This window comes from Schistocerca nitens, chromosome 6, assembly GCF_023898315.1.
Source record: "Schistocerca nitens isolate TAMUIC-IGC-003100 chromosome 6, iqSchNite1.1, whole genome shotgun sequence".
NCBI lineage: Eukaryota > Metazoa > Arthropoda > Insecta > Orthoptera > Acrididae > Schistocerca > Schistocerca nitens.
In genome coordinates, this window is record NC_064619.1 from 723,863,686 (window position 1) to 724,152,043 (window position 288,358).

The window sequence follows — 288,358 nt, forward strand, 5'->3', positions numbered from 1 at the left end:
GATGCCATTTTTCAATCCAGAAACAAAGCGCCAGTCAGCTCAATGGAAGCATACAGATTCACGGCCACCAAAAAAATTTCGGGTAACCGCCAGTGCTGAAAAAATTATGGTGTCCATGTTCTGGGACAGCGAGGGCGTAATCCTTACCCATTGCGTTCCAAAGGGCACTTCGGTAACAGGTGCATCCTACGAAAATGTTTTGAAGAACAAATTCCTTCCTGCACTGCAACAAAAACGTCCGGGAAGGGCTGCACGTGTGCTGTTTCACCAAGACAACGCACCCGCACATCGAGCTAACATTACGCAACAGTTTCTTCGTGATAACAACTTTGAAGTGATTCCTCATGCTCCCTACTCACCTGACCTGGCTCCTGGTGACTTTTGGCATTTTCCAACAATGAAAGACACTTTCCGTGGCCGCACATTCACAAGCTGTGCTGCTATTGCCTCAGCGATTTTCCAGTGGTTAAAACAGACTCCTAAAGAAGCCTTCGCCGCTAACATGGAGTCATGGCGTCAGCGTCGTGAAAAATGTGTACGTCTGCAGGGCGATTACGTCGAGAAGTAACGTCAGTTTCATCGATTTCGGGTGAGTAGTTAATCAGAAAAAAAAATCGGAGGCCTTAGAACTTGAATGCACCTCGTACTCCGTGCTGACAATCTTGAAGACAATGACCGAACTGGGCCAACCAGCGATGGGCGGCCGGTTTAATCAGCGCTGACAGGGGACGCTGATGCTGCCTGCCTGGAGGTAAGACGCTGCCCGCTCTTTCCAGTCCATCACGGGTCAGCGCCTTCTTGGTGCCATTTCGCGGCGCTGCTCTGGTCGGTGTGTAGTCGGTGCTTTAGGGCGGCGCAAAAACAGTTGAAAACAAAGAAGTCGCCAAGTTCGGGGAATCTCAGTTCTGTTTTACAGAACATACTTCACAGGATTCCCCCTTACTTAGGTTGCATTTATTGCGAATCTCTCGCTCAGCGTGAAGTCCCAAGCGACTGGTAAAAAAAGCAGGTGGTACCTGTACATTTGAATGGTTAAAGAACAGACTCGCATAATTATAGACCAATATTCTTAACAACGTTTCGCTGCAGAGATCTTGAACGTTTTCTGAGTTCAAATACACTAAATTTTATTTATATAGAAAAGCCTGTGTCCGCAAATCAATACGAATCAGTCTGGCCTGGCAACGGAAGACAGCAAAACGAAAGCTGAAATTTTAAATTTAGCATTTGAGAAATCTTTCACGGATGAGGATCGTACAAACGTACCTCCGTTTGAGTCTCGTACAGATTCCCGTATGCAGGACATAGTGATAGACATCCCTGGGGTTGAGGAGCAGCTGAATGGGTTGAAAATAAATAAATCGCCAGGCCTTGATGGGATTCCAATTCGGTTTTACAGAGAGTACTCTACTGCATTGGCTCCTTACTTAGCTTGCTTTTATAGCGAATCTCTTGCCCAACGTCAAGTCCCGAGAGACTGGAAAAAAGCGCAGGTGACGTCTGTATATAAGAAGAGTAGAAGGACGGATACTCAAAATTACAGACCAATATCCTTAACATCGGTTTGTTGCAGGATTCTCGAACATATTCTCAGATCGAATATAATGAATTTCCTTGAGACAGAGAAGTTGCTGTCCATGCATCAGCACGGCTTTAGAAAGCATCGCTCCTGCGAAACGCAACTCGCCCTTTTTTCACATGATATCTTGCGAACCATGGATGAAGGGTATCAGACGGATGCCATATTCCTTGACTTCCGGAAAGCGTTGGACTCGGCGCCCCACTGCAGATTCCTAACTAAGGTACTAACATATGGGATTGGTTCCCAAATATGTGAGTGGCTCGAAGAGTTCTTAAGTAATAGAACCCAGTACGTTGTCCTCGATGGTGAGTGTTCATCGGAGGTGAGGGTATCATCTGGAGTGCCCCAGGGAAGTGTGGTAGGTCCGCTGTTGTTTTGTATCTACATAAATGATCTTTTGGATAGGGTGGATAGCAATGTGCGGCTGTTTGCTGATGATGCTGTGGTGTACGGGAAGGTGTCGTCGTTGAGTGACTGTAGGAGGATACAAGATGACTTGGACAGGATTTGTGATTGGTGTAAAGAATGGCAGCTAACTCTAAATGTAGGTAAATGTAAATTAATACAGATGAATAGGAAAAAGAATCCTGTAATGTTTGAATACTCCATTAGTAGTGTAGCGCTTGACACAGTCACGTCGATTAAATATTTGGGCGTAACATTGCAGAGCGATATGAAGTGGGAAAATTATGTAATGGCAGTTGTGGGGAAGGCGGATAGTCGTCTTCGGTTCATTGGTAGAATTTTGGGAAAATGTGGTTCATCTGTAAAGGAGACTGCTTATAAAACACTAATACGACCTATTCTTGAGTTCTGCTCGAGCGTTTGGGATCCGTATTAGGTCGGATTGAGGGAGGACATAGACGCAATTCAGAGGCGCGCTGCTAGATTTGTTACCGGTAGGTTTGATCATCACGCGAGTGTTACGGAAATGCTTCAGGAACTCGGATGGGAGTCTCTGGAGGAAAGGAGGCGTTCTTTTCGTGAATCGCTACTGAGGAAATTTATAGAACCAGCATTTGAGGCTGACTGCAGTACAATTTTACTGCCGCCAACTTATATTTCGCGGAAAGACCACAAAGATAAGATAAGAGAGATTAGGGCTCCTACAGAGGCATATAGGCAGTCATTTTTCCCTCGTTCGGTTTGGGAGTGGAACAAGGAGAGAAGATGCTAGTTGTGGTACGAGGTACCCTCCGCCACGCACCCTATGGTTGATTGTGGAGTATGTATGTAGATGTAGAAGTACGCTCGTGTCAAACTGAGCTTGCCCTTTTTCCACAGGATACTCCGCGAACAATGGATGAAGGGCAACAGGAAGATTCGATACTCTTAGACATTCGGAAAGCGTTTGACGCGGTGTCGTACTGCGGTCCGTTAACACTGGATTAGGTTGCAAGATATTTGAATGACTCGAAGACTTTTTAAGTAATATTAACCAGTACGTTGTCCTCGACTGCGAGTGTTGATGGGAGACAGGGGTATCGTCAGGAGTGTACCAGGATAGTGTGACAGTACCGATCTTGTTCTCCAGATACGTGAATGACCTGATGGTGAACCTGACCAGCAACCTGCGGCTATTTGTGATGACGCCATGGTGTAGGGGAAGTGTCGTCGCTAACTGAATGTAGGAGGATACAAAATGACTTACACAGAATTTCTAGTTGGTGTGATGAATGGCAGATTGCTCTAACTGTAGAAAAATGTAGGGAAAGTCTATTCCGTGGTGTACTAATACAGCATGAATAGTTTCTTTCTTCAGACAGTCATGTCGATTAAATATCTCTGTGGAGCGTTGCAGGGAGATATGAAATACAACGAGCATGTAAGGACAGTGGAAGGAAAGGCGAATGATCCATTTCCGTTTCTTGGAAGAATTTTATGAAAGTGTAGCTCATCTGTAAGCGAGACCGCCTATATACTGCGATTCATTCTTGAGTACGTTCATGTGTTTGGGATCCTCACCAAGTCGGATTAAAGGAAGACATCGAAGAAGTTCATAGGCGTGCTAGAGTTGCTGCTAGTAGGTTCGGGCAACACGCAAGCATTACGGGATGCTTCATGAACTCAAATGGGAATCCCTGGAGGGAAGATGACTTTTTTTCGCCAAACACTAGCGGGAAAATTTGTAGACTGGTCTTATGAAGATTACTGCAAAACGACTGCACTGCTACCTAAGTACATTTCACGTAACGACCACGAAGACAAGAAATATTAAGGCTCGTACGAGGTGTTTGGATAGTCGTGTTTCCTCCACTCCCTTGCTAGAGGAACAGGAAAAGAAATACATAGGAGTGGTAGATATGGTGGCTTCCAGACTATCTACGTAGCTGTAGATGTAGATAAAGGTACATACCCTAAAGTCTGTACGTGAAAGAAACGTTGACTGAAGTAGAAGAAAGATTCGAGAACGGTATTAAAATATGAGAACAATAAAATTCGCTGATGTCATTGCTATCGTCAGTGAAAGTGTGGTAGAGATGCAGGACCTGTTAAATGGAATGAACAGTGTAAAGAGCATGCGTAACAGATTGCGGGTATACCGAAGAAAGACGAAATAATAAACTTAACTTCATAACTGGGGACCTCGTAGTAAATAAACACATTGTAGTAATTGTGTTACCTTGGGATCAAAAATACTCGTGGTGTACGAAGGAAGGGTGACATAAAAAGCAGAAACAGGCAAAGAGAACACTCCTGGTCAAAAGGAATCTACCTGTATCCAACGCTGACATTAATCTAAGGGGGAAATTTCTGAGACTGTGCCGGAAAAGAAGAGATTCAAAACAAAATCAAAAGAAAGTGGTTTAGTAGATAAAAGTACTTTATTCGAACAGCAGTTTCCTTTGTAATGTATTTACCATAGTAGTTCTACGTTGGTGCTACAATAGGCTTTGGGCAAAGTGATAGAGCAGATGTATGAGCTACACAGCTTTAGTTTCCTGAACTTCCCGTTTTTTTTTAAAAAAAAGGAAATGTTGAATAGGTAAGGCAACCAGAATTTCGCAATTTCGGGCTTTATATTACACCCACTTGTGTTTTTTTTTCATTGTTGAGTTAGTAAACAAGTATTTAGACTGTTGTTAGATAGTAAAAAGGGTATCTTGTATTCTAGGAATATCCGTGAGTATTTATTTTCCATAAAAATGGAAAAGATAATTTGTACTAAATTCTGCTACGAGAACGAAATAAAATGCAGCAACGCTTTAAAATCTTAAATATTGTGTTCTCTAGGCCTAGTACAATTAAAACAAGGGGTTAGGAGTGGAAAAATCGTTTTGAAGAAGGCTGCGAAGACGTTGAAAATGCTGAGTGCCCCGGGCGCGACAGCACATCTTCAACCGATGAAATCGTGGCAGAAGTGAAAGAAATGGTCACGAACAATCACCAAACCATAGTCAGAGAATTCCATGATGATGTTGGCTTATCACTTGTCTCCCACCATGATTTTGTCACCGTTGGCGTTTTGGGTCTCAAACATGCGACTCCAGTGTTTGTTCCAAAACTGTTGAATTTAGAACAAAAATAGCGGCGAATAAGAACCACTCAAGAGTCAACAGCAATGCAGAAGCACTGAAACTTATCATGACAGGCGATGAAATAAGGGCGTGTAGGTATGATGTCGGAACTAAGGCTCAGTCATCCCAGATGAAGCATACTGTAATGTAAGAACAGTAAAACTTTCGAGAAGTGCGGTCAGATGTGAAGGCCACCGTCACTGTGACATTCGACTGTAACAGGATAGCGAGTCACGAGTTCTTACCATAAGGACGAACGAACACTAAAGAATACTGTTTCCAAGTTCAAAAAATGGTTCAAATGGCTCTGAGCACTATGGGACTTAACATCTGAGGTCATCAGTCCCCTAGAACTTAGAACTACTTAAACCTAACTAACCTAAGGACATCACACACATCCATGCCCGAGGCAGGATTCGAACCTGCCACCGTAGCAGCAGCGCGGTTCCAGACTGAAGCGCCTAGAAGCGCTCGGCCACACTGGCCGGCTTTCCAAGTTCAAAGCCGTTTGTGTCGAGCAACGCAAGAAAAAAGAAAAAAGAAATAAAGAAAAAAAGATGTTTTCTTTTTTCGGAACAGTTCAGCGCAATAATGCATATGATCACACTTGGTTGCTTGTTCGTCAATTTTCAACCAAGGAATACTGTAACGATGCCACAACCGCCATATTAGCAAGAAGACATGCTCCCAGGCAACGTTTTCCTGTTCCCAAAAATAAAGAAAACTTTTAAGGGCAGTCGTTTCATGTGCGAGCTTCAATAAGTAGGTTACACATTTCGCCTCATTCTAAGACCTCTGCAGAACAAAAACGGCTCATTCTCAGAAGAAAGCAAATTTTCCGTGTTTCTTGTAGACACAAAGACATATGCGTCACAGTGTTTGAACGAAATGGCACGGCAACTGGATACGTGCTCCAAGGTTAAAGTACCCGCGACAGTGCTATTCTTTGGCGCAAAACGACTAAATTACACTGAGACTTGCCTATAAATTATGGCGGTATATGTATCAAACACAGACTTCGGTAACATGATCGGGATGTCCAGATCTTGTACCATGCGATTTCCATCTTTGTGGCAAGATGACAGAGCATCTAGGGACGAAGAGGTTCTCGGACCGTGAGAACGTCCATACAGCAGTTCTTCAATCATTCAGTGACTAAGGAACGAATTTCTATAGCCCGGGAATTGACGAGTTGTAGAACGTTCTGACCTTTGTTGACAGAGACTTGGTGACTATGTCGAAAAATAGTGTTACTTTGAAGTGTAGTTTCAGCAGTAAATAAAAGTAATAATGTGTTACTTTTTGAAGTGCCTTCGTACAAGCATACACAAGATTAATAACACTCCGCTGAGAGTTCTTAAGGGTATCCCTAAACACAAATTGCAGAGGTGTTAAAGGGATCGAAAGAGCAGCAGGTATTATTGTGTAATACCTACGGGGTACGATACTTGTGTGAAAAACTAAGGGTGAAAGTAATTGTGGCATAATGTCTCACTGCCAAACAACATAGCTCGATGAAACATCGATCATACCTAAAAAGAACTGCTACAGTAAACACAGAGCACTGAAATACCTAAAACTGCCAAACAACATAGCTCGATGAAACATCGATCATACCTAAAAAGAACTGCTACGGTAAACACAGAGCACTGAAATACCTAAGTCGAAACAAGGACCCGGGAATAGACAGCATTCCATTAGATCTACTGATAGCCTTGGGAGAGCCAGATCTGACAAAACTCTACCATCTGGTGAGCAAGATGTACGAGACGGACGAAATGTCCTCAGACTTCAAGAAGAATATAATATTTCCAATCCCAAAGAAAGCAGGGGTTGACACATGTGAAAATTACCGAACTATCAGTTTAATAAGCCACGGCCTCAAAATACCAACACGAATTCTTTACAGACGAATGGAAAAACTGGTAGAAGCCGACCTCAGGGAAGATCAGTTTTGATTCCGTAGAAATGTTGGAACACGTGAGGCAATACTGACAATACGACTTATCTTAGAAAATAGATTAACGAAAGACAAACCTACGTTTTTAGCATTTGTGGACTTAGAGAAAGGTTTTGACAGCGTTGACTGGAATACTCTGTTTCAAATTGTGAAGGTGGCAGAGGTAAAATACAGGGAGCGAAAGGCTATTTACAATTTGTACAGAAACCAGATGGCAGTTATAAGAGTCGAGGGACATGAAAGGGAAGCAGTGGTTGGGAAGGGAGTGAGACAGGGTTGTAGCTTCTCCCCAATGTTATTCAATCTGTATATTGAGCAAGCAGTAAAGGAAACAAAAGAAAAATTCGGAGTAGGTATAAAAATCCATGGAGAAGAAATAAAAACTTTGAGGTTCGCCGATGACATTGTAATTCTGTCAGAGACAGCAAAGGACTTGGAAGAGCAGTTGAACGGAATGGACAGTGTCTTGAAAGGAGGATATAAGATGAACATCAACAAAAGCAAAGCGAGGATAATGGAATGTAGTCGAATTAAATCGGGTGATGCTGAGGGTATTAGATAAGGATATGAGACGCTTAAATTAGTAAAAGAGTTTTGCTATTTGGCGAGCAAAATAACTCATGATGGTCGAAGTAGAGAGGATATAAAATATAGACTGGCAATGGCAAGGAAAGCTTATCTGAGGGAGAGAAATTTGTTAACATCGAGTATAGATTTAAGTGTCAGGAAGTCTTTTCTGAAAGTATTTGTATGGCGGGTAGCCATGTATGGAAGTGAAACGTGAACGATAAATAGTTTAGATAAAACGAGAATAGAAGCTTTCGAAATGTGGTGCTACAGAAGAATGCTGAAGGTTAAATGGGTAGATTACATAACTAATGAGGAGGTATTGAATAGAATCAGGGAGGAGTTTGTGACACAACTTGACAAGAAGAAGGGATCGGTTTGTTGGACATATTCTGAGGCATCAAGGGATCACCAATTTAGTATTGGAGGGCAGTGCGGAGGGTAAAAATCGCAGAGGGAGACCAAGAGATAAATACATTAAACAGATTCAGAAGGACGTCGGTTGCAGTAGGTACTGGGAGATGAAGAAGCTAGCACAGGATAGAGTAGCATGGAAAACTGCATTAAAAAAATGGTTCAAATGGCTCTGAGCAGTATGGGACTTAACTGCTGAGATCATCAGTCCCGTAGAACTTAGAACTAATTAAACCTAACCAACCTAATTACATCACACACATCCATGCCCGAGGCAGGATTAGAACCTGCGACCGTAGCAGTCGAGCGGTTCCAGACTGTAGCGCCTAGAACCGCTCGGCCACACCGGGCAGCAGAGCTGCATCAAATCAGTCTCTGGACTGAAGACCACAACAACAACAACAACAACAACAACAGTAAACACTCTGTAAGACGAACAGAAATAACACTTTCATTAATTTTCAATAATTAAACTGAAGTCACCGTGATTTATGATGGCCCCCTGGACATTACGAAAGGCAGGACGCTATTCTTAATGGGATGTGTAACCACCACGGGCAGCAATGCATGCTCTACAACGTGTTCCCAAGCTGGCCACGAGGTTCATAAGAAATTCTTGTGGTGGGGGGTGCTACATTCCTCGACCAGAGCGGTCGACGACCGGCGTATGATGATTGGCGCACGTGGACATGCTGCGACACCTCTCCCCGTCGGATACCACATGTGCTCAATAAGAGTGAAGTCGTGATAACAGACAGGAGAGTCCATTCGCCGAATATACCCTCGTTCCGAGACTCTTCCCCCAATGCTGTTGGAGGCGATCATGTATTGCCATCCATATAAACGAAGTCAAGAACGAATACACCCCTGAAGAGAGGCACCAATATCACATTAACGTTAGGCAGTTAGTGTTCTTCCAAAACTTTGGAGATCACCACACCCATGCAACATTATGCCTCCCCTCGCTATAACTTCTGGGCTACTAAAATGATCATGTTCGGCAATGTTTCTAACTGCATCGCGCATTCTCACCTCTCCTGATATCATGGTACGTCCAGAATATTTACTCATACTTATTCTGCTCTCATTTGTGAAAGCGTACTGTGATATCACAGATCGATACGATCCTCACAGGCATCTCACAGCTGGCAACGGAAACACTGCTCGATGCGCTTTTTTACTTTGTATAATAGCTGGACTATATTGTTGTTCGTTCTTTTCTAAAGTTTGTCCGCAACTCTTGGAGAAATAAATGAAGTAGTACTTCTGTTTACTGTGTGCGCTTATCATTTCTGCTCCTTTCCAGCTTCCCTAGACGACAGCTGAAGTAGAAATCTGAGAAATCTGTAACCTACTTCTCCTTACCATTGTGTACGTAGTAGTACAGAACAGGTACAGCCCCAGTCATCATTCGTCCAGCACCTATGCTCTTCGCACCATTGTAAAGGATGCCATTAAAGTGTGGGTGTCAATGTAACACAATGTACTGGTCATCAAGGAAAGAGACCACCCCGATGCCGTCGCCGAGCCACTGTGGAGCGTCAGATTCCGTGCCTTGCAGTCCTGTTAAATGTGGTTACAATTTAACCCTCTGTTTCACGAGGGTCCCTTCCTGTCTGTTGCACAATGTAACGGTCATCTGCTGCTGTAGCTGACCGTGGTCGACCACCTGCTCTCTTTTGGGCTGGTACGTGTGGAACACGTGCCACGCATCTGAAACTACGCTGAGAGTAATACCAAACTTCTGGGCTACGCTCGTCACACTTCGTCCATCGTCCAGTTCCCCGATGAGTCTTCCCCTGTGCAGCCATCCAAATGTTGTGGTAATGAGTAACAGCACCACGGTGCACCGCAACTGCTTGTTGATTATCATACGCACGGGGCCAGCCCCGTGTGGAGGAGCAGTCACGCTGAATTCAAGCCACGTGACATCCAACTTCTTGTGCACGACTGGAAGAACTCTGGCAACATGCTCCCTGAGTTTTAATTCATTTCCAACTAGTTGCTAACACGGTACTGCACTGCCTGTGCTATTCCGAATTACGATGCATCGCTACTTCTGACGTGTATCGCAATTCGGAATAATACAGGCACTGCAACAGCGTATTTATCCGCCGACACCGAGCGAGGAACGTTCAACTAAAAAGTCTCCCCTGTACTGGAATATACGTAATGAATGGACGAGTACAGGTTCCAGGCACATGGTTCACCGGCACGGTAGCTCAGCGTGTTCGGTCAGAGGGCTGCTTGCCCTCTGTAATAAAAAAACTGAGTAAAGGAATCAACGATCAACTTGAAAGGATGTCTTGTGACGTCCGCCCAGACCAAACTAAAACGAACAATACAGAGTAAAATGCAAAAAAAAAAGAAAAAAATGGCAAGGCGTCCGCTCGCGATAAGCGGGAGATGCGGGTTCGAGTCCCTGTCAGACACGAATTTTCGTCGTCGTTAATCCATTATACAGCTGGAGGTTATCCATATTCTCAACTACGAATACACTTAATGTGGTTCAGGAGCTGCATTTCAAAACGCAATATGTCCCAAAAAGTAAATTTCTCGGAGAAATAAGGAACGTAAACCGCAAAAATTTTTGAGTAATTTATACTAATTTTACACCACATACTCTGGTGGGGCAGTTAATCAAAATGTGTTTAATGCAAGGAAATTTCTTTTTATAATTTCAAACTATCAGCTCTTTAATGATCGACAAAATGCGTTTTGTTGGGTTCTGTTAGAGAATCTGCCACTTGATGAAAGCTGGTTTGGACGTAATGCGTTTTGATTAGTTTTCAGTGACACAGAACTGTTAAAAATACTTTTTAGTGTCTGAAAATACACTTTTTAGCATTCAGTAAAACATTTTAACGCTAGAAGTTCGAGCAAAAACGAAAATGTGCTTCATTTACAATAACAAATTTCACAATATTTTTTCTAAAACAGGCTCCTCTTCGAAACAATCACAAATAGTATCATCGGCAATATGTTCGTTACATTAAAGGCTGATAGTCTGAGTGAAAAATTCAAGTATTTCATTGAGCCGTGGTGGCTGGCGCTAGGGTGCTCCACTTGCATCGCTGATATCGATATTCGGCTGTCCTGCTATCTTTGATCGCTCCCCCGGCGGGTTTTCCGGTTGAACGAGTGACGAGGGAGTCTCCGGTCGGCGTTGAACGAGGCAACTTGTGTTGAAAAGAAGCCCGCGTCCCTAACCGTGGTGCATGGGTCTCGCCGTGCTCGTCGCCCTTGTCTTTCGGCGCGCGCCGGATGTACGGTATCCATCATTGGGCGCCTTGACGTGAAAAATTATGGTGGGTTCGTCATCTCACGCTGAACAGTTTCCCAGCTCGTAATTTGCAAGCTCCAAGCTACATATGACTTTTATTCTGTGTTCAACTAAGAAGATTGTTGAAACTTATGGTGGCATGGGTAATTGACGGAGATGGTTCCGAACTTGGTTCCACAGTGGTTATTTTTAAGGAGACTTATGTTCCACACTCCGTTTCTGTTTATCCGTGGAGTGTGAGTTTTAAGTGGTTTTTATGCAAATTTAACTTGTTTTAGCGCATATTGCCAGCTTTGGGACTGGCTGCGGTTGTGTAGGTGCCTGGCAGCCGTAGAGTTGATGGTTGAATCATTTGTCACGGCAGCATTTGGTATGTTTATTTAATGTTGAAAGTGCCTTAAGGCAATTGGAAGTTATCTCTAAAGTTTCCCGCTAATTTACTGGGAGACGGGTAATGTTAGAATATTGCTCCGTACGATTTGGGTAATGTGCGTATTATATATTCCAGGGGGCTGTGAATTGACCTTGTTTTCATTGCAATCTATATGTGTTGCAGGACATTTGTTAAGACTGCTTGTTCCCTGGCGTCGGTGCGGTTATGGATTGTCACTACCGCTCATTGTGGTGCCGATCGGATTATATATAAATATATACCGCCTCCTATGTGACCCTGTGCACAAGCCACGGGCAGTGAACGCTTGTGTTGGCTGCCGGCCGTAGCGTTATTGCTTCCAAACACTGCTATGTGCATTAACGCTGTTCTCTAAAGTTAAGTGCAATTTGGGAATCATTCTGAGTCATTATGTCCGTTAGTTAAGTGAGGCCACCCTGTTATAATATTAGCGTTTCTGTAAGTTATTTTACTGGTTGAGTTATTAGTAGCCATTCTTATTTAACACCTATTTTAAACATTTGTCTGTCTATAATGAACATGCAACTTGTTATTATTTCTGTGTGCAAGTTTTGAGAGCGTGTTTGGCCTACCTTGTATTTTTAGTATAAGCATGTTTCAGTGTGGACGTTTATGTGGGCAGTTCAGCTTTCTTAAGCTTTAAGATATCTCGTTGTTTATGAAGTTCTAGTACTGTGAGAGTCAGTAACTTTGGTTAGAAGTGTATAATGTTATTAGTCTTTTTGGATATGGTTAAACAAGAACGATTGTTTGTGATTCAATATTCTCCGTACCTGCTATCAATGATTTTGGTTGCGGATGCAAAATAATATGATTATTACTCGTGTTTATGTAATTCAATTAAAGTGAAGATTTGTATATTGCATCAGTAAGAAGGCAAATGTCCGAACTGAAGTTTATAATAAAATTTGTTTTGAGTCAAACTAAAATAGTGCAATAATGACAAGCTCGTCCATCACCAGTGATCCTGGGCTTCCTATCTCCTTTAAATAACTGTGGTGAGATTGTAATCTTGATTTTCTAAAGGACTGAGTAGTACCAGGGTTCATTCATTTTCTCTACAGTTGTTTCCGTATTTGAGGCTTAGTAGATTATCCACGTCGTCTTTCTTTTCTTGTTTCAACCTCTTCAGTGATGACACTTTGGAGATATTTGATACTTTGTTCAAGCTCTATCCACGTTTACCTAATGGCAAAAAGCGCTTTGGTGAATCATCAGAATAGTAGGTGATGTGTATTTTGATTTTCACATCCGTTACCCTTTCACCTACCATATATTTCTTCAAATGGATCTTTTTCAGATCAATGATCCCATCTACAGGCCTCAAAATTGTACTTGAAATCAAATATTTCACAGTCTTTCCCTAAAATCCTTGTTTCGCCGACTTCTGCATAAACATCCTGGTACGTGTTTGGATTCAACATTTCAAAAATTTTACGAAGTTTCTTCTCTACTCGTCCTAATATTCTGTCAGGAGGTAAACAGGAATGTCCTCGAACTGGGAAGAGAAATCAGTCAGATGCACTAGAGATTCTTTGAATAACCAGAAAGCAATTGCATAAATAACGAGCTGATTTTTGTTTCGGCCAGCACATCCATCCGCGAACAATCTGAGAAATGTGACAGATGTGTCAATGGTCAATTTCCTTAAGAAATCGGTGATGTCCGGGGAAATTTCTTGTGACCCTCTACCTGCCCGAGTTTCATTCCGAATGTAAAATGTAGGTTCTGTACGTAGTAGCAAACATAGCTCAATAACAAAAATAAAGGCAACTGTTGGACTTAATGCAATTTGATCCAATCATACCAGAGGACAAAATACTATGTGTTGCATCTGCTACTTTCAGTGCTCGTTCTGAAGGTATTAAAATGCGTTTGGACACAATCTGATTGCAGGAGTGTGTAGAGAGGGTAATAAAATAGCGGATTTCATCTGCAGTTGAAACTTCCGGGCTGAGAGGCCGTGGTCGATGTATGAAATTTCTGCCTGACGTTTCGTCTCCATCTGCGGGAGACATCTTCTGAGGTCATCCGGCTACTGCAGTAGCCGGATGACCTCAGAAGATGTCTCCCGCAGATGGAGACGAAACGTCAGGCAGAAATTTCATACATCGACCACGGCCTCTCAGCCCGGAAGTTACAACTGAATACAACACCGGCCGTGAAAGCCTACATTGTATGGTTAACGGATTTCATGTGAATGTCGATTTTGTCCACCAGTGGGCATAATGGGTTATGAAAAGTTGCTCCTCAGTTATTAATAGGTTATCTTGCCACATGTCTCATCGTTGAGTTCTTTCCACAACACACACCTCGCCAACATTGGCCTAATATACCAGTAACGAGCTTAGGTAACGGCTGGTGCTTGACGCATGGGACAAAGACAGGCAGCACGCTGGCCACGCCGCAAACTATCCTCCGTCTCTCTCGAACAACGCAGCGGCCTTCATAGTGGGACACATTCTACAGCGAGGGGACGGCGGCGCGAGGCCCTCTGGTGCGGCAGGAAGCCGGTGTGCTGGAGGCGGCTGCCCCTGCGTACGCACCGGGCCGGCCGTCACCCGCAGCGCAGCAGCAGCGGCGGCGGCGGCGGCGGCGGCGGTCGATACGCGCGGCCCGCCGCTGCCCGCCTGTTTCGCGTCCTGGGCCCGCACCGCGCCGCTCGCAAACGGCCGCTCCGACAGCGTCGCAGGCGGTGGGCAGAGACACGCAAACACCACAAGCGCAGCACACTGCTACGCCAAATATTGTTGTAGTTTTTGTCTTCAGTCCGAAGAGCGGTTTAATGCAACTCTCCACGCTAATCTGTCCTGTTCAAGCCTCTTCATCTCCGAATCACTACTGCACACTTGCATCCTTCAGAATCTCCTTACTGTATTGATTTCTTTTCTCCCTCTACGATTTTTACCGCCCATACGTCCCTCTAATACTAAACTGATGATCCTTTGACGTCTCAGAATGTGTCCTATCAACCTATCCTATCTTCTAATCACGTTGTGTCACAGATTTCTTGTCTCCACAATTCTCTCACCACCTCCTCATTAGTTATGTGACCTAGCAATTTAAACTTCAGCATTCTTCTGTAGCACCACATTTGAAAAGCCTCTATTCTGTTTTTGTCTAGACTGTTAATCGTCCATGTTTCATTTCCACACATGGCTACACTCCACACAAATAAATTTAGAAAAGTCTATATTCGACGTTAAAAAATTGCTCTACTTCATAAACGCGTTTCATAATCTGTTATTTTGCTGCCCAATAGCAAAATTCGCCCAATACTTTAAGTTGGGTTGGGTTGTTTGTGGGAGGAGACCAAACAACGAGGTCATCGGTCTCATCGGATTAGGGAAGGATGGGGAAGGAAGTTGGCGTGCCCTCTCGAAGGAACCATCCCGGCATTTGCCCGGAGCGATGTAGGGAAATCACGGAAAACCTAAATCAGGATGGCCGGACTCGGGATTGAACCGTCGTTCTCCCGAATGCGAGTACAGTGTGCTAACCACCCCGTCACCTCGCTCGGTAATAGTGCCTCGTTTCCCAGTCCAGCTGTCTTAGCATTGCCTGATTCAATTCGACTGCATTCCATTACCCTACTTTTCCTTTTGTTGATGTCCATCTTCATCGTCATTTCAGGACACTATCAATTCCGTTCAACTGCTCTTCAAAGTTCTTGGTTGTGTGTGACACATTTGCAATCTCATCGGCAAACCTCAAAGTTTGTACTCCTCCCCCCTGTGCTTTAATTCTTACTTCAAATTTTTCTTTGGTTCCCTTTACTGTTCGGTCAGTGTACAGATTGAACGACATCGGGGATAGCCAACAGCCCCTTCTCACTCCCTTCTCAACCACCGTATAGCTTTCATGCCCCTTGATTCTTATAACTTCCGTCTGGTTTCCGTACATGTTGTAAATAGCGTTTTCCTCTTGCTACATTCAGAATTTCATGAGAATATTCCAGTCAATACTATCAAAAGCTATCTCTAAGTTTACAAATGCTATAAACGAAAGTTTGTCTTTCCTTAATCCATCTTCTCAGAGAAGTTGCAGGGTTAGTGTTGCCTCGCGTGTTCACAGACTTCTTCGTAATGCAAACTGATCTTCCCCAAGCTCGGCTTTACCAGTTTCTTGTTTCTTCTGTAGATAATTCGTGTTAGCGTTATGCAACGGTGATTTATGAAACCGATAAATCGGTAATATTCACACCTATCAGCACCAGGACTAGTACGACGTACGAAAACCGTTGGCATTCAAAACAATGTCTCCAAATGGATAAATGCAGGCCGCGTACGGTTTTCAAGGGAATCTTACACCATTTTTCCTGCAAAATAGTGGCAAGTTCAGTTGACGGTGATGGATCTCCAAAGCGATCATGCAGCCTTTTCTCCTAAGTACACCATAAAGGCTCAATAATACTGAGATTTGGTGAATGTGGCGGTCAAGTGAGTTCATCCTCGTGCACACAAAATCAGTCCTGGACGATGAGAGCTCTGTGAACAGAGACCATGTCATCTCGGAACACAGCATCATCACTTTGCACAAACACTGTACCAGGGGATGCACCTGCTCAGCCAACACAATAAGCCTCGGCAGTAACGCGGCCCCTGAATAGTACGATATGACAATTGTTTTTCTATACTACAACTACAACTCTAGACACAGTAAGGCCTTCAGAGCTTCCAACACTCAGTAAAACACAAACATGCACGTTTCCACGCAGTGGTGCACTGTCTCATATCTGTTCCCAAGGCCAGAGAAGATTTCAAAGCATAGTTGGACACAATAAAATTCATTACCTCAAACAGTGGCCACAGTCCCGTCCTGATTGACCAAATCTTGTGTAGGAAAGAAAAGGTGAAGATTATACCTCTCATCCATTCTCGTTTTGCTGCCTCCTCCACTGTCAACAGGAAGTGGTGTACAATACCACGCGTAGGACAATTGTCACAGAATTTAACAAAAACACTCAAATCGTCCAACTGTAGGCTTTTCTGTTAAGTAACAGCCCAGTCTATGTTCAATAGCAAAGATAAGAGCCAGTTACTAGCTAACGGCCGAGTATACAAAATTACCGGTCCTGATTGTCATAAGTGTGACATTGATCAGTCAGGCAGAGGCTCAGCAAGTAGGATGTCTGAACATGAGGGCAGCTGCAGGCTGCCAGAGTCCCATGTCCTTCACTTAGCAAATAAAGACCAAAAACTCAACCTGTTTGAAGACTTGTAAATCAGCAAACACCTAGCCCCCGGTCCTGATTTAATCTTATAAGGCAAAACACGGCTTAATACTTGAACTCTTCTAACTTCAGTTAATCCTCTCAGTTCGGCACTATTCCCAGTACCGTCGGTTGTTTCTTAATCCTCCATTTTTTTATTTATTCGTTTCTTTTTATTTTATCGCGATTGTCTATGTATTCCATAGATTCTGATGTTACAATTGTTAATTCTTTCCTATGATTGGATTATATATCACTTTCCATGTTTAAAACCTCTAGGTGTAGTCTTGCCAAGCACTAACCCCATTTTATTTTATTGGTGTGCCGGTTGACACGTCTTTGCCTGACTGTGGGGTGTGACGGTCTATGGGCTGCTTGTCGTGCATCGCTGAAAGAACGATGGCGGCAGCTGAGATGGTCGTTACATGGGGGGCTACGAACAGATAATACGAAAGTGCGGGTGGTATGTGGTGCGACGGGGCTACGGAAGTCGGTGTTCTGTAAATGTCGTGAAAAATTGTTTAAGTGTGTGGAGATTTTGAGTCACTGCCTTCAGAGAGGAATGAGATCATTATAGGATGGGCAAGATGGTATGTTGCTTTTGATGAAACATGACGAACGGGAGCACCTTCCTGTGTTGAAGTACCGATGAGCTGAGTGAAGGGACTTTAAAAAATGGCTCTGAGCACTGTGGGACTTAATATCTGAGGTCATCAGTGCCCTAGAAGTTAGAAATAATTAAAGCTAACTAACATAATGACATTATGCACATCCATGCCCGAGGTAGGATTCGAACCTGCGACCGTAGCCGTCGCGCGGTTCCGGACTGAAGCGCCTAGAACCGCTCGGCTACACCGGCCAGCTTTCAAGAGACTGCTGTATAGTAGGGTTCCTGAGTAATTCCGTATGGAAGGGAATTTTCTGTTCTGAATTGACATCATTCATTGGTTGTTGTCGCCGTGTTCTCCCGCAAACTCATGACCGCTATAGTTCGTGTTTGCCTGTTTGCCTTGTGACCCTAAGCGTAACGAAACACACCTTATTGGTTATTGCTTGGCTTTCGGTTAGCGCGTATACTGTGTTGCGAGAAGGAAGTCCGCAGTACGGTGATATGGGAACTGGGTTATTGTGCGTTTTTGGTATGAAACCATTTTCACCTAACTGTGAGTGCTAACCGTGTCATCGAACCTCAAATTGATTTTTCTGTATATTGCTGGGTAGCAGGAATTGTGACGTTAAGTGTCTGTTTCAGATTAGTCTCAGGTATGATAACTACCTGGTATCTGTGAGGGCAGTAAACAGAGAGGCCTAAACAAGAAACGTCGGGTAGATGAGTGGAAATGTACAACGCTGGTAACAAAACATGAAACTCCATGAGCCACTTCGCCGAAGTTCGCAAGTTACGTAAATGTCTGTATTGTACCTATATGTACTAAATTAATGTGCTTTTAAAATTATTAATGAATGAATTAGATTACAGGTTTGGGTTTTGGTAATACTGTTGTTGGTTTTAGAGTTTACTAATGCTATTACTTGTGTTAACCGAAAATCCTCAAATAAGGATGCTGGGGCCCTCTGTAGAAAATTATAATATAGAAGCGTGTGGACATGGAACGACTGGAGTACATGAAAAATTTCACACTAAAATCTATGTTTGAATAATTCTGAGCTCGGTCGTTTTGGACCCATATACGTCCTGTTAGTATCATGATGTTGTTATTATTCCTATTATGTTTACTATGAAGGTTTGTTACGAGGTTTTTGGTGACATACCAGCTAAATGTAATATTAACGTTTTAATAATTATCACTCTGTATACATTTCAGAATGTAATTTGACTAGTTGAAGTTCCACGGTACATTGGTTTTTTATTTAATGTGACCTGTTATGTAGCTACAGATTTTTTGAGTTTATTGTTAATCATTTTCTTTTTTACATTGTTACATTTATTGATTTATTTTAATTGTTCACTTTCTACATTGCATTCCCATTGCACTGTCAAAGATGACACGACAAGCAATGGAAGTCTGATGATGATCTCGTAAGCCGAAAACCGGTTAACTTGAACAATTTAGTCCTGCACAATACGACTAATAGAGTGCTTTTTGTTTATTATAAAAATCTTTTTCTTTCTCAGCTGGATTCACTGAATGCTCAGTGCTTTGTGAAGGTGCTGTCTTTCCACCATGGCCCGAACACTTAAGTAGCGCGCCGGCGCTTGTATGTTGATTTAGGCATTTTTGTTGTAAATGGGCGTCGTTGCCAGTGAGGGTAGGTTGGACTTACCGAGTGGCAGGAGCTGCGTAAGCAGCTAGACCAGTGGTTCACAACCTAGGGGTAATCCCTCCCTGAGGGATAAAATGAGAACCTTTCTGACGGATAAAAAAGAAAGGGTATTGTTTGTTTCCGTCAGGAAACTACATTATCATTTATTTAATATCATTACTTTTATAGGTATTTTGAGGCTTGTTGGTTGTTTGGTTATTTTTGGGGAGGGGAACAAACAGCGAGATCACCGGTCCCATAGGGTTAGGAATGGACAGGGAACAAAGTCGGCTGTGGTGGTGGTGGTGGTGTAAGTTGCTATGGGACCAACGTGCTGAGGTTGTCGGTCCCTACGCCTACACACTACTTAATCTAACTTAAACTAACTTACACTAAAGACAACATACGCACGCATGCCTGAGGGAGGACTCGAACCTGCGACGGGGGGAGCCGCGTGAACCGTAGCACGGCCCCGCAGACGGCGCAGCTACACCGCGCAGCTAGTCGGCCGCGAGCTTCCAAAGGAACCATAATGTTATTTGCCCAAATAGACTGAGGGAACTCACGAAAAATCTAAATCAGGATAGCTGGACACGGTTTGAACCGTCGTCCTCCCGAATGCGAGACCAGTGTGCTAATGCGCTATCTCACTCGGTTTGAGGCCTGTAATACTACTTACGTGTTATTAGTAACTACATTTTCTTTTAAATACTGTAATGTGAGGCATGGTTTGCTGTAGGTTACAGCTTGTGAACTTACGTATAAACATAGCCCACTCACTACCGATAAACTTTCTCTTTGTAGCGTGCATCTATGACAGTGAAGATGAGGCATACAGAGTGGCTCTAATTAAACTTTCATTGCTTGAGATGGCCTCCGTGGAAAATTAGTGGTCGTAGAATAATACACGGAGATGACGTAGGTCATGTGCTAGCGATATGCACATATACAGATGGCAGTAGTGTCGCGTACATAAGCTACAAAAGAGCAGCGCATTGGCGGAGCTGCAGTATGTACTGGGTGATTCATGTAAAAGTTTTCCGACGCGTTTATGCCCTCACGACGAACGTACTCGTTAGGACAGTGCGGCGAAATTTTGTGTTAATGTGCTACATCCCTGTGGCAGGCGTGCTTAAGATTGTTGCGTCAGCGGCCGCATGTGGCACTCAGTGCCGCCTACATTTAAATACATAGAAAAGCAGTTTTTTTAATTTTTTTGTGGAATAAATTATTTATTGTTTATAACATCATTCTTAACAGCAACTTTTAATATGATCGGTATACATATATCCAAGGTGCATGGGGAAATTAAAGTTGTTACAGAATATCTGACATACGTTTCCAGGATATTTCCTAAGCGCTACTTTAAGAACAAATTCTAATTAAATTATAACCACATATATGATTCGACTGTTTACCATTGTTAAAGTAAGTTTTACAAAAATGTGTAACATGTATAAAAACTTTGTAGTAATAATAAAGAATAAGGCAGTCAGTAAATACATATCAAGAATCACACACTTTCTTCCTGAGAAGTTCTGCAATCATTACATGTGACAACATTGTGGCAATGCTGCTTGCAAACGAATCTTTTGCAGCTATTGAAAGTGACAATAGCTTTATTTTTTTTTTACCACCACAAAGATGACACCTCCCACACCTTCTTAGCGTCTCATCGTGATTGGCGGGAATTGATTGATGAGATGACAGAAATCCTTGAATATCTCGTGGTGGAGTAGAGAGGTGAGCCCTTTCTTTCAAATGGCAGTCCATCAGAGCCAAGGCCAGGTTTGTTAGGTGGGTTCCTCTTCTGAATCTTTTCTCTGGATTGTTTGCAAAAAATAAGATCTGGGAATTTATCCCAGCAATATCCATATAACGAAAAAATAATGCTAAGGGCCATCTTCCTGTGGTCCTTTGTGTAGAGTAGGATGTACACATAGAATCCACAGTATCGACTCCAACTTTTGTAGCATTGTAGTCCAAATTTACAACAAACTTGCCTGTAGCGGTGTCGATTTCAGCACTTTCATGTATTGACGATGGGAAAAGAACAGCCTTGTTCCTTTTTGTTTGACACGAAACAAGACAGAAGTCACCTTGAAATCCGAAAAGACAATTTCCAATTTCTCGCGATCTGTTGAGCAAAAATTCCGGAGGAATTTCCTTCTTGTTCTTGTTCAATGTTCCAATGAATGTTAGCTGGGCTACAAGGTAACTGCTGTAGTAGTTGTCCGTAGTTACATTCCTGTGAGTTCCCTTCATTGGCTCAACCAATATCTTCACAATATCTATTGGCTGGTTAGATGCAACATACGGTCCAGGATTCTGTCTGCCGCAGTATACTTCAAAATTAAAAGTACAAAATTCCTGCTATCGCACAATGCATACAACTTCAATCCATACTAAGCGGGCTTATTGGACATTTACTGAACAAAACCACAACGTCCGCGAAATGGGACAATCATTTCGTCTATGGTTGTGAACTCCCCTGGACTGTAGTTATTTCGGCAGTTGTTCAGAAATGCTGAGTGGAGATTGCGGATGGCAGCAAGTTTATCAGTTGCTAGTCCTTCTTATCTTGTAGAAGTATCGTCAAACTTGAGTGACCGGAGCAAGAACAGAAAGCATTTGTAGTTAAATAATTATTCCTGTTCCATTTGATGCCCACAGTTCTAATACATTTGTGCCTCCTCCTTTTTGTACAGCAATGAGAAACAGTGCTCCTAAAAGAGCTGTTATTTCAGAAGCAGAAGCAGTTTTGCAATCTCCAGCCCTTGAGTAATTCACTGATGATCTCTTGTTATTTATGTACTTGTTTGTGTTTGCAACGACATAATCAATTATCTCAGGATCAAACAATTTGAGAAAACTTTCAATTTCAGTTTAAGCTTCTCTACCATTGCGTTTCGGGCCAGGTAGGACTTTGATTATATTCTTACGTTTTGGTTTCCCTGGCAGTGCTAACAGATTATTTATCCACAAAGTTTTTAAGTCCTTACCAATATAAAAATGGCAGTCATTATGTGGCATTCCTTTCACTTCATTCCCGTCAACGCATGACTGCTCAGATTCGCTAGAATGATCTGCAGTTTCAATTATTTCTGCTTCCTCATCGCTGTCAGAGAAATCTGCGTAATCTTCTTCTCAGATGATTGCAGATGAAGATGCTCAATTTCTTCTGGTGTTAGTCCTTTCCTTTGTGCGGACCTGGGAGATAATAAAATAATTCTAATACCAAAGCAATGTTAATAGCTAAATCATCATTCACCAACAGAGTTGTAAAACAAAGTTTATAATCATCAAAACATTCGACAGTGGTACGGCTACATGTACTTACATTACCGGGCGCGTGAGGTACGCAGTGCCGTCTCGGTGCAGTCGTCCACTTCACAGGTGAGTCACAGCTGTCATGGTGGGTATAATGACGGCGCAGTAGTGCAGTTTGGCGCGTGACTGAACAATCGAAGCATATCTAGCACCACTGTTGTGTGCTCGGCGCGATGACGTAATTATTGAACGAAAACAAAATTGGCTGCACTGTATGCCGCCACGCGCCCGCCTCAGGGATATACTAGCAGACTACCGACACAACTGCCTTTTCTGACACCATGACATCGCCTGCAGCTCGTCTCCTCGGCTCGAGGCCACATCGATTGTACCCTAGACGACAGGAAAACTGTGGTCTAACCAAATGAGTCCAGATTTCAGTTTGTAAGAGCTGAGGTAGCGTTCGATTGTGGTGCAGACGACAAGAAGTTATTGACCAGAGTTGTCAACAAGGTACTGTTGCAAGGTGGTTGCTCGTTAATGGTGGGTTTACATGGAAGGACAGGGTCCTCTGGTCAAACTGAACTACCTGAACATCATTTGCAGCCATTCGTGAATTTCATGTTCCCAAACGACGATGGACTTTTTATGGATGACAATGGGCCATGTCACTCTGTTGGAATTGTTCCCTACTGGTTTGAAGAACATTCTGGACAGTTCGAGAGAAATATTTGGCCACCAAGATCGCCCAACATGAGTCCCAGCGAACATTTACGGGACATTATCCAGAAGTCAGTTTGTCCACAGAATCCTGCATTGGTAATCCTTTCGCAGTTATGGACGGCTGTAAAGGCAGCATGGATCAATATTTCTGCAGAGGGCATCCAATGACTTGTTCAGTCCGTGCCTGGTAGGGTTGTTGCGCTACGCGGGACAAAAGGAGATCCAACACGATGTTAGAGGTATGTTATGATGTTTCTTACCTCGGTGTAAAACACTATAGAAATATTTGTAAAGACATGCCGAAGACAAATAACAAATAAACCATCTAAAGAATCATATCTTAACTTCCACATGAGAGTCTATCATTTGTTAAATTTGTACCATGCTACGTTCCAGGATACACACGCTGCTCACTGTGACGAAATTTCTCACCCACTGCAGCCTAGAACTGCACTAGAAATACCATTACACTTGCCCGTAGCATTTTCCGAACGGTGGACCATGGAATTTCAGCTGTCGTGACACAACTCGTGCACTGCTTGAAGGTAGCCATGACAACAGTAACTTCTTGAACAATCTGTGGCCCAACTGCCCGTCGACCTCTCCTAGAAGGCATTTAAAATCTCCAGGTAATTAGATCATCGGAATCAGCGTCTTTAACTTCGGTAGCGAAAAAGGACCCTTCCGTATTCGTTTAACGACTCGATTATAGCGAAGAGCAGCACTACTATTGTTGTTGTTTTAATAAAACAGCTATACGAGTAAAGCTCTGCTCACTACCAGGTTCTCTCCCTACAGATGGTGCTAGTCGTCAGTGTAGAGCCCGTGAGACCGCCATCTGCTTCCTGTAACGGCTGACGACGAATGTCAAGACGCAGTAACCCAAGTTCCACACATCTGTATCTGTCACAAACCACTAAACACTGCGACTTTTGTACCTACGAATTACGATTTGCGGGGAGCAATGGATTTCTGTTGACATTTGAAGGGAACTGCTGCAGAATCGCATCGAATGCTTGTCGATGCTTTCGGGGAACATGTTTTTGGGAAAACACAGTGTTCCGAGTGGTTCAAAAAATTCAAAAGTGGTGATTTAAACGTGAGAAATGACGAGCGCGGGAAACCACCGAAAAAGTTCGAAGACAGGCCTTATTGGATGAAGATGATGCTCGAACTCAACAGGAATTCGCGAAACAACTGAATGTGACAGAGAAAGCCGTTTTTCTTCGATTAAAAGTTATGGGAAAGGTGCAGAAGGTGGGAAAATGGCTTCCGCATGAACTGAATGAAAGACAGCAAGCAAATAGAAAGATACAAATGAAAATCGTTTCTCCTTCGAATAGTGAAAGGTTATGAAAAATGGATATATTTTGAGAATCCCATGCCTCGTAAATCATGAATCCAGGCAAACCATCGACATCCACTGCAAGACCGAATTGCTTTGGAAAGGAAGCAATGCTCTGTGTTTGGTGTGATCATCTATTACGAGCTGCTAAAATCTGGTGAAATTGTTAACACTGATCGCTACTAACAGCAAATAATCAATTTAAATCGTGGATTACGTGAAACCGACCGGAATATGGAAAAAGGCAACAAAAAGTCATATTGCTCGATGATAACGCCCCATCACACACAGAGAAACTGACCAGAGAACCGATCACCTGTTCAGCTGGGAAACATTAGGGCATGCGGCTTAGTCTCCAGACTTGGCTCCGTCTGATTATCATCTGTTTGCATGACTGAGACACGCTCTTGCAGAACAGTGCTTCGGTTCGTACGAAAATGTACGAAAATCGAAAACGGCTCGCTTCGGAAGAACTTTTTCTTTTTTGCGTGACATTCATAGCCTGCCGGAGAACTGGGAGAAATGTATAAATAGCAATGGAGATTATTTTGAATAAAATACTCTTAATCAGTTTCAAACAACAGACGTGTAGTTGTTGCAATCAAATTCCAGTTTCATACTTCTACACCTGGTAGACATCAAGACTACTAACAATGCAGCCGGCCGAAGTGGCCGAGCGGTTCTAGGCGCTACGGTCGCAGGTTCGAATCCTGCCTCGGGCATTGATGTTTTTGATGTCCTTAGGTTGGTTAGGTTTAAGTAGTTCTAAGTTCTAGGGGCTGATGACCTCAAAAGTTAAGTCCCATAGTGCTCAGAGCCATTTGAACCATTTGAACTAACAATGCAGATCGTGCAGAGCACAGTCTGAACATCATTTCTATAAAGTTGGGTACCCACACGGTAAACAGTTTTCCTCTACACTAACTCAAGTAGCGAAAGTTTAATTGTAACCAACCTCTATATCAAATATACTTGAATATCTCATAAAAATGCCCTAAACGAGTTGAAGGTAGTTCCCGCACTGAATCAGAAATTCATTTATTATTTAATTCGTAAGAATGGACAGACTAACTGACGGCACAACAGAATAGTAGCTGTGTATTGCCTATTACTTTGCTGTACAGCCTACGCAGTATTATTATTGTTATCATTATTATTATTAGTCGCAATGCTCCCAGAGTGGAAGACGCTAAGTAAGATGGTTCATTTTCCGTTCTTCTTGTTTTTCTGGTTCTTTTTAATTGCCCACCAGTTTTTCATTGTTTGCGAAAATTTAGCTCTTCTTTCTTCGCTACATTTTGTTCTGCTTCTTCGGGCTTCTGTCTCTCGTTTGACCTACCATTTTTCTACTTTTATCCTAAAATTGTTCCTTACGTCTATTTATTCTTTGGTGATTTTGGCTAATTCCAACTCTTATTTAACATTTTGCATCCATTCTCCTCCATTAGCGAGGGAATCTGCGTATTTTACTATTTTTTTAGTTAGCCTGTATTCGGGATGCCTCATTATGTGGCCATAGAATTTGAGGTGTCTTTCCCTCATGTCTGGCTCTATGTTAGAATATTCTTCAATTTTGGACGTTTTCTGTAGCCTACACCCACTATGGGTCCACCTTGGTCCCAAAATTTTCCTGATTATTGTTCTTTCTTCTTTCTTCAGATTTTTTATCAGTTTTCTTGTTTAGTGCCAAGGTTCCGCGGTCATATAACACTGATGGTTTAATTACTTTTATTTAGCGTATGCCTCATAACATCACAGTAAAAATTACAGAAACAACACGATTTAAGAAAAATCCCATATGTATAAACAGAGCAATAAATAACAGTTTGTATATAAGAACACCGCCAATTGTAAATTTAAACTCACAGAAGAGCAATCACAAGCAGACGTCCAGCTTAGATAATAAATAGTCGATTGCCTCTTGGGACGCCATTAGGAAATCCCGTGGGTCACCCTCGTATGCCCTTAGTGGGCATTCCTAAACGATGTGTTTGACCGTCTGTCTCTCAGCGCCACAGTCGCAAGCGGCCGAAGGAAGTTTACCCCATCTGTGTAAGGAGTCGGCGCATCTCCCACAGTTGGCTCTGATGCGATTAAGAGTTGTAATGACTAATTTTGGCATTTAAACATAAGAATTTTTTTATTATTTTATTATAGAGGTTTTGCGCTAATCCTAAACCTTTACGAGCTTATTGTATTCTTTCTAGTTGTGCCTATTTTGCAGAGATAATTTCTTCTAGATATTTAATGTCTGACACTCAGTTAATTTCTCCATATTTTGTTTGTATTTTGAAAATTTCTAAATTTGTTGTTGTAAACACGGTCTCTTCAAACTATATCTGCAGGCCGACTTCCTCTGCGCATTCGTTTTGTGATTCTATTGTTTTATTGGCATCTCACAAGAATCTGCCATTATTGTGAGTTCGTCCGCTTTTTCTTTTTTGTTCGTAATGAAATTGCTTTCCAGCAATTTTCTTCTTCACGTTTCTTCCATGACTCTATCTAGAACTACACTGAACTAACCTCAGTTTTTATCTCGAATGGTTTTGAAAGTTTTCCCATAAATTTCACTTTGAATGTTGTATTTGTTAATATCTGCTGAATGATTTTCCGTATTTTCCAGTCTAATCCTTTTTCCTCAAGAATCCTAAATAGTGTGGATCTGCGGATTGAGTCATAGGCCTTTTGAAGGCGTCGAAGACATATACTTGCCTCGCATTTTCCTTATTCTTGTGATTAATTTTAGGTTTAAAATTCGTTTTGGGCACTACCTGTTTGGCCTGAAACCAGTACAAGTTGATAATATCTTATATGTGAGATGGTGAAGAGAAATTCCTCTGTAATTATTCACATCATATTTGTCCCTTTTTTTATGTAATGGGTGTATTGAAGCACACTTCCAATCTTCTGGGATTTCTTCGGTGACCCATATATTTTGCATAGTTCTTACTAGTTCCGTCCTTGAATTACGCTCTAGGCTTTTGAGAAATTACTATTATTATTATTATTATTATTATTATTATTGTTATTATTATTAGCGATAGTGATCAGACACAAGGCATTGCTAGTATGAAGTCTTCCAATTTCTGCTATTTCAGAAGTCAGGAGTCCAGAAATCAAGTGATTTTCAGGTAGTAAATTGGTTGATTTTGAATGGGGGTGCAGGGTGTGCATGAAAGAAGTGTCACTTGGGACAGGACTCGTACGAAGAAGCATTGTTTGTAAACAGTGACTATCCTAAAAGTGAATTGAGAATTGTTTCATCGTTCCTTTTCATTACGAAGTTAGTTAGATGCTAATATTGCTGTGGGAGGGAGGGAAGAGGTGAGTGCTGATAAATATCATCTGATTCCAGTCAGGAGTCAAGGTCCTGGAAATGTTGGGAACCACTGAGCGAGACAGGTCAGCATCGCAGCATAAATTGCGTCTTGTGGAAAATGGTAATATGTCTACTAATATTTTATTACAATGTCCTTTGAACTTTCTGAAGAATAAAAATAAGGTTAATTTGTAGAAGTGTACTGTTTTCCGCTGACAAACGAAGGGAGAAGTTGCTTATAATGTTCATTTACATGGGAAAATTCATTATTATCAGCATATTTGTGACTGTATCACTGATAAACTTGAGTAACATAACTAAACTGAACAGTGTTTCTTGTGTAGAAAAGTTATTGCCGAACTGCAACGCCTCTAATTTTAAGCTTTATCGCAGTACTAGACCACAAAGAAATTATGAAGTTACTTGTACAATAACGAACATGAAACGCGTAGGTCTTGCCACGCAGGTATGAAAAACAGCTTTCAAATGTAAAGTACTACTGATTATTTTCATTGAAGGATTTTATGTATATGTTAGTGTATGTTCCAGTTTGTGGTACATTGTGCGGAATTCGCCTTCCTACCTACGTAGTTAACATTTTCAGACATGGTCGTTCACAGTGTGAACTGTGAGTGGTTGCTGCCTATGTACAGCCGAAAGGTAATTGATTGATTATAAACTGTGTCGTGCTCTGGTTGGACTTAGGTGTATACAGAAGTACACTAAACGTGTTCTATTTCGGAATGCAATATATACAGATATAGGCAAAGCGGTCAAGTATCGTAATAAAACGGTTCCAACATATCTGAAAAGTATGGGAGGATCTTACAACTAATTCAACCTTTCAACATTCTTGTCCAGCATCACGTTTCTGAAAGTTCTATTTTCTACTGATAGGAGCCTTCTTAATTCTAGCTCTATGCGGGCCACCACAAATTCCACTCCTGTGTCGACCTCTCCATCTGCACAACATCCTCAATTACTTTTTGTATGTCTAACAATTTCTATCATCCCATACAGTTTTTACGCTCTATAGATCCCTCTAGTACCAGGGAAGTTATTCTTTGATGTCTTAACACATCCTGTGCCTTCTTCTAGTCAATGTTTCCAGTTAGTCCTTTTGTTGGTGATTTTAGTATGTTCGGTGCAAGTCTCTTCACCTCTGAATAGCTGCTGCAGATAATATCAATTTCTTCCTGTTTCTTTTAGTCAAGCCTTAGTCTCCCTCACCCTGCATCACCAAACTATACCTTGACGCCTGAATATTATATCTGTCAATCGAAAATAACTATTGCTCGTTCCCCACATTAATTTTCTCCTCAATTAGATTCAGTACCTCTTCATCGTCTACCTACATAATCTCCAGGAGTCTTTTGTAGCACCATATTTAAAGCTTCTTCCCTGTACTCCTTGCCGTCAATGTTTATTTATGTAGAAGGCAACACTGCTGACAAGTACACTAAGTGATCAAACGTATTAGTGCACAATAATACAGGATGTGTGCACCCTTCGTATTTATGGGTGCTTGTACCGTACTGGGAACACCTTCTGTGAGGTTTCTGAACGTCTGTTGTTCAATGGCAGCCTATCACTAATGATAAGTCGAAGCCAAAACGAATAGTGTTGTTGAATACTGGGGCCTGGAGCAAAGTCAACTTTCTAACTCATCCCAAAGGTGTTCCGTTGGATTCGGATTGGGACTATGAGCAGGCGAGTTCATTTCAGGGATTATATTGCCCATGAACCATTGCCTCACAAATGACGCTTCGTGCATTGTTATGTTGATGCAGGTAATCATCGTTTCTGAGCTGCTCCTTTACTGTACGCAGTAAACGCAGCTGTAAAAGGTGTTCCTGTCTCTGCCCTGACCATGAAAAACAACACCACACCGAAACACAAACCTGTTCCATACTTCAGCACTGGCACTACACATGAAGGTAGATAACGTTCTCCAGGCTTCTCCATACCCAAACGCTTATGTAGGACTTCTACGGGCTATAGCGTTATTCGTCACTCCAAATCACTCATTTCCACTCATTGCTCAGTGACTCGCTCTTTGTACCGCTTTTATTGCCACGTGGCGCTGACTACATAAATGTATGGCTTATGAGGAGTTGCTCTCACATTGTACTCCACTTCTTTAACTCGCCATGGACTGTCATTGTACTATTTGGACTGCTGGTACCATTTTGGAATTCACAGATAATTGCTTCCACTGATTTACGCGATTTTTTACAACCGTCCTTCGCAATGCTCGACGGTCCCTGTCCGTCAGTACATAGGATTGCGTGCTGTTGCTTTTACAGCAGCTGCTGCATCGCGTTTCCTCTTGGCAGTCACATCACCAACAGTAAACCTGAACAGCCTTACAAGCGTTTAAATGTCGCTGATGGATTTGTTACGCAGGAGACATCACATAACTAGACTCGTTCGAAGTAATTGAGATACCCTACCCGACCCATTCTGCTACTATTGATTCTTTACTGACAACAGAATACTCCCCACCTCCTTTTATATTTGGAGGTCCGCCTATCGTGAAATCTAGTTGTAAATTCCGCATGAAATATTAGTGTCTGAGCACTTTTGATCAGATAGTGCGCAAACACAAAATAATTCTTGACATTTACGCTTATATTCTATGTTAACAAATTAATTTTTTTTAGGAGCCGTTTCCTATTGTTGCCAGGCGGCATTTTATATGTAGGGTACTTCTTCAGTAGTAACTTACAAAAAAGTAAAACTCGCCCGCTACTTCCAGTGTCTCATTTTCTATCCTAAGTAGCTGAGTACCCGGCGTTGGCTGGATATTTCGTTATTTCAGTTTCCTATTAGTCCATCCGCTCCCCCCTCTCTTTCTCAATGTGCTCAACCTTCCTACCCCCACTATACATCTCGTTCTTCCCCCTCTCTCGACCCACCTCTTCCACCCCCACTATCTGCTTCTGCTCAACTCTCTGTCTTTATGCTAAGCCCCTCCTCTCTGTCCATCTGCTTCTCTCTCTCCATCTGCTCCTTCCCCCTCTGTCCATCACCTCCAACTCCGTTTAAGTCCATCCCCTCCTGGCCCGTCTGTCTTCTCCTCATTCCCCCTAAGTACATCTCCTTCCCCCACTCTTTCTCTGTTCATCTCCTCCTCTTCCATTTCTCTTTCCATAACTTTATCTGCTCTTTCCCTGTCCATCTCCTGATCTCCTCTTTCTCCATCCATTTCCCCTTTCTCCTCTAAATGTCCATCTCCTCCCCTCTCATACCAATATCCATCTCCTCCTTCCCTTTCTCTGTCTGCCAATCTCCTCCTACCCCCTTTCCATGTTATCCCCCCGCTCCAACAGGAGGTTGCTGGTTCTTACCTACACCGTATTTCTTTCAAGGGCGTGAGTACTCGTATATGTACTAAGTTTGGTTAAAATCGATCCAGGGACTTAGAGGGCTGTTTTCACACATATTTCTCCCGACATACGCACATATCACATATATTTAACATATTTCACACGTATCTGTACACACATTTCATCTATATCTAGCCCTGCAGTTTAGTTTTCACGTAGCTCCATGTTTATGATGTCCTGTCTCTTGAAGACTGTGTCATAAAATTACATATTGTCGCAGGTGTGTACAGTGGTCTACGTGAATGCCGTCTACTCATTATCTTGCGAATAGAGTTATTAGTAAAGAAATAATAAGATAAAAGGTCATATATGTTGCTGAGGCTTTGCTACATGAAGAGCAAACATGTAGTAAGCGATAAACACTTTTTCCTTTCATCACTTTGTGGATAGTGTGAGTATAGAAATTCTCATGGGTGTCTGAAAATATGTGTAAAGTCTGATGCAAGTCATTAAGTACTTCCATTGTCATATACTGGATGAATACAGTCTGGCTATTTACACTTCGTGAATTCCGTTCCTTCTTCACCACCAATACTACTTCTTTGAGAGGCAGGTGGTTTCTCCAGACTGTCAGTGCTGTGTGTACTAAGTTTGACTGGAATCGATCCAGTGGTCAGGTGGGGATGTGGAACATAGAGATATACGTGCGAGTATACAAAACATACATCCACTATTATAATACACAGGATGGGGCAAATAAAAGTGGGCCATACGAGTGGATACGATTGGACGTGAATGTATGCATATAACCGCACCCTGTGACGCTGACACCACATGTAGGCTCGCCACGTTGTCCACAACAGTTCAAAGTGTAGTGCGGGCTGTGTGAGTGTGAATGGAGCAGTGCAAAGGGGACGATGGTACTGCAGTGGGTATTCGTTGTGGAAATTTACGTGACAATAAGGCCGTGGAAACGGTGTCGTCATTTGTTCGCTGAGAAGTTTAATTATGTCAAAGTGCCAGCAAAGAGCGCCTTGCAATGCGTAGTCCGAAAATGGCGTTAGACAGGATGTCTTTTAAATAAGTCAAGAAACATTCCGAAACGTGCCCAAAAGTTCCAAGAGATGAATGGTGGTCACTTTCAATATATGCAATAGTCAGGTTAGTACTATATTTTCTTTCCTCCACTGTGTTTCTTTGTACCTGGGAAGTATGTTCTCCAGGCCACTTTTATTTATGCCACACTGTACTACCTGAGTGTACCCCATATGTTGCCCTGGTATATATTTATTCCTGTCTTCTACTAGACTGTCTCCTCCTCCTCTCTTTCTGTATCCAACTCTTCCTCCTCACTGTCCACCTCCTCCTCTTTCCTTTGTCTGTCTCTCTCTTCCTCTCCCCACTCTCTGTTCATCTCTTCCTTTTTCGTTTATGTCCATTGCCCCATGCTCTCTCTTTTTCCGTATGCTACTCCCCCCTCTTTAACTCTGTTCTATCCCCCATTGTCTATCTCCTCCTCTCCACACTAAGTAAATCTCTTCCTCATCTATTTCCTCCTCACCCCCTCTAATTCCATCCACTCCTCTCCCTCTGTATGTCCATCTCTTCTTCCCCCCCCCCTCTCTCACTCCATTTCCTCCTCTTTCCTTTCCCTGTCTATTTCATCCCCCCCCCCTCACTGTTCTTCTCTTCCTCTGTCCTGATTATGTCCATCTCCTTATCTTTCTTTCTTTCTTTCTTTCTTTCTTTTCTCTGCTCCCTCCCCCCTCTGTCTACTCTTTCCATCTGTCCATCTCTTCCTGTCTCATCTCGGTCCTGCTCCTCCTCCTCTTCTCTTTATCACTGCCACCTTTCCCCTCTTACTGTCCATCTCCTCCTCCCTGTATCTCCTTCCACGTCCTACTTCCCCTTCCCCAACTCTTCCTCCTCCTCCGCTCTGCACTGTCCATCTCCTGCTCTTTCCTTCCTCTGTCCATCACATTGTCGCTCCCCTCTCTGTATATCCCTCCTCTTTCCTTTCCCTGTGTCTGTCTCTTCCTCCCTTATGTCTCTGTGCACTCCTTCTTTTCACTGCCCATCTTCTCCATCCCCTCTTCTGTCTGCTTACTCCTTTCCCCTCTGTCCATCCCCTCCTGACCCCTCTAGTCCATCTCCTCCTCCCAATTTGTCCACCACCATCTTCCCCATCTATCAGACCACCTCATCCTCCTCCTTATCTCTGTGCATCTCCTCTTCCCCCTCCCCCTGTCCATCTCCTCCTCCTCCTCTCATTGTCTATGTCCTGCTCTCTCGTTTCTCTGTGCATCTCTTCCTCTTTCCTTTGCCTTCCATTTACTGCTACCTCTCTCTGTCCAGCTCCGACTCCCCCTCCTCTCTCTGTTTCATCTTCCTCCTCGCTATCTCTGCCCATCTCCTGCTACTCCCCTTGTTTGTCAATCTCCTTTTCTCCCTATCTTTGGCCATCTCCTCCCCTTCCCTTTCAACCCATTTCCCCCTTCTCCTCTTTCTGTCCATCTATTTCTTCCCCCTGTGTCCATCTCCTCCTTCCCCCTCTCTGACTGTCCTTCTCGTCCTCCTTCTCCACGTTATCACCCCTGCCTCTGTAAGAGGTTGCTGGTTTTCTTTCCAGACAGCAGAGCCTAAGTAATATGTGTACCAAGATTGGTTGAAATCGATACAGGAGCTTAGGAGGAGCTTTTTAGACATTGCTTTGCCCACTTACGAATGTGTCACATGTATTTTATATATATTAAAATCATTTCACACATTTTTGTACACATAGTTTACCTGTATTTCTAGCGGATTTCACTCTGAAATTTCGTTATCACGCTGCTCATCGTTTATGACCCAATATCCTGAATTATATGTCGTGGAATAAAATGATTTTGCAAGCACAGTCAGTGTTGTCTGCGAATACTGTCTACAAAGTGTGTTGCGCGTACTGTTATCAGTAAAGAAGAAATAAATTAAAACGTTATGCCTGATACGGCAGTTCTCTGCATCAACAGCGAAAATGTGTTTCTCCTCATCGTTTTGAGTGGGTTGTCAGAGAGAAAAGTCTCGTAAAGGTTTGAAATTTCGTGTAGAGTTTGTTATAAGTCACTAGGAGCCCTCATTCTCAAATACTGCATGGATGAAATTCGTACGTCATGTCGTACGCTTCTTATTCACCCTCAGCGTCACCCTGTGACGGGTAGATGTTTCTCATCTCCACAGCTATCGTTTACACACTAACACTTCTGACACTAAATGTAACTGGGTTTTCTCTTTTGTTGCTAGTCAATTGTCAGGATGAGGTTTACTGCAAAGGGCATTTGATTCTAAAGCATTATGTCAAGGTGAAAAACACTAAATAAATTACTTTTTCTCTCTTAACAACATGTGGGCAGGGTGGGTTCTTCCTTGGCTCGGGTATGAGGAAGAATGAAACAGCATTTTTACATAAGATAACTATTATTGAAAGTTTTGTACAACTGTTTCCTTTCTCGATTGTTCTGGCTGGGCTGGCCGGGGAGGCCGAGAGGTTCTAGGCGCTACAGTCTGGAACCGCGCGACCGCTACGGTCGCAGGTTCGAATCCTGCCTCGGGCATGGATGTGTGTGATATCCTTAGGTTAGTTAGGTTTAAGTAATTCTAAGCTCTAGGGGACTGATGACCTTAGAAGTTAAGTTCCATAGTGCTCAGAGCCGTTTGAACCTTTTTTTTTTTTTTTTAATGGTAGGGAGAACGGCAGCTGTGTCGTTTGCGAAGCCTCTGCTGCGGCAGCGGCGGCGTCTGATTACGCCTGGCGGTGTATATCTCGCGCCTCCTTGCCCAGTTGACTGGAGACGCGCCTCGTGCGAAGGCCCCTTTAATTATTGAGAACGAAGGCGTGCATCGGATGGTGATACCTTGGATGTGGCGTCCCAGTGTCTCTCTTCTCTAACCGGTCGCATGTGTCAGTGTTGTGCGTCGGCCAGCGAAGCGGCGCAGCGGGGGAAGGCCAGTGTCCCGGACTCGAACAACGGACTCCAGCTTGCCAGTCTTCGGCTGTCCGATCTTCATCCCAGCTCACTGGTGACTGCTGATGTGAGGCCGTCTCCTTCCCGTCCTCACGAGTCACCCGGGTACGTAAAAATCAGTCTTCAAATATCTTCTAACTTCTGTCTTCTGGCGGCGAGGCTGCTGCTTGCTATTCCATTACAGCGGCGGATTTGGTGCTTCTGTCTACGATGTGTCTCTTCCTGCATGACGGTCTTCATCACCGAAACTGAACTGTAAACTACTACTGTCGGCCCACTGCGTCTCGCGTATTTATTCACTTCAGTTCACTGGAGGTGAACGACTTCACGGTCATTGCCTCTTCTGTCACGTTGAAAAGCTTCTCGAAGAATCTTCTTAACGTCGGTCATTGGTTCTTGGAATGTAGGCGAGGGCCTTTGATCACATGTGACAACTGAGAAACAGGTGAGCCGGTCGGGCGATGCCCTGACGGCTGAATCGACAGCTTCCGCTTATGTAGGGAGGGCAATGGCTTCTCCTGAATTTGCTGACTTGCAAGCGCCGGCTGTTGCCACGGCTGCTCTGCCCGCTGTTTGCCAGTGTGTAATTCTTCTAAACTAAACTAAGTTTTTCATTTATTTTCTAATTTCTACTTCACTTGACATTGATTTCACTAATTTATTTACCTATCTTAAGTACCACTAAACATTCCTCCAATCTTCGGAGAAATTCGCCCTCGAATTTACCACTCAACAAAACAGTAAGTGATGTGTTCTCCAAGTTTGGTTGAGGTCGGTCTAGTGTTTAGCAGCAGATGTTGAACATACACATATTAATTTTCTAATACATATGGGTATGGGTTCCTTCAGCATTACCTGGTGTAATTCAGCTACACATTGTTACCCTCGTTTTGCCTTTCTTGGTGTTCGTCATATAACGTCTTTTCTGGTCACACTTCGTTCAATTCACCTCCTCTCTGAATTCCTTTGACATGTCTTACGTATTTACAACGTCATCGACACACGACAAAGTTTTTATTTCTTTTCCGCGAACTGTCATTACCCGCCCAAATATCTCTACGGCTTCTCTTGTTGCTTGATCAATATATGGAGTCAATAACAAGGATGGGAAGCCTATCTTCAGTATATCTTACAAGATTATTTATATAGTCCACGTTGCCCTGGATGTTCCTCCATTTCTCTGGAACCCAAACTAATCATCCGAGATGTGGGTACTGATGGTGTTCCTGTTCCACTGTAAATAATTGGTGCTAGTATTTCACAACTCTGACTTTTTAAACTAATACTTCAATAAAATTCACACTTGTTACCATTTTCCTTCTTGAAATTGGGACTGCTATATTCTTCTTGAAGTCTGAGCTTGTTTTGCCAGTCTAATATATCTTGCATACGAGTTAGCACAGATTTGTCATGACTGATGCTGCACGGGTCCTAGTAATTCTGAAGGAAGGTCATTTACTTTAGATGTCTTGGTTCGACTTAACTCAGTCACTGCATTCGAGAGAAGTCTGTTGTCATTGGTGTGACCAATGAGAACAGTGTATACAGGAGTGGCACCGCGTCGTTTTTTAGGGATGTGAAGGCTGATGGCTGCACTCTGTGTGGTCTTCATGATATCATACTTCAGTAAAACAATGCGAGACCACAAACTGCTCTTTCTGCCCTGACCTACATCGATGGAAAGAGCGTTCGACGATTGCCTCAAGCAGCACGTTCCCTAGATGGTTCAAATGGCTCTGAGCACTATGGGACTTAACTTCTGAGGTCATCAGTCCACTAGCGATCGCGCGGTTCCAGACTGTAGTGCCCAGAACCGCTCGGCCACTCCGGCCGGCGTTCCCCAGATCTCTTGCCCATTGAAAACATCTTATTGCAGCGATCCTGTCAGATCAGTTGGTGGGAACTTCAACCTTCTCTCGATATGTTGGCAAAAATACTTGTTCAAAACCAGTGGTAGGCAGAAAACATCTTCCGAGATTGTCCTAAATGCTTTCTCCGAAAATTATTTCGAGCAGTTAGTCCACGAACCAACGCGAATTGTAAATGGTTGCGAAAACACACTTGACCTCTTAGCCACAAACAAAGAGGAGGAAATTAGTGTTTAACGTCCCGTCGACAACGAGGTCATTAGAGACGGAGCGCAAGCTCGGGGGAGGGAAGGATGGGGAAGGAAATCGGCCGTGCCCTTTCAAAGGAACCATCCCGGCATTTGCCTGAAGCGATTTAGGGAAATCACGGAAAGCCTAAATCAGGATGGCCGGAGACGGGATTGAACCGTCGTCCTCCCGAATGCGAGTCCAGTGTGCTAACCACTGCGCCACCTCGCTCGGTGGTTAGCCACAAACAATCCAGAGGTAATAAAGAGCATCATGACGGATACAGGGATTAGTGATCACAAGGTCGTTGTAGCTAGGCTTCAATACCGTTTCTTCCAAATCCACCAGAAACAAACGCAAAATAATTTTATTTAAAAAAGCAGATAAAGTGTAACTAGAAGCCTTCCCAAGAGACAATCTCCATTTCTTCCGAACTGAATATGCAAATGTAGACGAGATGTGGCTCAAATTCATAGGTATAGTAGCAACAGCAATTGAGAGATTCATACCTCATAAATTGGTAAGAGATGGAACTGATTCCCCATGGTACACAAAACAGGTCCGAACGCTGTTGCAGAGGCAACGGAAAAACCATGCGAAGTTCAGAAGAACGCGAAATCCCGAAGATTGGCTAAAATTTACAAACGCGCGAAATTTGGGACGGACTTTAATGTGAGATGCCTTTAATAGGTTCCACAACGAAACATTGTCTCGAAATTTGGTAGAAAATCCGAAGAAATTCTGGTCGTATGTAAAGTACACAAGCGGCAAGACGCAGTCAATACCTTCGCTGCGCAGTGCCGATGGTACTGTTACCGACGACTGTGCCGCTAAAGCGGAGTTATTGAATGCAGTTTTCCGAAATTCCTTCACCAGGGAAGACGAATGGAATATTCCAGAATTTGAAACACGAACAGCTGCTAGCATGAGTTTCTTAGAAGTAGATACCTTAGGGGTTGCGAAGCAACTCAAATCGCTTGATACGGGCAAGTCTTCAGGTCCAGATTGTATACCGATTAGGTTCCTTTCATATTACGCTGATACAATAGCTCCCTACTTAGCACTCATATACAACCGCTCGCTCACCGATAGATCTGTACCTACAGATTGGAAAATTGCGCAGGTCGCACCATTGTTTAAGAAGGGTAGTAGGAGTAATCCATCTAACTACAGACCTATATCATTGACGTCAGTTTGCAGTAGGGTTTTGGAGCATATACTGTATTCAAACATTATGAATCACCTCGAAGGGAACGATCTATTGATACGTAATCAGCATGGTTTCAGAAAACATCGTTCTTGTGCAACGCAGCTAGCTCTTTATTCGCACGAAGTAATGGCCGCTATCGACAGGGGATATCAAGTTGATTCCGTATTTCTAGATTTCCGGAAAGCTTTTGACACCGTTCCTCACAAGCGACTTCTAATCAAGCTGCGGACCTATGGGGCATCGTCTCAGTTGTGCGACTGGATTCGTGATTTCCTGTCAGGAAGGTCGCAGTTCGTAGTAATAGACGGCAAATCATCGAGTAAAACTGAAGTGATATCAGGTGTTCCCCAGGGAAGCGTCCTGGGACCTCTGCTGTTTCTGATCTATATAAATGACCTGGGTGACAATCTGAGCAGTTCTCTTAGGTTGTTCGCAGATGATGCTGTAATTTACCGTCTAGTAAGGTCATCCGAAGACCAGTATCAGTTGCAAAGCTATTTAGAAAAGATTGCTGTATGGTGTGGCAGTGGCAGTTGACGCTAAATAACGAAAAGTGTGAGGTGATCCACATGAGTTCCAAAAGAAATCCCTTGGAATTTGATTACTCGATAAATAGTACAATTCTCAAGGCCGTCAATTCAACTAAGTACCTGGGTGTTAAAATTACGAACAACTTCAGTTGGAAAGACCACATAGATAATATTGTGGGGAAGGCGAGCCAAAGGTTGCGTTTCATTGGCAGGACACTTAGAAGATGCAACAAGTCCACTAAAGAGACAGCTTACACTACACTCGTTCGTCCTCTGTTAGAATATTGCTGCGCGGTGTGAGATCCTTACCAGGTGGTATTGACGAAGGGCATCGAAAGGGTGCAAAAAAGGGCAGCTCGTTTTGTATAATCACGTAATAGGGAAGAGAGTGTGGCAGATATGATACGCGAGTTGGGATGGAAGTCATTAAAACAAAGACGTTTATCGTCGCAGCGAGATCTATTTACGAAATTTCAGTCACCAACTTTCTCTTCCGAACGCGAAAATATTTTGTTGAGCCCAACCTACATAGGTAGGAATGATCATCAAAATAAAATAAGTGAAATCAGAGCTCGAACAGAAAGGTTTAGGTGCTCGTTTTTTCCGCGCGCTGTTCGAGAGTGGAATGGTAGAGAGATAGTATGATTGTACACTCCTGGAAATTGAAATAAGAACACCGTGAATTCATTGTCCCAGGAAGGGGAAACTTTATTGACACATTCCTGGGGTCAGATACATCACATGATCACACTGACAGAACCACAGGCACATAGACACAGGCAACAGAGCATGCACAATGTCGGCACTAGTACAGTGTATATCCACCTTTCGCAGCAATGCAGGCTGCTATTCTCCCATGGAGACGATCGTAGAGATGCTGGATGTAGTCCTGTGGAACGGCTTGCCATGCCATTTCCACCTGGCGCCTCAGTTGGACCAGCGTTCGTGTTGGACGTGCAGACCGCGTGAGACGACGCTTCATCCAGTCCCAAACATGCTCAATGGGGGACAGATCCGGAGATCTTGCTGGCCAGGGTAGTTGACTTACACCTTCTAGAGCACGTTGGGTGGCACGGGATACATGCGGACGTGCATTGTCCTGTTGGAACAGCAAGTTCCCTTGCCGGTCTAGGAATGGTAGAACGATGGGTTCGATGACGGTTTGGATGTACCGTGCACTATTCAGTGTCCCCTCGACGATCACCAGTGGTGTACGGCCAGTGTAGGAGATCGCTCCCCACACCATGATGCCGGGTGTTGGCCCTGTGTGCCTCGGTCGTATGCAGTCCTGATTGTGGCGCTCACCTGCACGGCGCCAAACACGCATACGACCATCATTGGCACCAAGGCAGAAGCGACTCTCATCGCTGAAGACGACACGTCTCCATTCGTCGCTCCATTCACGCCTGTCGCGACACCACTGGAGGCGGGCTGCACGATGTTGGGGCGTGAGCGGAAGACGGCCTAACGGTGTGCGGGACCGTAGCCCAGCTTCATGGAGACGGTTGCGAATGGTCCTCGCCGATACCCCAGGAGCAACAGTGTCCCTAATTTGCTGGGAAGTAGCGGTGCGGTCCCATACGGCACTGCGTAGGATCCTACGGTCTTGGCGTGCATCCGTGCGTCGCTGCGGTCCGGTCCCAGGTCGACGGGCACGTGCACCTTCCGCCGACCACTGGCGACAACATCGATGTACTGTGGAGATCTCACGCCCCACGTGTTGAGCAATTCGGCGGTACGTCCACCCGGCCTCCCGCATGCCCACTATACGCCCTCGCTCCAAGTCCGTCAACTGCACATACGGTTCACGTCCACGCTGTCGCGGCATGCTACCAGTGTTAAAGACTGCGATGGAGCTCCGTATGCCACGACAAACTGGCTGACACTGACGACGGCGGTGCACAAATGCTGCGCAGCTAGCGCCATTCGACGGCCAACACCGCGGGTCCTGGTGTGTCCGCTGTGCCGTGCGTGTGATCATTGCTTGTACAGCCCTCTCGCAGTGTCCGGAGCAAGTATGGTGGGTCTGACACACCGGTGTCAATGTGTTCTTTTTTCCATTTCCAGGAGTGTAGTTCGATGAACCCTCTGCCAAGCACTTAAATGTGAATTGCAGAGTAATCATACAGATGTAGATGTAGATGTAGAGAAAGGGTTTTTGGTAGTTCTGACCACTTCATTTGTTTCGTAATATTTGGCAATCTTTTAGCAACAGAAATAACTAATTGTCCTAGATTCATGTTACCTTATATTATCTGTGAGAAATTATTTGACTGGAAACTAACATTTAAATTTCATATCAGCTTAATGACAGCTTTAAACAATAAATTTATTGCATGATGACTTTTAGTGCCGGCCGGTGTGGCCGAGCGGTTCTAAGCGCTACAGTCTAGAACTGCGCGACCGCTACGGCGCAGGTTCGAATCCTGCCTCGGGCATGGATGTGTGTGATGTCCTTAGGTTAGTTAGGTTTAAGTAGTTCTGAGTTCTGGTGGACTGATGACCACAGATGTTGAGTCCCATAGTGCTCAGAGCCATTTGACTTTTAGTAGACTCATTGTTCGGAATATTTACTTTTGTTGGAAGGCTGTAACATTTGACAAGTTAAACATTGAGCAGACATCAGCAATTATGGGCGTTGATATCTTGTATGTGAAGGAACGCAGTCAATAATGCAAAATCGCCTGAAGAATCGCGGGTCGTTGCCTTGCATCACTTCGGTGTCCTGTTGACAACGTCCTGTGTTGATACGGAACAGTGCGCTCTGTAATACAGGAAGAGAGAAGCGATCTTGCATTGTGCGCAACAGCAAGTCTCGATTCAAATAAAGGAATCACTGAAAGCTTCTGACTGGCGCTTTGGAACTTCGCGTGGAGGGAGACTTCAACGTTTTGATGTAAGAGATCACTTCGCGTTAAGTGTAAGGCACTTGCAACATTATTGACATGTATTTATTTAGTTTGTATTTTTTTAATATAATTACAATCAGCGTAACTAATTTTTTTTTTACTTTCGATGATACATAGAGCTCGGAAACGGTAGATAAATAGATACTATGTGTTACACGTAATTTTCGTCTTTTGTTCAGGGTTCTGTTTGTAGTTTTAATTTCTTTGACACTTCGAAACGCCCATGGACAGATTTTGTTCACACTGCCCTTCTTATTAGGCCTGCGACTGTATCAGTGCTTGATTCGTGAATTTTTAAAATACTTTTTCGTGTTGTTGAACGTACAACTTTCGTCTTTACTCGTCTATCTATCACTATCTTTGCTCATAATGGAATCTCTTCTTGTTAGTTTAGTTACCTGATGTAATGCGATATCGTTAGCTTGGGAATACTTTACTACTTTAGCAGCCTAACACAGAGGTTTCTTTGATTTTCACAACACTGCGAATATTTTGATTTCAGAATGTGGTTATTGTATATGACGTCTAATTGACCTGCACACGTGGTGTTGATGAGCGCTTAAAGAGTTATACACGTTTTTGTCAGATAGTGAGAGAAAGTGCAAAGAGACGGACGCACTGCGCCAGTGCATCGATAATGAAGGGCGGATACTCACCATTTGTGTCACTCGCCTGCAGACAGATTGTGTGGAGAGATACTGGAATCAGTGAAGCACTTTGAGCGTAGTCTGAGTACCATTAACTTTATATTACGATCTACAGGATATTGTGAGTAGCCGCAAATCATAGTGATGCTCCCACTTCGCAGCGAGAGGAATGTCCTAACTCTAGAACTTATTAACACGAGTTTCTACGCACACATTCATTTACGTCGAGGTGACATTGAAAACTTGGTTCAAGAAAGAACGCACTGACTTTCTTTTGGACGCCTGTTTGAATTAGCATCTTGTTGCTGCTGTTTAGAGCGAATGTCACCACGTAAGAGTATTCGTCGAGAAAAAGAGTTGTACTATTGTCTCCTCCTCCTAGCGTGTCACTTCATCCAATCTGAACCATTTGCTGCTCGTCGGAAGCTGACACATATTCACGGAACACCAGTTGTTGCAACTAGCATCACTGATAGTTAAAGATGCTCATGAAAATTGCAGACATGTTCCTCTCGTATCATCGTAAATTATTCATTGAGCTCTCACAATCAATAGAAAGTGGAATACATAACAGGAAACAGCAGAAACGCAACTCCATGGTTGTTGTTTTTCTCTAAAGAACAGCATATTTTTCCTCCACTGTTCGGTCCGGTTCGTAATTATGAAAGATAAAACAATTGTATAACTTAGAGATAGCTTTTCTGGTAATATTGAATGCTTTACACGTCTGAACATTTCTAGAGGAGAGTGGAAGGCCAAAAAATGATTCCATTTACGCGAGTACAGCACGATATGTTAGTTTATTCGCAGTGCTGCTTTCATAACATTCCTATGGCTTTCCAGTTTTAATTTTAGAAATGACACATTAGTTTTTTAATTCATAATTGAATAGGTACCGAGGAAACATCTAACTCCTACAAAGGAACTGGCCTTCAGAAAGAATGATACAAGTTGGAACTCCGTATGTACTTATGTACATTATCGGCATGTTTGTAATTTTTCAAAGCTTTGTGAAACTGTAAAATGTCTTGTGCAGCTAGAAGTGGCCATTTTTTTCTCCAAGAGAAAGTGTTTTTGGCAGTTACGGTGGCGGATTGAAATTATTGTGGGTGTTTCATGGCACTCTGTACAATATACCATCTTATTCTTCATATTGCGCTGCCTTGTTAATGGATATGTCATATTAACTCTCTTTACTTTGAGGCAGGAATCTATTCAGGCATCGTCACTGATTTAGCGGGACTATAAAAATTTAATTTACAAAATTCACGCTACAATGTGAACTGCGTACAAATTTCTCCGAACAAAAGAGGCACTTTCATTTAGCTACCTTCAGCTACGTATCAAATGACACTAATGTAATAAGGACAGTGAGAGCGAAATCTAAATCATACTGTCTTGAGGAATAGTTTTACATCTCAGGGGCACATATTTATCTCTTTTCGGGACAGCGTTACTGGACTACGATACAAATCTGTCATTTAGCTACCTTCAAAATCAAATAAATATGAAAAACTCATTGGGTATTGCATACAATCACTGAAATTTATATCTTCAGTACTAGTGTTCAGATGATATATTACGTTTTGTGGTCAAACGTCCTCTTCAATTCGACCTGGAATTTATTAAAGGTTTTGAGCTCATCTTTGTTGTTCTTGAATTGTTCCTGGGCTGTTTTGTGCAAGTAGAAGTACACGTTTTCCAAACACATCATGTTGTCACACCTGTTATATCTGGGGATTGAGTCGAGTCTTTTCAGGCATTTTGTCAGATCTTGATCAGCGTCTCCAGAAATTACTGGTTGATGCCCAATGTGCAGATATCTTTGGGCTAGAATAGCAGCAATGACATGAAAAGGATAAATTGCTACTCACCATATAGAGGAGACGTTGAGTCTCAGACGGGCAAAACAAAAAGCCTGCTTGACATTAAAGCTTTTAGCTCTAAAGGCTTCTGCCAAAGTAGAAAACCAACACACAGACATTCACATAAGCACTGCTCACACACTTTGATCACTGTCTCTGGCCGCTATGATTGAATCTTGTCACATCCGAGAGGAGCACACGAACCTACTCATTGCTGGTCCAGACACTGGTGCCAATGATCTGTCGATGTCAATGAAACAGAATTCACTGGCCTTCCATGAAATAGAGCAACCCATGCGTTCACAATATCACTGTAGAGCATCGTGACTGCAAACGGAATTCATTGGCCTTACTAAAACCTGGACGCTTTTGTTGCAAACTGAAATGTTAACAGCCCCCAAAAATATACTGGTTAGTTGCGTGGAAGTAGGCAGATTTACTAAATATGACCCGTCAAATCTTTGAAATGTAATGGAAGAGACATGTATTAATTTCAGACGCTGAAGTGGGTTCAGACAATAACCCACTTATTACTTTCAGATGAAAAAATTATCTGCAGTATCATGTATGTATAATTGAAAGTAACCATAAAAAGTCCAGGAAAGAATTTTACTTCGCGTATTGAATGACAGCTCTACTTAAATGCAAGGAACAGCATCTAAAAAATTGGAGGAAACTCAGAAAACCATACTAGGATATTATTGGTGAACTTCCAAAGCCTGTCACGTGGTCCAGTGTTTCAATTCCTACATTGGATGCTTTAAAGGGCAGGAGACCCCATTCCGTTCGATGCTGAGTTGCTACACCAGTACAGTTGGAGAGCTTCTACGATGCTGTTGGAGTTTAGGGGGAATACAAATAAGTTGAGGCGTGAGTGAGAATTTGGAGTGAGCAGGAAAACATGCTAGGATAGTCCGTGCAGTTGTAGAAAGGCACTGTGCCAGGGTGGTGTAGTGGTTAGCGCATCTGCCTAATGAGTAGGAGACCTGAATTTGAATCCCAGCTTTAGTACAAATGTTCATTCGTTGCTTCAGTCTGGTTATACGCATCATGTATGTTTGAGACTTGAAAAGATTTCTGGAACCATATAGTTTGATTTGATCACAGCATCTGTGCGAGGTGTTAATAGGTGTTTGGATTGAGGAGAGAGCTAGGGTGGTCTGTGCAATTGTACAAGGGCACTGTGCCAGGGTGGTGTAGTGGTTAACACGTCTACGTAGTGAACAGGACACCCAGATTCGAATCCAGCCTTAGCACAAATTTTTATTCGTTGTTTCATTCTGCGTATATAATTACAGCCATATAGCTTAGCTGAAATTGGTTCAAAATGACTTGATCTTCTCCAACAGCTACCGGTCGAAATTGTTACTTACTTCCTCAAATACCGAAATATCGCTCTGAGCTTATAATACCGCAGCATGCAATACGTCAATTTCATGTGAAGGAAGATAGTCTTGTCGTACATCTTATATACATGCACTCCTTCCTTTTATAGTATCAGGGTAGCTACAACACTAGTGGTATATATCTGGGTTGTTATAGAAGCATTTACCGACTTCCTAACCAAGATTTAACACCTTAAGAAGTATGAGTAATGATCAACAGTTTTTCTGAGCACAGCTTATGATGGTGTGTTAAAAAGTAATGCCTCCGAAATTTTTATTTGAAAACTCTTAAAGTTTTTTATGTGAAATAAACGTTATTACCATTCTCCATCCTCATTCTTGATGTCTACATATTTGCAGCCCTCTGCCACTAGCGGGCTCCTTATTGTAGCGTCTAACATGGCGGTGCGTGAGAAACAGAGTGCTGTAATCGAGTTGCGGATTCGAAGAGTTCGTCCACACCTGGAGAACCATCTGCTTCAGCATGACAACGCCAGACCACACACGAGCGCTGCGACATCTGCAGCAACACGGCACCGTGCGTTCACTGTCATCTATCATACTCCATAGGGTCCCGACTTGGTCCCGTCCGACTTCCAGCCTTTCCCAGAAATTAAAAGACATCTTCGAGGATAGTGATGGAACAGTGCAAGCAGAGGTGAGGTTGCGTCATCGTCAACAAATTCAGACACCTTACAGCGATGAAAACGACAAACTGGTTTCTCGTTGGGAGAAATGGGTTCGTCGCCATGGCGGTTACGTTGAGAAATAAATATGTATACAAGAAGAATACAGATGCAGGATATTTAAAACGTTTCTTTTCCTTTACGAAAACCGATCACGCCCCGCGAACGGCAGGGGCACCAGGAAGGGCAACGCATGATTAAGTAACCGAGCACGAGCGGAAGTTGTCAGCTGCAAGTTGTCAGTCAGTCCGAGTCTTGCTAGGCAGTCCCTGGAGAACGCTCGTCGTGTCTTCAAATCTTTAAGCCGTCGTGTGAGACAGAAACAGTGGCTGATAGATGGAGAAAGGTCAGTCTTCAGTAGGAACAGAACAGTGAATGGAATTATCGCGTATTGACAGAGACCGCCTGCCTAGGGATTTAACTAAGTACTGCTAGTTTGGAACTATTCTTCGAATAGTGCATCGAGACGGAACATTAGTTTCCTTCCGATTTCAGTTCAGCGAACATTATTTAATTGTGCTCATGGAACGCAGGACAGATAAGCTAAAGCTGCGTCCTGCAATTGCTATAACCAGCGTTACCAGAGTTGCGTAATATATTTTATTATTCACGATTCTGTGTTACTTTTATTGTGTGTCTGTTGCCCTAGAACCCAACGAATTCGTCCGACAAGGACACATTTATTAGTGTTTTTCAGCTGCAGCGAGATTTTCGTCAAAGTGGGCGTCTCCGCTCCACAACATGGCGACGAGGCCTCAACACTCATGTCTGAGTTATCTGGCCAAAGTTAATGCTAGCGAACGCACACTAAGTGTATCACATAATTTCCCAGAATCTTTCCCGAGGCAAAGCAGAGCCGTTTTTATTTAGTATTTATTTTTTTATGAATAGGATCACATTCGATTTCCATCAATTGGCCTGGTTCATAGAGTATTACCAGAGTTCCTGTGGCTTGCTCAGCATACACTGAAAAAGCACTTCACGAATTGAAAATCGCTCTCTATATAATGATCCCTTGCATTGGCTTTATTATCTTTAAATCAGTAATTTGACACTTGAATCATGGTAAAAGGTCGCCTTAACTATAGTCATTGTTTACGTTGGTGCACGCTGTTGACAGGGAAGCGAAACCACAAGCTCCATACGTACTGTGTGCCCTTCACAGAGGTTTATAATATTAATAATATAATATAACACTAATTTCTTATTCGGACTTTGTTTATATACTGCGGATGCTTTAAACATTGAGAATTAAATATCTGGAAAGAAAAACTTTACAGTATGTATTAGTGGCAGGGTTGAATCCAATGACAAATATGAAGTGGAATGTAAATGGACTCAACCAGATTATTAATTAAATTAATACACAAGTCCATACGTACATCAGAACGAAAAATATTTCTGTAGCAGCACAAAAAGGCGAATATGTCCTGCGCAAAGTTAGCGATCTAACAGAAGGGAATTTGCTTTCCGACTGATCTGGCAGCTTCGAAGACATTTAAATCACAACATCTTGGTATATTCGCGCTTTTTTACTTGATAATATTAATACCTATGTCATGTCATGTAATAAATCGCATCAAGTAATGTAACATGGTTCACCCCCCAGAAATTTTATCCCCCAGAAATTTTTTTAGCTATTACGTGTATGCTCTTCAGCCGTAACATATTGTATATTGTTTACTATGACTGAGGAATCTTCTGGATTTTGAGCACAGGACCAGGAACTTGAGCCTATACGCTGTAAGATGAGGGTGTGCCAACACATTATAGTTAAAAGAGCTCACCGCTTTGGGTAAGTAGGGTTGGCTAATAAAAAAGCGCGAATATGTCGAGTTGTTTTGATTTAAATATCTTTGAAGCTGCGAAACAAGTCGAAAAGCTAGTTCCCTTATTTTTACATCCGTAAGTCTGCCGAAGAACATACTCACCTCTTTTTGTGCTGTGGTAGGAGCATTTGTTACTCTGGTTCCCAACTTACTCTGCCATAATTTTGACACTACTCAGCCGTAGCTTGGCATACGATGTAGTTTTTGTTGACTTGAGCGACGACTGAGCCAATGTAGACTCTTTCATTGTCTTTCCAGTCATGTTGCTGGTATTGTGGTAATGGATAAAGCTTTCAGAAAACAACAGGATAACCATTAATTATACGTATTTGCCTAAATTCTTACTAAATTAGAACCGGTTCGCACAAGTTTGAACCAAAGAAGTGGCGTGTAAAAAAATCTCACAATAAACGTGCTTTTTACATATAATATCCGAGTGAAGATAGATTTTTGAAATCAGATTTTCAATTTTTTCGTAACAATGCATTTTTTATTTATCTGAATAACTTGACACCAGCCCCGCGCATTCAGTTCACGTAAGAATGATGTCTACGTGATACATTTAAATCGATTTTAAACCATCGTATGTAGATAATGGATAAAGATTATTGGATAAAAATAACATCTATATGACTAGACATTCAGCTACCTTCGTGTACAGTATGAACCGATTCGTACCAGATATAGAACTGGCGCGCTTCAAAAATCATCCAGAGAAACGTGATTTTTACATGTAAAATCCAAACGAAGCAATATATTTTTAGACGAATAAAAATGATCTTAGACCAAGGTCAGGTGGACCAAATTTGTCCCTTCAGTTTCTCTCCAGTCCGGATTTATTTAAGTGTGATTGTTTTTGCAGCTGAAATCCGAACGAGGCGGCAGTATTTGCACGTAAAATCCGAACGGCTCGCATAGAATTGGTGCCACTAGCCGAGCATTAATTTCAGCCCAATTAACATCTTTTGAGAAAAGAATTAATCGATTCGTGCACTTTTCATGGCACCAGTTCTGGTTCGTCGTTCAAACTGAGGATGCAACAGCACTTTTAACATATCTCGTAATGATTTTCTGAAGAGCGAAGTCAACATGAGTAATAAGGTAACGAAAAATATTTCCCAGATAAGTATGTGGACTCTTATTTCATGTAACATTTCGTGGTATGTACTTGAGTTTACCTCTTGGTTTTTGTGTTCCCCTGCGTTCTATATGGGACAGTCTGGTTTGGTTGAGCACTATTCGATATTAAAACCCACAGTAACGTAGTCTAATAATATATTGTTTTTTGCACGACTTCCTATAACGATTCTACTGTTAATTATCTTCATTCCATGGATACCCCCCAGAAATATGATTTTAGGAATTTTCTTCCCAAATTACTGATGTGGGTTCTATCATCCAAATAGTGTTCACATAAATAGAAACATAAAAACCTTGTGTTATTGTTAAAAATGGCTCTGAGCACTATGGGACTTAACATCTGAGGTCATAAGTCCCCTAGAACTCAGAACTACTTAAATCTAACCAACCTAAGGACATCACACACATCCATGCCCAAGGCAGGATTCGAGTCTGCGACCGTAGCAGCAGCGCGGTTCCGGACTGAAGCACCTCGAACCGCTCGGCCACCCCGGCCGGCTATTGTTGAAAAAGGTATACTTTTGGAAAAGGTAACTTACGTAACATCCACTTGTCAGTTGTGGTACCCATAGTCTTATCACATGGCTAAATACATGTTTACTTTTTATTTTTCACTTATTTACGTTTCGTATTTTAATATTTTTATTTTTACTTCTTACAGTCATCATCCTAGAGTGTTCCTATGGTTCCTCCTTGTTGAATACTGCTTAATAACCATTGAGTACGGATATGGTGTTTCCATAGGTGTAATGCCTTTTTAATGTATTATTCCTTTATGTATATCTACTATAAATAGTACCATTGCTTATAGTATACCCCCTTTACCTTACCTGATATGTGATCCTGTTACCTACTTTACATATGATTAGTCGGTCACCTTAACCGTCTTTTACTTTTGACAAAACCTGTAGAGTCTGCCACGTATAACCATACATTTTTACAGACAACGCATATACTGGACTGATGGCTGCATTACTGTGACACTTCTGTTTTATAAATACTCCCATTAGGTAACTGATAACTTAATTTCTGATAGTACATATTATGGCGTATGATGTAGATTTAATTTAAGACTTAGTTCTTTTAATTATGTAAATTAATATCTAACAACAAACTTCTTTGGGACTGAGAAGCTTATGTGCATGAATCAGCATGGTTTTTATTGGGAAAATTTTATGAAAGGCGACCGCATACAGGATGCTGGTACGACCTATTCTTGAGTACTGGTCGAGTGTTTGGTATCCGAACAAGGTCAGATTGAATCAAGACAACGAAGCAATTTAGAGGTAGGCTGTTGCAAACCTCAGCTTGCCCTTTCCCACATGATATACGGCGAACAATGGATGAAGGGCAACGGGCACATTCCATATTTATAGATTTCCGGAAAGCTTTTTACACGGTGCCCCATTGCAGGTTGTTAATGTAGATACGAACATATGGAATAAGTTCACAGATATGTGAGTGGCTAAAAGATTTCTTAAGTAACAGAACCCAGTATGTTGTCCTCTATGGTGAGTGTTCATCTGAGACACAGGCAAGTGTGATAGGACCGCTGTTGTCCTCTATACACATAAATGACTTGGCAGGCAATATGGGCAGCAATCTGCGGTTGTTTGCTGATGATGCTGTGGTGTACGGTAAGGTGTCAAAGTTGAGTGACTCTAGGAGGACACAAGACGACGTACACAAAATTTTCAGTTGGTGTGATGAGTGGCAGGTAGGTCTAAATGTGGGAAAATGTAAGTTAATGAGGATGAGTAGGAAGATTATACTTGTAATGTTCGGATACGTATTACTAGTGTCCCATTTGACTCACTCAAGTCGTTTAAATATCTGTGCGCAGCGTTGCAAAACGATAGGAAATGAAACGAGCATCTAGGGACTGTGGTAGGTAAGGCCAATGGTAGACTTCGTTTAATTGGGAAAATTTTATGAAAGAATACCGCATACAGGATGCTGGTACGACCTGTTCTTGAGTACTGCTCGAGTGTTTCATATACGAACCAGGTCAGATTGAAGGAAGGCAACGAAGCAATTTAGAGACAGGCTGCTACATTTGTTACCGGCAGGTTCGAACAAAACGTAAATGTTACCGAAATGTTTTAGGAACTCAAATGAGAATCCCTGGAGGGAAGCAGACGTTCTTCTCGAAAAGTACTGTTGAGAAAATTTAGACAACCGGGATATTTTAGCTGACTGCCAAACGAGTCTACTGCCACCAAGGCTCATGAACATAAGATAAGGGAAATTAGGGCTCATAAGTAAGCATGTAGATTGTCGTTTCTTCCTCACTCTGTCTAAGACTGGAAGAGGACAGGAAATGACTAGTAGTGGTGTAGGGTACACTCCGCCATGCACCGTACGGTGGCTTGTGGATTATCTATGGAGATGTAGATGTGAATTGTTTCGTGCTTGTACTTCAGTCTTCCAGAGACTGTATTCCTCGGAACCCAAAGTTGGGTGGTGGCTCGCTAGCGGTTTGAAGGCTTCCTGCAACAATTTTTTCCACAGATCATAAATAAAGGGATTTTTCTCCACTGATCTCTATTCTTGTATCACTCAACAGTAGTTGTATTTTTGTAACTCACATTTGAAATTAATATTTTAATGGAGAATAAAAAAACGTATGTAACTCTACAGTTACAGATGGAACTGATGGACACCAAGCTGAGCCTGCGAAAGTCGATAACTTATTCATGTCGTCCGTCCATTCAGGCACTCAGCAACAAAGTCTTTCTCACTCCACGGGGAGGAAACAATCTTGTCACGCTTGAATTACTGCTGTAGCGTGAGAACTCTTCCAGACGCTGTTCTCATTTCGCACAGATCACAGCACGCAGCATTTCATAACACTATCTATTATTCTCACTGATCTGCACTCTGTTTTAGTAGACAAAGACACATATGTACAAGTTTAAAGTTTTTGGGGAAGAGTCCGATCTAATTCCTTTATTATTATGGAGTGCCAGTAGTAAAGCCCCTTTATAGAGATGGAGAAAGGGATAATGTCGACAATTGTAGACCCATTTGTATGCCATCACTATTTGCTGAAGTTATTGAAAACGATGTGTATGTAAGGACAATTGATCATTTCATTTCACATAATTTTCTGTCAAATATACAGTGTGGTTTTAGAATTAACTTTTTTCACGCAGCTCTCCATGCCACTCTATCCTATGCAAGCCTCTTCACGTCCGAATAACTATTGCAGCCTACATCGTTCTGAACCTTCTTACTGTATTCATCTCTTGGTCTCCCTCTACAATTTTTACGTCGTACGCTTCCCTCCAACACTAAATCGGTGATCCCTTGGTGTCTCAGAATGTGTCCTATCAATCAATCCCTTCTTTTAATCAAGCTGTGCCACAAATTTCTTGTCTCCCTAGTTATTCTACTCATTATTTACGTGATCTATACACCTAATCTACACAATTATTCTGTAGCGCAACGTTTCCAAAAGCTCTATTCTCTTCTTGCCTAAACTTTTGTAATCCATGTGTCACTTTAATACAAAGATAACCTCCATATAAATACTTTGAGGAAAGACTTCCCGACGTTGTAATGTGTTTTCGATGTTAATAAATTTCTTTTCTTCAAAACCTTTTTCCTTGCCATTGGCAGTCTACCTTTGATATCTGCTCTACTTCAGCCATCAGCAGTTACCTTGCTGCCCATATAGCCAAACCTATTTAGCGCTTCATGTGTCTCATTTCCCAATCCAGTTCCTTCAGCGTCACCTGATTATATTCGACTACATTCCATTCTCCTCTTCTTACTTTCATTGATGTTCCACCTTATATCCTCCTTTCAAGACACTGATCATTCCATTTAACTGCTATTCCAAGTCTTTTTCTGTCTCTGTCAGAATTACAATTACATCAGCAAACCTTATTTCTTCTCCTTGAACATTAATTCCTACTCCAAATTTTTCATTGGATCCTTTACTGCTCGCTCGGTTTACAGACTGGAGAACCTCAGGGGCAGACTACGACCCTGTCTCACTCCCTTGTCAACCACTCCTTCCCTTTCATGCATCTCGACCATTAAACTACCATCTGGTTTCCACGTAAGTTGTAAATTCCTACATTTTCCGGCATTTCCATTCAAATTTCATACAAACGGGAATATTTTCAGGGCGGTGAAGCTTTGCACACACAGGTGAAACAGATAATGTAGTGGTCAGTTTTGAACGGTTTACCCATATTCGTCTCGTCCAAATTTAGCTAGGGCCTCAATAGCCTCGCTACTGAGCGCCCGGAATCCACACACACATGCGCACATGCACGCACACACGCAGGCTTCAGTCCGCCATGAAATACGGCATCCAAATTAGCGGCACTCAGGCAGTCCGCCTCATTGGCGGCTCTCCGCCCGCTGTCGGTTATTAGCTGTGCCCCCCCCCCCCCTCCCCACGTCACCCCCTTTCCCCATCCCACTCCACTGCACCCCACAACCTCTCTCCAATGAGCTTCCACTCACACCAGTAACTCAATGCTTCATGTTCTCCACAGCGAATATCACAGTGTTGGGGGAAAAAGGGTTCTCTTTCGCTCTGTTCTACACTGGTATAACGCGATTAGTAGCAGGAGACGCTAAATACTCCGCGTAGGCAGAGAGTGTTGACCCTCTTCTCAATGTATTGGCTGCGACTGCCGTTCACAAGGGATTGAAGAGTACTGTCTCAGATTTTGGTTTATGTAAAAGTAAGGGACTAACTGCAGTTATGGCAAAAATCTATGTTCCACAACAGAACTAAGTCCAGGTTAAGAACTATATATACATGATGTTTATTTTAACTGAAGACATTGAAATATCTCGAAAACTACATATCTCATCAAAACAACTTGTAACCCCAATTTGTTTGTCTCCGATGGTGACAACCATGTACACCAAATTCGATCAGCCACCCCATCCCGTTCTTGGCTGGTGGGGGCGACTTTCAAATCTTCAGTGGGAACCCCCACTTTTTTTGCAGATTACGGAAAATTTATATATGTTTTTTTTCTGAAGCATGTTCTTCGTTTCGCAACACATAGCGTTGTAGTAGGAGGAACAGAAATCGGCACACAATCGTAATTTACGGCATGCTACTCAGTGGCCCTTGAGTACCCGTAGGTATTAGATTAGATTAGATTAGATTCAGTTTTCGTTCCATAGACCCAAAAAATGAGATGATTCTCATGGATGTGGAACATTTCAGAAAATGTAACACAAAAACATAAAACATTTGAATATAATACTTACTACCCTGATTAGCTGTCAGGAAACTGTCAAAAATATGTGAATACAAGGCAGTAAACGGGAAGAGCTAATATTTACAGAATTAACACACTGTCAGAATGAAACACGGTTATGCACTATAAATAAATTTATCAAAGACTAAATACCTAATCTTGACTGTTGTGACCAAGTGCTGTCAGAACTGAAATCTAACAGATATTTTTAATTGAGCTGGCTTAACAGTCTCTGTTAAGATATTCATCTATGGAGTAGAAGGAGTTGCCTATCAAAAAGACTTTCAAACTTTGTTTGAACTGTGCTTTATCTGAAACCAGAATTTTAGTGGTTGCTGGCATTTTATTGAAAATGTGTGTTCCTCAATACTGGACCCCTTTTCGGACGAAGGTAAGTGATTACAGGTCTTTATGTAGATATTTCTTATTCCTAGTATTGATATTATGTATTGAGGTATTGGTTGGAAATAGAGATGTATTACTTGCAAACAAATTTCATTGAGGAATGAATATACTAAAAAGCAGTGGTTAGAATACAAAGTTCCTTGAACAGGTTTCTACATGATGTCCTTGAATTTACACCACAAATGTTTCTTGTCACACGCTTTTGCACCTTAAAAACTTTTGCTCGATTTGATGACTTGCCCCAGAATATGATCCCATATGACATAATAGAATGAAAGTAAGCAAAGTATGCGAGTTTTCTTATATTTATATTTCGTACATCTGACGTCATTCTCATGGCAAATACAGACTTGTTTAGACCCTTAAGCAGTTCTGCGGTATGCCCTTTACTGAATTTATTCTCGAGTTGTAATCCCAGAAATTTAACACTGTCAACCACTTCGATCTGCATGTCTTTATGTGTTATGCACATGCTGGAAGGAAATCACTTACAGGTACTGAACTGCATATAGTGGGTCTTCTCAAACTTAAATCACAGTGAATTAGCTTTAAACCACTTATTAATGTCAGTGAAATCACTTAAAGGTACTGAACTGCATATAGTGGGTCTTCTCAAAGTTTAATCACAGTGAATTACCTGTAAAGCACTTATTAATGTCAGTGAAAATTTGATTGGGAGTTATTTCTAAATCTGTACTTGACTTGGTAGTTATTGCAATGTTTGTATCATCTGAAAACAAAACAAACTTAGCATCTGGCAATGTAACAGTTGTGAGGTCATTAATGTACACAAGAAAAAGCAATGAACCGAAGATGGAACTTTGAGGAACACCTCATGTAATTAATTCCTACACAGCAGACTGACTGCTTACTGTACAGGTATTTCGCAATGGCACCCTTTGTTTCGTGTTGGATAGATAAGACTCAAACCATTTCGCAGCATTGCCGGTGACACCACAATATTCTAATTTTCTTAAGGGAATGCTGTGGTTCACCCAGTCAAAGCGTCTTCACAGGTCACAGAAAATGCCAGTAGCCTCTAATTTATTATCTAATGAATTAAGTACATTCTCACTATAAGTGTAAATAGCTCTTCTATATCAGAACCCTTAAGAAATCCAAACTGTGACTTGGACAATATATTATTTGCAGTCAGATGCTTCAGGAGGTGCTTCAACACAACCTTTTCAAATATTTTTGAAAAAGCTGGCAAAAGTAAATTGGTCGATAGTTTGATGGTATCTCTTTCCCCCTTCTTGTAAAGAGGCTTAACTTCACCATATTTTAGCCAGTCTGGAACTGTTCCGCTGACAAGAAATTGATTGGACAAATAATATAAGATATCACTCAACTGGCATGAGCACTCTTTGATTGACTTCTTTGATGTGTTATCATGTCCACTGGAATACTTAGATTTTAAGGATTTTATGACGGATGCGACGTCTTTGAGAGACGTGAGTGTCATTTCCATTTTACTGAATTATTTTTAAAGAGTGGTCTCAAGTACTCCATTGCACTGTTCACCAAACCTGATAACCCCAAGCTGTCGGTAACAGAAATGAAGTACTTGTTTAAGATGTCTGCAACGCCACATGTACTTCTTACCAAAGTCTCATTTATTTTTAGAGCTATCTGTTCCCCTTCCTTTTTGGCCCCACTGGTCTCTGTTTTCACTATATTCCACACAGTTTTTATTTTGTTGCCTGATTTTATTATCTTTTTCTCATAATAAAGCTAATTCGATTTCTGGATTACTTCCTTCAATATTTTGCTGTATTCTTTGCAATACATTAGAATTCTAAAAAATTGTTCAAATGGCTCTGAGCACTATGGGACTTAACTTCTGAGGTCATCGTACAATTCTAACATCAGAGCTATGCCTTGATAGTAGATACAGTCTCCTTTCTGTCCCACATGATATCTTTATTCATTGCGTAATCCACAGTCTATTTTTTGACTTCTGTGTGATCTGAGTTACCTTCACGAGAAAATAATTTTGAAAAGTGGATGTAACTTTATTAATGAACGCTTTGTATTTTCCATTTGTGTCACAGGTATTGTAAACATTTATCCAGTTCATGTTTTTCAGCAATTTGTTGAATTTCTCAATTTTTGACTTATCGTATTATCCTACTGTAGTCAGATTTAATAGATTTTTTATTCTGACGAATTTCAACATTTAACACTAGATGCTGCATGTCATGATCAGATAGCCCATTTACCATTGGTTTTTTGATACGACTTTCTCCCTAGATTTGTCTACAGAGATATTATTAATAGCAGTTTCAGAGCATTTACATATCCTAATAGCAAAGTTCACTGTAGGAACTAAATTGAATAATAGTGATACTGAATGCAATAATTGTTCACTGACAGAGATTTTCAACAAATCGACATTAAAATCACCAGCAACTACTATTTCCGTGTTGTTTACTATGAGATGGGACAGCAGAGCTTCCATATTTTTTATGAAGAGGTTAAAATTTCCTGAAGGTGATCTGTATATACCTACTATTATAAAGTACTTATAATGAAAAACAACTTCTGTTGCCGGCCGGAGTGGCCGAGAGGTTCTAGGCGCTACAGCCTGGAACCGCGCGACCGCTACGGCCGCAGGTTCGAAATCTGCCTCGGGCATGGATGTGTGTGATGTCCTTAGGTTAGTTAGGTTTAAGTAGTTCTAAGTTCTAAGGGACTAATGACCTCAGAAGTTAAGTCCCATAGTGCTCAGACCCATCTGAACCCTCAACTTCTGTTGCAAAAGCTTGTGAGGGCTGCTCTGAGCAAAATTTATTAATATCTGTACTCTTGAAATCAAAACAGTTTCTGCCAAATATGGCAACTCTTCCTTTCTCCATCTTTTTTCTACAGAAATAAGAAGCTAACTTGAACCTAGTAACATTTAACATATCTATACCAGGCAAATTATATCAACTGGTTTGCTCAACTCTAATTCTTCAACAGAAATAAGCAACCCATTAAGCTTACTCCATGGTCCTCGGATATTCTGATGCAATAACGCTAACTTTTGTGCACTGGCTGAATTACAACTGGATGAACCTAATTTTCCTGCCAATTTTTGAGTGTCTCTAGTTTAAATCAGAGGCTGTCTGCATGAATTGTGTGCATTAAAATTTGCTTTCTGGCTGTTTGGTTTATCAACGTGAATGTAATTTTCATCCTGTTTCTACCTTCCGTACCCTAAAAAAACTGCTGATCTGTCGCTTGTAACCGCTGGTACTTTACCACCTGTGACAGCGCCCCCAGACAGTTTTTCCTTCCCTTTCCTGTTCAGCAGATGGCCATGCCCTGTATGCAAGTGGGACCGCACCTCAACGCTGCGAGGGTAGGACGTACCAGTATTTCATAACTTCTAATTGGAAACTCGATTCGCAACATAGTATTCTTCCGACATATTTAACAGGGGAACACTAGACGCGGAACTGTGGCCGTGGCTCCAGGCGAAAACTACTCTAATTTTCCAATTAGTGCAAATGTCCTAAAGTAAAACCGCCAACTTCAGTACACTTAGTGATCCACTTTTCAAATGACCGTATACGGGACAGAGGCACTTCTGCGGGAATATCAGCACAGGTGTTTCTAATGCGGTCGATCATGTCTTCATGGCGTGTCGGAACTTGCTGGTGCACCTTACTTTTTAAACATCCCCACACGAAAAGAAATCTAGCGACGTCAAATCCGGCGACCTAGCGGGCAAGTGATAGGGACACGTCTGCCGATTCACCGACCAGTGTAAACAAGGTCTAATAGCTACACTGCTTCATTTGCGTAATGGGCTGGGCAACCGTCACCCTGAAACATCATACGTTTTCGAACGTCCAGGACAACATCCTTCAGAAGTACCGGTAGTTTCTGTTCAAAAATGTTTGATATCCACGTCCATTCAACGTACCGTCGATTAAATACAGACCAGTGAGTTACTTCCCCATGATGCCACACCATATGTTGACCGACCAAGGACGTTGATTATCAACTTGCCGTAACCAATTGAGATTGTCTACACTCCAGTAATGTCCTAAAGTCCTGTTAAAGTCCTGTTAAAGTTATGTCCTAAAGTCATGCCGGATGACTCTACAGACCGTGACGCCAGGTGTAACATTACTATGCCTCTCCAAAACATGGGAAGTGTGTGATGTGTCTCTAGGTCACTGCTACTGTTGTCAGTGATGCTCATCCAGGGTAGCGCAGAATGGCGGTTAACGCTGCAATGGTTCGTGAACATAGACTCATCGGACAACAGTATCTCTTCAAATAGTATGGCGATCATTCGCATTTGTTGACGCGCCTATTCACAACACACTAAACGGTTATGAAAATCGGCGCCATGAAGTTCTTGATGCTGTGACACGTGGTATTAATGATAGTTATGACGATGCAGTATTGTGATAATACTATCTAAGGACACAACGGAATCACGGTGTAATTATCGGTCACTTATCCGTGGGTTGTGGTGCACTGCCGCCAGTACGGCTGTTTCATTAGCTTCTCTTGTGACACGTCTGTCTCGTTTCCTTTTTCTGGTCTGTACGCAGCCATCAGACGTAAAGAAGCTCACAACCTTGTAAAAGTGCGAACGAGAGCGAACTTTCTCTGGAATACACTCGACATACAAGGCAGCAACAGTCGCAACACTTCTCCTACATTCTCCATACATCAGAATCATTTCAAAGTTTTCTTCTCTGGTTGCAACATTCATTATCTACATGCATGTCTCTTCTTCAAATGACAGGGAGGTATGCAGGTAATAAACACTGCGCAAGTATTGTAATGTTTAGAACCGCTATCTCTTCTACGTCTGCACGATACTTGAGCCGCTTTCGCTGTTATGGTTCATCGTAGTTCGTTACATGGCCACGGCGGTGCGTCTATTAGCCCCCTGTTCGATATGTAGGAGGAATACAACACTGAGACTGGAGTTGCCAATTAGAAGTTACGAAACAGTGGCCTGTCTTACCCTCGAAGCATATATTCAAGGGACACTGAGTAACATGTCGTAAATTATGGAGGTTTCTTGAAGATTTCAAAGTTGCTCATATAACAATGATAAAAAATGGGTAAGCACCCAGAAGGGAAGGAGGATACGAAATGAAATTTGAGGGATTGAGAGGGTAATCCACTGATTGGATTGGGAATGGTGTCATAAAGCCGTTGTATCCTCCGTAACTGGTGCTTGATACCCTGCATAAGGAGTTGACGTCGAGCTGCTGGTGTCCAAGTTGTACTGGGGACAGATATTTGGATCTTGCTAGCCATGGGAATAACTCAGCATCATGTAGACAGTATATACAGACATATACCATGTGTGAATGAGCATGTTCTGTTAAAACATGGCCCAATGATACTGTCATTTGAGGGGTAACTTACGAGAATGAAGGGCGTCTTTGAAGTACTGTTTTGCCTTGATAGTTGTCTCAATCACTACCAGCCATGTCCTAAAGTCATACCAGATGACTCGACACACCGTGACGCCAGGAGTAACATTACTATGCCTCTCCAGAACATGGGAAGTGTGTGATGTGTCTCTAGGTCACTGCTACTGTTGTCAGTGATGCTCATCCAGGGTGGCGCAGAATCGTGATTCGTCACGAAACACAATGTGACGTCATTAATCATCAGTCCATGCTTCCCATTCACAGCACAATTCCAAACACGGCCGTTTGTATTTCCGATTACAGTGACGCCCATGTATTCTGATGTAGAACAGGCTTTCCTACACTACTTTTGAACAGGAATATGAACTGTGTAAATTTCGTTCAATGTATGTCATACCAGTTAGTCTAAACTGAATCTGACAGTCTATAAATGAAACTGAAAGCTAAGAATGACTATCAATAATGCACAGAAGTGCTTGTTCATCAAACAGTTACAATACATTTATTAACTGTGACGTGCTGAATCTGTGGTTTGTTAACAAAATGTCATTCCCGAATTATACAAAGAATTTGAAAATAATAACAGTTTCCTAATTACAACTCACAAACTTCGTATAAGGCCTACAGTTGATACTTACCTGTCCAAAGTATAGTGTAGCTGTGCTCCATTCCGCTGTACTGAGTAATAGAAGCATTACACTGCATGTTGTTGAGAGAAATCACTGCGCAACTAATAGCCTTATTCTTTACTATATGCTGCGTTGCAAGAGGGAATTACGTTTTTAGAAAAAAAACCTGCAGATAGCTGTTTACGCAATAGTACAAGGCAAGGCGGCACAGTCATAGCAAGATTTACTTTTAAACCGTAATGAGAAACTTAATGAAATATGGGCAATTAAATGACAAGGCTGCTTTAACTTAAAATTGTATTAAGATGTTTAATAACAGAGAAAAGGCTCACATTCACTTGAAAACTATGTTCTTGTTTTGGAACTGTCATAAATAATAAAAATTGACTCAGGCAACAGTACTTATTTAACTAAATCTAGGCCAACTGTTTGCTACTTTTATAAGTCAGTTTTAACTGAAACTGGAGGGTGCAGAGTAGTTATAAAAACTCCGAACGCCCGGCCGATAATTTCCTCTGGATACCAAAACGCAGATTTTTGGAACAAGACACAATCTTTTCACTACAATAATTTGCAGTTTGCGCTAGCACCAAATAAGAACTCTGTTCATTTTTTCCTTTTCCAAATGTACCTTCACTTTATGGAAGCATCTTAGGAAACTATTCCCTGTCATCAGTTGTCGACGGTAGACAATGAAAACCTCGTAACTCCATTGTTCTGACTTTTACAGGAGAAGCAAAAACGGTTTCTTACTTTCCATCTTCAGCCTCAGTGAATCTAGATGACAAAATCTTCTCGGATTGACAGCCGAGTCAATGAGTCTTTCTCAGTCAGGCAGGCAGCCAACGTTTCCACAAGTTTCTTACTTGCCATCTTCAGCCTCAGTGAATCTCGATGACAAAATCTTCTCGGGTTGACAGCCGAGTCAATGCGTCGTTCTCAGGCAGTCCTGAATAGGGCAAGTATGAAACTTGCTGAAACGTTGCCGGAGAACGACGCATTGACTCGGCTGTCAACGCGAGAAGATTTTATTACGAAGTTGCTGCACGTGTGACTATATACAAGAAGCCTAATTATTGATAGATTAGAGAAACCCATGCGCTTTCAAATCTCTTTCATAATGGAGTCACTGGATACTAGAACGAAAGGTTTTCACATACAGATAGATTTACGAGGTTTTTATTGCTGCCATCGTTATACCCTGAAGCATGTCAAAGAAAAATCATCGTCTGTTCGCCACGTCAGCCATCAGAGCTGCTCACTCACTCTCTCTCGCAAAGGAATAACAGTGATGTCATCCACTCCTAACACAACCTCTGGTAACCAGAATGTATCATATCACTCATACGTTCAGGCATCCAAGACGCTCGCAGTGCCAAACACTCCAAATATAGCAGCCATTTCTCATTATGCAGAAACGTTTCATCTCTTCCATCATGCCAAACAAGAATATTGCACAATGTTTCTTGCTAAGACATACAGGATGTAACATTCAAGAAACCTGTTCACAATTACATGCAAAAAAGTCGTAATATTGTTATGTGAATATGTGAGAAGAGATAAAAATACATAAAGTTGTGAATACATAAAGGTGTGCATTCAACGAAACCTTACATAACAGAATATAAAATCATTTTACATCAAAGCATGAAATCTCAGGTTTTGTGCATATTACGCAATGAAAGTATACAATCACACAGACTTGGTTTTATTTCTAATAAAATGTCTCTTATATGGTAAAATCTTGTGTTTGGACCAAAGTTCTACATTAAAGAAATAGAATGACATGAACACTGCTTAAGTATAACAGAATTTGTCTTAATATGCTGTTGGTATTATACTGAGAATTCAAGTATCATTATAAATAACTACAAAAGAGGAAAAGAGATCAATCTGCAGGGTACAAATCTACTCACTGCATCTACAGCATATTAAACTATAACACAATACTATTGAATATATAACATTAGCTTATGGAAAAGGAAAGGTGATCCCAATGACTTTGGTAACTACTGTGTGTGTGTGTGTGTGTGTGTGCACTATTAGTACAAACGTCATGGTTGCAAATAAAGGTCAGTCCTCAGTCATACACATGTTGTTAAACCTAAATTTTGATACTATCTTCTCACTTAAATGAAATACCATTTCACAACAGCACAGAGAAACCTGTGATTCCATTCACCTCAACTGTGTGACAGTAGTGTGTCCATTAACTAAATGGCAGTCTAGATCTTACCTCCTACAGCTAAATGCCGGCCAGAGTAATATGTAAAAGAATAGAGTGATGTAATATTTTCTTTCATCACCAATGGGGAATACCTCTCACCATGCTTCAATAAAATTTACTCTGCGCTTTCCATTTCTTTCCATTTTTATCACTATCCTTCCACACAAGATAACAAGAATCACACCTCACAAATCATGAGATATTCCCTCATTACTCTGCTCCAGTTGGTAATACATACTTCATAACACCCTTATTGCCACTCCTGTTCTCAGAAATTCCATAGCAGTTGTCTTCAACATGTACTTCCATCTTTCTTTTCACATACATCCATAAATTCACATTAAAACTCTTACCTCTTTGTACCCGGGCTAAATAAGTAGTTCTGGTGTCATACATTACACATCAAATTCTTGTATCTCTTCCCGACCCCTCGATAATGTATTATATGGTCTTTGATCCTTATATCTTAGTTAGGTACTATCAGGTTACAGCCGAAACAAAATAATTGTATTCTCAGCATTGTGATTGTAGTCTTGCAAATTAAATCTACATCCATAAATAAATAGCTTGTTGCTCGTTAGTGCAGTATATATAATATACAGACAGCATCCTCTTGTGAAACACTATGCAATAGTTTAGCACAAATATTCACAGAAGTATCACCCACAACAGGTCATGCAATTTTGCATTATGTACTGTCACACAGAATTATGTTTAATACAGAACCCAGCAATTAATTAAATTCCACACACACACAGCAAATAATTTCAGAAATAATATACTAAAACGGTGACAAAAAATACAAAAAGTATTCAACAGTAAAGACACTATCCATACTATTAAACATATCATGTTTCTACTCAAACCGGCATTATCATTTTAAGCTCTACCGTATGTGTATTCTCCTGCAGATTACAGTCTCCTTCAAGATGTCCATGTCACTTATGTTGTGTTTAAGCTTCTATTTTTAACAGTTATTCACATTTACACTTTAAGTCATTCAATGAATAATTTTATATTTGTCGCATGGTGGAGACGTCATGTCTAAGGATTCCTTTATAGTTCCATGTTTACTTCAATTGTCTGTGAAATCTGTTGGATGTAGAATGGACCATCGTATACCAAGATAAATTTGTAATTAAGTAATTTTCCTTTTCTGATTAATGGTGAGATCTCATCAGTAATTTTTTGTCTTACCTATAATGCTTTACATTTATTCGAATTCCATTCCTTTTATCTGCTGTCTTCTACAAAGTTTTCTCAGTTCCTGCATGGTGCATTCAGAGGGATTTGAGGCAGAGTGATAAACTGAGATAAAAATTGGTTTTTTCTTCTTATATCATAAAGTACTCAAACAATGATCTGAACTAAATTGATGTCCATTGTCTGAAATTACTACATCAACATCTTTATCAACAACTTTTAGAATTTGTTGACAAAATCTGCAGACACTGACTTCGTAATTGCGATGTGCAGTGGAGTAAATGAGACAAATTTAGAAGTGAGTTCAACTACTACAAAAACAAAAGAAAAATCAAAGTTTGTTTTTGGAATAGGTACAGGAAGGTGTACAGATGTAATTGTGTCAATTTAGCTGGAATGATAGGAAGTAATGGAGTACTGTGGTATGTTTCAACATGGTTTGGTAATTATTTGGTATGATTGCTGGCAGTCTACAACCAGTGGTTTAGGATGACACTAAACATGAACAACACTAATGCACGCTGGTGGCCATTCTACCTGTTACAAAGAACTAATTCTAATGATGTACATATTTGCTGAAGGTGTGTTCATGTATGAAGTCAACTGACCATGTCTTCTGGGTGCTTTACTTTCTTATCAGGTTGTGTAGCTCAGTCTTCAGAGTGGTTTGATGCAAACTGTCACAAAGTCCTCCCTCTTGTCAGTCTCTTCCTCTCAACTTTACTTCATGGATATATTTCACTGTCCGTCTTCTCCCAAATGCTTTGTCCTCTACAGCTCTTTCAAGTGCCATGGAAGTTATTCGTTCATCTCTTGACATATGTCCCTTCTTCCTGTCGGTCTTTTCCATACGTTCGTTCCCTCAATGATTCTAAAGAGAACCACCTCATTTCTTACCTTATCAGTCTACATAATTTATGGTATCCATCTACAGCACCACATCTCTAATATTTCAATTGTCTTCTTTTCCAGTGTTCCCATTGCACGTAGCCCACACCCACACAACGACGTGCTCCAAACGCACTTTTTAAGACTATTATTACTCAGATTTAGGCAAATTTGTGGTACCAGTAGGCTTCCTTTGATAGGAACACCTATGCTAGTCTAATTTTTAAGTCCTACTTCCTTCTTTTGTCGTGTGATTTTTACTTCCAATTTTGCTGACCTCCTTCACTTCATCACTTCGTGATCTACAGTTATGATTCGTTGATCGGTGATCTCATTTCTGCTACTCCTCATTATTTTGTCTTCGATTTACCGTCAGCCCAAATTCTGTACTCATTATACTGTTAAATCCATTCAAAACGCTCCGCAATTCTACCTCGTTTCCAGTGACGACAGCAGTCTCATCTGAAATCTTATTATTGATATCGTTTCACCCAGAATGTTAATGCCACATCAGAAACTTTCTTTCATTTCAGTCATTGATTCTTCGGTGTGTAAACTAAATAGTAAAGGCGGAAAACAACTTCCTTTGTACACACCAATTCTAATCTGAGTACTCCATTCCCGGTATTACCTTCTAATTTTTCCCTTCTTAATCTTGCACATATTGTATATTAGTGCCTTTCTGGTGCATTTATGTTCTCTAAGGCTGAACTGCTCCTCATCTGAAAGATATGAAATTTTCTTCTACTTTCTTCTGTGCAATTATTGCTGCCAGTAACGTGAGTACATGAGCTGTTATAGTGATTGTACGATAATTCTCGTACTTATCTGCTTTTGATATCTTCGGGACTGTGTGGACGATCTTCGTCCGAAAATCTGATGGAATGTTTCCACACTCACTGACTCTACAAACGATCCTGAATAGCCGATTGGTTACCACTTACAACGACGATTTTAGCAATTTCAAATGAATGTTACTTTTGCTTTCCACCTTATTTGTCCGCATGTCTTCTATTGTTTTGTTAAACTGCGATTCTAATACTGACGCTCTATTTCTTCTATATCTATTGTCACCCATTTCCTCTTCTGCCGCGTCGACAGTCTGTCCCCCTCTTTGTAGAGGTCTTCAGTATACTCTTTGGAGTTATCCGATCTCTCCACTGCATTTAACAGTGGACTTTCCAGTTCACCATTATGTTCATGGATTTATTTTTAATTTCACACATGGCTGTTTTGACTTTTCTGTATGATAAGTAACTTTTTCTGGTGACCGTTTGTTTTTCGGTTTCTTCACATTTACTCTCTAGTTACTTCGCCTTGGCTTCCCTGCACTTCTTAATAATTTCGCTCCTAAGTAACTTACACTGCACCATTCCTGCCTTTCTCTGAGCGTATTTGTACTTTCGTCAGTCATATGAAGTCTTTCTTCTATTACGTAAAGTTTATTGCCACTTACCTTCCTTGTACCTACCTTGGTTGTCCATCTTCTGTGATTGGTCAGTTTAGGGATATCAGATTCTCTTCAAATGAACTGCCTGTTGTGGAGTTCATCATAGTAACATCTACGGTCTTAGAAATTTTCAAATGCACCTCAACATTCCTCACTTTTAAGCTGAGTCTATATCTGCTCTAGTCCACCAAACCAACACCTGATTTCTGAATCTCTGTTGGATCATAATGTAATCCAGTTGGAATCTTCTTGTGTTCCCAGGCTTTTTGCAGGTATCTCTGCTTGCAGATTTATAACACTGTATTTGATATTACTAACTGAAATTTATTGGAGAGCTCAATTAGTTTTTCTCCTCTCTCATTCACACTCCTGTAACTTCATTATTTAAAATTTCTGCCCACACCACAGCGCTCCAATCACAACTTTTGTCTCTTTTTACCTGCTGAATTACACGTTCAGTATCTGAATACTCCCCCCATGAACTATGGATCTTGTCGTTAGTTCGCAGCCTTGCGTACCTCGGTGATATACTCGTAGATAGCTGTACCTTAGGTGATGCCTTAACTGAGGGGTACTCAAGCGAGGCCCGACAAACTTGTGGCGCCTGAAGACGGGTAGCAGCCTTTTCAGTAGTTTTTAGGGCAGTAGTCTGGATGATTGACTGAACTTGCCTTGTAACATCAACAAAAACGGCCTTGCTGTGCTGGTACTGCGAATAGCTGAAAGCAAGGGGAAACTGCAGCATTTATTTTTCCCAAGGTCATGCAGCTCTACTGTATGGTTAAATGATGATGGTAGCCTCTTGAATAAAATATTCCGGAGGTAAAATAGTCCTCCATTCTGATCTCCGGACGGGTCTACTCAGGAGGACATCGTTATCAGGAGAACGAAAACTGGCGTTCTACGGGTCGGAGCGTGGAATGTTAGATCCCTTAATCGGGCAGGTAGGTTACAAAATTTAAAAAGGGAAATACATAGGTTAAAGTTAGATATATTGGGAATTTGTGAAATTCGGTGGGAGGAGGATAGACTTCCTATGAGTTGAATACAATGTGATAGACACAAAATCCAATACGGGTTTGCAGGAATAGGTTTAATAGTGAATAAGAAAATAGGAATGTGGGTAAGCATAGTGAACATATTACTGTAGCCAAGACAGAGATGAAGCCCAAACCCACCACAGTAGTGCAAGTTTATATGCCAACTAGCTCCGCAGATGAGGAAGACATTGAAGAAATGTATGATGCAATAAAAGAAATTATTCAGATAGATAATGGAGGTGAAAATTTAATAGTCACGGGGGACTAGAATTCGACAGTAGAAAAAGGAAGAGACGGAAAAGTAGTATGTGAATATGGACTGGGCGAAAAGAATGAAAGAGGAAACCACCTGGCAGAATTTTGTACAGAGCATAATTTAATCATAGTTAACACTTGGGTTTAGAAACATGAAAGAATGTTGTATACGTGGAAGACACCTGGAGGCACGAAAGGGTTTAAGATTGATTTTATAATGATAAGAGAGAGATTTAGGAACAAAGTTTTTCATTGCAAGAAGTTTTCAGGTGCACATATGGAGTCAGACCATATTTTATTGGTTGTGAACTGCATATTAAAACTGAAGAAACTACTAAAAGGTAGGAATTTAAGGAAATGGGATCTGGCCAAGCTGAAAGAACTAGAGGTTGAACAGAGTTTCAGAGGGAGCCTTACGGAACGATTGACAAGAATAGAGGAAAGGAACAGTAAAATAAGAAAGGGTAGTTTTGAGAGATGATACAATGAAGGTAGCAGAGGATCAAGTAGGTAATAAGACGACGGCTAGTAGAAATCCTTGGGTAAGAAAAGAGACAGTGAATTTAATTGATGAAAGGAGAAAATATAGAAATGCAGTAAATGAAACAGGCGACAAAGTAAATAAACGTCTAACAATGAGATGACAGTAAGTGCAAAATGGCTGGACGACAAATGTAGGGATGCAAAAGCATATATCACTAGTGGTAAGGTAGATGCCGCCTACTGAAAATTTAAAGATACCTTTGGAGAAGAAAGAACCACCTGTATGAATACCCAGTGCTCAGATGGAAAACCAGTCCTAAGCAAAGAAGGGAAAGCAGAAAAGTGGAAGGAGTATGTAGAGAGTCTATACAACAGAGATGAATTTGAGATCAATATTGTGGAAATGGAAGAAGACGTAGATGAGGTGAAATGGGAGGTATGATACTAAGTGAAGAATTTGACACAGCAATGAAAGACCTAAACCGAAACAACGTCCCGGGAGTAGACAACATTTCATTAGAGCTACTGACAGACTTGGGGAGAACCAACCACGACAAGGGAAAGCAGAAAGGTGGAAGGAGTACATAGAGGGTCTGTACAAGGGCGATGTACTTGAGGACAATATTATGGAAATGGAAGAAGATGTAGATGAAGATGAAATGGGAGGTATGATACTGCGTGAACAGTTTGACAGAGCACTGAAAGACCTAAGTCGAAACAAGGCCCCGGGAGTAGACAACATTCCATTAGAACTACTGACACCCTTGGTGGGACCAGAGCTGACAATACTCTTCCATCTGGTGACCAATATGTACGAGACAGGCAAAATACCCTAAGACTTCAAGAAGAATATAATAAGTCCAATTTAAAGAAAGCAGGTGTTAACAGGTGTGGAAAATACCGAAATATCAGTTTAATAAGTCACGGTTGCAAAATACTAACTCGAATTACTTACACAAGAATGGAAAAACTGGTAGAAGCCGACCTCAGGGAAAATCAGTTTGGATTTCGGAGAAATGTAGAACTTACAACTTATTGTACAAACCATGTGACAGTTTTAACAGTCGAGCGGATCGAAAGGGAAGCAGTAGTTGAGAAGGGAGTGAGACAGGGTTGTAGCCTACACCGGTGCTAATCAACCTGTATAAGAGCAAACAGTAAAGGAAACATAATAAAAATTTGGAGTAGGAATTATAGTCCAGGGAGAAGAAAAAAAAACCTTGAGGTTTGCCGGTGACGTTGTACTTCCGTCAGAGAGAGCGAAGGACTTGGAAGAGCAGTTGAACGGAATGGACACCACATTGAAAAGAGGATGTCCGATGAACATCGACAAAAGTAAAACTAGGACAAACGAATGTAGCCGAATTAAATCAGGTGATGTCGAAGGAATTACATTAGGAAATGAGACACTTAAAGCGGTTGATGATTTTTGCTATTTGGGCAGCAAAAACTGATTTAGGTCGAAGTAGAGAGGATATAAAAAAATGTAGGCTGACAATGGCAAGAAAACATTTCTGAAGTGGAGAAATTTGTTAACACATAGTACAGATTGAACCGTTAGGAAGTCGTTTCTGAAAGTATTTGTATAGAATGTAGCCATGTATGGAAGTGAAACGTGGATAAAGAATTTAGATAAGAACGGAATAGAAGCTTTTGAAGTGTGGTGCGAAAGAAGAATGCTGAATATTGGATATGTAGTTCACGTAACTAATAGGAGGTACTGAATGGAGGTAGTGAGACAAGAAATCTAAGGAAAAACTTGAGTAGAAGAAGGGATCGGTTGGTAGAACACATTCTGAGGCATCAAGGAATCACCAATTTAGAACTGGAGGAAAGCGTGGGGGATAAAATCGTAAAGGAGACCAAGAGATGAAGACAGTATGCAGATTCAGAAGGATATAGGTTGCAGTGGTTACTTGGAGATGAAGAGGCGTGCACAGGATAGAGTAGCATGTAGAGCTGTGTGGTGTCACTGCCAGACACCACACATGCTAGGTGGTAGCTTAAATCGGCCGCGGTCCCTTAGTACATGTCGGACCTGCGTGTCGCCACTGTGTGATCGCAGACCGAGCGCCACCACACGGCAGGTCTCGAGCGACGTACGAGAACTCGCCCCAGTTGTACGACGACGTTGCTAGCGACTATACTGACGAAGCCTTTGCTCTCATTTGCCGAGAGACAGTTAGAATAGCCTTCAGCTAAGTTAATGGCTACGACTTAGCAAGGCGCCAATTGTCACAGTGCATGTATCTTACGAGTCTCATTTGTATAGTCAAGAGAGATGTACCAAAGGAAGCATTAAAAGTTAAGTATATTCCAAAGCTACGTATTTTCTTTATAGCAGTCATAACGTATCCTGTTCCAGACTTGACGCCAGTCGGCGTGTGTGTACGCGTGCCTTTCGGCTTCCTTCTCAGTGTGGCGTAGCTAGCTTGTTACGCCACAACAAGCTGTATCAGATCAGTCTTCGGACTGAAGACCACAACACCAACACATCCTAAAACTTTCTCTACCTTTTTATCTTCTGCTTGAGACGTTGGCACGTTATGGCGGTTCCCTTTCTTATAATGGTGACAGAATTTGCTTAAAAGTAATTTTACATTGCCTCCAGTCCAAAGCGCTACTGTTCGTTCTAAAGGTACGTCCGTTTTATAATTTTGCTCGAGTGAAGCACAGCGGTAATGGGCCTAAACAAAAATCCCCAGGAAAAATTAAGTTAGCAACATAAAAACAATAACTGGGGCCCTAGGTTTAGCATCCGACTGTACAGGAAATGTTTTCGCACTACGGGCGCTTTTAAGAAAACATTTGGGTTAGCAATAGCTCTTCCAAGGAGTAAATGTTCGACTTAGGTTCATGCAGCGATATAAGCACATTGTACAACGGCCACAGTTTCACAGAAATTCACTTTGTAAAACAAAACACTGATCACTGAATTGGAAACATGATACATTCTTTCAATAAGTTTTCAGTCACTGCGCTTCTTAATATTAAACTTGCTGACAGTCTTTAAAATGTCTTCAGTAATTGCTGTAGCTGTAGCCTGGTGCAGCTGTAAGCAGGTCACTGCAGAATGGATACAACACAACGACTGCTATCAGACAAATAGATTTTTATTGTTTCTGCTTCAAAAACATCGTCTTATGTGTCACGTAGCGCCCATTGTTTCATGGTGCTCAGTCACCTAAAAAGTTGTCGGTGTGACATATCGAAAATCGATTCTCGGCAAATGTTAGAGCGTCTATGGGCACAAATTTTTTGGTTTGGTTAATGTTTTTAGCGCAGTTATCAACAGAGATATTGAAGCAAGAACTTTTTTAAATGAAACCGTATACCTTTTACAAGTGCGTTTTATAGCTCTTGAAAAGACAATTGCAGTCATATAGCTTTTATTAACGTTGACGTTGAAACCTATCGTAAATAAATTCGAGAAACGTCCTAGAATTTGTTAGCACGGTGGCCGGAATCTGCATTAGCGGTACAAACACTACGAAGCAGAGCTCTAATGCCACGCTGTGTCAGAACGTCAACACATTTGCCTGTTCTCTTGGCTGCACTGCAGGCCGCTCGTTTCTGTTTCAACATTCGCTGCATACAAACACGTACTACACCAATGAGGTGAAGTAGGTTAATTTAAAAGAAATGCCGTAAAAACAGTACAGCGGTATAGGGCTACCTACCCGGATCGCCAGTGTCCGATGCGCCAGGCAGTTGCACGAATTATTAAGACGCTAGTGCGGACAGGCTGCTTGAACTTCAAGAAGAGGACAAGAAGGAAGACTGCTACTGACAGAGAAAAGGAAGAAGCTGTTTTGGCTAATGTAAATTAGCGCAACGTGCATTACTAGACAGCCGAAAATCGACACTGGCTTAGCCAGGTGCAACACCGTGGAAGGTGAATGTATGGGGCGGCTTCATAGGAAATTAATTCATCTCAGGCATTCTAAATCGACATTAGTAAGCACAATTTCTGAGGAACATTTTGCCGGTTCTTCTAGAAGAGGTACCACTGGATATTCGACAGTGTACGTAGCTGCAACACAACGATTGTCCAGCTCACTCGTCCGGTGTTACAACAGAAATACTGAATGAAAACTTTGCTGGACAATAGGATAGGACGAAATTCTCTTGTCAAATAACGTGCGGGATAACCCTATTTGCCTCCTCTTCATTTCTTTCTTTGAGGAGCACTCAAAGATGCAGTCTATGACGAAGCTCGCACTACTCCAGACGATGTGTGTCATCCAATCGCCAGTGCATACTCTACTATGTCATCCACTGTAATTACATCTGATCATAGTTGTTTCGATTGAAAATGTGCCTTGTAGTCCAAGGTCAACTCTTTGAACACATCCTTAAATAAATGACAAAGTGATTATTTTGGAAGACAAACTTTATCCTATAAGATTTGGGTGGTTACCAAACCATTGTTAGCAAATTATTTATTTCATTTACGTGTGTACGAAATAGCATTGCAGTGTCAAATAAATGGACAGCGTGTAACGCACGTAGCTGGTGACACTGTCATTACTCGCCTGCCTTCAGAGAATATTTATTTTGCGTTGTGCAGGTGGTCACCAAAGTATTTTTAATTAAGTGTTTAGATCAAAGAATATATCCAATATTATGTAATTCAGAGCAGAGTAGGTAGAGACAGTTGTCCGACAGTACGTATTTTACCTCTAAGAAGCACACAGCCACGTTCAGGAAAATATAGATGAAATCTTCTTTCCAACATTTAGGTATTTAATACGGTGATTGCATTTTGCAGCGTATTAGACCTCCTCATTTTTGAGGAGTGAGCAGTTGATTTCTCTGTTTCAGCTCACGTAAATCTGGGAGGATACACAAATGTGGAATAGCTTTCTTAATCCCTTTGTTATGCGATAGATATAAATTCTAGTCTGTGTCGTCCTTCCATATACAACATTTGTAGGTGAACTTGCAACTAGGTTGTATGTTGGTTCAGGGAGGAATAAAGGTTTTTCTCGTAGCGCAGGGCTGTCTTACGGTATACAACTATTCGGCCTGGCCCAAGACAGCTGCTTGCCAGTGTTGTCACCGCAAATGCCTTTTCCGGCCAACGTACTCTCACATTCTAGGGCGTTTCTCGATTTCTTTTTACGACAGGTTTCAACGTCAACATTAACAAACGCTATATCACTGTAACTGTCTTCTCAAGAGCTATCGCATGTAGTTATAAAAAGTATATGGTTCCATTTAAAGAACGTACTTGCTTCAATATATCTGTTGATACCAGCGCTAAAAACATTACCCAAAAAAATAACTAAATGAATAAGAAATGTGTGCCACTCAGCGCTCTAACATTTGTCGAAAACCGCGTTTCGACAAGTGTAATCCTTCACGAAACAAAATGGGTGCTACGTCTTATTTGACTCCCCTACCTACAACACCTTGGCGGCGTTTCATTCCAAAGTGCGCGCGCGCGTGCGACGTGTTTGTGTGTGTGTGTGTGTGTGTGTGTGTGTGGAGGGGTTTCGGGTGCAAAGACAGTGATATATCATCCCAGCTCTATAAATACCTAAACACGTTCTACAGAACTGGCACACATATCACTTTCAGCTTGGAAAAAAAAAAATTACTGTGACATAAGACGTCTTCGGCACCACTATGGCTGGGGATGAGGATGACATAAAATCATATGTCAGGAATGCTTACACCAGTTTCAACCAAATTTGGTACATACTCATTGTTTTCACCTACAAAATTAATGTGTAAGTGATGTACCCCTACTACCTCTTTGGAGGGGATCGGGATCATTTGTGTTGTGTATGAACGATTCATCCACTCATTCGGCAACCCGCTTCACACCAGTATCATGCGAGTGGCCTACATGTCGTATACACAGGGCCACACCTGTAGACGGCGGATGGAAATAGTCACATTGACACGTGACACCGTTAGCGCCACCAGAGTTCGCTGGCAACCTGTACCTGCATCCTTCTGCGGGGTCACGTGACCTCAAATACACCCAGCTGCATCCTGCCGCTGTCAGGATATTTAGGCCAGCGCCGAGGTGGGCTAGGCCAATTCTTTCCTTCGAAATCCTGGTGGGCCAGGAGCGATCCACATTATTCGCCCATCGTTCAGAGCTCTCTCTAAGAAAATCATCTTAATCGCTGAAGTCGTGCTACCACCAATCGCCGCCGCAGCGTGCAGCTACCATCGCGTTTACTTTCTGTTGTTACTTTTCAACTACAAAGTGATCTCAAAGTTTAATTTTGTCTTTCATTGGAATTGTCCACCGCAAATACGAACTTGAGTAAATACAGTGACAACCAAACGCTTTCACAGCCGGCTTTTGTAAGTAACTGTCATCTCTACGAATCCTGCCTACTCGGTTCTCTAGGCAACTCATGTTAATGAGTTTCATTACAGTTAATCAAATACAATACTTAACTTTGGCAATTACACAGATGTGTCGCAAGCATAGGGCGACATAGGAAATAATCCGTCTTTGCAGTGACTGGTTTATCTCTTAACTGACAAAAGTCTGTCCTGAAGTACTATCGAAGTGGCTAATCTTGAAGCTGCTATTCAAGTGGGCCACACTAGCCGGGGGCGACGCTTATGTCTTCTTCACATAGGGGCCGCTGCTCTCGCGTTGTCGTCCTGCAAGGGAGGTCGGTTTCAGCGTGCGATTGGCTGACTTCTTCTCACAGCCTTCTGTGCTCTATCGTTCCCGACTTTAAGCCGTAACCTTCCCCCCATCCAAAGTGACGGACCGTCGACAGAGCTCAAAGACGTGTGGGGGTGGGGGTGGAGGAGGGGAAGCTGGAGCATGCACGCCCTGGTGGACTGGAAGCTGTGGCTGCGGGGGACACTAGAACAGACTTCTGGCCGTAACCCTCCATCAGGTTTTGGCTCTGATGGAAACGATCTCCGGACAAACCCTGAAGGATATGCGTCAACCTCCGAGGACGATATCAAGCTGTAGACGGTGTCGGCCATTGCGGCGTGGGCAGGTCCAGCTCCACCGGTAGGAAGAGAGGAGGTGGAGAAGGGGTCGCCCCGCAGTGTCGTGATGACACCGTCTGGCGGCTGCTGTGGCCGCGCTGTCCTCGGGATCCGTGAATCTGGGGGAAGAGATACACGAGAATCACCGTGCACGTGACAGTGGCGAATTTGATTGTGACGGCGGCGCTGCAATCCATCTGGGCCTGAAATGAGACGCATGCACGTGCCAAGTCAACGAAGGATTTCGCCTCGCGCCCACCGTCTGCTGCCCCTGAAAACCCTGAAAAACAAAATAGCAGGCGGCGCGAAGCGATACTTGCGGCCTTCCTTCGACGCCGGATGCTGAGGAAGGTGGAGCAGTGTCCGATGGTGGCGCCGTGAAGCAGTTCCACCGGCGATGGTCCGTCTCGTGGATGCGAACGATAGGAGGAGAGAAACAGTTGCAATGCTTGATACCTGGTGTGTGCGGTGCGGAATCACTGTCAAAAGGCAAACGCAAATAGTTAAACTAGCCCAGATAACTGTTTAGAGCACACATGGTTTGAGATTCTTCATCTACTGGTATTTGAAGATATGCATCACGCAAATCAATTTTTGAAAAGTAGTGACCAGTGCCTAATCTGTCATTGAGATTTTCTGGGAGTGGCGATGGATAATTACCAACCACGGTTGGGTGGATCGACTGTAGACTTAAAGTCTACACAGAGGCAAAGGTGACATGAAGGTTTGCAGAGCAAGACCAGTGGACTTGCCCATTGACTAGCCTGTATGGGCGCAATAGCTCCGCTATATTGCAGTTCTTTAAATTCAGCAGCCACTTTGCTCCATAAGGCAATGGGAACAGTTTTGGCCCGGAAAAATTTCGGCTGAGCATTGTTTTTCATAGCAATATGTGCAAAAAAATTGTCAGCCTTGCCTAAAACTACACAAGAGAGTTCAGGAAATTCTTTTAGCAAGATACCTACACCGTCTTTGGCATTGAATGCAGTCACCGACAACACATTGCCCTGAATTTTAAAGCCAAACATATCAAACGAATCAAGGCCAAACAGGTTCTCACAATCGCGCGAATGTAACCCAGTGAAAGTCACAGTTCACGTAAGCGAGCAATACATGGCAGGAAAAGTACAGTTTTTGAGAATGGGAATCTCTTGCCTGTTACACACATCAGAAAAGTTTTGTATCACCCCGGTTCCCGAAACTCCTGAAGACAGACGTCGACTATGGATAATGTATCACAGACACAGTCCCTTTGACTGTTCAGAGACGTCACTAAACCCGTCCAAAGATGTAAACAACCGTGCATGAGCAGCGCCTATAAGACGGAGGGGGCCCGACAGCCGATCATTTCCAGTCATTGCACAAAGAAGAAGGTACACGGCTCGTGTTGTCTGTAGTTCAACCATGCCTAGACGGTGAATAACGCCGTTCGATGGTGTCCACAGTGTTACTTTGTGCCAGGAAGGGCTCTCAACAAGGGAAGTGTCCAGGCGTCTCGGAGTGAGCTCGGAGGAACCCTAACAGTAACGCCACCATGTTGGCTCTGAGCACTATGGGACTTAACATCTATGGTCATCAGTCCCCTAGAACTTAGAACTACTTAAACGTAACTAACCTAAGGACAGCACACAACACCCAGTCGTCACGAGGCAGAGAAAATCCCTGACCCCGCCGGGAATCGAACCCGGGAACCCGGGCGTGGGAAGCGAGAACGCTACCGCACGACCACGAGCTGCGGACGCCACCATGTTGAATAATGCTTTTCGAGCAGTCACAGTACGTCGTGGTACGACTCAAACTGTGCGCAATGGGCTGCATGATGCGCAACTTCACTCCCGACGTCCGTGGCGAGGTCCATCTTTGCAAACACGACACCATGCCGCGCGGTACAGATGGCCTCAACAACATGCCGAGTGGACCGCTCAGGATTGGCATCACGTTCTCTTCACCGATGAGTGTTGCATATGCCTTCAACCAGACAATGGTCGGAGACGTGTTTGGAGGCAACCTGGTCAGGCTGAACGCCTTAGACACACCGTCCAGCGAGTGTAGCAAGGTGGAGGTTCGGTGATGTTTTGGGGTGGCTTTGTGTGGCGCCGACGTACGCCGCTGGTGTGGTCATGGGAGGCACCGTAGCGGCTGTACGATACGTGAATGCCATCCCCCGACCGATAGTGCAAACACATGGCAGCATACAGGCGAAGCGTTCTTCTTCATGGACGACCATTCGCAGCCCCATCGTGCACGTCCTGTGAATGACTTCCGTCACGATAATGACATTGCTCGACTAGAGTAGCCAGTATGTTCTCCATACATGAACCCTATCGAACATGCCTGGGATAGATTGAAAAGGGCTATTAATGGCCAACGTGACCCACCAACCACTCTTAGAGATTTACGCCGAATCGCCGTTGAAGAGTGGGACAATCTGGACCAACAGGTCCTTGGTGAACTTATGGATAGTATGCCACGACGAATACAGGCATGCTTCAGAGCAAGAGGACATGCTACTGGGTATTAGAACTACCGATGTGTACAGCAATCTGGACCACCACCTCGGACGGTTTCGCTGTATGGTGGTACAGCATGCAATGTTTGGTTTTCATGAGCAATAAAAAGGGCGGAAATGATGTTTATGTTGGTCTCTATTCCAATTTTCTGTACAGTTTCCGAAACTCTCGGAACCACCGTGATGCAAAAGTTTTTTTGATGTGTGTATAAGCCATCAGGTGCGTGCTAGTTTTAGTCATGTGTGGGTAGCCTAAGAGTTCATATGTGTTGCGATTCAGCAATGTAACGGAGGAACCCGTGTGCAACTGAAATTTCACACGTTTTCACTAATATGCAAATAAATAAATAGTTTGTTGGACTGCCGTAGCACTGAAGCAACTGTTTGCTTCCTAGTTTTGCTAATGCCTGCAGCAGGTTTTGGATACACCGTTTTGATTACATGGGCCTTGTGACTAGATTTTTGTGAGAGGGCAGAACTCTTATGTTTGTTCCATTGCAAACATATGGATTGTGCGTGGCATTTCTTGCCACAAGTGTGACACTGTGCTTGTCTGGACGGGCAGTCCTGGCGTTTGTGCCGTGAATAGCATCGACGATACGACTTACTTCTAATCACTGACGTAGCCGCAAGTTTAGAGAACTGCTTACGCACCTTGACACGCACGCGCTGTTGCTGCCTGCTGGGCCAGTCGTGAGCGAGGGACAACTCAACCCGACAAATTGGTGGCTGCTCAAATTTATTGGCCGCTACGACACCTTAAGCATACTGATCTACAATTTGCACTGTGTGCTGAAATGATGGAACTGACAGTTTCAAAATCTGTTCTCTAACTTTGACATCAGTTACACTGTACACGATCGCATGACACAACATAACATCTGAATATAAAGCACCAGAAGCACATTTGACTTTGAATTACCACGTCATACCCTGAAAATCTGTTACCAACTCGTGATACCTTTGGTCTAACCTTTTCTTGCAACGAAGGAATTGAAACCTAGCTGCCACCACATTCACTTGTTGGTCATAATTGATGTGTTGGCAAAAGAGCCAACACCGTGTTGCTACAGGAGGCCAAAATGCACGCGTTTAAGCTCACGCAGACTGGCGTGAGGTCTGGAACAAGATAAAGTAGTTGAGTCTAGTAACAAAAGAACGTAGTTGCTTGAATACTTAACTTTAATCCATAATTGGAGAACATCGCTCTTGATGATACATTAATTACAATCTCAATATAAACTGGTAATGGCGCCTTGCTAGGTCGTAGCAAATGACGTAGCTGAAGGCTATGCTAACTATCGTCTCGGCAAATGAGAGCGTATTTGTCAGTGATCCATCTGTGGCAAAGTCTGCTGTACAACTGGGGCGAGTGCTAGGAAGTCTCTCTAGACCTGCCGTATGGCGGCGCTCGGTCTGCAATCACTGACAGTGGCGACACGCGGGTCCGACATATACTAACGGACCGCGGCCGATTTAAAGGCTACCACCTAGCAAGTGTGGTGTCTGGCGGTGACACCACAATAATAGTTAGAGAACCTATAACCTGATCATAGGAAAGTTCACTCGGAGTAGCGTTTGGGAACAGTTTATGAATGAGGCGAAAGGCTGCACTTCCTATCGTTGACAAAAAGTAATGTTGTTTCACAGTGAGCAATGATGTGGCATTCATACTGTTGCAACCACTCGAGCCTTTCCGATTATTTTCATTAAACTGGTGAAAAGGCGGTGTGGCACTTCGAGCTACAGTTGCTGGATACTGCGCTGCTTTAGTGGTTTGATTTTCAATTAACTGCTGGACTGTGTTTAGAAGGGTTGCAATCTGCGGCATCTGAAACAGAAACATCTGTGTTAGCTGCCCTGAATCTATCGCTTGGAACTGACACGCCTGAGCAGGGTGTGGGGGAAGTCGGTTGAAATAGTCAAATGCAATAAACAGACAATGAAAGCAAGAAAAATAAGAACATAAGGAAAGAAAATTTCTCCCACGGCCACCTGAAAACAGTGAATAAAAAAAAACTATAAGAGACTGTTATAACATGTAAACGCACCCCTGCAAAGAAAGACAAGGTACAATTAAGGCACCAGCAAAACACAAAAGCCCACGACACAACAAAACTGTGGCGGCCAGCAGCTCTGGGTGTGAAACGTGAACAGGTTGTTGCTCTGGCGTTCGTTCACTTCGTCGACAATCGTGTAGTGTCTAGGATTACCGCCTACTCCGTTCGCTAGACAAACAATCAAACAACTCGTATTAATGAGTTTTATTACAGTTAATCAAAAACAATACCTAACTTGGGCAATTACACAGATGTGTCGCAAGTAAAGCGCGACATATGGAACAATGAGTCTTTGCAGTGACTACTGATTTTTAACTGACAAAAGTCTGTCCTGAAGTGCTATCGGAGTGGCTAATCTTGAAGCTGCTATCCAAGTTGGCACACCAGTCGCGGTGCTTAATTCCTCTTCACATGGGGCCACTGCTGTGGCATTGTCATCCTGGAAGGGAGGTCGGCCAGTGTGTTATTGGCTGACTTCTTCTCACAGCCTTCTCTGCTCTGTCGTTTCTGTCTGGCGTGATGGCGATGGAGTTAGTTACGCCGTAACAGTGACTCCAAGAATTTTTTTCATTTCCGCCATTTGACTGTATGGTGGTGCTGCATTGTTACGATCTCTTCCACTGTTTTGGCGTATGTTAACGTCCTCTGATGCACAGAGGTGGCAAATGCAGATCACAGGAATATATTGGCTGTTAAATACACCATGCTGCTTGTTAATGGTTTTCCACTGTCCACAACATCAGCCATATCACGTATCTTCGATATGTACTCATACGCTGTAATATGACAACTGGTCTACAAGAACAGAAATATATTTTTCCGACCATGCAATGCATCCCAGATATGCTCAATAATGTTCATGTCTGAGGAGTTTGGTGGCCAGCGGAAATGTTTAAACTAAGAAGAGTCTGTAGAAATCTGGACCTGTGGGATGTCGCATTATCCTGCTGGAATTGCCTAAGCCCGTTGGAATGCACAGTGGACATGAATGGATGCAGGTGATCAGACAGGATGCTTACGTACGTGTCACCTGGCAGAGTCGTATTTAGACTTTTCAGGCGTCCAATGTCATCCTATTGCACACGCCCCACACCATTAACAAGCCTCCACCAGCCTGAACCGCCACTGCTGGCAAGCAGTGTCCAACGATTCATGAGACTATCTTCATACCTGTACACGTCCATACGCTCGATACAATTTGAAACGACATTCGTATAGCCAGGCTACATGTTTCCAGTCATCAACACTCCAATACCAGTGTGGACAGACCCAGGGGAGGCGTAAGGCTTTGTGTCGTCCAGTCATCAAGGGTAGAAGAGCGGGCCGTTGGCTCCGAAAGCCATATCGATGATGTTTCGTTGAATGGTTCGCACGCCCACACTTGTTGATGGCATAGCACTGAAATTTGCAGCAATTTGCGGAAAAGTTGATCTTCCGTCACGCTGAATGATTCTCTTCAGTAGTCGGTAGTCCCGATCTTGCAGGATCTTTTTCCGGCCGCAGCGATTTCGGCTATTTGATGTCTCACCGGATTCCTAGTATTCATCGTACACCCGTGCAGTGGTCGTACGGAAAAATCCTCACTTCATCCTTAGTTCCGAGATGTTATGTCCCATCGCTCGTGGGCCGGCTGTAACATCACGTTCAAACTCACTTAAGTCTTGAAAACCTGCGACTGCAGCAGCAGTAACCGACCTAACAACTGCGCTACTCTTGTTGGCTTATATAGGGTGTTACAAAAACGTAGGGCCAAACTTTCAGGAAACATTCCTCACACACAAATAAAGAAAAGATGTTATGTGGACATGTGTCCGAAAACTTTTAATTTCCATGTTAGAGTTCATTTTAGTTTCGTCAGTATGTACTGTACTTCCTCGATTCACCGCCAGTTGGCCCAATTGAAGGAAGGTAATGTTGACTTCGATGCTTGTGTTGACATGCGACTCATTGCTCTACAGTACCAGCATCGAGCACATCAGTACGTAGCAACAACAGGTTAGTGTTCATCACGAACGTGGTTTTGCAGTCAGTACAATGTTTACAAATGCGGAGTTGGCAGATACCCATTTGATGTATGGATTAGCACGGGGCAATAGCCGTGGCGCGGTACGTTTCTATCGAGACAGATTTCCAGTACGAAGGTGTCCCGACAGGAAGACGTTCGAAGCAACTGATCGGCGTCTTAAGGAGCACGGAACATTCCAGCCTATTACTCGCGACTGGGGAAGACCTAGAACGACGAGGACACCTGCAATGGACGAGGCAATTCTTCGTGCAGTTGACGATAAGCCTAATGTCAGCGTCAGAGGAGTTGCTGCTGTACAAGGTAACGTTGACCACGTCACTGTATGGAGAGTGCTACGGGAGAACCAGTTGTTTCCGTACCATGTACAGCGTGTGCAGGCACTATCAGCAGCTGATTGGCCTCCACGGGTACACTTCTGCGAATGGTTCATCCAACAATGTGTCAATCCTCATTTCAGTGCAAATGTTATCTTTACGGATGAGGCTTCATTCCAATGTGATCTAATTGTAAATTTTCACAATCAACATGTGTGGGCTGACGAGAATCCGCACGCAATTGTGCAATCACGTCATCAACACAGATTTTCTGTGAACGTTTGGGCAGGCATTGTTGGTGATGTCTTGATTGGGCCCCATGTTCTTCCACCTACGCTCAATGGAGCACCTTATCATGATTTCCTTCCGGAGACTCTACCTGTGCTGCTAGAACATGTGCCTTTACAAGTACGACACAACATGTGGTTCATGCACGATGGAGTTCTTGCACATTTCAGTCGAAGTGTTCGTACGCTTCTCAACAACAGATTCGGTGACCGATGGCTTGGTAGAGGCGGACCAATTCCATGGCCTCCACGCTCTCCTGACCTCAACCCTCTTGACTTTCATTTACGGGGACATTTGAAAGCTCTTGTCTACGCAACCCTGGTCCCAAATGTAGAGACTCTTCGTGCTCGTATTGTGGACGGCTGTGATACAGTACGCCATTCGCCAGGGCTGCATCAGCGCGTCACGGATTCCATGCGACGGAGGGTGGATGCATGTATCCTCGCTAACGGAGGACATTTTGAACATTTCCTGTAACAATTTGTTTGAAGTCACGCTGGTACGTTCTGTTGCTGTGTGTTTCCATTCCATGATTAATGTGATTTGAAGAGAAGTAATAAAATGAGCTCTAACATGGAAAGGAAGCGTTTCCGGACAGATGTCCACATAACATATTTTCTTTCTTTGTGTGTGAGGAATGTTTCCTGAAAGTTTGGCCGTACCTTTTTGTAACACCCTGTATAGGCGTTGCCGACCGCAGCGCCGTATTCGTTCCGTTTATGTCTCTGTATTTGAATAAACATGCCTATACCAGTTTCTTTGGCGCTTCAGTGATTTTAACATGTAAATAAAGTTTCCAGATACGTAATAACTTGTTCTTCGTGTGCCCTGCGCTGTATGATATGTGAGCTTTATTAATTTTCAGTTCAACATGCACTTGAGAATGCCTAAGCCGAAATCGTGATTGTGTCACACAGATGAACAATTAACAGTTTAATGACGAAAACTTATTTAAAAAAATTTTACATGACTGTGGTCTCCCACAAAGGTAAAAGCATCACTCCAAGAAGGGGGTTTTTGTTTATGTGTTCTTTAATAAAGATTTTCTGGATTGCTTATCGGCGCGGGGAAGATCAAGATGTAAAAATTTTCTAAAACGACATTCGGCATTATTTCTGTATTTAGTGCAATTGTAACACTTTATAGTATGAAGTGTACATTGTCTCTTAATTGGTCACAGTAGATCTACTGTGAAAGAGACTGTCAAATAGCTTGTCAGTACTAATGCAGTAACACGTGTAGCCGAAACAGCAGAAAACGGCTCTTGTTGTTGTTGTGGTCTTCAGTCCTGAGACTGGTTTGATGCAGCTCTCCATGCTACTCTATCCTGTGCAAGCTTCTTCATCTCCCAGTACCTACTGCAACCTACATCCTTCTGAATCTGCTTGGTGTATTCATCTCTTGGTGTCCCTCTACGATTTTTACCCTCCACGCTGCCCTGCAATGGTAAATTTGTGATCCCTTGATGCCTCAGAACATGTCCTACCAACCGGTCCCTTCTTCTCGTCAAGTTTTGCCACAAACTCCTCTTCTCCACAATTCTATTCAATACCTCCTCATTAGTTATGTGATCCACCCATCTAATCTTCAGCATTCTTCTGTAGCGCCACATTACGAAAGCTTCTACTCTCTTCCTGTCCAAACTATTTATCGTCCATGTTTCACTTCCATACATGGCTGCACTCCATACAAATACTTTCAGAAACGACTTCCTGACACTTAAATCTATACTCGATGTTAACAAATTTCTCTTCTTCAGAAACACTTTCCTTCCCATTGCCAGTCTACATTTTATATCTTCTCCGACCATCATCAGTTATTTTGCTCCCCAAATAGCAAAACTCCTTTACTACTTCAAGTGTCTCATTTCCTAATCTAATTCCCTCAGCATCACCCGACTTAATTCGACTACATTCCATTATCCTCGTTTTGCTTTTGTTGATGTTCATCTTATATCCTCCTTTCAAGACACTGTCCATTCCGTTCAACTGCTCTTCCAAGTCCTTTGCTGTCTCTGACAGAATTACAATGTCATCGGCGAACCTCAAAGTTTTTATTTCTTCTCCATGGGTTTTTATACCTACTCCAAATTTTTCTTTTGTTTCCTTTACTGCTTGCTCAATATACAGATTGAATAACATTGGGGAGAGGCTACAACCCTGTCTCACTCCCTTCCCAACCACTGCTTCCGTTTCATGTTCCTCGACTCTTATAACTGCCATCTGATTTCTGTACAAACTGTAAATAACATTTCGTTCCCTGTATCTTTCCCTGTAGCTTTCTCTAAGTCTACAAATGCTAGAAACGTAGGTTTGCCTTTCCTTAACCTTTCTACTAAGATAAGTCGTAAGGTCAATATTGCCTCACGTGTTCCAATATTTCTACGGAATCCAAACTGATCTTCCCCGAGGTCCGCTTCTAGCAGTTTTTCCATTCGTCTGTAAAGAATTCGCGTTAGTATTTTGCAGCTGTGACTTATTAAACTGGTACTTCGGTAATTTTCACATCTGTCAACACCTGCTTTCTTTGGGATTGGAATTATTATATTCTTCTTGAAGTCTGAGGGTATTTCGCCTGTCTCATACATCTTCCTCACCAGATGGTAGAATTTTGTCAGGACTGGCTCTCCCAAGGCCGTCAGTAGTTCTAATGGAATGTTGTCTACTCCTGGGGCCTTGTTTCGGCTCAGGTATTTCAGTGCTCTGTCAAACTCTTCCCGCAGTATCGCATCTCCCATTTCATCTACATCTACATTCTCTTCCATTTCCCTTATCGGAGCGCAAAAAATGCGCATATGTTCCTGTTTATTTAAAACACTCTGAAAACTGTGATAGCAACAACCTCATTCTACCTTCCTCAGCACCTTTAAGTATTATATTCGCGCTTTTTGTAACTTACAAGTCACCTCAAACACCCACAAGCTCCCTTAACTCAGTCACACCCACTAGTCCATCACTCTAAATCGCTCATACCCATCGAGTCCCAGTTGCCCTTTCTCACTGGCTCATTTAGCCCCGTCCATTCCTTAGTGCAAACGGTCCAGGTAAACTGTCACCTGCTCACTCTTGATGGAGCCACAGTGATGTTTCTGTGGGTTCCTGGTCATGTCGCTCTGACAGGAAACGAGGCTGCTGATGCTGCTGGCGGGGCTGCAGTCCTCTTACCTGAGCCCACTAGTTCTGATATCCCCTCCCATGATCTCTGTGTTGCCATGTGTCAGAAGGTGGTGTAACCTTGGCATCGCCACTGGTTCTCCTTTCATGGCAGTGAGCCCCGGGTTATGAAACCTCTCCCAGCGGCTTGGACGACTTCCTATCCGCCCTCCCGCCGCCAGGAGGTCATTTTAACTAAGTTGCGTATTGGGCGCTGCATTTTAGCCATCTCCATTTGTTAAGTGTCGCTCCACCACCGCCATGTGCGCATTGTGCCCAAATTTTAACTGTCCACGATTTCCTGACTGAAAGCCCATTTTTTTATCCAGTTACGTTCCCGCTTGAATTTGCCGTCTAAGTTATCGGTAGTTTTAGCCAACGACGTGCGGACTGACGACCGCGTTTTACTTTTTATCCGCCGCAGTAGTATGGAGAAGGCCATTTAATTTCTAGTTCTGGTCCTCCGTTTCTCTATGGCGTCTTTTATAGATCTTTCTCTTCGCCCTTGTTTTTAACTGTCTTTTCTTCCGTCCATTGTGATCGACGTGTAGACGTTTTTAACTCCTCTCTTTGTGTTCGTGTTTCACTGTTTTGACATGGGGACCTATGACCCTAGTTGTTTTTTGCGTCCTAAAACAAAAGAAACCCAACCCACTCACTGTCATTATCTCTATGTCCCTGTGATTGTCTCCTTCTTTCTGACCTACTAATAAAGTCTCCTCTCACTGTCTCTATTTCCCTCTTGAAGTCCCCTACTGCTTATATCTGATTTCTTCCTTTCCCCTGCTGCTGTCTCTTCTCATTGTCACTATCTCTCTCTTCCTCATTGTCATTGTCATATACTCTGCTTCTCATTATCACTGACTCTCACCTACTTCAAGTCTCTGTTTATTCCTTTCCCCCATGGGAAAAGTACCATTTTTAATGGTACTGAGGAAGGTAGAATGAGGCAGCTGCCACCTCACATTTCAGTTTGAGGAACATATTCCCATTTTTTGCGATGTGATAGTAGAATTTTTCCTCTGTTTCCCTTCTTTTTCCTGCAGAGGCAGTCAATGTAACTCATATGGAAAGAAGTGTATTTGACAGTAAATTTATATAAGTAGTTTAATAATGCGAAATCGAAAGAACTGTCCGAAGCTCGTGGTCGTCCGGTAGCGTTCTCGTTTCCCGCGCCCGGGTTCCCGGGCTCGATTCCCGGCGGGGTCAGGGATTTTCTCTGCCTCGTGATGACTGGGTGTTGTGTGATGTCCTTAGGTTAGTTAGGTTTAAGTAGTTGTAAGTTCTAGGGGACTGATGACCGTAGATGTTAAGTCCCATACTGCTCAGAGCTATTTGAACCATTTGAATTTGAAATAACTCAGAACTGATTTTACACCTCAGACCAGATTTTACGTGCAAAACAAATTTTGCATGTGTTTCAGAACTATAATATGGGATTCTCAGATTATTACGAAGAAACTTTACAGCATATTTCCCCTGTGCTACGTCACTTTATAAACTACGTTTTCGACTCACACAGGATTTTACGAGTTCAAATAGGGTAATTTCGAACCTCTGTATATCGGTAACGGACAAGAATGGCAAGAAAACTTTCAAGTTTGTGCGAGATCGGGACGTTAGAAATATATCGTAAAAATCACAGCAATTTCTGTGCATAGCCATCTTGAAATCCTGGGCTGAATTTTGGTTCGCTGATGTCGGCGAATAAATAGCAAGAAATCCTTTTTGTTGGGTTTTCGTAGAAGCGATCATGAACTAAAGATGCCTCCGTAAGTCTCATCTAGCCCGCGGGAGACCACATCAAATGCGGAAAGAACCAACCTATTTGCTCCATTTGCCTATGCAGGTGGAAGTGTGTAATTGTCATATTAACCGCAGCATAGTGACACTAAGACGGTCCTTCTGTTGGGTACAGAAATGGTTCCTAGCCCAACGAGTATCCAAACTACTCGACCGCACCTTTTTATCACCAACTGAACCCGAGGTATAAGCACCGGAGAATCCTGTTTGTGTGCTTGTTGAAAGATATTAGGTACGCATGCTGCAGCGTGCATTCCGTTTCTGGAGGCACGAGCCACATTACGGCGACAGGTGTTGTGGCGTATGAAACGCGAGCGCAGTAATGTTCAGCAGCAGACGCCGCCCAGCCCTTCAGTGGGGCGACGCTTCCTTTGCAGGCCCGTCGCGCGACGAGCTGGTTTGCTGAATATTTAATTTGCCCCGCTCGTCAACTTTTGCCGCGAGTGCTGCGGTAGCAATTACAGCGGCGGCGAGTCATTGTGCGCCCACCACAAAAGAACTGCCTGCCGCTGGAAACGAGCTATTTCGCAATCCCTGCAGCGAGGCGGCTGCGTGAGTAATTAGCCCTGGTCTGCGGGAGGCAGACAGCAGGCCGGCTATTACCCGCCTGCCTGCCGGCCGTCTCGGACGCAACTTGACCCGCGAGGGCCGCGGACAGCCTGAGACGGCGGTGGAGGGAACGGACAGCCTCTTTATTCACAGTCGTAAACAAGGTGCGGGGCCGGCAGGCACAAACGGCAGCGGTGGGGGCGGTGGAGGCGGCAGGCTGCGGGAGGCCGGGCTTCTGCGAGCCGCCTCTTGCTGATGCTGCTGCAGCGAGTTTACAGCTGCCGGGGGCCGTGGGAGGAGCAGGTGCTCCCTGATGGAACCTTTTACTCAAAGTGAACGGCTCACTCACACGTCACACTTCTGGAGACTACTGGCGCCCTCCACTTAGCCACAGCAGCGTGAACGCGTCACATCGCACGTACACTACTGGACGTTAAAATTGCTACACCAAGAAGAAATGCAGATGATAAACGGGTATTCATTGGACAAATATATTATACTAGAACTGACATATGATTACATTTTCACGCAGTTTCGGTGCATAGATCCTGAGAAATCGGTACCCAGAACAACCACCTCTGGCCCTAATAACGGCCTTGATACACCTGGGCATTGAGTCAAACACAGCTTGGATGGCGTGTACAGGTACAGCTGCCCATGCAGCTTCAACACGATACCACAGTTCATCAGGAGTATGACTGGCGTATTGTCACGAGCCAGTTGCTCGACCACCATTGACCAGACATTTTCAATTGGTGAGAGATCTGGAGAATGTGCTGGCCAGCGCAGCAGTCGAATATTTTCTGTATCCAGAAAGGCCCGACAAGGCCTGCAAGATGTGGTCGTGCATTATCCTGCTGAAATGTAGGGTTTCGCAGGGATCGAATGAAGGATAGAGTCACGGGTCTTAACGCAACTGAAATGAAACGTCCTCTGTTCAAAGTGCCGTCAATGCGAACAAGAGGTGACCGAGACGTGTAACCAATGACACCCCATTCCATCACGCAGGGTGATACGCCAGTATGGCCATGACGAATACACGCTTCCAATGTTCGTTCACCGGGATGTCGCCAAACACGGATGCGACCATCATGATGCTGTGAACAGAACCTGGATTCATCCGAAAAAGTGACGTTTTGCCATTCGTGCACCCAGGTCCGTCGTCGAATACACCATCGCAAGCGTTCCTGTCTGTGATGCAGCGCCAAGGGTAACCGCAGCCATGGTCTCCGAGCTGATAGTCCATGCTGCTGCAAACGCCGTCGAATTGTTCGTGCAGATGGTTGTTTTGCACACGTCCCCATCTGTTGACTCAGGGATCGAGACGTAGTTGCACGATCCGTTACAGCCATGGGGATAAGATGCCTGTCATCTCGACTACTAGTGATACGAGGCCGTTGGGATCCAGCACGGCGTTCCGTATTACCCTCCTGAACCCACCGATTCCATATTCTGCTAACAGTCATTGGATCTAGACCAACGCGAGCAGCATTGTCGTGATACGATAAACCGCAATCGCGATAGGCTACAACCCGATCTTTATGAAAGTCGGAAACGTGATGGTACGCATTTCTCCTCCTTACACGAGGCATCACAACAACGTTTGACCAGGCAACGCTGGTCAACTGCTGGTTGTGTAAGAGAAATCGGTTGGAAAATTTCCTCATGTCAGCACGTTGTAGGTGTCGCCACCGGCGCCAACCTTGTGTGAATGCTCTGGAAAGCTAATCATTTGCATATCACAGCATCTTCTTCCAGTCGGTTAAATTTCGCGTCTGTAGCACGTCATCTTCGAGGTGTAGCAATTTTAATGGCCAGTAGTGTATTAGTCCACGGCGGAAAATTACCTCAACGCAGTGATAAAATTCTCTAACCTATTGTCGAAGCAAAGTCGATCGCGACACATAGCTTAGAATTCTTCTACCCTAACCGAAATCTGTATTAAAGGAATTCCATTCTTAGGGTTCCGTGCGGCAGTCGGTAAAAACTGAAGCCCTACAGATTGCTTTCTTGCCCCGTTTGCCTGTTTGTCTCTCCGTCCGTCACTTAAAAATCCTTTTTTCCAATAACAGGTAGACGTATCAAGTTGAAATTATGTCACACACTGAGGACTACGGTCGCTTGGCAGTGCAAAGAATTGAACCTTTTAATTCGACCCAATCAAGATATACGGCCAATTGTGTCGCATATTTTGATACTCGAAAACTCACTCATCAAAGCTATAGGGTACTTCCATCACTCTAGAACCAGGAGATTTGGCAAGAAGCAGTGTTTCACAGTAACACTAAAGGAAAAAATCCGAAAAGTGTCAATTTGTACTTATATTACAAGAAAAAATATTTTTGGCGTTAGTTACATGACAATCTATCTGTCCGTCCGTCTGTAATGACGCCGCAGACATATAAATTTCAAACTCATATCACTTACTAAGCTACATAGCCCCTTAACGGTGTAATAAATGTAAGCTTCTAATCCAATGCAATCAAAAGACACGGTCGTTTATGTCACATATTTTCATGCTCTAAAACTCGCTCATCGAAACCTATAGGGTACTTGGCCTACAATCATGAAATCTGGCATGAAACAAGGTTCGACAGTCTAAGTAAAGGAAGAAATCCGGAAACTGCGAATTTCTAATTTTTCAGACGAAATAATTTGTTGTCATTTCTTATCCGACTGTCTGTCGATCCTTCTATTAAACCCGTTTACTTAAGAACGATTAGACCGATCAAGTGAAAATTAGTGTCTCTTGGCGTTGCAATAAATGAAAGCTTCTACATCAATGTAATCACAACATACAACTATCTATGTCAAATTTTGATACTCGCTGACTCACACATCAAAATGTATAAGATATTTTTCGTTAGTCTCCAATTACAAACTTCGGCAAAAAGTAACGTTTCACAGTACAAGTAAACGAAAAAATCCGAAAACTGTAAATTTGTAATTATACCACAGGAAAAAAGAATCATTTCTCCGTCATTTGTTGTCCGACTGTCTGTCTGTCTATCAGTTGAGCGCCCTTTTCCTCAATAACTGGTTTACGTAATTTATTGTTGAAATTTATGTCACATATTAAGGCCAAAATCCCTTGGTGGTGTAAAAAACTAAACTTCAAAGTGAATGGAATAATAGATGCGGACATCTGTATCACATATGTTGATACTACCAAACTCACTCATCAAAAGCAGTACACCACTTCCCTTTAGCCTAAAATCGTAACGTTTGGAAAGAAGGAAGGCTTCATAGTACAATTAAAGGGAAGAAATCGAAAGTGTTAATTTATAATTATGTTGTTGTTGTTGCGGTCTTCAAACCGAAGACTGGTTTGATGCAGCTCTCCATGCTACTCGATGCTGTGCAAGTCTCTTCATCTCCGGGTAACTACTGCAACCTACATCCATCTGAATTTCATTGCCGTATTCCTCATTTTATTCCCCCCTGCCGTTTTCACCCGCTTCCCCCCCCCCCCCACCCTAGCTTCCCTCCAGTACTAAATTGGTGACCCTTGATGTCTCAGAATGTGTCTTACCAACCCGTCACTTCTTTTAGTCAGGCTGTGCCACGAACTTGTTTTCTCCTCAGTTCTGTTCAGTACCTCCTCACTGGATACGTTTGCAACGTAACGCTCCTACCGGTGGTACTGGTAAAATCCGACCGGATAGGATGTTTACTGTCGCTTACCGCATCCTACAGCTTCTGCAAGTTACCTTCTGTAGTACTAGATCCACAAATTCGTGTGCTCCACCAAATTACAGGCCCCTGCGAGTTACTGCTGGGGTGCTAATCATTTCTAGCAGGTGGGCTTAACCTACCGGTAAATGTTTGAAGGCAACAGATAACGCAATCTTTGGAACCACTACAGAAAGCACCTATGCAGGGCTTAATAGGGAGCATAGAGCTTCTATTTATTTTATTTGTCGACCCAGCATGCGACTGAGGTAGGGACTAATTTGTGGGAGTTTGCCCGTCATCTCTAAGAGATATTTTATGAATCCTATTTTCCATTTTGTTAGGCAAGTTTTGATACTTTAGGTTTCACCTATTATTTACGTTGTTAACGATAAATGGAGGAAATAATAATGTAAAGGTATATGATCCAACTTCTGGTCACCAGTTGTAAATGTATACAGGGTTTGGGGAAGGGGGGAGGCGGTTGTTAGATATGCCTCGTGACGACAGGGTGCAGGTGGTCGAGCGGTCAGGATTAGGAAGTGGGCATCCAGGGCTGCCGTTAAGTCACAAAACAGGAAATCAGGTACAATAAAGAGGATGCATTTCAATGTACAGCGCACAAGGGGTGTGCCTAGGGTCGTACGTTACCAGGTTTGGGCCAGTCTAGGAGGTCAAACAATTAATTGAAATGGGCAGTGGAAGGGGAAGCGGTTCATGTTAACTTACGTTGGAGGCCGGTCGCAAAAAGCAGAGCCAGAGGCTGTGCCTTCCGAAAAGACGTCTGTTCTGCTCGAGGTCTGGATTACAAGAGGGAGAAGCAAGTGTGTTCTGCACCGCAGAACACTCCAGCATCCACACACGTGATCGGTATCCCACGCACGCTATTGGCTAAAACCAATGGCGTGAATTCGCTAGGTGTTTCTGCACAGGGCTCAAGGCGTCTCTTTAACTGGACAGAACCGCCTCGGTTGTGAAAGACAAGCGACTTATGTCACGTAGGCACGGTGTAAGTTACTCGGGGATAACACTTGTAAAGATTTGACCGTGCGTTTGAAATTAATTTTTTAATCTAATTCCCTAAAATATTCCTTGACTGGCTGCCACCGTGTAGAATAAGTAGAAGATCTAGATCAGTTGATATTTATTTCCTACCTATAGCATCTGAACAATCAGCCGTTAATCTATTGGAATACTTACTGCACATTCTTTTGGAACAGCATGGGCTGTTATATTATACATCATGACAAAAGCTCTCTCTAGTCAACAGGGTTTATTTTCACCATGTAATTATGCAAAGGGAAAGGGAATTGCAGACCTGGCTTCAGTGGAATTTTAGGCAGGCACACAATTATACATTTAACTACTATAGGTCACGCAGAGCAATTTCAGCAAAAGACACTACAAGTGAACTCGGTCAGGGCGGAAGAGTATCTGCCTAAATATTTCAAATTTCTTTAAAACGTGAGCCGAAGAGAGGTAGCAAGTGGTCCACTTGACTATGACTGTCAATTTTTTTTTAATCCTGCGTTCCGAAACAACACCACATTACTGAGCTAGGGGCGCAAGAACATTTACTATTATATGGCGGGAAGATTTTGCTTGTCTCTATCCCATCAATAGGCATTAAAATCTGAACTTTTCCATAGAAACAAGAGTTTAGCCCATATATTTTATGTAACGCACTTCATTATAAGCAGATCAAATAGTTATGGGGGGGAGGGGTACAAGAAACATTTACTAATTATCCGCTTGAAGGTAGTTCAAACACTTGGCCAAGTTGCGGTAGCCAACATAAATGCAAAAATACTGAAACACAAGATTATTTCTTCGCTGTCTTACGCTCATGCACTACCATATAGTTAATTATTCACTCGTACCTTGTATCTATTGGTGTGGACCACCTTTCTATTGACACAGTTTCACGCCAAACTGAATAAGCGCACATTTCATGATTCAAAGTTCTTATTCTCCGCACGGACCTACCATTCTTCAAATTGAGCTACACGAAACTGTAGTGAAGCTACTGTACATTTTTGGAACGAAACTGCACTTTACCAATGTGGTGGGTGCTCCAACCGACCACGTGGCGGGAAACCAACTACACAAAGAAAACATATCAGAAATTAAAAAAATCCCCCAAAATATCACTGTGAAAGAAACACCACATAAAAATACATTACATCTACATCTACATACATACTCCGCAAGCCACCTGACGGTGTGTGGCGAAGGGTACTTTGAGTACCACTATCGGTTCTTCCTTCTATTCCAGTCTCGTATTGTTCGTGGAAAGAAAGATTGTCGGTATGTCTCTGTGTGGGTTCTAATCTCTCTGATTTTATCCTCATAGTCTCTTCGCGAGATATACGTAGAAGGGAGCAATATACTGCTTGACTCCTCGGTGAAGATATGTTCTAGAAACTTCAACAAAAGCCCGTACAGAGCTACTGAGCGTCTCTCCTGCAGAGTCTTCCACTGGAGTTTATCTATCTTCTCCGTAACGCTTTCGCGATTACTAAATGATCCTGTAACGAAGTGCGCTCATCTCCGTTGGATCTTCTCTATCTCTTCTATCAACCCTATCTGGTACGGATCCCACACCGGTGAGCAATATTCCAGCAGTGGGCGAACAAGTGTATGTAACCTACTTCCTTTGTTTTCGGATTGCATTTCCTTAGGATTCTTCCAATGAATCTCAGTCAGGCATCCGCTTTAACGACGATCAACTTTATATGATCATTCCATTTTAAACCACTCATAATGCCTACTCCCAGATAATTTGTGGAATTAACTGCTTCCAGTTGCTGAACTGCTATATTGTAGCTAAACGATAAAGGATCTATCTTTCTATGTATTCGCAGCACATTACACTTGTCTACATTGAGATTCCCCTGCACCATGAGTCAATTCGTTGCAGATCCTCCTGCATTTCAGTACAATTTTCCATTGTTACAACCTCTCGATATATCACAGCATCATCCGCAAAAAGCCTCAGTGAACTTCCGATTTCATCCATTAGATGAGATAACTTCTGTCACGCTCAGAGCAATAATACGACCGTGCGCTTAAGGCCCATGGTGCCTGCCTGACCAATGCACAAACGCAAAGATCTTACTGAAATTTAATCAAATTACTGTCACTGTTCATTCCGATCAACTGCTCTTCCAAGTCCTTTGCTGTCTCCGACAGAATTACAATGTCATCACCAGCCCTCAAAGTTTTTATTTCTTCTCCCCAGAGTTTAATTCTAGCTCCAAATTTTTCTATGATTTCCTTATTGCTTGCACAATATACCGATTAAACAACATCGGGAATAGGCTACAACCCCGTCTCACTTCATTCTCACCCACCGCATCCCTTTCGTGCCCCTTGTCTCTTATTGTTCCGGTCTGGATTCTGAACAAGTTACCTCTGCCACCTTTAGAATTTGAAAGAGAATATACCAGTCAACATTGTCAAAAGCTTTAGCTAAGTCTACAAATGCTATAAACGTTGGTTTGCCTTTAATTAACCTATCTTCTACTTGAAGTCATAGGATCAGTATTGCCTCACGTGTCTCTACATTTCTCCGAAATCCAAACTCATCTTCCCCGAAGTCGGCTTCTACCAGTTTTTACATTCTGCTGTAAAGAACACGTGTTAATATTTTGCAACCGTGACTTATTAAACTGATAGTTCGGTAATTTTCACCCATATCAGCACATTCTTTCCTTGGAATTATCATATTCTTCTTGAAGTCTGAGGGCATTTCGCTTGTCTCGTACATCTTGCGCACTAGATGGTAGAGTTTTGTCATGGCTGGCAGTCCCAAGGCTATCAGTAGCTTTAACGGAATGTTGTCTACTCCAGGGCCTTGTTTCGACTTAGGTATTTCAGTGCTCTGTCAAATTCTTCTCGCAGTATGATATTTACCATCTCATCTTCATCTACGTCCTCTTCCATTTCCATAATATGGCCTTTAAGCACATATCCCTTATATAGACACTATATGCAACTCTCCCACCGTTCTGCTTTCTCTTCTTTGCTTAGGACTCGTTTTACATCTGAGCTTTGGATATTCATACAGGTGGTTCTCTTTTCTCCAAACGTCTCTTTAATTTTGCACAGGCGCACTCATCTTCCCCCTAGTGATATATGCTTCTAAATCATTACATTTGCCCTCTAGCCATTCCTGCTTAAACAGTTTGCACTTCCTGCCAATCTCATTTTTTAGATGTTTCTATTCCCTTTCTCCTGCTTCATTTACTGCATCTTAAAATTTTCCTCTTTCATTAATTACATTCGGTATCTCTCGTGTTACCCAAGGATTGCCGCAAGCCCACGTCTTTATACATGTTTGATACTTTATTAATTTCATTACTTCATCTCTTAAAGCTGCTAATTCTGCTTCTGTAGTATTCCTTTCCCCTGTTCTTGACAATCGTTCCCTAACGCTCCCTCTTAAACTCTCTGAAACCTCTGGTTCTTTCAGTTTATATAGATCCCACCTCCTTGAATGCCTACCTTTTTGCTATTTTTCAGTTTTAATCTAAAGTTCACCCAAAATAAATTGTGGCTAGAGTCCATCTCTACCCCTGGAAATGCCTTACATTTTAAAATCTGGTTCGTCAATCATTTATTATGATTATATCATATAAAATCATTGTTGTCAGTTGTTATTCAACTGTCTCTGCCCGTCCGTCTGTTAAGATGGTTTCTTCTCAGGAAGTGGCAGAGGTATCACGTTAAAATTTATATCATACACCAACGTCTATGGTCCTCTGGTGGTCTGAAAGTTTTAAGCTTCTAAGTCAGTGCAATCAAGAGATACGGCCATTTATATCACATATTCTAATATCTCAAACTCAGTCATTAAAACATATAGGGTATTTCCTGTTGAAGTATAATCATGAAACTTTACAAGAAAAATATTTTACAGTGCAAGTGAAGGGAAAAAATCAGGAAATTCTTAATTTGTGATTGTATCTTACAAATAAGTACTTTTTGTCATTTGTTATCCAGCTTCAGATTTAAAATTGAAAACTTCCTGGGACCGACATCTTGTCAGTGTCAGTTTCGATGCAGGCAAAATTCGTCAAAATTCTCGATTAGCAGGATGGATGAACAGTCTGAATATACGGAACCTCAGAGAGCGACCTGCTCGTACATGGCCAATTTCTTTCTTGTACGTAAGGCGTATTTACGAGGGCGAGCTCAAAAGTGACGCATCCGTATTTTTACGTGAAAAATCTTAATAAACAAACTCTTTTAACATTTTAAATCTTTATTCTAATTTTCTGCATATTTATTTCTTAACACAGTCACCCTCACGACGAACCCCTTTCTCCCAACGAGAGACCAGTTTGTTGACAGCGTCACAGTGAATGTTTGACTTGGTTGGCGGAACCTCAGACTCACTTCTGCTTGCACAGCTTCGTCGCTATAAAATTAAAATCCTCGAAACTGTTCTTAAGTTTTGGAAACAGATTAAATTCGAATAGTGCCAAGTCAGGGTTGTATGGAGGATGGTCGACAACAGTGAACCCAAGACGTCGGATTGTTGCAGATGTCCAGCGCTCCGGTATGCTCTGGCACTGTCACGTACAAGGAGAAAGTGCTCCATGTGTGAGCGAACTCTCTGAATTCGTACTTTCAGGTTTCCGAGGGTCTATTAACGCACCGATATACGTTGAAAATCCAAAGAAACTGGTACATCTGCCTAATACTCTTTGGGGTCCCCGTGAGCACGCAAAAGTGTCGTAACACGACATGGCCTGAACTCGACTTATGTCTGAAGTAGTTCTGGAGGTAACTGACTCCATGAATCCTGCAGAGCTGTCCATAAATCCGCAGGAGTTGGGAGGGAGATCTCTTCTGAATTGCACGTATCAAGGCATCGGAGATATGCTCAATAATGTTCATGCCCGGAGAGTTTGGTGGCCAGCGGAAGTGTTTAAACTCAGAACAGTGCTCCTGTAACCACTCTTCAGCAATTCTGTCACATTTTCCTGCTGGAACTTCCCAAGTCCTTCGGAATGCACAATGGACATGAATGGATGCAGGTGATCAGACAGGATGCTTACGTACCTTTTACCGGTCGTAGTCCTATCTAGACGTATGAGGGGTGCCGCATCACTCACACACCACACCATTAACAAGCCTCCACCAGCTTGAACAGTCCACTTCTGATATCCAGGGTCCATGGATTCATGAGTATGTCTCCATACCCGTACACGTCCATCCGCTCAATGCACTTTGAAACGACACTCATTCGACTAAGCAACATGTTTCCAGTCATCAACAATCCAATGTCGGTGTTGACAGGCCCAGGCGAGGCGTAAAGCTTTGCGTCGCGCAGTCATCAAGGGTACACCAGTGGACCTTCGGCTCCCAAAGCCCATATCGATAATGTTTCGTTGAATGAGTAGCACGGTGACACTTGTTGATGGTCCAGCGTTGAATTCTGCAGCAATTTCTGTAAGGGTTGCACTTCTGTCACGTTGAACGATTATTCTCAGTCGTCGTTGGTTCCGTTCTTGCAGGCTCTTTTTCCGGCTGCAGCGATGTCGGAAACCTCATGTTTTACCGGATTCCGATATTCGCGGTAGATTCGTGAAATGGTCGTACGGGAAAATCCCCACTTCGTTGTTACTTCGGAGATGCTGCGTCCCATCGCTCGTGCGCCGACTACAACACAACGTTCAAACTCACTTAAATCTTCATAACAGGCCCGTGTAGCAGCAGTAACCGATCAAGCAACTGCGACAGGAACTTGTCTTACATAGGCATTGCCGATCTCAGCGCAGTATTCTGCCTCTTCAGCGTATGTAGCGTAAGTATCTCTGTCGTGTACACCTTACAAATACTCGCTAGGCGGGGAATCTGGGTCACAGTCGGATGCTAAAGTTTCATGGTCCTGATGTTACGTCTCACCGGTGTATGAACAGCGGCAAGCATGTCAACGTAGAACTTTTTCATCAACTTGCAACCTGTTTGCTTTCCTTGTATACGGAAACGTTGCCTGTCTCTGATTGCTCTGGAAAGGACTCTTCTACACAGATTTTTTCGTTCTTTCGCTGCCCAAAACGAAAACTACACCTCAGGTCCCAACGGTTTATGACTAGCGTTTGTTAACTCGACTGTCCACCCGACACCGTGTCTGGAAGGGGACACAACTTTGAAATCCTAAACTGGAACCCCCTTTTTATTGATGATTCGGATTCTAGGGACAAAAATACATCAATGTTATCTGAAACTGCAATCGGAAAAACCAAAATGGGTTGAAAATCGCATGCTTCAAATCCTCTTCAATGAAACTTGAATTAAACCGGTCAACTTCAACTGAGAGGGTAGGAGAGGCAATTATTGCATAACTTGTAATAGGAAACTCCAGTCTCAACGCTGTATTCCTCCGTCAAAATGAAAACGGGACTGCTAGACGCACCACTGTGACCGTGTGGCGAAATCACTTACCATTACAGGAAGTGCAGTCCCATTAAAATTTATGGAATAATTGCGTGTTATACTTTCGCACCGTGGAAGTGGGGGGATTAATTCAAGTGTCATTGGGTATAATTTTGAAACATACCATTTTTTACCCACATTCATTTTTCCAATTAGCTAATGGCCATGCTGCAGTGGTAACACCGGTTCCCGTCAGGTCAGCGAAGTTAAGATCTGTCGGGCTGAGCTAACACTTGGATGGGTAACCATCCGGTCTGCCGAGCGCTGGTGGCCAACGGGATGCACTCAGGTCGGCCGGTGTGGCCGACCGGTTCTAGGCGATTCAGTCTGGATCCGCGCGACCGCTACGATCGCAGGTTCGAATCCTGCTTCGGGCATGGATGCGTGTGATGTCCTTAGGTTAGTTAGGTTTAAATAGTTCTAAGTTCTAGGGGACTGATGACCTCAGATGTTAAGTCCCATAGTGCTCAGAGCCATTTGAACCATTTGGTGCACTCAGCCCTTGTGAGACAAACCGAGGAGCTACTTGACTAACAAGTAGCGGCTCCGGTCTCGGAAACTGACATACGGCCGGGATAGTGGTGTGCTGACCACACGCCCCTCCATATCCGCATCCAGTGATGTCTGTGGTCTGAGGATGACACTGCGACTGGTCGGTACCGTTGGGCCTTCATGGCCTGTTCTGGAGGAGGAGTCATTTTTCCAATTATGGAGATATCTGTTGAGCAACGCAAAAACTGTTTCAGATGAAACTGACATTTTTTTTCCGCAGAATGCGAATATGCAATAAATATGGTGGTTTCTATTTAACATTTCAACGTTGCCCACCTCTCCCCACCAACACACATAGGATGGTGTGGGGTTTGAGTTTGGTATCATAGGATATTCTCCTCTGAGACTAAGAAATTTAACTGTAATTTTTTTATCCAATGTGTCCTTTTTGTACATTTCAATGTATTCAATTAAACTGGACACTCTGTATAAAGTGCGTTGGTGTGACGCGGGAAACAGTACAGTAGTTTTCGTATTGCGTAAACAGAGAGATTTACCTGACGTCCAAAAGGGCATCGTCATTGCCTTTCGGGCCAAGAGTGGTAACATCTCTGAAACGACTGAGTCTGAAAACTGCTCGTATTACGATGTGGTTACAGTTTACTGAGCACAGTAAAATGGCGGTATTGAAAACGGTGTCTAGAAAATTGTGGCATACCTGGTATACCACGAGTCGTAGATGACAGGCGTTAAGAACGGCTGAGGAGATATGCACATAGACGTGCGACTATTGAGCAAATGAGAGCTCAGATGAACCAAGGGGCTACCAACAGTATCTCCTCAACGACTGTTCAGCGAACGTTGCTGCGAACGAGCCTCCCCACCAGATGACTGGCTGGTTCAAATGGCTCTGAGCACTATGGGACTCAACTGCTGAGGTCATTAGTCCCCCAGAACTTAGAACTAGTTAAACCTAACTAACCTAAGGACATCACAAACATCCATGCCCGAGGCAGGATTCGAACCTGCGACCGTAGCGGTCTCGCGGTTCCAGACTGCAGCGCCTTTAACCGCACGGCCACTTCGGCCGGCTCCAGATGACTGGTTCATTCATCCATGCTGACTGCTGTTCATTGGCTATGAAGGCTGGAATTTGCACGCCAGTACCGCGCAAGTGAATGTCCACTGAGAGGTGACAGGTACCTTTTCACAAGAATCACGTTTCGCGCTCCATCTACACTACTGGCCATTAAAATTGCTACACGACGAAGATGACGTGCTACAGACGTGAAATTTAACAGACAGGAAGAAGATGCTGTGATATGCAAATGATTAGCTTTTCAGAACATTCACACAAGGTTGGCGCCGGTGGCGACACCTACAACGTGCTGACATGAGGAAAGTTTCCAACCGATTTCTCATACACAAACAGCAGTTGGCCGGCGTTGCCTGGTCGAGATCCAATGACTGTTACCAGAATATGGAATCGGTGGGTTCAGGAGGGTAATACGGAACGCCTTGCTGGATCCCAACGGCCTCGTATTCGAATGGCTGTAACGGATAGTGCAGTCACCTCTCGATTCCTGAGTTAACAGATGGGGACGTTTGCGAGACAACAACCAGCTGCACGAACATTTCGCTGACGTTTGCAGTAGCATGGACTATCAGCTCGGAGACCATGGCTGCGGTAAACCTTGACGCTGCATCAGAGACAGGAGCGCCTGCGATGGTGTACTCAACGACGAACCTCGGTCCACGAATGGCAAAACGTCATTTTTTCGGATGAATCCAGGTTCTGTTTACAGCATCATGATGGTCGCATCCGTGTTTGGCGACATCGCGCTGAACGCACATTGGAAGCGCGCATTCGTCATCACCCGGCGTGATGGTATGGGGTGCCACTAGTTACAAGTCTCGGTCACCTCTTGTTCGCATTGACGGCATGTTGAACAGTGGACGCTACATTTCAGATGTGTTACGACCCGTGGCTCTACCCTTCATTCAATCCCTGCGAAACCCTACATTTCAGCAGCATAATCACGACCGCATGTTGCAGGTGCAGTACGGGCCTTTCTGGATACAGAAAATGTTGGAGTGCTGCCCTGGCCAGCACATTCTCCAGATCTCTCACCAACTGTAAACGTCTGGTCAATGGTGGCCGAGCAACTGGCTCGTCACAATACGCCAGTCACTACTCTTGATGAACTGTGGTATCGTGTTGAAGCAGCATGTACACGCCATCCAAGCTATGTTTGACTCAATGCCCAGGCGTATCAAGGCCGTTATTACGGCCACAGGTGGTTGTTCTGGGTACTGATTTCTCAGGATCTATGCACCCAAATTGCGTGAAAATATAATCTCATGTCAGTTCTAGTATAATATATTAGTCCAATGGATTCCCGTTAATCATCTGCATTTCTTCTTGGTGTAGCAATTTTAATGGCCAGTAGTGTAACAAATGGCCGTTGGCGTCTACAGTGTGAAACGTCTGGAAGCAAACACCCTGCAAGAGTTATCATTTGGAGAATGTTTTCGTGGAATTCTCTTGGTGGCATCGCCATTCTCGAAAGTACAGTGGATCGAAACAAGTATGCATCTGACCCCTGCCGCCACTACGAGCGGGTTGTTTTTCATCGGCACGATGACATCTACCAGTAGGACAATACAACGTGTGAAACAGCTTGATGTGTACATATGTGATTCATAGAGCATTAGGTTGAGTTCGCCGTACTTCCTTGGCCAACACACTACCTGGATTTAAACCCAATCGAGAACCTGTGGTACCATCTCGATCGGGCTGTCCGCGCCATTGATCTTCAGCCGTTCACGGCGCTGGAGTCGGCATGGCTCGACATCCTTGTCTGTACCTTCCAGAACCTCTCTGACTCTCTTCCTGCATGTTTCGTGTTGATCTGTGCGGCAGTAAGTGGTTATCAAGGTTTTTAACAGGTGATCACATTAATGTGACTGGACAGTGTATATGCTATAGTCCTGGCAGCCACCAGTCTTACCAAATGATTACGTGGTCGGACTACGAAGGGCTTTGCAAACACTCTGTAAAAATAGTGCCGCACGGGATTAGCCGAGCGGTCTGAGGCGCTAGAGTCGTGGACTGCGCAGCTGGTCCCAGCGGAGGTTCGAGTCCTGCTTCGGGCATGGGTGTGTGTGTTTGTCCTTAGGATAATTTAGATTAAGTAGTGTGTAAGCTTAGGGACTGATGACCTTAGCAGTTAAGTCCCATAAGATTTCACACACAATTCAGCATTTTTTTGTAAAAATAGTACCAACGGGAAGCATGCCGACATGAAGACATTTTAAGGTAAGAAATGATGCTGCCAGAGGCTCACCTAATTTGTAAGTCTTACATCTTGCCCCCTTCCATATATGATTGTATTCACACTCTCAACAACGCAGTACAGTTGAGGATACGTTAGGGAGTCATACACACCATTCTTACAGATGCGATGTAAGTCAAGCCTCATGGCGGACAAAGAATATTCTCTTGAGGTGTCACCCACTATGTTTGCGTGGAATTCCCTGGGTGGCATCGTCAAGATTGCCAAGAAAGCATTTAGCATAAAGAACTACGTACGTAAGTTCCAGACAAACCGATCTGAGGTCGAATGATCTCAATAATAACTCAGAATCAATTGTAGTAAGGGCGATTTCAAGGTACTATTTTAGCACGAGATATCCGCGTCCGTGTAACACACCGGTGGAAGACGATGGCATGTGAAACACTCGCAGTCCTGAAGAATTATATCTGATCGATTTAGAAACCTGTTACATGGGTTCTAACCGCATGCTTTCATCAGTACAGGTGTCTATATTACGTCATCTTACAGAAATGCATCCTGTTGTTTTATATTTTTATTTTATAATGAAAGCAAACTATCAACGTGGGATGATACCTACAACATTCACGATTTATTTGTCAGTTTTCATTATAATTACCATCTTTATCCACAGTTTTTTCCAAGTTGAAACAAGAACCTCTATACCTGCGTGTGGTACGGCCGATTTCAATTCTCACTGTTGTATCAGTTCCCTAAGGGAAGTTCAACGAGGCCACAGGGACCTGTAAATTACTTATATGAGCTACAAGAAATTCCTAGAAAATCAAAAATAGATTCCTACTCAATACTCGGAAGAGTATGAGGAATTAATGACGAGAAACTAAAAGTTCACTGTTTCAAGTAATTTTATGTACTGAAAATCTGTGTTTCCACACACACAATGTGTTCATAAATCATGTATTTTTTTCTGCTCTCATCATTACTTGACACAGTGCAAAATCTAAATCTCTACAAAAAGTTATATATAAATTACGTTTCTACAATAAATTGTTTGACTAATGCAAACTGTTTAGCTCACCAGAAGTGGTAGCGTTTAATACTATACTCGCCACATGGATTTAGAACAGGGGCGACGCACAAACCACGCTAGACTGAAACTAAAATGCCATTTGACTATCTGCAGTTCAAGCCAAATCTCAATTTCGTGCAGCTCTATGAAACTGCTATTCTAGTTCCAAGCTATCACTCAAAGAACATCAGCGAGAGAGCTGGCGCCGTGGTTAACACACTGGACTCGCATTCGGGAGGACGACGGTTCAATCGCGCGTCCGGAAATCCTGATTTAGGTTACCCGTGATCTCCGTAAATCGCTCCAGGCAGATGCCGAGATGGTTCCTTCGAAAGGGCACGGCCGATTTCCTTCCCTAATCCGATAGGACCGATGACGTCGCTGTTTAGCCCCCTCCACCGAATTAATCAACCAACAATCAAAGAACGGCCGTACGCAGCCATCCGAGTGTCGTGTTCCTGGTGTCTAGCTAAAGGCGCAATGCACTACATCGCTAATCTCGGCACTGACTTAGTGTCCGACGGCGATACACACTACTGGCAAAAGGCTTTGAGCGGATGAACTTTAAGTTGTGTTTAGCCTCTGAGTTGTCCATTCTATCATTACTGTATCCTTGTTAAATGACTTAAGTTTTTCTGAAATTTGGTACATCGTAATAATTTTTTGTGCATAATACAGTGCTGAATGTGTGTACTCTAGCTTATACCCTCTGCAGTGGACTATCTACTTTTTTTCTGATTTTTAGTTCAGAATTTACATTCCCTTTACAAACTCGGAAATCATTGAAGCCAATTTTAGAGAACATTTTTACATCGAACTACACACGTTACCAAAATTACAACTCTGTAACCTTAAACCCTGAAAGGTGAATTTATCTGATGATGCTCAATCTCAGTAATCATTACTTCTGCACCATTCTACTAAAAATTACATAATTTGAACACTATCAAAATTTCATCTCACGGAGTTGCATAACTTGATGTCGGCCGGCTGTACACACAGAGGCGCGCTTGGGTCGACCTTATGGCTCGGTAGGAATATAGGGGATGTCTCTCTCTCTCTCTCTCTCCCTCTCCCTCCCTCCCTCTCTCTCCCTCTCTCTCTCTCTCTCTCTCTCTCTCTCTCTCTCTATCTATCTATCTTCTCTATCTATCTATCTATCTATCTACCTATCTATTTAGCCACCATTGTTATAGGGAGGAGAGGCCTTTGCTTCCCTTCATGTGTTGTAAAAATCATTTGCCTGCTTCCTCAGGCAATAACTTCACGAGCTTCATTATGCAAAGTGATACCCCTGACTAATTACTTTGTGTGAACCGCACAGAAATCTGATCACGCAAAGTCAGGGATGTGTGGTGCATGGGACAAGACTTCCAAACCAGTTTTTGCAGTTTCTCCAGTGGTGAAGTGACTGGTGTACAGTCTTCCATTGTTGTGCAATGGAAGAACATCAACCGTAACTTTTGATGAGCGAACTCGCTGAAGGCATGCTTTCAATTTATTTAGTGTTTTCACGTATTGGATGAAGTTTACTGCGCATCCAGTCTCTGAAAATGTAGCCATAATCACACCATCTGAATTCCAAAAGGCTGGCGCCATAACCTTCCCAACAGAAGACAGAGTTTCTTCCTTGTTAGCCATATTGTTGGGTCCTATTCCATTGACTGCCTCTTGGACTCGGGTTCAAAAACCTGTACCCAAGTCTCATCTACAGGCATAATTTTCACCAAAAACTACTCCTCCTCCACAATAAAGCGCTCCAAGGTTGGATGCGGTTTGCCGCTTGCCTCTTTATTCTAGCCTGACACATTAACGTGCACGAACCGTGGAGTAACCAAGGTTTTCAATAATTAGCGTCGTACTGCCTTCACCCATGGATAACTAACTGCACAGTTCACATACTGTTCCAAAACATTCGTCACGAATGATTTGACCGACACACTGGAAGTTGCATGAAGTCACTGCAGTCGCTGGTCGGCCACTCCGAATTGTGCCAACCAACCGTGTTTGTCCTTCAGCCTTTCTACAGCGACGAACCCATAGTCTAACGTTGACGACGTCCACCGGAGCATCACCGTATACCTGCTTCAGTCTTCAATGAATGATACTGGCGGTTTCATCTTCAGAAGTAAGAAACTGAATCTGTTAACTCAAAGTGGCCAGTTAGCCGGCCGAGGTGGCCGTGCGGTTCTAGGCGCTTCAGTCTGGAACCGCGTGACCGCTACGGTCGCAGGTTCGAATCCTGCCTCGGGCATGGATGTGTGTGGTGTCCTCAGGTTAGTTAGGTTTGATTAGTTCTAAGTTCTAGGCGACTGATGACCTCAGAAGTTAAGTCGCATAGTGCTGAGAGCCATTTGAACCATTTTGTGGCCAGTTTCTGAACTTACATGTGCACATTTGAACCATTTTGTGGCCAGTTTCTGAACTTACATGTGCACAGTGCTGTTGAGGCGTAGCGCCTTGTATTGCGCCTGTGTAGGGTGTTCGGACATTCCCATTACAAACTACTAGAACTTGTAGAGGGGAGGGAGTAGAAAATATTTGGAACTGGAACCCATCGTGCTACAACCCCTTGAAAACGTCTTGCTAACGCGGCCACTTTTACAAGTCACTTATAAGGCGTGACATAATACATCACTTGTTCTATTCTCCTCACCTGGTAGCTGCGTGGTCAGCGCGACGGAATGTCATACCTGACGGCCTGGGTTCGATTCCCAACGACACGCAAGACGCCGAAGTGGCGTCAAATCGAAAGACCTGCACCAGGCGAACGGTATACCCGACGGGAGGCCCTAGCCACACGGCACTTCCAGTTCCACTTATTCTAGTCTTTAATAACCAAAGAAATTGGTCGTGTACTCGTTGACGGGCTCTCTTCAAAGTGAGCCGGTACGGCCTCTTCCATTTCGGGTGTGCAGAGACTCCTTGAAGCGCCACAGTCACACATACTGACGGTAAAAGTTTCCTTCATCGAAGCCGTTGAGTAAATGTGGCGTGAAGGGTATGCGATGGAGTATGACTTTGCGGAGAACGATTATGATACAGGAGACGAGCAGCACCTACATTACCGTGAGCTTCGCCATACACTAGAGTCATGTCGGTGTCTTCTGCAAACGCGTACACAACCGTGCAGCTTTAATCCTCACAGACACCTGAATGAGGTTCGAACCAGGTCAGAGAGATAGGATAGACGTCAAATGACATCAGCCGATCCGACGTATTGCTGATTTGATATGTTTAGTTGTTGTGCGAATATAAAGTAATATAATAAATAAATATTGTTATATCTATTAATTGAGTAAATGGTAGCGCGATAATTGTTTCAGTACAGAAGAGTATCTCATAGGCTCAGGAAAATGTGTAAAGTGTAATTCTCCACTTTATGGTACTGGGAAACAAGAAACATTTTACAATATACAGCTGTTTACCCCCCCCCCCCCCCCCCCCCCCCCATGAACCATGGACCTTGCCGTTGGTGGGGAGGCTTGCGTGCCTCAGCGATACAGATAACCGTACCGTAGGTTCAACCACAACGGAGGGGTATCTGTTGAGAGGCCAGACAAACGTGTGGCTCCTGAAGAGTGGCAGCAGCCTTTACAGTAGTTGCAAGGGCAACAGTCTGGATGATTGACTGATCTGGCCTTGTAACAATAACCAAAACGGCCTTGCTGTGCTGGTACTGCGAACGGCTGAAAGCAAGGGGAAACTACGGCTGTAATTTTTCCCGAGGACATGCAGCTTTACTGTATGATTAAATGATGGTGGCGTCCTCTTGGGTAAAATATTCCGGAGGTAAAATAGTCCCCCATGCGGATCTCCGGGCGGGGACTACTCAAGAGGATGTCGTTATCAGGAGAAAGAAAACTGGCGTTCTACGGATCGGGGCGTGGAATGTCAGGTCCCTTAATCGGGCAGGTAGGTTAGAAAATTTGAAAAGGGAAATGGATAGGTTAAAGTTAGATATAGTGGGAATTAGTGAAGTTCAGTGGCAGGAGGAACAAGACTTCTGGTCAGGTGACTACAGGGTTATAAACACAAAGTCAAATAGGGGTAATGCAGGAGTAGGTTTAATAATGAATAGGAAAATAGGAACGCGGGTAAGCTACTACAAACAGCTTAGTGAACGCATTATTGTGGCCAAGATAGATACGAAGCCCACACCTACTACAGTAGTACAAGTTTATATGCCAACTAGCTCTGCAGATGACGAAGAAATTGAAGAAATGTATGATGAAATAAAAGAAATTATTCAGATAGTGAAGGGAGACGAAAATTTAATAGTCATGGGTGACTGGAATTCGAGTGTAGGAAAAGGGAGAGAAGGAAACGTAGTAGGTGAATATGGATTGGGGCTAAGAAATGAAAGAGGAAGCCGCCTGGTAGAATTTTGCACAGAGCACAACTTAATCATAGCTAACACTTGGTTTAGGAATCATGATAGAAGGTTGTATACATGGAAGAACCCTGGATATACTAGAAGGTATCAGATAGATTACATAACGGTAAGACAGAGATTTAGGAACCAGGTTTTAAATTGTAAGACATTTCCAGGGGCAGATGTGGACTCTGACCACAATCTATTGGTTATGACCTGTAGATTAAAACTGAAGAAACTGCAAAAAGGTGGGAATTTAAGGAGATGGGACCTGGATAAACTGAAAGAACCAGAGGTTGTACAGAGTTTCAGGGAGAGCATAAGGGAACAATTGACAGGAATGGGGGAAAGAAATACAGTAGAAGAAGAATGGGTAGCTTTGAGGGATGAAGTAGTGAAGGCAGCAGAGGATCAAGTAGGTAAAAAGACGAGGGCTAGTAGAAATCCTTGGGTAACAGAAGAAATATTGAATTTAATTGATGAAAGGAGAAAATATAAGAATGCAGTAAATGACGCAGGCAAAAAGGAATACAAACGTCTCAAAAATGAGATCGACAGGAAGTGCAGAATGGCTAAGCAGGGATGGCTAGAGGACAAATGTAAGGATGTAGAGGCTTATCTCACTAGGGGTAAGATAGATATTGTCTACAGGAAAATTAAAGAGACCTTTGGAGATAAGAGAACCACTTGTATGAACATCAAGAGCTCAGATGGAAACCCAGTTCTAAGCAAAGAAGGGAAAGCAGAAAGGTGGAAGGAGTATGTAGAGGGTCTATACAAGGGCGATGTACTTGAGGACAATATTATGGAAATGGAAGAGGATGTAGATGAAGATGAAATGGGAGATACGATACTGCGTGAAGAGTTTGAAAGAGCACTGAAAGACCTGAGTCGAAACAAGGCCCCCGGAGTAGACAACATTCCATTGGAACTACTGACGGCCTTGGGAGAGCCAGTCCTGACAAAACTCTACCATCTGGTGAGCAAGATGTATGAAACAGGCGAAATACTCTCAGACTTCAAGAAGAATATAATAGTTCCAATCCCAAAGAAAGCAGGTGTTGACAGATGTGAGAATTACCGAACAATCAGTTTAATAAGCCACAGCTGCAAAATACTAACACGAATTCTTTACAGACGAATGGAAAAATTAGTAGAAGCCGACCTCGGGGAAGATCAGTTTGGATTCCGTAGAAATACTGAAACACGTGAGGCAATACTGACCTTACGAATTATCTTAGAAGAAAGATTAAGAAAAGGCAAACCTACGTTTCTAGCATTTGTAGACTTAGAGAAAGCTTTTGACAACGTTAACTGGAATACTCTCTTTCTAATTCTGAAGGTGGCAGGGGTAAAATACAGGGATCGAAAGGCTATCTACAATTTGTACAGAAACCAGATGGCAGTTATAAGAGTCGAGGGACATGAAAGGGAAGCAGTGGTTGGGAAGGGAGTAAGACAGGGTTGTAGCCTCTGCCCGATGTTATTCAATCTGTATATTGAGCAAGCAGTAAAGGAAACAAAAGAAAAATTCGGAGTAGGTATTAAAATTCATGGAGAAGAAGTAAAAACTTTGAGGTTCGCCGATGACATTGTAATTCTGTCAGAGACAGCAAAGGACTTGGAAGAGCAGTTGAACGGAATGGATGGTGTCTTGACGGGAGGATATAAGATGAACATCAACAAAAGCAAAACGAGGATAATGGAATGTAGTCGAATTAAGTCGGGTGATGTTGAGGGTATTAGATTAGGAAATGAGACACTTAAAGTAGTAAAGGAGTTTTGCTATTTGGAGAGCAAAATAACTGATGATGGTCGAAGTAGAGAGGATATGAAATGTAGACTGGCAATGGCAAGGAAAGCGTTTCTGAAGAAGAGAAATTTGTTAACATCGAGTATAGATTTAAGTGTCAGGAAGTCATTTCTGAAAGTATTTGTATGGAGTGTAGCCATGTATGGAAGTGAAACATGGACGATAAATAGTTTGGACAAGAAGAGAATAGAAGCTTTCGAAATGTGGTGCTACAGAAGAATGCTGAAGATTAGATGGGTAGATCACATAACTATTGAGGAGGTACTGAATAGGATTGGGGAGAAGAAGAGTTTGTGGCACAACTTGACCAGAAGAAGGGATCGGTTGGTAGGACATGTTCTGAGGCATCAAGGGATCACCAATTTAGTATTGGAGGGCAGCGTGGAGGGTAAAAATCGTAGGGGGAGACCAAGAGATGCATACACTAAGCAGATTCAGAAGGATGTAGGTTCCAGTAGGTACTGGGAGATGAAGAAGCTTGCACAGGTTAGAGTAGCATGGAGAGCTGCATCAAACTAGTCTCAGGACTGAAGACCACAACAACAACAACACAGCTGTTTAAAGAAGAAATTATTTTGATATTTGTGAATTTCATTAATTTGTTCTTTTAATGAATTGCTCACCAAAGCTGTCATGTTGTGATTGGTTCATAGTAAAAGACGCAAAATAGCGCAGTTTTACACAGATAAATCATTCACAGTGAAGTCTCTCAGACATTGAGGAGAGAAAAGATTTACGCGTATTTTGTGAGGTAAAGAATTGCTTTGTTGAGGCTAGATTAAGTTCGGAGCTCAGCCACCGTAACTACAGGACATATGTGTTAGCAGCTCAGAATGGATACAATAATTTTGCGGAATTACGAATCAAACTTGTACCTGGACTGCCGCAAGGTAATCGCGAACTAGTTACTAAAGAGGAACGCCCTAAATTCCGTTTCTTTGTGTGTGTGTGTGTGTGTGTGTGTGTGTGTGTGTGTGTGTGTGTGTGTGTAAGCTGCGACTTTTGAATAACTAAAATCCGCATGGTATGTTATACAAGTCGTGACAGCGAACTGAACATCAGAAGAGGTCATCCTGTGTAATAGTAGAACAAACATTCCGTCGCAGACAATCCGTTTTGTAATCAGTCTGGTAACAGGTTCGGTTAACACCATATGCTGGTTACATAAGAATGATTGTGACTGCTTGTGAACGCCGAAACTGCAACTTCGATGTAGCATGGCCTTGGTGATGTTTTCTTTTAAAAATGTGGCAATATGTCACAATTTTCACTCATTTAACAGCTACGTAATTCTGAAACTAGAAGATATTAGATGCCACGTATAGATGCCTGTAATTCTACTGGTTCTACTAAAGCTTACCCAATCGAGAAACATTTTCCGTTTTGTAGCAGCCGGCCGGAGTGACCCTGCGGTTCTATGCGCTACAGTCTGGAACCGCGCGACCGCTACGGTCGCAGGTTCGAATCCTGTCTCGGGAATGGATGTATGTGATGTCCTTAGATTAGTTAGGTTTTAGTAGTGCTAAGTTCTAGGGGACTGATTACCTGAGAAGTTAAGTCCCATAGTGCTCAGAGCCATTTGGACCCTTTTTTTTTTCTAGCAGGGCAGGCGGGACTGCAAAAGAAGACTGTAATAGCAAGGTGAGTGGACAGTTTTCTGTAGGAAGCACAAGTTATCGCGGCGCCGCACTGTCATCTGTTGATGTAAGACGCTGCTACTGGGGTGGGCTATAGAAGAAGATCTGTGTATTACATGAATGCGTGGCGACTGTTCTTTCTGACATGTCCGAAAGGACAGACATCGCGGATTCACATAACTGATTTTTCTATATTGGCATTGCATCCACCTTCTTTAGTGCGGATGCACAGCTACGTCCGACCTCCGGCGGGAATCTCAGAGCAGCGAGCATGAAGAAAATAGGCGCTCGGCAGGAATGTGTGTCGGCCGTGGGGCGTGCCGAGGCAATCCGCGCAGTTGCGATAAATGTGTGTCCCGAATGACGCACTGGTTAACACAGCTGCTTAGTTAGCAGGACATCGCGGGTTCGAATTCCGGTAGGGTACACATTTACGCTCGTCGCCGCTGATTCCGTGTCACGTACCGATCCAGTTGTCACTAGTAATTCCTTCTCTTTCCTTCTTCTGTCTCTTCTTCTTCCCCCCCCCCCCCCCCCCCCCAACTCGCCACCGTCTCTACCAACAATTTACTGGCCGTTAACATTGCTACACCAAGAATAAATGCAGATGATAAACGTGTATTCATTGGACAAATATACTATACTAGAAATGACATGCGATTACATTTTCACGCAATTAGGGTGCATAGATACTGAGAAATCAGTACCCAGAACAAACACCCGTGGCCGTAATAACGGCCTTGATACGCCTGAGCATTGAGTCAAACAGAGCTTGGATGGCGTGTACAGGTACAGCTGCCCATGCAGCTTCAACACGATACCACAGTTCATTACGAGTAGTGACTGGTGTATTGTGACGAGCCAGTTGCTCGGCCACCATTGACCAGACGTTTTTAATTGGTGAGAGATCTGGAGAATGTGCTGGCCAGGGCAGGAGTCGAGCATTTTCTGTATCCAGAAAGGCCCGTACTGGACCTGCAACATCCGGTCCTGCATTGTCCTGCTGAAATGTAGGGTTTCGCAGGGATCGAATGAAGGGTCGTAACACATCTGAAATGTAACGTCCACTGTTCAAAGAGCCGCCAGTGCGAACAAGAGGTGACCCAAACGTGTAACAAATGGCACCCCATACCATCACGTCGGGTGATACGCCAGAATGGCGATGACGAATACACGCTTCCAATGTGCATTCACCGCGATGTCGCCAAACACGGATGCGACCATCATGATGCTGTAAACAGAACCTCGATTCATCCGAAAAAATGACGTTTTGCCATTCGTGCACCCAGGTTCGTCGTCGAGTACACCATAGCTGGCGCTCCTGTCTGTGATTCAGTGTCAAGAGTAACCGCAGCCATGGTCTCCGAGCTGATAGTCCATGCTGCTGCAAACGTCGTCGAACTGTTCGTGCAGATGGTTGTCGTCTTGCAAACGTCCCCATCTGTTGACTCAGGAATCGAGAGGTGACTGCACTATCCGTTACAGCCATGCGGATAAGATGCCTGTCATCTCGACTGCTAGTGATACGAGGCCGTTGGGATCCAGCACGGCGTTCCGTATTACCCTCCTGAATCCACTGATTCCATATTCTGCTAACATTCATTGGATCTCGACCAAAGCGAGCAGCAATGTCGCGATACGATAAACCGCAATCGCGATAGGGTACAATCCGACCTTTATCAAAGTCGGAAACGTGACGGTACGCATTCCTCCTCCTTACACGAGGCATCACAAAAAAGTTTCACCAGGCAATGCCGGTCAACTGGTGTTTGTGTATGAGAAATCGGTTGTAAACTTTCCTCATGTCAGCACGTTGTAGGTGTCGGCACCGGTGCCAACCTTGTGTGAATGCTCTGAAAAGCTAATCATTCGCATATCACAGCATCTTCTTCCTGTCGGTTAAATTTCGCGTCTGTAGCACGTTATCTTCGTGGTGTAGCAATTTTAATTTACCAATAGTGTACATATAATGTAGCACAGCTGCGGATTCCGCCTGGTCTCTGTTCTTCCGGACACGTCCAAAAGAACAGACATAATGCTTCATATAAAGATTGGCCTAGATGGGCAATCGATCCATCTTCTTCAGTGCAGGTGCACAAGTACTCCCGACCACCTTGCTCTCAGAGCAACGAGCGTGGCGGAAATGTACAAGGACTGAGGGTAGGTGGCTCTCGGCGGGAATGTGGGTCAGCCGAGAGGTGTGCCGCGCAGCTGCGATAACACCGTGTCTCCGATGCCGCAGGGGTCAGTGGATGCGCCTAGTAAGCAGGGGATCCCGGCTTCGAATTCCGGTTCGGTACACCTTTTCGCTTGTCGCCGCTGATTCATTGTCGTATCCCGATGCAGCTGACATGTGTAGTCCCTTCCCTTTCCTTACCTTTCTCCCCCCCACCCTACCGCCCCCTACTCCTCCTACAATTTACATATAAGAAATGTGTAAGGTGATTGCTACATTACCAACTTAATGAAGGAGAAAGAATGTGCGGAACTTGCCATCGTTTAACTATATTTATATTCCGCAAATGACATTATAATGTGTGGAGAAGGATACTTCTTTTACAGTAACGTGGCCTCCTTATTCCGTTTCATTCATGAACGGCGCATAAAAAGAGCGGCTGTCGGTAAGCCATGGTATCAGTTCTACTTTTTCTGTCTTTTGTTCTAGTGGTCATTTCGTGAGATGTGTACAGATGGAAATTAGTCATGTTACCCGATTCTTCTTGGAAAGTAAACTTACGTACAAAATTGTTAAGGCTTTCGTGGCCACTTGTTGACAAACTGCCTATTGGCTTCTGTCTCGGGTTCTTCGGCCGACGTTCATCTAATGATTTTTCTGACGTTTCGCCAGCACGAGTGGCTGGCATTGTCAAAGCTTCACCCTCCATTGTCGGTGGTGAACTGGAGGCGAGCTCGCGGCCGCAGACTATATGTACCTGGCGCGCCAACGTCCGAGGGCTTCTCCGCGGTCATTTCCGGTGCGGTTCTCCTCTTGCTACCTGCGACGGTCGTTCGCTGCAGTACGGGAAGCCAGGATCCGTTTACCTTAAGGCTTTCCTCTTTCTTGTTGAAACTGTTCGCGTGTTTTTGGATTTCTACAGCTTCTCTGAACAAGCGCGTGTGATAGTGCTTCTCTACAGCCAGAACTTCCGTGTCGGCGAATTTTATTACGTGGTCGGTCTCATTCAGTGCGTGCTCTGCCACGGCCGATTTCTCCACCTGCCCCAACCTGCAATGTCGCTTATGCTCTTTGATCCTGGTGTTAATGGATCGTCCAGTCATTCCGACATAAACTTTTCCGCATGTGCAAGGTATACGGTATATTCCCGACATGGCAAGTGGGTCTCTTTTCTCCTTCGCCGATCTAAGACACTCTTTGAACGGGGCCAGCTGCACGGACCGTGACAAGGCTCCCAGACCACGCGGCTACCCCGCGCGGCTGACAGCTCTTTTCCCCACGTCCTCTGACGCGCTTTATATACCCTCAACTGCTAGTGTTGCCACATGCCGTCTGTGAGTGGTTGTCGCACGTCGATGTCGAACGTAACCAGCGGTCACATTAATGTGACTGGACCTTGTATATTTCCCTATCACTTGTCCCAAGAACCTCCATTTAGGCGTTCATGCGGCGACTAAAATGACAAACCGCATAACCGGTAGTCACTGCGAAACAGTTATAAAAGACAGAATTTGGTCCTTCAGTATGTCAACTTCAATTTCGTTGCTAATATGGTTGATGAACCACTGAATAGGTGATGTTAATCCGTGTATTAACGTAAGACTAAAACTTATTAGCATTTTTAATCAAATTAGTTGACGAAATTTTACATTCGAATGAATTGATCGCTCATTTCATTGGTATCGTTTTACATTTTTGGCTTCTACTCCTAACAATATGCTCATCGAATGTTAGTGTATTTAGAGTAGAGGCAGTAAGGACAAGGTACACAGACTGTCATGAGCCCTCCAGGACTTCAGTCACGAATGGAAGTGCTCAAAGAGCTGACCGTGCTTGTACGAAGTATTCTCAGCTGAGACCTTAGCTGTACCACAGGAGATTTCAGACAAAGGAGTGATACCCATTACTGAGGAATACGTAATTCGGCACTGCAAACCACATTATTCATCATCAAGTTTCTGTTGACTAGTTAATGGAAAAGCATGCAATGTTGCGTATGCGATTTACGCAATGAGCGTTTATTGTGGAGGGTTTGTGAATAAGACAGAATCTGTCTCCACTGTGTGAGGAGAACGCCACTTGCACGAAAAGGTAGTGGTATAAAGAAATCAGGCTGTAGGGTGGGATACGGGTACATGGGGTCAAACACTCTTACTAGGTTTGTGCAAGACTTCCTTTGGGATATATCACAGAACATAGACATTGCTTTCTGTTCCGACCATGGGAGAATACTAGGTTTCAGGTTGGAAACACATTGCTTTCCCCGAAAGTCGATAACATTTTTTTCTTTCGTGCATTGCCTTGTCATAGTATGTATGTATCAATTATTTCAACTATTCTTTATTTGATAATAGGTCACATTGTTTATTCATTGATTTTGCTACTGTTTTATATTTTATGTTGTACGAATATGAATTTTCTGGTTTTATATGCTTTGTAAATCTTTGGTTAGACTAGGAGAAGTACTGTGTCAGAGAGAGAGCGAACGACTATCGATAGAGAGCGTACGAGTTGTTGTAGTGTCGTGGCGATTCGCGTGTGGAGAAACGTCGAAAAGTTCGGAGTGAAAGACGGTGATACGTGGAGGAACAATTAATTACAGTGCGTCCGCTGTGTTTATAGGAGATCGTGCATTATTAAGTGAACAGTAAAAACTGAAACGTATATCGAGTGTTTGCGGTGACGATTTTACATACTGTGTGAACTTGTAACAATCAGCCGTGAACCAGACACCATCGTCGTGTGGAGACACTAACTCTTACAATTGCGTGAAAGTGGAGCCAACCAACATGTTAAGTATAAGAACAGTGCTGTGATTTGATCAAGAAACATTTATTATATCATCCAAAATGTCTTAAAGACGACGACGTAAATTGAACTGATGTTTAACGGACTGTTATAGTGATAAACACATGTGACTGGTTTCCTGTGGCAACACGGTGAAAGAACTGTGCGAAATATTACCATTAACCGGATATATATCGTAAATACTAAAGACATTGCTTAATTCCTGCCTACCCGCACCGCGTGATTAATAAACTTTTAATAATAAAATGTCGCGCGTAACGACAACGCACACACTGGAACTATTATTATCGCGACAGTGCTGCCAGCTGATTCGACTACAACGGAGACGTGGGCCACTGCCTTAACTGGAATATAAATGAAACAGGACGATCCATCATTATATTCACGCCACGAACCAGGATTAACTTCACACATCGTCCGCGCGGACCACCGCTGACGTCATCACACTGCTTGCAGCAACAGTTAAGACATTAAAAGAAAATTATTACGCTCTCTCTCATTTCAAAATTAAACACAATTGCAGTTAAATTATCTATTTTAAAAATACTGTCACAGTATCAAGGTTAAATTTTGTTTAGTTCCAATAAATATTCATTCCATAATTTCGTCTTGTTGACAGTGTTGAAAACCCGGCAAATTAAAGTTCAGTTAATAATTTTCTTTCAAAATTCTTCTCAGACATTTTGCTGCTCTCATAATTTTATTTTAATGTTTGTGTGTAGCTTCTTTTGGAGTGAGTACATATTTTATTTTTTGGGCAGTAAAATTAGCTACCATAAAACTACGTATATTGCCAGCTGATGCTGTCTGCCATTACTGCTTGAAAACTGACCAATAGTATTTTTGCACCTATTTTCTCATTGGCTGTCAGCTTCAAAACAAAATTACGTATTTCGTGGGCATCTAGCAGATGCGCGATGTCCATGTAGGCCCCCACAATATTTTTTTTTTTTTTACTTTTGCAGATTTATTGGAGTTATATTGACTTTAAGTGTTCATTTGGTCCCCGTTACAGTGATTTATCGCATCTATATTATAATTGTACTGAATTACCTAATTCATTATTTTTATTTTGTAATCATTGGCATACCACATTTAGATTAAAATTATTGGCCCCACATAAGATTCTGCACGTTCTGACAAAGACTATGCCATTTTTTTCGGCCATGACTAACAGGGGTAGTCAGAGTCCTTGTATAGGTATTGTTTTATTATTTAAAAGGTTTCTTTACAGATGGCGACCGTTTAGCGTCAGGACAGTATTGTTTCAATGCTGTCTTGTCGAATTTTTGCGGTCTTCGGGTACGAGTTCAAAGTTTGACAGAAGTAATTTTGTGTTTTGCTTGGGTTAACTGTGTTTAATTTTGTGGGCAATATGACGATCAAAGAGGAAGAAAGAATATCTAGCTTTCAGATGTGGGAAGATAAAGAAAATGAGGAAAAGGACATGGCATTTGTTATGGAACAAGTAGACATGGCGACAGCCATTAAATTAGAATCGGTTGTCAAAAGAGAGAAGTAGATGAGAAGGAAGGAGTAGAAAGTATGTTAGCATTGCTGTTAACGAATATGAAGGAAATGGAAAAGGGACTGGGTGGCAAGATAGAAGCTGTTAGCAAAGAAATGGGTTAAGAAATTAAAAGACTAGATGAAAAGTTTGAACTATGTCTGAAGGGATTTAAACAGGAATTGGAAGAAGGATTGGAAAAGAAAATTTTGAATTTTAAGTCAGATGTTAATAAAGATTTTGAGAAGTTTAAAGATGATGTTAAAGAGACTTTTAAAGAGACCGAGCTTGAGTTAAATAAGAAGCAGGAGAAATTGGAAAACAGTATAAAGGAAAGTGTAGAAGGCTTGGATAAAAACATTAAAGCCAAGCTACCGAATGTATGAAAGGGAAGGAGGAAATTAAAGATTATTGCAAAGGAATTTTCATAGGCAAAAGACTAAGACAGAAGTAGAAGATATTAAAGAGACCAGTTCTAAGATTGAGAATAGAGTAGGGAGTTTAGAAGAGACGGTAAGGATAAGCAGTTTACTGTATCACCGATAGTAGTGCAGATAAAAGATGGAAGTAGTTTCAGCAATATAAATTTTGATCCTAATAGAGACGTACATCCTGTGTCCTTCGTGAATAGTTTGAGGGGTCAGTTACTACAGATTGGACAGAAAAAGATAAGCTAAGGACGGCAAGTGCTTGTTTAAAGGGAGACGGTTTAGCTTGGGGAGCTGATGCACCAGAAAAGTATGAAAGATTTGAGGATTTTGTGTCAGCGTTTTTGAAACAGTACTGGTCGAAAGAAAAACAAAGTGATGTCATAGAAGCTTTTAAGAAGGCCTCATGGTATGATAGGAGGAGTAGGGAGAATATGAGAGAATATTGTGAGAAGTGGATCAGTAAACTGAAACATATGGACAGCCCATGGAGTGACAAAGACACTATAGAAGTATTGATAGTGAAGCTGCCTCCTAATAGAAGATGTGGGTTGATAGGAAATGTTAATACTATTAAAGATTTTCTGAACAGACTAAGGGATGTAGATAGGTGGCAAGTGGGCTGTTCATTTAATGAAAACAGGCATGTAGATGCTCATCATGAGAATCAGGATAGAACAGGAAGAGTGAACCAAGTAAAAGTTAGAGGTTATCAGACAGCAGGGGACAAACGAGAGGGGAACGGAACCCCACTACAGTGATGGACCATACTGGGGCAGGTCATAGGTTACGGCCCTATTGAATTTTCAAATCACCATGGTATTGTAAGGGATACAGTGATGTGTAATAGTATTAGTAGTGATTATGGTGATAGGGTGTGTAGTCATCATGGTCTGGTGATTGAAGAAATTGGACCTGAAGTTAATGGTGAAGGTGGTAAGGAATTAGGGGACCCATGTACGGAAAGATTTTCCCAGATGTATGAGGGAGTTAAAGAATATGAAGGGCAACCAAAGAGGGTGATAAAGGAACAGAAGATAATGCAAAATGCTAGTGATAATAGTGAAGGGAAGAATATGAGTAACGGTTGAAGTAGGGGAGGAGAGAAAGAAAGTAGTGAAAAGGGTGCTTTCCATGAATGTGATGATTTAAGAAAAGATGTTAAGCTAGGAGAAGGGTCAATTTCTGAGGTCAATGGAGAATTGATGAATACACATGCTTTTAACCATAAAGAGAGAGTAATTAATGAGGAAGAAGTTAATGTTTTTATTATTCGTAGCGATGTAGGAATAGTAGCTGATGATAAGGAGGAAGTAGGTGTTTGTGCTCTTCAGAAATATTTATAAGGGAATGAAAGTTCAAAGTTGAATTGTGATGACTGGGTTCACAGTGAAATTGAGCAGGATTTGTTACATGAAGAAAGTAGCGATGAGGATGATAGGATTAAGCAAACTTTTGTGAGAATTGGAATGTATGGTGAGGAAGAAGATGCTCTTTTGGATACAGGTAGTGAAATTAGTGCTATTGCTGAAAGTTTATTTAATAACATAAAGGAGCACAATGAAGTGATGAATGTACCAGTAGTAGATTTGAAGATAGTGGGTGCTACAGGGAAATTAAGCAAGGTTATTAAACATCAAATAATTCTGGACTTTGAGATTGGGGACATAGGTCCAGTACATAATTTTTTGTAGTACCTGGGTTAACAGTGAATATTATATTGGACATGGATTGGTTGACAGAGTGCAAATCAGAGATAAATTGTGGTGAAAGTTTTGTTAATTTTGAGGGTGATGGATCAAGGATCAGTGTGAAGTTTGATTGATTGGTTATAGACAAGGACCACTTACTAGGACATCTGAAAGCGAAGGTGATGCCTGTAGGGACTAGTTTGGCTGATTGTAGAAGTGAGGAGGATACAAATGGACTTATAGGCGAACTGGAGAACCAAATGTCTAAAGCTGAAGGGTTAGAGGAATGCCAGAAAGAAGAACTGAAAGAAGTTTTGTGGGTAAATAGAGAAGTTTTTCTGACAAACTGGGAAGAGTAAAGAATTTTGAATGTAAGTTTTATATCATACCCCATGAACCTTTTTCGAAAAAACCATACTACATACCGTTCACGCAGAGGGAATCGGTGAATAAAGAGATTTAGAGGATGTTGGACTGTGGTGTTATAGAACGAGGGAAGAGTGAATATAATTCACCTTTGGTCGTTGTTGGCAAGAACGATGGTATTGTGAGACTAGTTACTGATGCCAGAATGTTAAAATGAAGTGGTAAGGAGAGAAACTGATAGGCCAGAGAGTATGGAGGGGATGTTACAGAGGTGTCACAAAGTAAACTATCTTAGTAGTCTTAATCTGACTTCCAGACACCGGCAGGTGCCACTTGCCAAGGAATATAGGAAGTATACAGCATTTTTGGTAAACGGGAGGTGTTATCAGCACACTGTTGTCCCATTCGGACTGAATATTTTATACGAGTCCTTGATCAAGTATTAGGACCAGAGTTGAGTTCAAAACTAACAATATATATGGATGACTTATTAGTTGCCACTGAGTCATGGGAAGAACATTGTTGTTCATTAAATGAGTTGTTTCAAGCTTTAAGGAAAGGAGGTAAGACCCTGAGACTCAAAAAGTGTGAATTTGTTTGCAAGGAGATAAAGTTCTTGGGTAGAATTTTGTCAACTACTGGTATTAAACTCGATCCAGACAAAATGAAAGCAATTAAAGAGCTGAAATCATTTTTTGGTATGTGTAAATTTTACCGTAATTTTGTGTCAGGGCAAGTTTTTAACAACCCATGTTTGAATAAGTTATTGAGTCATAAAGTGAACTATGTTTCGACAGAGGAGTGTCAGAAAGCCTTTAATGAACTTAAGGAAGCTTTGAAAGAGGAAAAGATTTTACACCATACCGATCTTAGTAAACCATTTTGTTTGGGGACTCATTCGAGTGGGTACGGTATTGGAGTGGAATTGTTTCAAAATTTTGGGGATGAGGAAAATGAAGATCATAGGACTATAGCCTTGGCAAGTAGGTCATTGATTAGGTATGAGAGAAATTACACTGTGACTGAGTGTGAAGCATTGGCAGTAGTTTGGGGATTTCAAAAGTTTAGAGATTACCTATGGGGAAATAAAGCTATCATTTATACTGATCACAGAGCCCTTATATTTTTCAAAAAGTTTTGGCTGTTACATAGTTAACAAGATGGACTTTGTTCTTACAACAGTTTACTTTTGAGATAAAGTATGTCAAAGGTACAGAGAACAAAATTGCAGATGCTTTATCCAGGTTACTGTTGAGTGAAGGTAATGAGGTAGGGTATGATGTGGATGAGAAACATGTAAAATTATTTTATACAAAAGGTGTTCAAGGGCAAAAGAAAATTGAAGGCATTTGTAAAAACATGAGAAGGTACCAGAATCAGGATGAAATATGGAAGATGCTGAAACATGAGTTGGAAAGGAAGGATAGTAACAATAAATTGCCAAAATATTACAAAATTCATGATGGGGTATTGTTTAGGCGAACAGATGAAAATTCGGAAGTTTGGAAAGTGTTTTGGCCTTGGGAATATATAGATGAGTTAATAAATTATATACCATTGAGTTTTGGACATGTAAGTGCTAAGAAAGTGTACAGAAATTAAGGGAAAGTGTGTCTTTTGAAAACATGGTAAGGAGAATGAGCAACCGGATCAAAACCTGTGACAAATGTCAAAGAGCAAAAGTTACAAATCAAACATGTAAGCTTCCTATGCAAAATACTAAACCGAATGATGTGATGGAACTGTTATCTGTGGATCTTTATGGTGCATTGACGAAGACTAAGGGAGTTTTGCATACATTTTTGTGGTCTTAGAAATATTTTCTAAATTTATAAAACTCTATCCGTTATGTAAAGCTACTGGGAAAGCCGTTTTGAGCAAATTGTAAGGTGATTATTTTGTGAAGTTTGGGGAACCTAAGGCCATATTGTCTGACAATGGGTCACAGTTTGCATGTAAGAAGTGGAAAGATGGTCTTACTAATCAGGGAATTACAGTAATTTACACTTCAACATATCACCCACAGGGGAACCCCGTATAACGTTATATGAGGGAGATTGGCAGATTCTGCCGTAACTACTGTAGCAGTAACCACAGTTCTTGGGGAGAGATAATAGGAAATATTGAAGAGGTTATGAATACTGTTGTTCATGATGTAACAGGGTTTACTCCTCAGGAGATTATGAAAGATGAGAGACAAAAACGTTTGATGGAGGAAAAGTTATCCTTCCCTACTAAGAAGGAATTAAGTTGGAACGAAAAGAATAAAAGAGTAAGAGAGCTGGTAGAGAAGAAACTGTTGGAAAGGAAGAAAAGACATGATAACAAAGTAAAAGGTGTTGAATTAAAAATAGGGGATTTAGTTTTAGTTAAAACATATGAGAAGTCTAAATAAATAAATAGTGAGATTTCTAAATTATTTGATGTGTACAAAAGTCCATTTGAGGTGGCTGCTATACCCCATCCAAATGCATTTTATCTGGTTTACCCAAAATCGAAAAAGAAGTTTGCTCTTAAAACCGTAGTGGAGTTAAAGCCTTATAGTGCAAGAAATCTGAAACCTTAATTGGGTATTTGGTTAGTAAATAATTTTGTGAGAAGCAGAATATGACCTATAACTACTGAATACAGTCAAACGTTAATGAGATGGTAAGACGATAAACTTTATGTATACATATAGTCAGCCCATGAAATTTTAAATAGCGGCCATATTGTGACAAATTAAACCAATTTATGTCAAAGAACACAGAAAATATGATGTGGTAATCTGCAAATTTGCAAATTATATTTAATGATATGACACACAGTTAGGGAATTCTCACTCGAAAAGATGAGACAATTATATATACATAAAAAATTTATGCAATTGATATTTGACAGGCAATATACACCATATTTATTTTGTATCTGTGACAGTGAGGGCAAATAAAAAAATATGATGCTTTGGTAAAACGTGAAAAGAGAGAGAGCACTATGGGACTTAACTTCTGAGGTCATCAGTCCCCTAGAACTTAGAACTACTTAAACCTAACGAACCTAAGGACATCACACACATCCATGCCCGAGGCAGGATTCGAACCTGCGACCGTAGCGCCTAGAAACGCTCGGCCAGCTTCAAAAAGAGTAATGCAATGACAAGACTTTGTGTGGGGAAAATACGAACGCTTATACGTATATATTGATCATAGTGTATAATTGTAGGTATATATATTTTCTTGGACTGAACACATAATGTTTGTTCTTCTTTTTCATTATGGTCAAATTTCCGTAGTGTAATGAATTAGTTATTTGCTTCAGTGAGAGATATGTTATGCCTTATATGTGAAAGTTATGTACATTTTTTTGCTGTTAGATAAGTTCATCTCTTTTAATACTCATTGACAATTAATTATGCAAATTGACAAAGTGCCAAAGTTAAACATAAACAAATCACTTGTAGCATATGGCTTATATGTGTAAGGACATTTTATCATAAGATTTACTGTGGAACATCTGATGATAAAATGGGGGGCAAATGTAAAGACATTGCTTTCCCCGAAAGTCGATAATATTTTTTTCTTTTTTTCAATACCTTGTCATAGTATGTATGTATCAATTATTTCAACTATTCTTTATTTGTTAATACGTCACATTGTTTATTCATTGATTTTGATACTGTTTTATATTTTATGTTGTACGAATATGAATTTTCTGGTTTTATATGCTTTGTACATCTTTGGTTAGACTAGGAGAAGTACTGTGTCAGAGAGAGAGCGAACGACTATCGATAGAGAGCGTACGAGCTGTTGTAGAGTCGTGGCGATTCGCGTGTGGAGAAACGTCGAAAAGTTCGGAGTGAAAGACGGTGATACGTGGAGGAACAATTAATTACAGTGCGTCCGCTGTGTTAATAGGAGATCGTGCATTATTAAGTGAACAGTAAAAACTGAAAAGTATATCGAGTGTTTGCGGTGACGATTTTACATACTGTGTGAACTCGTAACAATCAGCCGTGAACCAGACACCATTGTCGTGTGGAGACACTAACTCTTACAATTGCGTGAAAGTGGAGCCAACCAACATGTTAAGTATAAGAACAGTGCTGTGATTTGATCAAGAAACATTTATTATATCATCCAAAATGTCTTAAAGACGACGACGTAAATTGAACTGATGTTTAACGGACTGTTATAGTGATAAACACATGTGACTGGTTTCCTGTGGCAACACGGTGAAAGAACTGTACGAAGTATTGGCATTAACCGGCTATATATCGTAAATACTAAAGACATTGCTTAATTCCTGCCTACCCGCACGGCGTGATTAATAAACTTTTAATAATAAAATGTCGCGCGTAACGACAACGCACACACTGGGACTATTTATCGCGACAGTGCTGCCAGCTGATTCGACTACAACGGAGACGTGGACCACTGCCGTAACTGGAATATTAATGAAACAGGACGATCCATCACAATCTTCACGCCACGAACCAGGATTAACTTCACACATCGTCCGCGAGAACCAGCGCTGACATCATCACACTGCTTGCAGCAACAGTCAAGACATTAAAAGAAAATTTAATACGCTGTCTCATTTCAAAATTAAACACAATTGCAGTTAAATTATCTATTTTAAAAATACTGTCACAGTATCAAGGTTCAATTTTGTTTAGTTACAATAAATATTCATTCCATAATTTCGTCTTGCTGACAGTGTTGCAAACCCGGCAAATTAAAATTCAATTAATAACTTTCTTTCAAAATTCTTCTCAGACATTTTGCTGCTCATCATAATTTTATTGTAATGTTTGTGTGTAACTTTTTTTGGAGGGAGTACATATTTTATTTTTTGTGCAGTAAAATTAGCTACCTGTACACATAGTGCACATCTGCAATGATCTAGCACACAAAAGTTTAGGAAACCAGGATATAGGACAGTTAATAAACAGACAAGACGACTGGAGCTGTATAAACAACATTTCAGACGAAGTATTGCGAGCAATATATGCGGCATACAAACAGGAGAAGCCATACGCTGGAATAAGACAGGCTCCACATCGGACAGATCTGCAGTACACGGTATACGACACAGACACAAGAACGGACATCGAATCAGATACTGCATCACACACAAATACAGAAACATAGCAAAAGGAAAGGAAGGTTCTGCAACGTCAAATAGAGTCAATTAGAAAAAGCCTCTGTGTGTAGCTGTTTGTTATACCATTTCATAGCACGGAATGCTGTCTAAAGATGTGACATTTCTTCTTCTTTCGCTGCATCAGGTATGACTGACTCGATGTTGTACCCCTAGACTTCGCATCTGATGCCGCTGACTATGACATTTTAAATCAGCCTCCAATCTCGACTGTTACCTTAAGTTCGGAAACACATTCTAACCTAATTCATCAATACATCACATTAAGTTTTACCTCTGCCAAGACAACATGTAAGCGACGTAACCATACACGCAGAAGGTATAACGGAAAGACTGTCACATCATATCCAAGTCAGATTTCCAGCTCTTGTTTCTTCCATTAAATAAACTTCTAATTTGAATTTAAAATACGTCCATAACCTATTATGCATCTTATTTATTATCATTATCAATGTTAGTTTTAAAAAATTTATATATATATATATATATATATATATATATATATATATATATATATATATATATATATATATATATAGGGCTATTACAAATGATTGAAGCGATTTCATAAATTCACTGTAGCTCCATTCATTGACATATGGTCACGACACACTACAGATACGTAGAAAAACTCATAAAGTTTTGTTCGGCTGAAGCCGCACTTCAGGTTTCTGCTGCCAGAGCGCTCGAGAGCGCAGTGAGACAAAATGGCGACAGGAGCCGAGAAAGCGTATGTCGTGCTTGAAATGCACTCACATCAGTCAGTCATAACAGTGCAACGACACTTCAGGACGAAGTTCAACAAAGATCCACCAACTGCCAACTCCATTCGGCGATGGTATGCGCAGTTTAAAGCTTCTGGATGCCACTGTAAGGCGAAATCAACGGGTCGGCCTGCAGTGAGCGAAGAAACGGTTGAACGCGTGCGGGCAAGTTTCACGCGTAGCCCGCGGAAGTCGACGAATAAAGCAAGCAGGGAGCTAAACGTACCACAGCCGACGCTTTGGAAAATCTTACGGAAAAGGCTAAAGCAGAAGCCTTACCGTTTACAATTGCTACAAGCCCTGACACCCGATAACAAAGTCGAACGCTTTGAATTTTCGGCGCGGTTGCAACAGCTCATGGAAGAGGATACGTTCAGTGCGAAACTTGTTTTCAGTGATGAAGCAACATTTTTTCTTAGTGGTGAAGAGAACAGACACAATGTGCGAATCTGGGCGGTAGAGAATCCTCACGCATTCGTGCAGCAAATTCGCAATTCACCAAAAGTTAACGTGTTTTGTGCAATCTCACGGTTTAAAGTTTACGGCCCCCTTTTCTTCTGCGAAAAAAAACGTTACAGGACACGTGTATCTGGACATGCTGGAAAATTGGCTCATGCCACAACTGGAGACCGACAGCGCCGACTTCATCTTTCAACAGGATAGTGCTCCCACCGCACTTCCATCATAATGCTCAGCATTTCTTAAACAGGAGATTGGAAAACCGATGGATCGGTCGTGGTGGAGATCATGATCAGCAATTCATGTCATGGCCTCCACGCTCTCCCGACTTCACCCCATGCGATTTCTTTCTGTGGGGTTATGTGAAAGATTCAGTGTTTAAACCTCCTCTACCAAGAAACGTGCCAGAAATGCGAGCTCGCATCAACGATGCTTTCGGACTCATTGATGGGGACATGCTGCGCCGAGTGTGAGAGGATTATCGGCTTGATGTCTGCCGAATCACTAAAGGGGCACTTATCGATCATTTATGAATGCCTAAAAAAACTTTTTGAGTTTTTGTATGTGTGTGCAAAGCATTGTGAAAATATCTCAAATAATAAAGTTAATGTAGAGCTGTGAAATCGCTTCAAACATTTGTAATAACCCTGTATATATATATATATATATATATATATATATATATATATATATATATATATATAGGGTGTACCAGCTATCTTGTCCACCCAAAATATCTCTGGAACGATAACAGCTGTTGGAAAACGACTTTCACCGGTATCAATGTAGGGCTGCGCCCATGAATGTACATATTTGGAAACAAACGAAAGCATATGTGTTTTTTAACACAAACTTATGTTTTTTTTATAATGGACCTCCTATATTTTTTCATCAGCAATCCATAGCATGACAAAGCACATACACAATGGCGCTGATTGCATCGCAATATTCCCATTACATCCCGAGATATTAAGACGCGAAGTTGACGCTTGAAACACCCGACATGCGCTGCTAGCGCACGTCCTGAGGCTCAGGCGTGAACCCCATGCTGCCCGTAATCGCGATGTGATTGACATGCGTAAACACACTTCCATACTTATCAAGAGGTCCGAAACGAATAATACGGTCTGCTGCCATCCTGCATTAACGTCGTACATTCCAGCAGGTATTTATCCCATAGGCTAGGGGTGATGCGGTTCTGTAACATATCTGTGTACCGCAACGTTAGTCACAAAGTTAACTTCGCTTATCATTAATCCGTTACTAAAAGGTAATATCGTTCAAAGATAAAACTTTACTTTACTGTAGATCTAGTGCAAGTGACAGTTAATCATTCACTTGTAATAGTAAAATTCATGTTGATGGTTTTAGTGAAACGAGCATGTGGACTAAAAGTTTTACGGTTGTTTAGGTAAAATGTTTTGATTTGGGAAGTTCAGGTAGGACATAGAAGATGAATGTAAACATGTTTAACCAATTAGTTTTTGTTATAACCAGGAATAACACAATAACCTCTTCAGTCTGGTTTATTAACTCACAAATCACTTTTTAACAATTATGTTAGCCAAGCGTCTACCCAGGCTCACACTCAGAAGTAATGCAGAATTAAAGTTTGGTTATACCAATGTCCAAATGTGCATGGTGGGGTGCACGTCCCGTAAATATTCCCAAGTCCAGTGAAGTTCAGTCTCTCCAAGTGAAGTCACAAGATTTCCGCCGAGCAGCCAGGTAAGCTCGAGTGGTGCGGCGAGTCATCCACAAGCAGCTGGAACACGGCGTACTGCACTTCCCGATGAGAACTGTCGTTTGCGGCGGCGGCCGGGTTTATATAAGGCTTGCTAGTTAATGGAGCCGTCGACTGGGGTCGCTGTTTTCCAGGGAAAACCAATCGCAATGTTTCCTGGCGTAGCCAATTGCTGGGTGCTGACAAACGCGCTCGCGCGAAGGCGGCCAGCGATGGTAGCCGCGAGCCGCCCGGAGAAGTGCGGCCAGCGATGTATTTCTCGGCCACGTAAGGGAGCGTGCGTGTGAAAACGGCCATCGATGGAAGCAGCGGGCCGCCCAGAGAAGTGCGGCCAGCGATGTATTTGGCGGTCGCGTACTGGAGCGCGTTGTTCGGTGTTGGTTAGAAGTGGTGTATACCACAGTTTTATTATCACACAATTATCAATGTTATGTTTATCTAATGCGTTAAATGACAAATTGTTGTAAACAAATGTTTCTTAACATCACTGGGTAAAATGGCCCTTTGTAGAAACTTCCACTGTGATACCAGCACTACATACTAAACATAGCGTTCACATCTCATGCTCAAAGTGATGCCCATTGGCTTGCATACATAGGGTCACTCTGCGGATGAAGGATGCCCTACTTCGTGCTACTGTTTCCTCTTTGATGGCTGTACAAGCATCAATAATGCGTTGCTTCATGTCCTCTGGTGTTGTTGGTTCATGTTGGTAAACAGCATCCTTCACTGCCCCCCAAAGAAAATAATCCAACGATGTAAGGTCCGGAGATCGGGCAGGCCACCTAACTGGGCCACCTCGTCCAATCCACCTACCAGGGAACTTACGGTTCAGATGTCGTCGTGCTCGTAAGGCGTTATGTGCAGGGCATCCGTCATGCTGATACCACATGACCATTCTCCGGTTCAGAGGTACGGTGTCCAAGAGAACAGGAAGATTGTGTCGTATAAATCAGGAGTATTGTCTGCCATTTTGGATGCCATTTACAAAGGAAGGTCCGATAATGGTATCTCGAATAATCCCACACCAAACATTAACTTTCCACGGACGTTGATGCTCTACCTGACGGAGCCATTTTGGATTGTCTGCGGACCAATAATGCATATTCTTCATTGACAATTCCTTTGTTGGAGAATGATGCCTCGTCGGTAAAGAGAACATCTGCAAAAAAATTTGAATTAGTCGGAAGTTTTTGCTGAGCCCACCGACAAAATGTTACCCTATTGCGGAAGTCATTTCCATGAAGATCCTGGTGTAAATGAACATGGTAAGGATGAAATTTATGACGTTTAAGAATACGCTGTGCTCTTGATTTCGACACGCCAACTTCACGTTCAATTTGACGTGTGCTGATTTGAGGATTCACAGCTATGGTAGCGAGCACAGCAACTTCAGCACGTTCATCTGTACGTGTTCTAGCACCATGTCAAGGTCTTGGATTTAAGCTTCCCGTTTCACGTAGACGAGATGTGAGACGACCAAACATCCGGCGCGAAGGCGATGGCTTGTCAGGGAATCATCTTCTGTACAGTCGTTCTGCCTGAACAGCATTTCGTCCACCTACAACAGGGTACAGTACAGGTATGTAGAGTAGGGTAGAAAACAGACATATTAACTTAATAATCACAATGTTCGCTAACAGTACTATCAACAAGCAAGCAATCTCAAAAAGTATTTCCCGTCAACGTACATTCTCCATAGATCAGCAGCATTTCTACCATATCTTCATGTGTGTGCATTATACTGTACAGTATAAGTTCCACAACACAACGTTTATTCACAATGTGTACTACCTCCGTGCCGTCACTAGATTACTCTGATGCACGACTACACTGGCAAGCTGTCTACTGCACGCCAAAGCAACAACGAATGGGATGCTCGGAGGGTGGTGGAGTACAGGAGTTTGCATGGGTCGCAAATAATAAACAAGGCGAAGTGGTAAATGTGGTAGTAGTGGGAACTACGTTGGACACTTGACTAGGTAGACCCAGGCCCTGCACGACAGGCACAATGGGTCATATAACGCATTAGATAAACCTTATTTTGGGTGTGCAGGATAAATAAGACAACCTGACGGGTGTACAACGATCGGTACTGGTTCATATTGTGTACGTAGATACGTAAAACGTGCAAGAGGGAAACCATTATGTGCTTATGAGAGTTGATGGCAGCAGACCGTATTATTCGTCTCGGACCTCTTGATAAGTATGGAGGTGTGATTACACATGTCAATCACATCGCGATTACGGGCAGCATGGGGGTTCACGCCTGAGCCTTAGGACGTGCGCTAGCAGCGCATGTCGGGTGTTTCAAGCGTCAACTTCGCGTCTTAATATCTCGGGACGTAATGGGAATATTGCGATGCAATCAACCCCATTGTGTATGTGCTTTGTCATGCTATGGATTGCTGAAGAAAAAATATAGGAGGTCCATTTAAAAAAACATAAGTTTGTGTTAAAAAACACATATGCTTTCGTTTGTTTCCAAATAAGTACATTCATGGGCCCCAGCCCTACATTGATACCGGTGAAAGTCGTTTTCCAACAGCTGTTATTGTTCCAGAGATATTTTGGGTGGACAAGATAGCTGGGACACCCTATATATATATATATATATATATATATATATATATATATATATATATATATATATATATATATATATATATATATATATATATTAAACTCGAGCGAGGTGGCGCAGTGGTTAGACACTGGACTCGCATTCGGGAGGTCGACGGTTCAATCCCGTCTCCAGCCATCCTGATTTAGGTTTTCCGTGATTTCCCTAAATCGTTTCAGGCAAATGCCGGGATGGTTCCTTTCAAAGGGCACGGCCGATTTCCTTCCCCATCCTTCCCTAACCCGAGCTAGCGCTCCGTCTCTAATGACCTCGTTGTCGACGGGACATTAAACAACACTAACCTAACCTAACCTATAGATTAAATTTTCCTTAAACTTGATGCTAACTTAAATATATTCTTATACATATTCCTTTTGTTGGTAATTTTTTAATTTATACTTTTGTAAAATTTTCATAAAAAATGTACTAGTAATAAAACTGAATTTATATAACATGTAATATCACACAATTTACGACCTGCCGTATAATAACAGGCAGCAGGTCTTTACTTGAGAAATAAATAAATAATCGATGTATGTCTCGTCGAATACAATAAATTGTCCATTTTCCAGAGTATATTTTGCAACTCTCGTTCTCTTAGGAAACCGTAGGAGACGTTCAGTACTGTGCATAGTCCATGCGACATAAGAATGTCCACATACGCCCGATTTTTCGTATATCATTGGAGCTCTGAGGCCTACATCACCTTTCACAACGTTTTCACTGGAGGCACTAAGACTGAATCGATATCATGCCTCTTTAGGAGCCGGAACAATTTTCCTGCTACTGCACCACAGTATGACAAATACGTAACGTTCTCCGTGTCCTCCCCAGGGGTCTTCCTTTTGAGAGCCTACGTTTTATGGCCTGCAAAATCTTCGAAAGAAGGAAACCCCGTATGGCCCACCGTGAGCACAACTGGGTCGCCGACTTTCTGACTTGCTAAGTATCCGGGAAACTTCCTTGCGCTGCACGTTCGTCACTGTGCGTAAGATGTCAAGATTGCTATCAACTTCGTCAGCTTGGGATCTTGGTATTGGAAGGCAGAAGCGGGCGCCACGAGCTCATAACAAAAACGTTGCCTCATGTGGCGCAGGACTGGGCACCAGTGACGTCACAGGCGGTAGCATGGATATATCAAGAAGGCAACGGCAATCACAAGACGGTCTCTTCTTGACAATCGGCAAGGGGCACTCAGTCGAAAGCTCTTGGGAATTTAACAACTCTGCACTTAGTTAAACATAAGAATCTATTCTGGTTAGTGTAAAACAGAGGTAGTAGTTCTGAAACACTTGAATTTTTGCAGACATTAATGATCTTTGTACATTGGTAATTTACTGAGTTGAATTATTCTACAAAATCTGCCCTCCATCATGAAGAGACGATCAGAAAGGCTATTCTTACATACTGAATCGTCAAAGAAACTGTTATAGACATGCGTATTCAAATACAGACATATGTGGACAGGCAGAATACGCCGCTGCGGTCGTCAACGCGAACATAAGACAACAAGTGTCTGGCGCAGCTATTAGATCGGTTACTGCCACAACAATGGCAGGTTATCAAGTTTAAGTCTGCGTAAGAGCGACGGGACACAGCATCTCCGAAGTAGCGATGAAGTGGAGATTTTCCCGTACGACAATTTCATGAGTGTACCGTGAATATCAGGAATCCCGTAAGACATCAGATCTCCGACATAGTTGCGGCTGGAAAAGGATCCTGAAGAGAATCGTTCAACGTTACAGAAATGCAACCCTTCCGCAAACTGCTGCAGATTTCAGTGCTGGGCCATCAACTAGTGCCAGCGTGCGAACCAGTCAACGAAACATCATCGATGTGGGCTTTCGGATCCAAAGGCCCACGCGTGTACCCTTAATGACTGCAAGACACAAAGCTTTACGCATCGCCTGGCCCATTAACACCGACATTGGACTGTTGATGACTGCAAACATATTACCTGGTCGGACGAGTCTCGTTTCAAATTGTATCGAGCGGATGGACTTGTACGGGTATGGATACAACCTTATCAACCCACGGACCCTGCATGTCAGCAGGGGACTGTTTAGGCTGGTGGAGGCTCTGTAATGGTGTGGGGCGTGTGCAGCTGGAGTGACATGGGACCCCTGATACGTTTATATTAGACTCTGAGAGGTGACACGTACGTAAGCATCATGTCTGATCACCTGCATCTGTTCATGTCCATTGTGCACTGCGACGAACTTGGGCAATTCCAGCAGGACAATGCGGCCCCCCACACGCCCAGAACTGCTACAGAGTGGCTACAGGAACACTACTCTCAGTTTAAAAGTCCCATAGCCACCAAACTCCGGAGACATAAACATTATTGAGCACATCCGGGATGCCATGCGACGTGCTGTTCACAAGAGATCTCCAGCCCCTCGTACTCTTACGGCTTTATGGACAGACCTGCAGGATTGATGGTGTCATTTCCCTCCAGCACTACTTCAGATATTCAAAAAAATGGTTCAAATGGCTCTGAGCACTATGGGACTTAACTTCTGAGGTCATCAATCCCTAGAACTTAGAACTACTTAAACCTAACTAACCTAAGGACATCACACACATCCATGCCCGAGGCAGGATTCTAACCTGCGACCGTAGCGGTAGCGCGGTTCCAGACTGTAGCGCCTAGAACCTCTCGGCCACGCCGGCCGGCACTTCAGATATTAGTCGAGTCCATAACATGTCGTGTTGCTACACTTTTGCGTTATCGCGGGGGCCCTACACGATATTACGCATGGGTACCATTTGGCTCTCCAGTGTATTGTATGTGTAAACAAGTTACAGACGTGGATAGATATGCTATGAATAAAAACTGTACTAGTATGTGGTAGGGACTACTCTTTCTTAAAATGCCGTTAGTAATTGTTTGTGTACTTTATCCTCTGGTTACAAAAAAGTAGTATTAATAATTGCAAGTAATGTTTCTTGTTCCCGCGTCGGGGGTTCGAGTCCACCCTCTGGCATGGATGTGTGTGTCGTCCTTAGCGTACGTTAGATTAAGTTCCGGTGACCTCAGAAATTTTGTCCCATAAAACCTTACCACAAATTTCCAATTTCCAATCTTTCTTGAATCGCTGTGCGACACTGGCACTCAAACAAGAAATTTTGGTGGGAAACGTTGAAGGCGAAACATTTAAAGCATCAGATCGCACAAAGTTTGGCTCGTGCAGGCAGGACTGCAGATGATTTTTACCAAAAAGTAACGGTATTTTGTAAAATAATATGATTTACTCTACAAAAAATGTAGACGGGAGAACGAAGGTAATCGTATAGTAGCAAGCTTTTGTGTTGATATCACAGTACCTATAGGCTCAAGAGAACTTTAGACGCATCTCATCACTCCTGAATACTTCATTATCCCACTACTTCCTGCGTTAATTCTTCCAGACGAGTCTTCTAAACCTCAGCCTACCCTTACGAACTGCGCGATAGACGCTGGCAGAGGCGCCGACAGGTCAGCAGCCATCTGCATGACCCGAATGATGGGGGTGAGCCGCGTCCGGCAGGAAGCTCTTTATGGCCGCACATTAACCTAGAAAGAGTTTCCGGTGCTGCGGAGTGTCCTCTACGCAAAGTAACTGTTTCAGCGCCGACGTGCCTGGACTATAGCCAAAAAACAATATCAGCTTGATAATAACCACTTAATAAATCCGAAATACCCGTTGAAAAGGATACTTTTTACCGTCATTTAAGCTCCTTTCTCATATCTGCAGAACGTGTACATACGGTAGATAGGCAAAATAATGTGAACAGTGGAAATAATGGGATGGTTGTGTTTGACGATCAACAACGCAGGTAAGGCACGTGTCGCGCTGGACTGTGCGTGTTCAGTACGGACTAGGCATCAGTGCAGTTTGTTTACGAGTAATGCACACTTCGTATCTGCAATCAGACGGCGAGGACGACGTGCAGTGAAAGACCTAACAGAGTTACAAAGAGGGCATTTGTGGAAGCCAATTAGCTGGAGTATCAGTAACCAACACAGTCAACTTGTTGAATATTTCTAGGTCAAAGACCTAACAGAGTTGCAAAGAGGGCATTTGTGGAAGCCAATTAGCTGGAGTATCAGTAACCAACACAGCCAACTTGTTGAATATTTCTAGGTCAACTGTTTAAACAGTCATGACAGCCTTCACAAAACATGGAACGACATCAATGTGTAAATATAATAGTGGGCGCAAATCAAAACTAAATAACATAGATCGCCGAAGGCTAGCAAGAACTGTGTCAAAACAACGCAAAACTACGGCAGCTAAAGTGACTGCAGCGCTCAATAGCCATCATAGAGAGCCCGTATCTATCGATGCTGTCCGCCGAGAACTCCATAAAGCGAATATTTAAGGACAAGCTGCTATACCGAAACCATTATTAACGACAACCAATGCAAAGAAGCGTAAAATATGGTATCAGGAGCATACATCCTGGACGGCTGATCAGTGGAAACACTTCGTATGGTCCAATGAGTCTACGTTTTCGCTATTTCCAACATCGGGCCGGGTTTGCGTCTGGAGAACGGCAAAAGACGCCTACATCATTATTGCCTTATTCTAGTGATTAAGCATGGAGGTGGAAATGTGATGGTATGGGCAACCATATCATGGTATTCTACTGGTCCCATCATTTCTCTTAATGGTCATGCTAGAGCCAAGGATTACGTGAACATTTTAGGTAATCAGGTACACCCCAGGATTCAAATGTTGTTCCCCAAATATGGTGCCATATTTCAGGACGATAATGCATCCATTCACTCAGGCAGTACAGTACAGTCATGGTACGACGAGCATACAACTAAACTTCAGCGTCCTCCCCTGGTCAGCGCAGTCCCCGGACTTAAATATTATCGAACTCTTGTGGGTGCAACTGAAGGGCAGACTCCGGAGCAGATTTCCACTTCCCTCGTCACTACACGAGTTAGAAGAGGTTCTGACTGAAGAGTGCCATAACATTCCACTGGAGACTATACAATGATTTAATGCCAGTATACCAAGAAGAATCGCTGCTGTATTTCGGGCAAATCCGTTATTAATAAACCATTCCTAAGTAAGTAAAGGTGTTCGTAGTATTTTGTCTATTCCCTGTACATAATCTGCAGCCCATTTACACGGTGCACCTTGTAGAGCTGCTAATTATTCTGTCTCCTGTTTCACTCCCAGATGGAGCGAAAGGAAAACCACTTGCTATATGCCACTGATCGAACCCTAATTTCTCTAAACATGTCTTCCTGGTCCTTTCTCTTCAACCGAAGTGCCTACTCTGGTATTCATTATCACAGTATCTATAGTCTCAGAGAACTTCACACGCATCTCATCACTCCTGAGGACTTCACTATCCCACTGATCGTGCATTGATTCTTCCAGACGAGTCTCCTAAAATTCAGTCTACTCTTGATAATGATTAAACTGTGATCTGAGTCAGTATCTGCTCCTGGGTACGCCTCACAACACAGTATCTAATTTCGTAATCTGTCTAGCCATGTTATAAACTACCTGGAATATTCCCGTATTTCCAGGTCTTTTCCAAGTAGTCCTCCTTCCGTGATTTTTTAACAGTGAATTTGCTATTACCAGATGAAATTTGTTGCATAATTCGATTAGTCCTTCTTCTCTCTCATTTCTACCACCAGCAAATATTTCTTCTTTTCTTTCCCCTATTACGCATTCCACTCTCCCACGATTATCACAGTATTTTCTACTTCTACAAATTCAATTACTCATTACCTTCATATACTTTCTCTAGTTCTTCATCTTCTACTTGTGACGCCGTCATGCATACCTGAACGCTTCTTGGTCTGCTCTGAATTATGGTTAGAACAACTATTTCTGAAGTTGTTGCAGTAAGTCACTCTCTGCCCCACTTCGCTATTCCCAACGAATCAAAGCCCCATTATCCAATTTTCTGCTAGTGCTGATATTAACATCTAGTCATCTGACAAAAAATATTTGTCTTCTTGTAATTTCGCTTCGTTGAACCTCACCATATACAGGGTGGTCCAAGGACCGTGACCGGGCCAAATATCTCACGAAATAAGCGTCAAACGGAACGAAACTTGTCTAGCTTGAAGGTGGAAACCAGATGGCACTATGGTTGGCCCGCTAGATGTCGCTGTCATACGTCAAACGGATATCAACTGCGTTTTTTTAAATAGGAACACCCATTTTTTATTACATATTCGTGTAGTACGTAAAGAAATATGAATTCTTTAATTGGACCACTTTTTTCGCTTTGTGATAGATGGCACTGTAATAGTCACACACATATGGCTTACAATTTTAGACGAACAGTTGGCAACAGGTAGGTTTTTTAAATTAAAATACAGAAGGTAGGTACCTTTGAACATTTTATTTCGGTTGTTCCAATGTGATACATGTACCTCTGTGAACTTCTCATTTCTGAGAATGCATACTGTTACAGAGCGATTACCTGTAAATACCATTTTAATGCAATAAATGCTCAAAATGATGTCCGTCAACCTCAATGGATTTGGCAATACGTGTAACGACATTCCTCTCAACAGCGAGTAGTTCGCCTTCCGTAATGTTCGCACATGCAATGACAATGCGCTGACGCATGTTGTCAGGCGTTTTCGGTGGATCACGATAGCAAATATCCTTCAACTTTCCCCAGAGAAAGAAATCCGGGGACGTCAGATCCGGTGAACGTGCGGGCCATAGTATGATGCTTCGAGACCAATCCACCTGTCACGAAATATGCTATTCAATACCGCTTCACCCGCACGCGAGCTATGTGCCGGATATCCATCATGTTTGAAGTACATCGCCATTCTGCCATGCAGTGAAACATCTTGTAGTAACATTGATAGAACATTACGTAGGAAATCAGCATACATTGCACCATTTAGATTGCCATCTATAAAATGGGGGCCAATTATCCTTCCTCCCATAATGCCGTACCATACATTAACCCTCCAAGGCCGCTGATGTTCCACTTGTCGCAGCCATCGTGGATTTTCCGTTGCCCAATAGTGCATATTATGACGGTTTACGTTACCGCTGTTGGTGAATGACGCTTCGTCGCTAAGTAGAACGCGTGCAAAATATTTGTCATCGTCCCGTAATTTCTCTTGTTCCCAGTGGCAGAACTGTACACGACGTTCGGAGTCGTCGCCATGCAATTCCTGGTGCATAGAAATATGGTACGGGTGCAATCGATGTTGATGTAGCATTCTCAACACCGACGTTTCTAAGATTCCCGATTCTCGCGCAGTTTGTCTGCTACTAATATGCGGATTAGCCGTGACAGCAGCTAAAACACATACTTGGGCATCATCATTTGTTGCAGGTCGTGGCTGACGTTTCACATGTGACTGAACACTTCCTGTTTCCTTAAATAACATAACTATCCGGCGAACGGTCCGGACACTTGGATGATGTCGTCCAGGATACCGAGCAGCATACGTAGCACACGCCCGTTGGGCATTTTGATCACAATAACCATACGTCAACACGATGTCGATCTTTTCCGCAGTTGGTAAACGGTCTATTTTAACAAGGGTAATGTATCACGAAGCAAATACCGTCCTCATTGGCGGAATGTTACGTGATACCACGTACTTATACGTTTGTGACTATTACAGCGCCATCTATCACAAAGCGAAAAAAGTGGTCCAACTAAAACATTCATATTTGTTTACATACTACACGAATTTGTAATAAAAATGGGTGTTCCTGTTTTAAAAAACGCAGTTGGTATCCGTTCGAACTATGGCAGCGGCATCTAGCGGCCAACCATAGCGCCATCTGGTTTCCCCCTTCAAGCTAGACGAGTTTAGTTCTTTGTATTTTTTTTGTTTGATGCTTATTTCGTGAGATATTTGGACCGGTCACTATCAATGGACGACCCTGTATAATTTGAGCCTTTGCGTTTCCCTTTTCAGATTTGCTAGCTTCCCTGTCACATTCATTCTTCTGACGCCCCACGCACCGATTCATAGTATGTACCGAATTCGTTGGTTATTCAGTCTTTTTCTAATAGTTGCCATCCCCTTGGTACTCCCGTCCCAGAGATCAGTATGGTGAGCTGATCCAGAATCTTTTGCAAATGGAGAAATGATCATGCTGCTTTTTCAATTACAACCCACATGTCCTGTGGGTAAACATCATGTGTATTTAATGCAGTGATTTCCACTCTCCTCTCCATGCACATGTCGTTGATCACTGCTGATTCATCTGCCTCTTGACAACATTTCTCAGAGTCAGGTGGATGAGGTTGCCCTGAAACTTTGTACCATCCTCCACTCTCTTTGACAAGGCCGTCAGCAGAACGAGGGTGTCGCCTTATACCTGGAGCCTGCAGACACCACTACTGATAAATGTTATTGATTTTTATGCAAAATTTAAGCAGTGTCTGGGATCTAAACCGGGAACAAGGACGTTTTGATCAGTAGCAAAAGGCGGTACCTGTACAGGACGCGATTTCATAGGGGATATCATGTAGTTTTGCAGTCTTATGGCGAGATATTTAATCGTCATGTCTCTGTGAATCAGCACACGACGAACAAGGCTACTCTATTCGAAGAGTACAATTCTTTTACGCTCAGCTGCATTAACTTCCATTTATTTACATTTAGAGCATCTATCACACCAAATAAAAAATCATTTAAAGTCATGCTGTATCCTCCTACAGTTAACGCAATGACGACATTTTCACCTACAGCACAGCATCATCCGGAAAACAGTCGCATAGTGCTGCTATCCCTATCTGTTAGATGATTTATGCATACTGTAGTGTCGGCAGACTTGCCAACACCACGCACACTAATTGAAAGAGGCGGCCAAGATGCACGCGCTAACTCACGAAGGATGGCGTGAGGTCTGAAACAAGATACGTAATGAATGCTATAAAGAAAAGTACGTAGCTTCTTGAATACTTAACTTTTAATCCATCATAGTTGTACATCGTTCTTGATGAATCAAGTGAGACTCTTTAGATACATGCAATGTTACAAATGGCGCCTTGCTAGGTCGTAGACATGGACTTAGCTGAAGGCTATTCTAACTGTCTCTCGGCAAATGAGAGAAAGGCTTCGTCAGTGTAGTCGCTAGCAACGTCGTCGTACAACTGGGGCGAGTGCTAGTACGTCTCTCGAGACCTGCCGTGTGGTGGCGCTTGGTCTGCGATCCTGACAGTGGCGACACGCGGGTCCGACATGTACTAATGGACCGCGGCCGATTTAAGCTACCACCTAGCAAGTGTGGTGTCCGGCGGTGACACCACATTCCTCCCCCGCAAATCGGCGAACGGTCGTGTTATAAGGTTTCCGCCCGCCGTGGGGAGGACCCCATGTTGACGTATGCGATGAGGTGGGGAGCCTAACAACAGGCGAGGCTGTGCCACCCGCACCCGGCCATTCGGTCCGAGGGGAGCTAGGAAACGCCTGAAAACCTAGTCCAGGGTGCACGTCAACATGGGGTGTACGCGCCCGTAGAGAGACAGGAGGGGCCGAAGGGTCGACCTCCATTGCGTCGGGGGATCGGACGCGCGATGACGACATCTGGTCCGGAGCGGGCAAGAGTTCCATGGCGGAGGACAGCTGGTCACTGGAAGCGATCGGCGGCGCGTGACCCAGGGAGGCGCTGGGCGGCTGCAGCGAAGCGTCCACTGCGGGCGGCGCCGGCGGGAGAACAGGCGGCGGCGGCGGCGGCGGCGGCGGCGCGTCGCCATGGGGCAAAATGGAAGGCATCGTCGGTAACACCTGGGGATGAGGCGAGCCAGTAGATGGGTCCCCAGGGCGCTGACCGGACGGCACCGTTGCTGAAAGCAGACGGGGAGCGGCAGAACCCAGGCGACGGCAGAGGCGCAGCTGATTGAGATGCCGACGCACCTCACCAGAGGCCCCCATAACCAAATACATCGCGCGGCCGAGGCAACGAAGAATGCGCCCTGCGAGCCAACGCCGTGAACCTCGATAGTTGCGATAGAAGACAACGTCGCCAGGAGCAAAAGCAGGAGTCTGCCGCTGCACAGGAACCTGATGCGGCGGATGCAGCAAAAACATCAAGGTTCGATGAGGACGACCATGGAGCAACTCAGCCGGCGAGCGACCATCGCGGGGCTGACAGCGATCCGAGGACAAAAAGAGCAATAACGCGTCCTCCCGAGAATGTGACTCTTTCAACTTCAACATCTGTGACTTGAAAGTCCGAACCAATCTTTCAGCGGCACCGTTTGACTGAGGCGAAAACGGCGCGGATGTCAGATGTTGAATACCATTGGCCTTGCAGAATGACTGAAATTCTGCGGACATGAATTGTGGGCCATTGTCGGAAACAATAGCCTGCGGAAGACCTTCAATGCAAAAAATAGCGGATAACGCTTGGATGGTGGCAGATGACGTCGTGGAAGACATCCGGACAACAAAAGGAAAATTACTGAACGAATCGACCACAACCAAACATCGCCATTCCAGAATGGAAAAGAAAAATCGATGTGCAAGCGTTGCCAAGGGGAAGTGGCGTGCGGCCATGCAAAGAATTTCCGCGGTAGTGCGGATTGTTGTGCGGCACACGCCATGCAAGAAGAGCACATATTCGTAATCGCAGCATCGATTCCGAACCAAGTACAGTGCTGACGAGCAAGTTGTTTCGTGCGCACTATACCCCAATGTCCTTGGTGAAGAAGCCGTAAGACAGAGGACTGTAACGAACGTGGGACCACGACTCTGGACTGATCATTATCAGAACGCAACAACAAAACACCACGCCGTACAAAAAGTCTCTCCTTGTGAGCAAAAAATCGGCGAACCAACGGATCCTCGATCCGTGACTTCGACAAGGGCCATTGCGTAGCAACAAAACGCAAAACAGTAGCAAGGACAGGGTCAGCAGCTGTGGCTGTAGCGACACGACGAAAATCAATCGGAAACGATTCGACCACGTCATCGGTTTCCGCATCAATGAACATGCAAGCAAGTTCGGAAGACTCGAATGCTCTATCCTCAGCAACAGGCAAACGGGACAACGCATCAGCGTTGCCGTGCTTAGCAGTGGACCAATACAAGATATCGTAGCGGTACTGCGAGAGGAAAATTGACCAGCGAATGAATTTCTGCGCTGTACGTGGAGGAACAAGCTTGTTCGGATGAAAAAGCGATGTCAAAGGTTTGTGGTCCGTGATGATGGTAAAATGACGACCATACAAGAAATCATGGAACTTAGTAACACCAAATACGAGAGCCAAAACTTCTTTCTCTATCTGTGAATAATTTCTTTGCGCAGGTGAGAGCAATTTGGACGCAAAGGCGATAGGGCGATCATGCGATCCATCTTTGTGCGCAAGCACAGCACCGATCCCGAAATCCGATGCATCTACCATCAACAAAAGGGGTTTCTGGGGATCGAATGGCGTAAGGCAAGTATTTGAAAGCAACGCCGATTTCAACTGTCGAAAGGCGCGTTCGCATTCCGTCGACCAGACGAACGGAACACCTTTACGGCGTAAGCGATGAAGCGGAGCTGAAATCGAAGAGGCGTGGCGCATATATCTATTGCAATAATTAATTTTTCCCAGCACACTCAGTAGCTGCTTCAAATTCTGCGGCGAAGGCAAGTCTTGTATGGCACGGAGGTGTTCTGGACTGGGATGTATGCCTTGGGCATTGATTACATGTCCCAGATAGGGTAAGTCACGAGCAAAAAACACACATTTGTCCTTCCGCAAGCGAAGACCATTTTGTCGCAAGACCTGAAATAATGTGCGGAGGTTGGCTAAATGTGCGTCTGCTGTCTTTCCAGAGATCACAATATCGTCCAGATAGTTTGCTGCAGTAGGGACCGACGCACAAACAGTTTGCAGATATTGCTGAAACAACGCAGGGGCGGATGCACACCCGAATGGCAGTCTTTTGAAGCGATACAACCCAAGATGCGTGTTAACCACCAAGACGCGCTGGGATTCTTCGTCCACTGGTATCTGCAAGTACGCATCCGCTAGGTCCAACTCCGAAAAGTATTGACCCGGGCACAGTTTATCAAAAAGATCTTCCGGGCGGGGCAAAGGAAAAGTTGCAGTCACAAGTTGTGGATTCACAGTTGCCTTGAAGTCCACACAAAGTCTCAGTTTTCCGGAAGGTTTTGGCAAAATTACTAAGGGTGAGGCCCAGAGAGAAGCCTGCACACGTTCAATTACACCTTGTGATTCTAAATCGTGTAATGTTCTGGCGACCTCATCACGCAATGCATGGGGAACATTGCGCGCTCTGAAAAATTTCGGTTGCGCGTTGACTTTCAGTTCCAAATGTGCTTCATAGTTCTTAGCGCAACCAAGGCCCGGTGCAAAAATGTCTGCAAATTCGTCACACAGACGAGAAACACTGTAGAAGGCACAGTCTCGTTCACTGATAGGACCTGATTTACTTTAGACATGTTAAACAACTGAAATAAATCTAAACCAAACAAGTTCACTGCAGAAGGAAAACGAAGAACGTAAAATGACACAAGTTTCGTTTGTCCCTCGTATGTGGCAAGAATAGTGCACTGTCCTAACAAAGGGATAGCTTGTCCTGAATAACTATTTAACTTAACATTTGCGGCACGCAATGGCGGTTTGCCCAGTTGTTTGTACGTGTCGTGATTGATCAATGAAACTGCAGCTCCGGTATCGAGCTAGAATTGGATCACTTTGCCTGCAAAGTCTAAGTCGACAAAAAGTTTATTGTCCTGCTGACGACAAGAGCGACTTTCACGTGCAATGTGAACTGATACAGGTACAGAAACACTGGCGACTTCACGAGATTTCCGTCGACGTCGACGCACACTTTATGTGGGACGAACACAGTCACTGTTAGAGAGAGTGACACTGGACGGGGTGGAATTAACTACATGAATGTCCATGGGCGAAGGTACACGACCCTGATTGTCCTTGGTTCGATTCCGGCGCGAAGCAAAGGGCCTGGAATGGTTGTGATTGTCTGATCTGAGCTGTTTCTGGCAAACACTTTGAACATGTCCTTTCTTAAGACAGTAAAAGCAAATAACTAGGTGTGACGGGCAATTGTCACGCGAATGTCTAGTTGCACACCGCGGGCATGATTTCACTGCATTTGCTTGCCTACGCGGCACACGCGTGTGAGAGCTAGGCCGCAGCTGCGCGGACGTGCGCGAGGGCTGTGTAGCGGTCCGTGCAGCGCGCCCGGCGGGCCGGTTAATGTGACACACGGTTGGCGAAATTTCAAATGATTCCTGAGCAAAGTCAAGTGTGTCTTGCCTATCCAATATGTCTATCACTTGTTGAAGGGAGGGATTAACTAGTTTCAAAATCTGTTCCCGTATACGAACATCAGAAACGTTCTGTGCTATTGCATCACGTACCATTGTATCTGAATAAGGGAGTCCACATTCACACTCAAAAGCACAATCCCTTGTAAGGCCTTGCAATGTTGCAACCCACTCCCTATTAGTCTGACCGGCCGTACGTTTTGTACGAAAGAACGTATACCTTTTTGCAACGACATTGACTGTTTCTTTGAAATAGGCATCTAACACTGACAAAATTTCTTCATAGGATAGAGTTGCTACGTCGCGTCGGGGAAACAATTTCACTATCACACGGTAGGTGGATACACCTACACACGAAAGCAAAAACGGCTGCCGCTCATTACCTGGAATTCTGTAGGCGGCGAGATGAAATCCAAATTGTCGTGACCACTCCGTCCAGGTTTCTCGTCCGCGTGAAACGGACGAAACTGGGGTGCAACAGCATCTTGTGGCTGCGGTAGCGATGAAGCGGCGGCGGCCGCATCGTTTTGCAGCGCACCTTGACCCTGGACGAGCTGTCCAAGGGCATCCAATAACGCCTGCGTCTGCTGATTCTGCAAGCGATAAAATTCGGACAGTACATCTGGAGAAGCCATGACACAAGGAAATGTAAGCAATTAGAAAGAACAAAATCCTGAGTGATCCGCGTCGCCAAAAATGTAGTGTCGGCAGACTTGCCAACACTACGCACACTAATTGAAAGAGGCGGCCAAGATGCACGCGCTAACTCACGAAGGATGGCGTGAAGTCTGAAACAAGATACGTAATGAATGCTATAAAGAAAAGTACGTAGCTTCTTGAATACTTAACTTTTAATCCATCATAGTTGTACATCGTTATTGATGAATCAAGTGAGACTCTTTAGATACATGCAATGTTACAAATGGCGCCTTGCTAGGTCGTAGACATGGACTTAGCTGAAGGCTATTCTAACTGTCTCTCGGCAAATGAGAGAAGTGCTTCGTCAGTGTAGTCGCTAGCAACGTCGTCGTACAACTGGGGCGAGTGCTAGTACGTCTCTCGAGACCTGCCGTGTGGTGGCGCTCGGTCTGCGATCCTGACAGTGGCGACACGCGGGTCCGACATGTACTAATGGACCGCGGCCGATTTAAGCTACCACCTAGCAAGTGTGGTGTCTGGCGGTGACACCACACATACAGAGAACGAAAATGATCCTGTCTCACTTCCATCGAATACTCCTGACGATACCTTGCCTCTAATGAAAACTCGCTGTCCCAGAAAACGTGCGGGATTCTGTTACATAAGAGGTCTTCGTCCCACTAACATATCCGTCGAACTATTCCGTATGCCAGGGTCTTCGGTAACTGTCAGGTGTGGGGCACAGTGTCGAATGCTTTACGGAAATCTAGGTGAGCCGGTACGGCTCGCTATTTAATTCCTTTTTCTGTTTTGTTTCTGAAATCACCCGCCTTCTCAGCACTTGCCACGATGTCAATATCGAGATCGGATTGGAGTGTCTGGTCGCCGCATGTCTTTGGCGAGTTGGCTTCCCGCGCGCCGCGAGACGACAGAACGAGGAGGAACGGGGTTGCTGTGGGTTAGCTCTGGACTGTGCGGGAGGAGTGACGTCGGTGTCGGAGGGCAAGGCAGCTTGGTCTGTGTGCCTCGCGAAAGCAGTCGGTTGGGGACGGAACGAAGTGGGCTCGAAGATCCTAGTTTGGGGGGCTGGTGTTGTCCCGATGGTGGTCATCGTGTGGTCATTCAAGGCTGAGAAGTGATTACGTGGTTATGCCCTCGGATTCCAACGAATAAATGCGGCAGGTTTGGTATATGAGATGATCATAAGAATTTTAAAAGGTGCACGTTGGTGGTGCGTATATCAGACTTGTGAATAGTGTAAGCTTTGCTTCGGTACTGTAGTCTCCATATAGAGCGCTGCTTGGGAGGAGAGCATTGATATCGGCATTGTCATCTACACTCCTGGAAATGGAAAAAAGAACACATTGACACCGGTGTGTCAGACCCACCATACTTGCTCCGGACACTGCGAGAGGGCTGTACAAGCAATGATCACACGCACGGCACAGCGGACACACCAGGAACCGCGGTGTTGGCCGTCGAATGGCGCTAGCTGCGCAGCATTTGTGCACCGCCGCCGTCAGTGTCAGCCAGTTTGCCGTGGCATACGGAGCTCCATCGCAGTCTTTAACACTGGTAGCATGCCGCGACAGCGTGGACGTGAACCGTATGTGCAGTTGACGGACTTTGAGCGAAGGCGTATAGTGGGCATGCGGGAGGCCGGGTGGACGTACCGCCGAATTGCTCAACACGTGGGGCGTGAGGTCTCGACAGTACATCGATGTTGTTGCCAGTGGTCGGCGGAAGGTGCACGTGCCCGTCGACCTGGGACCGGACCGCAGCGACGCACGGATGCACGCCAAGACCGTAGGATCCTACGCAGTGCCGTAGGGGACCGCACCGCCACTTCCCAGCAAATTAGGGACACTGTTGCTCCTGGGGTATCGGCGAGGACCATTCGCAACCGCCTCCATGAAGCTGGGCTACGGTCCCGCACACCGTTAGGCCGTCTTCCGCTCACGCCCCAACATCGTGCAGCCCGCCTCCAGTGGTGTCGCGACAGGCGTGAATGGAGGGACGAATGGAGACGTGTCGTCTTCAGCGATGAGAGTCGCTTCTGCCTTGGTGCCAATGATGGTCGTATGCGTGTTTGGCGCCGTGCAGGTGAGCGCCACAATCAGGACTGCATACGACCGAGGCACACAGGGCCAACACCCGGCATCATGGTGTGGGGAGCGATCTCCTACACTGGCCGTACACCACTGGTGATCGTCGAGGGGACACTGAATAGTGCACGGTACATCCAAACCGTCATCGAACCCATCGTTCTACCATTCCTAGACCAGCAAGGGAACTTGCTGTTTCAACAGGACAATGCACGTCCGCATGTATCCCGTGCCACCCAACGTGCTCTAGAAGGTGTAAGTCAACTACCCTGGCCACCAAGATCTCCGGATCTGACCCCATTGAGCATGTTTGGGACTGGATGAAGCGTCGTCTCACGCGGTCTGCACGTCCAGCACGAACGCTGGTCCAACTGAGGCGCCAGGTAGAAATGGCATGGCAAGCCGTTCCACAGGACTACATCCAGCATCTCTACGATCGTCTCCATGGGAGAATAGCAGCCTGCATTGCTGCGAAAGGTGGATATACACTGTACTAGTGCCGACATTGTGCATGCTCTGTTGCCTGTGTCTATGTGCCTGTGGTTCTGTCAGTGTGATCATGTGATGTATCTGACCCCAGGAATGTGTCAATAAAGTTTCCCCTTCCTGGGACAATGAATTCACGGTGTTCTTATTTCAATTTCCAAGAGTGTATTTAGCTGCTTTAAAGTAAATGATGTTTTGTATCGAAGGTGGATTCAAGTTAGGGACCGAATCACTGCTTGTCTTATTAAGAAACCTAAGTCGGGACCCAACGTGTCGAACTCTGTTATGTACAGTTATAACGAGTAATTTGACACTCTGGTAGTGACCACGAGTGAACTTTGGAGGTACTGTTAAGTGTTTATAGTAATGGAAAGACTGACTGTGGAGCTTTTCAGTCGGACGCTTATGAACCGTGTTCATTGCAGTTCACTTCTTATGGAATTTCACGCTTCTGCTTGTTGTGGCAAAATCACCGATAATATTTTCATAACTTAGCTTGAGACGTCATTCTGTGGTTTGGTGTGGCCATCCCAAGAGTTTAAAACCCAAAATATTTTCTTACTGCCTTTGCTGAGGTTGCCTTGCAACAGTTGTTGATTTGTCTGTTGTCTGCCCCACCGTACTGCTGTTTGGTGCGGTGCGGTATACTCGAAGTGCTCAGTAGTACCGCATCTACTCCCTCACCCGTTCTAAGATTTACGAGCCGCATCCACATCGACATATAGGCTAATCCCAGCATGCAAGTTGTGTAAGTGGGTTGCGCCCTGTTAACGTTTCGTACATCGTGGAAGATCTTTCCCATGCCGCATGTGAAATCAAAAGATATGTATTATATATTTTTCCTTTAAGGGATGTCACCACAGAGCTTAAGAGTTGATTTGTGTGCGTTTTCATTTATTTTGAAAGGAAAAGAGTTACATACCTGGTTAATTGTAACATCTACACTTGTTTGTCATAATTCGTTGGGTGTAGTATGCATCACATGTTGGGAGGTTTATGGTGCAAAGAGTTTAAAAGGAAGGAAAATATTTTGTGATACGGTGCGCATCGTCCAGGTTATGGGGTTTGAGTGTACGTTGATAATAATCAATATTTTACTGCCTTTGGAGGACGCAGGTGATAGCTAGGAAAATTTTGGTATTGCCATGTGGCGTTAGAATCATTTCTTTAACCTTGCATTATGTGATTTGTATTTTTTTCCTTTGCTTGGAAAGGGATTTTGAGAATGAAGCGTTGTGAATTGATACTGAGAGCTGTTCTCTGACCGGTTATTATTCAAGAGACTGTTGGTTAAATAATGCTTCAGTAACCTTCATTAAGAAAATATATTGAGGATCTGGCTGTTCATGATAACGAATGTTCACTTACTATTTTAAAATCAATTTATTAAAGTTGAAAAATTTTAAAGGCAAAAAAATGTTTATTAGAGAAACGGTGCCTGCCCTTCCTCTCCACAACTTCCCCCTCTCCCCCTCCCTCCTCCCCCTTCCCCACAGGTGGCTCACCACTCTTTGGCGGATTCGTGCTTGGCTACCACGGGGCCCCAGCCTTTGCGGCATCTTTCCTTTCCGTGCTGCATGTCTATCCTCTTGCTTCTTTTTCCCCTCCCTTGGAGAAATTATCTAGGGTGTTATTGGGAACGTTCCGTATTGTCAGTCGCTGACATGAGAACAGTCTCACCATTGTTTTCCGTTCCATTTTCCTTTGCTTGTCTCCCTTCTCCTCTCGTTTCCTCGCTTCAGCGTTTGAGGTTCCTCTTTCAATTCTTCCTCCCTGTGCGTTCCTGAAGGCCGGCCCACGCGTCTGACGCGTAACAGGTAACATGGTAACGAGTAATTCCGAGACTTGGGTCGAGGGGTAGGGTTCGCACGGACCCCATGCTACAGGCCTGTCCTAGCGAGGGGTGATTGCCTCAGTTACAACCTTCCCAGATTGCCGATTGGTCTCTGTCAGGTGTTGGGGAGGTGTGACCTGAGGTGTGAACAATCACCTAAGGTGGGTGCGCATCCTTGTGCAGGGGGTCCCAGTTGGAAGAAGCGTGCTGTCGGAGACACTGGAAGTCTTGGGGGAATTTCCCGAAATGAGTCAGCCATCTTCACAATCAATATCTACGAAACGTAAACGTATCGAGGCTAATGATTCAATGACCCTTCCTGCTGCACCACGGTTCCTCGTAGTCTCACGTACTGAAGTCTGTCAGTCCTTCACCACGGTAAATCCGTTTATTATTCAGAAAGGTGTTGATGCAATTGCCGGCCCTATGAAATCCTGCACTCGTTTAGAGAATGTCACTTTCCTTTTGGAGACTACTTCTGATTCAGAAGCACAACTGCTTTCCGCTGCTTCACTTCTCCCGGCTACCCTGTTCCTGTCGAGGCCCATAGAACTTTGAATTCTCACCGTGGTGTTATTTACAGTAGGCTGCTCGACAGTCTGACCGAGACCGAAATCCAATCTTACCTCTCTGATCAGGGTGTCATTGCCGTCCATCGTGTAATGAAAAAGGTAGATTCCTCCTTAGTGCCCACTCGCACTCTATTTCTCACCTTTGATAGAGTAGTGCTTCCATCCAAGATCAAAGCAGGCTATGAAATTGTTACATTCCGCCGGCCGGAGTGGCCGTGCGGTTCTAGGAGATACAGTCTGGAGCCGAGCAGCCGCTCCGGTCGCAGGTTCGAATCCTGCCTCGGGCATGGATGTGTGTGATGTCCTTAGGTTAGTTTGGTTTAATTAGTTCTAAGTTATAGGCGACTGATGACCTCAGAAGTTAAGTCGCATTGTGCTCAGAGCCATTTGAACCATTTTGTTACATTCCGGCCGTTCATTCCGAACCCGATGCGCTGCTACCATTGTCATCGTTTCAACCACACTAGAACGTCTTGTCGACATCCAGCCAAATGTGTAAACTGTGGTAGGGATGCGCACGAGGGCGATTGTCCGCCTCCTTCAACCCTCTGTATTAACTGCAATGGCGGCTATGCCGCCTCCTCTCGGGATTGTCCCGTGTTGTCTAAGAAATCCAGGTAAAATAAATGCATAAATAAAATAAATAAATATATAAATGCCTTACCCACTCGCTCGAAAGTTATTGGCTAGTCGAAAACCCTGCATTCTCCCGTCTGGCACCTATAGTTCTGTTCTTGTTACCCCTCACTGCATGAAGGACATGGCCACGCAGACATGCGACCTACAATTCGTCTCTGAGGTTGTGAAATGTCCCAGTGTGAAGGTAGCATCGCCATCCCTCCGTCCAGTTGTGTAACAAGCCATCAAACTATCACCTCAAGGGGTGAAGCCTCCATCTATACAACCAGTAGGCTGGAAAGGACAGAAGGAATACTCCCGTGAAGACTTCCTACATCCCTTCAGCCAAACAACACCCGAGTCTTCCTCTAACTGGAGAGGCTGAAAGAAGTCCACCCTAGGCAAACGGTCTTCTCCTTCGCCGACCCGAAGATCCTCTTCGGTAGTGTCGCCACGTGATACCTTAGCCCGGCCAGCCTCCGTGTCGACGGCGCGCGCCACCAACCGTTTTTCAGCGTTGGACTCCACAGACCGACTGAACAAGGAAGCCGATGCTTCTGTGGACCCATGTGGCAGGAACCTTCTGCTTCTGTATCCTGTAGCAGCGACTCTTCACAAGCTGTCACTCGGTAGCCAGCGAGGTGACACCTCTATATCTCTTCCTCATCATGACTATCCTCCAATGGAACGTTCGCGGCCATCAGACCCACAATGCGGATTTACAGCTGCTTTTAGCGTCACAGTGTTCCCTTGTAATCTGCCTTCTGGAAACGAAATTATGCCCTCATGATCACTTTGGGATTTCACATCTCTTACCAGTTCGTTTTGACCTTTCCCCTGAGGTCAGCATTCCATCTCATGAGGGTGTCATGCTGCACGTACAAGATTACATTCATAGTCAACCCATCTCCCAGACTACCCATCTTCAAGCTTTTGCAGTTCGCCTTTTCCTTCCCCACCTAATGTTTTTCCTCTGCGCCATTTATGTTCCTCCGTCATTCGATGTCACCAGGACAGACTTCATTCAGCTTATTGGGCAGCTACCTCCCCCATTTTCGCTTCTCGGTGAATTTAATGGGCACCCACTTTCCTTTCCAACTCCTCACACACATATTCGCATTTGGACCTATCCTTCTGCACTGCACAGCTTGCCCATCGTCTTGAGTGGTCCGTTCTTTCCGACACCTACTCGAGCGACCATTTCCCGTGTGCTATCCGTCTGCTGACTCCTACCCCATCTGTGTACACTCCCAAATGGCAGCTTCCTAAGGCTGACTCGCAGCTGTACTCCTCCCTGGCGACCTTCGAAGAACAAGATTTCCCAACTTTTGATGACCAGGTGTAACATCTCACAGAAGTTATCCTTACTGCTGCCGAACGTTCCATTCCTCGCACTTCCTCTTTACCACATCGTGTCCCAGTCCCTTGGTGGGCTGAATCATGCTGACGCGATGCTATACGAGGACAGAGACGTGCTCTCGGAGTTTTTAACCGTCATCCTACGATGGATAACTGAATTCATTGTAAACAGATGCGTGCAAAGTATCATCACGTTCTTCGGGATAGCAAAATAGCTAGCTAGATTTCATTCACTAGTTTTTTAACAGCTCCACTCCTTCCTCTGTCGTGTGGGCCAACCCCCGAAGGCTCTTTGGGGCCAAGATCCATGCCCCAATTTCTGGCCTGACAGTAGCAGACGATGTCATCGTAACCCCATTGCTATCTCCAACACCTTGGGCCGCGATACTGCGGACATTTCGAGCTCTTCCCACTATCACCCTGCCTTTCTGCATCGAAAACGAGCGGAGAAGGCTCGGGTGATACCTCCCTCTTCTCCGAATCGTGAATGCTACACTGCCGCCTTTACTATGAGGGAGCTAGATCATGTTCTTATTTCATCTCGATTATCCACCCTAGGGCCAGACGCCGTCCACATTCAGATGTTGCAGCACCTTCCTCTTGCAGGCATGCACTTTCTGGTTAATAAGTTCAACCGCATCTTGGCAGAGGGCACATTTCCCAGACATTGGCGTGAAGCCAACGTCATATTCATACCTAAGCCCGGTAGGGACAAAAACCTTCCTTCTAGCTACCACCCCATCTCTCTCACCAGCTGCGTTTGCAAGGTGACAGAACGCATGATTCATGCCCGGCTGGTATAGTGGCTCGAGTCTCTCAATTTACTGATGAAGGCACACTGTGAATTTCGAGCGCGGCGTTCTGCAGTTGACCATATCGTTACTTTGTCCACCCATGTCATGAATGGTTTTCTGCGGAGATCCCAGACTGTGGCCGTGTCTTTCGATTTGAAGAAGCCCTACGGCACCTGCTGGAGAGCTGTTATCTTCCGTACCCTTTACACGTGTGGCTTCCGTGGCCGCCTGTCCTGTTTCCTTCAGGAATGTTTAAACGACCAGGTTTTCAAGGAGCTTGTGAGTTCTGCCTTGTCGGACACCTTTATCCAGAAAAACAGTGTGCCTCAGTGTTCCATCCTGAGCGTTGTCCTCTTTGCTATCGCCATTAATCCTATAATGGCATGTCTCCCGCCGGGCATATCCAGCTCCCTTTTTGTTGACGATTTTGCTATCTATTGGAGTTCTCCATGGACCTGTCTCACTGAGCGGCGTCTTCAGCGATGTCTGGATCGTCTTTACTCCTCGAGCATCGAGAATGGCTTTCGCTTTTCCACTGACAAAACCGTCTGTATGAATTTCTGGCGATGCAATTGGTTTCTCCCAGCAGCTCTACATCTTGGGCCTGTTGCTGTTTCGTTCGTTGAAACTACGAAATTCCTGGGGCTTATGCTCGATACGAAACTCCCTTGGTCCTCCCATGTGCCTTACCTGGCACGCGGTTCCTCAGTGTCCTACGTGGTCTCAATGGTACTTACTGGGTTGCCAATGAACCACCCTCCTCCATTTGTACCGGTCCCTTGTCCGTTCGAAACTCGACTATGAGTGCTTTTTCTACGCGTCTGCACGCCCATCCCTCTTACGCCGTCTCAACACTATCCACCATCGTGGCATCCATTTGGCTGCTGGCGCCTTTTACATCAGCCCAGTTGAGAATCGGAAGCTGATGAACTGCCACTGTCCTACTGCCGTGACTTTCTCCCCAGAAGGTATGCAGGCTGTTTGTCTGCCAAGAGTGGCCACCCAACCTATGCCTCCTTCTTCAATGATTCCTTTGATCGCCAGTATAGGGCGCGTCCCTCTTCTCCGTTACGTCCTAATCCACTTTCGGCACTTGCTACGGTGGCTTAACTTCACACTACCTGCAACTTTCGCAGTGGGTGTGAACCCTTTACCACCTCGGCTTCGTGAAGCGGCCCATGCTAACCTTGGCCTTCATCCGCTTCCTAAGGACACTACTCCAGCCTCGGTCTATCGCTTTAAGTTTCACGACCTTCGCGATAGTACCTTTGCATACACTGATGGCTCTCGGACTGACCATGGGGACTGATGTACAGTCTTAGACATAAAAACTGACCGCCGGGCGGCCGCCACAGGGACTAAGTCCGAGTCGTTCACATAACGTGGCCAATAAAGCTGACCGCCCCTGACAACTCTAAGTCTGGCCATACGCACAATCTGGCAACACTGTAAGATGCGGATGTGGCAGGAGGAAGTGTTGTCACTTCCGAGATTTCCTCGGATTGTGTGAGCCCGTGGTCTAGTGGCAGTTTTGCCGCCGGCAGTGCTGCGAGGCGGTCACGCGCCAGAGCGCTGCGGGCGAGGCGCGCACGGTGTGTTTGTGTTTACTTCAGCCGCTGTAAGTGCCGTTTTCTCTTCTAGACCACCATGGCGCACAACTATCGGAAGAAGACACTACGTTTCAACTTTTGTTCCGACTTCGCCCGACCCAAGGCCCTGGAGGTAGAACGATTTATACGCGATGAAGTTAAGATACCTCCAACGGATCTAATTGGTATCCACTTGTCCATAGTTAGCAGTACCGTCTACGTCAAAATGATCAACGATGCGGCGTGCGACAAGGTGCTTCAAGAGGCCAAACGTGGACTGCGCTTCTGTCATTCCGACGGCAACGTCGGACCCGTTACCGTCGATCACGCAGGTCTCGGCATACGGACGATACGGATCTTCGAACTGCCGTTCGAACTACCTGCAGACGTCGTCATCGAGGCGCTCCGTCCCTATGGCAACGTTCTGGAACATGTTGCCGAACGATGGGTACAATTTCAAACCTATCCCGTTTTAAACGGTGTTAGACAGGTCCGCATCGAGTTGCAGAAACACGTGCCTTCCTATCTACGTATCGGAGGCTGCCGTGCCATTATAATGTACGACGGCCAACCTCGGACCTGTTCCGGTTGCGGGAAAGAAGGTCACCTACGGTCTGAATGCATTCAACGACGTGTCGCGCAGCTCCCGTTGTCGGAAGCGTCCGTCACACCCACGATGACCGCCCTGCCGGTCACTTACGCAGCGGCTCTTGCCACGTCTACAGTTTCATCCCGTCCGTCGCCCGGTCCTTCCGATCGGCACGTCCCACCGTCCCAGTCACCTATGGACGGTGCAGACGTCCCACCTGACAACCTTGCCGCCGAACAGGCTCCCGCACCGGACGCTGAGGAGAACAGTACTTCTTCACAACACCTGTTTGACAATCTCGTTGTACCCACCGACGCCTTCGAACCAGGTCGACGTTCCTCCTTGCCGTCGTCCGACACTGAGGAACACGTTCGCAAACAACGCTCGCCACGTAGGCGCAAACGCCGTCGCCGTTCACCCACGGGCTCTCAAAGCATCGCCACCCGCGACGACGAAGACGACACCCAGCCAGCCGACATTTCGACGCAGAGGTCGGCGGACAACTTTCAAGATGAACAAGACGTTTCGCAGGACGGGACCACCATGGAGGTCGCCCTGCACAATGTAACGATCGGTGCGCAGGTTGAGACGCCTGTCTCCCCGCCGACAACTCCAGATCTCTCTAACCACGACGCCATTCCCATGGACATTGGACAGACCCACGGCACAGGAACATGGGCCGACGACGTTGAGGAAGATACGCCCCCTCCTCCGGATGAGTTGCCTCCGCCGGACAAGGCTGCCTGTTAACATCAAAAGCGAGGCATTGCAGCTGATGGGACGGGACTTCCTGTCGGTGCCCTCCCCTTGGTGATGGTAGATGCGCGTCCACCACCACTGAAACAAACGTACCGGTTTGCCACACTGAACATCAACATGATCGGCACTGCACCCAAGTTGCAACTCCTATGTGACATGCTTCGGGCCTCTGACGTCGACGTCGCCCTTCTTCAGGAAGTACGCGTTGCCACACTACCACCAGTCTACGGCTACGACTCATACACTTCCACATGTGATCAATCAGGGCGTGGAGTGGCTTTCTACTTACGCGAAGGAATCCCACTCACGGACACGACAATCCTTCCCTGTGGAAGAGGCATGGCTGTTACCATCTTCGACACGCGCGTCATCAATATCTACGCTCCGTCTGGCTCCACGAACCGTCGGCAGCGGTCCACTTTCTTCGGACATGACGTGGCGCCCCTGTTTTCTGGCCGCTATGATCGCCTTATCATGGGAGGCGATTTCAACTGTGTCCTCCATCCGCAGGACCAAGTGCCTGGTTATTCGCCATGCCCGGCGCTGCTCACCTTAATCGAAGATTTTCATCTAGTGGACGTTTGGGAGAAAATTCATGGCCATACCCCCGGTTTTACCCATTATACAGCACATTCTGCGAGCAGACTGGACCGGTTTTATGTCTCTGCCCAACTTCGCAATGAAGTCGCCCAAGCTGAACGATGGCCCCTTGCATTTTCGGACCACTGCGCCGTCATTTGCTCCCTGGCTCTGCCACCTCAGTCAGTGTGGCGCGGCAGGGGTTACTGGAAGCTTAATACCTCCCTCCTTAACGATCCACACTGCCGACAACGTATTGCCACTACATGGGCGTCTTGCGAAAGACGCCTTCCGCAGTACACATCCACGTTCCATTGGTGGCTCAAATGTGCCAAACCGGCGATCAGAAAGGCCTTCATACAATGTGGCAAGGACGCAGCAGCATGGCATCGAGACACCACAAATTTTCACTACGCCGTCCTCCGTGAGCTCGATGCGCTCCCTCCATCACCTGACACCCATAGGGAACGACAGCGTACTAAAGCTCGTCTCCTCTCTCTTCAACGTGCACGACTGCATGGTGTCGTGGTGCGTTCCCGACGACAAGACCTCCTCCACGACGAAGCCCCATCCACAATCCATGCCGCATCCGACCATAGTCATCGACGTCGACTTTTTGTCCCCAACATCACGACCTCCGATGGTGTTCACCACACAACACAGGCGGCGGTGGTGTCTGCCTTTGCTGAACATTATCGCCAATTTTATGATGATGAACCGATGGCGACGCCCATTCCTGATGATCTCCGTCCTTCCCCTGATCGGACGCTCACCGTAGCGGAGTCAACGTCCATGATGTCTGCAATCACCGCAGAAGAGGTGGTAGATGCGATCAACAAAGGGGCCAAGAACAAATCACCGGGACCAGATGGTCTCCCAGTGGAGTTTTACCGGGCGTTCACCACGTTAATGCTTCCTCGCTGGACGGAAATGATTCAGGAACTCTTTACTCCGTCCTTCCCAATTCCACCTGAATTCGTCACTGGCATTCTTCTACCTGTGCCTAAACCGAAAGGAGGGTCTCATGTCTCTGCATATCGCCCCCTTACACTACTGAATGCAGACTATAAAATCTATGCACGCCTCTTAGCAGCGCGCATACGCACCGTCTTACCTACGGTCCTTTCACCTGAGCAGACTGCACGTGGTTGTGGGGCCACCTTACAAACAGCCCTAGGAGAATGCCGTGACCTCATTGCACTGGCGTCGGTTTGTCGCCTTCGTGCAGCACTGGTATCCGTCGATTTCACGAGTGCCTTTGATCGCGTTCGACACCCATTCCTCCTCATGGTGGCGACACGTATGGGGTTCCCATTGCTTTTTGTGGATGCCATTCGCCGGTTACTACTTCCCGCGGTCTCGATGGTACAAGTCAATGGGAGGCTTGTAGGACCGATCCCTATACGCCGCTCTGTGCGTCAGGGATGCCCTATGTCTACTTTACTATATGCCATTGCACTTGAGCCCCTCATCACTGGACTTACCTCTAGACTGCAGGGCCTCACTTTGCGCGACTACACCTTTCACTGTAGGGCTTATGCGGACGATCTCCTCTTTCTCACCTGCTCCCCCACGGAACTCAATGACGCCATCCAATGGATCCACCAGTATGGACGTCATTCTGGTAGCATTCTTAATGTCCGTAAATCGACTATGATGCACATTGGGCGCGGCCTCCCGGCTATGGTGCCGACCCCACTCCCAGTCAGTGCCACCCTCCGTTACTTGGGTATCGAATTTACGAGCTCCACACACCGCACAGCGGCCCTGGCTTACCGGCGGCTTTTGCAGTCGATTCGGCACCATGTCCGCGGTCAAGTGCACCGTAACTTAAACCAACTCCAACGTGTGTCCTATGTCAACATGTATGTCGCCCCTAAACTGGTACACGTCGCCCAGATACTCCCAATGCCGTTACTCCTTGGCCGCCGCATCCAATCAGCCTTTGGATATTTCGTGTCAGCAGGGGCACTTTTCAAAGTCCGCTACAACACTCTAACACTGCCTCCTGCAAAAGGTGGCCTCGGACTCGTCAACGTGCGGGCACGATCTTCCGCACTCTTTGTCCACACTCTGTTGCGGCACTGGCAGGGGCCGGTCCCGTCCTTAACACGCAGTCTCTTAGATATCCTCCGACCAGCTTCTCTCGATCCACCGATCAATGTGGCACCTATTTCTCCATTATTGTACTACGTCGCCAATTGTTTCCTCGAACTCAGCTACGTTCGGGCCGATCTTCCAGTCACCCGTCCTCACCGTACAAAAGATTATTATCGTTTGTTTATGCTGTCCAACCCTTGCGACCCCATGGTGCTACAGCATCCTGATATTAACTGGCGCACGGTTTGGGGGTGTGTGCATGCACCCTTTTTACCGTCGTCTGTGTCTGCACTCTGGTATGTTTTAGTCTATGGAAAATTCCCGACTAATAGTCGACTTTATCGCATAGGACTGGCCACCTCCCCACTCTGCCCTGACTGTCAGCTCGAAGACACCGACGAGCACCGTCTTACGTGCCCCCTGAAACAACACGTATGGCTCCTCATCCAACGAATCGTGGGCTTTTACCTCCGTGCCCCGCCGACGACGGTAACCCCGGATTTCCTTTTGTTGCCCCAAACATTTCATTACCCTCTTGCTAAGCACCATACCCTAATCTGGTTTCGAGGACTGGCTTTAGAATACCTCTTTCAGAGTGGTCCGCATACTGCCCTTGACTTCTGGTACAAAGTTGTGACCGCGCATAGCACCCTCAGCCGAAAACCATCTTACCGACAAACTTTTGCCGGTTTTCTCCGCAGCGTCTTCCTTGACCCCCCTCAAAGTTGGGGTGTACCATGCCTACCTGTCACATGATGCAACACCCTTATCCACGTTCTCATGCATCGACCAAGAACACAAAAAAAAAAAAAAAGTGGCAAGCGTCGTGCGTTCTAAACTTATAGTCGCCTGTTCGCGTCCAACTGTTTTTTTTTTTTTTTTTTTTTTTTTTTTTTTTTTTTTTTTTTTTTTACCACAGTCGGTCTAAAGTTATGAGTCTGACTGAACATCGAAGATAATTCGCTTAACATTCTACCCACCAGCAATAACAAGTATTCCAGAAACAATTCCGCAGGACAGCTCGTGGCTGCGTCGCGATCATAACAGCTCACGCTCGAGCGTTTCCTCGCGCTGTAGCGGCTACCGGCCACCGGCCAGACGCCACCCACTGCCTGAAATCCGGCGCCGCCCAGGTGAACGCGGCGCGACGCTGTCAGTGTATTCATCAACTGTCATTTTCGAATTTGAAGTTCTAGTTATCAACTTACAGCTAAGCATTGGATTTTGCACACCTGAAAATCATGAACTATGGTTAAGCATTGTAAAATTGAGTCGCAAGTGGAAAAAGGTGTAACACCTGCAACACAATATTTACTTTTGGTATAACAGAGGGGTGAATGCAGAGGAGGCAGCTAGAAAGATTTGAACTGTGTGTGGAGCGAGTGCTTTTGGGAAAAATACGCCAGAAATAATTATTCTTGTTTCAACAAAGATCGTTCTGGCATGAATGATTTTGCACATTAAGGGAGTCTCGGCTACTGATATAAATGATGGATTACCATTTAACGATCATGCGACGTTTGCATTCAACAGGCAAAGTTCGGAAGTCTGGTGTAGGAGTACTGCATGTTCTACTTCGAAACATCAAAATTCAACGGAGTGACTATTATTGAACGTGATCACGTCGCTCATTGAGCATTCTTATGCAGTACTGTTACTGGTGCCTAGTTATGATGCCTTTATCGTTAACTTCCTAAGAAGAAATGGAGGCTTAGCCTACCAAAAGACGTAAACTCAAGCAAAGGTTCGTATGAACATAATATTTTACATCTGATAGCTCCAAAAATGTGTTTTTGGCTACTAATTCCGCCCCAGGGGGTGTTTGCATCACAGCTGGAATTTGTTGCCAACAAATGAGACACCTTTCGGTCGCAGTGTAAGAAAATCGACCGACAAAACTACATCACCTGTGCTACTGCATGATAACGCACTCTGTTGATTTGAGAAACAAAACTATCCAGGAGATTGATAGGAAAGTCGTCTCTCTGGCACTGGTATTGGTAGGGAAGTACTCTCTCGAGTACTTATCGCCGGCCGAAGTGGCCGTGCGGTTAAAGGCGCTGCAGTCTGGAACCGCAAGACCGCTACGGTCGCAGGTTCGAATCCTGCCTCGGGCATGGATGTTTGTGATGTCCTTAGGTTAGTTAGGTTTAAGTAGTTCTAAGTTCTAGGGGACTAATGACCTCAGCAGTTGAGTCCCATAGTGCTCAGAGCCATTTGAACCATTTGAGTACTTATCCCCCTCGATATATACTCGTAAAATTTTACCTTTCCCGCTCTTGATCGATCAACCGTCAAGGCAGCTCATTTCTAGACGGTATTACTCTTCAAACTACACTGGTTTAATGACATCGTTAGAACCAGTAGGTTTCTACGGGCGTAGAATTTGTAAACTGCTTTAGCAATTTCAGATTGTTTTAGTTATCGTGAAAGATAATTTTGCTGTTGATTAATTTATCTTTGATGATTACTGTTGCGTTCAGTAAACTAATGGGAAAAGCAGTTAAGATATTCACTGAACCAGAGGGTGTTGAAGCCTTTGGAAGAAAATGTTTTCAACCGAGTTCATTGAGCTAACAGACGGTGACCAGTGTACCGGTGATTTTACTCAGACGTGTCTGGATTTTGGGTTCAACGGAATGAGTAGCCGTTCAGTATTGTGTTAGTATTTGTTTCACCCCAAGTATTTGATTTCCGCGGTACCACCCATATGTGGGAGGCTATCCCCTATCCGCCACACGGGATTATTATTATTATCATTATTATAATCATTATGTCATCAGCAAATCCGATGTGGTGTATCTTCCCACCACTGAAACAGATGTGTATTGTTCGATTCAATATTTCCATCACATAAATATGGGTTATAATTACGTTACACTGCTGCTAGCAGACATATTTCTTAGGTTTTCTTAGACAGTTGTTAAATGTTACTCCATCAAAGGAATTATGTGCGCAGCAATGTTGCAATACAGACGTTCAAATTATCCGATTTCAGTTATTTCATTTCGATACCAGATCGTTCTAATCGGATTCAGCCAGTCAGTCTTAATGTGGATATCCAACTACGGCTCTCATCATATGATAGACTGGGTTAACCACATTCTTAATCGAACTGCTGAATCTAGATCACTTATCTATGACAGGGCCTGACTTCTTAAACACTATAAAAAATACTAATACAATGTGCTTATTACAAATACTTTATTTAAATATAAATATATGAAGTAACGAGATAACAGTTTATTTGCAGGAGCAGAACCCCATCCATCATACCCGAGCAGTGAAAGAGTGATTTCAGGGCCAAGACAGGATAAAGCTGTTGCCGTTTGTTCCACGATCACCGAACATCAACCAGATAGAAAATATGTGAGCAGAGGTAACAAGGTCATCGCCATGTGGACCTACAAATGCAAGCCACCTTTGGACGAATATAGAAAACGTATAGCGGGAAGTAAACCATCGTACTACACTATCGACGACTTAATGAAATCAATGCCCCTACGCCTTGGAGAAGTCTTATGTAATGATGGTGGGTGGGTTGGTTACTAAAAGTATACTCATCCACAAAACCCATGTGGACAATTATCTGATAATCGGTCAAGCTTTGCTTTGTCGCAGCTCTTTAGCATAGAAGACCATTTACTTTCAGTCTCCTTAAAATTCTTGCAGTGCAAGGTAACTGAAAAATTTCATCCACTCGACGCCAACTGAGGAATTGATTGGTGCATGTGTTGTTCAACACACAGTAGTCGTCACCCTTACTGGAATCAATGACTGTGTGTGTGTGTGTGTGTGTGTGTGTGTGTGTGTGTGTGTTTGTCTGTTTTCGTGTTCGTGCACAATCTGAATCAATACTATTAACATTAGAGAGACAACCAACAATAAATATTGCATCAAATATGACTGTAAAGTATTTTAATGCGATGGTAAGTTACAAAACTGAATTTTTACACAATCCACGTCCTGTATATTACGTTAAGTAAGATGTATTAACTCCATAATAACTCCATAATAATAGGAGAGACAGTGCGCTCTTGTTGTCGCGTGCAGCTGTGCCCAATGCCGCAGCGATTTGTTTATATTGGCTGAGCGTGGACACTGCAGCAGACGCTTCGCCATAAACAGAAAGAAATCACCTCAGCTCTGACTGCAGTGAGCGGAAATCACTGCCTGCATGTTCTTATAGTAACAAACGTGAGACTCTACCCAGAGGTGACATGGAGGAATTGCAACGGGTATCACGTCGCTAGTCATCAGGATATTTACCAGTGATGAAATGTCCACTCTATTTGAATCGCAAAAAAAATGGGAACTTTCTCACAAAGTAATGTGAGATGACACCAATATTTATCTAAGACTCAAAAACTAACTGCAGGGCTTTCATGCACGCAGTAGTAGCACACAAGGAAATATTATATCTTGGAAGCGTATATTTCATTTCCTCTTCTCATATCAACACCCTTGTTTTAGTATGAAGTGAGAAAATAAACACGAAAAACTAAAGTTCCTGAGAAGCATGTAGGTCATTTTCTCTTCTCATATCATAGCTTTTGTTTTAGTATGAAGTAAAAAAATAAACAGTTTAGGGTTCTGAAGCATAATATGACACCAGAATCTTATCGTAGGCGCTATCGGGAAAGTAAAATGCAGGGAGTTCTCGGTTCTTTTGTCCAACAATCTGTTTCCTTTCTTGCATTACTAAGGCTCGGAGATTCTTATTTAAGGACTTGTGGGCATCAAGTTCTTCAGCAGAATAAGCCTTATGTTATTGTGCTAATAGCGGTATGGGAAAAATGCAACAAAGGCGAGTTCCACTAGATCAGTGAGGATATTTGCACATGTCTGTATTCATCAATGACTGCCAGCTGCCACAACACTTCACAGAATCCATGCGGCAGGCAACACAACTGTGCGTGCACTTCAGACTTCATTTAGTAAGAGGTCAGGAGATGGCCGGAAACATCAAATTAACGTCACTTTCCGAGTCGTATTCAATCCTGAATGAGGTGTTATTGAGGTAGTTGAGCGTTCTAGCAATTACACTTTGATAATTCCCATATGAATATTCTGATAGCCCAAAGAACCCGTTAGTGTGAAACCATCGGGAACTGCATTAATATCAAACTGGAAGAACTTGAGACAATACGTGGACTCTTCTCTTCGCTGGGTGACCTATTACTGTTATTTAGGATTCTCTCCGCCCTAGGCGTAATGCAAGTGGAACATCACATTCATGAGGCGCTTTCCGCTATTCTTGATAAACATCAGCAACTTGTAGTCACTGCGACTCACAACTGTGTGATGATAATGGTACAGGTTGTCAGTAGTTGTGGCGGTGTTGTTGACAAACTGCTTACAGTGACGTTCATGGTGGCGCACATAATTTAGCGCTGACTACCTACTTAAGTAAAGATAGTGTGGTGCATCGTCGCTTCTCGTTATTTGGCATCAGCTTGAGTAATCCGATTTAACGAACATAGTACTCCATTCGCGAGCTGCTAATCATCGTGCGGGTATTACATTAATTCTGCAGTGAATTGGTTAACAAATATTACCTTCAGCTTTGCAGCTGGAATGACTCATTACACAGGTACTCTACGTTGCACTTGGTTAAGTGATCAGTTCGCTGCAATCCTGCTTCTACTGTTCGTAAAAAATTGTATACTGACCATTCGTTATTTGACTAAATATGCGCTACAATCTGATTCGCATGTATATGATTTGGGTTAGCGCCGTCACAAAGCAATGACTAAGGATTGGATGCCGTTGAGGTCCCGTTACATTGATGGCAAGACAGATGTTCGCAAGTCGCCTCTGTTGCCTCAAAAAACAATTACATCTTAAATATCCAAGGACCGACGTCCACACTGTCACAGCACGCTGAATTACAGCAACGACGGCAGATGAAAATTTGTGACCCACCGGGCTTCGAACCTGGACCTCCTGTTTGCTAGACAGACGTGCCGACCACTGCACCATTTTTTTTTTTTTAAGTTTGAGAAGACTTTCAGCACCAGGTAGACGGCAAATAGGGCAGGGGTCGAAGATCCGAAGCCTCGCGACAATTCCTCCCCCATACCTGTCACTGAGTACCTGCATTATTCCCATGTATTTATTACATGTTTGTTCCCATATAGCCTATGTCTTAAATTGTACAACAAAATTGAAGTAGTAATTAAGTTAAAATAAATTACAGATTTCCGCTCCAGTGGCGTGCGTTCCTTGTGAAACATAACTTAAAACAGTCTAAAGGGCGACGAAAAATACATAACAAACATTCATTCAGAAACATATTCACCATTTAAGTTATCATGCATTGGATGCATATGAGGTCTGTAAGGAAGCCATATATTTTGCAACAAATGAAAGATATTTGGGAGCTGGAGGAGTTTTCCCAAATTAGAAGAGTTCTGACTTTAGAACAAACGTAAAAGAAGATTCCACGGATAAAAAAGTGAAAGAATTGTACTCTGCTTCTAATCAATAAAACTGTCCACCTCTTTGTAGCCCATATAAAGTAACAGACAAAAAGTTTTGAAACCATTCGTTGTATTTGTTATTCTTCTTCAACTTAAAATGTTCTTCTGCAATAAGAAACATGTACTCTTCTAAGTTCGAAGTTTTGTTTGTTAACATGTAAAACACAAACTGTCCCAGAGGCCACGAAAAACTGTTATTCTTTGCGGACGGTTAAATTTCCAGTTGGGTTGTAAAGCTTCAGTTATCGGTATATAACTTTCTGCGGTTCTGTTGATAGTGCTAATTTTTTCCTATTCCAGTTCCAAATGCTACTTCTGTTTTCACATAAGAACATCTGCGCTACAGTTTCTACAAGCCAACATTTGTCACAGTGTGGAGATGGTCTCAATTTGATTTTCCATTATCGTTCCGCTGTGGGTATGGTTTCGTTTAGAACGTCGTGCCATACGGCACTGACTCTAGTTGGTAGAATTTTGTTGTTGATATTCTTCCAGACGTTCATCCAGTTTTTAGTAGGTTAATTTACCTGAAACGGGTTGTGGAGACGATGCCTCGTAATATAATCATAGACGGTTCTATGTTGGTTTGTGCTGGTGGAAGTCTTATACAGCTGCAATCGACATAGCACTTTCGGACGTAATCTAGGCTGGCATCTATACATGCTACATTAAGAGGAGCGTTCCTATCCCCAGGATCTAACGAGAGGAGCAGAAGTTTCGAGATGCCTGTCTTAGTGGCATGTATTAGTTTAAAAGCACGAGTTAAAAGCAGTGCGTCATGTCTAGATTTAACGTCTTTAATTCCAAGTCCTCCGTTTTGCCTCTTCAAAGTCGCCGTGTGGAAGGCTACTTTGAAGATATTTTGTTTCCACACATACCAACACGCTGCAGCTAGTATTTTATGTGCGGTGACATGTGGTATCGGTAAAGCTGCTGCGACATGATATATTTTGCTAAGTATGTATGTATTTATAAACTGAACTTTCTGCAGCCGGTCTAACGATCGCATGTCATGGTCCTTCAACAAGGCTCCGATGACATTATGTTTACGCTCCCAATCGTTCGTAGCCTTGCGCTTGGGATCTAACCAGTGCGCACCTATTGCACTATTGTGAGAACCGAGAGGCAGTAGTTTGGATTTAAAATTTTGTAAATTTGTGGTAAGATCTTATGGGACCAAGCTGCTTAGGTCATCAGTCCCTAAGCTTACTCTCTACTTAATCTAACTTAAGCTATGGACAACACACACACCCATGTTGGAGGAAGGACTCGAACCTCCGACAGTGGGCACTATCGAGACACAGCAGGCGACCTTTCTGCAGCACTTATCTTCACACCACACGCTCCTCGTCAGACGCGAATTCCCATCTTTGCCACATACCAATGCGCGGTTGACACCACCCCCCGGCCATTATTCCACTCGCTCGCGTCCACACTGTATTGCCGCGAGGGTTCGAACTATGCTATGTCGTGCGTCTAGCACTGAAAATTTTCGATGACCCGTCGAGACCTGAATAATTATACAGGATGTTTCAGGAGGAATAGTAAATATTGTAGGAGGTGGTAGTATAGACAAATTGCAGAAAAAATGCCATATATCATGTGTCGAATTTTTATTGAGTACATATAGCTGGGTTCAATGCATTTTCGTTTCGTATGTTGGTCCTTACAAGACCCAGTTGTCCACACTTCCTTGAAAATGAGCTTCCAGCGTTAATGGAAGAGGTTCCTTTGGCTACAAGAATGCTTATGTTCCTCCAGCATGACGGGGCTCCTGCACATTCTAGTCGTCAGGTGACACCTTATCTAAGCCTAACATTTCCCGGAAGATATGGGCACTTTTCTTGGCCACCAAGGTCCTCGGACCTTATCTCTTTGGATTTTTCCCTGCAGCGGTGGTTAAAGGCAAAGTCTACTAAGGAAAAGTAAACCCAAGAGCCAATTTGATCGTTCGGATTATGAACAGTGCAGCCCTCATAAAAGAACGCAAAGACGACCTCAGAAGAGCTACACGTGGTGTTACCAAAGAAGTCAAATGTGCATTGAAGTTGGTGGGGGAATTTTTGAAAATCAACTTCGAACGTCCTCTTTGCCTTTCCTTTGAGTATGTTAGGGTTACTTACTAACAGCTGTATCTCTGTACTCAATAAAAAGTGGACGCATTTATTTGGAATTTTTATGCAATTCATCTGTACTACCACTTGCTAAAATACGTACTGTTCCTCCCGAAACACCCTGAATATGGATATATGTGTGGTGTCTGTTCTTTCGGACATGTCCGAAAGAAAAGACACTACGAATCCGGGTTCCAACCTGGTCAGGCACATATTTTCATCTGACGCCGTTGTTCTATTGTAAGCCCCATGACAGCCTGGACATCTGTCTTTCGATATTTAATTGATAAACAATGAACCACGGACCTTGGCGTTGGTGGGGAGGCTTGCGTGCCCCAACGATACAGATAGCAGTACCGTAGGTGCAACCACAACGGAGGGGTATCTGTTGAGAGGCCAGACAAACGTGTGGTTCCTGAAGAGGGGCAGCAGCCTTTTCAGTAGTTTCAGGGGCAACAGTCTGGATGATTGATTCATCTGGCCTTGTAACACTAACCAAAGTAGACTTGCTGTTCTGGTACTGCGAACGGCTGAAAGCAAGGGGAAACTACAGCCGTAATTTTTCCCGAGGGCATGCAGCTTTACTGTATGGTTAAATGATGATGGCGCCCTCTTGGGTAAGATATACCGGAGGTAAAATAGTCCCCCATTCGGATCTCCGGGCAGGGACTACTCAAAAAAATGGCTCTGAGCACTATGGGACTCAACTGCTGTGGTCATAAGTCCCCTAGAACTTAGAACTACTTAAACCTAACTAACCTAAGGACAGCACACACAGGGACTACTCAAGAGGATGTCGTTATCAGGAGAAAGAAAACTGGCGTTCTATGGATCGGAGCGTGGAATGTCAGATCCCTTAATCGGGCAGATAGGTTAGAAAATTTAAAAAGGGAAATAGATAGGTTTAAGTTGGATATAGTGGGAATTAGTGAAGTTCAGTGGCAGGAGGAACAAGACTTTTGGTCAGGTGAATACAGGGTTATAAATACAAAATCAAATAGGGGTAATGCAGGAGTAGGTTTAACAATGAATATAAAAATTGGGTAAGCTACTACAAACAGCATAGTGAACGCATTATTGTGGCCAAGATAGACACGAAGCCCATGCCTACTACAGTAGTACAAGTTTATATGGCAACTAGCTCTGCAGATGATGAAGAAATTGAAGAAATGCATGATGAGATAAATGATATTATTCAGGTAGTGAAGGGAGACGAAAATTTTATAATCATGTGTGACTGGAATTCGAGAGTTGGGAAAGGGAGAGAAGGAAACATAGTAGGTGAATATGGATTTGGGGGAAGAAATGAAAGAGGAAGCCGTCTGGTAGAATTTTGCACAGAGCATAACTTAATCATAGCAAACACTTGGTTTAAGAATCATGAAAGAAGGTTGTATACATGGAAGAACCCTGGAGATACTAAAAGGTATCAGATAGATTATATAATGGTAAGACAGAGGTTTAGGAACCAGGTTTTAAATTGTAAGACATTTCCAGGGGCAGATGTGGACTCTGACCACAATCTATTGGTTATGAACTGTAGATTGAAACTGAAGAAACTACAAAAAGGTGGTAATTTAAGGAGATGGGACCTGGATAAACTGACTAAACCAGAGGTTGTACAGAGTTTCAGAGAGAGCATAAGGGAATAATTGACAAGAATGGGGGAAAGAAATACAGTAGAAGAAGAATGGGTAGCTTTGAGGGATGAAGTAGTGAAGGCAGCAGAGGATCAAGTAGGTAAAAAGACGAGGGCTAGTAGAAATCCTTGGGTAACACAAGAAATATTGAATTTAATTGATGAAAGGAGAAAATATAAGAATGCAGTAAATGAAGCAGGCAAAAAGGAATACAAACGTCTCAAAAATGAGATCGACAGGAAGTGCAAAATGGCTAAGCACGGATGGCTAGAGGACTAATGTAAGGATGTAGAGGCTTATCTCACTAGGGGTAAGATAGATATTGTCTACAGGAAAATTAAAGAGACCTTTGGAGAAGAGAGAACCACTTGCATGAATATCAAGAGCTTTGATGGAAACCCAGTTCTAATCAAAGAAGTGAAAGCAGAAAGGTGGAAGGAGTACATAGAGGGTCTATACAAGGGCGATGTACTTGACGACAATATTATGGAAATGGAAGAGGATTTAGATGAAGATGAAATGGGAGATATGATACTGCGTGAAGAGTTTGACAGAGGACTGAAAGACCTGAGTCGAAACAATGCCCCCGGAGTAGACAACATGCCATTAGAACTACTGACAGCCTTGGGAGAGCCAGTCCCTAGAAGAAGGGATCGGTTGGTAGGACATGTTCTGAGACATCGAGGGATCACCAATTTAGTATTTGAGGGCAGTGTGGAGGGTAAAAATTGTAGAAGGAGACCAAGAGATCAATACACTAAGCAGATTCAGAAGGATGTAGGTTGCAGTAGGTACTGGGAGATGAAGAAGCTTGCACAGGATAGAGTAGCATGGAGAGCTGCATCAAACCAGTCTCAGGACTGAAGACCACAACAACAACAACAAACAGTGCTGTCTATTTCGATTGGTAGTGTCTGTTCTTTCGGAAATGTCCGAAAGAACAGACAGACACACACACACACACACACACACACACACACACACACACAAACTCATACACACACATTTTTATCTTAAGTGTTATTTGGAAAATGTTCGGCAACTCAGTGATGGTGACGGACTGGAGCTGTATCAACCTTCTCATTTCATTGGATATAGTTGTAATTTTCTGAACAATCCCTCTTTAATAAGTGGCAGCGACAGCGTCTGTCATCGTTTACTTTGTCGGAAACTGCTTCTTTCTGCCCTAGCCTAACTAGCCTATACTACAGCAATGAGTGATTGCTCACATTCTTGATACCTCACTGGACGTGCTACTGCAACTGTATCCAAAGATTCAAATCCCACTGGAAAAGTACGTTTCAAGTTGGATGGTTTTGCTCATCCCCTACTGTCATTGAAAACGATCACAACGAAATTAAGTATAGGAATCCTATGAAATCCTTGAGTTCATACTGCGGTTCTGTGCAGATGATAAAAGTGGTTTTTCACAATTATCACATGACAGATGGAATTTGTCAGATTCCACTTATTATGACTGCATAATTAATTGTTGGATCACAGGCGCTTTTCTACTGCTTATTGTAACTGTTTTTTGAATGTTACAGCTGGAAGAATAGAAACATCAAATTTTCACCATATGGAATATTCGAATTCACCTTAAGTCTTCACGTTTCTAGCAAAGGTAGAATACCCGTCAGAAAAGCTGACACCAAAAGACCAGGCCATGCCTGTCTGCTCGCGGATGTGAACATGACAGTGGTCTCTATAACAATATTGCATACAAAAGATACGTTGCCAACTCAACGACTGGAGAAACTCCAAAATTATGAATCGCGTCTGGTGAATACGCTTTCAAGGTTTCGGTCCGATTACGACAGTAAAACACAAATAATTGTCGCAGTTATTAATTTATGACATTTATTTTGCACTCAGTGCATCGACGTATTACAAGTAATTACACTCTAGGCCCTAAACCTAGTTACAGAAATACGAATAACACTCATTGACATATAATGAGGATATTGCGGCCCTTGCCACCCGCAACTTTGAGATGAAGCTATAGTCACTTCCGAGGTCACTCACAGAACACATCAGCTGGTATCCTTCCTGGCAGTATAACTGAATCTTGGCAACAGCGCAGAATATGTTTGGCAACTCTGTGACCGACGGGTTCCTTCCTTGATGGCACAAACTATCCTGCAAAAATCATTTGATATTATCGTGTCTTTTCCATTTAATAATGTGATTTTCTCTAGAAATGTGACATAAGGATATCAGTTAATACTTTTGAGTCAGCCAAAGTCGTTCCACACGGGAATTACAACTACTCCCATCTCTTATGTTGCGATTTATCTGCCATAGCGGCTACTGGGCCAATAAGTAAATCTACACACCCCACCCGTTCTCTAGCTCCTAGGTAAGCCGGCACGGTAGCTCAGCGTGTTCGGTCAGAGGGCGAGCTACCCTCTGTAATAAAAAAGAAACTGAGTTAATGGATCAACAACGAACTGAAACGGGTGTCATGGGACGTCCGCCCCGAACGAATACAACGAACAATTTAAAACAAAATGAGATCAACGAAGAATTAAAAAAAAATTGCTTGTCTGTCATGTGTACGCTACCTTTGTTCGCCTTTCGAGACTCGTTGAAAGCTAGATTTTTAATTCTTTTGTAGCGGAGATACAAGCAGGCAGATACGAACTCAATAAGGGAACCTTGTGGTACTGAAAATTCATAAGGCCACATTTGTTCTCTGCCGACAATTTTTTTGTTGTTGTGAATGCATAATTTTATCTATGAACTGCCACATTTTCATATTACTTGCGAATGGTACAGGACATGAAGTAAATACAGACCATTTCAAAGTCAAAAGTCGGTAATATCCTATTAATTCGTGTTAAAATAGGCTCAATCGTCTTACAGATACTTAATGCTTTATTGAGATAGACTGCCGTCGTGATGTTTCTGTAGTAAGCTGAATTTAGTTTGTATTAGTACAGTAAATATTTTAATTGCATTTTCCGTTAGTTTACTGAACGCCACAGTAATAATCAAAGATAAATTAATCAGCAGCAGAATTTCCTTTCACGATATCTAAAACGATCTGACAATACTAAAGTAGTTTACAAATTCTATGCCCGTAGAAACCTACTGGTTCTAACGATGCCATTAAACCAATGTAGTTTGAAGAGTAATACCGTCTAGAAATGAACTGCCTAGACGGTTGATCGATCAAGAGCGGGAAAGGTAAAATTTTACGAGTATATATCGAGGGGGATAAGTACTCGAGAGAGTACTTCCCTACCAATACCAGTGCCAGAGAGACGACTTTCCTATCAATCTCCTGGATAGTTTTGTTTCTCAAATCAACAGAGTGCGTTATCATGCAGTAGCACAGGTGATATAGTTTTGTCGGTCGATTTTCTTACACTGCGACCGAAAGGTGTCTCAGTTGTTGGCAACAAATTCCAGCTGTGATGCAAACACCCCTTGGGGCGGAATTAGTAGCCAAAAACACATTTTTGGAGCTATCAGATGTAAAATATTATGTTCGCACGACCCTTTGCTTGAGTTTACGTCTTTTGGTAGGCTAAGCATCCATTTCTTCTTGGGAAATTAACGATAAAGGCATCATAACTCGTCACCAGTAACAGTACTGCATAAGAATGCTCAATGAGTGACGTGATCACGTTCAATAATAGTCACTCCGTTGAATTTTGATGTTTCGAAGTAGAGCATGCAGTACTCCTACACCAGACTTCTGGACTTTGCCTGTTGAATGCAAATGTCGCAAGATCGTTAAATGGCAATCCATCATTTATATCAGTAGCCGAGACTCCCTTAATGTGCAAAATCATTCATGCCAGAACGATCTTTGTTGAAACAAGAATAATTTTTTCTGGCGTATTTTTCCCAAAAGCGCTCGCTCCACACACAGTTGAAATCTTTCTAGCTGCCTCCTCTGCATTCACCCCTCTGTTATACCAAAAGTAAATATTGTGTTGCAGATGTTACACCTTTTTCCACTTGCGACTCAATTTTACAATGCTTAACCATAGTTCATGATTTTCAGGTGTGCAAAATCCAATGCTTAGCTGTAAGTTGATAACTAGAACTTCAAATTCGAAAATGACAGTTGATGAATACACTGACAGCGTCGCGCCGCGTTCACCTGGGCGGCGCCGGATTTCAGGCAGTGGGTGGCGTCTGGCCGGTGGCCGATAGCCGCTGCAGCTCGAGGAAACGCTCGAGCGTGAGCTGTTCTGATCGCGACGCAGCCACGAGCTGTCCTGCGATATTGTTTCTGGAATACTTGTTATTGCTGGTGGGTAGAATGTGAAGCGAAATATCTTCGATGTTCAATCAGACTCATAACTTTATACGAGGGACGAAATGTGTTTAAAAAAAATACAGTTGGACGTGAACAGGCGACCATAAGTCTAGAATGCATGACTATTACCACTAGCCCACGGGCTCACACAAGGAGAACATCTCGGAAGTAGACAAAATATCCTCCTGTCGCTTCCGCATCTTACAGTGTTGCCAGATTGTGCGGATGGCCGAACATCTCGGAAGTAGACAAAATATCCTCCTGTCGCTTCCGCATCTTACAGTGTTGCCAGATTGTGCGGATGGCCGGAGTTGTCAGGGGCGGTCAGTTTTATTGGCCACGTTAAGTGAACGACTCGGACTTATTCTCTGTAGCGGCCGGCTGGGGTCAGTTTTATGTCTATGACTGTCGCTTCGTCATTGGCGCCAGTGTCTTTCGATAACGGTTTCCGTCACGTTGCTCAGTATTCACAGCCGAGATCTCCGCCCTGAATCAGGCCAGAGAGTACATCTGGCGACGCAGCCTTTTCAGTTGTGTCCTCTGCTCAGACTCACTCAGCGCCCATCGAGGTCTATGTGCGCTGTACACCGATCATCCGTTAGTGCAGTGGGTCCAGAAAACTGTCACTTGCTCTCTCTTGATGGTGCCAGTGTAATGTTTCTGTGGGTCCCTGGTCATGTCGGTCTGCCAGGAAACGCGGATGCTGACGCTGCTGCTAAGTTTGCAGTCCCCGTACCTCGGCCCACGAGTTTCTATATTCCTTCCAATGATCCCTGTATTGCCGTCTGTCAGGAGGTGGTGTCCCTTCGGCATCGCCATTGGTGCTCTCTTCACGGGAATAATCTCAGTCTTATTAAGCCTCATGCAGCGACTTGGACGACCTCCTCTCGGCCCTGTCGTTTTAACTTGGCTGCATATGGCATTGTCTTTTTAGCCATTGTCATTTGATAAGTGGTGCTACCCCACCACTTTCTACACATTGCGCCCAAGTTTTAACTGTCCGTCACTTCCTAATGGAATGCCCATTTTTTAACCGTTTACCTTCCCACTTGGGTTTGCCGTCTGAGTTATCGGCCGTTTTAGCGAATGACGCGCTTGCTGTAGACCGCGTTTCATTTTTTTATCCGCCGAAGCAGTATGGCGAAGGCCATTTAATTTTTAGTTTTGGACCTCCGTGTCTGTATGGTGTCTATTTTAGCCCTTTCTCCACGTGCCTGTTGTGGTGTCACTGCCAGACACCACACTTGCTAGGTGGTAGCTTAAATCGGCCGCGGTCCATTAGTACATGTCGGACCCGCGTGTCGCCACTGTGTGATCGCAGACCGAGCGCCACCACACGGCAGGTCTCGAGAGACGTACGAGAACTCGCCCCAGTTGTACGACGACGTTGCTAGCGACTATACGGACGAAGCCATTTCTCTCATTTGCCGAGAGACAGTTAGAATAGCCTTCAGCTAAGTTAATGGCTGCGACTTAGTAAGGCGCCATTAGCCTTAAATAGCTTGTATATAAAGAGTCACTTGTATCGCCACAATCTCCAGATGTCTCATCAAGAACGATGTATACAAGGATGTATTAAAAGTTAAGTATATTCCAAAGATTCGTATTTTCTTTATCACATTCATTAAGTCTCCTGTTTCAGACCTCACTCCATCCTTCGTGAGTTAGCGCGTGCATCTTGGCCGCCTCTTTCAATTAGTGTGCGTAGTGTTGGCAAGTCTGCCGACACTACACCTGTTTTTAGCTGTATTCTCTTATGTAAATTGAGACTGACTTAGAGTCGTTTTTTAACTCCTCTCTGGCTTCGCGTTCTACAGTTTTGACTTGGGCGAGTATGACCCCAAGTTGCTTTTTGTGCCCTAAAACAAAACAAAAACAAACCCACAACTTCCACGTATTCATGGTATTGATTGACCTTCGGGCGTTGTCTGATCTTTTCCCCCCGCATCTATCCCAGCTAACGCCTGCGGGGCCATGTCACTAGGAATCTTGAATCTGCTTGTTTACCTTCATTCACGGTTTGTAGGATATCGTGCTAAAAAGGACAAGCTTATTTTCTCACGGTGTGCCACGGTATCTGAGTGGACAGCGCGCCGGCTTGTCATGCAGGGTGGTAATATTTGTTGTTCGGAAATGACAGCTATTCCAACAAGTACTGCTGGGGGGGAGGGGGATCAAACAAGAAGTCGGTGAAGTAGCATTGGGCCTGGGTAGAGTGACTAATGTGAGGACCTCTCTATGGGTGTTTATGAGACAATCAATGAAAAGAGTTAAGTTGTATACTGGGGGACAGGAGTTAGACGTGAACAAGTAGCCGGTGTTAGGTCGGTGTTGGCCACTCAGTGTGACGAAAAATAATAATGCAGCAGTGTGTATACCGCATAAAGAAAGAGCCTGGCAGTTCTATCTGCAGTGGCGGATAGCTGAGTAGCAGTTAGTTTACAGGTGGGAGGAAAGGACTCGGTTCATTAAAGAAATGGAGGATCTATAGTTTCCTGTCATTATGACAAGTTTCCAGAAGAACCTATGACTTACTCAGGTTTCTTACTTAGACTTGGCCAAGATTTAGAAACTATCTGAGCTAAGATACGAAGCTAATAATTACTGAGCGCTAATCTCATAGCGTAACTTTGAGTTTAAGTGTAATAAATCAGCTTCATCCTTGATTTATATTGACATGCCGTGATTAATAGTAGCCTTTCCTTCTTTTAAGGTGCTTTCATGTATTTTGTGTCATAGTTGGGTTCCATTGTGCTCCATAATACAAGGTGCATTCAAGTTCTAAGGCCTCCGATTTTTTTTCTCCGGACTGGAAAGAGATAGAAACATGCGCATTGTTTTAAAATGAGGCCGCGTTCATTGTCAATACGTCGCAGAGATGGCAGCACCGTACGGCAGATGCAATTTTACCGCCAGCGGCGAGAATGAGAACTGTTTTAAATACTTAAAATGGCGACGTTTTCCTTACTTCAACAGCGTGCAATCATTCGTCTTCTGAATTTTCGTAGTGTGAAACCAATTGAAATTCATCGACAGTTGAAGGAGACACGTGGTGATGGAGTTATGGATGTGTCGAAAGTGGGTTCGTGGGTGCGACAGTTTAATGAAGGCAGAACATCATGTGACAACAAACCAAAACAACCTCGGGCTCGCACAAGCCAGTCTGACGACATGATCGAGAAAGTGGAGAGAATTGTTTTGGGGGATCGCCGAATGACTGTTGAACAGATCGCCTCCAGAGTTGGCATTTCTGTGCACACAATCCTGCATGACGACCTGAAAATGCGAAAAGTGTCATCCAGGTGGGTGCCACGAATGCTGACGGAGGACCACACGGCTGCCCGTGTGGCATGTTGCCGAGCAATGTTGACGCGCAACGACAGCATGAATGGGACTTTCTTTTCGTCGGTTGTGACAATGGATGAGACGTGGATGCCATTTTTCAATCCAGAAACAAAGCGCCAGTCAGCTCAATGGAAGCTCACAGATTCACCGCCACCAAAAAAATTTCGGGTAACCGCTAGTGCTGAAAAAATGATGGTGTCCATGTTCTGGGACAGCGAGGGCGTAATCCTTACCCATTGCGTTCCAAAGGGCACTACGGTAACAGGTGCATCCTACGAAAATGTTTTGAAGAACAAATTCCTTCCTGCACTGCAACAAAAACGTCGAGGAAGGGCTACGCGTGTGCTGTTTCACGAAGACAACGCACCCGCACATCGAGCTAACGTTGCGCAACAGTTTCTTCGTGGTAACAACTTTGAAGTGATTCCTCATGCTCTCTACTCACCTTACCTGGCTCCTAGTGACTTTTGGCTTTTTCCAACAATGAAAGACACTCTCCGTGGCCGCACATTCACCAGCCGTGCTTCTATTGCCTCAGCGATTTTCCAGTGGTCAAAACAGACTCCTAAAGAAGCCTTCGCCGCTGCCAGGGATCAAGGCGTCAGCGTTGTGAAAAATGTGTACGTCTGCAGGGCGATTACGTCGAGAAGCAACGCCAGTTTCATCGATTTCGGGTGAGTAGTTAATTAGAAAAAAAATCGGAGGCCTTAGAACTTGAATGCACCTCGTATTTATGTGGGAAGACGTAACTGAACGGAAGAGTTGTGTAACTACATTTATTGTTGTGCATTTTCCGGCATTGTTATCCCTATACTTCGCCAGTCCCCTGAACGGATGCTAGGTCTGCGGAAATAAGCAGTCAGAAGGGCCTCATAAGTCACAGATAGTAAATTTCCTTGCGTCAGGGCGTCAAGATTTTATCGTGATACTGGCGATCCCGTTATTTACAGTACCTGGTGTTGGGAGAATTAGTATTAAAAGCAGTCGAAAGGGATCAATTTCATGTAGCTTGTTAAGTGAAGGCATGGTACATCACACTGTGCTGCTAAGGGCAGGTGAGCAGTCTTCACTCACATACACGAGAAGTACGACATAAACAACTATTTGTTTAAAAATCTGTTACATAAACATTGTTTTAGATTTTTGATACGTTACTTACATAAAAAGATACTCGCTATATTTTTATTTTTCTGTTTAGCTTCTACTTATTAATATAATAACTGTTTCTATTTAATAGCAATTTCGTATCTTTTCCAGATGAATCATTAGAGTCGAAACTGGTTAACTGTAATTAATATATCTAACAAATGCAATCAAGCCATTTGTGAGTTAAAGAGTGTTTTAACTCTTAACATGAACATTTTCGTTTATTCTTTACCGTCACTGTTACTGAAATTGGTTGAATCTATGAGTTACTGTTACAAACCACAATTTATTTAATTTTTTTTCGACAAGCATTTCAAACTCTGGAACTTCAATCATCAGGTATATTTATGTCAATTAATGAAACATGTTGGTGCAGCGTATATGACTTCGGAGTAAAGTACGGTACTGTGTAGTTGCAGAACACTACCACCAGATAGTAAGTTGCTCCGAAGTTGCAGACACCATACAGACATCTGTCGTAACCTGACATACACTGACGTCACAAAAACTATGGGAAACCTCCCAGTACCGTGTTGAACATCCTTTTGGCTGGCGTGGTGCAACAGCTCGACGCGGCATGAACTCAACCAGTCATTGGATCCTCTGTGGAAATACTAAGTTATGTGTCTCTACAGCCGTCCATATTTGTAGCATGTAAGTAAATAGGGGGTCAAGCACCAAAAATATAAGTCAGAGATAATCAGCAAAATGTGTAACAGCTATACAGATGCAGTATAAAAGTTGGGAATCGCGGGACAAACACGAAAACTATACAGTTTTCATGTCATGTATGTGTTTTATCCTACATCAGTAGGTTTAAAAAAAACTATACAAAATCAAAAAAAAAAAAAACGAAACGGTCTGTATGAAATGGCTAAAAATAAATAACGATACATATGCCATCACAGTCACTTTCACTCTTTTCACAAGGGTCTCGGAAAACCACTTATTTTCCTCTTCTAGAAATGGAATCGTTTTAGCTAAATCTCTTACCTTCTTTCAACCAACCAGCGTTCACAGTATTGTGTTTTCAGCTGCACTTGTTGAACATCAGGAGGCTTCACGCTCCTCTTTTAGATGAAAAGTCCCTTGAGCTCTTCAGTTGCATTGAGATTTGACCGAACTTGCAACACCCCTAGCTGTTCAGCAGTCAGTCTGATCCACTGTGCTTTTGAAATCTACATATTGGTGAAATCGTATCTCTTCAGAAACTAACTTTAAGTCGTAAAAATCTCTTTCTTGCGTAGCTGTTATGTGAATGGTTTTCTGCACGTAGCTTCAATGAGGAGGCTAACTAAGTCTTTCTGAACTTCAAACACGGCTATCCTCTGTCATTTCTCAATGTGAGCAAACTTACGATAGCAAGACATAAAAGAGTGTCCTTTCACGAAAAACTTGTGTTTTATTTCCGCAAAGGAACCCGTTCTGTTAAGTAAGTAAATGATTTCATGCAGGTAGATAACAATAATCTCATAATCAGAACGATGATTTTCGTCGATACGAAATTCGACTCAGCAATAAATTAAACACGTTAAAATAATGTAATATTTTTTACGTTGATTCAAAGCCTCATAATAAATGTTAAAATGCCAGCCAAGGTCTGCCTGGTGCTTGGAAGACTCTTCAGCTGGAACCACAATATTGTCTTTGCGAATATATTCGTTTCCTTCGGTGCCTATTTTCTTTTCTTCACATTGAGTTCTACCTTCACTGCTCTTCTTCCGTTTTAGCGCAATTTTCAATTCCATTTCGCAATATGGTGTATTCTTTACAGGTAATAATAACTTCAGCAACGCCGTATTGTTGCAAACAATCCACAGTTATTTCACTTGTCAGTATTTCATACAAGTGCACATCAAGACACTAAAAAGAGTATTGGAGCGTGATTCATTATTTGAACATCGACGTTGGTGTTAGAGAGCTGTAAACACTACTTCCTTCTGTTGTGGCACTTGTGTCAAAATATATGTTGTTGACCTTGGCTTTTACAGCGGAATTTCACCAACAACCCAAAATTCCATTTTTGGCTCTTGACCCATTATTTACTTACGTGGTACAATTTGTAATCTGTCGCCGGTGCAGTATTTTTTACACGAAGTGACCTTTCGATTATGTCCCATAAATGTTCGATGGGATCCGTGTCGGGAGATCTGCGAGTCCAAACCATAGCTCGAATTGTCCACAACATTCACCAAATCAATCGCATACAATTGATGCCCAGTGAAACGGTTCACTGTCATCCACAAAAATTCAGTGATGGTTTGGAAAAATGGTTCAAATGGCTCTGAGCACTATGGGACTCAACTGCTGAGGTCATTAGTCCCCTAGAACTTAGAACTAGTTAAACCTAACTAACCTAAGGACATCACAAACATCCATGCCCGAGGCAGGATTCGAACCTGCGACCGTAGCGGTCTTGCGGTTCCAGACTGCAGCGCCTTTAACCGCACGGCCACTTCGGCCGGCATGGTTTGGAAACATGAGGTTTACGAATGGCTGCAAATGGTCTCCAAGTAGCCGAACATAACCATTTTCAGTCAGTGATCCGTTCAGTTGGACCAGAAAAACCAGTCCATTCCGTACCATTGTGTAGGTACCATCAGCTTGCACACGGTCCTGTTGACATCTTGGGTCCATGACTTGTTGGTCTGCGCCACACTCCAGCTCTACCATCAGCTCTTACCAGCTGAAATCGGTACCCAGCTGACCGGGCCACGATTTCCCAGCTGTCTAGGTTCCAATTGATATCGGCACGAGCCCACGAGAGGCACTGCAGGCGATGACATGCTGTTAGCAAAGGTAGTCGAAGCGGTCATCTGGAGCAATAGCCCATAATGCCCTATTTCGCCGCTCTGTCCAAGCAGATACGTTCGTTGTACATTCAAAAGTGTTTTCGGTGGTTATTTCATGCAGTGTTGGTCATCCGTTAGGAGTGACAACTCTACGCAAACGCCAATGCCCTGGATCGTTAAGTTTCACCTGCCTCGAGATGAGTGGGTGGTTGTTTTGTCCTCATCGTATCATCATCATTGATGAAAGTGGCGAGATTTGACTGAGAAAAGTTTGGGAATTGATACTGGCGCTGATAACCGCGCAGTTGAGCGCCCCACAAACCAGTCATCATCATCATCATCATCATGGGTCGTTAAGTGAGGGCCGCAGCTGCTGCGTGGTCAGTGGTGAGAGATAATGCCTGTAAATTCTCTCTGGACACTGTGGACCTCACAGTACTGCATTCCCTAACGATTTCCCATGCGTCTACCTCAAACAACCGTTCCGCTTTCAAAGTCTGTTGATTCCATAATCACGCAGGAAACCTTTTCACATCAATCACCCGAGTACCAGTGACAGATCCGCCCATGCACTGACCTTTTATACCTTGTGTACGCGACGCTACCGCTATATCTATATGCGCATATCGCCATCACATGCCCTTTGTCACGTCAGTGTATGCTCGTAGCTAAGGCTGCGTTCACATTGTGAGCGACAACAGTTGCAGATACCGTTGCCAGAGGTCCTCGGGTAACATCAACCGACAGCTTGCTGACGGTGCGTCTGAAACCCTGCGTCAGCTTCGGCGTGGTCAAGGAGGTTAAGTTAGAATCTGTTCTATGTGCGAAGTAGGTTAGATATTAACCTCCAAGGGTGAGATGGACACCACGAGGCCTCTGTGCTTCAAGGCATGCGCTGCATCCCAGATTTTGCTATTAAAAGCAAGCCGAAAGCACGAAAATGAGTAATGTCTCTGTGCCGTAAAGAACGTAACGAGTATTGTACATTCGACTTCAGTTATGGAAATGACTAGACAAGTTTTACGAATGTCTGAGGTGAAGAAAGACACCTTTTGTTACGTACTTTATATGATTCGTGGTGACCTTTAAAACCAAGGCTACAAACCGTCTGTTCTGCTGTATTTATTTGAAGCTGTGCAAACGTACGTGAATGGTTGTCATTCAGCGTACGTGGGAAAGACAAACGTGAAGTTTATAACGCCTAAAGCATTGAAAAGTGGAAACATATAAACCACGTTTGCAAAACCACTTCAGCCCTACTGGCATAAAACGCCTGTAAGCAGTAATAATACAATCTGCCGACTGTTAATGCCTACTGATCACAACGCAAAAAAGATCCACTAATGTAGCTTTAAGCATAAACACACTTTAACAGATTATTTTTTGATATTGTAAATTACGTCTATTCCAATAAAAATTTTGTCTAGTTGTGGTTTCCAACAAACCTGCGATTTCAGTCCGTAATTCCGAACTATATCCTGATTGTGATATTTTTCATCGTCAAGATGTCACAAATAGACTCTTTCTTGGACTAGTCTTACCACTATTTCACAGTCCATTTTTCGTGTGTGAGAAAATGGGTCGATTTGACCGAAAACAAAATCTGGTTTGAATTTCACTGATTGTCGTCTGAAGTCTGTCCGTTCGAGCAATGAACTAGGCTGCACTGTGATCGCGCACGTACAGGCCTACTGTTTTGAAACGCTCCGTCGTCTTCGACTCACGTCGGGCGTCGTCAGAATCCACCGAAGTCGACGCCACTGTGTCTACAGCGTAAGTACCGCAGCGCGCCTCGCCCCAGTCAATCTATTGCCACTCTCTGAAACCTTTAGTTACGAGCCACTGAATAGTACAGCCTCGACCTTGTCTGATTAGAATTGCCTCCTGGACTGTTGAATACTAAGGGGTACCCAAAAAAAAGTACCGGAATAAAATTGTCGGCCGGCCGTTGTGGCCGAGCGGTTCTAGGCAATTCAGTCCGGAACCGCGCTGCTGCTACGGTCCCAGGTTCGAATCCTGCCTCGGGCATGGATGAGTGTGATGTCCTTAGGATAGTTAGGTTTAAGTAGTTCTAAGTCTTGACTGCCATGGTATAGCTGGGTTACCGACCCCTTGGGGCCATTTACTTTTTTTCAATATCCTGCTTTAGTTTCCTCTAAGTAAACTTGTTAAGTGCAAATAAAGTGAAAATATGGCATTTTAGCACCTTCTTTTAAAACCTTTTTTTGTGTGAGTTACGTATGATTCACATGGTCCCAGGGTAAAGGTACCACGTGTGTCATTTGCTATGTCGCTAATAATTTTAGGCTTGTACTCCTGTCAGTTTTTCATTCCACAGCAGTTCCATTATTGCTTTCCTGCATTGTTGCTACAGTCTTTATTCACTGTTGTTTGCTCTGTAACAAAGTGATATTGTGGCAGAAGAAAATGTCTCGTAGAAGTTATGAAGATGAGCAAAGGCATGTACAGCAGCTTTTAGATGAAGATATGAACATAAGTCATGAAGATTCTGTGTTTTTATTTGGTGATAGGTCAGACAAATTTTTACCAGAGGAGACCGGAAGCGAAATCGGAAGTTCTGATGATGGAATCACATCAGTGTAGGTAGGAAGAAGAGTTTTATGTCCACTTTCATTCAAAGAAGCAGACTTCACAGGCAATAAGCACCCCTGACCGTGTCAGTGGCAGTACTACTGCAGTTGATTCAGGTTCAGTTGAAGAAAGTGTAATGTCAGAAAGTCCTGAAGATGAAGATCACGCATTTAGAACAAATTCTAATGAGATTGTCTGGGGACCAGTTACAGGCAAAAATATGAAAAACTTTACATTTATTCATTCCAGTTCTGGTGTAAATGCTTTTGTTGCACAACGCTCAAAGGCAAGACACCATACGATTTCTTCAAATATTTTTAACGGATGAAACTTGAGAATATGTGACTTAACAAACTAATTTGTACGCAAAACAAGTCTTATAAAGTCATTCAGTAACTGTTAATTCACAGCTAAAAAGTTGACTGACGTCAGCAAAACTGAAATTGAACAATTTTTAGGATTTTTGTTATGGATGACACTAAATGTAAAACCAAGGATTCCAAATTATTGATCAATAAATATGCTCTATCACAACAATATAAAAAATGTTATCTCACGCAATGGTTTTGAACTGCTTTTACGTATGTGGCATTTTTCCAACAAGAACCAGTGCCCACCGTGGAACCGCTTATTCAAAACTCAACCTCTTATTGATAAATTACTGCAGTGATTTCAAAGTGCAGTTATGTCGCAGAAAGAAGTTTGCCTTGACGAAACACTTGTGCCATTTCAAGGAAGACTAAGTTTCATTCAGTGTTTAAAGAATAAGCGCCATAAATTCGGAATTAAATTGTTCAGACTTTGTCTAAAAGATGGCTACACCTGGAATATGAAAGTTTACTGTTGGAAGAATGCGAATCCTGGTGTTCCTCTTGCCACTTCTATTTGCCGGCATCGGTGGCCGATCGGTTCTAGGCGCTTCAGTCCGGAAGCGCGTGACTGTTACGGTCGCAGGTTCGAAGCCTGCCTCGGGCATGGATGTGTGTGATGTCCTTATGTAAGTTAAGTTTAAGTAGTTCTAAGTTCTATGGGAATGATGACCTCAGATGTTAAGTCCCATAGTGCTCAGAGCCATTTGAACCACTTCTGTTGTTATGCGCCTTATGAGTGGATTACTAAATGAGGGCAGAATCTTATATACAGACAATTTTTACACAAGTGTTCATCTAGCACACCAGCTTCTTGAACAATCAACACGTTTAGTTAGCACTCTAAGATCAAACAGAAAACTGGATCCTCAAGATTTTGTACAGGCAAAACAAAAGAAGGGGGAACGCAGAGCAAAGAAACGTACCACAGGTGTAGTAGAACTGAAACGGAATGATAAAGAGGGACATTCTGATGCTGAGTACTCTTCATGGAGAAGAAGAAGCAGAAGATCAAACCAGGAATGGCACAAAGAAAAAACCAGCAATGATAACTGACTATAATCAGTCAAAGTCTTTTATTGATCTTTCTGACCAAATGAAGTCATAGTCGCATTGTTTAAGGTGGGGTGCGAAATGGTACAGGAAGCTTGCAACTGAATTGTTGACCGGCTCAGCACTGGTAAATGTTCATGTGATTTACCGATACACAACAACAAGATGATCTCAATCACAGAATACAAAGAGGAAGTGCCTTTGAGACTACTCCATACAGAAGACGCCGATGCGCCTGAGACATCTCTCACCAAAGCCACCGCGTTACGTGCAGGTTGTGCACTTGTGAACATTGGAGCAGCCAGACGTAGGTGTACAGTGTGCCACGAAAAACTGAAGAATGAATTTGCACGAGAGCAAGCTGTCAATAAATGCAAACAAACTGCATGGAAATGTAAGAATTGTGAGTCATATTTTTGCGCAGAGTGTTTTTCCATAAAACACAGTGCACACACGTGTTAGAGAGACAAAGTGGAATGACCCAAATTTTTCAGTTTCATTGTTGTTGCAATTAGAGTTGAAGAATGTAAATAAAACTATATGTGATTTGCAATCTACTGTGTAAGTAATATGTCAAACTAAATAATAAATAAATAATAAGAAGAAGAAAAGTCAAATACGACTGAGCCATGTGAGTTATATATAACTCACGAATTCAAATGTCAATAACTGCTCTTGAGCTCTTGAAAACTGTAGGCCACGAACATGATTTGTTACTGGGGCCACAACCTACTATAACATAGAGACACAGCATGTGAGTTACAACTGCACCACGGAGCTTTAAATGGAAAAATGTCGGTGAGTTGTATTTACTTCACGTGGCCCGAAGAGAACACTTTCTGTGAATTATATTTAACTCACTTGGCAGTCAGTGTGCTAGGGGACTGACGACCTCAGATGTTAAGTCCCATAGTGCTTGGAGCCATTTGAATTTTAACATTGTCGTGTGCGGGGCTTCTGTAGTACACATTTCTGCCTCTACACGTGTATATCGCAACTCGTTGGCAGTTCTGTGCAGTCTGTCTTGTCTACCTGGCTGGTTCTGTTCATCTGTAGTGATTGTTTTTTTTGGTAGTGCCGTTTTGTTCTTCTTTTGTTTTTTTATGATAGTAAGCTTAAGTGAACAACGTGCACCAGTGAAATTTTATTTCCTAGTCGGTAAAAATGCTGCTGAAACTGTTTTAATATTGCAAACAGCTTACCAAGACGGTGCTATGGGAAAAACTCGAGTGTACGAGTGGTTTGCTCGATTTAAAAAATGACGTAATGTCGATTGATGACAAACCTCGTTCTGGACCACCATCAGCTGCCCGAATCGACGAAAACATTGAAAAGATTCGAGAGCTTGTGCTCACAGACCGTCGACAGACAACTGATCAACTATCAGAGGTTAGTGGGTTACGTTGAAACTCGGTTCAGCGAATTTAACAGTATATTTGGGAATGAGAATGGTTGCTGCCAGGTTTATTCCTCACGTTCTGACTCATAATCAAAAGGAACGTCGAGTTGAAAATGTCGTCGTTTGAAACAACAGCTTGAAGCAGATCCAGACTTTCTGTCAAATGTCATTACTGGTAATGAGTCATGGTATTAAGATTACGAATCAGAAACAAAGCAACAGTGAAGTCAATGGAAGACGTCATCGCCATCCCGGCCTAAAAAGTGCCACAAAGTCAAATCATACATCAAAACAAAGCTGATTTGCTTTCTTGATGCCAAGGGCGTGGTTCATTCAGAGTTTGTTCCCCAGGTCAGACCGCTAATTAAATCCTGTATTTGGAAGTTTTAAGAAGATTGCGCAACAGCGTTCGTCAAAAAAGAACCGACAGGAGACTGGTTCTTCCACCACGACAATGCACCTGCACACACAGACATCTCTGTTAGACAGATTTTGGCTAAAAATGGCATGGTTCCGCCGCCCCAAGCAGCTTACTCGCCTGGCCTGGCTCCGGGCGACTTTTTATTACTTCCATACATGAAATGGGGCATATAAGGACAGCGATTTGACAACATTGAAGAAGTTAAGAAAAAAACGAGGGAGGAGCTGTCGGTAACTTCTAAAGACGACTACCAAAAACGTATCGAACAATGGAAGCAATGGTGGGATAAATGTATTAGTTGTAATTGAATCTTCAAAGAGATAAGGTTGTTTTGTTAACAATTTCAGAAGATATAGCTGTTGAAAGATAATCTTGGTTTTTAGGTACCCCTTTATACGCTTAAGACGACGTTGCTACCCTCAGGATCCATTTGATTATCCGTTTATTTCGTGGATTCCCGTGTCATTGACCACAGGAGCTGCCTGTTCCCACAACCGTTCTCTGCGCTGTCACCAGTGCGAGTGATTATAAACTGTGTTCTTCCGACGCAGTACAAGATAGCAAAGCGATCACGAGTAGGAGGCAAGGCATTGGATGTCCTTGCGTTATGACAAAACGTGGAGATCGAAAGCTTTCTCACTCTTTAACTCCAGATAGGCAGCGATCTCTCTGAGAGCTGACTGTTGTGTACGACTTCGTACAGCACGGTATGGTAAAGGTGGTGCGGCAACTGTCGTCATAGGAAGGCTGGACGTGAGCAGAAATGACTAGCGAACAAGTTAACATAGTCAACAGAAGATTTACTTAACTTGTATTTCTACCAACGTACGGAGACCTATTACAAATAATGCAGCAAGAAATAGAGTCCAGCTATTAAAATGTCAGCAGGAATGAGGCTCTCCAAACTAAAGCACAAGGATCGTGTCCGAGCCGTGACTAGGCGGCGTCTGTGTAGCGTCATGCAGCGAAGAGGCTCCAAGCGTGAGAGGGCTGCCACCGGCTGCCCTGTATTGCAGCGGCAGAGGGCGCTCGTAGTCCAGAGCCGCTGGAGGCGTGGCTTATCGGGCGTGCGCCCTTGGGTCTGCCAGATCCTGCACGACTTCTGTCAGCGTCTGGAGGAAACTTGCAGTTCCGTTGCCAGCTTTGATGGCTGTGGGATGGTACCGATATGTGATAGCTCACTGATGGCAGGATATAACGCTGGTGGGGCACAAGTGCTTTGGGCACACTGTTAAGCGCAAAGTGTTGAACATGGAACTCAGCAGCAGACGACTCCAATATGTTCCCATGCCGATGCAACGAAAGTGTCAGTTACGGTTGTATGCACAGAATCAGCAAGAATGGGCAGTGAATCAATGAAAATGTGTCGTATTCTCCAAAGGAAGCAGGTGTTGACAGATGTGAAAATTACCGAACTATCAGTTCAATAAGTCACAGCTGCAAAATACTAACGCGAATTCTTTACAGACGTATGGAAAAACTAGTAGAATTCGATCTCGGGGAAGATCAGTTTGGATTCCGTAGAAATGCTGGAACACGTGAGGCAATACTGACCCTATGACTTATCTTAGAAGAAAGATTAAGGAAAGGCAAACGTGAGTTTCTAGGATTTGTAGACTTAGAGAAAGCTTTTGACAATGTTGACTGGAATACTCTCTTTCAAATTCTGTAGGTGGCAGGGGTAAAATACAGGGAGCGAAAGGCTATTTACAATTTGTACAGAAATCAGATGGCAGTTAGAAGAGTCGAGGGACATGAAAGGGAAGCAGTGGTTGGGAAGGGGGTGAGACAGGGTTGTAGCCTCTCCCCGATGCTATTCAATCTGCATATTGAGCAAGCAGTAAAGGAACAAAAGAAAAGTTCGGAGTAGGTATTAAAATCCATGGAAAGAAATAAAAAATTTGAGGTTCGCCGATGACATTGTAATTCTGTCAGAGACAGCAAAGGACTTGGAAGAGCAGTTGAACGGAATGGACAGTGTCTTGAAGGGAGGGTATAAGATGAACATCAACAAAAGCAAAACGAGGATAATGGAATGTAGTTGAATTAAGTCTGGTAATGCTCCGGGAATTAGATTAGGAAATGAGGCACTTAAAGTAGTAAAGGAGTTTTGCTATTTGGGGAGCAAAATAACTGATGATGGTCGAAGTAGAGAGGATATAAAATGTAGACAGGCAATGGCAAGGAAAGCGTTTCTGGAGAACAGATATTTGTTAACATCGAGTATAGATTTAAGTGTCAGGAAGTCGTTTCTGAAAGTATGTGTGTGGAGTGTAGCCATGTATGGAAGTGAAACATGGACGATAAATTGTTTAGACAAGAAGAGAATAGAAGCTTTCCAAATGTGGTGCTACAGAAGAATGCTGAAGATTAGATGGGTAGATCACATAACTAATGAGGAGGTATTGAATAGAATTGGGGAGAAGATGAGTTTGTGGCACAACTTGACTAGAAGAAGGGATAGGTTGGTAGGTCATGTTCTGAGGCATCAAGGGATCACTAATTTAGTACTGGAGGGCAGCATGGAGGGTAAAAGTCTTAGAGGGAGACCAAGAGATGAATACACTAAGCAGATCAAGAAGGATGTAGGCTGCAGTAGGTACTGGGAAATGAAGAGGTTTCCACAGGATAGAGTATCATGGAGAGCTGCATCAAACCAGTCTCAGGACTGAAGACCACAACAACAACAACAATTACATCAGGTGGATGATCGTCCGCCATGCGTCATATGGTGGCTTGTGGGCGGAGTATTTAGCGGCTGACGCTGATGTAGAACAGCTACTCGAAACATGCCTTGTACCCCAGACGCACTTTTATTCTGTGGGGGACTTTCACCTGGGCTCTCACGGGACGTGTAGTTGTAATCGAAGCCACCATGACACCAGTGGCTTACGTGGGCATTATTGCGGACCACCTGCAGCCCTTCATATTTGATGTCTAGCCCTATGGCAATGGCATCGTCCAAGACGATAACCGTCCTTGTAACGAGTCCAGAATCGGCACAGTGGTTTGAAGAGCATTATAATAAACTCATGTTGATCGCCTGGCAGCAGATAATTCAGAGGGTGTGGAGTTAAATGGAAATATTAAGATATTAGGGTATGCAGATGTTCTAAAAATCATTAGCGATAGGAAAGAATCCGTAACACCATATGCGAATGCGTTAATCAAGGCTAGTGAAGATGTAGGTCTAATGATAAGTGAAGACAAAACTAAATACCTGGTTACTACTAGAATGGCAACTGCAGTAGATCAGGAAATGTTAAGAGTTGGAGACATGCAGTTTGAAAAAGTGAACACATTTAAGTATCTAGGCGTGGACATCACTTCGAGAAATGAGATTGAATCCGAACCGAAGAAGAGATTACGGGCGAGAAATACGTGCTACTTCTCACTCAACAGATTACTTTCATCACGGATATTGTCTAGGAATTTAAAGATTAGAATATACAAAACTATTATTCTACCAGTTATGCTGTATGGGTGTGAGACTTGGTCTCTCACTGTGCAAAATGAAAAGCCGTTTCGAGTATTTGAAAACAAAATTTTGAGGAAAATTTTCGGATCGAAACGGAATGACATTAGCGGAGAGGCGAAAAATGCATAACGAAGCGGTTCACGAACTCTATCCAAGCCCTGACATAATCAGTATTATTAAATCGCGTTGGCTGCGATGGGCGGGTCACGTAGCTCGAATGGATGAGGGCAGGGCAGCGCACAGAGTACTGGTAGGGCATAGAGGTCTGCATTATCTCCGATTTTTACCGGCGAGTCCCGCTCGCCCCTCTGGCTCTCGGGAGTATGCGGCCGAGCGTCCTCTTCCGCCGGCTGTGGGCAGCCGATCACCAGCGCTCGGCCGAGTGCGCCAAACGCTCGGCCGGTCGCCAGTAACCGGCGGACTCAGTGCCAGCGAGCGGCGCTTCGCCACACTCCTTGAGATCAGAGGCCACCGCTTCACATTAACCACTCACTTATTTCTTTTACAAATGTCTTTCGTTGTTTACTACCAGTTCTATTACCTAAATATATGACTTGTATATGTTACATTTGATGTTTGTTAATATGTTGCAGACTACTGGAGTTTCGCCTTTGAGGTTATCATGTATTCCAGTAATTGTAACGTTAAAAACTGTAATGTCTTTATTTAGTATTTTGTTCCGTTCGGTAGACAAACGGGAACACAGTGGACTATGTGTAGCCTATCTCCAAACTCGGCCACGTATACGTTGTACTAATATTAAATGCAGGATCGGGAAGGAATGACGGAGTTAAAAGTAATACTCACGAAATTTTGTTGCACAAACGTTAATTTCTGAACAAATTGTGACCTGTAAAAACTTTACAAGTGAATCATGACTATACAATTCGTTTTTCGTCATTGGTGCTCCCCGATACACAGGCGTCATTTGTGTTCCTGGAGCTATTACAACAGATGGCGGTTTGAACTTCTTCCTGTGAAGTCAATGAAAGTGGAATCATACATTCATACAGTTTGAGGAATGTTTCCTTCCTTGTGATATTGTGAATACTTACGTAATTGTGATGGATCAATAAGAGATCATCCACCTTGTCTGATACCAGGCACGATCTTTTGCTGGACAGCAGGTGACCGGCCTGGCTAAAATTTCTCTCGCTGGCAGCACTAGTGGCAGGAATACAGAGAACTCTTCTGGCTACTACCGACAGCCTTGGAAATAACCCCGCGTGCGTTTTCCACCACTGCAAAATTTGTCCTTCGGCACAGCTACAGTCGGATTTCGAGAGCGAAAGGTACCTGTCGAGTTCATTGGTAGTAACTGTGTGTCCATCTTCGTCGTCCTCATCCGAACTCCAGTCCATCCTGGACTTTTTCATGGGAAGAACTTGGTCACTGTTTGCTTGAATGGACTCTAAACATGAATGAAAACATCCAGAAGATATTCCTGTCACCTTCAAATATGTATACACCATAGTTAGAATTACTTGTTACTAAACGACTATATTTACGGTGACATTTTATATATATATCGCACAAATTATATTGAAACGCATTGTGGAATGTTTAAGCTGCGAAACCTTTCCCAAATATCACATTGTAGACGTAATAAATGTTGATCTAACGAAAGATGGCAGATTAGATAAACAAACATTCGTTTACTAATTGGTTTCAGTGAATGAACCTTACCATTTACGGGCAGTTCCGAGTACAATCGTCGAACTTCAGCATACGCGGCTTGCTTTTCGTCTGCTGTGAGTTTCTTCAAATGACGCCGTGATGGCCACAGAACCGTGGCAACATAATGGATAGACTCAATTTTGCACTTCTCTGTGATGAAGTATGCTGCTCTCCTTTTTATTTTCGCCATGGGCTGAAAAGGAAACCCAATATACATAACTGCACTCTGATAATTCAACAGTTGTATAAAGGATCGTAACCTATAGAAAGTGTTCATACCTCGTTGTCACTGTCTATTGGTTCACAATGATGTGACAGACTCTTGTAGCACGGCAGCACACGTTCCAGCGTTGTTATCTTTGCAGTTTCCAAATCCAAACTCACTTCTTTAAAGGGGGGTTAGAAAAGCGACAACGTCTCGTACGCATCCTTCTTGGAAGGTTTCTAAGAGTGTCGATTGCCCCCGGGATTCTAGTAGACCTCGAATATCGTCGATTTGACTTATGATGGAATTGAGCATTAACAGTATACTGTTCCACCGAGTTACAGCTTCTTGCTTCACTGAGTGCCGCAGACGCCCCGAGTGACCCGATCTCTTCAAATAGCCTACTATAGCTCTTGCTGATAGTAGACACGACAGGATTTCAGGGGCTTCGTCTTCTAAAAACGTCTCTTGAAATGTGTGACGAAGCGCAGTCATCAAGCAGTGATCAAAGCAAGGCAAACGGTCGTAAGATTCAAGTGCCTTCTTCATGTTAGCTCCTTGGTCGGTGACAAAGTAACATTTCGTAAGATCATTCTTGTCAATTCCTAACTGAAGCACCCGCTCTTCGATTTCGTGCCGTATGTTCTCTCCTGTCTTAGGTACGTCCGGAAACTCGGTTGTTATCAAAACAAGCGTTTCTAGCTGCCACTCATCATTCACATAATGCGACGTCACAGTCAAAAAATTTATCTTCTTGTAGTTATCAGACCACAGATCAGCGTCTAAAGCGCACATTTTGTTCTTTAACGCACATATTAGCTTGGGCAGCATTGTCACCCGTATTTTGTCTGCCTTTTCTTTAATATGCCGCGATACAGTTGTAGGGTGCGGAAGAACATCTTCTATACTGACTTTGCCGTAAGTGGCGCCAACATTGATGAGCTCCTACGAATAAATCTTGAAGCCAATCTTACTACAAGTATTTAACGGTAGCAAATCTATTCCACCCATACCGACCAACCTATCAACAACAACTTTCTTTATGCTACTTGGTACTGAAAGTGGCCGGTGGACTTCTGTTCCGCATTTACTTTTGCAGTGCCGAATCATACCTGTTGTGCTTGACTGGTACGAAAGTATGGTATCGCATGTGGTACATTGCACGAAACCAGCAGAAGCGTGCGTGACAGGATCCACTACAAGTGCAAACGATTTCCAAGCTTCACTTTTCGCCTCCTCTTGCGACATATCTTTCTTCTCCAGGACTAATGAGCCGCTCCTAATTCTCTCCATAATACTTCTCTTCGTTTCATGAATGGAACGTTTACGACCTAAACTTGATTTATCCATAACACTGTTTGCGCTTCTCAAAGCCAGGTCGTCAACTGCGTGTACACACGGTTTCTAATGCGATTCGGCACCGTAGAGCGCGCGGCGGCTGTACTGTCACCGGCCGAGATTGTGAGTACGCTCGAGCGCCCGGCAGTGCTCGACAGTCCAACCGATAACCGAGAGGTGGAGGACAACCGGCCACATGGCGCATTAGACGGCCACAGCCGTATCGCAGCGTGGGCCTTTCCCAGCCGTCGAGCAGCGGCACGAAACGGGAAATGCTCGAGCGGTTGTTTTCATCGAAATGCAGAGCTCTAGAGGGCACTTAGAGGGAAAACGTCCTGTCGGAAGACCGAGGCGTGTGAATGTGAAGGCTGATTTGAGGAGCCTAGGTATTGAAGGTGAATGGAAGGAAATAGCCCAAGACAGGGACAGATGGCGAAAATACGTTGCTGCGGTAATGGACTCTCGGGTCCGGTATGACCAGTGAGTGAGTGAGTGAGTGAGTGATCGCTTGGCGGCCGGCCGGTGTGGCCGAGCGGTTCTAGGCGCTTCAGTCTGGAACTGCGCGACCGCTACGGTCGCAGGTTCGAATCCTGCCTCGGGCATGGATGTGTGTGATGTCCTTATGTTTAAGTAGTCCTAAGTTATAGGGGACTAATGACCTCAGATGTTATGTCAGTGCTCAGAGCCATTTGATCATTTGAACTCTTGGCCAAAAAAATTCGCCTGATCTGAACCTGTTCGAGCACATGTGGGTCGTTATCGGGAGCCAGCGCCGCCCCTAGAGGCGACTGAACCCTAATCTACGAAAAACGGCGGGATCTGCGATTAGGCATCTGGTACCACAAACCTCCGCAAACCTACCAAGGACTTATATAATCGATGTCACCCAAACTCGTTGCCGTATTGCTTCCAAAAATGTACCAAAACGCTATTTCCAGGCGGTTATAATGTTTTGAATCACCGGTGTATTTTTCTGAATCACCTTTCATTGCCAGGCGACGGAATCCAGACTCCGTAGGTTAAAGGACTTTTCCAGCATGATCCCTGGCGCCAAAGGCTCAGGTATATATCTTGATCATGCAGTAGGTCTTTTGACAGCGTAAGTACGAGAAAATGCGTGTGAGTAAAACCAGCCTTTGCGTGGCCACAGATAGATTTTACTCACACAGGTATGTGGAAGTCTCTTCACTTGCTCGGTTCCTCACGAGGTGTGCAGGTTTGGGTCGCTGTGAATAGTCTGTCGCCCTTGTACAATGCATAGCTGTTCTGGCCAGTACCCAGCCTAATTTTGTGGTGGTTGTAGAAACTTCTATAATAGTGGATACTGAATCGCACGAAATTTGCTCGCTTGGATTGTTCGCGCGCAGAGCAGGGCGGAAGTTCTGTTACGCAGTTGGCTCCTTTGTCTCGACGCTGCACGGAAGGGATTGCTTTGGATTTTAAATCCGACGTGGGCGTTTCCGGCCAGTTTTTGAAACTTCGCGCCTTTTCATAGACTGCTAACCATTTTGTTTCTGGTGTCACGGATTCTAATTCATCCACGCACACGCCCTCGTCGTCTCCTCTCACCACACTTTTTTTAAATTAGTGCCAGTTAATTGACCTAACAGGCGTTTGTAACTTCCTACTTCCTAATCGGCCTACTGGATTGCGCTATAACTGACCGTGATCGCGTATGCCTAATGAAATTTTACAGTTAGTATGGCTACTGTTACCGAAGGAAAATAACGCCGGTTAGTTACAGTGAAGTGTACAATAGACTCTTCTGACGGAAGAATATATTCTAAACTTCAGCTAAATAGCTCACGCACCGCACAGTGGGCGAAAGGTTACCACGTAGTATTTACTACAAAAATCACTGGTAGCACAAAGAAAATACTGATTAGTTAAGAAAGGGATAATTGAACGGTCACCAGCCCGCTAGGGCAATAAATCTCCAGAATATTGAGAAGGAAACAGCAAACAAATTTAAGCAAATAATCACTGGCGTGCCAACAGAAGGTTGTCACGCTTTTCCACAGCACAACAGTTCACGAGAAAATAAATGAATCAGTAAGCACTGAGTTTGGCAGTTACTCATTTTGAAATGCTAAATTTTCAAAGTAACTTTAAATAAAATTAAAGGTTAAATAAAAGACTACCTTAAGTTAAACTTTGTTATGTAAAAAAAACAACTTTCAGTAACGTCAGTGTAACGTAATACATTATAAAAAGGCAAGCAATTTGCTTTTGATTATTGAAAGATTGAACTGAATTTACTTTAAGCAAATGAACAGTTTTTTTAATAACTACAGTAAACGACATACGAGTACCAACCCAGAATAAGTCACTTGCTAAGCTAAATACAGAATAAATGAAATTGCGCTCTCTTCATTTGTGCTGTATCATTAGTTATTAGTTTTGCTAGTGAAATTTTCTTTTTCTTTAAGTAACCTCTGTTATGCAGCACTAGAATGAACAGTACCTGTGGCAGAAAATTTAGACTGAAACTAGATTTTAGCAAACACACTAACTGGCAGTAAATAGTTAATCACTTCTCATATCCTTACGACACTCGGTGATTGCATGGAAAGGAAAGGGACCCTGCTTGGTAGTAATGTCTGAGGACAATGAAAATACAGCTGCCCTAAAAGTTTTAACTGTTGCAAGTTATTATTCAAGTTATTCGTACTTCATGAAAGAAATGTTGCTGGGCGAAGCCTCTACATTACTGTATTTGTCAGTTAACAGTTAACGTTGTATCTGTGCGGACGACGAAGAATGGAGCCGACGACTATGCTGAGCTGCCGTTGTTGTTGCTGTTGCTGTTCGATGAGAAGAACTCCGAGTCGTCTCCAGAGCTACGGATGATCACGAGGCTGGCACTAGTTGGAACTTCAGCTTCCTCCGTCTGCCCACTCCTACCGTTCTCTCGTTACTAGCAGGTTAACGAATCAGGCGGCTCTACAGTGGAGCGAGCACAGCTGCAGGCCGCGACGGCGGTAGCACCCAACAAACACTTCAGCACTCTTTCATGTCACAGGCTGCTCTGCTTCTGCTTCCTCTCTGCTCGCAACGCGACGCGACGGAGGCTCTCCATACGCAAAGATAAACAACGGCACAGCTACTACTATTTCGTCGTTGCTATCGACACATTTCAATAAAGTTCCCTTAGCTATTACCCAGCAATTTACAATATTTTCATTATAAATACTATCAATTATATACAGCCAAAATTAAATACAATAGTACATCGATTACGCATTCAACATAGTTTCTGTAATACAAATTACAGCTTCAGAATCAGAAGTACAGTGCAAGTTATCAACGGATATAAAACGGCGAAAATTTTGGATGGTGCAGAAGGTACGCTATGAGATCAGAAGTATCCGCACACACCAAAACCATACATTTTTCATATTAGATGAATTGTGGTGCCACCTACTGCTAGGTACTCCATATCAACGACCTCAGTAGTCATTACACATTGTGAGAGAGCAGAATGGGGCGTTCCGTGGAACTCACAAACTTCGAACGTGATCAGGAGATTGGGTGTCGCTTGTCATTCGCCTGTACGCGAGATTTCCACACCCCTAAACATCCCTAGGTCCACTGTTTCCGATGTATTAGTGAAGTGGAAACGTGAAGGGACAAGTACAGCACAAAAGCATACAGGCCAACCTCGTCTGTTGACTGACAGAAGTTGAACAGGGTAGTAATGTGTAATAGGCAGACATCTATCCAGACCATCACACAGGAATATCAGACTGCATCAGAATCCACTGCAAGTACTATTACAGTTATGCGGGAGGAGAGAAAACTTGGATTTCATGGTCGAGCGGCTGCTCATAAGCCACACATCAAGCCGATAAATGCCAAACGACGCCTTGCTTGGTGTAAGGAGAGTAAGCTTGGACGATTGAAAAGTGGAAAAACGTTGTGTAGAGTAACGAATCACGGTTCACAATGTGGCGATCCGATGACAGGGCGTGGGTATGGCGAATGCCCGGTGAACGTCATCTACCAGCGTGTGTAGTGCCAAGAGTAAAATTCGGAGGCGGTGGTGTTATGGTGTGGGTGGCTTGCACCCCTCGTTGTTTTTGCGTGGCACTTTCACAACACAGGCCTACATTGCCGTTTTAAGCACCTTCTTGCTTCCTACTGTCGGAGAGCAATTCGTGAATGGCGATTGCATCTTTCAACACGGTCGAGCACCTGTTCATAATGCACGGCCTGTGGCGGAGTGGTTGCACGACAGTAACATCCCTGTAATAGACTGGCCTGCACAGAGTCCTGACATGGATCCTATAGAACACCTTAGGGACGTTTTGGAACGCCGACTTAGTGCCAGGCCTCACCGACCGACATCGATACCTCTCCTCAGTGCAGCACTCCGTGAAGAATGGACTGCCATTCCCCAAGAAACCTTGCAGCACCTGATTGAACGTATGCCTGCGAGAGTTGAAGCTGCCATCAAGGCTAAGGGTGGGCCAACACTATATTGTATTCCAACATTACCGATGGAGGGCGCAGCGAACTTGTAAGACATTTTCAGCCAGGTGTCCGGATACTTTTGATCACATAGTGTATGAGTCTAGCTGTGCTGTGAATTCTCTGTCCCACTTGCTGTAATATCAAGAGAATAACTGATAGAACCGGTGCGCGAATAATCACGTCTGCATGACACACGTCATCCTGATTATCTGAAGTGAACTCTTGACTGACTATGGTAAAGAATACCTAAGGACGCTACTCAAACGGTAAACAAATCAAACTCTTTGCCTCTTATATTTGTTTTTTCTTTACAACTTAGCGGTGGTCGCCTGAACTATCAAGCCTTTCGTTGCTACGTACGACTCTCTGCATTAGGTGCTGAGGCTGCTGTCGTTATGGCTGTACTGCTCGCAAATTGTGATGTCTGTTCTGAGAGATTCCGTTCCGGCCGTTATGAAATACTTGTCACACGATTTTTCGAAAACCAATAGGTTAAAAAGAAATCTTACAGTCTGATACCTTCACTCGGTGAATAACTGAATTTGTTTTAGTTTCAGTCATAGTTACTGCGCCACATAAAATTAAGTACAACATTGCACGAAGTTTTAAGGAGTGTACAGAGGAGAAAACGCATTGGGTAAACTTCGCGTATGGTTGATTTTAGCTCATACATTGCAGTAAATGAAATGTAGATATGGTTGTTGTTATGGTTTTCTGTCCAAAGACTGGTTTGATGCAGCTCTCCATGGTACTCTATCCTGTGTAAGCCTCTTCATCTCCGAATAACTACTGCAACCTACATCCTTCTGAATCTGTTTAGTGTATTCATCGCTTAGTCTCACTCTACGATTCTTACCCTCCACGCATCCCTCCAGCACTAAACTGGTGATCTCTTGATGCCTCAGATCGTGTCCTACCAACCGACCCCTTTTTCTAGTCAAGTTGTGCCACAAATTCCTCTTCAATCTATTTAGTGCCTCCTCATTAGTTACGTGATCTACCCACTTAATGTTCAGCATTCTTCTGTAGCACAACGTTTCAAAAGCTTCTATTCTCTTCTTGCCTAAATTATTTATTGTCCATGTCTCACATCCATACTTGGCTACACTCTTTAGAAATACTTTCAGAAAAGTCTCCCTGATACTTAAATCTATACTCGGTATTAACAAATTTATCTCCTTCAGAAACACTTTCCTTGCCATTGCCATTCTACATTTTATATCCTCTCTCCTTCGACCATCGTCAGTCATTTTGCTGTCCAAATAGCAAAGCTCAGCTACTACTTACGTGTCTCATTTCCCACTCTAATTCCCTCAGCATCACCTGATTTGATAAGGCTACATTCCATTATGCTCGTTTTGCTTTTTCTGATGTTCATCTTGTACGCACCTTTCCGTTCAACTGTTCTTCCCTTTGCTGTCTCTGACAGAATTACAATGTCGTCGGCAAATCTCAAGGTTTTTATTTCTACTCCCTGGATTTTAATTCCTACTCCAAATTTTTCTTTGGTTTCCTTTACTGCTTGTTCAATGTACAGATTGAATAACATTAACTCCTTTCTCAACTGTTGCTTCCCTTCTGTTCCCCTCGACTCTTGTAATTGGCATCTGGTCTCCGTAAAAATTGTGTACAGCCTTTCGCTCCCTCTATTTTACCCCTGCCACTTTCAGAATTTGAAAGAGAGTATTCCAGTCAACATTGTCAAAATTGTAGGTAAGATACCGAAATTTTATTTAAAAATGAAACCAGAACGGTATCTCGTCTTGTTCTCCAGCTATTGTCGCTCAAGACGCACTAATTTACGTCTTGGTGCATCTCGAAGCTTGTGGGCATGGCAGTCGTCATATCTCATAAACTCCGACGGCCTACCCACGATGGTAACATCGGTTCTCGCCCGATCACCGACATCAAGCAACGTCGGACCCGGCTAGTACTTGCATGGGTGACCGTTCTTGGAAAACCCGGTGCCGTTAGCTTCCAGTACACGCAAAGTCGCCGAATTGGAGTTCAATTCAATGACTTGCACCAGGCCGTTCTGCCACACGACATTTATGCACATTTATGCATTTATCTCATAAGAGATTCAAGATATAGAAGCGAGGTTTCTTGCAAATGACAGCACACAATGAGGTAAATATGTTGTATGGTAAATAGTCGACACATTTTTATTCAGCGAGATATGGAAGCAGCTCATCTGCAGCAGTCGGCGGCTCAGTGGGGATACAGACGTCCGTTTTAATTTAATCGTATGGCTATGGCCCCCCATTGGACACACCGATCGCCGGGTGCTGGTCTTTCAATGTGGCACCACTTCGGCGACCTGTAGCCGATGAGGATGATAGGACAACGCAACACCCAGTCCCTGGGCGGAGAAAATTCCCCGACCCAGCCAGGAAACGAACCCAGGCCCAGAGGATTGACAATCCGTCACGGTCACAGATGTCCATAACATTATAGGAAAACCTAAGCATCGCTCGTGTCCACGTCCAAAACACCTGGGCAACGGCATAGCAAGACGTGCACACATGCCCACAGCAGCGAAAGGGTACACAGGTAGCAGGAAATTAACTTAACAGGGAATTAAATTAATGCTCGCCGTAGGAAATCACTTAAGTGCTGTTTTTCCCTGATTACATCACGCAGTCAACAAAGTCCGTATAGAGCCGTTACAGTAATTTTTGAAGATGTTTCTCACTGTCAAGAAAGCATATTACGTCTAGTTCTGGTGTGCTGCACTGGACTATGTTTCATTTTAGGTAGTTATTGTATATCTACAGTTTCACATACACTCTCTGGAAATTAGAAAATTTCTCACAAATAATTGTGGGGTGCACCCACCGTCTGTACTACATATACTTTCGATAGGTTTTTCTCGAAGACCGATCGGGGTTTGCCAACAAACCAAAACCAGATTGAATCATTGGTTGTATTCATAACATTCTTTTATTAAATATTTTCTTCTGTAGTCCGAACCTTTAGCTCAGTTTTTAGTGCTCTCGTTATTGATGAGACAGTGAATCATAACGTTGCTTTCTTCATCGGTCACAGTACATCCTCTTCTCTGTGTATTACAGATGTTTCATACAAGCTACCAACAATAAGTTCTGTTTAATAGTATCGGTTGATAAGCTTCAGAAAAGAATTCAGTCTTCAGTTGCACATATAGACTGTATTTAAATAGCTTTATCAGTCCGTAATCTGAGATTATAATACTTCCTGTATGTATAGTTTTGGACACGTCATGGGATTATGCTTCTGCGAAGAAGATACCGACATCTGCTAAACCAATACTAAGTACGTTTCCGTAACACATTTCTTATATTTTACATAACTGCATGACTAAGGTCTAATAATTTATAATATCTTTCTTACGGTGACTAATTTATTGAAACTGATAATGCTAAATAAAAATATCTGTGCAACTGACGACTGAATGTTATTCTGAAATACGTACTACAGTTTCTGAAAAATACCACCTGTTGGTAAGCATTCGATTTTATAGTGACACTTCAAGGTTCACATGAGTTGCAAATCTGCATAACAGGTAATGTGTCTTTGTTCAATAATTTGAATTTTTAAAGCAAACACGGAGATATGTTCTATGTAGCAGCTGACCTCTTCTAGTTGCAAAAGTTCTTTTCCTTTGTCTTCTGAATATAGTCACTCACTTCTGTATCCCTGCCGCCCGCAAGGGAGTGTCTCCAGTCTGGAGTCCTGCTCTGATGTCATTATCTTTACCCATGAGTTCAGCGTCCACTTGCTTCATAAAGTTTTGCCAATCCCGCCTGCATCTTCCTACCTTTCTACAGAACAGCCGTACTTCCCCAGTGTCAGATAAACTCATGCAGGTGCCAGCACGTTGCTAACTTCTGTGTCCCTTCACAGTTTTCATCTAGGTACCACCCGAGGGACGAATCGGTAACGATGTCAACTGCGGATGCCAAGGATTCTAATCTGTGAAATACTCGCGACCCATATGAAACAACACGTATTTTCTCAAAATCGTCTATTTGCTCTACGTTCACTTCGCTTATTGTGGAAGTCGAACGTTCGATTTCCCGTAACACGAAATAGGAAGGCATTATCGAGCATCGTGAGGTGGGATAAGGAATGAAAATTGACATGTGTTATCAGACTGAATGTCTTGGTCATGTCACAGATCTTCACGACATGTATTCATTGATATATCTCGCGAGTTGGGCCTGGCAGCATAGCAGAATAAAAATTCTCTCAGAGTTCAATCCGCGCCATGTTTGAGTTATAACTCGCTCTTCCGAGGATATTAAGCATTTTCCTCGCCAGCAGCTGATGGATCCGCACTGTGTTATGTGGCGTCTTCCTACAGATTACCCCCCACCCCAAAAAAAACCTTCAACTCTCACCTTCAAAACCAGGAAATAAGAAAGCTGGTTGCCACGCCTCACACTCTTTCGAAGCTTCAAACAGATTTGCTATCCAAGCCGACTTGTTTCATAAGTGAGCAAGCGTGCCACTCAGATCTCTCTTGTGTCTTTCAAAATAGGTCTGTAGTACTTCTAGCTACAGTGGCGGACAAAAGTATGGAAACACTAAAGACACAACGCATTATGAAGTAGGAGACCCACTGGCATTCAACGCAGCTTCCAGTCGTCTCAGAATGGATAAATACAGATCCTACATGGTTTTGAAGGAAATCTTATAGCATTCTTCCTGTAAAATAGTGGCAAGTTCAGGTAAAGATGATGGTGGTGGATAGCGATCACGCAGCCTTCTCTGTAAAGTAGACGAAAAGACGAGAAAGGCTCAATAATATCGAGATATCGTCACTGTGTTGTTCAGAAGAGATATGACGACACATCTTTGCGGTCACAAAACCAGTCATGGTTGATGAGAACTGTGTCAACAGGGCTCTGTCGTTTTGGAAAACAGCTTCACCGCTGGGGAACAAACATTGAATCACGGGGAAGACCTGATCAGCCAAAATGGTCAAATAATCCATGGAAATAATGCGAACTCACACAATAACCTTGAGCCCCATGGAATTTCGCGATATGGCTGCCCAAATCATCACGGAACTGTCGCCATGTTTCACTCTCGTGACGTGATGTCGGCCAGATGTTGGTAACAGAGTGAAACAAGACTCATCCGAGCAAATGACTTTCTCCATTGCTCCACAATTCAGGTTCATGGCTTCGGCGCTACGTTTTCTTTTGACTAGCATTTGCATCACTGATGTGCGATCTGGAATTCCAGCTCGTCGTGCAATTTCTAGCTTATGACTCTCCCCTCGCGTTGTTTTGTTGCTGACAGGGTTCGCGAGTGTGACATTCAGGTCTGCAGTCACTTTATCAGCTATCGTTCTCTTATTTTTCGTCGCAATCCTCTTGAATGACCGTCTGTCACGATTACTCAACACGCACTTTCAGCCGCTTATGATGTTCTTTCGCTTTCTCTGTATGCGGTGTAGATATTCTAAATGGTGCCTCTTGAAGCACCAAACAGCTCGGCCACCTTGCTTACGGAAGCTTTCACCATACGAGCACCAACAATCTGTCTATTTTCGAAATCACTTAGCTCCGACATTGTACAGGCGCCGTTCTTGGTCACTAGTGCAACCTTCAGGATTGGCTAATAGCTGCACTTATATTCGAGCAAGCATTTCTCTATGTGTTACCACATTTTTGCCCAACCCCTTTATAACCTGCAGCAGTGGAGTGTGAAGCTTTGACAATGTCAGCAGCTCTTGTTGTCGAAACATCAGAAATCTCGTCGGACAAGCGTCGGTCGATGTACCGGAGACAGAAGCCAATATGTCAAGAAGTAGTGACGAAAGCCTCAACCATTGTGTTCCTCCATGCGTTTGTCTGTCAGTTTACGTATTATCAAACTAGCGCAAACATTACGAGGGTTTAGAGATTGATTTACGATTTAAAATGCCACTCCTCTCATTTCTTCTTGGTACGTGCCAGCAATGGGACAATATCTGGCAATCCTCCGAAAACAGAGCTATTCATTGAACCAACACAGCTAATGCACAAGAATAATAGTGAGATGAATGTATGTAATTATTCAGCAAGTACACTCAAACTATTGAGAAAAAAAAAATGTATTTACTTATGGACGTCCCTTGTACTATCAGCATCTTTTATCTCGCGTTGTAACCATGTTGATGAAATTCAAGATACTTTTATTCCCATGTATCATTCCAAAGTGTAACAGTGAAGGGGTGTGGAAAGGGTCTGATGGTCCTGTTACACCACGCGTTGTCCGCAGCACACGGTGTTGTGGCTACGGGAATACAGGTGTAGACGTCGATGTGCGTGAATACGCATTTGTGCTAGTAATGATTCTTATTTTCCTTGCCTTCCTACAGAACCTTAGCGTCACTGGAGGCTTCAATTTGTGTGGTATTGTAAACGTGCAGCTAACCCTACGTCTTCGCTAGATTAGACTTGCTTCGTGAAAGAAGTTGCTTTTATCTTACTTTCCTCCACCTTCGTTCATGTCCTTACATCATGCACAAACGAAGCTCTCTAACCATGTGCCAACTAGACCACTGGCACACTGGCGCTCAAAGTTGTTATAAGATTGCTTCGCATTTGGTGAACTTCTCTTTGACCATTGCTTCCGGCTTTAAATACTTAGGGTTGAATGTCAACGAAATCTTGAAAATACAAACTGGGTTGTTCGTGAAAAATTCTAAACATTGCATGCTCTGAAATTTACCCCAAATTGGTTGTGACAGACCTCTGTAAACGCTGTTTGACTTAAATAATAATCCCTTGAATGTGGCAGATATTCCACAAAGACAACAAACGGCTATTCTGAAGTTATTCTAAGGGATTTAATGTTTAACGCTGACTAAAAACACTGTGTAATTATAATCATGTATTACACTTTGCCTGAGAGACTCAGATCATGAAAGGCAAATCCATAATTAAATGCTATTACCGATGAAAATAACGCAATGTTGGAAAATGAGACGCTTTTCCATTAAGTAACTGTGATTCGAACATGGTCAAGTGAGGGATACTAACAAGGGAACCTCCCCATCGCACCCCCCTCAGATTTAGTTATAAGTTGGCACAGTGGATAGGCCTTGAAAAACTGAACACAGATCAATCGAGAGAACAGGAAGAAGTTGTGTGGAACTATGAAAAAAAATAAGCAAAATATACAAACTGAGTAGTCCATGCGCAATATATGCAATATCAAGGAACATGTGACGTGAGGAGCGCGGTGGTCCCGTGGTTAGCGTGAGCAGCTGCGGACCGAGAGGTTCTCGGTTCCAGCCTTCCCTCGAGTGAAAATTTTAATTTTTTATTTTCGGTTTACATGACAAACTCTTACGTTTTCATCACTTTTTTGGGAGTGATTATCACATCCACAAGAAAACCTAAATCGGGCAAGGTAGAAGAATCTTTTTACCCATTCGCCAAGTGTACAAGTTAGGTGGGTCGACAACGTATTCCTGTCATGTGACGCACATGCCGTCACCAGTGTCGTAGAGAATATATCAGACGTTTTCCTGTGGAGGAATCGGTTGACCTATGACCTTGCGATCAAATGTTTTCGGTTCCCATTGGAGAGGCACGTCCTTTCGTCTACTAATCGCACGGTTTTGCGGTGCGGTCGCAAAACACAGACACTAAACTTATTACAGTGAACAGAGACGTCAATGAACGAACGGACAGATCATAAATTTGCAAAAATAAAGAAAGTAAACTTTTCACTCTAGGGAAGACTTGAACCAAGCACCTTTCGTTCCACCGCTGCTCACGCTACCCACGGGACCACGGCGCTCCTGAGTTCACACTATCCTTGATGTTGCCTATCTTGCGCATGGGCTACTCAGTTTGTATATTTTGCTTTTTTTTTCATAGTTCCACACAACTTCTTCCTGTTTTCTCGACATCTATATTCAGTTTTTCAAGGCCCATCCACTGTGCCAACTTATAACTAAATCTGAGGGGGGTGCGATGGGGAGGTTCCCTTGTAAGTAAGAAGCGCAGACAAAGGGAACTATGTAACGTAATGAATTCACAATCACAGAATCATAAGAAATGCTAAATAAGCTTCATAACGACGCAAATGGTTATTTAGAATGAATTATCCTCCATGGGTGAATACAATACATTCCACTCGTGGTATTGAACGTCGCAGATTTATATCACCACACAACATCTTCAGTATAGGATCACGAAACGGGTTACAATGGTTTTTGTTTTGAGAGAGAGAGAGGGAGAAATACAATAAATCACTTCTCTGCACGAATGGATGTACAATAACAGGATATTGGCTTCCACGTGAGCAGGTGAAATCGAATGGATCACAGTGAACACAAAGTTCCCTCAGTAAAACACGATACAGGACATTAATTCGGTGTAGTATAGTGTAGAGGCCCAGAGTCGATCACCTGTACAGTGGTGCGGTTGTGATGAGCAATGGGACGTTATCAGGTTGTGTCATAAAAAAAAGTATTAATAACCAGACATTTTACAACGAAATATATTGACACTTGCGAATGTGAACCACCTGTAGCTGTATAATAGAATGACAACAACGGAAGTTTTTGCCGGACTGGGACTCGGACGTGTATTTCCCACTTTAGGCGAGTGGTCACTTAACCACTTCGGCTATCCGTGCACGACCCGCAGCCAGACCGAAACTTCCATATCTCGACGTCCATGTCTCGTCCATTATACGGCTGGAGGTGGTTCATATTCGCAACTGCTAACACATTTCATGTCTTCCATAGCAGCTGCAGTCGCCGCAGTGCCCGTACATTCGGATATGCATGCATGTCTGAAGGAACATTGCATCGTACTTCTTCACAATACAGGCACTCCAGTGTCGTGTTTTCGCACACGTTTTATTATTGAACCAGCTACAACAATAGTGGTGTTGCTGTGTGGTGGCAACACGCTCCAGGACGAGTACTGAAGGCAATGGGTGTGGAGTCACTGAAGCAAGCAAGCTGGTTCCTGCCTTTCGTAGTCCGCATTGACACCTGCGACTCCACCACAGAACTGCTGACTCGCAGGCATGTAGCCGTGTATGTGGAGCGTCTGGTCACTGCAGGGAGGACACGCCGGAAGGCGTGCAATTCCAATGCGGATCCTTTGGAGCAAGACAGCCCTCAGCAGTGATGCCATCTTACAAGCAGAGATGGACAGGAACAATATGCTCGCAAAGGCGAAGGTGGTTGGGCGGCTGCACTGCCTGGAAGAGGTGGAAGTAGGCCCAGAAGTGCTCCTCTGTTTGAAAGGCGCTAAGTCGTAGGATCAAAGTCCCATGGTAGCCATTTCTAGAACCATGTCGCCTCGCAGACCGGAGTAGACCTTTCCTCCTAGATGTTGGCTGCCAGAATGCGTACATCTATCTAAAATGAGGAATATTTATACAGTCTTGATGCGTACCTGTTTTGCCAAAGCATTGCTTGCCATCACGCACCCCCAACAAAAGCTATGACATAGGTATGAAGTAATGGGGCCTCGGTGCCACAGAAGTTCTTTGTGCTGTGTAGTTGTTATTACGGCGCTGGCCACTCGCCTGGTCCACAATGTGGTAACTGCCTCTGGTTGTAGCAGGAGTTCTTAATACATCTGATGTAACAGCATTTGATTGGCTCCAGGATGACCACCTCCCATGGCTATTTCCAGTAGCTATGGTGACGTCGCTATCTTATTCAGTAGCGCAAGAAAAAAAAACAGTTATGGAGTCACTATGGCTTGAAACGTACGTGAAATTTCAGCAACGTAACTGAAAAGTTAATGTACGAAGGAAGTAGCTCTCTCAAGAAACCCTTTGAAAGAGACTGTTGGACGTACCAATCTTGAAACACACAAGGCAATCGCCTACCTTAAATCCACTCAACAAAGAAGTAGCAGCCAGCTACCGGAGCAGGAGTTCAAGCAAATAAGAGTAAGAGCTTTGATCCATAACAATTAGTTCAAATGGCTCTGAGCAGTATAGGACTTAACATCTGAGGTCATCAGTCCCCTAGACTTAGAACTACTTAAACCTAAGGACATCACACACATCCATGCCGGAGGCAGGATTCGAACCTGTGACCGTAGTAGTCGCGCGGTTCCGGACTGAAGCGCATAGAACCGCTCGGCCACCGCGGCTGGCATAACATCTGGTACCGTAACTAAATATTGGCAAACAGTCCCCTGATTGGTTGTCACAGATCTAAGCTCCACGAGTGACAAAGAGGTGCCGCACAGCACTGTGCAAAAACATAGCTCGCTGGTAGAGCTACCGAGATTCTCTGAGGGCACAAGTGGCTAACGTTTGGAGCGCAGGTGCACGTAATATGGAGCAATGCCACAGTGGAAGCAGCCATGTCTGAGGGTAACGTGGTATGCGGCCAGACTGGTTTTGGACTTCAGTGCAGCACCCAGCACTGAGCGAAGTGGGGCAGGACGACGGTTCAAACCCGCGGCCGGTCATCCTGATTTAGATTTTCAGCGATTTTCCTAAACCGCTTCAGGCAAATGACAGGATGGTTCATTTGAAAGGGCGCAGCCGACTTCCTTCCCCATCCCTCCCTAATCCTATGGAACCTCAACGAACCAACCAGCGTCCAGCATCCAGAGGAGCCGCAATGTACTGTGGTCTGGCAAGCAGACTGATACACTTTGTGCATTTTGTTGTTTCCTGTCGCTCATATAGAACCAAGCTTTTCTGCTGTGGAAATTTTTAGAACTTGTACAATCGAACATCCTGGCACTACAATTTGTTGGCTTGGTAATACTCAGACATACATAGTGTAAGAGGAAGCGAAATCCACGTACACCTATGCATTTTCGGCTTAGGGTCTCAAGTGCGACGACTTATCCTGAAGATACGTAGACGTTTCACGACACTTTTTTTGAGGTCTATAGTTTTCTTGTTGGTACTTCCAGTTGGTAGAACACGTGGCCGGGGCTCCGGTTTTCTGGCCCGGGCTTTACTAAGCACATGCTTTCCTGCAACCTACAATTTGCATTGTTTGCATTCAGGTGTTCTGAGACAGATCATTCATGTATGTAATTTTCGTTGACCCTCTGAGGGTCCTGCTGCGGCCCACGCGCCCGATATTCACCTTGGCAAATTTACAATAAATGTTTATATTGGGCGTCTGACCATCGTTTTGTAAGCGTTTAACATGTTTCCAGCGTCATCCAACTACATTCTGCGGGCATGTTCAACTGAGTGCCCTGCCTTGGTCACCAGGGTTGAGATGAGGAAAGCACAAGTACGTAATGTATTTTGCGGAATATAAGACGCACCTTTTTCTTTGAAAAACTGCCTTCAAATTCCAGGTGCGTCTTATACTCGAAATTAATATAAAAATGTCCAATGTGCGATTTAAAATTCTCGCCAGTCTTAAAAATGGACATATATTCGATGCCGCAGAATACGCATTACTATCTGGGAGCATTGAGCCCACTTGGCAGCCGCAGCGTACCGATGCGACGTACGACCTACACACCCCCCAACATCACAAACCCGGAACGCTTTCTAGCTTATGATGCGTCAAGGTGCCAGTGAACTTGAACTGAAAGTGATGTGTGTTTTTTTTAACAGTACAATATTTTTGTTAGTAGCTAGTTTCGTAAAGGAAAAAAATAAAAATAAAAGGTATTCCTATGACGCAGGCTGTAAAATGATAATAATAGTATATATAGAAGAACATCGAAACAGAGCAGCTGAGCGACATTTTGGTCATCCACCAACAGAAAAAAAAAAAAACATTAGCGTTTGGCGGGTTAGTAAAGAATAACTGAAAAATGTGAGGTAGACTAATGGTGCAAATAGAGGACTGAATGCAAAACGGGCAAAACTAGTAGATGACGCATTGAAATGGACTCAAGAACACCGTCAAAGTGGCACTGTAATTAATATAAAAAGGGCTCAAATATAATCTCGTAAGCTAGTTCAAAATGTTCAAATGTGTGTGAAATATTAAGGGATTTAACTGTTAAGGTCATCAGTCCCTAAGCTTACACACTATTTAACCTAAATTATCCTAAGGAAAAACACACACACCCACGCCCGAGGAAGGACCCGAACCTCCGCCGGGACCAGCCACACAATCCATGACTGCAGCGCCTGAGACCGCTCGGCTAACCCCGCGCGGCCGTAAGCTAGTGCTACAGTGGAACTTAGCAATGTTCAGGGTGGAGTTGGTTGATGGTGCAGGCGTATGAAGCGTCATGGACTTAGCATGCAAACCAAAACCAAAATATCTCAGAAAATGCCACAATACTATGAAGAGCTTGATTGTACAACATCTAAAGAAAACCAGTGTGGAACTAAGTCAAATAGCGAATATGGACGAAACTTCTCTGAGGTTTTGAAATGCTGAGTAACAAAACTATTGCCACTAAAGATGTTAAACTGTAACTACAAAAACAAGTGGACTTGAAACAATGCACTTCACTGTTGTCCATTCATATTGTGCTGGCGATACTAAAATTAATCCAATGATCATTTTAAGTTCACAACAATGCAGAAACCTGAAATACAAGCAGGTGCTGTTCACGTACATGAGAATCGTTGGATGTACGAGGCTGGTATAAAATTGTGGATTAACAGGGTGTCTGAGGTTTCTTCTTGTGCGATATCAATTTAGTCATCATTTGAAAAATACTGTGAAAGAGACATTGAGACAGAAAAATATAGAACTTGTTGTTATGCCGGGAGGACTTAATTCATAATTGCAACTTCTTGATTTTAGATAAAGAAACCATTTAATGTGTATGTGAGAGAGGAATGGAACAAACGGATGATAGACGAAAACCTAACATGAGTTCAGACCAAAGGGAGCTTTAACCCTTTGTTGACTGACGGTACTTAAAAGTACCAGTAAGTTTTGACTCTCATTATTTTCTCGTGGTGCAGTTTCGTGATCTGAGAGCCTGTCGGTACGTAACAGTAACTCTGCTCTACTGTTTCATAGATGTTATTGTGCAATACATAGACCTCTCTGGCGGTCAGAGCTTGAAATTGTTTTTCGCGCGCTGCTGTGATAACAGAAGATTGTATGTGCTTGTTTCCATGGTGTTGCCTGAATTTGTGCGCAGTTTATTGAAACTTCCGTTGAGTTTTCCATTGTACGTACTTACCTTCTTTGTTTTCTTATAATAGTTTGAAGCATTACGTTACAAGTGAATGAGATAAAGTGGAAAATATAAGGCGGACTTATTAGTACCGTCAGGTTGTGCGAACACTTCATTGTAGCAACAATGCGTTACCTCTCACTAGTTGTTCTGTCCACTTTTTCTCACACAGAAATCCGTAAATACATTTGCCTGTGGAACAATTAGAACAAACAGGAAAGGTTTGCTAGGGAATTTACCTAAAGAAAAATGTCTAAATCAAATCACAGAGAGTCATCTTTAGACCTAACAGTATTTGAAGGGAAGGAAAATAAATTCGTGTATTTTGCGTCAAACTTCCATGGCACTGAACAGAGCGTAGTGACAAGAAAACAGAAAGATGGAACTAGTATGACTATATCATGTCCAGTTATTGTATGTGATTACAATAAAAACATGGGTTGTGTGGATCATGCAGACAGATTACGTTCAACTTATGGTCTTGACAAGCGATCAAAGAAATGGTGGCACCGTCTCTTCTGGGGAGCAATACAAATTGCTTTTGTCAGTGCTTACGTCATTTTCAGTGATCTACATGGGGCACTGCCACTGCTGGAATACAGGCGTGCTGTGGCACTAGGGCTAACGAATGAACAGCAAGTGCCAAATCTCAAAAAGAGAAACTCTGGTAAAGATGAAATAGCTCTCCCAAAGAGAAGGAAGGATAACTTTTCCGTTCCGAAGGATGTACGTCTTGGCAACCGAGGAAACCATTTTGTAGTGTTCAGTTGTAAAAGAGGACGATGCGAAATGTGTGCGAAAAATAAAATTCAGTCGAGACCACATTCACAATGTAGTACAAGTAAGGTGTATGTGTGCTGCAATGAGATGAAGAACTGTTTCCTACAATTTCATGAGGTATCACTAAATATGTGATATGTATATACTGTCAAAAATGTATAGCTAAGTTACTATGTATTGTGAAGTAACTATAGAATAAATTTATGCGAAATTTAAAAAAATAATTCAGAAATATCATATTTCTGTTAATTAATTTTCTAATGTAAAAATATGTAATATCTATGTGGAATAAAGTACAAGTTATAAAAACTGGAGCATTTTTCTGCGCATGTTGTGATTCTGTCCATGGAGTCTGACGGTACTTCTGAGTACCAGGAGAGAAAAAAGGTGTGGAAAATAAAATAAAATTTTACAAAAAATCCTACCGTCATTTGAGGCCACAATAGCATAAATTCTGCAAAGAAAATTTAAAAAAGTAAATTTTTTCTTATGTCAGGAAACAAAGGGTTAAAACAACCTGCGCTCAAACAAGTATTTCAGTGGATGAAACAATCGCGATGTTGAGTAGGAGAAGACTTTATTGTTAAATCTTATAAAAAGTGCGGCGTAAGTAGAGTTTCCGATGGCACTGAAGACCATCTTGTATACGAAGAGCACAACAATGACGTTGGAGAGGAAGAAGGAACTTCATATGACAATTTTCAGGGATTTTAAAGGTCTTTTCGGTTTTACAAACCAAGATTTTTCTTTTTAGTCTGGTTTTGTAATCTAAGAATAAAAATGGTAAAAAAGTTATTTTTTTAAAAAAATACTTAAAAATTAACGTGCGTCTTATAATCAGTAGCGTCTTATAATCAGTAGCGTCTTATAATCAGTAGCGTCTTATAGTCCGTAAAATACGGTACACCTTTGCCCATTAAAAGTGCAACATCACGAAGGCAAATCGGCTTGAAGGCTACTAAATTTTTGGATATGCAAATGACTAGCATTACAGGTCGACCGCACAAAATTCTTAGCAGTAATCCCGTCTATATTCTGCATATAAGAAAAGATTTTGCAGCGGCTCTCTCAAACGAAAATCGCATTTGAATTTTGAATGATAGTGAGAAGGTAGTGTTATACCTCAAGTAAGGAATAGAAACGTCTGTGAGTGGGAATTCGATTGCGGCAGGATTGTGAATTATGGCAGCTGTGCTTTAACTGTTCGATAATATTGTTGCTCGCGTAAGCTAGGATCCCACGACCGTCTTCAGAATGTGGAATCGACTGGTTCGGGAGAGCTACGTGCTCAGCGTCCTGCAGGTTCCATGCGTTTAGCATTCGAGAGGACGTGCAGTTACGTCACGTAGCTAGAGTTAGTCCTATTGCGTGTGAAGCACCAAGGACTGTTAGAATGCAATGATTACTACGTCGTCTGCGGTGCGACCAACGGCAAAACCGGACAGAGTTCTCCGTGACGTTATCTACCAGCAACGTGACGCAAGAGTGCATAATACCGGTGTTGTAGCCGGCCTGTGTGGTCGAGCGGTTCTAGGCGCTTCAGCGTGGAACCGCGTGACCGCTACGGTCGCAGGTTCGAATCCTGCCTCGGCCATGTATGTGTGTGATGTCCTTAGGTTAGTTAGGTTTAAGTAGTTCTACGTTCTAGGGGACTGATGACCTCAGAAGTTAAGTCCCATAGTGCTCAGAGCCATATAAACCACTTAGCTGTCATTTGTTCTCAGGTGCATCATGTGAAAAGGTGTTCGAAGTGATTATGGCCATACGAGGCGAGTTAAAAGACTCTGAACGCGGAATGGTAGTTGGAACTAGACGAATGGGGCATTTCATTTCGGAAAACATTAGGCAAATCAGTATTCCTAAATCCACAGTGTCAAGAGTTTCGAAAGAATGTCAGATTTCAGGCATTACCTCTCAGACCGGGCAACGCAGTGACACTTAATGACAAGAACAGTGGCATTTGCGAATTGTTATCAGTGCTAACAGACAAGAAACACTGAGAGAAATAACTGCAGAAATCAATGTGGGGCGTACAACGAACGTATCCGTTAGGAAAGTGCTGCGATATTTGGTGTTAATGGGCTATGGCAGCAGACGAAAGGCGTAAGTACCTTTGTTAACAGCACGACATCACCTGCAGCGTCTCTCCTGATCTCGTGACCACATCGGTTGGACCTAGACGACTGGAATATAGTGGCCTGATCAGATTAGTCCCAGTACCAGTTGGCAAGGGCTAATGATGGGGTTAGAGTGTAGCGCAGACCCACACGACGCCGTGGAATCAAGTTGTCAGCAAGGCTGTCTTTAAATGTTATGGACCGAGTCCTCTCGTTCAATTGAACCGATCATTGACTGGAAATCTTTATGTTCGGCTACTTGGAGAGCATTTGGAATCGTTCATAAGCTTCATGTTCCCAAACTCGAGACTGGGCCACAAATGTTCGTGATCGATTTGAAAAACATTCTGGAAATTTCTAGTGAATAATTTGGCCATCCAGATCGCCCAACATGAACTTCATCGACCATCTATGAGACATAATCGAGAGACCAGTGCGTGCACAACACGCTGCACTGTGCAACGGTTTCAAAATTATGGACGGCTGTAGAAGCAGCCTGCGTCAGTATTTCCGCAGGGGGTTTCGGCGACTCGTTGAGTGCACGCCGCGTCGAGTTGTCGCACTACGCCGGCCGACAGGCGTTCCTGCACGATGTTAGGAGGTATCCGATGGCTTTTGTCACCACAATGTAGAGAACCAGTATTTATCCATTCCGACACAACTTGACGGCGTTTTGAATGGCAGCGATTTTTCTACACCGCATTAAACATTCAAATGTTTGTTTGTAGCTTTTGTCCACCCTCTATATCTGTATGATTCAGCTCTGGGTGTGAGATAGCTTGACGGGTCGTGCGAGCTTTGACTGGAGCCGAGCAGTGAGATTTCTAGGAGGTGGAATTCTTTTTCGGGGGCCTCGTAGCCGCTTATAGCGACAGTCTGCTTTTCATCTTTCTGTCGTTATGACTGGATGTTTTCATTTATCATATCGCATAAACTTATCGTAGTGAAATGGGCACATTCATCCGACTTCATTCTCTATTATAGTGAAGTTATTGCTGGCTTCGCGTATTTTAATGATCAACAGCGTAAACCAGGTCAGTGAAATGAAATGAAATGATCGTATAGCATTGATGGCCTGGAGTCCGCACCTGGGTGAGTTTTCCCGGCCGGCCTCAGTGGCCGAGCGGTTCTAGGCGCTTCAGTCTGGAACCGCACGACCGCTATGGTCACACGTTCGAATCCTGCCTCGGGTATGGATGTGTGTGATGTCCTTAGGTTAGTTAGGTTTAAGTAGTTCTAAGTTCTAGGGGACTGATGACCTCAGATGATAAGTCCTGTAGTGCTCAGAGCCATTTGAACCATTTTAGTTTGGCCACCAAGTGCAGGTCTCTTCGGCTGACACAACACTGGGCGACTTGCGCGTTGTGGCGTGCGTACTGTAAGACCTTCGGTACACACACCGTCAGATTATTTGACTTGTCGTTCTAACGAAGTAGGCGAGTGTCAGCAATATGTCTCGTGGTCTTATCGTGGCGTGTTTATCTTCTGCTGTTAGGTCAGACGATAGAAATGCCACTTGCACACTTAGAGTAGCAGATTGACGGTGACCAACTTTAAACAGAACTTGATTAATTTTCACACACATTTAGTAAAATAATAAAAAGCATAGACATTACGTAACTTGATTCTGGATGCTGTTTACAATTGACAATGTGAAGTTCCTTTGGTCTTGGTACGTTAATCTTATTCTCACATATCTCTGATACTTGACAAGGTGTCTATTCCTTTATCTTCATGGCTATGTACAGGAATATGGTAATCTTATTAGGCGAAGACTGAAACTTGACTACAGGCTATTTCAGACTAAGGCAGACTGGTACAGACTAAGGCAGGCAAATGCAGACTGACTAATCGGAGGTCTGTACACTTGTTACAACACCTCGCGCGTTCAGGTATCACTGTGCGAGTGTGATCCGCGAGGAGAAAAGGTTCTACGTTAGGAGCAATCTCATTGGCTGCGTTACATATGAGTACGCGGATCGGCGGAAGCAGAATTTGGTCCGTCTCTAAGGCAGCGCCATCTCGTAGCGCGGAGACGGACGAGCGCTGCCCCTGCGCTGTTGTGCTTAGCGGGGCGCGCTCTAGTGGGAAAGTTGTGTACGCGCTGACTACGCGGAACTATGTACACAACACGCGTCGATGATGATGATGATGATGAAATGATAATAAACACACAGCGTCAGTGCCTGAGCGGAGCAAATTACCAATGCGCCAGAAATCGAACCCCGATCCGCTGCTTGGCAGTCAGACGCAGCGACTATTCGTCTAAGTGCCGGAGAATCAGGTCAGCAAGTTACAAAGACTGTTTAATGGCAGAAGCTAAAATGTCTAAAATAACTGCAACTGTGCGTGCACTACTAGCCTGACTAGGTGTAGGGTTCACGTTTGAGGTGTCAGAAGAATATTCCGGAAATAGCGACGAGGAGCCTCGATCGGCGAGAGAAGCCATTGTAGCGGCGGACAGCTCACCGGAATAGAATGCGAGCGTTCGTCGGGGGCGAGGAAAGCACTCACGCAAATTGCTGCGCAGCTGGGGCGTCCGTCAGCAGAGGAGACGGCCGCTGACAATTTCCTGACCGCGCGGTATCGGCGGCGCGCGCGGCGACCGGCGGAAATTAAACACCAGCCGCGCTGGCGTGCGAGGCCACGTGCGTGCCGCGGTCCGGCGCGGCGGGCCCCAGCCGGGGGGCGCCTGCCGGGCCGGGGAGGCGCGAACCACTGTGCGGGAGGTAACAGTGACGGCCAGTGGACCGTGTCCCTTTTTGGTACCGTGTTAAAACGACGATGTGACATTTCCCGACGTTTCACACGCACAACTCATACTAAAAATGGCGCATTTTAGAGAGGCTTTTGATATTGTGACTCACTGAATCTACGTACTTTCGTTAAATGGCGTCCTTCAAATACGCCATGTTACCTACGGAAAAAATTCAAGGTGGTGGCTGCTCGGGCTACATCTGCCAGTCTTCGCAATACTGATTAGACACTTTAAGTTGGCTCCTGAGCGGCGGATGCTGAGGGCAGAAGCTTGCCAACGGCTCGTAGCACATTAAAACTTCCTGGCTGGTTCGCAGGAGAGGTTCTGTTAAGTTTGGAAGGTAGGAGACGAGGGACTGGCAGAAGTAAGGCTGTGAGGACGGCGCGTGAGTCGTGCTTGGGCAGCTCAGTTGGTAGAGCACTGGCCCGCGAAAGGCAAAGGTCCCGATTTCGAGTCTAGATCCTTCACACAGTTTCAATCTGCCAGGTAGTTTCAAATCAGCGCACACTCCGCTGCAGAGTGAAAATCTCATTCTCGTAGCACATTGTCTGGCGGCCACGCCCCACCTCCTTCTCCCAGTACAGCCAGCTCATAACTTGTAATACACTGATGAGCCAAAGAAACTGGTGGATTGGCTGATATCGTGTATGGCCCCGCGAGCACGCAGCAGTGCCGCAGCGCCACGTGACATGGACTCGATGAATCTCTGTAGTGGTGCTGGAGCGAACTGACTCCATGAGTCCTGCAGGGCTGTCCATAAATCCGTAAGAGTACGAAGGGTTGGAGATCTCGTCTGAAGAGCACCTTGCGAGGCATCCCAGATGTGCTACATTGTAACAATTCTAGCCGTGTGGGGTGTCGCACTGTCCTTCTGGAATTGATCAAGTCCGTCGTATCTACAACGGACATGAAAGGACGCATCAGACAGGATGCTTACGTACGTGTCACCTGTGAGAGTCGTATCTAGGCGTATCAGGGGTCCCACATCACTCCAATTGCACACGCCCCACACCATTACAGAACCTCCACCAGCTTGAAGAGCCCCCTGCTGACATGCAGGATCCATGGATTCATGAGGTTGTGTCCATACCCATGCACGTCCATCTGCTCGATACAATGTGAAACGAGATTCGTCCGACCAGGCAACATGTTTCCAGTCATCAACACCCCAATGGCGACTGCTACGGTCGCAGGTTCGAATCCTGCCTCGGGCATGGATGTGTGTGATGTCCTTAGGTTAGTTAGGTTTAAGTAGTTCTACGTTCTAGGGGACTTATGACCACAGCAGTTGAGTCCCATAGTGCTCAGAGCCATTTGAACCATTTGAACACCCCAATGTCGGTGTTGACGGGCCCAGGCGAGGCGTAAAGGCTCGTGATGTGCAGTCATCAAGGGTGCAGGAGTGGGCGTTCGGCTCCGAAAGTCCATATCGATGGTGTTTCGTTGATTGGTTCGCACGCTGACAGTTGTTCGTCGCCCACGACTGAAATCTGAAACAATTTGCAGAAGTGTTGCACTTCCGTCACGCTGAACGATTCTCTTCAGTCATACTTGGTCCAGTTCTTGCAGGATCTCTTTCCGGCCGAAGCAGTATCGGAGAGTTGATGCTTCACCGGATTCCTGATATTCGAGATACTCTCGTGAAATGATCGTACGGGAAAATCCCCAGTTCATTGCTACCTCGGATACGCTGAGTCCCATCGCTCGTGCGACGACTATAACACTACGCTAAAACCCACTTAAATCTTGATAACCTACCATTGTAGCAGCAGTAACCGATCTAAGAACTGCGCCAGACCAACCGTTGTCGACAGCAGCGCCGCACTCTGCTGTTTACTTATCTATAGCCGGCCGCTGTGGCCGAGCCGTTCTAGGCGCTTCAGCCTGGAACCGCGCTGTTGCTACGGTCGCAGGTTCGAATCCTGGCTCTGGTTTGGATGTATGTGTTGTCCTTACCTTAGTTACGTTTAAGTAGTTCTAAGTCGAGGGGACTGATGATCTCAGATGTTAAGACCCATAGTGCTTAGAGCAATTTGAACAATTTTTACATATCTGTATTTGAATACGCATGTCTATACCAGTTTCTTTGGCACTTCAGTGTAAATTATGAGCTGGTTGTACTGGGAGAAGGAGGCAGGGAGCGTTCCGCCAGCCAGTGTGCTACGAGCAGAATTCAGGGAGAATCGCTACAGGGACTACAGACCAATGAAGCCTCTTCACTCATTGTTGTAAGTAACATTAGCAGAAGCCTGCATCCTGCCACAATGAAGTAACAACCGCCTGTGTTCGAAATGAACGAGTAATAACCACTCACAGACTACAACTGGCAGCACTGGCAATGGAGGGTATATAAAGAGTGTCAGGAGGACGCGGAAAACAGTGCAGCCGCTGCGTAATGCGGAAACGGAGTGATTTATCTGACGTGCGAAAGCACATCATCATTGGCTTTGGGGCAAGGGTGGAAGCATTTTCGCAACGGCCTAGTTTGTAAACTGTTCGCATGCCACAGTGTTTGAAGTATACCGCGCATGACAAAATGGCGTTAATGTAAACCGACGCCGAGGCAACTACGGTGCACCATGGGGCATAGAAGACGGAGGTGAATGATGGCTGCCGAGAAGTGTATGGGCCAATGGACGTGCTCAACTATTGAGCCATTCACCGCCAAAATGAACCGAGGGGCTGCAGATAGTGTCTCATTGACGACTGTTCAGCGAACGTTGCTGCTTATGGCGCCGCGCTGTGTAGCCGCTCGGTCTGGGGCGCCATGTCACGGTCCGCGCGGCTCCCCCGTCGGAGGTTCGAGTCCTCCCTCGGGCATGGGTGTGTGTGTTTGTCCTTAGGATGATTTAGGTTAAGTAGTGTGTAAGCTTAGGAACTGATGACCTTAGCAGTTAAGTCCCATAAGATTTCACACACATTTGAACATTTCATTTGAATGTTGACGGGTGGCCTTTCCATGTTGGCTCTGAGCACTATGCGACTTAACTTCTGAGGTCATCAGTCGCCTAGAACTTAGAACTAATTAAACCTAACTAACCTAAGGACATCACACACATCCATGCCCGAGGCAGGATTCGAACCTGCGACCGTAGCGGTCACGCGGTTCTAGACTGAAGCGCCTTTAACCGCACGGCTACACCGGCCGGCCTTTCCATGGTAGTTACGTTTCATGCTCCATTGGACGAGTGGCCATTCTTGTGTACGGTGAGAAAAGTCTGAAAGCAAACACTCTGCAACAATCGCTGGAAGGTTCCAAGCCAGAGAGCATCGCTGGGTGACATTGTCATTCTGGATGGCACAGTTGATCAACATATGGTTTTCCTCAGCACAATGGCATCTACCAGCAGGAAAACCGAACATGTCGTACATCTCGCAGTGTAGGCGCGTAGTTCTAAGAGCACCAAGATCGGTTTACCACGCTCTCCTAGCCATCAAACTCCCCCAATTTAAACCCAGTTGAGAATCAGTGGGACCACCTCGATCGAGCTGTTCATGCCCGTATCCTTAACCGAGAAACCTAGTCTAGCTGGTTTCGACATTGGAGTCAGGATGGCTTCACATCGCTGTCTGTACCTTACAGAACTTCACTGACTCTCTTGCTGCGCGTCTCGCAGGGTACCGCGTTGCAAAAGGTGGTTATTCAACCTTTTATTTAGCGGTCATATTAATGTGAGGGACAGTGGGTATTAGTGACGGATACTTGTTGTTTTGGAAAAAAGGCTCTGAGCACTATGGGACTTAACATCTGTGGTCATCAGTCCCCTAGAACTTAGAACTACTTAAACCTAACTAACCTAAGGACATCACACACATCCATGCCCGAGGCAGGATTCGAACCTGCGACCGTAGCAGTCGCGCGGCTCCGGACTGCGCGCCTAGAACCGCGAGACCACCGCGGCCGGCTGTTGTTTTGGAGCTCAATATTGTTACGTAGGTAAGGTTGACCTCGAGCGTAAACATTGTGGAACGGCACGAAGTCAGCCGACTTCCAATGATCGCAAAAGTTTCAGGGCAAAGTCTGCGAACAGTACACGTCATGGTGTCATCGTACATATTTGAGAGGATGATTTAATACACAACTCATACCAGTTTCACTTGCGTTATGAATCATAATTAATGGGTTCTCGGAGCTGTACTAGGTGCTCTCATTCATTCACTAGTGACTGTTTATTAAGTGAAATACATTGTCCGACGAAAAATGTGGATCACCCAAAAGGAAAAAGGAAACGAAATTAAGCTTCTTGGATTCAAAGGGAATGTGATTTTATTTCAGTTACTCAGCGAGTCAAAATTGCAAAGAATTTGGCAGTATTATGTTGCGACACCTCTGGACTGATTCATGCACACATTTGGTCGTGGAGGGTGTCATAAAATTTTTGTACCAGGCCCCAAAACCGATGTAATCGGTCCTTGATGTCCTGGATATTCACTCTGCGATAACGTTGACATCAGAACTGGTCCCACACGTGTTTTGTTGCACGCCAGGTTAGTACTACAGACTACCACTGAGGTTCTTTACTGGTGACGCCAGGAGTCAAGGTAGCTGAGTCAACAACCAGCAAATTAACAGCTAGGAGGAGCTGCTGAGCAGGCCAAGCTCAACACGGAAGTGAGCGTGACAAGCGGGACTAGCCAAGCGCCCCAGTACACAACGAAGCACAATGACATCATGGAAACAGGCACATACTTTCATACTGGCGACAAACCAAAGTGTCACAAGGAAACCCAATTATAACGTAACAGTGCCTATTCAGCCACTGGCGCAGCAGAAAGAGCACCTCTAAGACGATCTTATGGGAGTTTGGAGCAGCAAGACTGTGGCCATCGACGGTCCGCCACGTAACAACAACACATCAGAGCTGTCGGCAGTGCATGCCTTCTACTGCTGACTGGGTCTGCACGCTGCTTGCCCGACTGAGCCGCCAGCGCTTGTGGAATATAATCCTGGATTTGTGACCAATAAACATTTCGTTGCAGATCCTTCTCATCTCACCCTGCTCATACCACTCCTGACAACCATAGGGTTCTTGTACTGGACATCAGGAGCAGGTCTGCGCTGTCAGAGTTTTCTTAATCACTACTGGTCATGACGCGAAGTCGTGCCGTAAGGCTCTGCACAGTATGGCGCCAGTGGTAAAACCACTATGCTTGTCCAGAACATTGAAATAATGGAACCTTTCCTCAGAAAACCACTATACTCGCTGAGATTGGTCATCTGGGATAGACCTGAACTGTGGCTCATCGCTGAACACAATGGAATGCCATTCATCAGCATTACATGCTATCCTGACAGTGCACCACTCCAAATGCAGCCATTTGTGTGGTAGTGTTAACGGTAGCCTTGTTCACAACACGGCTATCCTCCTTTTTGATGGCCAGACGATGTCGACCAGAACCTTAAAGAATGTGCTTAACCTCACATTCACATGAAGTCCAGCTTCGAGCTTCTGTCACATGTGAATGCCCTACAAATCTGGAAATGCATGATTCGACCATCCGGCCAACCGGAGACCTAAAATAAGGCCTTTTCCAAAGTGTCAGGTACTGACAACGTTGTCTCAGACGAGCACACGGCATCTCCATGTCCTTCACCGTGATTCCTCAACACCTGACGCTGTTCACGGCCCTTGTATGCCTGGCAACAACAAAGACACGAACAACACTAAGTCACACTGGTGGCCATACTCCCTATGACCGATCACTGCAACTCTCCATCATTTACGTATGTAACCGCCAGTGGCGAACTCTTGTGTGTGTGAGTGTGTGTAAAGTTATATTGACATCAGTCCATGTCTTCGAAGTGCTTCACTTCGTTCGTCAGGCACTGTACAGTTATAGAGAGCCTCTGTCTGTAGTAATACGCCAGTCTTCATTATATAAAATCATTAACTTTTGAAGCACTCGAAGGAACACATACTATCACTTCTTTCTTAAATTCAATGAAAGTATCACTGAAAAGAGAAACAGAAATATGACTGCAGGTCAGCTATCACTGGAATGGTAACTTTGTATAGAGACCAAGTGAGAATATGCAGACTACGTTTGATAACAGAATACTGAAGTCACTTAGCTTGTCTATGCAAAACATTATTCGAGCAGCGGGTGATGGGTGGAATCCAGTGTGGATCACTAAAGGTCTCCCGCCTGTGGGAGCAAGAACTGGGGAAGTCTTGATATGAATAATCAAGGAAATGATTCTCCCTGGGACAGCTATCACAAGTGACTGCTAAAAGTCATAGGACACTGTAGGTACTGAAAGTTCTCAGCACTTAACAAACAACCATATTGTGAACTTCGTGGACCCGACAGATGGTTCCGTTCACACACGTAATGTGGGCAGAAAGTGATAGGTTGTCACCGACGCCGTTCCACCATCTGGTAACAAGGCCGATTACTTAGTGAGTTACCTAGCCGAGCACACGTTACACAGAGCATATCGCATGAAGCAATTATTACGTAACTTTTTCATTACAGAGGATAAGCTTCACCCTCCGGGGAAACTGCAGTGGAATAATTACCTTGCAGAATGCTTCAGGTAGTTTTTGTACCATTTTTGCAGGAAACATTTCTGGTAACCCAGTAGCTTTACTTTCCTCACCACTCGAGGTATGTATAGCCATTCATTCATTTGAGCCGTACTGTTACTGTTTATTGTGTTTGGATTTCTGAAGCTCAGTGTAGTTTGTGTCCGATCAGTCTGCGCCGATTTTATGTCCGTGCGACGAAATAAGGATGATTCCATGAGATGACGTTGAAACATGTGGGCCAGTTGTCTGGCTGACTTGATTCATGTGGCAGGAATTTCAGCCACTCTGATGAAGAGATTGAATGTATTAACTCCAAAGAGTGAGAGAAATAACTGCAAAAGAAAAATAATCAGCTCTTTTCGTATCCTGCTTTCTTCTATAATTAGATGCACTCCATGTAGAGGTGATGTATGCGCAGGTTTTGACTTTTGCTAAAGTAATGCAAATTGTGCCGTGCAGCCGAATTCCATTGGGAGAGGGCCTCCTGAGTTCAACCGCACTACCTGCCGTGGGGTGGCGAAGAGTCGGCACCTAGCGTCCTCGTTTGCCGGTAACTCTGCTCTTGCCTTTCGCGAGGCTGCCTAGTCGGCTGTGTTTCGAATTTTCTGTGGTGAGGAACTCCTGACGGCAACCACCTCTCACGGCATGGGATGGAAGCGGTCCGCTGCTCGCTTGGCCTTATGCGCTTAACACGTGTTCTTTTCTTTCACGAAGGAAACTTGTCGGTTACGTCTGACATTTTATGAGCAGAGGCACTTTGCGACAGTCCGGCGCCTTACGTGTCAGTTACCAGCGACCCCGCCATTTGTTTCGTCGGGAAGCGTGATCGGTTATTACGAATTTTTTCTCGTAGGGTGGGGAATTTCGGTGCCACTTTCTTCAGGCCACCCACGCACCTCTACTGGCCGATGCTGGACTAGGTCGACTGTTCTTTTCACGGGGACGGCAGGCGAAGGGAGAAGCAAAATTTTGGTCACTCTGTCTAGGACTCTCTGAACGTCACACCGGCAAGCGCTATGTCGCCCACGTGGCTGACTTGAATCGAAAGCAGAGAGAATGTACACTACTGGCCATTAAAATTGCTATACCACGAAGATGACTTGCTACAGATGCGAAATTTAACAGACAGAAAGAAGATGTGATAAGCAAATGATTAGCTTTTCAGAGGATTCACACAAGGTTGGCGCCGGTGGCGACACCTACAACGTGCTAACATGAGGGAAGTTTCCAACCGATTTCTCATACACAAACAGCAGTTGACCGGCGTTGTCTGGTGAAACGTTGTTGTGATGCCTCGTGTAAGGAGGAGAAATGCATACCATCACGTTTCCGACTTTGATAAGGTCAGATTATAGCCTATCGCGATTGTGGTTTATCGTATCGCGACATTGCTGCTCGCGTTGGTCGCGTTGGTCAAGATCCAATGACTTATAGCAGAATATGGAATCGGTGGGTTCAGGAGGGTAATACGGAACGCCGTGCTGGATGTCAACGGCCTCGTATCACTAGCAGTCGAGATGACAGGCATCTTATCAGCATGGCTGTAACGGATCGTGAAGCCACGTCTCGATCCCTGACTCAACAGATGGGGACGTTTGCAAGACAACAACCATCTGCACGAACAGTTCGACGACATTTGCAGCAGCATGGACTATCAGCTCGGATACCGTGGCTGCGGTTACCTTTGACGCTGCATCACAGACAGGAGCTACTGCGATGGTGTACTCTACGACGAACCTAGGTGCACGAATGGCAAAACGTCATTCTTTCGGATGAATTCAGGATCTGTTTACACCATTATGATCGTCGCATCCGTGTTTGGCGACATCGCGGTGAACGCACATTGGAAGCGTGTATTCGTCATCGCCAAACTGGCGTATCACCCGGCATGATGGTATGGGGCGCCATTGTTTACACGTCTCGGTCACCTCTTGTTCGCATTCATTCGATCCCTGCGAAACACTACATTTCAGCAGGATAACGCACGACCGCATGTTGCAGGTCCTGTACGGGCCTTTCCGGATACAGAAAATGTTCGACTGCTGCCCTGGCCAGGACATTCTCCAGATCTCTGACCAAATGAAAATGTCTGCTCAATGGTGGCCGAGCAACTGGCTCGTCACAATACGACAGTCACTACTCTTGATAAAGAGCGGTATCGTGTTGAAGCTGCATGGGCATCTGTACCTGTACACGCCATCCAAGCTCTGTTTGACTCAATGCCCAGGCGTATCAAGGCCGTTGTTACGCCCAGAGGTGGTTGTTCTGGGTACTGATTTCTCAGGATCTATGCACCCAAATTGCGTGAAAATGTAATCAAATGTCAGTTCTAGTGTAATATAATTGTCCAATGAATACCCGTTTATCATCTGCATTTCTTCTTGGTGTAGCAATTTTAATGGCCAGTAGTGTAGTTTCGATCAAGCATCGTTTGACTTTAGGGCCCTCACGGTGAGTTTGATTTGTTTAGTATGGTATTGATGATTTTCTCCCTTTTCTCGATTCGCTTGTGAACTTAATCTAACTGAATCATTCTACACGTGCTTCCACTTCATTGCTCATTGTAATCACAAGAACGTGTCGTTAATTCCTTTGCATGCCTTATTAGCACCGTCATCTCAGAGTCAATAAAGTTTTTTCTGCAGTATCGGTGGATGTAGATCACAGCGTGTTCCCTGGAGACATTAATTATCGTTTCTTCTGTTTTTTAAGTATATAGACTGAAATGGCGAGTGGAAATTCGCCAAGGCGGATTAGTAACTAACGCACGTGCCTAGTAAGCAGGAGGCCTGGGTTTGAATCCCAGCCTTGGCACAAATTTTCGCTCGGCGCTTCAGTCTATATACGTAAAATCATATTTGTATGAGACCTGTAACATGGTTCAAATGGATCGAAGCACTATGGGACTTAACATCTGAGGTCATCAGTCCCCTAGACTTAGAACTACTTAAATCTAACTAACCTAAGGACATCACACACATCCATGCCCGAGGCAGGATTCGAACCTGCGACCGTAGCAGTCGCGCGGTTCCGTACTGAAGCGACTAGAAACGCTCGGCCACAGCGGCCGGCTGAGACCTGTAAAGTCTCTGAAATTGTGTCAATTTATTTGCGGCGCACTCGCAAGTGTCTGAAATACTTGTGCCCTTGTGCTGATAGTTTTTTTTATTTGTTTGTACATTTTCTTTATGTTCAGTTTCCCACGTGTGTTGTTATTATAGTAAATAACGTAAGCATGGCCTGCATTTTTTTATTAATTGTGTAGCTAAACAACACCTGACCCGTTATGTAATTATCTTGCAAGGCCGACACCCTTTTTCATTTACGAGTGTCATTTCCATTCAATCCCAAGGGCGAATTTCAAAATCCGAATAAAAGGGCAGCGCTCTGACTGACTGAAAGGCCAGCCCGCACCAGACATTAAATCGACATGTGACGTCGATGCTGACGACCGGCGTTTAGCAATGCACCCTGTACTATGTTTCGCTGACAGAAACAAACCGAGCACCCGCCATGTCGATTTAAGTGTCTGATGTTCTAAAACAGCGTCTTCCGTGATTTTGGTATTTGTACTTACGTATCACTTAAATACACAGCATCAGTGATAGACATCACTGAAGATCTCTCCCAAACGCTGCATTTTTAGTACGGTTTGTTGTTCCGAAGCGTCGGAAAATGTGTCGTAGGCGAGTTTACACAATACCTCCGTTTTAACCAAACGCTGGAGGAAGTAAAGAAGTGTATTAGAAAGAAAATAGGTTTCACCACAGAGACTTGCTTGGAAGCGCGGATCCAAGGCTGGCTTCTTGAGAAGGTTACAGTTTCTTACCGTTTCCTAGCCCCGCATACCCAGCCCTTCCGAATGTAATTAGCTGCGACTCTCGCCTTTAACGTATGAGAGTTGCCTAGCTTTTAACAACAGTAAGTATTTATATACATAAAAGGCAATGTCCCGAATGACTGACTGTCTCATTGTCGCCCAACCAAAGCCGCTATGGATAGAAACATGAAATTCGGAGAAGGTGTGGATCCTATACTTTAGGAAGGATCTTTCGAAATTCCAACCCTAAGGGGATCAAATGAGGGATGAAGGATTTTATTAAAAAAATCGCTATTCAGGTAGTTTTGATGCTAGATCTACGAAAACTAGAGACTTCTTATGAAAATATTTTATTATTAAACCAGTTTTAAATCTAAATCTATAAAAATTTAAATTTCGCTTCTCAGCTAGAAATTTTTAAAAAAAATCGTGTTTCAATGTATTTGGAAATACAACACCTGTGGGGTTGGAACGAAGAATTAAAGGTTTTATGAAAATATTTCATTGCGTAAGCATTTTGGAAGCTAAATCTATGAAATTTTGTATCTGGCACCTTTGTTGGAACAAAACATACGCACGTCACTGTTTTTGGAAATCCAACTCCTAAGGGGGTGAAATTGGCGGTCAAACGTTTCATGAAAATATGTCATTGCGTTAGAATTCTTAAAATCTTTGAAAATTGGTGTTTAGCTTCTCGGTTAGAGAAGAAAAAGGTTTGTGTTCCATTGTTTTTGGAAATTCAACGCATAAAGGGTTGAAATAGAGTTACATTGGTTCAGTGACTCATCATCGCCAAGTCCAAACCGCTAAGGATAGAAACTTGAAGTTTGGAGACAATGTGGGTGTTATACTTGAGGCATCATTTAAGAAGTAATTGTCCGAAATTCTACTGCTAACGGGGTGAAATAGGGGATGAAAAGCTTTCTGAAAATATGTCGCTGTTAAGTCAATTTTGAGGCTACAAATACGAAAACTGATATTTGGTTTTTCAGTCAGAAATAAAAAAATAAGTATTTCAGTATTTTTGGAAATTCAGCCACTAAGGGAATAAAACAGTGGTTGAAAGTTTGTTTGAAAGTAAATAATAACTAAAGACTCACTAAAGGATTTTTAAGGCTACATCTATGATTGGCATTTCACTTCTCATGTAGTGTAAGAAAATACATATTGCAGTGTTTCTGGAAATTGTACCCCTAAGAGAGTGCAATAAGGGATGGAAATTTTTAAGAAAATATTTCGTTACATTAACAATATTTTGAAGCTGAATTTATGAGAACAGGTATTTCAGTTCTCGGTTAGATACAACGAAATATTTGTTATGAGATGAAAGTTGCTATGGAAATGAATGTACAAGAACGCAGAACGCATGATTAACAAAAACTTTGGACTCCAGCAACCCGAATCGCTTTTTGCTCAGGACTACATTCGGAAAAGGCCATGCATGTATGGCCATATTATCGTGAGAATCTTAGAAGTTGTTGCAATTTGTGAAAAACATAAAAAATCGATTAAGTAAAAACAAAAAATCTCTGCAGACCATACAATCTACGCGAGCAAAGCAGCGGGTGCAAATATAAAAATAGGCTTTAATATTTCAGTAAAAAATATGTTCTTACGTTAGACCTTAGCGTACTTTTTAGTAAAACTGCAAGAAACTGCTATTCAGAAAACAGCACCATTTCAAACATATTCGTTCGAAAATTTGAGAACTTTGTAACCTTTTGTAATAACAATGTTTATTTGTTGTGAACTAAACCCATAACTGGACTGGTTTAATATCTTCAACTCTGCGTTTCTTCGCTGTTATCCTGAACAACACACGTAGGGCAATTAAGAAACACCATCGGTCAGAATGAATAGCCAAATATCTGAAAATGTAAAGCTGTATACTAGTATTGCAATTAACTGCAATGAAATAAATTAGAAAAACAAAAGCTATAAACTAAATGAGCTGTCCTGTGAAACAGTATTCTGCAGTGCAGATGCAGAAAACATTGCAACAATGCGTGAAGTGACAGTAAACGATTTGCAATTCCAACACACACAATTAAAAATGATACATGAAATTACAAATAGAAGTTTGAAAACATAAGTAACCAGAATGTTTTTTTTAAAATTCCCTGTGAATCTGCGTGAACCAAGTGACTAAATAAAATTGCAAACATTAAATAATGCATTGTAAAAATGAAACTGTCGGCATAAGATAACTCATCTGGAAATGTAATTGGGAAAAGTAACAACTACTTAGGAACGATCTTAATGTCTTGACGGGACTGTAATGTAAAATTTCCTCTGAGTAATTTTCATGGCTTACATCCGGTAACGAAACTCGTAATGAGAGTAAAAATACACAGAAGTAGCAAACCCGCTAAATAAAAGAAAAGAAAGGAAAGTCTTTCACAAAGCAATGCAAGGACGTGCAACTATGATAAACAGACCGAGCTTCACTTCTGACCACTGTGTTCTGTAAAATCCAATGCGGCGACAAACAACAAAAAATCAAAATTTTCGTAAGGGGGACATTGGTGGAATTTATATTTGCTGAATGACTGAAAGCCATTAACCTTTTAAAAAACTACACTCCTGGAAATGGAAAAAAGAACACATTTACACCGGTGTGTCAGACCCACCATACTTGCTCCGGACACTGCGAGAGGGCTGTACAAGCAATGATCACACGCACGTCACAGCGGACACACCAGGACCCGCGGTGTTGGCCGTCGAATGGCGCTAGCTGCGCAGCATTTGTGCACCGCCGCCGTCAGTGTCAGCCAGTTTGCCGTGGCATACGGAGCTCCATCGCAGTCTTTAACACTGGTAGCATGCCGCGACAGCGTGGACGTGAACCGTATGTGCAGTTGACGGACTTTGAGCGAGGGCGTATAGTGGGCATGCGGGAGGCCGGGTGGACGTACCGCCGAATTGCTCAACACGTGGGGCGTGAGGTCTCCACAGTACATCGATGTTGTCGCCAGTGGTCGGCGGAAGGTGCACGTGCCCGTCGACCTGGGACCGGACCGCAACGACGCACGGATGCACGCCAAGACCGTAGGATCCTACGCAGTGCCGTAGGGGACCGCAGCGCCACTTCCCAACAAATTAGGGACACTGTTGCTCCTGGGGTATCGGCGAGGACCATTCGCAACCGTCTCCATGAAGCTGGGCTACGGTCCCGCACACCGTTAGGCCGTCTTCCGCTCACGCCCCAACATCGTGCAGCCCGCCTCCAGTGGTGTCGCGACAGGCGTGAATGGAGGGACGAATGGAGACGTGTCGTCTTCAGCGATGAGAGTCGCTTCTGCCTTGGTGCCAATGATGGTCGTATACGTGTTTGGCGCCGTGCAGGTGAGCGCCACAATCAGGACTGCATACGACCGAGGCACACAGGGCCAACACCCGGCATCATGGTGTGGGGAGCGATCTCCTACACTGGCCGTACACCACTGGTGATCGTCGAGGGGACACTGAATAGTGCACGGTACATCCAAACCGTCATCGAACCCATCGTTCTACCATTCCTAGACCGGCAAGGGAACTTGCTGTTCCAACAGGACAATGCACGTCCGCATGTATCGCGTGCCACCCAACGTGCTCTAGAAGGTGTAAGTCAACTACCCTGGCCAGCAAGATCTCCGGATCTGTCCCCCATTGAGCATGTTTGGGACTGGATGAAGCGTCGTCTCACGCGGTCTGCACGTCCAGCACGAACGCTGGTCCAACTGAGGCGCCAGGTGGAAATGGCATGGCAAGCCGTTCCACAGGACTACATCCAGCATCTCTACGATCGCCTCCATGGGAGAATAGCAGCCTGCATTGCTGCGAAAGGTGGATATACATTGTACTAGTGCCGACATTGTGCATGCTCTGTTGCCTGTGTCTATGTGCCTGTGGTTCTGTCAGTGTGATCATGTGATGTATCTGACCCCAGGAATGTGTCAATAAGGTTTCCCCTTCCTGGGACAATGAATTCACGGTGTTCTTATTTCAATTTCCAGGAGTGTATATTGTGAATACTTAGACTCATTCTTTGACTATTACAACCATGTTTACAAAAAATTACTTGTTATTACCAAATATCACTCTTCCAGAGATTAATTATTGAAAAGGAAAGGAGTGGTAAATCTGTAACTTCTGAGCGCAAGCCACGTAAATAGATAACCCTGCTCAATCACATCTGAACGATGAAGTTATCTGACCAAAAACAGTAAGAAAAAATCCTACTAAAACTTTCCACTTTCCAAATACATCATAAATTATGTGCCAGCAAGCAGTGTAGTAACAATACTTGGAAATCTTCACTTCCCATATTAATCTTAACCAAACCATATTTCCAAAATTCCACATCCTTTACATCTTAATCTACGTGCACTGAAAGCTATTTGCAGACCGCTCAGTAGCATGACCAACTCTCTACTCCTTCACTAGCTTCTCTGGGTGCTACGGCAACGACAACACTACAAACAACGAAACATCACACTGCCGGCACTCACAACTTCTGCGGCGTAACTTATCGACTAATGACAATCTCCGTTTGAAAAATGACTAGTATGTGGGTACGAAGCGTGGCAGATCACTCTTCTTCAGTACCAAAAATAAGTTATAAACCCTACAACTTAATGTGTCATCCAATGATTTTAAGTACTGCGACAGCAACAAACTCTTACAACATTATAACTACAGCACTTAGCACTACGATCGTGACCAGAGGTCTGCAGTCCATAGCTTAATGCATATGTAAATGAGAGAGGGGTCCATTGTAATTCTTTCAGTGTTTCCGCTTCCGGTTGTACCCATGAACTCACGAACCACGTCGGATTTTTTTGCTGATGGCAAGTGTGGTCCGCCTTTGATGGGCGCCTTTTCCTGACTGGAGTGTTCTCTCTCCAGACGGCCAGACTGCAGGCGTATCCATGTGGAAAGGCCCTCAGACATTCATTGTTAAACGTTGCTTGTAATTTTATAGAAATAATTTGCATTTTTAGGCTGTTTGTGTGCTGCTTTATCCAAAAATCAACTGAGAGACTTGGAAGTTGATTTAAGTAGAAATATTAGCGCTTTCGGTTAATTTTTGTTTGTTTGTTTGGTGGATGAGAAGGTTATGACCCAAACAGCACACCCCTCTCCCCATACTTCACCCCTTTTCCATCAGCACCTGCTTATTGCCCTATTCTTCGGCTATAGTAAAGTAGCTGTCCTATCTGTTAGATGGAACAGGTCACTCAGCCAAAAGTAGCCGTGATGTACCTCTATTTGCAGATGAGAGAGCATTTTATTTTATTTCCGGTTTTGCTATTTAAAATACGTGAATTGAATGTACGAGCGACATACGGAGTAAGGAGCAAGCGGTAGGTTCCCACGATTGCTAGCGGAGGCGGTTGGCCATTTGGCGCTTTCAGAGCCAGTGGTATGAGGTGCAGATGGAGAAACCGCTCGTGACGTCACAGCAGAGAGATACTTAGGGAAAGTGCATTTATTCTGGCGCGAACCAGGTGATTGTTATTAATAAATATCTGCTAACAGCAGTTGCCTTTTGACACTCAGATATAAGGAGGAGTCTACGGGTCATAAATACTACCTTTCAGTAATTTTACAATGCCAGGAAACGCTGCTATTAACGAATAATGAATAACTTGGGCGTGATCGAAGGTGTACGATCTTATACGAGCTATACCGATCGTACGCTCAAGTTACAACTGGGCGCCATAGTCGGCAGTCGCAGATAGGAAGCCTTCCGATCTAGTCATGTGATAGACCATGCTCTCGAGTTAGCATATTATCAGTGTGAACAAGTTCATTTTACGGTGTTTCTTAAATAAGTTCACTATAATGGCATCACATGAAAATAATATTTGCACAAAAACTTTTTCCCACTGCATTACGTTAAACATAGACGGTAGCATTGGACTTGCAGAATCCGACGGCGTTGCTACGGCTGTGCAAGAGGAAATGAACCTACGAGAGCCTCTCCACGCAATAGGTAGGAAGAATTTCCACGTGTCAGGTCAAGGACTGACAGGTTTAACTATCGCAAAAGGGGAGAGGGGGGGGGGGGGGGGGACGAAGCGTGGCCAGCTGTACTGTACACCCATTACACCACCATCTATGGACTCACCGGCTAAACTGAGACATTTCTGGAGATTTAGTACGAGTGGGTGCTTCATTCATAGTGGAACCTAACAGAAACCAGAATGTGATCAAAGCTTCTCGGAAGATCAAAAGCTATGAGCCAGAGTAGGACTGGAACCCAGAATCTTGCCTTTCGCGTATAATGTCCTACACAGACTGTAGCTAAGCCATTTCTCTGGGTTATCTTTTCTTCCTGGAATACTAACCCCGTTAAGATTGCACGTCTAATATAATTGAACGACGTAGTGCAGCTGCAAAGAAACTGGCCTCATATACAGGTGCACTATCCAGCCATTCTGTTTTATGTTTAGCGTAGATTAAGGCTCACCAATTTTTGTGTCGTTTTCCCATTATTGGCGTGTGTATATTCAAATCTGTTTACAGGTGATTTTTTTTTAGAAATGGATTACTTGCAAGATACGGTCCCTGAGCGATGGACGAACAACAAAATTGTACTGGACATATGGCGGTGTACACACAGGTGGAGGTAAGAAATCTTTGACGGTGACGCCGGTATCTGCAAAAAAACTGGTGCAAATGGCTCTGAGCACTATGGGACTTAACATTTGAGGTCATCATTTTCCTAGTACTTAGAACTACTTAAACCTAACTAACCTAAGGACATCACATACATCCTCGCCCGAGGCAGGATTCGAACCTGCGACCCTTGGAATCCACTTCAGCCATTTGTCTATATGATATTTTTCGCTTATTACCGTCTCATACGGAACATATTGAATGCAAGGTCGCAGAATGCCAGTGGTGCTTACGGCATTCGACGTCCCGCATATTGTATGCCATGGAACCACAATATTGGCTGTTAATGGCAGCAGGGGGCGGGACTGGAGGTATCCAATGGGGAGCACAGCACGAAGTTAGGGAGCGTAGTTAAACTACTTGGTCGACGAGTAAGTCAGAACAGTGATACAGTGCTTGTGCTGTTAATACAAAGCAGAGCAATTGAAACGATAAACAAAGAAACATATCATTATAAATACAACAGATACCAGAATTGATATTTCATCAGAAAGGATCTCGAGGAGTTTGGCGGAGTGGGAAAGAAATGGCCGATGAGATATTAACGTTTCTACCAGATGAATCCGTGACAAGTGTGGTGTTGTATACGCTCGACTGTGCGGACAATGTATATGAGGAGTACAGTGATGGTGAGACGTGCTTAACAAATGAGCCATGTAGTTCGTCATCCTTGTCGGAGAGGGAGCCACAAACCCCGTCTCCATTGAACAGTTGTAAAGGACCAGTCATTGTCCAACGAGCTGGCACTAAAAATAATTACGTACGTGGAAGATTATCCACGGAATAGTACAAAAACAGTTATGAACAGATTTCGAATGAGTCCTCAGCAATATGACCGTGTAGTGCATAAGAAAAACTACGGATATTCAAGGGAGGGAAGGGCACACTTGTTGCAAAAACTGGTGTTTGCACGTTTCAAAGATGCTCGATACAGTTTACAGAATGTGCATGATAGTGCACGCGAAATAGATTTCAGTGATTTCAAGGTAAGCAGTGGATTGTTGCACAACTTCAATCAGTGCAGCGGAATTGGAGGACGTAAGGTAAATTAATTTCAAACAAAGCGTAAACTTGACGATGCACAAAAAACTGTGGAATCGGCTTCAAAATTTGTAGATGAGATAAACAAACTAATCCCATTGTTAAATAAGGAATTTGTTTTGAAGGCCGCCGAATCGGGATTTGAGGAGGAAATCCATATGTAAGAAACCCTGGAAATTAGAGGTACAAAGAGATTTGTGTCAGGATCGACTAACATCAATGTCTTAACGCATTGGTATACAATTATGCTGACTGTTAATCTGGATGTTAAACTACCTGGGAAGTTATTTATTGTGCTGCGAGAAGTTGGATGTGCTCTGACCCCTAGAATTGCTTCTCGTGTGCGTCATCTTGCAATGGTAGTAGGAATACTTACATTAGAGCAAGCAAGAGTGGGAAAATGGCCGTAAGAGAACTACAACTACGGTATGAGCGCTGCTTTTGGCCAATAGCTGGTCAAAATAACTTGCTTTTGCTTGATTCCTGCTCTGAGTACAAAAATCACACTCCCATGGAGCAAACCGTCCCTCTTGAAAACTGTGTGACATTGCAGTTTATTCTACCTGAAGCCAAGGGACAAATTCAGCCACTGGATATTTATTTTTTCCGTGCCTATAAAATACATTATAGCCAGTTTTACTATAATCTCCAGGAGAGATTGTTATGCATTCACTTGCATGTCGTCACATTCCATCAGTTCACATCATCCCGTTACGCCAATATGATTCTATACGCATTGTTTATGAGTGGATACCTATCTGAACGTCCCGCACGGCTTGTAGCTCTCAAGGAGTTCGCCTTCGATCTTGATGAGGCGAACCTTTGTGATCACTGTGGACGGCCAATTTTCGTTGGTGTTCGTGGTGCACGCTAATGGTTTGTTTTGAACATTTCTTGAATGTCGACAATGTTCATTTTGTGAGTTTAATACACGCGTCCCATTGAAGGCTGCGCTCTGGACCTCCCGGACATTTGTTTTCGCCGGCCGGGGTAGCCGAGCGGTTCTGGGCGCTACAGTCTGGAACCGCGCGACCGCTACGGTCGCAGGTTCGAATCCTACTTCGGGCATGGATGTGTGTGAAGTCCTTAGGTTGGTTAGGTTTAAGTAGTTCTAAGCTCTAGGGGACTGATGACCTCAGGTGTTAAGTCCCACAGTACTCAGAGCCATTTCAACCAAGCAATTTGTTTTCAGTCACCTTCGTGAATCACATTTTGAGTCAGTAGCAGCTAATATTTTTACTCTCATAATTTTGGACACAATAATTTCAAACGTGCCTTGCTAAAGACTGAACATGCGACCTCGCACTTAGGGGGTTCCTTGTCACTGATCACATTTTTTTTTTTTTTTTTTTTTTTGCAGTTTCGCCCCATTTAACAAAATCACCTCTTATATGACTTATTTTCCTTGTATCAAGTAGACCAATCCAGTATCACTGTAAAATGATTTTAAGACGAATAAATTACTAATCGTGACAGGTACACGGGAGAGCTGCTGTGTAGTTCGGAAAGTAGGAGAGAGTAGAGCTGTGAGTGCGCGTTGTGAGGTCTGCCTGGACAGCTCACTCGGTACGATTACTGACGCCGAAGGGCAACGTTCCAGGTTCGAATCCCGCTCTGGCACACAACTGTAACCTTTCCAGGACGTCCCAGAAAAGTTCACACATTCATTCATTGCTTTTATACTTTTCACGACGAGGGAATATTCCCGAAATCTGAGCCGTTGAATACAGAGGAGCCTTCCTGTGCAGTAATTATGGCACAGCAAATCTTTTAGTGTGTAAGCCTTCAGTACAACGGATACGGTGATGAAGCACCTCAGTTTTTAGAAACTAATATCATAATTTAGCCGGTATGGAAGAAAACTCCTGTTTGTCTTGTCTTGTGGGCATCTGCCACATACATTTGTGTTTAATATCTTATTCTCTGAATGTGTGGTGAATACGATAATGGTTAATGATTTTTGCATTTGGCAGCTGGTGAAAACTGCATAATATAATGGATCTGTGTGCAGGGGACAGATGCTGGAACTGAAAGGAGTTTTGTATTTGACTCCAAGAAACTATCCTTAAACATGACTTGAAGACGGTCACTCGGTCGACGCTAGTTGCCCACGATTAAATACCGGGCATCGCATATAAAACCAGTGCGCCACACGTAACGGTTAATCATCTCTAGTCGAATTGCTTGTGAAGTATCAATACTGTTACAACAGTTGGCTACATTGCATTTTATCACAAATCTGAGTGCAGCTGTGTGTTCGTGCGTTACTTGTTGTGAGAAGGTTGTATTGTTGACTTGTCACAGAAATAGGGCCATTTGCATAGAACAGCGAACTGATATTGTGGAGTGTTACTCCGCGTGAAGAACAGTCTCCATGAAGGAAAATGAAGAAATGTTCCAAGCGAAGCATGCTGGCAGGAAACTCTCCACGACCAGCACTGTTCATGATCTGCACAAGAGATGGAGGGCTGTGGATCCATTCAGTGTCCAGAGGAATAGGCGACCGACAGCGATAAACCCTGAAACTATAGAGAGATTTTGCATGGTCCTTACGAGATGTCCCTGAAAGTCTGTAAAGAGGATTCGCAACAGGTTGGTGTATCTTGTACATTGCATTATCGTATACTAAAAGATATGAAATTAAAACCCTATCGCGAGAGTGTGGTGCAAGAGCTCAAATCTGAGGTTAGGTAAAAACGTGTTCGCTATTGTAACTGGATCTTAACATAAATTGATAACGGTTGCTTGGACCCCTTGCTTTACTTCTTGTCAGGTGAGACTTGCTTTCATTTGTCAAGTTATGTAAACTCCCAGAACTGCAGATACTGGTCGCAGGAAACCCCACATATTCTGCATGAAGAATTTCTCCACTCGGACGAGAGAAATGTCTGGTTTTCATTGCCCGGCATGCGTATTATTGGCACCACATTTTTCAATTACATCTTGAACAGTGCCAGATATGTAGCGATCTTTGACTCTTTCTATGCACACTTAACAGACGCAGAGAAGCTTTATGCAGTGTTATAACAAGATGGAGCAACTGCTCATACGTCCAACCAAAGTATGGCCCACATGACCACCGTGTTCTCTGAAGACAGACTTGTCAGTAGAGGCCTCTGGCCCCCAAAGTCCCCGACATAACATCGTGTGATTTTTATTTATGGGACACATTAACAAGCAAAGTGTATGCTGAAAATCCTCGCACAGTATACGAACATGGAACTTTACCAGAGAATTTAAAAACATCAAGCCTGTAGAAATACAGCGTGTTGCTAGTAACTTCATCACACGAAGGCAGCGATTCCTGGATGCCCATGGCCACAACTTCCAGCATCTGTTATAAACAGGTACCCACATATTTTTCAACGTTACTATAGTCTATTCTTTAGTTCATCGTTACTTGATTCTTGGGCGTGAGGCATGCCTGTTTTATATGGGGCACTCTGTATTATGACAATGAGAAATTCCAAGATGCAGTTCTTAAAATTATTTAAAGGGGGGTTGTAGTTGGTCTCCAGTAAACTCTGATTTTCGAGATCAGTGGTTTCTTCTTCCATCATTTATAGAACATCACTGAGTGAAAATGAAAATAGCTCACTCGCGTATTTCGTTCTCTTCGAAAAGCGTTCCTGACCGAAGCATAGAATCTTTGCTAACTATCTGAAGGCTAAGGTACAAAGATGTTTGCTTTGCAAATTTGCCTCTCACACACAAAGTTTCGTTTTGTGTCTCGTAAACTATCTGTTCATTCACTCCCCTACAAACTGACATGTTTAACCTGAACATGTAGGTTTAGAGTAGTTATTTCTGCTGTAAGAAGACAATCACCTTTCTTTGACATTCTAGGATTCCCATTTCACTATAGGGAAAAGAATGAATAACTTTCACCGTTCATTAAACTGGGTCACTCGATGTGACGAATTCTGTTACCTGTCCTACCGACGCGTTTCCCAAGAGGATACACACGTCAGGCGGGAATCAACATGCAATACGTCTTCTATTATCTTTTTTACTCATTAGTGTTCACATACAATTCACTTATCTCTATTCTAGTTTCCCCATCACTCACTTCGGAAAACGACAAAGAGGGAAGGGCGATAGAATCCGCTCTGATCCCAGTGACGCTGCAGCACCGTCCACGTCAGCATCAATAGGGCTGCCCGTGCCCGGTCACGTGGGTCACGCCCCTCGTGAATTATTGTCTATGTGATCCACAGACCCAGCTCTCACCCATGTTCTCATCTGATGCTGAGCTCAGCGACCGACTAGCCAGGATTTATTACGGCGACGCGAGACCGTGCGGGTCTCTGCCTACGGACTCGATTCGAACTATGTCGTTCAGATCCGACTCAAGTGACGTCATCGGACATTCTTTTGATACCGTTTGTCGCCGAGACTGTGTCACTTACTCATTGCTACAGAGCATTATTTTTGCATTGTGTGGTTGTACAAACCGTTTTGTACTGATAAAGCACCTGTTTATACAGAACGAGAAACGATAGGTCAAATCATTAGAGAATTTGGTGTTGAAGCAAAATTAGCAAACTTAATTCGTGAAACTCTAACGAATACAACATCTAAAGTTAAATTTATGCAAACGAACACAAGTGGAATTAAGGTAAACTGCCCGGCTTTTGCAGAGGAATGTGCAGCACTTTCAGAAAACCTGACACAAACAGTTTCCGAAATAAATCAACTGGAGAAAACAGCGAACAGAAGCGGCGTCAAAATTTCAGCTGAGAGACAACATTTATGAAAACTATAAAAAAACTACTCAAAAACGTATAGTAAGCCAAGAAAGTAAAATAGAGTGGGCTGATAAAATTAAATACCTATGAGAAAATATGCAGCAGAATGGTCTATAAAAGTTAGTAATAAATGTAACAGGACCTTTTTTTTCGAGTCATCAGCCTTCTGAGTGGTTTGATGAGGCTTACCACGAATTCCTCATCTGTACCAACGCCATCATCTCAGAGCAGCACTTGCAACCAACATCCTCAGTCATTTGCTGGATGTATTCCAGTCCCTGTCCTCCTCTACAGTTTTTTCCCTCTACAGATCCGTCTAGTACCATGGAAGTAATTCCCTTATGTCTTAACAGATGTCCTATCATCCTGTCCCTTCTCCTTGTCAGTGTTTTCCACATATTCACTTCCATTTCGATTCTGTGCAGAACCTCCACATCCCTTACTTACCAGTCTACCTAATTTTCGACATCCGTCTGTAGCACCACATTTCAAATGCTTCGTTTCTCTTCTGTTCCGTTTTTCTCACAGTCCATGTTTCACTACCGTACAATGCTGTGCTCCAAACGTAGATTCTCAGAAATTTCTTCCTCAAATTAAGGCCTATGTTTGATACTAATAGACTTCTCGTGGCCAGGTATGCCCTTTTTGCCAGTATTAGTCTGTTTTTGATGTCCTCCTTGCTCCATCCGTCATTGGTTATTTTGCTGCCTAGGTAACAGAATCCTTAACTTCATCTGCTTCATAATCATCTATCCTGATGTTAAGTTTCTCACTGTTTTCATTTCTGCTACTTCTCATTACTTTCGTCCTTCTTCGATATACTCTCAGTCCATACTCTGTACTCATTAGGGTGAGGGTGAGGGTGACATATAGGTTGATTTTCCAAAATCTTTATTAGCGTTTTCAGTAACATGAAAGGTTTTATATGCAATGATGTCACTGTCCACGAAGCTTTCCACTCCTGTAACGTTTGGAACTCCTGTACCTCCTCGTACAATAGCGACAGTGAACCATCCATTACCATGTGTAAATGTGTCGTTTGTATCAATGCTAAAGTTGAATTTACATCCACAAAATACAGCTGGTCCATCCAGAAGAGAGTGGGCTGCAACAGATTTTAGTGTATTCTTCTTCTTGTCTCAGCAGATCGTATAATTCTTCTTCACTTTCACTCAGAATTGTAATGTCATCAGCTAATCGTATCACTGGTGTACTCTTTCACAGTAAATTATAATTCCACCTCTAAACCTTTCTTTTATTTGCATCGTTGCTTCTTCGATGTACGGACTGAACAGTAGGGGTGAAATACTTCATCCCAGCCTTACATCCTTTCTTATCCGAGCACATCGTTCTTAATCGTCCACTCTCATTATTCCCACTTGGCTAGTGTAGATATTGTATATTACCTGTCTCTCCTTTAGCTTACCCCTATTTTTCTGAAAATTTCGAACATGTTGCACCATTTTACACTGCCGGGCGCTTTTTTAGATCGACAAATCTTATGAAGGCGTCTTGATTTTCCTTTCGTCTTGCTTCTATTATCAACCGAAACGTCAGGATTGGTTCTCTGGTGCCTTTATCTTTCCTAAAGCTAAACTGATCGTCATCTAACACATCCTCAATTTTGTTTTCCATTGTTCTGTATATTATATTTGTCAGAAAGTTGGGTACATGAGCAATCACGATGATTGTGCCATGAGCCTCGCACTTGTCAGCTCTTGCGATCTTCGGAACTGTGTGGATAACATTTTTCCGAAAGTCAGATGGTATGTCGCCAGACTCATACATTCTATACACCAATGTGAACAGCCGTTCTGTTACCACTTCCCACAATGATTATAGAAATCCAGATGGAATGTTATCTATCCCTTGCGTCTTATTTGATCTTAAGACCTCCAAAGCTTTCTTGAATTCTGATTCTAATACTGGATACCATACCTCTTCTAAATCGGCTCCTTTTTCTTCTTCTATCACATTAGATAAATCTTACCACTCACAGAGGCCTTCAGGGTACTGTTTCCAACTATCCGCTCTCTCCTCTGCATTTAACACTGGAATTCCCGTTGGATTCTTAATGTTACCACTCTTGTTTTTAGTTTCACCGAAGGTTATTTTGATTTTCCTGTATGCTGATTCAGACCTCCCGACAATCACTTCTTTTTCGATTTCTTCAAATTTTTCATGCAGCCATTTGGTTTCAGCTTCCCTGCTCTTCCTATTTGTTTCATTCCTCAGCGACTTGTATTTCTGTATTCCTGATTTTCCCGGAACATGTTTGTACTTCCTCCTTTCATCAATCAACTGAAGTATTTCTTCTGTTACCCATGGTTTCTTCGCAGCTACCTTCTTTGTGCCTATGTTTTCCTTCCCAACTTCTGTGATGGCCCTTTTTAGAGATGTCCAATCCTCTTCAACTGTACTGCCTACTGCGCTATTCCTTATTGCTGTATCTATAGCCTTAGAGAACTTCAAGCGTGTCTCGTCATTTCTTAGTACTCCCGCATCCCACTTGTTTGCATATTGATTCTTCCTGACTAATCTCTTGAATTTCAGCCTACTCTTAATCACTACTACATTATGATCTGAGTCTTTATCTGCTCCTGGGTACGCCTTAAAATCCAGTATCTAATTTCGGAACCTGTGTCTGACCGTGATGTAATCTAACTGAAATCTTCCCGTATCATCCGGTCTTTTCCATGTATACCTCCTCCTCTTGAGATTCTTGAACAGAGTATCCGCTATTGACAATTAAATTTATTACAGAATCCAATTACTCTTTCTCCTCTCTCATTCCTTGTCCTAAGCTCATATTCTCCTGTAACCTTTTGTTCTACTCCTTTCCCTACAACTGCATTCCAGTCACCCATGAGTACTAGATTTCCATCTCGCTTTACGTACTGTATTACCCTTTCAATATCCTCATACACCTTCTCTATCTCTTGATCTGTAGCTCGTGACGTCGGCATGTGTACCTGATCCATCGTTGTCGGTGTTGGTCTGCTGGCGGTTCTGATAAGACTAACCCTATCACTGAACTGTTCACAGTAACATACTCTCTGCCTACCTTCCTATTCATAACGAGTCTTACTCCCGTTATACCATTTTCTGCTGCTGTTGGTATTCTCCTATACTCATCTGACCAGAAATCCTTATCTTCTTTCACTACACTGACTCCTACCATATCTAGACTGAGTCTTTGCATTTCCCTTTTCAGATGTTCTAGCTTCCCTGTCACGTTCAAGGTTCTGACATTCCACACCCCGACTCGTAGAAAGTTGTCCTTTTGTTGGCTATTCAATCGTTTTCTTATAGTCACCTTCCCTTTGGCAGTCCCCTCCCAGAGATCCGAATGGGGGTCTCTTCCGGAATCTTTTACCAATGGAGACACTTTCTCAACTACAGGCCACATATCCTGTGGGAATACGTTATGTGTCTTTAATGCTGTGTTTTCCACTGCCTTCTGCATCCTCATACCGTTTATCATTGCTGATTCTTCCGTCTTTAGGGGCAGTTTCCCACCTCTAGGACAAGAGAGTGCCCTTAACCCCTGTCCGCTCCTCCTTCCTCATTGACAAAGCCGTTGTCAGAGTGAGAGTGACTTCTTATGCCGGAAGTCTTCGGTCGCAAATGTTGATTATTAATCAAAATGTAAGCGGTGTTGGATTTCGAACCCGGCACCGACGAAGTTTTGATTACTAATCAAAGACGCTACCTATATTTTTATCTCATTTTGTTCGTTACTGTGCGTTCTGTAGTGTCGCGGAATAGTAAAGAGTTGGAAACGGGGAATATTGTCAAAGTTTCGTTGCCTATGCCGAGAGCCAGAGGCAGTAGGTTAGCAAAGAGGTAAGAGGATTGCACATATATCGGAATGTGTCGTCACGCAGGGGCAATGGCCTGGTTACAGACAACAGGCGAGAGAGAATTGCTTAGCATGTGGGTTTGTGTTAGCCAGAGACTTTCGTAGAGTGTAAGACAGAGGTAGAGCATCAGCTGTAATGCATTTTCCAACTTCGCGTAAGTCTGCCGTAACAATACGTAACTCCATCGCAAGAACACCTAAGGGGCGAGTACGACACATGAATCAGCAGTATAAGTAGAACGAATGCGTTCATTACAAACGAGCATAACGTCAGGACGTCGCTCGTGCTTCCTTTAAATACGCCAGCTTTGATAGCAACAAGGCACTCGCAGTTAGACTTGCAGTTAGATGTGTACTGGGTCGCTGCGTAGCGCTCAGCTCGGTGATCCACATGTTAATCTTTCTTAAGGAGATGTTGCAGTAAGGGCGGCCCATCCAGCAGCAGACGTGAGGGGACATTACCAGCTCTGGTCCTCTCTGCTGCCGCTGTCAGCCATCAACCCAGGATTACCAGACATCGCGGCAGACTCGCTCGCCGCCAATGCTGACCACATCAGTGAGCCGTCGACGATATCGTTCGCGGCCTGGGCCCTGTGCATCCGCCGTCACAACCGGGTGAGCCGACGAGGCTGGGGGACTGCAGCCCGTTCCGCCCGTCCACCGCGGACGAGCCACCAGGAGGAACAGGGAAGAAGATGGGGTGGGATAGAGTACACTCTGCACTACGAGAACGCCTCTCGTGCCGACAGCGCCGGGACTCCAACCCGGAGCCTCCTACGCGCAGCGGCTTGCTGTCCGCAGCCGAGCCGGCCGGCCAGCCGGGCGCCACCAGCCACGCACGGCCGAAGTATGAAGTAGGGACATTCCTTCGCTACGTCACAGCACGCGGCGCTGCGCTAGCAAGACTGTGTGGCCCAGAGCTGGTGTCATTGCTACGAGTCAGCAAGGACTCGGGGAAGGTCATTGATATCACCAAGCTCACCCAGCCTGTGCTACGCGGGCCACATTGTACTCGGCAGGAATAAAGGTGTCCTGAATTAATAATGTTTCTTTGGCGTTTCTGACGCGTCCACAGTCATTTCCTAGCATCCTGACAACTGGAGCGGTCACCGCTCGGCCTCCAGTCCACCACAGGCGATCGGGACCACCGGGGCGCCTACAGTTCTATTTGTTAGGGGCAGACATCCCATGGCGCTTATTCAGGTTCGTCGTTGATCCATTAACCCAGTTTCTTTTTATTACAGAGGGCAGCTACCGCTCTGGCAGGACACGCTGAGCTACCGTGCCATCCCGTAGACCATGGTTGCACACGGTTTACTTATCAAAGACGCTAAATGCAAAGAGCTTATGATTTTTTAGAAAGTTTCCTTAACAATAAATGCATATCTAGAAAAAGAAAACTAAAATATTACACCAATATGATAAGACTACAATGTTTATACTCAAGTGAATGCTTAACGATGAATCTTACGCTGGACAGAAAGGTACTTGAAAGACGGACTGTTAGTAAGATAATAGGTACAATACAAACTACTAATAGCTGGGAAATGATGAGCAGCCCTACGAAAATATAAAAGATCTCAGAAATAATGGCAAAGCGAAGATTAATCTTCTTTTGGACACCTCTACCGAATGAATGACAACAGCCTGACTAAACAAATATTCCCGAGGAGAATAAAACGGTCTTGGCTGCGATGTTGAAATTACTGTTTATTTATTCATCAACGACGCGTGTTCCGCCTAATTCATGGTATCTTCGGACTGGTCGATAAATGTTGAGAGCAAGATTTGGATATCTTTGCTTAAACATTTGCAAAAATAAATTTTCCTCGTTATGCGCAAGAAAAATAGTCGAGGCGAACATATGTTCCCCTCATGTATCGAAAGCATGAAATCCCGAAAGCTTGAAGGGACGCGTAATGTATTCCTAATCGCTTCTTAACTGACGGCGAATTACGCTACCTACTAGGTCAACGCACTCTTGCCAAAGGCCTGATTTTGCTCAGTGTTCAGTACTGAGTATGTAGTAGCAGGATGTAAAATGATGCTTTCAGCATGTTTTCCATTTAGCAGATGGTACAGGCCTTATCTCCTTTCTTTTGAATGGATTACCGGCCGGAGTGGCCGAGCGGTTCTAGGCGCTACAGTCTCGAACCGCGCGACCGCTACGATCGCGGGTTCGAATCCTGCCTCGGGCATGGATGTCTGTGGTGTCCTTAGGTTAGTTAGGTTTTAGTTGTTCTAAGTTCTAGGGGACTAATGACCTCAGAAGTTCGGTCCCATAGTGCTCAGAGCCATTTGAACCTTTTTTTTTTTTTTTTTTTTTTTTTCAATGGCTCGCACTCTGCTTCCGGCATGGTTATTAGATATGCTTTTAATACATGACGGGAGCATATATTCGCTTCAACTGTTTTTCTTGCACACGACGAGAGCAATACATTTTGACGGATATTTAATAATCGATATCCATAACTTACATATCAACATTTTTCAGCCAATTTGAAGATGCCCTGAATTAGGTGAAACGCGCATCATTGATGAATAAATAAAAAGTAGTTTCAAAATCGCAACTAAGGCTATTTCTTCTCCTCATTCCACATGATGGTTATATTGTCACATCGTCATGGAGTGGAAGACCTTTTACAAATATTCCTCTATATCTGGAAAAAGAAATCGCGATTGCATAAATAAGAGAAGAACTGGAAAGAAATGACAGCAACTAATCGAAAACGACTGAAATAATTTTTTTAAGAATAAAATACTAAATTTACAAGGCTCTTAAGGGAGAAGAAATAAGAAATCTGGAATAACAAGGAGAGAAGAAAGGCAAAGGCAACGTGTGGAAAGATGAGGGCCTACTAGATGAATAGGCAACAAGAAAGAAAGACGTCTATATGAAATTGTTACGTGATCTCAACTGGTCTGCAGGAAGATAAAAAAATAGCACCTGTCGCAAAAATATGAAGAACTGCCTACGATGAACGTTCATACGTCCAATGCTAAGTGTTAGCAATAGACCAGAAAATCATGGAACTGCTAGAGCAGCAATAATTATCATCTCCCCAACATGGAAATGAACTGCAGCGGCACTCTTTACCTCGCCATTTCCGAGTTTATACGAGTTGCTACAGGGTATCAGCGTGATGATTGTTGGGCGACGACTAATTCCTTGACGGGCGTTACTGATTTTTAGCTCAATTTAGTATTTGGACAATGGCATATTGTTTTAGAAAAATCAATACTTCGTTCTCTTTTACTTTGTTTTGGAATGCAAAACAGATAAGCGTTCCTGACTCATTGTAGAACGTATAAACGATTTTATCGTTTTCAGCTTGGAAAAAGAACGCTGACGTCTTACGACAGTCAAAGATGAAGTTTTAATGTGCTCTCCTGAACCAAAACATTATGATTACTTACCTAACAATATGTCAGTTGACCTTTGGAACGCAGTGCAACAACGAATCTGTGTGTCTTGTATTCGACAAGTCCCTGTTAGATTTCCGGAGGTATGTGGCACCAGAATCCTGCGTACAGGTCACGTGACTCACGTACTTTACGGGTCGCAGGTTCGTGGGTGCGGCGCTGGTGTGCGATAGCATCCCAGAAGTGTTCCATCGCGTTCAGATCAGGCGAATTCAACGTGAGGTGCCTATCTGCCAAACCACTGTAGTACTATTCTGCCATTATTAAAGATGCAGTTATCCTGTTGGAAGACTGCGCTGTCTCCGGAAAAGACATCGAGTTCAGGTAGCCCACACAGCTGCCATGACGCCTAAGATTACTACCAGAGGACCCATGGAAACCCAGCTGATGTTCCCCACAGCATAATACCGCCCCCGACGTACCAGCCATCATCCCTGGTGCTGTGTACATTTCGAGCAACCGTTCCACACAAATGACACGACCATCGACCTGGTGTATCGCGGAACGTGAGTCACACGATCAGGCGACACGATCCCATTGATCCACGGTCTAATTCGATTGTTCCGTACCCACTGCAATCGTTGCAATCGTAATGTACGATGTTGTTGGGCCAATGACAGGTAAAGGTCGCCTGCTGGGGAGCCCACGTTCAGCAATGTGCACAGAACTGTGGGCTCCGAAATCCTAGTGCTGCCATCAGAGTTGTATCCTGTCGTCAGTTCTGCCACAGATCACCGTCTGTATTCCCACATGGAAAGGGCAAATCTCCGGTCTCCGCTTTCTGTGGCGAGTCGTGGACGTCCAACACTTTGTGGTCTACACTTGGCTTGACTGTCCTTCAACCGTTTTCTATAAATGCTCGCGACAGTAGCACGCGAGTTGCCGAGCATCTTTTCCGTTTCCGAGAAGTACGATCCCAGGCCCCAGGCCACAATAATGCTCTCTCTCTCTCAAAATCGCTTATGTCTGTCGACTTCCATATTTGCAACCGTGTCGTCTTTAGAATGATTCCCCACTCGTCTCTGCTGCGATTACGCACTGATCAACCAGAACATTACGACCACCGGCCTACTATCGATTTAAACCCGTCCAGGCGATAGCAGCGTCACCTGGCGAGGAATGACTGCTAGTCAGAGACACACACCGTGCATGCAGTATCAGTGAGCGTGTTGTCCGTAGAATGGGGAAGGCATGAGATATGTCTTGAGTTTAACCGAGGGCAGATCGTGAAGGCCTCGAGACTTAGCACGAACATTTCAGAAAATTTCCGAATGACAACTTCTACTCAACAGATGAGTTTTTAAATACGAAGTAGTAGCGGAAAAAAAATATCGTGTAAAGAAAACTTATTTTAAACTGACACGTTCCACATCCTTACGAAGTGTCGTATTCATGATCTATGGAACAAGTATTAATGTAATGTACTGTAATATCGCGCGTTCGAGGAGTGCTGTGAGCGTCTTCAGCACGTGGCGAAACCAGGGTCAAACCACCTCCAAAAGTCGTGAGGTGGGGCGACCACCCCTCATTACAGATGTCGGACGTTGCAAGCTGGGCAGACTGGTGAAACAGGACAGGTGGAGAACTGTGGCAGAGCTAACATTAGATAATCCTAACGATGGGCCTCCACAGCCGACGACTCATGCATGTGACAATGGTAACACCACAACATCGGTAACTATGACTGAAATGGGCGCAAGACCATCGGCACTGGACGTGGGCGTAGCATCAGAGACCTGCATTATCTGATAAATCTCTATACCTTCTTCATCATGCGAATCCGTCGTATTCAAGGGGCCTGCACTTTGGCATCTACACTGTGGGACGGAGAAAAGCTGATAGCGGGTCCATTATGCTCTGGGGAACATTCACGTAGGCATCTATTGGTTCAGTGGAGCTCGTGCAAGGCACCATGACGGCCAAGGAGTGTAGCACACTGGCTGCGGACCATGTACACACCTTCATGACGATCATGTATCCCGACAGCAGTGGCATTTTTCAACAAGATAATGTGTCATGTCACAACGCCAGGAGTGTGAGGGAGTGGTCCGAGGAACACACTGGCGAGTTGTAACTGACGTGCTGACCCGCCAAACTCGTCAAATCTGAACCAATCCGAACACATCTGGGATGTGATTGAAAGTGACGTCAGAGCTCATCGCCCCCCTCCACACATTTTACGGGAATTACGTGAATTGTGTGTGCAGGTGTGGTTCCAGCTCCCTCCAGAGACCTAACAAGGCCTCATTGTTCTCATGCCACTACTCGTCGCAGCCGTTATCCGTGCCAAAGGTGGACATGCCGGCTATTAGGTAGGTGTTCTTAGCATTATAGCTGATAAGTGTATGCAAGTACTTTCCTTACCGCGTCACGTGCCAAACCCCCGCCGGCCATCATTAAGTCTCGCTTTTGGCAGTGGTAGTAATGTTTTGGCTCTTCATTGTGTTACTGTAACTGCTACAAAATCTGGGTAGGCTATTCTTCTTCCAAAACGAAAATAACAAAAACAGTTCATACGTTCAAAGTGAATCTGATCTGATTTCACCACCAACAGAAAATCAACGAGTATTATTCTTTCTCTAAAATAATTGACTATTTTGTAGATAAAAACGAGGAACAAATCATTAATGTGAGATCAGTATTTCGACAAGGAATAAACACTTATCATTAGAAGTATATATTCGTGTTTTAATATGGATGTTCTCACTTAGGTACACCTTTGAAATTAAATTTGAGTTTCTGATTTGTATAACAGTGTTGTGTTAGATATTACTTCACTTTTATTCCATATTATTCTGTGTTGTAGTTAATTACGTTTAATATATTTATTCTGGACATAACAAGATTTTGTTAAGAAACTGCTGGTAACTAAAATTGCAGCACTATCAAGATAGTGTGCAGCAAATATGAAAATAGGGTAATGTCTGCTGGGATAATGACAGCTATAGTGGCGAAGACGGCTAAAGTGGCCACTTCGTTTTATTCCCCTGGAGATTGCTGCAGCCTACTATTAAAAGAGACTTCTTTGGTTTTTTCAGCGAGTTTCATGTCGATAACTGTACTCGCTGCTCTACAGTGAACTATCCTATGTTTCCTCTGCGTCTGATGTAAGTAAAAAGGCAAGTTCATCTCTACAAATAGAAAGCAATGTCCTGATTGACTGACTGACTGACTGACTCCTCATCGCTCAGTCCAAATCGGTACGGATAAAAACTCGAAATTTGGAGAAAGTGTGGATATTGTATGTAGGCGCCGTTTAAGAAGGGATTTTTCGAAATTGCAACCCCAAGGCGATGAAATAGGGGACGAAGGGTTTTATTTTAAAAAATAGTCCGTATAAAGGCAATTCCGAAGCTATATCTGTGAAAATAAGTATTTGGTTTCTCGGTCAAAAATGAAAAAAATACTTGTCTCAGCATTTTTGGAAATTAAACTCTATGGAGGTAAAAGACTGTATGAAACATTTTTTATATATATATATCATCATTAAAGAACTACTGAACTATTTCTAAAGCTACATATGCGAACACCTGTATTTGACTTCTCGGTTTCAAATAAAAAATATGTTTCTCAGCGCTTTTGGAAATTGAACCCCTAAGAGGGTGAAATAGAGGATGAGATTTTTTATGAAAACATTTTATTACCAAAGCATTTTAAAGCTAAATCTCTGAAAATTTAAATTTGGCTTTTCAGTTACTAATTAAAAATTACGTGTTTCACTGTTTTTGGAAATCAGCTCCTCTGGGGGTGAAATGGGGACGAAAGTTTTTATGGAAATATTTCATTGTGCAAGCATTTTTGAAACTAACTCTATGAAATTTTGTATTTGGCTTCCCTGTTAGAAATAAAACATACACATGTCACTGTTTTTTGGAAATTCAATCCCTAAGGGGGTGAAATACACTCAAACAGATTCACTGACTCATCATTGCCCAGCCCAAATCTCTAAGGATAGAAACTTGAAATTGGGAGAGGATGTAGCTCTTATACTGTAGGCATCATTTCAGAAGGAATTGTACAGAATTCCAATTCTAAGGTGGTTAAATAGGGAATGAAAGGTTTTTTGAAAGTATATCGTTATCAAGGGAATTTTGAAGCTAGAACTACAGAATCTAGCATTTTGTTTCTCAGTCAGAAAATAAAAAAAAAAACAACAAATTTCAGCATTTTTGAAAATTTAGCGACTAAGGTTGTAATATAGTAGGTGAAAGTCTCTTGAAAATAAATAATTACTAAATAACTACTAAAGGATTTTTAAGGCTACATCTATGACAGTTGGTATTTCACTTCTCGGATGGAAATAAAAAAAGTACGTGTTTCAGTGTTTCTGGACATTCAACCCCTAAGGGAGTGCAGTAGGGGCAAAAAATTTTAAGAAAATATTTTGTTACATTAAACAAATTTTAAGGCTAAATTTACGAAAACTGGTATTTCATTTCTCTCTTAGAAATAAAGAAATGTTGGTTAGGGGATGAAAGTTGCTATGGAAATATCTCCACAAGCAAGCAAAAGACATGATTAACAAAAACTTTCAGCTACCAGAATCACTTTCTGGTCAAATGTACATTCGGCGAAGTACATGCTTATATGGCCTTAATTAGTGTTAAAAACTTACAAGATATTACAGTTTGTGAACAACATAAAAATTCAATTAAATTAAAAGCAAAAACGTCTGCAGCCGGTACACTCAACGCGAGCGAAGCACGGCCGCTAAGCTAGTTCCCTCATACTAGAAAAATATATATTGTGACAGTTAATTGCTACAATGCGGGTAAAACTTTATATTTTAGCCTTCGAAGAAGTCACTTATTTGTGAATTGCCTAACTTACGTATTTTCGTATTCTAATTACATATGCGTAATGGCGCCCAGTCGGACGTAACGGCCTGTCGCTTTGCCTAAAAATATATTTTGTAATGTATTTACCTTGTTTCGAGACAACGGTACTGATAACAGAGCATGAGTATTCCATAAAATAAGTATAAGACAGTATTGCATCAACAACTTTGTGGAGAGCTAAATGCTCTTGTTAAAGGTGTATGTTACGATGCCTTCAAATTATTAAAAAAATCACTGCAGCAATCATGGGATTCCCAAGCTAAACAACAGGCATTGGAAGCTGTAAGGAAAGAAAAGATCCCATTTCTTACAGCAGCCAAACTATTCTGTGTGTCAAGAAACGCACTTAAGAGTTCTTTAAAAAACTGATACTACTGTAGGCAAGAAGATTCTTAGGAATTTCGGATCTGTATTGAACCAGCAGCAAGAGGAAGAACTCTTTAACCATGCTTTTGACACGGGACGCAGATATTACGGCATACAAGTAGTTAATTACGCCACTTGGCATTACAGCTTACTGAGCAGAATTATCTGCCACACCAATTCAACAAAGAGAAAAAGGAGGGAGGCAAGGACTGGGTGACGCAGTTTAGAAAGAAACAAGTAAACAAAGCGTTAGGAAACTAAATTCCACTTCATCTGAGTCGTATTTTCGCTTCTATGATAAAAGATCTATGCGAATAATTACACAGTTGTTTAATCGTTGCAGAACGTAAGCAGTTCACACAGATATATTCCCCATATTTATCTGTGACATGCTGTTAGTGAAAAACAACATTTTACTCAAGGTGACCACTCAACCCGTATTCGTGGGTATGTAGTTGACTGACGATTTACGGCCACCACGAAAAGTTGGACGAAGTAACACCACCTACATTCTCTGTATAAATAAAGATGATGCACTGGATTTCTCATCTAAAAATCGATTTTTAATGTTGTTTGTTTGTGAGAAGATAATGTGAAGCCGGCGGTAAGGAGGAGAAATGTCAATCACTCCATGGTTTCTGCACGGTTATACACTACTTTTCGTAATGCAGGGTCTCAACAGCTCCACGCGACGAATGCTCGAGAGGACAGCCATATTACCAATTTGTCAGTCATACGTAACGTGTTCTTCTACGTGGAACTACCCAAATTCTTTTACATTTTATTGGCACTTGCACCTATCTTGGAGAATATGCTATTATACATATGACTGATCACTTTTGTGTCTGCCTTATATGGTAAGAGTTTTATGGGATGCCGGATAGTGTTCCACACTATGGTTCCCACTTGGGATACAACATTGTGTGCAGCCAGATATAATAGTATTATAACGTCGTACTACTGCTGCAGGTACACTGACCGTGACATTATTTAACCAGTTTTTAGGTAGGATAATTTTTATTAAGTAAAGACTGAATAAAAATGGGAGGTTTGTGGACATTACTTTCATTTAGTTTTTTTACTGTTTACACGTTTGCTATTACGTGTAGATAAGATAGTGTACATGACGCCAGAGATCCCAGCATTCACAATTATTGTAGGTGTTTTATATTAAATAGTAGCTTTATATATTCTAGTTACTTTTGTTCCTTAAAGGTCGTCTATCCCAGACATCGTATTTACGTATGTTGATGTGCATTTATACTTTCCTGGGGACTGACCTGCACAATGTGGATTCCCGGCTGCCATTTTACATACCTTACACCACTACTACAATCTTTCACATATCACGTTTCTTGTACATTACTGTGTGTTTTTCAGTTGAATCATGTTGAATATTTTCCCCCTGTCAGTATTTACAATTGTTGGACGCTATTTGTGCTATACTGTCACAGTTCTAACATTAGCCAACAGTTACCTTAAATGATTCTACCTTCTTGATATATGCTAATAACCACACGTAAGATTACTGTGATACATTTTTCTAATGTGTGTCTTTATGTTAATGTATTTTTATCCATTTTACCGTTGAAATTTCTATAAAAAAATATAAAACAGGTTTGTCCCTTTGACGATGTTACAGCAGTTATGGTATCCTATTTTCACATCAGTTAGGTTATGAGACACAGCCATTGTAACTACATAAGTTGTTTTCTGATAAACAGGACCTGAAAATGACACAAAACTAGCGTTGGTACTAGTCGTCTGAATTAGAAAGCTTTGAAATTACGCCCGTGGTGTTTCACTGTCATTACTTATAGTACCAGGCGCTGTCCCACGTCCACAAGAATGACGGGATTTCAGCAGTTGAACGTGCTATTCGCTCCGCCATGCAGGATCTCACAACCACGTCACGTACCTTCAGTGAGGAAGTGGGCCTGTTTGCTGCGGCACAACTGTCCGCATAATCACTGAGACGACAGGTGCAGAAACAAGTGTCAGCTCGGCGAGCGTCGTTGGGTGTTCCCTCGACGCGCCAGCAGACAGGCGCGCTTAGAGTTGTGAACCCAACGGCAACGCTCGAAACAGCAGTGGCACCGTGACGTCACACGAGTCCCAGTTCTGCGAAAGTAACACAAGGCACCTATCCCTAAGTGGACGTTCGGAATGAACTAACGTTGCCAGGTAACATTCGTCACCGACAAGATGACGCAAGATCTCACGTTCGAGGCCCTCTAGAGGGACAGGCCATGGCGCATACGTCACAGCACGTGATACTGCAGGCCGTACGAGTGCCAGCAGCCGACTCCGGCGAGGAGCAACTATTTCAGACGAGTTTCATAATTCCTGACCGCGTGTTTAAATGCATGCAAGTTCTGGGTAGCACACGACAAATTTAAGACCTTCAGTAGGTATCTTTTCAATTAAACACTGATTTCCCTTGGGTACTGCTCGGAGCAGAGCGTTCACCAAGTCTGGCGGACAACCTGACTAGTGTGACGCCCCAAGTTCGTTGCAGGGCCCGTATATCTCGTTTCCCCTGTCACTTCCCCAGTGTTGTCCTCTCTTACCTCGGTTCATGGGGTTTCCTGACCCGAACGTTCTCCATACCTCTCACCCGCCAGCCGGGGTGGTCGAGCGGTTCTAGGCGCTACACTCCTGCCTCGGTCTTGAATGTTTGTGCTTAGGTTAGTTAGGTTTAAGTAGTTCTAAGTTCTATGGGACTGATGACCTCAGAAGTTAACTCCCATAGTGCTCAGAGCCATTTGAACCTCTTACCCGTTGTAAACATCTAGTCAAAAATGGTTCAAATGGCTCTGAGCACTATGGGACTTAACATCTATGGTCATCAGTCGCCTAGAACTTAGAACTACTTCAACCTAACTAACCTAAGGACATCACACAACACCCAGTCACCACGAGACAGAGAAAATCCCTGACCCCGTCGGGAATCGAACCTGGGAACCCGGGCGCGGGAAGCGACAACGCTAGCACACGACCACGAGCTGCGGACTAAACATATAGTCGTGGGCTCCCACGAGACCACTTGTTTGCGACTGCGCTTGATAATTTCTGGCATAGAAACGTCAGCTCTCCCAGCTGTTGTTAGTTTTTGTGACCGGTGTCGCTATCTGTCAGTCAAGTCGCTCCTCAATTGCTCTCACAAGGGCTAAGTGCACGCCGCTTGCCAACAGCACTCGACAGACCCGGACAGCGACCTACAAAAGTGTTAGCCAAGTCCGACAGTGCCCAACTTCAGTGATCTGACGGGAATTGGTGATACCCTTGCGACAAGGTCACGAGAAATTCATTTCCATAGTGTAATATTAGCCAGTCAGTACACATACAAAAACAGTAAAATGCAAGGGCTCTAAAAGTAGTTAGCGACCTAATAGTACAAGAAACCACATTAATTTGAAAAAATTTGCCACGTGCCAGTCACACTCGCGCAATGACGATTCCGTAGAAACTTAATTGTGTTTATAGGCAGTTCATCAGTTCATCCAATTCGAGAATCGAGGATATTGATAACTTTTTCCTGTAACCAACAATGTTACGGGCACTATGTCGGTCCCACAGATGCCAAGACTTTAGAGGATGTTCTATATTTTCTAGTCTGAAGTCGGATTACGAGTGACAGAATATTTTTTTTCAGGTGATATAATAACAAATTAAGAATTTCGGATTTTTTACCTTTAATTGCACCGTGAAGCCCTGTTTCTTGCCAAATTTCATGATTCTAGGTCAATGGGGCGTACCCTATAGGTTTCGATAAGTGAGGTTGGGAGTGTCGAAATATGTGACATAAATTTTAGTATCTTTTCATTGAACTGATTTAGAACATTAAAGAATTTACACAGCCATGACACCACACAGCTTAGCATCTGACATAAATTTAAACTTGCTACGACCACCTGGTCCTCAGAAAAATGGGCGTTAACACTAGGACACGTAGTCAGACGGATGGAAAACAGAGTAATGACATAAGGGTACCGTTTTTATCCTACAAAAAGCGACTGGTTGCGTGCGATATTTACATGTCTGAAAGGGCGTTGTGCAACCATAAAGAAAGATAAGTAGAGGTGGTATGCCGTTAAAGAAATCATTTTCAGCAGTATCAGAGTTTAAGCCTCTGCTCACTTTATTTTGTGAATTACAGTAGGCCGTATTCTTTCTTCTGAACCTATTTCTTTCAACGGCAGAGATTCTGTAGGGAGGAGAGGGTAGCTATGAGTACAAATTAATGATTATCTTAGTGGTGGAGGTGCAGTTAGCGCCGGGGTGCTGTGGAACCACACCTCTCACCCCCGTGCGGGGCCGCATCTGCCGGACAGAGAGGTTAAGTGCTCAGGTTTCGGATAAAAGCAGAAGAGACCTCCTGCGACCTGTTAGTGTAGGCACTGCGCAGATCTTCCGCCACGGACTGCCGTGGCGGCATTTCCGTGTCGTTAGCTTGGCTCCACCCGCTGCCGAGCGTGGCCGTCCGCCAAGAGGATTATTTTCGCACGAAATTTGTGGAAGAGCTACATCTCTCTCTCTCTCTCTCTCTCTCATCACGGCCAGAGCTAGCGAACCGTGGCTCCGCTGCACTGCGCTATTAATACGGCGACACTCCCGCGCACGCAGATAGTCATCTTTCTGTTTATTGTCCTTGTTGTGGTACTGGTCCAAGGTCAGCAGAAAAAGTAAGCTTTGGCGGTAAGCGTTCTGCGCTGCAATTGGTTGACACTGTGACATCACTAAGGAACAGCCTCAGATTGTGGAACAGCGCTATGAAATATGGGTGGAGCATTTACGCAGTTTATTCGTTGAATGCTATAATTTCTATTGAAATGATGAAATACACACTCTAAGACAAAAGAAAACTGTGCACCACAAAGGAATTACGCGAACTGGTCACAAATTGATATACATACAGGAACAGTATCGGCGGAAAACGCGAAACTGTGATCTTCGTCCGCCGATGGCTGAGTGTGTGACGCTGCAGCGCAATTTCGTCGTTCACCTGGCAAGGAAAGTAAATAGGATACATGTCGATACCAGGACATAACGTCTTAGTCAATTTAATTCCGTGTATTCAGCTTCACAGCAGCTGTACCTCGCAGACAGACGCGTGATCAGTATAAGCACATGTCAGCACTTCAGAGGGGACGTTTACTTGCGCTCAAAGAAGCTGGTGCATCGCTCGACAATGGAATAGGAGCGATGCAATTCTTCAACCTTGTTGGCAGGAATGAGTCAACTATGGCTGAACACAGCTTCTAGAAGGAAGCGGTCGACCTAGAGAGAAGAGAGAACATGAAGACCGAGGAATCGTAAGAGAGGCACTCTGAGTTCCGGATTTATAATTACCATCGATCTGAAACGCAACTGGTGCTAGAGTGACCGACCGTAAGGACTGTAATACGCGACTTGCAGAGCGGGCGCTGAGCTAACGAGGCCCCTTACGCTGACTGCCATTGACCGCAGTACACCAGCGAGCCCGTTTGCAGTGGTGTCCCGTGCATTGGGCCTAGAATCTCATTGACTCGAGTAGAACTGTCTTCAGCGGTTCTAGGCGTTTCAGTCCGGAACCGCGTGACCGCTACGGTCGCAGGTTCGAATCCTGCCTCGGGAATGGATGTGTGTGATGTCCTTAGGTTAGTTAGGTTTAAGAATTTCTAAGTCTAGGGGACTGATGACCGCAGATGTTAAGTTCCACAGTGCTCAGAGCCATTTGAACCAACTAGCGAAGACTTGTCTGGAGACGCGTTCGACAGCAGTGCGATACCAACCTGACTGTCTCTCCCCACAGGGACCGACAGCCAGAAGTGGCGTTCTGGGATGCCATTCCATTTTATAGCAAGACTCCTTCACTTATCATCCGTGGCACCGTCATAGCACAGCCCTAACACGACGATATTCCACCTCCCGTTCTATTGCCCTTGACTGCAAGCCAATTTGGAGTTACATTTCAGCAAGATAATGCCAGCCCGCACGCGGAGGGAGTTTCTAATGATTATCTTCCTGCTTGCGAAACCGTACCTTGGCCAGTAAGGTCACCGGATCTCTCCCCAGTTCAGGATCATTCGAGCATTATGGATAGGGTCCTCCAACCGTCTAGCGATTTTGACGGTCTTACGCGTAGGTTAGACAGAATTTGGCACAATACTCGTCAGAAAGACATCCAACAACTCTGCCGGTCAGTGCCAAGCCGAATAAGTGATTGCATAATGGCCATAGGAGGACAAAAGCGTTAGTAACTTGCTCAGTTAGTGAACTTATTTCTCTTCAATAAATCATCCATTTTTTCTGAAACTGAAATCGTCTGTTTGCCTACACATGTATATCACATCTACCTATTTTCTTCCCATTAGGATAATTCCTCCGTGGTGCATTAGGTAAGACACAATTTATTTCATTTCTTTTTGTCCAGACATGTTTTCACACCTATGTGCACCATCTGTGAGTCTCAATTTGTTTCTATACAAAGTCATACAAAGTTCAAGGTTGTTTTTCTATTTTCGGCCTCAGAATTACACATGTGCATTTTGTTTCATTTGTTTTGTTTGCTCACTTGTGAAAATGTCTTGTTTCTTAGCCTTTTCATCGTTTTGGCAACATGCCATCTGCAGTGTAGTGGTGAAGAACTTTGCTTATTTTTAAACTAATTTTGTGTAGTGATTGACTGTGTCATTATACTTATGTCTTTTCTTCAGCTGTGCATATCCGTTGGGTTTCCAGTTCAGGGAGAAATAGAGATTTTAGCGGGTTCATCCCCGCATGGTACGACAGCACTTATGACGTCACTCCTCGCACCGGCGTTCGACGCGCTACTGTTTGGAGAGCAAAAACGCGTACTCTCGAAAGATATTCGTACAAAATCTATTGTCACTGTGAACTGTTAGCCACCGATTTTGTGACGTTGACAGTTTTCATGGCACTTCGAAAATGGGTAACGTGACGTTTGGTTGTCTATAGTGTTATGGACGGAGGAAGCCCCTTTCACAGTCTGAAGGTCTATCGACACCCACAACTGCAAACTCCGGGCTGCCGAAGATGCTATAACTGTCTTGGAAACCCCACTGCATGACAATCAAGTCTCAATTTGGTGTGGATTTACTACAACAATCGTGATCGGACTGTTTTCCTTCGAGGAAATGCCGGGTGCTGCTTTTCAAACTTTCAGCGTGTCGAATGCGAGGTACACCGTTACTTTAGAGAACCGCATCATCCCTAGCCTAGCTCATAAACACCTCCTGGAAGTTGCGACTTTTATGCAGAATGACGTTCCACCCCATACTGCTACAGAAGTGAAAGCTCTCTTGCGCTCATCATTTGGTGAGAATCACGTGCTGTTCCTCTCTAGATATATTCTTCCGTGAAGTACTAAATTTTCAAATGTTAATGGACTTTTGGATCGCTCTGTATATATAAAATGTGACAAAAAGTATCCGGACACCTGGCTGAAAATGATTTACAAGTTCGTGGTACCCTACATCGGTAGTGCTGGAATTCAGTATGGCGTTGGTCCACCCTTAGCCTTGATAATAGCTTCCAATCTCGCAGGCATACGTTCAATCAGGTGCTGGAAGGTTTCTTGGGAAATGGCAGCCCATTTTTCACGGGGTGCTGCACTGAGGAGAGGTTTCGAAGTGGGTAGGTGAGGCCTGGCACGAAGTCGGCGTTCCAAAACATCCCAAAGGTGCTATGTAGGATTCAGATCAGAACCCTGTGCAGGCCAGTCCATTACAGGGATGTTATTGTCGTGTAACCACTCCGCCATGGCCGTGCATTATTAGCAGGTGCTCGATCGTGTTGAAAGACGCATCACCATCCCCGAATTGCTCTTCAACAGTGGGAAGCAAGAAGGTGCTTAAAATATCAATGTAGGCCTGTGCAGTGATACGCGAAACAACAAGGGGTGCAAGACCCCACCATAAAAAACGCGACCACACCGTAACACCACCGCCTCCGAATTTTAATATTGGTACTACACGCGCTGGCAGATGACGTACACTGGGGCATTCGCCATACCCACACCTTGCCATCTGATCGCCACATTGTGTACCGTGATTCGTCACTGCACACAACATTTTTCCACTGTTCAATCGTCCAATGTTTACGCTCCTTACACCAAGAGAGACGACGTTTGGCATTTACCGGCGTAATGTGTGGCTTAAGAGCAGCCGCTCGACTATGAAATCCAAGTTTTCTCGCCTCCCGCCTAACTTTCATAGTACTTGCAGTGGATACTGATGCAGTTTGGAATTCCTGTGTGATGGTCTGGATAGATGTCTGCCTATTACACATTAAGACCCTCTTCAACTGTCGGCGGTCCCTGACAGTCAACAGACGAGGTTGTCCTGTACGCTTGCCGGCCGCGGTGGCCGAACGGTTCTAGGCGCTTCAGTCCGGAACCGCGCGACTGCTACGGTCGCAGGTTCGAATCCTGCCTCGGGCATGGATGTGTGTGATGTTCTTAGGTTAGTTAGGTTTAAGTAGTTCTAAGTTCTAGGGGACTGGTCACCTCAGATGTTAATTCCCATAGTGCTCAGAGCCATTGGAACCATTTGAACCTGTACGCTTTTGTGCTGTACAAGTCCCTCCACGTTTCCACTTCACTGTCCCATCGGAAACAGTGGATCTAGGGATATTTAGTAGTGTGGAAATCTCGCGTACAGACGTATGACACAAGTGACATCTAATCACCTGACCACGTTCGAAGTCCGTGAATTCCGCAGAGCGGCCCATTCTGCTCTCTAGTGATGTCTAATGACTACTGAGTTCGCTTATGTGGAGTACCTGGCAGCAGGTAGCAGCAAAATGCATCTAATATGAAAAATGTGTGTTTTTGGGGATGACCGAATACTTTTCATCACATAGTGCATAACATAGATTTTATTTTGCGTGCATCACAAGTTCAAAAACCTTCAGCTGATAGGTGGGCACTGTCGTTTCAAATGTCTTCTTTCTAGAAAGCGTTTGAATTAGCTGATCTAATAGCAACACACACTTTTATACTTTCAGTCACAGAACTAATCTTTGATCTTTGTTATCAAAGTTGATGGGGAATGTTTATCCAAGTTATTGAAATTAGTCCATGTAAAAGTGAATTTGGTCGAGATATTAAACAGCCCTGCAAATTGAGATTTATAGGAAACTGCAGTGAGTTCACTTGCCGTGTTTTACGTTCAACAAGCCTGGGATGTGGGATGGGAAATTAGAGAAATCTCGTCGACATCAGTCTTAGAATCTCGATACCGGTAGTCAGTTGGAGTTGAAATGTCGCCGAACAAAGACTGCCAGAGGAGCTTTCCCTTCTGTCACTAATCGAAGTTCTTACGAAGCTTAATTGACGCAAATATCGATAAGTCCTATCCTTCACCGATGGTAAATGCAACTTCCTTGACTTTTGGTGATGAATTGCCGCTGCTTTCTTTGGCTTCTGTTTTGATGGCAGCCAGTGCAGACAGGTAAATGTTCGCCTTCTGGCGTAAATTTTAATTATTTTTGGACGAACAGTGTTGCTAGTAATTCTGTTAACTAACTTTACCTGAATCATGTGTATGCACGTTTATCAACACTCTTATTCCGTTGGGAAACCTTAAGCCGCCGACACACGGACAGTGCATTCGAATGGCGAACATTGAGAGTGCCGAGTTTCTGGCTTCCTAGCGTGTAAAAGGCGTGTTGAGGAGTCCTTCCGAATATTTAGAGTGATTTGTAGCGTATCAGAGACTCTGATCGCGTGTTTGAGAGTTCACCTATGAGAGCCGGCCGGAGTGGCCGTGCGGTTCTAGGCGCTACAGTCTGGAACCGAGCAACTGCTACGGTCGCAGGTTCTAATCCTGCCTCGGGCATGGATGTTTGTGATGTCCTTAAGTTAGTTACGTTTAATTAGTTCTAAGTTCTAGGCGACTGATGACCTCAGAAGTTAAGTCGCATTGTGCTCAGAGCCATTTGAAACAATTTTTCACCTATGAGAGAGAAGAACGCTACCTACGTCACACGCAGCGCCGAGTCGCGAGCCGCCAAATTGGCTTTCTGTTGGAGCCCATATACCTATATACCGGTTCTAAGCACCAGAAAATTAAGAATCTCTCTAAAAACCCGTCGTTAATTATATATTTCGTTGTAATAGAATACCGGAAAACGTCATATCAGAGGTTAAAGGATTATTGTAACTAGGCCGTTCAAGGCAACAGCTCATTGACGTTCCATAAGAAATAAAATGTTCTTGGTACAGTTTGCTATAATTAAATATCAGCTATTAACATACATCTACGATTAAATCTTTCAGAAGAAGGTAAGATGCAAAGCATAAGCGTATACCAGACGTCGTAAGTATAGCGCAATGCGTAGAGTCGCGGCATTGTTAAGTCTTGGGTGACGTGTTGCTGTTTGTGTCTCACTGGCTCCTAGGCATTTTTTCACGAGGCTTCGTGTTTTATAATAGGTTCTGATACTTTCTTATTAGTTTACAAAAATATATTCCGTAATGTTCGATTTTATGTAAATATAAATGCGTTCTTTCACAGGAGTCAGATTGTTTGATTTGCTTAATCTACAAGACAGCTTGGTCTACTTGCAGTAAGATACTCTGCACTTCCTTGTTTTAAGTTCTGAATGTCACGTGTTTTAAAGATTCTGCTTATGGATAGGAACGGACATCAAGTGAGAATTACCTTACGGTTTTATTAAAAAGTGAGAATGACGTAATAATTTTTATCTTATGTGCAGAACTACTGTAAATTCTGTTGGTGAATGACACAACCAGCCAAAAACACATTTTTTTCGGGCTACCATGCCCATAGCCCGTAATCGATTAAGGCAGTAAAATAAAATATTCAGAAAGTATTTGTGTATTCGTGGCTGGTTGCGTCATTCATCAACTATCACTAACGGTTGCGGAGTTCACAAGATCAAACTTGGATAAAACAATATTGTAAATTTGTATTGCACTATTTGTAACGGCACTTTTATAAGGTGATGTCTTTATTGAATCGCAATGGCATTTTCCATTTACCCTTATAACAGTTACATGGATACCGAAGGTTACTACAGGCAGAACAACAAGAGTAGCATACGGACAAGGAGGCAAATGTGCGTTTTAATGAGAGTTAATCTCCTGTGGTCTTTAGGGAAGAACTAACAGTCATTTGAGCACATTTTATTACAATTAAAGAAAAACGCTTTCATGGCATACACTAAGTTTTTAACGCAAGAACAACAACAACAAAAATCCACAACGTTTGTGGTGGCAAACTAGATAAGGAAACAAGACCATGGAAGAAATACTGATCAAAATCTTCTAAATCTAAGTACTGGCCGGAGCTATTCCTGGTGGTTGGTAAACACTGCCGGACTGACGGTCGAGGCGTGATTATAAAGCCAGGTTGGCGGAGTGCTACATGAGTCATATGAGCTCCAATTGGCGGAACACTGTCACATGTTGTCTGGCGAAGTAGTTCCCTGTTTATTTGGAAAGTATATTATTAATTCTGTACGCTCTCCTGAAAGGGGGTTCGGAAAACCATCTTGCATGGCGGTTGCTGCGGGCCCTCTAACAGTAAGGGGCCGATATGAGAAAGCGTTAATGCAGGAATTTTAGGTCCGTCCATTTCGTTAAGATTGTGACGTGCGAGCCAGATACAGCCGACATCTGCCACTGCTATCGCTTATACCACGTTGAGGAACTCCTACCGTGTGCACAGGTCGTCTAGTTTATGAGCGTTCAGCAGCACGTTCAACTCACAACGCTCAACTTTGGCGTTCGAAAGCACATCTGTGTGCTGACGGCTTTATCTAACGCCTCTAGCCTCTTTGTAATGTGGATCTCACGTTTGTGAAAACATTCTTTCCTTTCTTTTGTTGCATATGGTGTGTTATCACGCACACTACTACAACGCAAATTGTACAATGGGAATGCAGCAGTTATTAGCACATTTAACAAGTCTCCAACATAACCAATCTCTTCATAACGAGGAAAGCATATACCAGAGTTTTCAAAGCGTACATCATCTTCTTTTCTCCATTGGGACAGCCAAATGTTTTGCGAATTTGCATGGTGAGGGAAAGTCCATTTTGTGTCACGATTGTTAGCATTACAGTAAAAAAGAGCACAGCCTGGCATTGTTTACGCATATTCAAAACTCTTTTACTTACTAATCAGTCACTAAATGAATATAAGTACGAGAAAACGGTGACACTCAATAAATCACACAGCCTCCAGCATAGAAATACGGGTGTCAAGAGTTGTTTAGTGACGTCGTGCGCACAACAGTAGAATCGCGTTTGCTTCTGTGCACTGCTCACTGCACCAGACTGATGCAGGCCATTTCATTTCGATTTTGGTACACAGACAGGGGCGGCATGACGCAGTTTTCTCATACAACTGATAGTCATTATCATCTTCATTGTCATATCACCGTAACATTCTTCATTATGGGTCGCCTCTGCAGTCTAATGCTCGGTGAGACAGTGTCATTAACGCAAATGTTTGCGACTACATTCTTACTCGGTCGTAGGAATTAAAAATAATGATAATAATAATAAGAGAAATTAGGGGATAGGATGGCGAACATCCCAGGTTTGATTCTTCCTGACCACTGCGGTTTCTTTTCTGTCATATGATGAAACAATCCACAATTGGCAAGGAGTGTAGTAATTATCAAGAAATAAAGCAACTAAAAGGAAACTCACAAGGTGGCAACATTTATGCAGGCAGAACTTTCAAGGTATCTCACTTCATTTGTTGGTTATGCATGGATGCTATGAATCATTCGCAAATTTTTGTTTGTTAGTTTGTTATTTATAAAGCTAAAAATCATCCAGCACATTAAATGAAGTCGTCGACCTGCAACACTGGGGAAAATTTTCAATCATCATCAATGTGCTGCGAATACATAGAAAGAAAGATCCCTTATCATTTAGCTACAAAATAGCAGGTCAGCAACTGGAAGCAGTTAATTCCATAAATTATCTGGGAGTGCGCATTAGGAGTGATTTAAAATGGAATGATAATATAAAGTTGATCGTCGGTAAAGCAGATGCCAGACTGAGATTCATTGCAAGAATCCTAAGGAAATGCAATCCGAAAACAAAGGAAGTAGCTTACAGTACGCTTGTTCGCCCACTGCTTGAATACTGCTCAGCAATGTGGGATCCGTACCAGATAGGGTTGATAGAAGAGATAGAGAAGATCCAACGGAGAGTAGCGCGCTTCGTTACAGGATCATTTAGTAATCGCGAAAGCGTTACGGAGATGATAGATAAACTCCAGTGGAAGACTCTGCAGGAGAGACGCTCAGTAGCTCGGTACGGGCTTTTGTTAAAGTTTCGAGAACATACCTTCACCGAAGAGTCAAGCAGTATATTGCTCCCTCCTACGTATATCTCGCGAAGAGACCATGAGGATAAAATCAGAGAGATTAGAGCCCACACAGAAGCATACCGACAATCCTTCTTTCCACGAACAATACGAGACTGGAATAGAAGGGAGAACCGATAGAGGTACTCAGGGTACCCTCCGCCACGCACCGTCAGGTGGCTTGCGGAGTATGTATGTAGATGTAGATGTAAGTTGATCCACAGGACCTACACATTTAGAATTCTACGTTATTAGTGGATGCTTGATTTAATGCCATTTCAAATACGGATAGCTAGATATCGAAGTCGTCCTGTCATTTCCTGTCTACACGATATTCCATGAGCATCCCTAGTTATCTTCGTCACGTGACGTGTGCACATTTCTTTGCTCGCTGGTTTGGCACACTTCGAAAACGTATAGTTTATTCAGTTTTGTATCTCAAAAATACCCCATCCACTAAGAATATAATTTACCGACAGTAAACAATATTAACAACAATAATAACAAACGAGGTGAGACGTTCTTCTGTCTTAACTGTGCACATTGATGAAACCGTAAATTGGGAAAACGGTAATACAAATACACTAAAAGTTTACATTCAGCTACTTTTGTCACAGAAGTAACTACCAACTTTGGGGGTCACGAAAATCAGCAAGACAAGGCATTTTACATATTCTCGTTTATTTATGTCGTACGGGACGATATTCTGGATAATATCGGGGCTATTAGGCTTCTGACTGGCTTCATGAGGCCCACCACGAATTCCTGGCCTCCGCCAATCTGTTCCTTCTCCGTTACTTATTGGGTACATTCCAACTTCTTTTTTCCCTTACAGTTTTCACCTTCTACAGCTCCCTCATGTACCATGGATATCACGTCCTGATTTCTTAACACATCTCTTATCATGTTGTCTCTTCTTCTTGTCAGTGTTGTTCCTATGATCCTTTCCGGGTCGATTCTGCGTAGTAACTCCTCATTTATCCGTACACCTAATTATCTCTCTTCAGCACCACATCTCAAACGCTCGATTCTCTTCGTTTCCGGTTTTCCCACAGTCCATGATACAATTACATTTCTGTGCTCTAAACGTACATTCTCAGAAATTTCTTCCTCAAATTAAGGCCGATACTTGATTTGTTTTGACCTGGACTGTCCTCTTTGCCTGTGACAGTCTGCTTCTTATGTCATCCGTGCTGTGTGTTTCACGTGTCAGTTTACTTCCTAAGTATAAAAATTCCTTACATTCATCTACCTTTTGCTTTCGCTGAGGATGGCAGTGTCATCAATGAATCTTATCATGGATACCCTGAGTTTTAATTTCTCTCCCGCACCTTTCTTTCATTTCAATTATTGCTTCTACTACAGCGCTATCAAATTCACTTTCTAATCCGAGCCCTTCGGTGTTATAATTCCGTTTAATTTTGAACATATTTTATATCACCTCTCTCTTCACTTCTTTTTTCTTAGAATTTCGAACATTTTGCTCCGTGATACATGGTTGAATGATTTTTCTAGGTCAACATATCCTATGAACATGTCTTGATTTTTTTTAAGCCTTGCCCCCATTATCAAGCTCTACGTCAGTATTGCCTCTCTGGTGCTGGTATCTTTACGAAAGCCATGCTTATAATATAACAACACATTCTCAGTTTCTTATCCTTTCTGTGGTGTCACCGCTAGACACCACACTTGCTAGGTGGTAACTTAAATCGGCCGCGGTCCTGTAGTACATGTCGGACCCGCGTGTCGCCACTGTGTAATCGCAAACCTAGCGCCACCACATGGCAGGTCACAAGACACGGACTAGACCTCCCCCCAGTTGTACGGACGACATAGCTTGCGACTAGACCTACCAAGTCTTCCTCTCATTTGCCGAGAGACAGATAGAATAGCCTTCAGCTTAGTCCATAGCTACTACCTAGCAAGGCGCCATTTGTATCAGTGCTTATAGCTTACTACTATTCAAGAGATGTATTCCAACAAGAGAATAAAAGTTAAGTAACATCTACGTACTTTTCTTCTTATTCATTAATAAGTCTCATGTTCCAGAACTTCAAGCCCGTCTGCGTTAGTTTAGCGTGCACCTAGCTACCTCATTGTGTCTATGCTTTATGAGCTAGACACAACACTTTCATCAGTATATTATTCTGTATACAGGGTGAATAACCTAAAACTTCCAGGGTAAATAATGCGGAAACAGGAAGTGCTATTGATGTGCAGTTTTCACAGGATTGATTGGTAGTCATGGGATCTTACTGTTAGGCAATAAACAGACTGTAATAATTCCTATAAAGTATGTGTTTGTGCAAACATACAGTTTTGTAAATGGAACCATGCCTATTGACATTATCAGACTAAAAGTGGCGTCAGTCAGAATGTCAATGCTGTTTGTTGCTGGATTCTAGTAGTCGTTTAAGAGATACTGTATTTTGATCAGCTCCCATACCAACAATTGTCCAATACCCGTGGTAGCACACACTAGAGAACAACGCAAGTGCACACGCTAGTTATGTGGATTCTGACCAGTAACTAGACAAACGACCATTACAGGTTGTGTTCAAACTGACCACCGACAGCGCTTGTACACGCTTTCTGTCTCCTGTGGAACGACTGCAGCACAGGTGCTAACATCTTATTTGAGACGTCCGAGGAGACTGAAATAATGTTGTTGTTGTTGTTTTTGTTGGGGTCTTCAGTCTGAAAACTGGTTTGATGCAGTTCTCCATGCTACTCTATACCTTGGGAGCCTTTTCATCTCCGAATAACTACTGCAACTAACATCTTTCTGATTCTGCATACTGCAGTCATCTTTGGTCTCCCTCTACGATTCTCACTACCAACGCTTCTCTCCAACATTGCTAAGTGTCACAGAATGTGTCCTGTCGACCGATCCCTTCTTTTGGTGAAGTTGTGCCATGAATTCTTGTGTCCTCAATTCTATTCAGTACTTCCTCATTACTTCCATGACTGAGCCATCTAATCCTCCGCATTCTTCTGCAGCACCACATCTAAAAAGCTTCTATTTTCCTTTCATCTAAACTGTTTATCATCCATGTTTTACACTCCAGACAAATACCTTCGAAAAGACTTCCTAACACTTAAATCAATTATCAGTGTTAACAAATTTCTCTTCTTCAGAAACGCCTTTCTTGATATTGTCAGTCTACGTTTTATATCCTCTCTACCTTGGCCAGCAACAGTTATTTTCCTGCCTAAATAGCAAAACTCATCTACTACGTTAAGTGTCTCGTTTCCTAATCTGATTTCCTAAGCATCACCTGATTTAATTCGACGAAATTCAATGAGCCTTGTTTTTTCTTTTGTAAATGTTCATCTTTATGTTCTGTTTTCAAGACAATTTAAGTTCTCTTCAATTGTTCTTCCAAGTCCTTTGCTGTCTCTGAGGCAGTTATAATGTCATTGGCAAATCTCAAAGTTTTTATTTCTTCTCCCTGAATTTTAATTCCTGTTCCAAATTTACTTCTTGTTCAGGGTACATATTGAATAACATCTGGGATCGGCTACTGCCCTGTATCACTACTTTTTCAACCACTGCCCCCCTGTCACGCCCCTAGACTCTTGTTACTGGCGTCTGGTTTCTGTCTGATTAGTAACTAGCCGTTCGCTCCCTGTATTTTGCCCTGATACCATTAGAATTTCTAAGAGAGTACACCAGTACACATTGTCAAAAGCTTTCTCTAAGTCTACAAATGCTATAAATGTACGTTTGCTTTCCCTTAACCTACCTTCTAGCATACGTTGTAGGGTCAGTATTGCCTCGTACATTTATCCGAAATCAAAGCTGATCTTCCCCGAGGTTGGCTTCTGCCAGTTTTTCAATCCTTCTGTAATGAATTCGAGGTAGTATTTTGCACCCGTGAATTATTTAACTGATAGTTCGATAATTCTCATGCCTGTCAGCAACTGCTTTCTTTGGAATTGGAATTACTACATTCTTCTTGCTGTCTGAACGTATTTCGCCTGTCTGTCTCATACGTCTTGCACAACATATGGAAGAGTTTTGTCACGGCTGGCTCTCCCAAGGCTATCAGTAGTTCTGACGGAATATCGTCTACCCTCGGGGCCTTGTTTCGGCTTAGGTCTTTCAGAGCTTTGTCAAATTCTCCTCGCAGTATCATATTTCCTTTCGCTTTCCTTTATATAATATTGTTTTAAGTTTCATCTCCTTTGTGTATACATTCTATATACTCCTTCCATCCTTAAACTTCCCCTTCCTTTCTTAGGTCTAGTTATGCATATGCGTTCTTGATATTCATACAGCTGCTTCTCTTTTCCCCAGAGTCCTCTTTAGTTTTCCTGTAGGCGGTAACTATCTTATCCCTAGTGAAACATGTTTCTAAATCCTCACATTTGTCCTCTAGCCATTCCTGTTAAGCGATTTTGCTCTTCCTGTGAAACTCATTTTTTAAACGTTTGTATTCCCTTTCCCCTCCTTCACTTGCCGCATTTTTAAATTTTCTCCATTCATCAATTGTATTTCTTGTGTTACCCAAGGACTTCTACTAGGCGTTGTCAGTTTACCCATTTGGTCCTCTACTATCTGCACTGTTTTATGTTTTAAAGCTACCCATTCGTCATCTACTATGTTCCTTTCCCCTGTTTTAGTCAATTGTTGCCCAAAACTTCCTCTGAAACTCGCAACAACCTCTGGTTCTTACAACTTTCCCAGTCACTTCTCCTTAATTTCCCACGTTTTTCCAGTTTCTTCAGTTTTTATCTGCAGTCCATAACCAATCCACATCTGCCCCTGGAAACGTCTTACAATTTAAAATATGGTTCCTAAATCTCCGATTAATCGTTATATGATGTTGTGTACATAGTTCCGCGTAGTCAGTGCGTACACAACTTTCCCACTAGAGCGCGCCCCGCTAAGCACAACAGCGCAGGGGCAGCGCTCGTCCGTCTCCGCACTACGAGATGGCGCTGTCTTAGAGACGGACCAAATTCTGCTTCCGCCGATCCGCGTATTAATATGTCTCGCAGCCAATGAGATTGCTGCTAACGTAGAACCTTTTCTCCTCGCGGATCACACTCGCGCAGTGATACCTGAACGCTCGAGGTATTATAACGAGTGTACGGACCTCCGATTAGTCAGTCTGCATTAGTCTGCAGTCAAGTTTCAGTCTGCGCTTAATAAGATTATTATATTCCGGTACATAGCCATGAAGAGAAATGTATAGACACTTTGTCAAGCATTAGAGATATGTGAGAATAAGATTAACGTACCAAGACCAAAGGAACTTCAGATTGTCAGTTGTAAACAGCATCCAGAATCAAGTTACGTAATGTCTATGCTTTTTATTATTTTAATAAATGTGTGTGAAAATTAATCAAGTTCTGTTTAAATTTGGTCACCGTCAATCTGCTACTCTAAGCGTGCAAGTGGCATTTCTATCGTCTGACCTAACGGCAGAAGATAAACACGCCACGATAAGACCACGAGACATATTGCTGACACTCGCCTACTTCGTTAGAGCGGTGTGTGTACCGAAGGTCTTCCAGTACGCACACCACATATAATAAATCCAAAACCTTTCGATATCTCCAGGTCTGCTTCATCTACACAACCGTTTATATGATTCTCAAACCAAGTGTTAACGATTATTAAATTATTCTCTATGCAAAATTCCACCAGGCGGCTTCCTCTTTCATTTCTTTCGCCCACTCCATATTCACCCACTATTTTCCCTTTTCTTCCTTTTCCTACTATCGAATTCCAGTCTCCCATCACAAACAAATTTTCATCTCCTTCCACTATCAGAATAATTTCTTTTATCTCGCCATAAATTTCTTCAAGTTCTTCATCACCTGCGGAATTAGTTGGCATTTAAACTTGTACTACTGTGGTAGGCGTGGGTTTCGTGCCCATCTTGGCTACGATAATGCATTCACTATGCTGTACATAGTAGCTTACCCACATTTCGATTTTCTTATTCATTATTAAATCCTCTCCTGCATTAGCCCTACTTCACTTTACATTTATAACCATGTACTTCACATGGCCAGGATTCCTGTTCCTCCTGCCACCGAATTTCACTTATTCCCACTATATCTAGCTTTGTTGTTGTTGTGGTCTTCAGTCCTAGGACTGCTTTGATGCAGCTCTCCATGATACTCTATCCTGTGCAAGCTTCTTCATCTCCCAGTACTTACTTCGACCTACAGCCTTCTGAATCTGTTTAGTGTATTCATCTCTTGGCCTCCCTCTACGATTTTTACTCTCCACGCTGCCCTCCAATGCTAAATTGGTGATCCCTTGATGCCTCAGAACATGTCCTACCAACCGATCCCTTCTTCTAGTCAAGTTGCGCCACAAACGTCTCTTCTCGCCAATCCTATTCAATACCTCCTCATTAGTTATATGATCTACCCATCTAATCTTCAGCATTCTTCAGTAGCACCACATTTCGAAAATTTCTATTCTCTTCTTGTCCAAACTAGTTATCGTCCATGTTTCACTTCCATATATGGCCACACTCCATACGAATACTTTCCAAAACGACTTTCTGACACTTAAATCTATACTCGATGTTAACAAATTTCTCTTCTTCAGAAATGCTTTCCTTGCCATTGCCAGTCTACATTTTATATCTTCTCTACTTCGACGATCATCAGTTATTTTGCTCCCTAAATAGCAAAACTCCTTTACTACTTTAAGTGTCTCATTTCCTAATCTAATTCCCTCAGCATCACCCGACTTAATTCGGCTACATTCCATTATCCTCGTTTTGCTTTTGTTGATGTTCATCTTATATCCTCCTTTCAAGACACTATCCATTCCGTTCAACTGCTCTTCCAAGTCCTTTGCCGTCTCTGACAGAATTACAATGTCATCGGCGAACCTCAAAGTTTTTATTTCTGCTCCATACATTTTAATACCCACTCCGAATTTTTCTTTTGTTTCCTTCACTGCTTGCTCAATATGCAGATTGAATAACATCGGGGAGAGGCTACAACCCTGTCTCACTCTCTTCCCAACCACTGCTTCCCTTTCATGCCCCTCGTATCTTATAACTGCCATCTGGTTTCTGTACAAATTGTAAATAGCCTTTCGCTCCCTGTATTTTACCCCTGCCGCCTTCAGAATTTGAAAGAGAGTATTCCAGTCAACATTGTCAAATGCTTTCTCTAAGTCTACAAATGCTAGAAACGTAGGTTTGTCTTTCCTTAATCTAGCTTCTAAGATAAGTCATAGGGTCAGTATTGCCTCACGTGTTCCAATATTTCTACGGAATCCAAACTGATCTTCCCCGAGGTCGGCTTCTACCAGTTTTTCCATTCGTCTTTAAAGAATTCGCGTTACTATTTTGCATCCGTGACTTATTAAACTCATTGTTCAGTAATTTTCACATCCGTCAACACCTGCTTTCTTTGGGATTGGAATTATTATATTCTTCTTGAAGTCTGAGGGTATTTCGCCTGTCTCATACATTTTGCTCACCAGATGGTAGAGTTTTGTCAGGAATGTTCATAACGGGTGGCAGGGACCAAGAATCCAGTGAAATTTTTTTAAGTGCTTTATCTGAAAACTACCTTGAGCAGTTAAACAGAGAACCGACTCGTGGCGATAACATATTAGACTTTCTGGTGACAAACAGACCCGAACTATTTGAAACAGTTAACGCAGAACAGGGAATCAGCGATCATAAAGCGGTTACTGCATCGATGATTTCAGCCGTAAATAGAAATATAAAAAAAGGTAGGAAGATTTTTCTGTTTAGCAAAAGTGACAAAAAGCAGATTTCAGAGTACCTGACGGCTCAACACAAAATTTTTGTCTCAAGTACAGATAGTGTTGAGGATCAGTGGACAAAGTTCAAAACCATCGTACAATATGCGTTAGATGAGTATGTGCTAAGTAAGATCGTAAGAGATGGAAAAGAGCCACCATGGTACAACAACAGAGTTAGAAAACTGCTTCGGAAGCAAAGGGAACTTCACAGCAAACATAAACATAGCCAAAGCCTTGCAGACAAACAAAAATTACGCGAAGCGAAATGTAGTGTGAGGAGGGCTCTGCGAGAGGCGTTCAATGAATTCGAAAGTAAGGTTCTATGTACTGACTTGGCAGAAAATCCTAAGAAATTTTGGTCTTAAGTCAAAGCGGTAGGTGGATCACAACAAAATGTCCAGACACTCTGTGACCAAAATGGTACTGAAACAGAGGATGACAGACTGAAGGCCGAAATACTAAATGTATTTTTCCAAAGCTGTTTCACAAAGGAAGACTGCACTGTAGTTCCTCCTCTACATTGTCGCACAGATGACAAAATGGTAGATATCGAAATAGACGACAGAGGGATAGAGAAACAATTAAAATCACTCAAAAGAGGAAAGGCCGCTCGACCTGATGGGATACCAGTTCGATTTTACACAGAGTACGCGAAGGAACTTGCCCCTCTTCTTGCAGCGGTGTACCGTAATTCTCTAGAAGAGCGTAGCGTTCCAAAGGATTGGAAAAGGGCACAGGTCATCCCCATTTTCAAGAAGTGACGTCGAACAGATGTGCAGAACTATAGACCTATATCTCTAACGTCTATCAGTTGTAGAATTTTGGAGCACGTATTATGTTCGAGTATAATGACTTTTCTGGAGACTAGAAATCTACTCTGTAGGAATCAGGGTTCCGAAAAAGACGATCGTGTGAAACCCAGCTCGCGCTATTCGTCCACGAGACTCAGAGGGCCATAGACACGTGTTCCCAAGTAGATGCCGTGTTTCTTGACATCCGCAAGGCGTTCGATACAGTTCCCCACAGTCGTTTAATGAACAAAGTAAGAGCATACGGACTATCAGACCAACTGCGTGATTTGAATGAAGAGTTCCTAGATAACAGAACGCAGCATATCATTCTCAATCGAGAGAAGTCTTCCGAAGCAAGAGTGATTCCAGGTGTGCAGCCGCAGAGGAGTGTCGTAGGACCGTCGCTATTCACAATACACATAAATGACCTTTTGGATGACATCGGAAGTTCACTGAGGCTTTTTGCGGATAATGCTGTAGTATATCGAGAGGTTGTAAAAATGGAAAATTGTACTGAAATGCAGAAGGATCTGCAGCGAATTGACGCATGGTGCAGGGAATGTCAATTGAATCTCAATGTAGACAAGTGTAATGTGCTGCGAATACATAGAAAGAAAGATCTCTTATCATTTAACTACAATATAGCAGGTCAGCAACTGGAAGCAATTAATTCCATAAATTATCTGGGAGTACGCATTAGGAGTGATTTAAAATGGAATGATCATATAAAGTTGAACGTCGGTAAAGCAGATGCCAGACTGAGATTCGTTGCAAGAATCCTAAGGAAATGCAATCCGAAAACAAAGGAAGTACGTTAGAGTACGCTTGTTCGCCCACTGCTTGAATACTGCTCAGCAGTGTGGGATCCGTACCAGATAGGGTTGATAGAAGAGATAGAGAAGAACCAACGGAGAGCAGCGCGCTTCGTTACAGGATCATTTAGTAATCGCGAAAGCGTTACGGATATGATAGATAAACTCCAGCGGAAGACTCTGCTGGAGAGACGCTCAGTAGCTCGGTACGGGCTTTTGTTAAAGTTTCGAGAACATACCTTTACCGAAGAGTCAAGCAGTATATTGCTCCCTCCTACGTATATATCGCGAAGAGATCATGAGGATAAAATCAGAGAGATTAGAGCCCACACAGAGGCACACTGACAATCCTTCTTTATACGAACAATACGAGACTGTAATAGAAGGGAGAACCGATAGAGGTACTCAAGGTACCCTCCGCCACACACCGTCAGGTGGCTTGCGGAGTATGGATCGGGATGTAGATGTAATGTAGAATGCTTCTCCCAAGGCCGTCAGTAGTTCTAATGGAATGTTGTCTACTCCCGGGGCCTTGTTTCGACACAGGTCTTTCAATGCTCTGTCCAACTATTCACGCAGTATCGTACCTCCCATTTCATCTTCATCTACATCCTCTTCCATTTCCATAATATTGCCCTCAAGTACATCGCCCTCGTACAGGCCCTCTATATATTCCTTCCACTTTTCTGCTTTCCCTTCTTTGCTTAGAACTGGGTTTCCATCTAAGCTCTTGATATTCATACATGTGGTTCTCATTTCTCCAAAGGCCTCTTTAATATTCCTGTAGCCAGTATCTATCTTACCCCTAGTGAGATAAGCCTCTACATCCTTACATTTGTCCTCTAGCAGTGCCTGCTTAGCCATTTTGACTTCCTGTTGATGTCATTTTTGAGACGTTTGTATTCCTTTTTGCCTGCTCCATTTACTGCATTTTTATATTTTCTCCTTTCTTCAATTAAATTCAATATTTCTTCTGTTACCCAAGGATTTCTACTAGCCCTCGTCTTTTTACCTACTTTATCCTCTGCTGCCGTCACTACTTCATCTCTCAAAGCTACCCATTCTTCTTCTACTGTATTTCCTTCCCCCATTCCTGTCAATTGTTCCCTTATGCCCTCCCTGAAACTCTGTACAACCTCTGGTTTAGTCGGTTTATCCAGATCCCATCTCCTTAAATTCCCACCCTTTTGCAGTTTCTTCAGTTTTAATCTACAGTTCATAACCAAAAGATTGTGGTCAGAGTCCACATCTGCCCCTGGAAACGTCTTACAATTTAAAACCTGGTTCTTAAATCTCTGTCTTACCATTATATAATCTATCTGAAATCTGTCAGTATCTCCAGGCTTCTTCCATGTATACAACCTTCTTTTATGATTCTTAAACCAAGTGTTAGCGATTATTAAGTTATGCTCTGTGCAAAATTCTACCCGGCGGCTTCCTCTTTCATTTTTTAGCCCCAATCCATATTCACCTACTACATTTCCTTCTCTCCCTTTTCCTACTACTGAATTCCAATCACCCATGACTATTAAACTTTCGTTTACCTTCACTATCTGAATAATTTCTTTTATTTCATCATACATTTCTTCAATATTTCATCATACATTTCTTCAATTTCTTCTTCATCTGTAGAGCTAGTTGGCATATAAACTTGTACTATTGTAGTAGGCGTGGGCTTCGTGTCTATCTTGGCCACAATAAGGCGTTCACTATGCTGTTTTTAGTAGCTTACCCGCACTCCTATTTTTTTATTCATTATTAAACCGACTTCTGCATTACCCCTATTTGATTTTGTATTTATAACCCTGTATTCGCCTGACCAAAACTCTTGTTCCTCCTGCCACCGAACTTCACTAATTGCTACTATATCTAACTTTAACCTATCCATTTCCCTTTTTAAATTTTCTAACCTACCTGCTCGATTAAGGGATCTGACATTCCAAGCTCCGATCCATAGTACGCCAGTTTTCTTTCTCCTGATAACGACGTCCTCCTGAGTAGTCCCCGCCCGGAGATCCGAATGGGGGACTATTTTACCTCCGGAATATTTTACCCAAGAGGACGCCATCATCATTTAACCATACAGTAAAGCTGCATGCCCTCGGAAAAAATTACGGGTGTAGTTTCCCCTTGCTTTCAGCCGTTCGCAGTACCAAACCAGCAAGGCCGTTTTGGTTAGTGTTACAAGGCCAGATCAGTCAATCATCCAAACGCCCCTTCAACTACTGTAAAGGCTGCTGCCCCTCTTCAGGAACCACACGTTTGTCTGGCCTCTCAACAGATACCCCTCCGTTGTGGTTGCACCTACGGTACGGCCATCTGTATCGCTGAGACACGCAAGCCTCCCCACCAACGGCAAGGTCCATGGTTCTTGGGGTGAGCTTTATCGTCTCCATTTCCTTTCTTAAATTTTCGAACCTGACTGCCCGATTAAGGAATCTATCATTACACGCTCCGATCCATAGAATGCCAGTTTTGTTTCTCCTGATGGTGGTATACTCCTGAGTAGTCCCCGCCCAGCGATCAGAATGGTGTATCATTTTTTATCCAAAAATGGTTCAAATGGCTCTGAGCACTATGGGACGTAAGGTCTATGGTCATCAGTCCCCTAGAACTTAGAACTACTTAAACGTAACTAACCTAAGGACAGCACACAACACCCAGTCATCACGAGGCAGAGAAAATCCCTGACCCCGCCGGGAATCGAACCTGGGAACCCGGGCGTGGGAAGCGAGAACGCTACCGCACGACCACCAGCTGCGGACATTTTATCGAGGAAGACGCCATCATCAAATAACCATACTGTAGAGCTGCATGTCTTCGGTAAATGTTACGGCTGTAGTTTCCCCTTGCTTTCACCCGTTTGCAGTACCAGCAGAATAATGCAGTTTTCGTTGACATTACAAGGCCAAATAGTCAATACGTCGTTGCATTTCATTAGGTATAGTTAATATGTGCTTTTAGACAGCATTTTTCAGCTTTCCCCACAGAAAAAAGTCTACAGGCTTCCCATCCGGGAGACGGGCCGGTCAAGGTACAGACCATCTGCATCCAATCCAACGATTTGGAAACAATTCGTGAAGACATGCTGTAGTACTTGGTGCATTTTGCGCTGTACATCCATCATGTTAATACCACAGGTTCCTCCCAGTCTGCAGAGGAACCTCTTCTAGCATCAATAGAAGATCGTCTGTAAGGAGGTGGCGATATTTGTGTGTGTTCAGTGTTCCGTCTATGAAAAACAAGACTATGAACTGATGGTACACTATCCTACATCACACGTTTAAACTCCATGGGCGCTGACATTTCTCCTGACGAAGCCAAAGATCATCGTAGGCAGACCAATAGTGCATGTTTCGACTGTTTACCTAGCCATGATTCGTAAATGTCTTCATCACTAAACAAGATACATGATATACCTGGAGTATGCTGCCTTAATGCCAATGTACAAAAGTTACCACGATTCTCATAGTTGTTTCCATGCAGCTCTTGATGGAGAGAGATGCGATAGGGATGAAACCTATGTCAATGGAGAATGCCTAAGATGCTTGCCTGACTCATGTCACTATCGAGTGGGATTGGGCGGGAGCTAACGTGCAGATCAACTGTAACAGCAGCAAGGTCATTAATTTCCCACTCTTCTGTCGTCCGTTATTTGCCTCTGTTACGCCATTTATGTGTTACACTACCACTTTCACGAAACTCATTTAAGAGGGTGTCAAGTAATTGCCGGGATAGTTGACTTCTATTGGGTTATCTTACGCCGCACACCGTACAAGAACGAACTGCATTCTTCCTACACTCCCCACACACTATGAGTACGTCGGCTTTTTCTCCGTTGGTAAATCCCATCATCCACCCACGATATACAGCTTGGAATATCACACGTTTACTGTTTACCAAGTCCCAATACACTCAAGGAACACACAAGCACAGTGTACGCAAACATAAAAACATCGAGCCTAGCAACTATGTAGGCTGAATAGCACAAACAAGTGTCGGGGAGGATACTTTTCAAAATACGATATCTCGTAAAAGAGTAGCTCTAGAATGCAGCAACAAACATCACAGACATTCTAATTTACCATACTTTTAGTCTGTTAACGTCTACAGGCATTGTTACATTTAAAAAATGTATGCTCTCACAAGAAGTATACTTTCTAAGTCTTATTACAATCTGTTTATTGGCTAACAACACAAGTTCCTGACTATCAATTCATTCTATGAAAACCAGGCGTCAATTGCAGTTTCCATTTCCGCAATATCTGCGGTGGAAGTCTTCGGTAATTTACTCTGTACATTCAGGAGCTTTGTTGGATGAGCTGTTAGACTAACTGTGCGATAGTTTCCTACTGATCTACACTTTCTGTCTTCAGGAGTGTGTACATGAAGTTTTTCCAAAATTCACAAGCATAGATTCTACAAAATAAATTTAACAGACTTTTAGTCGTCTTTTCCTCCAATAATTTTAGAAGTTACAAACGATTTTATCAATGCTATTGCCTGATTTGATCGCAAGTCTTCCAAACCGCTATTAAAATCTGATTGTAATACTAGATCTCCTATTTACTCCATATCGACTTCCATTTCTTCCGCAGACAAGTTATTCCCCTCATTGAGGCCTGTGTTGTACTCTTTCCACTAAAATTTTCTCTCCTGTGCATTTAACGAGGGAATTCTAATTAGACTCTTAATGTTAATGTCTTTGCTTTTAATTTAATAGAAGGTTGTTTCGTCTTTCCTATGTGTTGATCAGTCCTTTCGACGAGTATTTCGTTTGTAATTTCTTCACATTTCTCCTGCAGCCATTTCTCTTTACTTTCCCTGCAGTTCCTGTTTATTTCATTCCTGAGTGACTTACATGGCTGTCTTCCTCTCTTTTTCTTGAACATTTTTGTAATGCCTTCTTTAGTCAGTAAATTGAAATATTTCTCCTGCTGTCTAAGATTTCTTCACAGTTACGTTCCTGATACCTGTATTTGTCTGTCCTACTTTTGTGATTGCCCACTATAGATATGTCCATTACTCCTCAATTTAACGGCCTATTTTGATATTTGTTATCGCTCTATCTGAAGCTTTAGAGAACTTCAGACGCATCTCATCATTCCTCAATACTTCCGTAACCCACTTCTTTCCATAATGATTCTTTTCAACGATTCTCTTAAATTTCAGTCTTCTCTTCATCATTACTAAACTGTAGTGTGTGTCTACAGCTGCTCCTGGATACGCCCTAAAATCCAGTATTTGATTTCAGAATCTCAATGCGACAATTATGTAATCCAACTGTAATCTTACCGTGTACTCAGAACGTTTCCCAGTATAACTCATGCTCTTGTGTCCTTGGAAGAGCGTCTTTCGTATCAGTAGCTAAAATTTATCGGAGAAGTCAATTAGTATTTTTCCTCCGCCATTCCCATCACCGAGTCCATATTCTCGAGTAAATCTGTCTTCTATTCCCTCTCCTATTATAGCGATCCAGTCAACCAAGATTTTAATTTTTCGTATCCCTTTACATACTGAGTTACCAGTTCCGTATCTTCACATATTATCTGTATCTCTTCGTCTTATCTGTGTGACACTGGCATGTATTATTGAGCTATTTTTGTTGGTGTCGGGCAGGACAGGTGAACAACACTTGCTACCACTGTTGTATACTCAGCCGCGATATTACCTTGTGAAAAGCAGTCGAGCTGTGCGATGTTCTCTGTTGAGTTCTGGGCCTGTAGCAGGTCTTCTGGACTGAAGTTTGACTTCTTCCAGTCTTTTTAGGACGGTTCTCTTACTAACCTTGGCCCCTAATTCTCGGTCTGATCCTGCGGTCGTTGAATATCCTTTAATTTCCTCGTGCCGTCTTACGGTTCTAGAAATCGTCAGATATGTAGTTCTCGACATTTCTGTAACGTAATTCATCCATTAAAGCAACATCTTTTGCAACATCTTCAGAGCTTGATGGCAAGTTTACTGCGAAAAGCTGATTACGATAAACACAGAAAGATCCTAAAAACAAGGGCAATTGAAAGGAGAACATACAAGGTTCAAAAACAATTGGTATAAGTGGGTAAATATTATGCCTCACATCCAGTGATGCGTTTCTCAGGTTGTGCGGAAAGAAAAACAATTAAGGCTTGTGAAATAAGCAGTCGACGCATCACTGTTTTATCCTAAGGCAAAGCCATTAACATACCAATAACATACACGTCTAAATACATAGTATCAAATGCTGCACTTTGATTAAACAGTTAATTACTCGTGATTTATTAAACTGTTGAGCCGGCCAGAGTGACCGAGTCGTTCTAGGCGCTACAGTCCGGAACCGCGCGCCCGCTACGGTCGCAGGTTCGAATTCTGCCTTGGGCATGGATGTGTGTGATGTCTTTAGATTAGTTAGGTTTAAGTAGTTCTAAGTTCTAGGGGACTTATGACCTCAGAAGCTAAGTCCCACAGTGCTCAGAGCCATTTGAACCATTTATTAAGTTGAGCGTTTTTTGTGGCAGTCAATGTATTTTATGCTGAGAAATTTGTTTGATTTCATCAGGCCTGGCTGTAGCTACAAAGTGAAGAAAACTTCTTACGTTGCAGTGTCTGTTCTGTATTGTCACTTTTAATACACATGTTTACTACCATATCCGTTCTAGCATGGAGTTCGGGTAATGAAAGAATGAAATTAATCACAGATTTTACTAATTGCTACAAACTTACAGCTCTCTCTCTCTGTCTCTCTCCCTCTCTCTCTGTGTGTGTGTGTGTGTATACAGTAGTATTAGTAGCTGTGGTAGCCTGTTTAACGAATTAACTCAGACCAGTTACTGAGAGAAGCGCACCTTTCATCACTTAATAAATAGTTAGTGAAATACACACTGTGTTTGATAGTATTGAATGCTCACTCAGATAAAACGCAGATCATTTTCGTCCTCCGAAAGAAAGTCTCAGTTTTCCAAGAAAAATCTGACAGTTTCGTAGACGTCATCCAAGGAAGATCATAAACTTTTATCGATAAATCAAATTCTGCAAGAGACCACTGTAAAATCTATATTACCGAAAACGCATAGTGCTCCGAGCTAAAGACCTCTGGTCGCAAGAGATGACCGCGGGTGCTCCGAGCTAAAGATCTCTGGTCGCAAGAGATGACCACGGATTCTTCCCGACTCCCGCTCGAAATTCCTCTTTCTCTGTATCAAAGTGCTCGAAGGATCCTTTCTGATAGGCCAAATTACACAGGAGCCAATAGGCTCCACATTTCGGTTCTCGTAACCCATTACTCTCTATCATTCCTCGTTCAGAAATAAATTCGCGTGGCATTACAAACTAACACATTCCCCAAAACTCATATAACACCCAATTAACCCCAGCATTAACCCTCTGAAGGACTGAAGTAATTTTTACAGTTCGAAAATACCGAAAATTGGCTGGTTTAGTGTTTCCATTTCCCCAACATATGTGACCCACATCAAGGCTGCGCAATCTAATCTCCACGCCCGCTCACACTTAGTAAGCCAGATTTCAATTATTCATACTTCACATACATGCTGCATTCATTCCCTTCATTCAGTCACAATCACAAAACAAAACAAAGAAAATAATATCGCTCCGAAAATAAAATAATAGCTATCTAAAACTTGTATTATTATGTAAAATTCTTGGTGTTTTCATTAAAATGTTGTTTAATTCGTCATATAAGGATCAGATTTTTAGTTAACGTTCTTCGCTGACTTCTACAGAAGCAATAGCAACACACCGGGAAGTATTTTCTCAAGAAAAGTCGTAAGTTCAGTACTTAAGGAAATTTTTTGTATAGTGAAGCTTACGTAACGTAGGAAGCTGAAATTTATAATTTTGTTAGCTATCAGCTTTACAGAAGATTACACAGAGATTTACTACAGTTGGGTTATTGCAACAGTCTTCAATAGTATTCCTACCAGTTCATATAATATTCAATCGCTGTTCAGTGTAACCTCACTGTTTGAAGAGTCAGCTGATTCACGTGAGGAAACCGATTACTGCCAACGTGTGAAAGTGTTCTCTATGGTCACGACTCATTGCTTGTTGCAAAACGGCTTCTTTCTGTTTCCCTGAGAGCGACATACTGTATACTGATGCGCCTCATACTCCACAGTGCGCTGTTGTCCGATCCATCTTGCACAAACATTACGAGAGTACAGGCTGGTATGGCAGATTTCATATGCAGAACCAGACTCATGAGCAACTTGACGACCTCAACAACAATCACTTATCCGTTTTTTAATCTCAAGTCACCGACTTACTAAATGTTGGCGTCAGTAGTGGCCATGACTAGAAATCCTACCCTTGCCATGTCCTTCACGTATATTCGGCTGCTTTTGAATTGTTCAGCTCATCGATAAACAATTCACCGTGGTAAAACATTCCACCGTATGGTATTGAAGATCTTCCATTCCAGATCGTGGTACATCAGCCGAACTGATCTGACAACACTGAAACCTTCCACAAACGAGGAGAACGGCGACGATCAGCGACTGGCGAGCGCACTAAACCGTACTGATAACCCAAACGCGAACTGAACGGAAGCGCAGATACTTCTTCACTAGTTGTATTCGTCTCTTGGTTTGCCTCTACAATTATTACCCCCACATTTCCCTCCAGTACTAAATTCCTCATCCCTTTATGTCTCCGAACGTATCCTCCCAACCGATGCCTTCTTCTAATCAAGTTATGCCACAAATTTCTTTTCTTCCGAATTCTGTTCAGTACCTCAATAATCGCGCCATCTACCCATCTAATTTTCAGCATTCTTCTGTAACACCACATTCCAAATTCTTCTGTACTCTTCCTGTCTACGTTGTTTATCGTGCAAATTTAACTTCCATAAAAGATTACACACCAGAGAAATTATGCGATCAAAAGTATCCGGACCCCTGGCTGAAAATGACTTAAGAGTTCGTGGCACCCTCCATCGGTAATCTTGGAATTCAGTATGGTGTTAATCCACCCTCAGCCTTGATGACAGCTTCCACTCTCGCAGACACACGGTCAATCAGGTGCTGGTAGTTTTCTTGGGGAATGGCAGCCCATTCTTCACGGAGTGTTGCACTGAGGAGAGGTATCGATATTGGTCGGTGAGGCCTGGCACGAAGTCGGCCTTCCAAAACATGCCAGAGGTGTTCTGCAGGATTCAGGTCAGGACTCTGTGCAGGTCAGTTCATTACAGGGATGTTATTGTCGTGTAAATACTCCGCCACAGGCTGTGCATTATGAACAGGTGCTTGATCGTGTTAAAAGATGCAATCGCCATCCCCGAATTGCTCTTCAACAGTGTGAAGCAAGAAGGTACTTAAAACAGGCACTACACACGCTGACAGATGACGTTCACCTAGCGGTCGCCACACCCAAACCCTGTCATCGGATAGCCACATTGTGTACCGTGATTCGTCACTCCACAAAACATTTTTCCACTGTTCAATCGTCCAGTGTTTCCGCCCCTTACACCAAGCGAGGCGTCGTTTGGCGTTTACCGGCGTAATGTGTGGCTTATGAGCAGCCAGTCGACATGAAATCCAAGTTTTCTCACCTCCCGCCTAACTGTCATAGTATTTGCAGTGGATCTTGATGCAGTTTGGAATTGCTGTGTGATGGTCTGGATAGATGTCTCCCTATTACACATTACGACCCTCTTCAACTGTCCACAGTCCCTGTCAGTTAACAGGCGAGGTCGGCCTGAACACTTTTGTGCTGCACGTGTCCCTTCACGTTTCCACTACACTATCACATCGGAAACAGTGGACCTATTGATGCTTAGAAGTGTGGAAATCTCGCGTACAGACGTACGACACAAGTGACACCCAATCACCTGACCACGTTCGAAGTCTGTGAGTTCCGCGGAGCACCCCATTCCGCTCTCTCACGATGTCTAATGACTACTGAGGTCGTTGATACGGAGTACCTGGCAGTAGGCTGCAGCACAATGCACCTAATATGAAAAATGTATGCTTTTTGGGGTGTCTGGATACTTTTGATCACATAGTATACCCCCAGAAAAGACCTCTTGTCTCTTAAATCTGTATTCGGTGTTAACAAATTTCTCTTCTTCAGAAACGCTTTTCTAGCCATTGCCAGTCTACCTTTTATATCTTCTCGATTTCAGCCATCATCAGTAATTTTACTTCCGAAATAAAAAATCTCATCTACTTCTTCTAGTGTTTCGGTTTCTAATGTAATTCCTTCAGGGTCACCTAATTTAATTCGATTACATTCCATTGACCTCGTTCTTGCTTTTGCTGATGTTCATCTTATATCCTCCTTTCAGGACACTGTCCATTCCATACAGCTGTTTTTCGAAGTTCTTTGCTGCCTCTGACAGAATTACAGTGTCATCGGCGAACTTCAAAGTTTTTAGTTCTTCTGCCGGAACTTTAATCTGGTCTTCATTTGTTTCTTTGGTTTCTTTTACTGCTTGCTCGATGTACAGATTGAATAACATCGTGGATAGGCTACAACCGTGTCTCGCAATCCACTCAACCATTGCTTCCCTTTCATGCCCCGTCTAGTTTTAGTGCAAGTTGTAAATGGCCTTTCGCTACTTGTATTTTACCCTTGCTACTTCCAGGATTTCAGAGAGTGTTATCAAATCAGCATTGTCGAAAGCTTCCTGTAAGTCTACAGTTGCTATAAACGTAGTTTTGTCTTTCCTTAACCTAACTTATAAGAGAATTCGAAGGATCAGTACTGCCTTGCGTCTTCCTGCATTTCTCAGCTATTCCAACTGGTTTTTCCCGATGTCGCCTTCCACCAGTTTTTTTCCATTCTTCTGTAAAGAAATTGTGTTAGTATTTTGCAACCACGACTTACTCAACATTTGTCAGCATCTGCTTTCTTGGTAGTTGGAATTATTAGATTCTTCTTGAAGTCTGAGGGTATTTCGCCTGTACCTTATATCTTGCACGCCAGGTGTAACAGTTGCGACGGCTGGCGCTTCCGAGGATATCGGTAGTTCAGAGGAAATGTCTTCTAGTCCAGGGGCCTTGTCTCTACTATGGTCTTTCACTGCTCTGTCAAATTCTTCTCACAATGTCATCTCTCATCTCATCTTCGACTATGTGGTCTTCCGTTTCTACAACACCACTTTTAAGTTCTTTTTCCTTAGGCAGCAGCCGGCAGGGGTGGCCGAGCGGTTCTAGGCGCTACAGTCTGGAACCGCGCGACCGTTACGGTCGCAGGTTCGAATTCTACCTCGGGCATGGATGTGTGTGATGGCCTTAGGTTAGTTGGGTTTAAGTAGTTCTAAGTTCTAGGCGACTGACGACCTTAGAAGTTAAGTCCCATAGTGCTCAGAGCCATTTGAACCTTAGGCAGCCGTCCAAGTCCCCCCCTCCCCCTCTTCTTTGCTTACCACTGGTTTCCCATCTGTACTCCTTCTCTTTTCTGTAGAGACCACTTTAATCTTCTTTATTGCCTTACCCTCGCATATTTGCAATCCTTATTCTATCGTCACACTCAAGGCATGCCTGAACGATGCACGCCTCACTATAACGTGTGCATGAGTATGTTTTGTATACAGAAGGAAAAAGCGACATGGGTGGTTCGGGTGGGCGACTCTTGGCCGCAAAACCTGAGAGGGACGTACGACTCTGGCACGGGGAACAAGCCAGTAAACAGTGGCGGTGCCGGGAGGCAGCGCACAGTCACAGGGGCGGAAAGCCTGCGTCTGGCGAGAATTACTGCCGGCGGTGAGTTACACACGAGACCGGGTTTATATGCAGGGCAACGCGCGTTATAAAACAGGAAGAAATTGTTTATTAGAGGCTGAGTGTGGGGACGGGCGTAATGAGGTCGTTACGAAGGGCGGCCTGCTGACATGCAAACAGCAGCCTGCGTTACGACCTCCGCCACTTGATGGCAGTTTTACAGTCGCGCGGTACTTGGCACACAACATCGGGGAGACTAGCTACCATTACTCGGTACACGGTCGGAACTGGAAATTTAGTGTGCCGTGTTCAGTGGAATGAATCACTACTTACTTACTGTTACCACTCAAGTTTCTCCGTGAACCAAACATTGATAAAAACAACAGTAGTCCTGTGTGGCGACTGTACATCAGAGGCAAATGCATTGTCAGAGGTGCCCTAGAGAAGTCTGATAGGACCGCCTTTGTTCCCCATACATTATGTTTAAAAATTATGATTCACATAGTTCTATAGGAGGTCAAACCTACAACGTATAACGACATGTCAGAAAAAAAAACATGCTCTCATAAGGGCCCTTTAACTTATGACGAATATCGAATACTATTCGAATTTACAAGAGACAGCGTAGTAAATTATCACAATACACGCATGTTGGCAGATCAGATCCTCGAACAATCGTGGAGACGAGGCATCAGGACCTCCTCAGTATCAATGCATGGGCAGGAATTGTCGCTGACAGAATCATACAGCCATACACTTTACCAAACAGATCAACGGGTGCTGTGCATCACTGATTTCTAGACCGTGAATTACCAGTGCTATCGGAGAGATTTACCAAAAATGTTCTGTTGTGTCTATTTCATACAGCCGAGACACAATGAGGTAGCTAGGTGCACGCTAAACTAACGCAGACGGGCGTGAAGTACTGGAACATGAGACTTATTAATGAATAACAGGAAAAGTACGTAGATGCGTTTAATACTTATCTTTATTCTCTTGTTGGAATACATCTCTCTTGAATATTAGTACGCTATTAGCACTGATACAATTGGCGCCTTGCTAGGTAGTAGCTATGGACTAAGCTGAAGGCTATTCAATCTGTCTCTCGGCAAATGAGAGGAAAGCTTCGTACGTCTGGTCGCAAGCTATGTCGTCCGTACAACTGGGGCGAGGTCTAGTCAGTGTCTTGTGACCTGCCATGTGGTGGCGCTAGGATTGCGATTACACAGTGGCGACACGCGGGTCCGACATGTACTACAGGACCGCGGCCGATTTAAGTTACCACCTAGCAAGTGTGGTGTCTGGCGGTGACACCACATGTTCAAATCTGTGTGAAATCTTATGGGGCGTAACTGCTAAAGTCATCAGTCCCTAAGCTTACACACTACTTAAATTATCCTAAGGACAAACACACACACCCATGTCCGAGGGCGGACTCGAAATTCCGCCGGGATCAGCCGCACAGTCCATGACTACAGCGCATCAGACCGCTCGGCTAATCCCGCAAGACAGAGATTTACCCATGAAGAAGTACAACAAATGCCGTTTATGCACCAACCCGCTATCTACGGACTATGCGACTGTACCTCGTCTCAACGTTTTGCGGCCAATGGATTGGCCGAGAAGGTCATGGCCTCCCCTGTGATATCGTCCTACGATTAAGAGAGCGCCAACGAAGTCGGCAGCACTTATTGATACCACATACATTAGCGATGTCTCGCTGAAATATTTTTATCGGCGAATGGCAGGCACTCTTGAGGACCACGCCTCTCGCTCAGGTCAGCTACACACTCGCACAGAGGTCAATATAGAGCCCAGCATGGAAGTGCTCTGACCCAGCTGAAGCAGTCAACATCACTGAGTAAAACTCAAGAGTTATGCAAGTCTCATGTGGAGATGTACAGTCATGCTCAAAAGTATCCGAACGACGTGAATTGCATTTCGCCTGATTCGCATACAACCCACATAACGCAGCTGTCTAGCAGGTCCTCTAATCG

General features: G+C 43.5%; 1 protein-coding gene across 1 annotated transcript; it reads right to left on the reverse strand.

Moving 5' to 3' along the window:
* Window positions 1-14,147: 14,147 nt before the first annotated feature.
* Window positions 14,148-129,562, reverse strand: LOC126263589 (uncharacterized). Its single transcript, XM_049960682.1, has 3 exons — window positions 129,228-129,562; window positions 88,442-88,703; window positions 14,148-14,471 (listed from the first exon to the last, which is right to left on the reverse strand). Exons 1-3 carry the CDS (start codon window positions 129,560-129,562, stop codon window positions 14,148-14,150), a joined length of 921 nt encoding a protein of 306 aa, XP_049816639.1.
* Between the last annotated feature and the right edge of the window lie 158,796 nt (window positions 129,563-288,358).

Coding starts and splice junctions, on each gene's coding strand:
- LOC126263589 (XM_049960682.1), bottom strand. CDS start 129,562: ATGGCCGTTTTCACACGCACGCTCCCTTACGTGGCCGAGAAATACATC. Junction 88,704..129,227: donor GGCTGCTCGGCGGAAATCTT/GTGACTTCACTT, acceptor TTTGAGTAAAAG/GTTCCATCAGGGAGCACCTG. Junction 14,472..88,441: donor CCGAGACGGCCGGCAGGCAG/GCGGGTAATAGC, acceptor TATTTGGCGTAG/CAGTGTGCTGCGCTTGTGGT.